At 40.9% G+C, this 251,030-nt stretch overlaps 1 protein-coding gene across 5 annotated transcripts; it reads left to right on the plus strand.

Annotated features, from left to right (window-relative positions):
- The first annotated feature begins 2,767 nt into the window (after positions 1-2,767).
- samd4a (sterile alpha motif domain containing 4A) lies at positions 2,768-233,752 on the plus strand. Of its 5 annotated transcripts, none has more exons than XM_078562637.1 (13): positions 2,768-3,389; positions 4,277-4,814; positions 107,030-107,545; positions 131,171-131,431; positions 161,965-162,074; positions 190,167-190,253; positions 196,661-196,964; positions 201,183-201,268; positions 207,041-207,159; positions 210,695-210,896; positions 211,458-211,584; positions 224,411-224,494; positions 230,785-233,752. In XM_078562637.1, exons 2-13 carry the CDS (start codon positions 4,619-4,621, stop codon positions 230,811-230,813), a joined length of 2,121 nt encoding a protein of 706 aa, XP_078418763.1. In that variant the 5' UTR covers positions 2,768-3,389; positions 4,277-4,618; the 3' UTR covers positions 230,814-233,752. The 5 variants fall into 5 exon arrangements, with proteins under 5 accessions (XP_078418763.1, XP_078418767.1, XP_078418764.1 ...); XM_078562638.1 differs by lacking the exon at positions 2,768-3,389 and adding an exon at positions 3,410-3,542; XM_078562639.1 differs by lacking the exon at positions 2,768-3,389 and adding an exon at positions 3,572-3,766.
- The last annotated feature ends 17,278 nt before the right edge of the window (positions 233,753-251,030 follow it).

A 251,030-nucleotide genomic window follows, 5' to 3' on the forward strand; every position in this document is an offset into this window, starting at 1 on the left:
TTGGTAAAGCTGGGGCTGTTCTCCTTGGAAAAAAGGTTGAGAGGAGCTTTGTTAGATGTGTTCAAAATCATGACAGGTCTGGACAGTGTAAATGGGGAAAAACTGCTCCCATCGGCAGAAGGTCAATAACCCCAAGGTGATTAACAAAAGAACCAGAGGCGACTTGAGAAAAAACTTCTTTATGCAACAAGTGCTTTGGATCTGGAATGCACTCCCTGGGCATGTGGTGGAGACAGATTCAACTGCGGTTTTCAAAAGGGAACTGGATAATTATCTGAAGAGAAAAGTTTCATAGGGCTACAGGGGAAGGGTGGAGGAGTGGGACTAGCTGAATTGCTATTGCAGAAAACTGAAAGAGACAATGTGCTGAATGGCCTCCTTCTGTGCTGTAACCATTCTATGATTCTGGTATAGATACATTCAAGGAACTTAAACACATGAGGAAGAAAGAAGCTGAAGGTTACCTGATAATGTGAGGAAGGGTGGGAGGAGATTTGCGTGGAACATAAACACCAACATAGATGGAGGTGGGCCAAAAGGCCTGTTCCTGTGGTGTAATTTCTATGTAAATCTGTCAGCAGGGAATACAAACACTATACTGCATTTTACATCCTCAGGCCATCACAGCCAAGGAATTAATGTTCAGTCGGCAAACCCAGCAGGGTGTTTGGGGATATTGATGCTGCTTTAGATCCCGGGAACCTTGAGCTTCAAAGACCCTGAATGCCTGTTTATGAAAAAGCTGTGTGCAGGGAATTGTAAGGTCTGTATTATTTACAGTCAGATAGCTGTACATGAGGGGTACTGCTGCTGTATCTTGACTCAGATGCTTTCAGCAGCAGCAATGCGAGGCCTGGGGCCCTGGACCCAGCCTTCCCTCTGCCACCTCTTAATCTCCCCAGGCTCTGGATTGTCAAGAGGATATAAAAATTCTCACAACGTTATTGGAATTTACTGTAAAATAGAGTAATAGTGGGATGTGTCTATGCGCGTTTGTGTAAGACTTCATTGAATTAGTCTGGATGCTTTGATCTAAGAAGAGAGGTTAGGTTTGAAATGTTAATTAGATAAACATGGGGAAGTTTAGAAATTTATGTGTCAAGGGAACATTTGCATTTTGAAATAAACCAGACTAGATTGTTTTCAATGGAGGGGTGAAATGTGACACATGTGAAGTTTAGAAACAGTGTGTTTATTTTTCCCAAAGATTACTGGTAAAACTTAGTGCTGAGAGGGTTTTAGTCTAAAGGTATAGTGAAACAATGGGTATTTGCATTCAAAGAGGAAGATATGTATAAAGATGGAGCAAGGGCTGTGTGTAAGGGAAGGCATTTTTAAGATCCTACAAGTGTGTGAAAAACCTGCAGCATTTATGCCTCAAGCTGCTGTCCTCAAAGGACTGAAGTTAAGAAAACTCATTTGGAATTCGACTTTTTCAGGGTATCATGTTTCTTTGCCTGGGTCTTTTAAAATCTATGTGGCTTACTGTTGCCTTACTAAAAGTGTAACTGGGAGTTAGATTGATTAGGGAATTTAGAAGTTATCATAGTAGTAGTGTGTAGATCTATGTATGTATTTAAAATCATTTCTCTTATTAACAAATGTTTAATCTAGTTTTATAAAAACCTATAAGACTTGGTGGTCTTATTATTGCTGAATTCAAGGCATGCATCTCAAAATTTATGCAAATTGAAAATTAGCTGTGACAGTTGTTTCAAGTTTCCCTCTGGGATTTGAACAGCTCGGCATTTACCATCTGCAGTGTCATAATAGGATTCACAGCCACACCGTGAGCTCTGGACATTTCAGTCAAGTCTTATGGTCCAGCCTGAACTCAAAGTCCAGGAACTCGTGGCCAAACTTGCCCTTGTGCCCCACATAATTCCGCAGGTAGAATCCAGTTGATATGGTACCTGTGTCGGCCACCTCTGCATCACAAGTCATGCAGCCCCACCTGGTTGCAAGAGGATTTTCCTCCACTTCCAAATGTTGCCATCAATGGGACAAATCCTCCTGCATATGTTAGTCCTGGAAACAAGTAACTTCAATATTCGAGGCAGTGAAGATTAAAATCTAGACAGGCAATTAATGGGGTGGATTCCACTGAGATCAGTGGAAAGAAAAAGCAAGTGGGGCGTGTAACGGATAGCCAATTAACAGAGGAGAGTTTACCATCCAGCGGTGAATATTAAAGCCATTAAATAGGAGGTGCCAGAGCTGCGCTCTGATAGCACTATACCCCTGACTGTATCCCCAGGTGTTTCCCCCACGTCCGATTTTAGAGTTGCATTACATTCTCTTTGCATGCATGCATATTATTGTGATGTAGCAAACTTATCATGACTTACAGAACTAGACTTTACAGGGCGTTGCTGCAGCTGGTCCAGTGAAGATATGTCTTAACCAATGGTGCAGAAATGCTGGATGTACTCTGTACACCCATGTTTTAAAACTGGCTAAATTCTGCAATGGTTTTGCTGTCAACTGTACTAAACTAGTTAAATAAAGCTCAAATCTGCATAAAAGTTGAATTTTATTTATAAAAGCTTGCTTTCAAAAACGTTGAAAACGCTGATATTACTATATATCAACAGAAGGGAACCAATGAGGAGTTTAACACGATGCTTGTCATGTATTATTTATTTTTGTGCATCAGGAATACGTTCCTTTAGAAGAGTTGCAGTGGTTTTTTTCAAGTTCCCGGGATTATGCCCGTCTCATTATGAAACAGCCGAGATGACCACACGCTCTGAGCAACTCCACGTGAGGTCAGCTAAAATTATAGAGAGGGAAGAACCCCCGGCCCCAGCGGCCGACCCTGGTCACGTGCTGAGACAAACCGCGCGCCTGGAACCCACAGGCCGCGCTCTCCACAACAACAGGTAAACACTCAGCGGCGGCCCCGGTCCCCGAACCAAAAATCGGCACCGACCGGAGGGTGAGGTAACCAAAAATGGCCGGAAAAACGTCACCTTCGGTTCCAATTCAAACCGATATCTCTGACGCGTGTTTGGCGAGCGCCTAGCAACGAAGCCGTGTGCATTCCTCCCCCAGCCCCGGGAGGCGGGGCCCAAGATCGGGCCCGGAGCCCCTCCAGCCGGGCTGGGCCGCTAAGTGTGAATGAAGGGGGACGGGACAGCACAGCAGTGGAAGCCCCGCCTGATATAAATACCCGAAGACGGGCCGCCCGCCCGCCGGCCGCCTCTATTTCTGGCCGTGCCATGACGTAATGCTGAATGTTAATGATCCGGGGCGGGGACTGGCCTAAAAATAAATCCAACTTGTGGACACGGCGGCGGCGGTGGTGGTGGCGACGACGACAGCAGCTCCTCCTCCTCCTCTCATGGCCCCACGGAGTGGCACCAGCCCCCGGGCCGAGCCTGTAGCAGGTCGGTGTGCAAGGAACGGAGCGGCTGGAAAGTGCGTCGGCCGCTGCAGCTGTACCCGGGAGGAGTCTTTGAGTCACATTTATTAATAATCTTCACACACGCTGCGCCTTTCATGTTATTTTTAGCCGGTTTGAGGATTCGCTTTCTGTTTTGGTGATCACCAATGTTTGTTAGGGGCGGGCTTTATTAATGTTTGGGATTAAAGAGGTTTGTTTTTAAACGAACGATCCCCAGGTATTCACCCTACCGTTACCACAGGGTGTTGGAGCTAACTTTTCCTGATAGTCCTCGGGCGGGGCGAGGGGGTCCTTTCTATATTTAAAAAAAATCAAAAAACAACCAGTTCTCAGTTGCAGACAGATGCCTGTGGAGTTGCTGTGAGTTTCCGCAGCGTTGCACGGGGCAGGGCAACGTTCATACTACCGTGGTTAAAGATCCATCCTGAGGGCTCATTCTCAGCCTGACATGGAAAATCCCGGGCAAGGCGATGGCTGTAGACGGTCGCGTACTTGAGGGTTGGAATGGATAGTTTATTTTCGTCTCAGTCAATCCGCAATGGGCCTAAACCCAGAGGAATTGCGTTGTTCTGCATTGCTTTTGGAAGCGTTTAAACAGTCTGGCTGGCTAGCGGCTCTTCCAGTCTCGAATAATGTGTCGCTTCAGAGCATATTATCTTATCGTTTCGGGACTATTTGTAGACTGGGCGCTTTGAACGCTTAATTACAAACCTGAAGGAGTTGCTGCATTATAATTTGTAATGAATGACTAGTTACTGCAGGCCAAGGGAGGGGAGGACAGAGATCCTTCGCTTCAGCGTAAAGTTTGAACGGTTTATCATTCAATGACGGCACATTTCAACGATCGTTTTCCTTTAATTTATTTTCCAGTTTTGACCACGCATGGGAATGCGGGCGTTGAGGATTAAAACTAATATCGTGGAGAGAGGAGATCTAAAATCCGAGATCTGCTAATTCTGACAGGTGATATACTTGTAGTGCCTGCTAGATTTTTGGCCCACTGTTGATTGCCTTGGAGGAAGAGGGAGCGTGTCAACAGTGACGTTATTCTACAGAAAAGGAAAGAAAAAATCGCAACTCGATCCATACAAAATGTGACAACCCCTCCTTCTACATGCTTCTGAGCTTGATTTTTTTTGGAGGGAGTGGGTTGCCTTGTGTCGAAGAATCCCAACGATATAAACTCGCCGAGTGCTGAGGCTTTCCTTAATCATGATGTTTCGAGATCAAGTCGGCGTTCTTGCAGGGTGGTTTAAAGGGTGGAATGAATGTGAACAAACTGTAGCTTTGTTGTCCCTGTTGAAACGAGTGAGCCGGACACAGGCTCGTTTCCTTCAGATTTGTCTAGAGCATTCTTTGTCCGATTGCACCGAGCTTCATATTCTCGAGGGAGAGGCAAATGATCCCGGTAAGTTTAATGAATTAATTATTTTTTATGCTGCTTTTCCTAGCTGATATCTGAGATTGATGCGAAACTCTTACAATTTAGTAATTCGACATACAAACCTTTTTAATTGACAGTTGCTGTATTTCATTGCGGTATACAAACAACATCACATCAACGTAAGAACTAAAACGCTTTGATGCATCTTGTTCTGCAATTTCCTGTGCAATAATCCAGTCATGTCACGTAGAGTCTGGGTATCCTGTGCTTTCTGGACAACGTGGCTTGGTTTCTTCTCCGATCTTGTCGTTACACGTAGCTTTCTATTTTATCGCATACAATTACGGAGCCCGTTACATAAAGATATCAAATTTTCGTCATTCTATTTATGAATATCAGCCTTTCATCTTTGTTTACCCGTCAATCCAAAACTAGGATATTTAAATCGTAACAGGCACCGTATTCTGATTTTAGGAAAGAGCCTTTTTCACTCAAACTGAGCACACAAGAGTGAAGGCCAAAAGTCTGAGTCGACTTACAATATAGAAGTATAATGTCAATTAAATATAATATAGGACCTTATTCGGCAAAAGTTAGAAAATTTAGTATGCAATCTCCGTTTTGACAGAGGCATATCGTCATACTTGTAGCAGAAGCTGAGGCTGAAATATATGAATTGAAAATCTTTGTACTATAATGTTTCACCCTGGCCTATGCAGCAGACACAATGTGGTAGGATTGACTTGTGGAATAGTGGAACCTGGAAGAATTCCGCCCAAATAGTTGTTTAAAATTGACACAGTTGCAGATCCAGATCAAATTATGTATATCTTCATTTTTTTTCATAGGAATACAAAGGGTGTATTGGGGAGAAGTAATAGAAGTCTGTGTTCACCGATTGGTGGAATTCTTTAGGCTTGATTGCAGTAGGATACTGAACAGAGCCCTTAGTGTTTACTCAGAGAAAAGAATGCACAGTCCTCTTCCAGCTGTTCCATATTAGAGCACGGAGCCTGCAAGACTTGGCAGCTGTCTGTACTGCCATTTGCTGACAACCTCCAGTACTGTGCTCTGCTGCTAGGATATTTATGCATTGATTCAGCAAGCACCGAGAAAACTATTCTAGTCTATGAATTTGAGATCATATTGGGGGATGGGAAAGTAGAATTTCTATATTTCCAAATGTAATTTGTGATTTAAAGTACAAAAATGTCACGATTACAGGGGGGGAAACACTGATTATATCTAAAATACAAGCAAAATACTGCGCATGCTGGAAATCTGAAACAAAAATAGAAAGTGCTGGAAAAACGTAGTAGGTCTGGCAGCATTTGTGAGAGAGGAACAGAGTTAACGTTTCGAGTTCTGTCTTCTTCGGAACTGATTATATCTAGTTCCAAAATAATAGTATCAAATGACTGCATCGGTGCACCAAAAGTTGGGTATGGAGTCAGAAGAAATATATTTGATAAGGCATGAGTGGACGAAGCTTGATATTAGTGATTAAAATCATCAGTGAAATACCTCCTCTGTAAAATTGTTATCCTGTTAGTAATGCATGGATCAGTTTAGAAAAGTAAGACACTTTTTAAAAAAAAAAAGTCTTGCTTGAAGCGTACATTCTAAATGGAAGTTGCATTAGCTAATAGTAGCTCATTACCTCTTGGTGGCTTCGTTTTTCATGAATCTCTTTATTTAGTTAACAATTTATGCTGAGAAGGGGAAACGCCACCATGAAATGTTATAAATTTTCACTTTCTACATAAGTTTCCTGTTCTTCTCAGTGCAGCATATTGCAGGATTATACTTCATAAGGAATGATGGTATTTTGTGCCTAGCAGTTAAACACGAACGTATGTTTGTAATTACATTTCCTAGGGGCAATTCTAATCAATTATATTCAGCGCTGTCATAGTTTTGAGTACAGTAATGTTCAGTTCTAAACTAGAACTAAGATGTAAACTAGAAATAGGAAAGAAACGATGTAATGTTTTGTGCAAACTTGAAAAACCAGCAATAGCTTACAATTACAGCTATAAACTGAGATTCTCTTAAAATCCTAATCTGTCAATAGCCTGAGTGTAACATTTATTTAAAAAGCATATTGTTATTCAAATAATGTATTATGGTGAGTGTTTGGAGAAGTAGCTGTGTATAGACATTGGCTCAGATAGTAATTGGTGGCCTCAAGCAGCTAGGAAAGGATATAGAGTAAAGAAACTCTGGTTAGTTGTTAGCTTCAGTGCTTGCTTAGAATTGAACTGACAACATTTAAAGCTGCATAACTCCTTAACTTTGTTTAGCACTTCCTAAAGCAATCTTAAGTCTGGGGGGAAAAAGCCCCCAAATCTAAAAGTGAGTAAATTGAATACATTTAGTTACATAATGTTGAAAATGTGGTATTTATCCCTTTTGGGATAAATTTGGGAACAGGAGTAAGATTTTTGTCCCTTAATCATAGATGATCTGTACCTTAAACTTTTTTTCCCATATCCTTTGATACCCATCCCCAACATAAATCTATCAATCTCAGTCTTAAATTTCAATTGATCCAGCATCTATGGACTTCTGGGAGAGAGGGAGTTCCATATTTCTATTGCCCTTTGTGCCTGTCCTGATTTCATTTCTAAGTGGCCTATCTCTAATTTTAAGATTATGTCCTGTGTTCCGAATTCCTCCACTAAAGGAAATAGTTTCTCTGTATTTGCCCTATCAAATCCATTTTTCATTTTAAACACATTGATTACATCACCCTTCAACCTTCTAAACTCGAGGGAATACAAGCAAATTTACGTAACCTGTCCTTGAAACCCTGGCATGATTCTGGTGAATCTGTACCTTTAGCGTTTCAAAAAAGAGTCTTTCCTGAGGTCCAGTTCCCAAAACTGATACAGCACTTCATAAGTGTTTTAACCCAGGCTTTCTGCAAAAAAGCACTGTTACTTTACATTTCCAATCGCCTTGGGATAAAGTTCAACATTCCATTAACCGATTTTATTACTTTTTGCATCTGTGTATTTAGCTTGTTGAATGCAGTTAACTCCATACTGGCTCACCAGCCCCTCCCATCCACACTCATAACTTTCATCTAGTGGGTTGTTCTTAGAGCTAGTGAAGCTCATATAACTGAGAGGGAGATTCACAGCCTGGAATTTGAACCATCAGATTAGTGGAGAGACATTCTATAGCTCAGATGATTGAATTGTCTTGCTCTTTATAGCTACTGCATTTACTTGTTTTTGATTGACTTGGAATAAAATGTAGTCAGATCTATGTGGAATCTGAGAAGAAATCTCATAACGTGTTGTTTGATAGTCTGAGCTTTGTTTGCATACTAATCTTGAGTTATTTGCTGAGACTTCAGTCAAAATAGGAAAGCCATCATATGGGGGCACATGCTTTCCTTTCTTTCTTAGTTTCCACCCACCAAAAAAAGTTGGCGGATTTGACCTAGCAGCTTGGGTTTATGTAATGCCTTTCATATTCACTGCATGAGTCAAAATGCTTCAGTCAATTAAGTATTTTTGAAGCATAGTCACAGTTGTAATGTAGGAAGATATAACAGCCAATTTGCTCATGGCAAGGTCCCATAAATAGCAGCATCTTATACAGTACCTTTTAACATAAAATGTCCCAAAGCTTCCCACAGGAACATTCTAAAATCAAACTATGACACTGAACCAGATATGGCAATATTAGATCAGATGGCCAAAAGCTTGGTCAAAGAGGTAAATTTTAAGGAGTGTCTTAAAGGAGAAAAATGAGGTGGAGAGATATAGGGAAGGAATTTCAGAACTTGGGGCCTAGGTAACTGAAGGCACAGCCACCAGTGGTGGAGCGAATAAAATCAGGGATGCCCAAGGAGGCCAAAATTAGATGAGGAAAGATATTTTGGAAGGTTGTGAGGCTGCAGGAGATTAGAGATGGGGAGGGGCCAGGCCGTGGAGAGATTTGAAAACAAGGTAGAGAATTTTAAAATTAAAATGTTGCTTGACTGGGATCTAATGTAGGTCAACGAACACGGGTGATAGATGAGTAAGGACATGGGCAGCAGGGTTTTGGATGACCTCAAAATTAAGGAGGGTAGACTGTGGGAGACCCGCCAGGAATGCACTGGAATAGTCACATCTCAAGGTAACAAAGGCATGAATGAGGTTTCAGCAGCAAATTAACTGAGACAGAGGCGAAGTAGAAAGACGTTATGGAGGTGGAAATAGGCTGTCTTAGCGATGGCATGAATATATAGTCAGAAGCTCAGCTGGGGATCAAATATTGTGGACAGACTGTTGCTAGGGAGGGGTTAGAAATTGGTAGCTATAGAACAGAGTTTGGAGCAGGGATCAAAACAAAATGAAAACAGTGGCTTCAATTTTCCTGATGTTTCATTGGAGGAAGTTCCTGATAATCCAGTACTGGATATTGGATAAGCAGTGTAATAATAAATTAGCAATAGTGGAAGAGTTGAGAGAGGAGATAATTGTAAGATAGAGCTGGATGTCATCGATGTACACGTTTAAAAAGTAAAGCTGTGCTTTGAAATGTCTCCAAGGGCAGCACATTGATGAGAAATAGGAGGTGGGCAAGGAAAGATCCTGGGGGGACACCAAAGGTAATGGAGTGGGAAGCGAAGCTATTGTAAGTAATACTTTGGATGTGATTAGATAAATAAGAACGGAACAAGGTGAGAGTTGTCCCACCCAATTAAGAGGTGTTGGAGGAGGGTGGTGTGGTCAACTGTCCAAAGGTTGCAGACAGGTCAAGAGGGACAAGGAGGGATAGTTTTCCTTATATAGGATGTCATTTGGGACCTTGGTCATGTGTCTTATTATTCTTCTCAGATAATCTGTTTTGTGATATTGGTCGAGATAAATATTGACCAGGTCACTAGGCAGACTCTTCTGCGAATACTACCATTTGGAACTTTTATGCCCGCCTGAAAAAGCAGATGGGGTTTCAATTTAAAATCTCATCCAAGAGACAGCACCTTCAGAACTGTACTAAAGCGCCAGCTAGATGAAGTCTTGACCTTCTGACTGAGGTGAAAATACTATGACATTATTCAAGTATAAGAGGTAATACTTTGTTTCTTAATCATGAAATCAATTCACCAGGTAGTGAGATTTTCTTACCTATATCTTTTTTGTTTGATACTCGTGCATTCATATCTGTATTTTATGTATATAGCCAAGTAGCAGCAAGCTCTCAAATCAAACGTTCCATTTCATTTTAATTACCATAGTATTAAACTCATAGAAAATCGTCACAGGAGGACAAACTTGACTTTTCACCTTTCTCCTCAGCTTATGCATCGTGGAAAGACTATTTCCAAACAAGTAATAGACCAACAAAGAAACACTAAATTTAAATGGTAATATTAACAAAGTAATACAATTAAATTTATCAGGGGAATACACCAGCGATTTATTGTTGATCTAGAAAGTAGAGTAATTTGCTCATTTATTTCTGTTTCAATATGAGCAAAAGCACATTCCTTCCTCATCAGAATAGTGACAGTTTTGCCTCCTAAAAACTTGGCTACAAGTTTCCCAAAATTCCAATAATAAGTACTTAGTTGCACTGGTGTACATGAAATTTTGTGCAATGAACAGAATTATGCACCCTTGTTAATACAAAATATCCACAGCAAACGTAAATCCTAATAGTATTCCCAACTGCCTGTAAGTAACTACACAAAGTGGAAATAATTAAACATGAAAATGTCCTGCATGTCAGGAGGAGAAAATGTAACATTTAAGTCTGTGCTGATAAGTTATGACATTTTTCAACTGATCGCATATCCATCAAACTTGTAATACTTGTGTTTCATTTGAGACCTGATCTTAAAAGAAATTGGATATGTTAAACAAATATAATTTCTGAAGTCTTGAATTTATTTATTTATTGGCTAAAAATTTCAATCTGATGGTTCACTTAAACTGACATTAATGTGATTAATATGCAATACATTTTAATTTTTACAAGATTCTTTAGATTTTGTGTGTACAAAGCACTTAATTAAGTCTTGAATATACTATAGATTAGTGAGAGACTATTTTAAAAGATGTGTACAGGTGTTTGACATGTTACAGTGACACACAGCATGAGTATTCGCCAGGGTTCGGTAGCACACTCACCTCTGAATTGCAAGTTTCTGGATTTCTTTTCATTCGTTCACGAGATGTTGGGGTTCGCTGGCTAGGCCAACATTCATTGCCCTTCCCTAATTATCCTTGAGAACTGAATGGCTTGCTAGGCCATTTTGGAGGGCATTTAAGAGTGAACCACATTGCTGTGGGTCTGGAGTCACATGTAGGCCAGACCGGGTAAGGAGAGCAGATTTTCTTCCCTAAAGGACATTGGTGAACCAGATGTGTTCAAACCCCACTCTAGGGCTTGAGCACAAAAATCAAGGTTGCCACTCCAGTGTTGTACTGACGGTGCACTGCACTGTCAGAGATGCTGTTTTTTGGCTCTGACATAATTTTCATGAGTGATCACAGAGTTTAATTGAAAAACCAGAAATCAAAAATCCTTTAATTAGACATAACTTAAAATATTTTTTTTTAAAAGGACATATATACATGAGCTTTTGTCTCCGCAATTCTATTTGACATTTTCTCTCCAGGACCCTATGTTATAAACCGTATTTGAACAAAGGAAACTTTTAAGAAACCTTTTAGCTTGTATGTATGTATGTATATATACCTAAAGATTAGTTTCAGATTCTTGGTTGCGTGATGTTTACATATTGATACATCAATGTACCTGTTGGGAAGTAATTGTTAATGCAGCTGGTTACACTTTTCAAACCTAATTAATTGCAAGCTTTTTTTAAATGTATGTAAGCCAAGGTTTTTTAGTTAAAAACTTAGTAACTTTGTGAAACTAGCATCAATAGGGAATCAGTTGTTCTGTTAATACAGTAATCAAAGTGAGAAAACATACGTCAGTAGCTTATGCAACTGCAAATAGTCCTGGTCATGTAATTTGTGTTTGATAAATATTTCTTATGATATGGTCTGCAGTCTCAATCAAGGAATGACAAATAAACTATTTGGATGGGAAATTTATATTGGTTGAACCCCAACTCAGGTGTTTGCATCAAGAAAATACCAATATGACCAGAGCTAGAGAAAGTGAGTTTCTATACTGGTTTTATCTTTTAATTGAATAAGGAACATGATGTCCAAATAATTTTGATTATCCGTTTCAGTATAATACAATTCAAGTCATGTACACTAACTTCTGCAGCTATGGTGGAATCTGTAGGGAGAGAAACAGAGTTAACATTTCAGGCCTGTAACCTTTCATTGGTTCTGATGAAAGATCACAGACTTGAAACGTTAACTCTTTTAAAAAATGTTTCCAGCATTTTCTGTTTTTATTTCAGATATCCAGCATCTGCAGTATTTTGCTTTTGTACATTAACTTTGGGTAAATTATCGTAACATTTCAATCATGGATGACTATTTTGTCAAAATCCATTTTCATTATGTTACTTTCTGGCCGATTGTATTGTGCAATATTTTTATTTTTAACCCATCAAATTGTTCTTTTGGAGTTATTGGTCTCTATTGTCTTCACCAATCTTTTTGTTTTCCTTGGAAAAACTCAACTTGAAACTGAATACACGGAATTAAGTATTTGGTTTGTATAGGATTCATGTTGAACTTTCATTGAAATTATATACTGTTCTGTAAAACAGAAACTAAATTTGAAAGATTTCTAAGAAGTAAATCTTTATCTTACAATCCTTGTACATAAGAGGTGGAGTCAAATTGAAACGTTTATCAGTTGTGTAGCACATATGCCTTCTAAAAATGACTTTGTTAACTTTGGATTCTACATTGCCAAAAGTTTCATTTGCATAAACTTGCGTTGCTTTTCTGGAGAGAAGGTTAAATCCCTTGCCTACTATTTTAATGAGGTCTGAGTTTTAGATTTATTATCAGCATCTGTTTTAATAACTAGATTCAAATGAACAGTTCTTGCATTTTCATCTATTCACCCCTTTTCTCTTGCATCCTCTTGAAGGCACTGATTCCTTGCTGGCGAGCACAGTTCCACAGGCACTATTGCACTCCTGTACTTTGCCAAGACATTTAAGCTTGGCGATGGGAAGGCATTACAGCTAAACCTGATTGTGTTGCAAATGTAAATTTCCAGCAGGGGTCAGTAGATAATAATCAGGCATGGTAACTGGAATTTTTTGGACCATGAGCAATTATATTTGAAACGCACTTCCTGTATTAAGGTGAGCAGCAATGTGTACACAAGTGGGAGGGCGAAATGCAGATTGTATGCTGTTATTGCCTTTCTGATCTGTTAGCTGTAATGATCTGGTGGTCAGCATAGGTTCTTAATAACTGTTCCACCGCTGCCATCACCTTTTTTTTCCCGTCCCTGCCCACCCCTAAGATGTGATCTGTACAATGAGAGAACTCTTTTGCTCTCGCTCCCCTTTAATATTATTTGTATCAGAGGATAGTTGCAGCACAGAAGGATACCATTTGGCTTGTGTGTCCATGTGCCGGCTCTCTGCAAGTGCAACTCGTCTAGTCCCACTCATCTGCCTTTTCCCCATAGTCCTGGAATTTTTTTCTCTCCAGTTAATTCTCCAATTCTCTTTTGAAGACTTTTTTTGAAGACTGTAGAAGTAGTCATCCAACATGTATGCACTACTTCTTTTTCAAGTTTTAAAAAAATTCAGTTTTGTGATCTGGGTAGTGCAGCATTTGTTACCTGCCACTGAGGTTGGCTTTAGTGTTCTCAGGGATGTCTAGAGTGAAACTGGAGTCATGTGTAGGTCAGACCAGGTAGGGTGGCAGGTTCTTTTCCCTGAAGGGCATAAAAGAATCAATTGCCATTTTACGGCACATTAGCTGGTTTCATAATTATATTCTCCTGCTAGCCCACTAAACAAATTCAGTTTTACAGCTTTCCATGGCTGATTTGAGGGTGGGGTTAAGGAGAAAGTAAGCTTGAATAAATAAGCGTTTTCTAGGGTTTTAACAATTTAGATTTATGTAAATATTGGCTCATAAAATTGTGGTCATTTACAAGGTGGTGAAACTAGCTTTACGTGCCAGGAAGATGTAGAATAATTTGGAGGGCCACAAAATATGGGGTTATGAGGCAGTTCAACGCAGAAGGAGGTTAGCAAGGTGAAGTGGCTTTCAAAGATGGTTATACAAGGCATAGCCATGATGGATAAAAGTTTGGCCTCTTGTGTGGAGCAGAGGACAAATCATGTTAGTTTGGCTCATTTGGTGTCTCGCTTTCCCCCAGCTTCAAAGGTTTTAGGTTTAAGTCAAAACTTAAACTAGGCTAACACTGGGTGCCATATTACAGGCATGCTACATTGTGGAAGGTACAATCTTTCAGTTGAGAAATTTAAGGAAGGTCCTTTTATTTTTGTTCAGATGGATAGTAAAGTCTCCATTGGATAAACTGAGGAATCACAGGATTGTTACAGCACAGAAGGAGGCCATTCAGCCCATCATGTCTGCACTGGCTCACCCAATGAACTATTCACTTAGTACCATTCTCTTGACTTCTCTCTGTAATCCTGCACATTCTTCCTTTTCAGATAACAGTCTAATTCTGTTTTGAATGCTTTGATTGAATGCACCTCCACCACACCCTCAGGCTGTGCATTCCAGACTTTATCCACTTGCCTAATGAATATTTTTTTTCTTGTATTGCTTTTGCTTTTTTACCAATTACTTTAAATATGTGCCTTCTGGTTCTTGATCCTTCCACAAGTGGATGAACAGTTTCTCCCTATCAACTCTATCCAGACCCCTCATGATTTTGAATGCTCTATCAAATCTCCAGTCCACCACCTTTTCTCCAAGGAAAACAGTCCTAACTTCTCCAATCTATCTTCATAACTGAAGTTCTTCATCTCTGGGACCATTCCTGTAAATCTTTTCTGCACTCTCTTCATTCCTCCTTAAGTCCAGAACTGGAAGTAGTGCTCCACCTGAGGCCGAACTAATGTCTTATATAAGTTCAACAAAATCTTCTTACTCTTGTACTCTGTGCTCTAATAATGCATACAGTAGCCTAGGCTTTATTATTAACCACTCTCTGAACCGGCCTTGACGTGTTCAATAACTTATGCACATATACACCAGGACCCTCTGTTCCTGCACCTGCTTTAGAATTGTACCCTCTATGTTCTTCCTATCAAAATGAATCACTTCGTGTTTCATCTGGCACCTGTCTGCCCATTCTACCAACTTGTTTATGCCCTTTTGAAGTTCTATGCTATCCCCCTCGCAAGTCACAATGCGCCTAAGTTTCGTGTCATCTGCAAATTTTTTAATTGTGCCTTGCACACCAAGGTCTAGGACAATTAATATATATCAGGAAAAGCAAGAGTCCCAACACTGACTCCTGGGGAACTCCACTACAAACCTTCCTCCAGCCTGTAAAACATCCATTAACCACTCCTCTGTTTCCTGGCACCACCCCAACTCTAAGGAAGACTGAAAAATTATGGCCACTGCCTCTATAATCTACTATTACTTCCCTCAGTATCCTTGGATGCATCAATCCGGTCCTGGTGCCTTATCAGTTCTAAGCACATACAGCCTATCCAAGACCTTCCTATCAATTTTAACCTCTCCTAGTGTCTGAATTACCTCCTCTTTCACCTTGGCCTGGTTAGCATCTTCCTTAGGAAAGACAGATGCAAAGTATTCAGTTAATACTTCAGCCATGTCCTCTACCTCCATGCATAAATCTCATTTTTGGTTCCAAATTGGCCCTACTCCTCTAACCACCTTTTGACTATTTATATGCCTAAAGAGGACTTTGGGGTTCTCTTTTATGTTGGCTGCCAGTCTCTTTTCATACTTCCTCTTTGTTTCTCTTACTTGTTTTTTCACATCCTCTCTGAACCTTCTATATTCAGTCTGGTTCTCAATTGTGTAGTCTACCTGACATCTATCATAAGCACACTTTTTCTTCTTTATCTTAATTTCTATCTCTTTTGTCATCCAGGGAGCTTTATTTTTGTTTGTCCTACTTTTTCTTTTCATGGCAATATACCTTAACTGTGCCAAGACTATCTCTTATTTGAAGGTAATCCATTGTTCAGCTACCATTTTTCCTGCCAGCCTTTAACTCCAATTTATCTGGCTCAGGTCCCTTCTTACCTCATTGAAGTTGGCTTTCCTGCAGTTAATTATTCTTACTCTGTATCGTTCTTTGTCCTTTTTCATAGTCAGCTGAAACCTTATAATACAATGATCACTGTCCCCTAAATGTTTTGTTACTGACACTTGATCCGCTTGGCCCACCTTGGTCCAGGCTCTGGTGCAACCTGTCTGGCCTATACAGGCTTCATCTCCCCCAGAGCCAGTCCCAATGTCTCTTGCTGTTAATGGCCCTGCCGCTGCAAGTTAGGAAGTTTTCCTGATGTGCCCTTTCCCCCTCAACAAAGTTCATCAACTAATATTCAGTTCACTGCTGTTTGTGGGACAAAACACCTTCCAATTTAGCCTATATAACTCTCTGCACTCCATAATCTACTGCAACATTTCAGTGTATTTTGTAATGTTAAGTCAGGGTGCGGTGGCTACTAGTAAGAATATCTTACCTGGAAATTTCATGTATACTGGGGATGGAATTTAAAAATTAGGAGTAGGACCTTGAAGTTTTTTTCTTTGCTTTTCGACTCAAAATGCTTAATCTTTCGCAAAAATGAAAGATTCATATCTTTTTTAAAAAAAAATTCAAAGCTTACAAATATCAATATGAAATCAATTTTCCAAAATAAATGACCAGACTAAACATCTGGCAAAGGGTGTGTAGTGGAAGCCAGTGGTTTGCCACCATCTGCCATATTTCGTATTAGAGTGTAGTGGTTATGGTACTGAACTAGGAACCCAGTTATTTCAAATCTCACAGTCAAACTGTGAAACTGATTTGTAATATATTTGATGATATGTGACCATGAAAGCTTAATGAATTGTTGTTTAAAACATAAACTGGTGCACTAATGTTCTGCCACTCTTCTCTGATCTGGCCTTCATATGACTCTGAAGCACTCTTTGTGGTTGATTCATAAAATCATTAAAGGAATGGACCATAATGCAGCCTTCCCAGTGTTTCCCATGTCCTGAAAATGTCCATATTAAAACAAGATTGGTCTGTATCCACATACCTCTGTAACACTTTGCTATCAGTTATTTTTGTCATTCCTTTTATGCTTTCCCATGGCACCAAAAGTTTGCCTATTCCTCCAAGGTCGATTGGATCAGTGGTGAGACTTCCCAGCTGTGACTCCTGAGATAAATGATTCGCAATGCCAGTGTGTGTTTGAGTTGCTAAAAATGAAATTGTTACTGGCTCCATTTTCTATTAATCTTCCGAGTGGCCACCCCCACCCATTTGTTGCTAAAATTCTCCCTCATGACACTGCTGCTACAGCCTTTGCCTTCTATAGTTGGAATCAGCCAGCGACTGCAACTTGAGAGGAGGTGGGTTGAGGAACTTGGGCTTTACTCAGATGAAAGGAAACATTTACACTTTTGTTATAAATACTCAATTCACCGGTTTAGAAAGAAATGTTACCTGCGCACCCTCGACCCTTGCCACGACCAGACCCCGAATCCCATTCTTGGTGCTAGTTAGGAAAACCAGTCATGGCTGGGGGAGGCTGATCTTGGAAGTAGTTATCTGGGTAAATCTGCATTAGTTAAGGAAATCACACACTAACTTTAGTTGTACATTTCCAATTTTCCCTTTTTTTTCCCTGCCCTTTTTTCCAATAACCACTTTCCCCAATTTTTCACAGCCTTGTTCCACTAGTGCCAAGTGCAGGACTTCCCTCTCCCTCCATCTCCCCCACCTCCTCAACCTACAGCCTGCTAAATTGAACCCCCCATCAGATTTTAGTACTTTCTTGCAATCTAGCCAAACATAAGACCATACCAGTGCCCCCACAAGTACAATCTTTTTTAGTTCTTGCAAGTTTTCGCACTCACCCATGCACTCTATATTCTATGCTGCTAAATCTTAGGATCCCACTTTCAATATTAGCAACTTCAACAGCCTCCTTCTCCAACTTGCTAGTACTTCTCCATATAGTTGCTGCAACAAGGTTCTTCCTACCTACAATTATTGCCAACCTTTTAATAATAATCAAAGTCACTGATTTGTAGGTTGCAAACCAATCTGGTGATTGAACTTGAGACCAAACAAATTGTGCTATTACAAATGGAAGAGATTTTATTTAACTACTGTAAATCAGTATTTTGCTGTTTTGAGTGCTACTGTGAATTATAGGATACTTTGTTTTATGCTATGTAACAGAAGTAAGGGAGATCTGTTAGTAGCGTATGAACATGTCGTCATCGGCTATCCCTCGATTCGAGGATAATGTCTACTCATCGCAAATTTCTGCCATGCTTCTTGACCGCAAATGTCTGGGCACATGTGACAGGATGTTCTATGAGGTAGTGAGACCTGGAGTTCAGGATTTATTTCCTTTTCTTTCCTTCTCTGCATCATTAAGACATTGTGACTGAAAATGTGATACAGCTTGATGGGCAAGTTGTTGCCATTTTGAATAATTTGTAGCATGCTTCTCCTAGTCATTAATGTCAAAGCTTTTGTGGTTTAAGGAGAGCTTCAGAGTGTCTTTGAAGCATATTCTTTGTCCTCCCCTGGGATACTAGCCATTTGAGAGTGGAGAGAACAGGACCTGGCAGGGAAGATGCCTTTTGGCTATCCAGACAGTGTCCAGCCCATAGAAGTTGATTTTTGTAGGAGTTTTGCCTGAATGGTTGTGGAATTGGCTTCAAGAAGGATGCTAGCATTTGTTTAGTCCTCCCATTGAGTCTAGAGGATGCAGCGGAGGCATTGCTGATGGAATTTTTCTAGCGCTTTTACGTGTCACTAATGCACAATCCAGGTTTAACCTGCAGTGCAGAAATGTGACAACAACATTTTTGTCCACCTAGACTTTTGTTGACTTGTAGAGGTCTTTGTCAAACACTCATTGCCATAGTTTTGTAAAAGACTGAGCTGGCTCAGCTAATCTGGTGTTATACCTCCTTGAAAATTATGGTGTTTTGAGAGAGGTGGCTGTCAAGGTATGGGAAGTGCTCAACGTGTTCCATAGTTTCTCCATTAACGTATATGGGAGTTGGAATGTTTGGCTGACCAGTTGTGGGTTGATACGAGTTTTTTGTTTTGGCAACATTCAAGGACAGGCCAAGTTTCTTGTCTGCAGAATTGAAGAGATTGAATGGCATCTATCTCTGATCTCCCACTCGAGACAGTTACAGTCATACAGAGGAGATTTATGATGATGTTGCCAGGAATGGAAAATTGCAGCTATAAGGAAAGAAAGGATAGGCTGAGGTTGTTCTCCTTGGAACAGAGGAGGCTGAGGGGAGATTTAATTGAGATGTACATAACTGTGAGGGGCCTGGATAGAGCAAATGGGAAGGGCCTATTTACTTTAGCAGAGAGGGCAGTGACTAGGAGGCATAGATTTGAAGTGACTGGTAGAAAGATTAGAGGGAAGATGAGGAAAAATTTTTCACCGAGAGTGGTGGGCTCTGGAATTCTCTGCCTGAAAGTGAAACAGAGGCAGAAACCCTCAACTCATTTAAAAGGTGTCTGGATATGCACCTCAAGTGCCATAACCTGCAAGGCTGCAGACCAAAAGCTGGAAAGCGGGATGAGTCTCGGTGGCTTGTTTTATAGCTGAAGCAGACACAATGGATCAAGTGACCTCTTTCCATGCCATAAACTTTCTATGATTCTATCTAGTGAACCTTTGCTGTACTGCCTCCAATGCAGCATATCCTGCCTTAAATATGGAGACCAAAATTACACACACTATTTCATATGGGGATTCTTGTAGCAAGACTTCTTTATTCTTGTACTCCAATCCCCTTGCAATAAAGGCCAACATGCCATTTACTTTCCTACTTGCTTGCTGTAACCTGCATGCTAACCTTTTGTGTTCCTTGTACAAGCCCAGCTAAATCTCTCTGAACATTACCATGTTTCATGCCCCTCTCAAAATAAATTCTGCTTTTCTACTCTTACGACCAAAGGGAATAACCTCTCACTTTCCCACATCATACTCCATCTGCCACCTTGTTGCCCACTCACTTACCTGCTTATACCTCTTTGCAGCCCCTCTGTATCCTCCTCATGGCTTGCACCTCCTCACAGCTTTCAGCTAGCTTGTACCACCAGCAAACTTAGATACATTACTCTCTGTCTTTTTGTCTAAGTCATTAATATAGATTGTAAATAGCTGAGACCCCAGCACTGACCCTTGCAGCACTCCACTGGTCACAGCTTACAACTTGAAAATGCTCCATTTTTCACTGCTCCCTTCTTCCTGTCTGTTACACAATCCTCTATCCATGCTAATATATCACCCCCAACTCCATGAATTCTTAGCTTCTGGTTTGACCTTTTGTGTGGCACCTTTATTGAATGCCTTTTGGAAATCCAAGTATACTACATCTATTGGTTCCCTTTATCTACCCACTCGTTAGAACCTCTATATATCCCAATAGATTTGTTGGATAGGATTTCCCTGTTGACTTATAATAATACTATGCTTTTCTAAGTGCATTGCTAAGATTTCCTTAATATATTTTGGTGACTGAACTGTTCCCAGTTTTTTCCCTCCCTCCTTTCTTGAGCTGTGTTATATTTATTGACTTCCAATTCGCAGGACCATTGTCACGACTCGCTGGGGATAGTGTGCTGCAATATCAAGCCCCACTGCTCCCTGAGCCGTGACAAATGTGAAAAAGTTTGATTAGCCCACCTAATTGTTTACTTTAGGTTAACAGAGTATGAGCACCAGGTTTGTAAACTCTAAGTAAATAATTGTTTATTGAACAAATTGTCTTTAACCAGTGGCAAATGAAAGAAATATGACTCTGTAACCTAACCTCTACCCCTTCTTAAATCCCTACGTACACACATACAAGAGACACAAAAACATGGATTTTAAGGGTGGGATAAAACAGTTCAATAGCACCAATTCCAGAGTACAGGATTCGATGGGTTGATTTTGATTGATGGCTTCCAAATTCCTTTCAGTTCTTTGTTGTTGACACGCGGTGGTCTTCCAGCACTCTCCGTCTTTAGTTCACTGGTTGAGCCTTTGCCTTTCAATGTCTCTAACAGTGATTTTCCCCTTTGCCTCTTGACAGGGGTTTTCAGAGAGAGAGCAGGTTATAGAGATATGAGGAGAAAAAAAAACAGCTGGCTATTATTGTGGAATTACTGGAATCTTCCACACACAGGAGAGGCTTTAGGTCTTTTCAGGCTAAAAGCTATTCTGCTGTACTGCTTTCACACAAATCCTGATCACCTGCTAAGGAGCCAATTAAAATGTTGTTGCCTGGCAGTTCCCCATTAGACCAGACTCCTCAGCACCATCCTGTCTTTCATGGCACACTCTGTTCCAGGGCAACAACATTGTATATATCCCTCACACTGTTCCAGTAGAGATGTCTTTCAAACTGCAGCCATTGTAATTTTAATTCACAGTCCAACAGAAATAAAAAGATATGTTCTTTATGCCATTCCAGAATCTATAGAATTTTGGAAAATCATAGCGAGCAACTAAGTCTTTTGGAACTCTAGGATATAGGCCATCAGATCGTGGGGATTTTCCAGATTTTAGTCTCTTGAGTTTCTCCAGTACTTTTTCTCTGCTGATGTTCATTACCTTAATTTCTTTACCCTTGTTAGCCCCTAGGTTACCGTCTATTATAACTTGTGTCTTCCACTGTGAAAACAGACACAAAATATTTATTCAATGTCTCATCCATTTCCTCGTTCCCTAGGATTTCTCCTGTTTCTGCTTCTAAGGGACCAACATTTACTTTAGCAACTCTCCCGCTTTTTATATATTTGTAAAAATTCTTCCAATCTGTTTTTATATTCTTGGCTTGTTTACTCTCATTCTATTTTTCCATTTATATCAACTTTTTGGTGACTCTTTGATTTCTAAAACATTCTCAATCCTCAGGCTTATTGCTATTCTTTGCAACGTTGTAAGCCTCTTTTTAGAAAAAATCTAATACTATTCTTAACTTCCTGAGTGAGCCACAGATGGACCTTTCTTGCTGAGTTTTTGTTTTGCAATGGAACATTTTTGTTGAACATTTTGAATTGTTTCTTTAAATGTTTCCCAGTGTTTATTTGCTGCCACATCCTTTAGTCTATTTGCCCAATCAACCTTAGCCAACTCTTCCCTCATACCTATGTAGTTGGGCTTTGTTTAAGTTTTAAGATTCTTGTTTGCGACTGCAGTATTTAGTAAGTTAATGAGAAAGGACAAGGCATTAGTGCAGGGAAATGATTTAAGTAATGATAAATGGAGTGTGACAGGAAGGGACAGCGTACAAACCCTAAGAGTGTACCAACAGAAAAATCAGAGCATTGAAAAATGGTAAAAAAGACAATTTAAAGACTCTTTATCAGGGTGCATGCAGCATTGGTATGGACGAATTCGTAGCAAAAACAGAAATAAATGAGTATAATATGATAGCAATTACAGAGACGTGGTTACAAAGTGACCGAGGCTGGGAACTGAATATTCAAGGCTATTTGACATTTTGGAAGAGTAGGAAGAAAGGAAAATGAACTGGGGGCAGCTCTGTTAATAAAGGATGAGATCAGTGCAATCGTCAGAAATGATCTTGGTTCAGAAGGTCAAGATGTAGAATCAATTTTGGTGGAGATAAGAAATATCAAGGAAAGTAATTCACTGGTGGAGTGGTTTATAGGCCCCCCTAACAGTAGTTGAACTGTAGGACAGAGTATACATCAAGAAATAATGGTGGCTTGTAAGAAAGGAACTGCAATATCATGGCCACTTTAATCTTCATTAGATTGGACAAATCAAACTGGCAAAAGTAGCCTTGAGGATGAGTTCCTAAGAGTGTATTTGGGACAGTTTCATAGAACAATACGTTCTTGAACCCACCAGGAAACAGGCTGATTTAGACCTGGTAATGTGTAATTAGACAGGATTAATTATTTAATGATCTCATAGTAAAAGATCTTCAAAGCAAGAATGATCATATTCAGTTTGAGGGTGTGAAACTTGGTTCTGAAACTAGTGAGTTGTAACTTCCAAGCTCCACAGCCTTGGATTTGGGGAGTACCCCAAAGATGTGGTAGGGAACCCATCTTGGAACTTCAAAGGTCAGGGTTTGCCCAGCAATTACCTGGAAGTGCAAACTTCATCTGGGCAATTGTCCTCCTCTGGGAACCATCTGAAAATGAGTTAACTTTGGATGGTTCCGGCTGTGTTACACAAATAGTTACTCAGAAAAAGTTCGAAGAATTAAAACCCCCCTCCTGTTCCCCTCCCAACCACATTACCCCCCGCTCTCCGCCGATGTCTGACCTCCCCATCTCCCCCAACCTCCATGTCAGATTCTCCCCCCTCCCACCGATCCCCAAATCCTATCCACTTACATTAGTCACTTACCTTCGCCCTGGCCAGTGAATTTCAATCAGACCTTTAAACTTAGAAAAGGCTGTGAAAAAGGGGGCGTGTTGTTCTTCTGTCTGACAATGCTGGACTGTGACGTTGGGCCTCAGAGACAGCTGCGCTGCCTGGATCTTGCTCAGCCTGAGCCGGAAGGTTGGGTGAGACAGGCACAGAAGAAATTTAGAGTAAGTAATTGGGCACAGAGTGACAGTCTGATGCTCATTGCCACTCCGATGAAGTTATGGTGCAGTGTCTTGAACTTAAAAGCAATTTCAAGGTATGAATACAGAGTTGGTTACAATGGACTGGGAAAATAGGTTAAAAGGTAGCATGGTAGATGAGCCGTGGCAGATATTTAAGGAGATATTTCAAAAAATATATTTCATTGAGAAGGACAGACTGTACAAGAAGGTTGTACCATCCATGGTTAACTAAGGAAGTTAAAGATGGGATCAAATTGAAAGAAAAGGTGTGCAATGCTGCAAAGATTATTGGTAGATCAGAGATTGGGAAAAGGGTGATTTAAGAGGGAGAAATTAGAATGAGATTAAATTTGCAAGAAATATAAAAATGGATGCTAAGAGCTTCTGCAAATGTATAAAAAAGAATGGAGTAGTTAAAATAAATGTTGGTCCTTTAGAGGCTGAGACTGGGGAATTAATAATGGGAAACAAGGAAAAGGCAGAGTCTTTGAACAAGTATTTTGGATGCTTCTTCATGGTAGAAGACGCATAAAGCATCCCAAGAACAGTATAAAATGAAGGGGCAAAAGAGAGGGAGGAACTTCAAAAATTACTTACTAAAGGAAAAAGTACCAGGTAAACTAATGTGACTGAAGATCCTGGACCTAGGGTCTAAAAAGAAGTGGCTATAGAGGTAATGAATGCAGTGTTTGTAACCTTTCAAAATACCCTAAATTTGGGAAAAGTCTCTGGATTGGAAAGCCACAAATGTCACACCACTATTCAAGAAAGAATGGAGACAGAAAGCGGGAAATCATAGGCCAGTTAGTCTAACATCTGTCATTGGAAAGATGCTGGAATCAATTATTAAGTAGCAGAACATTTAGAAAACCGTAATACAATCATGCAGAGTCAACTTGGTTTTATGAGAGTTCTTTGAAGGATGTAATAAGCAAGGTGGATAAAGGGGGAACCAGTTGATGTAGTGTATTTGGATTTCCAAAAGGCCTTTGATAAGGTGACACAAAAGGTTACTACACAAGATAAGAACTTGTGTTGTCTGGGATAATACATTAATTAGCCAATCCTTTATCCATGCTAACAGGAAACTGGGTCAGGGTAAATGTGTCATTTTCAGGTTAGCAAACTGTATCTAGTGGGGTGCCATAGGGACCAGTGCTGGGGCCTCAACTAGTTACAAACTGCATTGCTGACTTGGATGAAGGCGCAGTGCGTTGTAGCCAAATTTGCTGACGATACCTTTGTAGGTAGGAAAGTAAGCTGTGAGGGGAGGGCACAGAGTCTGCAAAGGGATATAAGTTAAGTGAGTGGGCAAAAATTTGGCAGATGGAGTATAATGTGAGAAAATGTGAGGTTGTCCACTTTGGTGGAAAGCATAGAAAAGCAGAATATTATTTAAATAGAGAGAGAGAATGCAGAATGCTGTGGCACAGAAGGATCTGAGTGTCCTTGTACACGAATCACAAAAAGTTAGCAATGCAGGTACAGCAAGTAATTCAGAAGGCAGATTTAATGTTGGCCTTGAATGCAAGGAGACTGGAGTATGAAAACAGGCACGTCTTGTTACAACTGTACAGGGCATTGGTGAGACCACATCTGGAGTACTGTGTACAGTTTTGGTCTCCTTATTTAAGAAAGGATATACTTGCATTGGAGGCAGCTAAGAGGAGGGTCACTGAGTTGATACCTGGGATGAAGGGGTTGTCTTATGAGGAAAGGTTGGGCCAATACTCATTGGAGTTTAGAAGAATGAGAGGTGATTTTACAGAAACATATAGGATTCTGATGGGGGCTTTTCAGGGTAGATCCTGAGAAGATGTTTGCAGTTGTGGGAGAACTTAGGACTTGGGGTCACAGTTTCAAAATATGAGGTTCCCATTTAATACCTAGATGAGGAGAAATTTCTTCTCCTAGAGGGGTGTTAATTTTTGGCATTCACTATCACAGAGAGCAGTGGAGGCTGGGCCATGGAATATATTTAAGGCTGAGGTAGATATTTTTGATCTATAAGGAAGTCAAAGGTTATGGGGGTGGGGGGTCAGGTAGGAAAGTAGAATTAAAGCCATGATCTTTTTGAGTGGTGGAGCAGGTTTGAGGAGCCAATGGCCTACTCCTGCCCAATTGCTTTTGTTCTTAGTTTCTCATCTACATAAGAACATGTTGAGGACTGGTGAAAACAGTCAACCTGAATGGATCAGTCTGTAGATATTACAATAAAAAAAGATAGGTCAATCAAATCGTTTATAATGAAAAATCATTTAATCATTTGTTTTTTTGTAAGTATATTTGTAATGTTCAAAATAGATTTTCAACAGGATAACAGCATGAAAACATACGCAAAATGATGAAATTTTGCTATAGACTTATCTTTTACAATGTTCATTAAAGCATTTAATTTTTTTGGTCCATTTGAAAAGTTTGGGCTTTGGCTGGATCATTTCTCCAGAATAACTGAATGTACTTTATGCCCATTCATGCCCATTCAATCTAAGGTTAATTCAGATACTGTTTCTTGTTAAATACTTGTGCTTTTTCCCATGTTATTTAAAAAAGTAAGCCCAAGAGAGATCTAGAGCAGTTATGATGGTTATTAAAGAAACAGCACTGAAATTTATTAAAGTTTTCTATTTACCATGGCCAATTCTAATGCTTGCTTGTTTTGAAAATGTTTAAGCTAAGCAGTGTACTCATGTTCAAAGTGTTTTTGTTTCTGAGAGGCTAATTAGATCTGCAGATTAGCCTAGATTTTCCTGCACCCTCTTCTCCTCAATGTTTCTAGACCCTCAGGTACCCCTCACGATTGCCAAGCATTGGACCCAGTATCCCACTTCCCAATGCTTCCAATCACTGGGTGTCTCCCCTCCTTAGGTAATTAAAACAAAACCATCTTTCAGTATGATTGAACTGCTGAACCCTCACCACACCCTCCCCCCGCCCCATCCCAGTTTGAATGCATCCCTGGGCCCTTTCTTCAGTATGCCTGTTTGGTACACCTGGCAGTACCTTTGCATTGGAATTAAAGGTTGTAGGCTCAAGTCCCATTTCAGAACTTGACCTCATAATCTAATAAACGTTCTGATAGAATGCTGCATGTTGACGTGCAATCTTTTGGATGAGATGTTAAGCTGATACCCTGTATTTCTGTTCAGGTGGAAAAGAACCAATGGCATTTGTTCAGGAAGGGTCAGGGAGTTATCGCAGTGTTCTGAAGAATATTCCTCCCTTAACTAACACTCTACACACCCAGGCAATTAATTGACCTTTCAACTTATTGGATGTTTGTGTAGAATTTGCTTGTGAAAATTGGCTGCCATATTTACCTATGACTGTGACTGTACTTCAAAAAAGTAATTAATTGGTTGTTGAGCATTTTGGGATGGCTCTCCCTTTCTAACACATGTAAGGAAGAAAATATAATAACAAAGTTCTTAGTGCATTTAGGCATGAAAGCTATAAATTGAGTTGTGGTATTCAATCATAAATGGTGGTTAAAAATCCCAGAATACAATGTAATAAAAAGGAAATTGTTATTAAGTAGTAAGGTCCTCACACTACATAAATATGTACCAATATAACATTTTAAAATATTTGATTCACTGTGATCAGTACCATGATATTTCCACTAGCAGTAATAGAAGAAATAATTTTTTATGCTATTCACACAGGTTTTTGGATACCTAGAAAAAGTTTCCAAAGGGCCTTGCTGTTTATGATCATTCCTGGCTAGATATGTTGGATCAGCGTCTTGTTCCATTGGACATCACATTCCTGCTGCCACTGTTTTGCTTTTGAGAAATTTGATGGTGTGGTCTTTAGTTTTGAATTGTGCAGTACAAGAAGTAATGCAAGCATTCTTAAGACAACTTAGAAGTTTATGTTTGGTGCAGAAGTATTACTGCAGTTCCCAAGATTGATGTACAAGTTTTGAGGGGGAGATGGTGACGTGGTGGTTATGTCACTGAACTAGTAATCAAGATGCCCAGGCTAATCCTCTGGGTACACTGATTCAAATCCCACCATGGCAGTGGTGTAATTTAAATTCAATTAATAATATCTGGAACTGAAAGCTAGCCTCAGTAATGGTGGCCATGACAACTATCATTGATTATTCTAAAAACCCACTTTGTTCACTAATATTATTTCGCGAAGGAAATCTACCGTCCTTACCCGGTCTAGCCTACATGTGACTCCAGACCCACAGCAATATGGTTGATTCTTAAATGTCCTCTGAAATGCCCTAGCAAGCCATTCATTTCAGGGGCAGTTGGGTGTGGGCAACAAATGTTGGTCTCGCCAGTGGCGTCCACATCCCATGAAAGAATAAAGAAAAGTATAAAAAGCACATTTTTCGAATGTTCTGGAGCTGGTTGAGACTGTTGGTGGCACTTGAATCACTGACTGAAAATGAGTTTGCTGTCACCCAATCTTTTGCCATCATGTTTTATCTTGTATTTGGTTGGCGCTGTTGTTTTCCACAGTCAATCTTGTTACATTTTTAATCACAATATATTTTCTCCACAATCAAACAAAGTCATAATGATTGAGCAGTTGGTCTGGTTAAGAGCACATGCTATCAATATTGACCTTTTTTTGCTCTCAGAAGATGCAGCTTAGTGGTGTGTGAAAAAGCAAATTTCTTGTTTTCTTTCGAGAAATCAGCTGCATACAAATATAATTTGGAAAAAATGAACTATTTTGTTCTGTGGTCATTTTCCTCACCTGTATGGGGAAATGAGATTTAAGTCAATTGACATGATGTGGATTACATTACTGTCTTGAGTTTATGTTAAGGTGATGTTATTGAGCAAAATAACTTTTAAGTCCATGCTCCAATGCTTCTGCTCAAGGAGCAGATGTTTAAAATGTCTAATGATTCTCTACCTGCCTTCTCCTCAACCACCCTAAAAGTTTAAAAGTGAAATTGATGGCTTGAGAAATGTATTGGTATTTCTTCACCCATGCTCCAGTTGATTGAGAACTTGTAAAGCATGCCCGTGACTGTTGGGAGGTGTGCAGCTTATCTTTTTTAATATTGACAATGGAATACCTGTTTGTGACCCAGCAATTTGGTAAAGTTGAGTTATTTAAAAATCCCCAGAGGGAAACTTTAAACAACTGTCATAATCTATATTTTTAAGTGGTATGTTTGAGATGCAACTCTAAATTCGGGAATCAGATCATCAGTTCTTGAGAGGTTTTATATTAAACTAAAGGAAACATTTTATTAATTTACATAAATTAAATTTATACACATGGCTACAAATTACTACTCTCATAACTTTTAACAGATTCCCAAACTAATCTCCATTAAGGCAACAGCACTCATAGACTTAACCAGACACTAAGCAAAGCATTTTCATCTTTTGAATTCAAAGTAAGGTTCCTCTCACTTTGGTTCCTCTGGAGACAGTTGTAGGCTTACAGCTACTTTGATTTTACATTGCCTCTCCCTGCACACACAAAACTGCCATCCCTATACCTAGTACATCTCATTGAATGTAAATTCTCATTGTATCACCAGCCCTTTGAACTCCACCTCTTCTAACAATAAAACCCCTTTCATAGTACCAATTTTATTAGTAATACAAGCATGTTGCTTGGTCTGTGCTAGCTAGGTGCCAGATTTCACCCCACTTCTTGAAATCTCTGTTCAAAAAATGCAAATGCACTCTACCTCTCTGTTTATATCTCAAAACGAGTACACATCAAAGTACCCAGACTAGCTGGTTTTAATCCAATTAAGACACACACCCACAGACTAAACCTCTATTTTAAAAGAAAAATATTTTCCAAAAATATTATATGCATTAATAGCTTCATGACAATACCAGAATGTGTTTTGAAACTTGCAAAGGGGATTAATTTGTGCTAAAAGGCAGAAAAACTTTGATTGGCACTGGATTAGATTATATGAAGATTAAGCTGTCCATTATGTGGAGAATATTAATTTCAATGAATATGGTTTAAATGAAGATGGTTTATATTTTGTGGTTTAATGTAGGGATCATCAGTTGATTCTCTGTCACCTATCATTAGGTTTATTTTTTTTATCTCCTTGTGCCTATTATTACCATATCCATCCAAATAAAGTACAGCTGCTAAGTACAATAAAAGGTGAAGTGATATAGTGAATATGTTGAACAATTTTCAGTTTATTCCCACTTATTTAAGGGTTTTGATGCACTTGCCATCCATCACTTGAATGGGCCATTGCTTGAATGGTCCAGTCCTTTCTAAATGCAGGTTGTGGCAATGTCTGAATGTATGCAGTGATTTTCTCCATTTTATTCCCTGTGTAGAAATCCTTGGCTTCTTGTGAGTATTGCTCTACAGCAGTGTGGCTGAGAACAGGAACTCAGTGGAATGGCTTGTGAGAATTCATTCCCTACATCTGAGGCAAAGTGATATTCCAATGGATTGCAACTTTACCATAAACGTTTTACGATAGTCTGCAGATGTAGAGTTTATGCAATACTTAATTGATTATTTGCAAATGAAGTGTATGTTGTGATGAGATGATGGGATTAAGTTCTCCAGACTGATGCAGCATGTAATAAAAAGGTGATTGCTTTGGGTAAATGCAAAGTAGAATCCACTTGTCTGGTGGAGAGGAATATTGCAAGATTTTGCATTATATTCGGAGTGGAATTGCTTACCTGCCAAGTTGCTGATAGCGCCTATAAGCTTAATATTTCATCTGAACCTAGAGAGAGACCAGAAGGAAAGTGCTATTGATAGAGACCTGAGAATGAATGATGTGGCGAAAGAGAGAGCAAATATTTGGTAAATTCTACTCTTCAAAAGAAACTATTTATTTATGTTACACTTTTGGAATCTGCAAAGACATTTTGAAGTAGTTTGCATTGAGGAAAGAAGGAAAAGGGTAAAGGGGCAAGATTGAAAGGGTTGATATATTTTGGATTTTGGCAACATTTTGAAATTGGGATTGAGGGAGAACTGTAGTAGCGGAAGGTAACTGTGGACGGAGGCAGCAAGGATCAAAAAGTAATCTGGTACAGTATGGTTGGAACAAAAGATGCAGTGGGCCCTTGTGGCTGGAGTAGATTATTAAAGTGGATTGAAGAGAGAAAGGTTTGAAAGTGAGGGCAGAGTCCATTTACTAGGGCATAGAAAATCAGTGCAGCTTGAAAGGGACAGGAATGCTCTGTATTACTTAGTATGGCTGAGGTTGCAGCCTATGCTATTTTGAATACTTATCATAAATTGTAGAAATGGCTTGCAGGAGAGTTAGAATTGAGATTTGAAACAAAAGTCATGGTCTAGGATTTCAGAAGTGAAGGGGAAAAGCATTTGGAAGAAAGTGACATTTGTAAAGGGATGGATGTCAGTGGAGTGATTAGGAGTCGAGCAGTACATGGAGGTTGTATGATTGCTGACTTAACTGGAGGCATGTAAGTACTGAGGGGAGGAATTGAAGCATTTGGCCTCAGTTCTTTTGGCATTATGTTAGAAGGAACTTTTGATCATCTGGTCCTTCACGGAGAATAAAACGAACCTTTGGATCAAAGAAGAAGAAAAAGGACAAGAGCCAACTTCCATTTATAATGTACCTTTTAAAAAATGTTTTCAGCATATCCCAAAGTTCTTCACAGCCAATGAATTTTGAATTGCAGCCTCTGTTATGTAGTCAAATGCAGCAAGATCCTACAAGCATCAATGAGATTTGTAAGATACCTTGTGGCTTTGGAAATGTCCATCTCTTGGCTTAGTTATCAGCTCATTTAAATGGTGACTTGTTAGTAATTGCCAGCAGCAATGCGAAAAAGAGAGCCAAATGTGTAAGTCACTCCCTGGCAGTACATAGTCTCTACATTGGCAAGTGCCTCCTCATGGTGACACACAAACTGGGCCACTCCCGACCTTGGGCTAAAGCTTCAGTGGAACTCTGCGGAGATTTGGCCCCCAGACATATGCAGTGTGCAGGCCCACTGCATGTGGATTTACCCTAGTGCCCATGAACCAAACATCAAGCTGTGGGCAAATAGGCCCATTGCCTGTGGGTACCTCAGGAAAGATGAAGATTAAGGGAATAAACCCTAACAAAAAATCTTGAGTGGAGTGCAAAGATGTACTAATACCTAATTCTATCATCTTATCGACAGCTCCTGCAACCAAGTCAGTGCCAAATGTAGTTCTCTGCAGTCCTTTGGACCCAAAGCGGGAGGTCAAGAGGGGGTTTCTGAAGTTTGGAAAGCCCAGGATCATAAATTTAGCTCAGGCTTGTCTCCTGCAGAGGACACTCCAGTGTAGCTGAACACAGTTCTCCACCAAAGCACAAATCATCATCTCGTGAGACAAAAGGCTACCAGAGTAGTAACGCTTACTGTGGAGCCAGTAGCCAGCTGAAACAGGCCCTTTAAATTGTGGTAAGCAGATTGAATTTCTAAATAAAAATGGGCCACACCACTTCTTTATCTTTTTTATGGATGCATTCAAGCCAAAGGTAAGGTTTGGTGAAACACTGCACTCTGCATGCTATTCAAACTTTCTTTTCGTGGATACCACTGCAAGACTAGCCTGTGCAACTAATTGGCCTACATTGGCTTTTCCTACTTAATCTAATTTGGGGTTGTAATGTACACAATACAATGGATGTTTTCTTAACCTTGCAGTAAGCACGAAGGATGGCAGAAATGAAGGATGCAATAAAGTTGATTGCTATTGAGAAGATTTGTAGGAGTATTTGGAAAATAGTTTTTTATTGTTGTAGTGTGCTGCACAAATTTACTGCTGACATGGTTAAAGTGCCATCACCAAGTCTGTCACACTGGAAGTAACTGTGGTCGCATCAAGTATTCCTCATGGTCATGTATTTATCCTCCAGGTGTTTTATTGTAGCTGAGTATAGCTTAATTTATTACGTTAACCCTAATGATTTAATTGGTTTCATAGTAGAGAAATGATCAAGCAGAAAAATTTGCAAATAGTACCCTCCATTATTCTAGTATGAGTGCCTACATAAAAATACAAAAAAATAACTGAACAAGGAAGAATTACTAAGCCCAGGTTAGAGCCTAAACATAGGTTTATATATTTGGTGCATACAATATTACTATCTTGGGTTACTGTACAGTATACTGTTAACCCATTGGTATAAATTTGCTATGTACACACTATGAAATAGTTTCAATAAAACTTTCTGTATATATTGTTTAAGATTCTCAAACTTGATTAATTACCGTATGTAGGCAATGTTCAACATCTCTAACAGATAATTGATGTGCAGATTTTTACAGTTTTGAAGATTTAATGAATTGGTCTTTCTCCATTGATCCCTTCACCTTTGATGTAATCTAGTCTTAATTCAGAGTTGGTTAAGACATTTTTTCCCCAATCAGGGAATGACTGAACCAATGGGAGTGGATTATATGTGGAGATTCCACTCTAGCAAATCTAAAGATTGAGGAGTGTCACCTTTGCTTTACATCAGCAAGTCTGCTATTTTAAGTTGGTAGCTTGAATGATGTCTTCAATCTTAATACCCTACGTGTGATGCTGGAGACCATGGTGCCTGAAAATTTTGAACAATTACTGGAAATAATTAAAATACGAACTGTTAAAGGTGTGTGGCCTCGGAATCTTCAGTGCTTGCTAAATATAATCAACACTTCTTTTTTGTTGCTGCACAAGAAATTCAGTATTCTTTGTGACAAGTTTCAATATACTATTATACCCTAATATGGTATTGAGAGTCTCTTTGGTGTTTTTTATGCATTTATGGGATGTGGGTGTTGCCGATCCCTAAATGCCCTTGAAGGTGTTGGTGGCTGCCTTTTTGAATTGCTGCAGGTACACCCACAGTGCTGTTAGGAAGGAAGTTGCAGGATTTTGACCTAGTAACAGTGAAGGAGCAACAATATAGCTCCAAGTCAGGATGGTGTGTGACTTGGAGGGGGAGCTTCCAGTTGATGGTGTTCTACCAGGTGATGTAAGTTGTGGGTTTGGAAGGTGCTGTCAAAGGAGCCTTTGTGAGTTGCTGCAGTGCATCTTGTAGAAATGGTAGTATGCACTGCTGCCATTGTGTGCTGGTGGTGGAAGGAGTGACTGTTTAAGTTGATGGATGAGTTGCCCAATAAAGCAGGCTTCTTTGTCCTGGATGGTTCTTGAGTGTTGTTGGAGCTGCACTCATCCAGGCAAGTGGAGAGTATTCCCTCACACTCCTGACTTGTGCCTTGTAGATGGTGAGCAGACTTTGAGGAGTCTGAAGGTGAGTTACTTGCTGCAGAATTCCTAGACACTGAATTGCACCTGTACCACAATATTTGTTGTGGTCCAGTTCAGTTTCTGCTGTAGGCTGGTCCCCAGGATGTTGATGGTAGGGGAATTCAGTAATGGTAATGCTATTGAATGTCAAGGGGAGATTGTTAGATTCACTTTGGCTGGAGATGGTCATTGCCTGGCACTTGTGTAGTGTGAAAGACTTCTTGTCAATTATCAGCCCGAGCCTGAATGTTGTCTAGGTCTTGTTGTATATGGACAAGGACTGCTTCACTATCTGAGGAGTTACAAGTGGAACAGGGTACTACAATCATCAGTGAACATTCCCACTTCCGACTTTATGATGGAGGGAAGTTGATTGATGAAGTAGTTGAAAATGGTTTGGCCTCGGACAGCGTTCTGAGGAACTCCCATGGCATTGTGCTAGGACTGAGAAGGTTGACCTCCAATAAACACAACCATCTTCCTTTGAGCTAGGTATGACCCCAGCCAGTGGAGTGTTTTCCATTTTATTCCCATTAATTTCAATTTTGCCAGGGTTCCTTTAATGTCACAATCTGTCAAATGCTGCCTTGATGTCAAGGCCAGGCACTCTCATCTCATCTCTGTCGTTAAGTGGGGTCATTGAATTGCCAAATGAAACAGGAAATATTGGTTTGAAAATAGAGTTTTGTTGTTTTTGACCTAGCTAGTGTATTTTCCTCTAGACATAGACTGTGAAATGACTCTTAAGTTAATTGCAAGTAAAATCCTAATGCTGTGAAAAAGGACGGTGTACCATTGCAGTCCTAAATGTATTAATTTATTCTTAGTTATCAATTATTTTATTAATTTAATATTAATACACAATAATGTTATTGATAATTTAATATTTAAATAGATAATGTGGAGGTACTTAAAATGTTAAGCTGCACTCAAAGCAGAAAAGTCATCTTGTCCCGATGCAATGCATCCAAGGTTGCTGAAGGAAGTAAAGTTTCAGAACACAAGAAATAGGAGGAAGGGTAGGCCATTCAGCCCCTTGAGCCTGCTCTACCATTCAGTAAAATCATGGCAGATCTTCAAACGCGGTTATACCTTCCTGCATTATCTCCATATTCCTTGATTCTTTAGTATGCAAAATCTATTAATCTTTTTCTTAAATATATTTAATGACTGAGCATCTGAGAAGTCCAAAGATTCACAACCCTTTGAAAAAATTTCTGCTTATCCCAGTCCTCAATGGCTGACCCCTTTAGCCTGAGACTGTGACGCCTAGTTGTAGACTCCCAAACTAATGGAAACATCTATCCTGTCAAGCCCCTAAAGAATTTTATTTCAATTAGATCATCTTTCATTATTCTAAACTGTAGGGAATATAAACCTAATCTACTCACTATCTCCTATTGAACTATCCCCTCAATCCAGGAATTGACCTAGTGAATTGTGATTGCTTGCTCTTTCTGTGATTCGTGTACAAGGACACCTTTATTTTTCAGAATACCAATGTTTCTCAGTCTCCTTATTTAAAATAAAATTAGGCTTTTCTATTTTTCCTACCAAAGCAGATAACTTTACATTTCTCCACATTATAATCTATCTGCCATGTTGTTACCCACTCACTTAACATGTCTAAATCTTTTGCAGCCCCTTGAGGCTTGCTTTCCATAGAACCATAGAACACTACAGCACAGAAAACAGGCCATTCGGCCCTTCTAGTCTGTGCCGAAATATTATTCCGCTAGTCCCATTGACCTGCACCTAGTCCATAACCCTCCAGACCTCTCCCATCCATGTATCTATCTAATTTATTCTTAAAACTTAAGAGTGAGCCCGCATTTACCACGTCAGATGGTAGCTCGTTCCACACTCTCACCACTCTCTGAGTGAAGAAGTTCCCCCTAATATTCCCCCTAAACCTTTCCCCTTTCACCCTAAAGCCATGTCCTCTCATGTTTATTTCTCCTAATCTAAGTGGAAAGAGCCTACTCGCATCTACTCTGTCTATACCCCTCACAATTTTGTAAACATGAGGAAAGGTTAGACAGACTGGGCTTGTTTCCACTGGAGTTTAGAAGAGTGAGGAGTGACTTGACTGAAGCATATAAGATCCTGAACAGTTTTGACAAGGTGGACGTGGAAAGGATGTTTCCTCTTGTGGGTGAGTCCAGAACTAGAGGCACTGTTTTAAAATTAGGGCTCACCCTTAAAGGACAGAGATGAGAATTTTTTTCTGAGGGTCATGCGACTTAGTAACTCTGCTTCCAAAGGTGGTGGAGACTGGGCCATTGAATATTTTTAAGGCAGAGGTAGATGGATTTTTGTCAGGCAATGGAATACAAGGTTATCGGAGGTAGATGGGAATGTGGAATTCAAAACACAAACAAATCAGCCATGATCTTATGGAATATAAGTTAACAAAATAAAATCATGGTGCCCTGTGTTGGAAGGTAAATGCCTTTGACAAAATTGTTAGGGCCGTGAGGGAGCTGCCTTCCTTGCCTGCAGCCCCCTCTTTGTTCCACAGAGCCTGCATTGCCCTGGGAAGCCATTGGAAAGCCACCTTCATGCAGCTGGCAGCCTCCCCACATGACAGGGGGCTGTCCGTTGTTGGCACAATGCTGCCAGCCCTGGAAAATGGCCCTTAATTGAGCCGTTAATTATTTGAATTGGCCGCCACCGTCTCCATATGGGCAGCCATTCTGGCACTAAGCCCACTTCTGGGAAATTTCACTGGCAGTGTAACTGTGATGGGGATCCATCCTGGGAACATAGGACCTAGGAGCAGGAGTAGGCCATTCAGCCCTTTGAGTGTGCTCTGCCATTCAAAATGATCTGATTGTGGTCCCAATTCCACTTTCCTTTCTGACCCACCCGCCACCCATAACCCTTGGCCTCCATGACTCCCTGGCATTTTACCGGTTCACTCAATACATCACCCTGATGCCAGTAAAATCCCAGTCAAGTATTTGATTAATATCCCTGCCTTACCCCTATTCCTCATAATTGCTTTTGTCTTTGCTTCTAAGGGACCAACATCTACTCTTGCTGACGTTTTTACATATCTGTAGAAGGTTAGGCAATCTGTTTCTCTGGAGCTAGTTTATTCTCAATCTTGTCTTTTTAAAAAAAAACAATTTCTTTGTCATCCTTTGAATTTTAAAGTCATCCCAATGCGCAGTCTTACGATTTTTGGGTAATTTTGTAAGCCTTTGCTTTTTAAAACTAGTTTTAACTTCGTTAGTTTTGTGGTGTTTGTGCATTCCCTCAAGGAAAGGAAATCATTGCAAATTATAAATTAATAACGTCATATCATTTAATCTAGATTCTACTTTAGCCCACTGACATTTCATGTCTATGTGGTTTGCTTTGTTCAGGTTGAAATAGCTCTGGTTTCTTTCTTCCCATTTTGGGTATGGGAGTTGTAGTGATTGTAAGTAAAACCTTTCATAATGTTTTGGGGGTCATGTGACTGTACAGCCAAAGTAGCCCTAAGTGCACAAAATCTTAGGGGCGGAGTTTTCTAGTTTTGGCCTTGGCTCAAGCATGTAGCTTCACCAGGAGCTCTGTAAATATAGTTTACCGTTTCTAACAAGAAACCTGTCTGGTATACCAAGTTTATCACAATTGTTGACAAAGATAAATAGCTCGTGAATGTGAGTATTTTGATTTTAAGGGAAGAAAGAAAAGTATACTCAGTCATGCCACTCTTCGGCAGAATTGACCTGTACGACTTGTCCATGGAAGACTGGAGTCAATGCATAGAGCGCCTAGGTTTCTACTTTGTGGCGAACAAAATAACAGCGGAGGAGAAACAGAAAGCAATTCCTCTAAGTGTCTGCAGGCAGGATGTTTAACTTTATCTGTGGTCTGACAGCCCTGAACATGCCAAATCCCAGATCCTTTAATGAGCTAGTTGACCTCATGAAGGCACATTTTCAGCCTAAGCCAACAGTGATCATACAAAGATTAAAGTTCAACCCTAGAGTAACGGCCCCGGGTGAGTCAATCGCAATGTATATCGTGAAGTTAAGACAGTTAACGAAGCACTGTGACTTCAAAGATACTCTAAATTACATACTGTGAGATCGTTTGGTTTGCAGCGTACACAACGATGCCATTAAATGCCGTTTACTTGCAGAAGTTAATGTTGACCTGAAGTGTACTTTGGAGATTGCGCTAGCAATGGAGAATGCTGAGAGGGACTCACGGGCTTTGCAGAGTGTGCAACACATGCCTTTCTTCAGTTGGGGCAGGAACCTATCGCCAGGTGTGGCGAGAAAACCAGGGAGGTAACCGCGAAGCAGGACATAGTCCTTACCACTTGAAAAACAAAAAGAAATACTGGAAACATCTCATCAGCAATTCAGAAATTAAGACTGTTACTGATGTGGGGATAATCATGTACTGGAAACTTGCAGATTTAAAGAGGCGGAATGCCACTACTGTCACAAAAAAGGGCATGTTATAAAACAATGTAGGGCGAAAGCAAGACAGTTATTTAGACAGCAGGCCAAGATGATTGAAGTGCACAATATAAATGAACCAGAAGCTGCTGATACTGATATCTATTCCCTAAACAATCTCGAGGCAAGGAAAACTGAACCGGTCACCGTTACCCTTCAAGTAAATGGGAAACCTCAAGTCATGGAGGTTGACACAGGAGCATCTACCACAGTGGTGGGAAAACACGTGACCCAGCCATTGAATGTAGAGCAAACTACAGCTCAGCTGAAGACGTACACTGGAAAGGCAATACAGGTGAAAGGCACCGCCTCTGTACCTGTATCCTACAGGCAATGGACAGCCCGGTTGCCAGTGATTGTCGTAACAGGTGAAGGACCTAGCCTCTGGGCCGTGATTGGTTGAAAGAAATTAAACTTAACTGGTCAGAAAGAAATCCTGAGTTGATAAGGGAATATGACGGTGTCTTTTGGAATGAGATAAAAGAACAGAAGGACCTTCACATCACAGGATGCAAGGAGCCCTCAGGTTAGAGTTGGTTCCACGGAAAACCATGAAAAGAAGCAAAATGAAGCCGCACTGAACCAACTGAAGAAACTGTTGGAAGAAAAGACTCAACAATGTTCAATGTTCCAAGAGGAAGCTAAAAGATACAAAAAGGAGACGGAAAAACTGAAGAATCCATTGATTGAGACAAAAGAGGCATTAGAGGGAAAAGTCATGGAACTTTCCAAGATGCGAATGGGTAGCTCACCCCCTGAGCTGAACCAAGTTAAGATTTCACCAGAGAGAAATTTGGCCGACTGTGAAATCAAAACAAAGGATGAGACAAAACCCTGTGGCAAACAGAAGAAGAAAAGACAGATATCAAATCCAAAAAGCCGATCGGATAAGTCTCCAGAACCCCCTCTGCAGACGAGAAGGGTTACACTCAATTTGAAAAAGAAGGCTTATCCATAAGCTTGAAGAAGAGTCATACAGACTCGAAACGTTAACTCTTTTTCTCTCCACAGATGCTATTAGACCTGAGTTTTTCCAGCATTTTCTGTTTTTGTTTGAGATTTCCAGCATCCGCAGTATTTTGCTTTTAGATTATCTGTAATATTTGGAGTAAAGAAGTTTCATCAATATTTGCATGGTCAGCATTTCCCCATAGTGTCAGAACCCAAGCCACTTATGGGTTTATTTAGTGAAGATAAAGCATTTCTGGCGATAGCCTCTGCCGGGCTTTGATTTTGTCGACATATGAGTACACCTTTCTGCACTGTCTGGGTATGCATATAGCAAATGTAGACGCCCTCAGCCATCTTCCTTTGCCCGTTAGCATTACACATGCTCCAGTGCCTCAAGAAATTGTACTTGTGTTGAATTTCCTGGATTCCTCACCGGTCTGTGCGAAGCAAATGAAGAATTGGACAAATCGGGATCCAATTTTATCAAGAGTCTGAAAACAGGTATTGCAAGGATAATTAAATGCAGAAGTCTCTGAAGAGTTAAAACCATTCTATGCCCATAAATCTGAACTAAGTTGTAGAGCTAGTATCTTTTTGTGGGAGCAAGAGTTGTCATCCCTTTGCAAGGAAGAGAACCACTCTTGGCAGAGCTTCACAAATAGCATCCAGGCATTTTGAAAATGTAGATGCTCGCACAAAGTTATATCTGGTGGTCAGGTATAGACAGTGATATAGAAAAAATGGGTAAGCACCATCTCCAGTGTCAGCAGCAACACAAGTTGCCCGTTTCAGCTCCACTGCATCCGTGGGTGTGGCCTGGTCGACCCTGGGTTAGACTGCATAGGCTGTGTAGTTCCATTTTTATGTACCATATTTTTAGTGATCATTATGCATTCTAAGTGGATGGATATATATGAAGTGAGATTACCTACATCATGTGCAACTATTGAAAAGCTGTGGCAATGTTTTAGTGTACATGGCCTACCAGAAGTCATTGTTTCGAATAATGGCACTGCTTTTGCTAGTCTGGTATTCCAGAGCTTCATGAACCCAATTGGGATTAAGCATGTCAGAACAGCACCATATCATCCCTCACCCAATGGTTTAGTAGAAAGAGCAGTAAAAACTTTTAAAACAGGCATGAAGAAATTACCTGGAGGATTGTTAGAAACACGAATTTCGAACTTTCTTTTCAGCTATTGCACGACCCCTCATGCAACTACGGGTTCAACATCGTCTGAATAACTAATGAAACGTTGCCTTCGTACAAGATTGCGTCTGGTATTCCCTAACTTGGAGGGCAAGATGAAGAAGGACTAGAGTAGTCAGAAAATGAATCATGACATTCACAGGGAAGGTCAAAGTTATTGTGGGGAGAGAGTTTTTGTGCGAAATTTTGGAACCGGACCTAGATGGGTTCCTGGCATAATTGTCTGTGAAACGGGACCTTGGTCATACCAAATGGAAGTGGAAAACAGGATTGTTAGGAAACCTGTGGATCGCCTAAGAAGTAGAGAGACACTCCAACAATAAGTTACTCCACCTGAAATTGAAGTTGAACCTTTGATCCCTCAGGTGCGAGATCGACATAGAATAGACATACCTGATGTCTCTGCTGAAGTAAATAATTCTGAACTGCCATTGTCTAAGGATGTCCCTGATGCTGCAGTTCCTGGTCAAGTCGATTCAGTGGAAAAATCTCAAGTTGTAGAGTTATGTCGCTCTACCCGAATCAGCAAACCACCTCAAAGACTTGATCTATAATTGCATGAACTATATATTTGTATATGTTATGGGTTAAGATATTCTTGTAAATAAGAGAGGTAAAAGAAAACTAAAGGGGGAGGAATGTAGTGATTGTAAGTAAAACCTTTCATACATTTTTGGGGATCATGTGACTGTACAGAAGAGTCAGTCCTAAGAGCGGTAATCTTAGGGGCAGAGTTTTCTAGCCTTGGTCTTGGTTCAAGCATGTAGCTTCATCACTCTGTAAATCAAGTTTACTGTTTCTAACAAGAAACCTGTCCAGTACACCAAGTTTATTACAGGGGTGCTGCCAGAGGACTGGAAAGTTGCAAATTCCTTTTTCAAAAAGGAGGTGAGTGATTTAAACCTAGTAACTACAGACCAGCCAGTCAAATGTCAGTGGTGGGAAAGCATAATTTGGGACAAAATTAATTGTCAAAGGCTTGAAAATAGACAACAAGGGAAGTGCTAATACTTCAGTGGAACAATGAAGCAGGTGAGCTATAGCACAGATTGACATGTGTGAGTATGATGAGACCTGGCTGAAAGAAGGGCAGGAATGGCAATCTCAATACTTTTGAGTGTGCTATAGACCCCCAAAACAGTGAGAGAGCAATAGAAGAGCAAATATACAGGTAAATCTGATGAGTAAAAACATAGGGCAGCAATAGTGGGAGATTTTCTGCAACCCGCATATTAACTGGGATAGAATTAGTGCGAAAGGTACAGCAAGATCAGGCTTCTTAAAATTCAGGAGGACATATGAATTTTGAAAGCCTGCTCCACCATTCAATAAGATCATGGTTGATTTGATTGGAACTGCAACTTCACATTCCCATCTACCTTGATAGACTTTCACTCCTTATCAAGAATCCATCTACCTTTGCCTTAAAAATATTCAAAGACTCTGCTTCCACTGCCTTTTGAGGAAGAGAGTTCCAAAGACACTCAACCCTCAGAAAACATTTCTCCTCATCTCTGTCTTAAACTTACTTTTAAACAGTCACCCCTGGTTCTAGGTTCTTCCACAAGAGGAAACATTCCTTCCATATCCACCCTGCAAGATCCCTCAGGGTCTTCTGTTTCAATCAGGTCGACTCTTACTCTTCTAAGCTCCAGCGGATGCAAGCCTAACCCATCCAATCTTTCCTCATAAAACAACCTGCCCATTCTAGGTATTAGTCTAGTGAACCTTCTCTGAACTGCTTCCAACGCACTTACATCCTTCCTTAAATAAGGAGACCAATACTGTACACAGTACTCCAGATGTGGTCTCATCAATGCCTTGTATAACTGAAGCACAACCTTCCTTCCTTTTGTATTCAATTCCCCTCGCAATAAATGATAACATTCTATTTGCTTTCCTAATTACCTGCTGTGCCTGCATACTAACCTTTTTGTGATTCCTGCATTAGGACACCTAGATCTCTCTGAATCTCAGAGCTCTACAATCTCTCACCATTTAGATCATATGCTTTTTTTATTCTTCCTACTAAAATGGACAATTTCACATTTTCCCACATTATACTCCAGTTGCCAGATCTTTGCCCATTCACTTAACCTATCTATATCCTTTTGTATTCTCCTTATGCCCTCGTCACAACTTACTTTCCTACCTATCTTTGTATCATCAGCAAATTTAAAAACCATACTTCGATCCCTTCTTCAAAGTCATTTATATAAATTGTAATAAGTTGATTATCCAGCACCGATCCCTTTGGCACACCACTAGTTACACCTTGCCAACCAGAAGAAGACCCATTTATGCCTACTGTTTCCTGTTAGCTAGCCAATCTTCTATCCATGCCAATATATTACCCACTACACCATGAACTTTTATTTTCTGCAATAACCTTTGATGTGGCACTTTATCAAATGGCTTCTGGAAATCTAAGTACAGTACATCCACCGGTTCCCCTTTATCCACAGCACATGTGACTTCTTCAAAGAACTCCAATAAATTGGTTAAACATGATTTCCCTCTCGCAAAACCATGTTGACTACCCGATTTATCTTGAACTTATCTAAGTGTCCTGCTATAACATCTTTAATATTAGATTCTAACATTTCCCCTGTGACAGATGTGAGGGTAACTGGCCTGTAGTTTCCTACTTTCTGCCTTTCTCCCTTTTTTGAATAAAGGAGTTACATTCACTATTTTCCAATCTAATGGAACCTTACCCAAATTCAGGGAATTTCAGTAAATTCAAACCAACGCATCAACTCTATCACTCGCCACTTCTTTTCAGACCTTAGGGTGAAGTCCATCAAGACCCAGGGACTTGTCAGCCCGCGGCTCCAACAATTTGCTCAGTACCACTTCCCTGGCGATTTGTAATTTTCCTGAGTTCCTCTTTCCCTTCTATTTCCTGATTTACAACTATTTTTGGTATGTTACTTGTATTGCCTATAGTGAAGACCGATGCAAAATACCTATTCAATTCATATGCCATCTCATTTTCCATTATTAGTTTGCCAGACTCAGTTTCTATATGACCAATGCTTACTTTGTTAACACTTTTCTTTTTAAAATATCTATAGAAACTCTTACTATTGGTTTTTATATTTCTAGCTAGCCTTCACTCATACTCCCAATTTTTCCCTCCTTATCAATCTTTCAGTCATTCTTTCCTGTTTTTATATTATGTTCAATCTTCTGACCTGCCACTTGCCTTTGCGCAATTGTATGCTTTTTCTTTAAGCTTGATGCGATCTTTAATTATTTTAGTTAACCACGGATGGTGGGTATTCCCCATGGAATTTTTCTTTCTTGTTGGAATATATCTATTCTGTGTGTTCGGTCTGTTTATCCTTTACCTTATTAGTACCTTTCTCTCTTGCCTTGTCTCTATTCCTTGATATACCACATCTTCCCAAATTTGATCCCTTGGTCCTACTATTTAGTTTCAAATCCTTTCTACTTCCCCACTTATGCGGCTTGCTAGAACACTGGCCCCAGCGTGGTTTCGATGTGGCCATTCCAACAGTATGGCCCCCACTTTCCCCAGTATTGGTGCCAGTGCCCCACAAACAGGAACCCACTCTCATCCAAACAAGCTGAAAGAACCTCAAACCTGTCGGACAATTGCAAAGGCTGAAGCTCCTGGGCTCCTGCCCATTGGGCCCCCTTACCTGCCTCACTCGCAGTCAGACCATCCTATCCCTGACCACTGACCAAATCAGATGACCCTATGCTAAGGGGTGTGACTGCCTCCTGGTACAAAGTGTCCAGGTAATTTTTCGCCCCTCTGATGCGTTATTGTGTCTGCAGCTCGGCCTCCAGCTCAATGACTCTGAGCCAAAGCTCCTCAAGCTGCAAACACTTAATGCAGGCATGTTTGCTCTGGACCACACTGACATCCAGGAGCTCCCACATGCAGCCATGGCACATTACTTGTCCTGCCATCCTTACTATGTTTTAATTAACTACATAATTACTTTATTCAATTTTTTATTTTCCTTTTTTAAATATTTTCTTAACCTTGCCACCAGTTTGTGTACTATTTTAAGCCATGAGAATAGAATAGACCTCAACCACTTATTGGATATTCACTGGATACTCACCAAACAGTTAGCTTCTTCCCCTGTAGCAGGTAAGAACCAATTCCTACAGGGTGAAAAAGTTGGAAAAAGCAAAGGAGCACCTCCTTCCCCTCTTCACCTAACTCCCAGCATTCTGGTCAAAGTCAGCCTGAGATTTCTGTATTTATATGCACTGAAACTAAAGAGTCCGCTTAGCCCCAGATACAGAAAGAAACAGTTTAATCTAGTTTCCTTAATTAACTAATTTCAGCTGCTCCCCAGTGGAGTGATTGTATGTCCCTCCTTAAGCCTGGATGAAATTTAGAATTTAAACAGTAAATTTCAGTTAGATGTGAAATGTTAAATGCAAACAAAATTAGATTTTTAGAAAGAGATTAAGATCCCCTCACTCACCCAGCTCCCAGCACTCAATCACAGCACACCGCCAGCCCTGCCATTTCTGTCCAACCTTATTTAACCAATCAATTATTTAATAATTTACACAGATAAAGCAATAGAAAGTTGCACTCACCTAGCTTGTGGACAAGGAAGGAAACTTGCCAATCACTGGAGGCTGAAAAAAGTAGAGCACCTCTGCCCCAAATTCCCACTTAAACCAAATTCCTGACTCCTCACTCAATATACGTCTCATTCAGGCTTAGTCTGTTGTCTGCGTGCCCCTTTCTGCGTGTGGGTTTAAAAACTCTGTTTATATAGAGCTTCTAACTCACTAGCTAGCTCAGCTTTCTGCTACAGTAATAAATACCTAGTGAGGGCAGCTACTTTCGGCTGATTGATAACTGCCACTTAATAGCTCCCTGTTAAACTAGGCTTTCCAACTAACAATGTTTGAAAATAAGAGCCTAACTCTTAATCTAAATTTAAAATTATGAAAAGCTTACCAGAAGTTCCCACCTGAACCAAATTCCCAACTCCTCGCTCAATCTACATCTCACACCGGTGTAGTCTGGTGTCTGTGTTTCCCCTTTCATTTTTAGCCAGTGTGTCATTAAACCCAACAAAAGAGCTTCTAGACTTTGCTTTAGAGGATGAAACTGGGCAGGTGAAAGGGGAATTGGCTGGGGAGCACTTTAGGGGACGTGATCATAATTCATTTGGATTTAGGGTAGCTACGGAAAAGGACAATAATAGACCAGACAAATAAGTTCTCAATTGTGGGTAAACTAATTTTTTTGGTTGAAATATGATTTAGCTAAAGTGGAAGGGAAACCGTTACTTGAAGGCAAATCAGTGCCAGATCATTGGGAGGCATTCAAGGAAGAGAGTGAGTGTCAGAGTATGCTCGCTTAAAGAAAAGAGTGGAACGAACAAATCCAGAGTCCCCTGATGGCAAGGGGCTTAAAGGAGATAATAAAGGGGAAAAAAGGGAACCTTATGACATATTGAGGGTCCAGTACTGGAGAAACCCTAGAGCATAAGATGTGTAGGGATGAAATTAAAAAAGAAACTAGGAAAGCAAAAAGATGGCATACAAACTTATGAGGATAACTAAAGAAAGAATAAGGTCTGTTACGGACCATAAAAGTAATCTCTGTGGAGGTGGAGGATGTGGGTATGGTTCTTAAAATAGAATGTTGATCTAAACATTGCAATCAGGGAAGAGGAGTGAGAAATATTAGATTAAATTAACATAGTGCGAGAGGAAGTATTAAGGGGTTCAACATCTTTGAAAGTGGATAAATCCCCAGGCCGGATGAAATGTATTGTAGGCCGTTAAGGAACACAAGATGAGGAATAGCAGAAGCTCTGACCATCATTTTTCAGTCCCCTCTGGCTATAAGTGTGGTGCCAGAGGACTGGAGGATAGCTAACTTTCTACCATTGTTTAAAAAAGGAGAAAGGGAAAAACAAACTAATTATAGGCCAGTCAATCTGACCTTGGTGGTGGGAAAATTATTAAAGAAAACTTAGAGGGTCAGGATATTTCATTTAGAAAGACATGGATTAAGCAAAGACTGTCAGCACAGATTTCTTAAGTGAAGGTCGTGTCTGTCTAAGGCGATTGAATTTTTTGAGAAGGTAAGGAGGGTTGTGCACTTGATGTAGTCTTTATGGCTTTTAGCAAGGCTTTTGGTAAGGCCCCAATTTTGCGACCAGTCTACCACGTAAAAGCCGATGGGATCTAAGGCAACATGGCAAGTTGGACCCAAAATTGACTCGGAGGCAAGAAGCAATAGGTAATGGTTAATGGGTGTTTTTGTGACTGAAAGGCTTTTCCACAGGGCTCAGCATTAGGTTCCTAGCTTTTTGTGCCAGATATCAATCAGTGATTTAGACTTGATTGTAGGGTGCATTATTATTTTGATTGAAAAAAAAAAAGCCATGCAATTGATAATGAAGAAAGCTGTAAATGCAGGAAGATATTAGTGGACGAGTCAAGTGCGTGGAACAGTAGCAAATGGACTTCAATCTGAAGAAATCTGATTTGGAGAAGGCTAACAAGGCAAGGGAATACACAGTATATGAGAGGTGTAGAGGAACTGAGGGACTTTGGGGTGCATGGCCACATTCCTGTAGGCGGTGGACAGGTGGATAAGGTGATCAAGAAGGCATATGGGATATTTGCCTCTATTAGTCCAGGCATAGAATATAAGAGTTGGAAGGTTATGCTGGAACTGAATAAAACACTAGTTGGGCCACAATTGGAGTACTGCATGTCGTTCTGGCCTCTGCATCTTAAGAAAGAATGGTCACTTTCTCTGCTATAAAATTCTATGATTCTATTTCAGGAGGGCATAGGCGGGTGAATTGGGCAGGCACTTTGCAGATAATATTTACCAAAGAACTGGGAAGTGACACATTTTGGGAGGAAGAACAAGGAGAGGCAGTACAAATGAATTGGTTCAATCTTAAGTTTGGAGGAGCAGGGAGGGATTTGGGGGTTCAGAAATTAAAATGTTTATAAATTTTGAAGAAAAATGTACTGAATGTGTGGCTTTATAAATCGAGGCTTTGTGTATAAAAGCAATGCAGTTGTACTATACTTTAAGTCTCTGGTAAAGCCTCAAGTGGAGTATTGTGGAACTCTGGTGTTAGGAAGATGTGTTATGTAAAATATTAATTTATAATGTCATCAGCTGGACATACATATGTAAATAGAACTTTTTGAAAAGAAGACTTTTCCTAAGCAAAGGGCACTGGCTTACAGCAGCTACTATGTTGCATTTGCGAAGGACACAGGCAGGTTTTATGGAGACAGAATCTGTGGAGCTCTGAGAGGTCACGTCATCCAGCTCTTGGATGTATAAAAGATACTGGATCTTTGATAGTAATAGAGAGACTGCCACAGGGGCAATAGCCTTATCCCACCCCTCTTCTGAATCCTCTCTCATGAAAGCTGAACTGTTTGTGATTTGAAAAATCAACCATAAGACCTCATTGCTGCAAGCCGAGAGTTCTTACAGGAGAACTCTGAATCAACACCAATATCTCCAGTGCGAAACCCCAAGAACCAGAATCCTTCAGCTGTGAACAAACACCTGGACACTCTGGATAACTCTTTTTCTGACTTGTCACTTGAAAAGGTTTTAATATGTGATACTCTGCAGAGCTTTACCTTTTGCATGCTGGGGTGGTGGTGGTGGGGGCTTGTGTGTGTGGTGTGTGTGTGGTGTGTGTGTGTGTGTGTGTGTGTGTGGTGTTTTTGCATTAGTGGGTACTTGGACATATTTGTACATTATAAACCTTCTGTTAATTTCTGCATCATTACCTGAGTGAGTTTTAGCAATAAAACTAGCTCTTATAACTTAAGTAACCTGGCTGGCTTATTTCTTGAACTTAGCTACGCACAGTTAAATATATATCTTAAATTAGCAATATCATCTCCCTTTTAAATTCAAACTCTGTTATAACCAACTAAGGAGTGGGACAAAGAGAGAAGTCCGTTCACCTTTGTTAACCTGGTTGCAACAGATATTGGGTGCTTGGGTCTGTCATTTGAACCCATTGACAAATGTGTGTAATCGGAAGCAGAAATTAAATAAATCCCCAGACATAATTTAAAAACGCCAGTTCAGTTTTCTTGTGTATTATAGTGATCCCGTACTAATCAAAATATAAACTTTTGAGACTAGTGTGTTTTTAGAACCGACTGAAATAACTTGAACAGTTTAAAGGCATCATCTAGTGATTAATTGTAAAGTGTGGCTATGCGGTTGGAGATAGAATTTCAACTGAAAGTGAGGAAGCAAGAAATTCGAAAACTATTGGCAGCAATCTTGAAGTTGAATTGGAAGAGCTAGCGATAAGTGTAGAACTGGAAACAGACAAACTAGCTTTAGCAAAAACATAGTTGGAACTGAAGAGGCTAGAGCTGGAATTTCAGGAGAAAGAAAAGGAAAGAGCATTTTCAAAGAGAGATTAAAAAAAAAGTGTGACAGGAGCAGAGGTAAAAAAGGGAATTTCTTCAAAAAGCTTGAACTAAGAGAGGAGGCTACCCCTGGATCCAGTGAAGGTATCGATAGGGAGAGACCTGTCACCACCCCAGGGCCAACTGCAGAACTGTTTAAATTTGATTCGCTACACATGCTATGACGAACCAGCAAAGACTATGGGCCCTGACAATATTCCGGCAATAGTACTGAAGACTTGTGCGCCATAACTTGCTACATGCCTAGCCAAGCTATTGCAGGACAGCTACAAAACTGGCATCTACCCGGCAATGTGAAAAATTGCCCAGGTATGGCCTGTACACAAAAATCAGGACAAATCCAACTGGGCCAATTATCGTCCCATCAGCCTACTCTTGATCATTGGTAAAATGACGGAAGGGGTCATCAACAGTGCTATCAAGGGGCACTTGCTTATCAATAACCTGCTCACTGCTGCTCAGTTTGGGTTCCGCCAGGGCCACTCAGCTCCTGACCTCATTACAACCTTGGCTCAAACATGGACAGAAGTGCTGGACTCCAGAGGTGAGGTGAGAGTGATTGCCCTTGACATCAAGGCAGCATTTGACCGAGTGTGGCATCAGGGAGCCTAACAAAGCTGGAGTCGATGGGAATCGGCAGGGCGGGAGAACACTCTCCACTGGTTGGAGTCATGCCTAGCACAAAGAAAGATGGTTGTGGTTGTTGGAGGTCAATCATCTCAGTTCCAGGGTATCACTGCAGGAGTTCCTCAGGATAGTTAGTGTCCTAGGCCCAACTATCTTCAGCTGCTTCAGCTGATGATTGCCCACTGTTCAGCACCATTTACGACGACTCAGATACTGAAGCAGTCCATGTCCAAATGCAGCAAGACCTGGACAATATCCAGGCTTGGGCTGACAAATGGCAAGTAATATTTGTGCCAGGCAATGGCCATCTCCAAGAGTGAATCTAGCCATCACCCCATGACATCCAATGGCATTACCGTCACTGAATCCCCCAGTATCAACATCCTGGGGGCTACCATTGACTAGAAACTGAACTGGACCAGCTATTTAAATATTGTGGTACAAGAGCAGGTCAGAAGCTGGGAATCCTGTGGCAAGTACCCCGCCTCCTGACTCCCCAAAGCCTGCCCACCATCTACAAGACACAAGTCAGGAGTGTGATGGAATACTCTCCACTTGCCTGGATGAGTGCAGCTCCAGCAACACTGAAGAAGCTTGACACCATCCAGGACAAAGTGGCCTGCTTGATTGGCACCCCATCCACAAACATTTACTCCCTCCTCCATCAAAGCACAGTGGCAGCAGTGTGTACCAAATACAAGATGCACTGCAAGAACTCCTTAGATAGCACCTTCCAAACCCATGACCACTACCATCCAGAAGGACAAGGGCAGCAGACATATGGGAACAACACCACCTGGAAGTTCCCCTCCAAGCCTCTTGCCATCCTGACTTGGAAATATATCACCATTCCTTCACTGTTGCTGGGTGAAAAATCTTGTAACTCCTTCACTTGGACTGCAGCAGTTCAAGAAGGCAGCTCACCACCATCTTCTCAAGTGTAATTAGGGATGGGCAATAAATGCTGGGCTAGCCAGTGATGCCTACATCCCATGAATGAATTAAAATTGCCCAAGCAATCCCTAAACTTGAGGGACATACTGGAATCTTTCATTTCATTTAAGAAAATCGTAAAGCAAATGAAATGGCCTGCAGAAAGCAATATGCTGCTAATGCAAAGCAGGTTAACGGGCAAGGCCAGCGAGGTTTCTGAGGAGACCTCCGCAGATTGAGATGGCGAAAAAGGCTATCCTCATTGCTTATGAGTTAGTGCCAGAAGCTTATAGACAGAAATTTTGCAACCTTCGAAAACAGCCGGAGCAAACTTGCATAGAGTTTTAGAGGGTCAAGCAATTTGTCTTTGACGGCTAAATGTGGGCACTTAAATTAGAGGCCACCTATGAAAACCTCGAGGTAATTCTCCTTAAAGAGTAAAAACTCACTCCCTACCTTTGTAAGGACACATGTGGAGAAGCAAAAGGTTCTAAAGCTAGATAAGCAGCTGTGGTAGCTGATGGTTGACCTTGCCCACAAGCCATTACCCCAAGGGATACCCTTTGTCTGTCACCCTGTGAAAGAAGGTGGGAGGGTGAAAGGAAGGTGAACAGCCAGGGGCAAAAAGGGGAATATGGGAATGCAAGGGCGAGTCCCCTTCTCGGGCCAAAACGGAGGGTGCTGAGAGTAGGTGTGATGCCTGGAAGCCTATGTTCTTCCATTGCAACAAGATACGACACTGATATTTTACGAAGAAGGTCTGTAGGATTTGTTGGGGTACACCAGGTCAGTGTAGGAAAAGGGGCCTTGAACATCAGCACAGCAGGTAATGCTATGGCTCTGACTGTGGCTGGAAGCCCCAGTAAAAATTCCACTGTGGGTGCAGGTGAGGTGAACAAGATCCCTGAGAGTCACAGGGATTTCTTGCTTAAAGGAAAAGTGACACTCTACTCAAGTGAGGCAGGTGAGACGGTGGTGTAGTGGGAATGTCACTGGACTCGTAATCCAGAGGCCCAGGCCGCTGTTCTGGGGACACGGGTCAAATTCCACTACGACAGTTGGTGAAATTTAAATTCAATCAATAAAAGAAATCTAGAATTAAAAGCTATTCTCAATTATAGTGATGAAACCATTGTAAATTGTCACGAAAACCCATCTGGTTCACTAATGTCCTTTAGGGAAGGAAATCTGCTGTCCTTACCTGGGCTGGCCTACATGTGACTTTACACCTGCAGCAATGAGGTGGATTTTTAAATGCCCACTGAAAGGGCTTAGCAAGCCAGTCAGTTGTATGAAACCACTACCAAGTCTTAAAGGAATGAAACCAAATGGATCATCAGCAATGGAAATGACAATGGCCACCCCCGCCCCCGCGACCCTGAAATGTCATTTTTAATAACGTCTAGAGGCTTGAGCCAAAATTGTGAGGTGTCCCACAGACTAAAGCAATAGCCTGACATTGTCTGTAAGATATAATAGGTGAGTATGACTATGCCCCAGATGCCACCATCAACATCCCTGGGTATGTCCTATTCCATGGCAGGGCTGACCCAGCAGAGTGGTGGCACAGTGATGTACATCTCTGAGTTTCCCTGGGAGTCCTCAAAATTGGCTCCGGACCCTATGAAATCTCATGACATCAAGTCAAACATTGGCAAGGAAACCACCTGCTGATTACCACTTATTGCCACCACCCCCTACTCAGCTGATCAGTACTCCTCCATGTTGAACATCAATTGGAGGAAGAATTGAGGGTGGCTAGGGCACCGAATGTACTCTGAATGAGGGACTTCATTGTCTATTACCAAGAGTGGTTTGGTAGCACCACTACTGGTTGACTCCTCAAGGGCATGGCTCCTAGTCTGGGCCTGCAGCAGGTGTTGAGGGAACCAACAAGAAGGAAAAACCTACTTGACCTCATCCTCGCCAATCTACCTTTTACAGACGCATCTGTCCATGATAGTAATGTAGGAGTGGTCACCACACAGTCCTTGTGGAGACAAAGTCCTGTCTTCACATTGAGGATACTCTCCATGTTGTGTGGCACTACCACGATGCTAAATTGGATATATTTTGAATAGATCTAACAATTCCAAACTGGCATCCAGTGCTGTGGGCCATCAGCAGCAGAATTGTATTCAACCACAATCTGTGGCCTCATAGCCTGGTATATCCCCCATTCTACCATTGACCCCCTGGCTTGGTGGTAACCCTGGATCAATGAAGAGTGCAGGAAGGCATGCCAGGAGCAGCACCAGGCATACCTAAAAATGAGTTGTGAACCTGGTGTAGTTACAACACAGGATTACTTGCATGCCAAAACAGTGGAAGCAGCATTCAATAGATAGAGCTAAAAGTGTTCCCACAACCAACAGATCATATCTAAGCTCTGCAGTCCTGCCTCGCCCAGTTGTGAATGGTGATGGACAATTAAACACCTGAATGGAGGAGGAGGCTCTACAAATATCCCCATTCTCAATGATGGAAGAGTCCAGCACATCAGTGGAAAAGGAAAGGCTGAAACATCTCCAGTGCTGGGTGGATGATTCATCCTGGCCTCTTCCTGAGGTTCCCAGCATCACAGATGCCAGTCGTCTTCCAATTTTATTCACTCTACATGATATCAAGAAGTGGCTGAAGGCACTGGATGCGGCAAAGGCTATGGGCCCTTACAGTATTCCGGTAATAGTACTGAAGACTTGAGCACCAGAACTAGTTGCGCCCCAGCTGAGCTGTTCCAGTACAGCTAGAACTGGCATCTACCTGGCAATGTGGAAAATTGCCCAGGTATGTCCTGTACACAAAGCAGGACAAATGCAACCCAGCCAATTACTGCCCCATCAGTCTACTGTCAATCATCAGCAAAGTGATGGAAAGTGTCGTCGACAGTGCTATCAAGTGATAATAAGAATCTGCTCACTGACACTCAAGTTTGGGTTCCGCCAGGGCCACTTAGGTCCTGACCTCATTACAATCTTGGCCCAAGCATGGACAAAAGAGCTGAGTACCAGAGGTGAGGTGAGAGTAACCACCCATGACATCGAGGCAGCATTTGACCAAGTGTGTCAGCAAGGAGCCCTAGGAAAACTGAAGTCAATGGGATTCAGGGGGAAAAATCTCCACTGGTTGGAGTCATACCTAGCACAAAGGAAGATGGTTGTGGTTGTTGGAGGCCAATCAGTCTCAACCCTGGGACATCGCTGAGGAGTGGTGCCCTAGGCCCAACCATCTTCAGCTGCTTCATCAGTCATAAGGTCAGAAGTAGGGCTGTTTGCTGATGTATTGTTAAGCACCATTTGTGACTCCTCAGATACTCGAGTCTGTGTCCATATGCAGCAAGACCTGGACTATATTCAGGTTCGGACTGGTCAGTGGCAAGTAACATTCATGCCACACGTGCCAGGTGATGGCCATCTCCAAGAAGAGAGAATCTAACCATTTCCTGTTGACATTCAATGGCATTACCATCACTGAGTCCCCCATCATAAATATCTTGGGAGTTACCATTGACCAGAAACCGAAGTGGACCAACCATATAAATACTGTGGCTACAAGAGCAGGGCAGAGGCTAGGAGTTCTGCTGACTCCCCAAAGCCTGTCCACCATCTACAAGGCACATGCCAAGAGTGTGATGGAACACTCTCCACTTACTTGGCTGAGTGCAGCTCCCCCACCACTGAACAATATCAACACCATCCAGGCCAAAGCAACTCGCTTGATTGGCACCCCATCTACCAACTTTAAACATTCATTCCCTCCACCACCGATGCACAGTGGCAGCGGCGTGTACCAATTTACAAGATGCACTGCAGCAACTCACAGTCCTTGAACAGTACATTACAAACCCATGACCTATACCACCTAGAAGGATAAGGGCAGCAGATGTATGAGAACACCACCACCTACAAGTTCCCTTCCAAGCCCACACCATCCTGACTTAGGAATATATTGCCCTTTTTTTTTATTGTCGCTGGGTCAAAATCCTGAAACTCCTTTCCTAACAGCACTGTGGGTGTTCCTACAACACATGGACTGCAGAAGTTCAATAACTCTGCTCACCACCACCTTTACATGAGCAATTAGGGATGGGCAATAAATGCTGGCCTAGCCAGTGATGCCCACATCCCACGAATGAATAATTTTTTAAAAATGTAAATCTATAGTCATACTTGTGGATGCAGGGGCCAAACACTTTTTTGCTGGGGAAAGGCATGACCTTTCGACCAGAGAGCACATTGAGTGCCAATGTTTTAGTTAATGGTGTTGGAAGAGAGTACTTACGCATGCTTTTGTATCGGGTGCACCTGGAGTGTGATCTAATGTTTGGCTGGTAACCGTAGCGACTGTCTATAGTTTATCTGTGGCTGAGGTCAACTTCCTACTTGGAAATTACTTGGTGGGGGTGAAGGTAATGGCTTCCCTAGTATCCTCAGAGTAGTATCCAAGTGAGGTCATGGCGACAGAGTAGTTACAGGCAAAGGTTACTGGCATTTTCCCTGCCTGTCTAGTGACCTGGTCAGTGGCTAAACGAGCCTCGTTGTCAGAAGCTAAATTGGTATCATGGACGGATGACTGCCATTTGGCTATCCAAAACTTTTCCAGAGATTTGGATAACCCAAAGGAAGTGGTAAGCAGGTCTTCCCTGGTCAAGGCCCAGTAAGCTGACCTGGATTTAAGAAAATTAGTACAATCTGCCCAAACTGAAGCTGAAGCAAGGGAGTTCCAGAGTGCTACTATTTAAAAAAAAATGGAGTGCTGATGTGAAAGTTGAGACCCCCTCACAGATCTGCGGGTGAAGAGTGGACAGTGGTCTACCAGATAGTGGTGCCACACAGGTACTGTAGGGAGGTATTCGGGATAGCCCACGCAATCACCATGGCTGGGCACATGGGTATCCAGAAGACCCATACCTGCATAAGCCAACATTTCTACTGGCCATGCCCCCACAATGACGTGGTTTAGTTGTGTAAAAGTGCCATATGTGCCCGATTTTGTGGGGAAAACCCCAACTTGTGATGAAACCGGCACCCATGATTCTCGTACCAGCTTTTGGGGAACCGTTCAGCAGGTTGTTGGTAGATTGTGTGGAATTCCTCTTGAAAACAAAAGGGGACCACCAGTATATCCTCACTATTATGGATGTGGCTACCCTGTGCCCAGAGGCCACCCCACTGAGAACCATTTCTGCCAAGCTAGTAGTGGTGAAGTTAACCCAGTTTTTCACCTGATACAGATTGCTGGCTGAGATCCAGTTGGATCAGGGCACCAATTTTATGTCCAAAATTTTCCAGAAAGTCATGAGTAATCTGAAGTCCAGCTAAAGTCCTTAGCCTACCACCCACAGTCACAAGGGCTTTAGATGTTGCCAACTGACCCCAAGATGATGATTGGACATATTGCCATGAGTACCCCCATGACTGGGACAAAACGCTGGGATTTCTCCTGTTATCCACTCAGGATTCACCCAATGAGCCGACCAACCTTTGAATTAGTTTATGAACACAAGGGTCTTAACTTCCCAGCTCCAGGGTGTTGTATCTGGGTATGTGCTGCTCTCTTTCCCACCCCCCCGCCCCCCTTCTGACTCCCACAGGACGTTTCCAGGTAAGGTTTGCATGGAAATTTCTTGGGAAATGCTAACTTCCCATTAGCAATTGCCCTGCACGGGGAATCATCTTAAATCGCAAACTTCAGGTGGTCCCAACTGTGTTGCTTCAATTGTTACCCAGAAACAGTTGGAAGAATTAAAACTACTTCTGGCTTCTGAGTAACTATTGTACAGACTCTCACCGATATCCGTACCCCCCTCAGGACTTCCCCAAACAGATCCTACCCATTTAGCTTATACACTTACTTTGTCAAACACCTTTTAAACCTGGCTGGACCTTTAAACTTGTATGGATTACGGCAGCTACTGCCACAAAAAAGGGAGCATGGCTTACTTACCTTCAACTCTACAGCCATTGACGCTAGGCCCTGGAGACACGGTGCATTGCCCAAATCTAACCCAGCTTGAGTCAGCAGGTTGGGCGAGATAGTATCGCCTGGATGTAAAGGTAAAAACCTTCGAGCGGAATGGCAATCTGACTCAATTGCCACTCCATCGGAAGTTATGGTCCAAGGTAAGAGGTCCTTTGAAATAATCAAAGAAAGGTTCTTCAAGCAAAGGGATGAATCCTCTGTTACATTACGTGCTCATGTTCCTGGAGCAACTCACAAGAGCCTGTAAAGTGGCCCAAGAGCACCTTAACGTTTAACAGACAAATGAAAAGACAAGCAGAAACAATGCCAAGACCAGGGGACCATGTATTAGTGTTAATACCCTTTATAGGATGAACCACTGAAAGCCCAGTTCAGTATAAGAAGAGGATTGGTGAGGTGAATTATTTAACTGATACCCCAGATCGCAAGCAAAAGAGCAGGCTGTGTCATATTAGCATGTTGAAATGGTACCACAGATGGGAGGAGGATAAATAAGCACAGGTCTGTCAGGCAGTAATGAAATTGGAGGATGAAAGGGATAGTGAGAATGAGGCAGACCCAAATTGAGCTCCTTACTGCCCAGTTAGCTAACACTGAACTATTAGGGAGATTATACTCTGTACTCTCCTATTTAAATAGCGAACAGAGACTTGACAGGACTGTTCAGTGTTTTAAAGGAGTCTGTGGGGACAAACCAGGGTGCACAACCTTCGCCATACACAACGTAGCCATGTAGGCGAGCAGCAAAGGGTGCGAGAGGAGACAGGTGACTGCGCCAGAGTCAGACGGAGACTGAGTAACAAATTACGTTCACGTAGTAAGTCCTTTTCGGGTTTAAACTAGATTAAGAATCAAGATCTGATGTAGTACCAACCTTCAAATAAGTTAGGTTATCTTAAACAGAGAACTGCCTGGGCAGTTATCTGTCAATCACCTGAAAGCAGTTGGTTCAAGTGGTGTTAATTACTATAGCAGGAAGCTAAGCCAGCTAGTGACTCATCAGAGGGTCTATAAAAGAGACAGGCTTATCAAACCGCATGATCAGTAAGGGGTGTGCGAGGATACAGGCGACTGGAGAGTGAATAGCGAATTAGGTTCATGTGGGAATTTGGTGCACAGGAGAAACAGGTGTGGTATCCATAAGAAATTATTCTAAGTTAATTAAGTGAGTAATTAAATTATGTTAACTAAATAACATAATACCTGTCCTGCCATTGTTACTTATGTTGTGTTGCAGCTGTGGAATGTGCGAGCTTTTGGATGCCAAGGTGAACTAGAACAAACACATCTGCAGAAAGTGTAAACAGCTAGAGGAATTCTGATCATGATTATTGACCTGGAAACTGAACTGTAGACACTGCACAACATAAGGGAGGGGATGTATAAATACCTGTACACTATGTTCCAGAAGACGGTCACACCTCTTAGAATAAGATCGTCTGTTATGGTCAGCAGTGAGGGACAGAAGGATGTAACTGTGAGTGAGGCGGGTAATGGGACCAAGCAGACAGTAGTGGAGGAGCCTCAGACTTCGCAATTTTTGAACAGGCTTGAGGTGCTCACAGCCTCTGTGGACAGAAGCAAGGCCTGTAAGATGGATGAGCAGGCTGGCCATGGCACCATGGTACAATGATCCGTTCAAGTGGGGGGAGCAGACAGGAATGTAGTGGTAGTAGGGGATAATATAGTGAGGGGGATTGACACTGTTCACTGTAGCAAAGAGCGAGAGTCTAGAAGGCTGTTACACCAGCCTGGTGCCAGAGTTTGGGACATCTGCTCAGGGCTGGAGAGGAGCTTGCAGTGGGAGGGGGAGAATCCAGTCATTGTGGTCCATGTAGGTACCAACGACATAGGCAGGCTGGACAAAGGAGCATCTGCATAGTCAGTATGAGGAAGCTAGGTACCAATTTAAGAAACAGAACCTCAAAGCTAATAACCTCTGGATTATTACCTGAACCATATGCAAATTGGCATAGGGCAAATAAGATTAGAGATATGAACGTGTGGCTCAAAGACTGGTGTGGGAGATGTGGGTTCCGGTTCATGTGGCACTGGCACCAGTACTGGGGAAAGGCGGGGCTGTACCATTGGGATGGTCTATACCTGAACCGTGCTGGGACGTGTGTTCTTGTGAATCTCATAACTAGGGAAGTTGAGAGGGCTTTAACCTAAACAAGGCAGGGTGGGGTTGGCGGTGAGGGATCAAGTTTGGGTAGATGTGGCAAAACAAGGGGTAGACTCAGGGCAGGAGACCATAATAGTAATACAGGAGTTGAGGGTCATAGAATAGCAGGAAGAGACTGAGATAAAATATAAGAATACATCAATAGTCAAGACTAGATGTTACAAAGATAACAAAAAGACAAAACTGAAGGCTCTGTATCTAAATGCACTTAGCATTCATGACAAAATAAATGAGTTGATAACGCACATTGAAGTAAATAAATATGACCTGATAGCCATTACAGAGAGGCGGCTGCAGGATGACAAAGATTGGATCCTGAATATTGAGGGGTTATTGATATTCAAGAAGATTAGGAAGCTAGGTAAAGGTGGAGGGCTAGCACTGTTGAGCAAGGATGGCATTGGTGCAATTGTGAGACGTGACCTTGGTTCAGGAAATCAGGATGCAGAATCAGTTTAGGGATGAGAAATAGTAGGAGAAAGAAGTCACTAGTAGGATTGGTCTACAGGCCCCCTAACAGTAACCACAATGTAGCACAAAGTATACAAGAAGAAATATTGGGTGCTTGTGATAAAGGGTTGGCAATCAGATTGACACTAGTAGCCTGGATGAGTTCATAGAATGCTTTCGAGAGAGTTTTTTTTTTAGAACAGCATGTTCAGGAACCAACCAGAGAGCAGGTTATATTAGACTTGGTATTGTGTAATGTGACAGGATTAATTAATGACCCCAGAGTAAAGGCACCCCTAGGTAGCAGCAACCACAATATGATTGAATTTTGCATCCAGTTTGAAAGGGAGAAGAGTAGGTCCAAGACTAGTGTTGTAAAGTTAAATAAGGGCAGTTATGTGGGCATTAAAGCTGAGCTAGCTGAAGTGTACTGGGATACTAAGCTAGGGGATAGATCAATAGAGAAGCAATGGCAGATATTTAAGAGGATATTTCAGAATAAGTACATTCCTGCTACAAAGAAAAATTCTAAGGGGAGGACCTACTTTCCATGGTTAACTAAATAAGTTAAGGAAAGAGTCAAACTTAAGAAAAAGCATATAACTGTGCAAAGATGAGTGGCAGGCCAGATGATTGGTCAGGATATAAAGAATGACAGAGAATGACTGAAAGGTTAATCAGGAGAAAGAAATTAGAGTGAGAGAGGAAGTTAGCTAGAAATTCAAAATGCATAGCAAGAGTTTCTACAAGTACTTAAAAAGGATAAGAGTAAGTAAAGTATTAGTCCTCTAGAGAGTGACAGTAGGGAGTTAATGGTAGATAATAAAATGGCGCATGAAATGTTCTGCTTCTGTCTTCACTATAAAGGATACAAAAAACATTCCAGTAATAACTACAGATTGAGGTGGAAGAGAAAGGGGAACATGGTGAAAGCAATCACTAGAGAAAGTACTGAATAAACTGTCAGCTGCAGGCTGACAAGCCTCAGGACCCTGATGGACTTCATCCTAGGGTCTTCAAAGGGGTGGCTAATGAGGTAGTAGATGCGTTGGAAATACAGCAAGCAGTTAGGAAGGCAAATGACATGTTGACTTTTTTGCAAGGAGATTGGAGAACAAGAATGAGGAAATCTTACTACAATTGTATAGGACATTGGTGATTCCAAACCTAGAGTACTGCACTTCTAAGCAAAGGACACCTGCTTACAGCAGCTACTATGTTGCATTTACGAAGGACACAAGCAGTTTTTACGGAGACAGAGTATATGGAGTTCTCAGAGAGAGGTCTCTTGATCTAGCTCTTTATCACCTCCCTTTTAAATCTCTGTTATAACCAAGTCAGGAATGGGATAAAGAGAGAAGTCAGCTCACCCCTGTTTATCCAGTAATAACACTGGGCACCATATGTTAGAAAGGATGCCTGGCTTGGAGAGGGTGCAGAGGAGATTTCCTAGAATTGTACTAGTAGTGAGGAACTTCTGTTACGTGGAGAGACTAGAGAAGCTAGAATTGTTGTTCTTAGTGCAGAGATGATTTAATGGTGTTCAAAATTATGGAGTGTTTCTTTTAAACAAAGCTAGGTGGGAATGTAAACTCTTGAGGAGGACACAGGCGGCAAAGAGATATAGCACAAACTGATTAAGTGACTACCAAGTTGCAGATGGAGTATAATGTGGGAAAGTGAGAGATTATTCACTTTGGTAGTAAGAATAGAAAAGCAGAATACTTTAAAAGGTGTGAAACTTTTAAATGTTGGTGTTCAGGGAGACTTGGATGTACTCCTACAAGGAACACTAAGTGAGCATGCAGGTACATCAAGCAGTTAGGAAGGCAACTGACATGTTGGCCTTTTTGCAAGGGGATTGGAGAACAAGAATAAGGAAATCTTACTACAATTGTAAAGGGCATTGGTGATACCAAACCTAGAGTACTGCAAAATTTTGGCCTCCATTTGATATATTTGCCTTGAAGGCAGCATAATCAAGGCTTAGTAGATTGGTTCCTGGACTGAGAGGCTGAGTAAATTGTACCTATACTGTCTTGATTTTAGAATGAGAGGAGATCTCATTGAAACATACGCAAGATTCTGAAGGGGGAGTTCCAAAGAAGAGCCCGATTGGACTTGAAGCATTAACTCTGTTTCTCTGTCCAGAGATGCTGCCAGACCTGCTGAGCTTTTTTAGCACTTTGTTTTTATTTCAGATCTCCAGCATCCACAATATTTTTCCTTTCATTAAGATTCTGGAGGGTCTTGATGGGGTAGACACTGAGGTGGTTTCCCCGGCTCCGGAATCTGTGGGCATTGTTTCAGGATAAGGGGTTGATCATTTAGGACTGAGGTGAGGATAAATTTCTTCACTGAGTTGTGAATCTTTGGAATTCTCTACCCAAGAAGGTTGTTGATGTTCTGTTGTTGAATACATTCAAGGCTGAGATGAGCAGATTTTTAATGTCTCAGGAATTAAAGGACTTGGGGAGCAGGTGGGAAAGTGAAGATGAACCCGACAATCGGCCATGATCATGTTGAATGATAGAGCAGGTTCGAGGGAACTGTATGGTCTACTTTTATTTCTTACCTTGTGTTCTGTTTCCACTGGCAGGTGGTTTGGTAAATAGTGGACACAGACTTAGAGTAATTGGCAACTGCATTTTATTCAGTGACTTCTGATCTAGAAGGTACTACCTGGTGGAAGCAGATTCACTAGCTTGTTTCAGAAGGTAATTGTGCATATTCTTGAAAAGGAAAAATTTGCAGGATGATGCAGGTGCTATATGATTCTCTGCTTCTAAAAATGGATAATTTATTTGGATGCTGCATGTACCTGCCGCCTTAATGTTATTTTGTTAAATTCATCCCTTCAAACCCGATACAAATTTGAATCAAACTTTGTAAATGAGTGCTGCTTTAACAGTTTAAATCTTCTGGCTGTTGCATTTTAATTGTACAGAACCCTCTCTGCTACATTTCGTTAATATATTATTCCAATATGATTTAAGAACTAAAATAAAAGCAACATTGTTTCATCTCCACCTTTTTAGCCCATTTCAATCCCTTCCCCCCACCCCACCCCCACTAGGGCCATCTGCCACTAGCTTGTCCTGCTTGCTACCCTTAATGTCCCCATTAGATAATATTACCACCGTCAACACCCCTTTGTCCTTTTTGTCTATGACATCTTTGGCAGTTTCATCTTGGCCTCCACCTAACACTGGCCCCCTATCGAGCTCTTCCTGTCCCACCCCCCTCTACCAGCTTATATTTCATCTCATTTCTATATGTCTTAGTTCTGATGAAGGGTCATACGGACTCGAAACGTCAACTGTATCCCTCTCCACAGATGCTGTCAGACCTGCTGAGTTTTTCCAGGTATTTTTGTTTTTGTTCTAGATTTAAGAACTACATGTTCATACATTTGTATACAGAGTGCCAAATCACTCAGTACTGCACTACAGTCAGTTTTGGACTAACGATGTATCAGTCTGTGCCATGGTGTGATTTGAGCAATACATATGATGAAGCTGCAGTATTTGGGTTTTAAAGTATGATTATTTTAAAGATCTCTTGTCGAAGTCTTGCACTGCTCGAAGTTGACATCCAGAATAGTATGACTCAAGTCCAGTGCAGAGCCATTAGATCTTTTAGACATTTTAAAATTTATTGGTGTTTAGACTTTCAAGTTTTAAGAGAAAAGATAGCACAAAAAAGAATCCTGGGAAGACAGCTTGATGCAAAGTGCAGCCAGCATTGTAATTATGGCTTGAAACCACTGCTTACAGCTTAATAGCACCCTAATACTTGCTGGGACAAAAAAACCTCACACTTCAACCTTATAAGTATAACCAGTAGGCTTGTGCTTTCAAGGCAGTGGCCTAATTTGGGGGATTAAGTGGTGTTAGAATGCATGAACTTTGCTTATGTGATTTGGTGTCACATCCCTAGGTGACTATTTTGCTGCAGTTAACAAAACTTCACAAATAAATGAGGGAAAATAATTTCAGCAGAACTGATTTGAATTTACTTTGAGTAGTTTGTAATTAACTTCAGCTTCAGTGTCTGAAGTAGAAATTGCAAAACAGCATTGTGCACAATTCTAATACTATGAGAGTAGAATGTTGTAGTGACCCATAGTCTCCATAAGCTGCTCTCATATTTGTTGGACTGCTTTGTCATACAAGCCTCCACTTGCTTACATTTAACTGCAACTCAATTTTGAGTGAAAGATATTTTAAATTTTTCAGCAAATTGTCCTCTCTATTCATTGAATTTTTTTCATTTGGACCGAAAACTAGCACTGATTTGGGGTTTGGAAGGAAATAGAAAAAACTGTAATGCATTTCCGGTATATACCACCTGACAATTGAAATCACAGCCTTAGTTTTACTATTACTGAAACAGACAGCAATCTAAGCTAGGAGTGATTTTAACTGTTGACATGAAACCTTACTCATCTACTACTTATCTTTTTACCTAAGTTAGCCAGGGGTTATATATTGTGTAATCTAGATTGGACAAATCTTGCAACAGCAACAAGTGTATTTATTAGTATAGTGCCAAGGCTCTTTGTAGAGACATAACAGAAAAAAATGAAGATAGAGTAAGAGTACTTTTGAAGTCCACTGGAAACGAAATGGGCAAATGTGCAATAATATATATTGTCATGATCACATAAAAGGATTTCAAAGTGGTCCGTCAGCTAAGAATTTGTGTGTATGTAGCGGCCCCCCCCCTTCCCGTTTTAATTTGAGTGGTGCACTTTAAAAATAGCCCAGCAGACAACCTTTAGTCTTAAACAAGATAAAGATTAGTTTATTACAAAAAGTACTGCTGAAAGTTGCTTGGGTAAATATTGAAGTTATTAGCTAAAATACAGATACAAAGATTAAAATGCATATAAAGGAAAAAGTTAATTAAAGGTGAGATTTCAAATCAGACTCTTGAAATATCGTTTTGGGCCCATTGCTTGAGTTCCTTCTTTCCGAAGTGAGGTGGTTGAAACTTGAGGTTTAGCAGCTGTGATGCCTTCTACAGTTGACCAGTTGGTGTTTGACTCTTTCGGGTGGACTCAGGTTTTTGGGAGAAAGAGAAGATTTCTTCTTTCTCACTAATTCTGCAGTTATGGCACTTGTAGATTGCCTGACTCTCTTGGCAGAATAACATTTCTTAATACCTTCCTTTTTGTCCTCTCTTAGCCAAGAACCATCTCTGATGATGTTTCTCAGAGTCCTTCCTGGGGTTCTGCATACAAAATGGCTGTTCTCAAACAGACTTTATACAGTTCCAAAACATAAAATGGCTGCTATGTTAATTTTGATGAAGCATTGTTCCACCAGGCAAAGAAGTTAATTATGTTGAGGTTCTTTGAAGTCCCTTCCAGTCTCCTGTTCTCTCGGAAGTAAATGGGGTTTTCACACTTCTTCTTAGAATTCAATGGACACCCCTGGAGGGGTGTTGCATTTTTAATGACTCTTGGTAGCCAGCTCTAGAGAAATTAGTCCGACAAAGGTTTGAAATAAACACCCGAAGGTGCCATGTCCGTACTTTTTTGAAAGAGGCTTTTATACTCTATGAAAACAGAAGTGTATCTTTAAAACTGTTGTCCTTGAAATCTGTAATATCATAATTACACATTTGAGACAATATGGTGCGGGTGGAGTGGTGATGTGGGTGGTTGGTTTAAAGAGTATGAGAAACAGTGACAACAGGTTTAACAATATTTTTAAGATGCAGGAATTGAAAGGCTTTTGAAAGAAAATTTGCTTTGAAGGCCAGTTAATTGCTCAGTGGTATTGCATTTCATCCTGTCGCCTGAATCTCTGCCCTTGCATAAAAAATTACTGCTACAGTGCCATGTAGCTTGAGGGTCTGGCTTTGAGGATTGAGGCAGAACTGTCTTCATTCAGTACAATATGTTGGAAAATTAAAACATTTTGAAAACAGTATGTGGAAATGAAGGGTTGAGGTAAATATTGCATGCACAGGCTATATGCAGAACTTGTAAATTATTTACAATACTGTTACCCGGACTAGAAAAATTTAGCTGAGGTAAAATTGAATGGGCTGGGGCTGTTTTCTTGGGAACAGAGGCCATTGAGGGGAGATTTATTTGAGATGCATAAAATTTGAGAGGCCTAGACAGCAGCTAGGAAGGACTTGTTTTCCTTAGCAGAAAGGTCAATAACCAGTGGGCACAGATTAAAAGTAATTAGTAGAAAGCTTAGAGGGGAGTTGAGAAATTTATTTTCACCCAGAGGATGGTATGGGTCTGGAACCCAAGGGTGGTAGAGGCAGAAGCCTCTTTGAATTTAAAAACTACCTAGATATGCTCTTGAAGTGTTGGAACCTACAGGGCTATAGACCGAGAGCTGGACAGCCCTTTCTTGGCTGAAAGACAGGAGGGGCCAAGCGTCCTGTGCCATAAATTTCTATGATTCCAATTATATTTAGTTGCTCTTCTTGTGCTCTCTCCTCATCAGTCTTGTTTCCCATGGTGGATCATTTTGCCCTGATCTGCCGTTCTCTTGTGCTTGTAAATTTGTTATTGATTGGTAAAAAGGTGCTTTCAACACATCTGTCTTTTTATAAATATAATGGCAACTTGTGGAAAAATAATTGAATATTATTAATGTGCAACATAATATTTGCTCTGCATTTTCATAACTGTAGCATTTTCCTGGAAGTTCAAACAGTTCTATTGTGAGGGAACCTGTGTCTTTAAATTTAATTTTGATTTTTTGAGGCAGACCCTAGCTAAAACAGAAGCTGAACTGAACAGGGGAAACAGGAAAACCGAACAGGTAAACACAGAAAGAAATTAACCCTCCCAGTTTCTAAGGAACCAGAAACAGAGGCTTGGAAACGAAACCTTCTGAGCAAACTGACCCTGGTTAAAAGGTATATAAGGACTCGGATCAGCACTAGTTGATGAGTCTACTGGTATATTTCGGGCAAGCTGAAGAAGATTGTGTCCAGATCCAGAAGCTGAGAATACATTGCTGTTGCTGTTTCCATTACTGGATAATGACATTGATGGGTCTACCCCATCCAGGCCGAGTTGAGCAGGTTCTGCAGTTGTGTGCCATTTGTGATGAAGACCATGTCCATGGAATTTGGGTTGGTTGTGTGCTGCTCTTGGCTGGGGATCAGACTAGCTCCCAGAAGGAGAGGAGCTGAAATTCTTTGTGAGGAAGGCAGAATTTGAAGGACTTTGACTTGAGTGTGATCACCAAACCCTAAGTGGACTGCAGATCTAATTTGTAATATTTGTCCTAGTTGTATCTGTGCAATTCGTAGTTTTATATTCTCCTACAATTTGCCCATTAATTGTTGCTTAACTCGCGTTAATTCTAAATGTTAGTGTATAGGATAGATATTATTTAGTGCTTGCTTTGTTGATTCTTGTATAGTGGACGTTTTTCTGTTTTAAGCTGTGGAATCTTGTGGCTTTATTCCTTTAATAAATAACTGGGATTTTGAATTTAGTCTACTTCAAAACAGTTACTGGTCTCTACTGAGATCAATTTACAAATACTTCAGTATTTCTTTACTAGATGGGTGTTAATTTTATAATATACATCTTATCGCTTTTGAAAACATTTTACAAGTGATTTTTAATACAAAATGAATGCTATCCTTACAATAATTTGTTGTAATTAAACATTTAATGAATGTTTTTGATATTTTTATTAATTGTACATAATTCAGCTAAAATTTTAACAATGAAACCAGGTATTTTTAAAAGTGAAACTTTGATCACTTCACAACATTCAGAGCTTCTAATGAGATTTGGTTGATGAAAGGATTAAAGCTATCCTGATGATGGATATTAGCACTTTTGGATATACTCCCCAGTTCTCTAATTTTTAAAAAAAAAGTTTTTTGATACCTTTAGCAAGCCATGTACATTTTTTACGCCTTTCCTGGAAGATTGTGTTGCTGGGGTTGATGAGGGGTTATGGGGAAGAGAAAGAGGGTGGGATAGGATTGATGGGTATTTGCACCGTATTGGTGATGCGGCAAATTTGATGGACCAGCTGCCTTTTCCTGTCCTTTGTATGTATCACATCCTACTCAAAGGTGCCATTAGGTAACTCGTTCTGAGGTTGTTGAGAGCTGCATTCATTTATTTTGGTAGCCTCCTATTACATGTGGTGAAGGTGAAATACCTAACTTCCACTCTGTATCTGTAGGTAATCTCCCAAATTCATATTGTACTGTTTTTGTAGCCTATTGGATTTAGACACTAGTATAGCAATAAAATCTATAAAAGTTGTTCTCGATTCAATTTAAGAAAATGTGGATTTTGTTGACACATGTGCCAAGTTTCAGAGCGTGAGGACAAGGTTACTTCTTCACCATTCTTAAATGGTGAAATCTGCAGTCTATACTTGAGGGGAAAACTAGAATGAGTCTTCTCCTCTTTCATTTCCTAGCAACTGGTTAGGCAGAGACCTGTTAACTGGGTGCCTCTGCATGTCCATTGTTTTTGGAAAACAGTACACAATACCAGTTGGTTGAGTTACAAAAGAATGAAAACTTTCAAACAATGCTGAAATGACAAAACCTTTATAATTGTACAACAGTCCAATGTTGTCTGCCATTTAGCATAGTCCCAGTTTTAATATTAAAAAGTAGGCTTAAAAGAGATGGTGGACAAATTACATAAAAATATAACTTGAAATGTATTTGAACTTATTAAAAGAAAATAAAAAGTACATAGTAAATAAAAGCTAGAAGCACCCATGTTTGGATCAAGGTTGTGATAAGGCCTGGAGAATAGTTCTAGTAATGAAATTACATGAGTTTTGCTATGATTTCTACTTCTGACGGTGTTCATTTTATCCCTCACTTTCCAAAAATAAAGAGAATATCCACATGCCTCCCTATGAATTAAAATTATTTAGTTAAATGTACACAGAGCATAGTTAACTTCATTACATATAAAAAGTGATGGGTGCTTCTAGCTTTTCTAGAAGGCTGTATCTCCATTTAATGGTTTGAACCGCCAGGCGAGCATCTCAAACAGTTCATTCATTTCCACTTCATTTGACCTAATGATGCATTGTTACATCCTTCAACTCCTCTTATACCTGCCTTGTACAATGATCCTCAAGTGAAACTGCAACTTTTCACATCTGGTCCAATACTGAATATTTTATTAAATGGGTGGGTGTTTCTTTGTGACATTAATTGAAGTACCCAGAAGTTACCTGCTGGAGAATTTATACACACTTTGAATACAGTAAGAGCTGCCTTTGACTGTTATGAAGGTGTAAGGGGCATGAGATGGTTAACATTTTAAACCCCTGACAATGTCAGAACACATTACGAAGTAGTCACACTTGTTAGATATTTGTATAAAATTTTATTTCCTAGTAATCTTTTGCAAATTTAATTATATTAATCTACTAATCATTGTTTCATATCTAATGGTTCAGTGCAAACATGAATGCTCAAATAAAGCAGAGACATCCCACTAAGATCTTGTAGAGAAAGACAGGAAGTGAGAACAGTCCTCAGCATCGATGGATAGCAGCACGACAGTCAAATGTTTTCTGATTAGGTTAGGTTTTCTGATTGAGCTACTATTGGCATTACATTTGTTTTAAGGGGCTACCCTTGATGTCATGATTGGAATGTCTCGGTGACTCATGCACAAATAATGGAACTGTTTGCACTTATGTTCAGATGCCCCAACGCTCAAGCTTTTGCCGTGGATGTTATTAGAGCTCCTTGTTCTGTAACCACGCTTGCCCAGCAGTGTTCTCTATTGTGTATAAAGCAGACTAATTTCTTGTGTTGCAGTGTAAATCATGTGGTATAGAAATTCAAATGCTGTGTTACAGCTGTGAAAGTCTGGTATCTAGGATGATGCATTCAGCCAGCCCAAAAAAGGAGTTAAGCTGCCTATCATTTGATAAAGGTGGCATGTGGTTAAGACAAAAGCAAAATACTGCTGATGCTGTAAATCTGAAATCACAGAATCTCAGAATTGTTACAGCACAGAGGAAACCATTCAGCTTGTCGTGTCTACATCAGCTCTCCATAGAAGAAATTCATCTAGTGCCACTCCCCCGCCTTCTCCCCATAGCCCTGCACATTCATTCTTTTCAGATAACAACCCAATTCCTTCTTGAATGCCTTGATTAAACCTGCCTCCATCACACACACTCAGGTAGTGCATTCCAAATCCTAACCACTCTGCGTGAAAAAGTTTTCTCTCATTTTGCCATCGCATCTTTTGCCAGTTACCTTAAACCTGTGCCCTCTTGTTCGCGATCCTACCTCTAATCTTCTCAGCCTTCTCTTCAAGGAAACCAGTCCAAACTTCTCCAATCTACCTATGTAATTGAAGTTCCTCATCCCTGGGACCATTCTTGTGAATCGTTTCTACACTCTATCTCTAAGGCCTTACATAACTTTCGTAAAATGTGGCGGTCAGGACTGATGCAATACTCCAGTTGAGGCTGAACCATTGACTTAAACACATAAAAAGAGAAAATGCTGGAAATACTCAGATCGGACAGCATCTGTAGAGAGAGACTTAACTTCCTTGCTTTTATGCTGTATGCCCCTTTATTAATAAAGCCTTCTAGGCTTCATTAACCACACTGTCAACCTGTCCTGTCACCTTTAATGACTCATGCACATATACGTTTAGATCCCTATGCTCCTGCACCCCCTTTAGAATTGTACCCTTTATTTTGTTTTGTCAGTCCATGCTCTTCCTTCCAAGATGAGTTACTTCTCACTTTTCTGCATTAAATTTAATCCGCCACATGTCCATCTATTCCACCAAATTGTCTTTTGCAGTTCTACACTATCCTCTTCACGGTTCACAATTCCTCCAACTTTCATATCAGCCACAAATTTTGAAGTTGTGCCCTGTATAGCAAGGCCCAGATCATTAATATATGTCAGGAAGAGCAAGGGTCCTGACTGTGACCCCTGGGGAACTCCACTACAAACCTTATTCCAGTCTGAAAAACAACCACTACTCTCTCTTTCCTGTCACTCAGCCAATTTTATATCCATGTTGTTATTGCCCCTTTTGTTACATGAGTTAAAACTTTGCTTACATGTCTGTTCTGCGCACTTTATTAAATGCATTCTGGAAGTCCATGCACACCACGTCAAAACATTACCCTCATCAACCTTCTCTGTTACTTCATCATGAACTCCAAGTTAGTTAAACATGATTTGCCCTTAACAAATCCGTGCTAGCTTCTCTTAATTAACCCGCATTCAGCCAAATAACTATTAATTTTGTCCCGAATTATTGTTTCAAGGAGTTTCCCCACAACCAAAGTGAAACTGACTGGTCTGTTGTTGCTGGGCTTATCTTTACACCCTTTGTTAAAACAAGGTTGTAAGATTTTGCAATTCCCCAGTCCTCTGTCACCACCCCTGAGTCTAAGGAAGACTGGAAAATTATGGCCATTGCCTTCACAATTTCCACACACTTCCTTTAGTACCATTGAATGTATTCCATTCGGTCCTTATCAACTCTTAAGCACAGCCTACCCAATAGCTCCTTATCAATTTTAAACCCTTCGTATGTGAATTACCTCTTCTTTCACCATGAATTGTGCAGCATTCATTTTCCTGGTAAGGACAAATGTAAAGTATTAATTTAATACCTCAGCCATGCCCCCACCTCCATGCATAATCCCCTTTTTGGTCTCTACTTAGCCTCACTCATCCTTTTGCCACCCTTTTACTATTTATATGCCTATAGAAGACGTTTGGATTCCCTTTTGGTTAGCTGCCAGTCTCTTTTCATACTCTTCCCTTTGCTTTTCTTATTTGCTTTTTCACTTCGCTTCTGAATCTTCTGCATTCAGTCTCGCTCTTGGTTGCATTATCCACCTGAAACTCTGTTTTTCTCTCTCTACAGATGCTCTCTGACCTGTTGAGTATTTCCGGCATTTTCTCTTTTTTATGTATTTCAGTCATTTGACCCAGAAAGTCCCAGATGCATTTGCTGGCCTATTCTGAGTCAGGTGATCTTGATTGGGATGTCTGTTGGAATACTATAATTGGCGTCGGCACGCAAAAGTCAGGAAGGGGAAAATTAGCTCAAAGGCTCTTGCTCAAAAATGTTACCCACTGACTGTTTCAGAAAAATGCATGTGGTTGCAAGTGAGGTGAAAATGTAGCTGAGCTCTCATGATGAAATAGCCTTGCTGTCCAGCCCACATGAAGAATAATCACTTAGGCACAATTCCATTGGTTGTTGGTGTTCATTAAAATATATTATAGCAGCAATCTGCCCCCAAACGAAAAAGAGGAAATAAGGGAGATAACTGTGGGAAATAAATGCTCGTTTACTTTGTGCATACATTATATACACTAATCAAAGTAGAGATTTATTTCAAGGATGTGCCTGGTTTTAAGTCTCAGAGTTGGAGTTTCAAATATCTGTCCTGTAACGCACTTTAGTATAATAAAAAATCTAAGCTGTGCATTTTTTTCCCATTTAGTGGCTGACTGTATTATTTGATTTCTGGATTCCATCACTGTACACAGCTATGTAAAGTTGTTTGAAAATTAGTTTGCACTGAATTCTGATATTTGTTATCCACTACTCAAAGATCCATACAGCCCCACTTTCAAAGACTTGAGTGCACAATCTAGGCTAACAATTCCATGCAGCAAGAGATTTCTATGTTACATTTCTCAGATGAGGCATTAAAGCAAGGCCCATCTGCTTTTAACTGGATGTGGAAGATCTCATAATATCATTTGAAGATGAGTCTGGAATTCACCTGGTGTCCTGGCAAAACATTTATCCCTCAACCAAATCACTAAAACTGATTTTTTTTTTTAACTTTTAGCTCATTGTTGTTTGTAAGAACTTGCTGTGTGCAAATTGGCTGCCATGTTGTCCTATGTTACAACAGTGACTACACTTTAAAAAGAAATTCATTTGCTTTGGGACATCCTGAACTTGTGAAAGGTACTAGATGGATGGAAGTTAATGCATATGCAGTCCTCATAAACCATCTTCAGACCTGAAATGTGGACTGACATGCCCCCCTCCATTGATGCCACCTGACCTGCTGGATATTGGCAACTTTTTTTCTGTTTTTGGCTTCAGATTTCCAGTGCTGAAGTATTTTTTGTTATGAATGAACAGTTGCTTTAAAATTTTTATTGTGTGTTATGTTTCTGGCTGTTGTACTCTGGCCAGATTTTGGCAAAGGCACATGTAGGGCAATGAGTAGAAAAACTGCATAGCAGTTCTATACAGTGAGCTGAATTGTGAAGCTTGATGGCAGCTGTAATAAGTGGTTGTCCTTAATTTCCTAGTGTTGCCTTGTTTACTTTATTTCTCTTGTTTAATTTTTCCCTCCTATCCTGAAACTATTAGTGGCATAGAGAAATGTCAAAGATTATATAAATAATGTGATGCGCTGATTTCAAATTTTTGACCACATATTTTGTCCTTGGGCCTCCTAACAATATGGCATACTGAATCCTACTATAATCTAGTTTGATTAAAATATGCATTGGCAATATGACAGAACTGATAACTGCTTTACTTTGAAAAAGTACAAACTGTCCAAAAGATCTTGTTTCTTTAAGGTAGGCTGACTTCTAGTCTTCCTAGAATAAAGTTGACTCAACTGAACTGAAACAAAGCTAAGTAAAATACAATGTCAGTGTTACAAATTTACAATCCCTGGAACTGCATGGTTAAGCTCAGGAATGCAAGCATTATCATGTTTTGCTGCAGTTTTTCTGAAACAGCTGTGGAGGCTTAAAATACAGAGGTGTTCATTCTGAAACCTCAGCCATTTTGCTGTATTTTTTAGGTCACCATTGTGGCTGGTTCATCGAAACAAGTCATTTGCTTAATGTGTATTTCTTGTTTTAGGCCTTGGAGTCTGGAATGATTTTAAGAGAAAAAAATATGGTTCCATTGCAGCCTACGAAAAGGCTAGGTTGGTTATGAATGCCACCACAAAATGTTGGAATATGATCATGCATGCTACCTGTGGTGGTATCTTTTCTCCATTAATAGTGCAGTAGAAACCTAGGGTAGCAACAGATCTAGCTCACTATCTGAGTGTTTTCTGATGAATGGATAAAATGTGTACATTTAAGATTAGATTACTTGTGTTTTTGGTAGATGAGTTCAGGAACTCAACCACACTCTTGTTTTCTCTAGGTTATGACTACAGCAGTAACTTGTATTTACATAGCACCTTTAACATCATAAAATGTTCCAAGGCACTTCACGGGAGCATGTCGGACAAAACTGAACCATATAAGGAGATGTTAAGGTTCATGACCAGAAGGGTGGACAAAGAAGTAGGTTTTAAGGAGCCTCTCAAAAGAAGCAGGGAATGAGAGTGGAAATTCCTAAGCTTAGAGCCTGGCAGATGAAGGCACAGCAGTCAATGGCGAAGCACGTGAAAATTAGGAATACACAAGAGGCTAGAAAATTGGAGGATTGCAGATATGTGATGGTTGAAGAACTTGAAGAAATTACAGAGATAGAAATGGGTTATGCTATAGGGGGATTTGAAAAGAAGGTTGAGAATTTTCAAATAACATTTCTTAATCAGTAGCCAATACAAGTCAGTGGGCACAGAAGTGATGGTGCATGGGTCTTGGTGTGAATTAGAACATAGGCAGCATAGTTTTGGATAATCTCAAGTTTATAAGAGGGTAGATTGTGGGAGATTGGCCAAGTGTGTTGGAACGGTAACAAAGGCATAGATGAGAGTTTCAGAGATGAGCTGAGGTAGTGGCGGAATAGGATGATGTTACATAGGTGGAAATAAATGGTCTTAGTGAAAGTTCTGTTGAAGGGTCATGAGGACTCGAAACGTCGACTCTTTTCTTCTCCGCTGATGCTGCCAGACCTGCTGAGTTTTTCCAGGTAATTCTGTTTTTGTAACAAATCCTGGGGATGTTCATGTCCCATGAAATAATAAAAATAAAAGCTGGAGCTAGCCATTGTGCACATACTTCTGTTATAACCATTTCAAGTATACTCTACATTGCCATCACAACGATCTGTTTTAGCTCAAATGCATCTTCTTTTGTCTCTGGATATGATAAATGGATACTTGGATAATCATGACTGGGCATAGTCAGCATGAATTTGTGAATAGGAAATCATGTTTGACGAACTTGTTGGAGTTTTTTCAGGATGTTACTAACAAAATTGTTAAAATAAAGTCGATGGACGTAGTATACTTGGATTTTCAAAAGGCTTTTGACAAAGTACCCCACAGGAGGTTGATTAACAAAATAAAAGCACATGGAATTGGAGGCAATATACTGGCATGGATTAAGGATTGGCTAACGGGCAGAAAACAGAGAGTGGGAATAAACGAGTCATTCTCGCATTGGCAGGCTGTGACTAGTAGGGTACTGCAAGGATCTATACTTGGACCCCAGCTGTTCACAATATATATCAATGATTTGGACGTGGGAACCAAATGTAATTTTCCAAGTTCGCAGATGATACAAAGCTAGGCAGGGATGTGTGTTGTGCGGAAGATGTAAAGTGGCTACAGGAGGATTTGGACAGACTTAGTGAGTGGGCAAGAACATGGCAGATGGAATATAATGTGGAAAAATGTGAGGTGATCCACTTTGGTAGAAGGAACAGATGTGCAGAGTATTTCCTAAATGGTAAGAAATTAGAAAGTATGGATGTTTAAAGGGTCCTGGGTGTCCTTGTCAATAAGTCACTGAAGGCTAACATGAAGGTGCAGCAGGCAATTAGGAAGGCTAATGGAATGTTAGCTTTTATTGCAAGAAGATTTGAGTACAGGAGTAGTGAAATCTTGCTTCAATTGTATAGAAGCTTGGTTAGACCACACCTGGAGTACTGTGTGCAGTTTTGGTCCCTTTGCCTCAGAAAGGATATTATTGCCATAGAGGGAGTGCAACGAAGGTTCACCAGACTTGTTCCAGGGATGGTGGGACTCTCTTATGAAGAGAGATTGGGGAAACTGGGCTTGTATTCTCTAGAGTTTCGAAGATTGAGAGGTGATCTCTTTGAAACCTACAAAATACTTAAAGGAATAGATGGTAGATGCAGGTAAGATGTTTCCCTGGTGGTGAGTCTAGGACCAGGGGACACAATTTCAGAATAAGGAGGAAGCCACTTAGGACCGAGATGAGGAGAAATGTTTGGAATTCTCTATCCAGGGGCCGTGGAAGCTCAGCCATTAAGTATGTTTAAGGTAGAGATTGATAGATTTCTGAGTAACAATAATGTAAAGGGTTATGGAGATAATGTGGGTAAAAGGCATTGAGGTGTTTGATCAGCCATGATCGTATTGAATGGTGGAGCAAGCTCATTGGGCTGAATGGCCTTCTCCTGTTCCTATGTCCCTATGTTCTTGCTGTACTTGGTTGGCTTTAACTTTTAAATTTTATCCAGTTGCACCTCAATCTTAAATACATAATGTTTCATACTGATTTGAAACCTTTTTGTTCACCCCCAAACCCAAACCAACAGTGTTTAACTGATCATTGGAAACCTTGCTCAGAATCTGTAAGATACATTTGTTATTGTTAACTTTTCTGCTATTTGTTTCAGCAACTTTCAAGCTCGTTCACAAAATAAATGATAGTTGTAGCTGAAACAAATGATTCCAATATCTTAACGTAGAAACTTTGCAAAATAACCTGGGCTAATTGTTATACTACACCAGGGTTAAGGACTGTAATAGCTTCATACTTGTTTGTTAAAGGCATGCAAGCCATTTTAAAACCCAATGTGTGTTTCATCCAATTTGAATACAATTACTCACCTTCCAAACCTACGACCACTACCATCAAGAAGGACAAGAGCAGCAGATACATGGGAACACCACCACCAGGAAGATCCCCTCCAAGCCACACGCCATCCTGACTTGGAAATATATCGCTGTTCCTTCACTGTCATTGGGTCAAAATCCTAGAACTGCCTAACACCACTGTGGGTGTACCTACACCACAGGGACTGCAGCAGTTCAATAAGGCAGCTCACCGCCACCTTCTCAAGGGCAATTGGGGATGGACAATAAATGCTGGCCTACCTAGCGATGTCCACATCCCATAAATGAATTACAAACTCAATCACTTTGAATTACGTAACCTGGATATCAGTAATCTTGTGTCTCAAGTGTTTAATCACTTGTTAACCTTTCCTTGGCTGTTTGACCATGGGGACCATTGCAGTGTGTTTTAGCTTATCCTCGCTCAATTTCAGATGCACAATCCTAACAATGATGGGACCAGTCGGCTGATTTGTAGTTTCCTAATATCAGTCCCAGGGCCGCTGAGACCAGTTGTAATTTATCCTGAGTGGAAGCGTCTAATTTGCTAAAGATGACTTATTAAATACTAATTTAGAAGCTCAATGTGGCCCTTTTTGGTACATTTAAATACTTCTCAGCTATTAGAATATCTTACAGTTGAAGAAATTACAAGATGATTAGCTTCTTGGTTGGGGTCTACTTTATTTTGCAATAGAAGCAATATGGGGAACTTAATCGGGAGGCTTATCAACTTTTCTGAAGAGACTTTTATTTAAAATCCTTTTGAAAAGGATTGCTAGGGATCATCTTGAAAGAAAAACACTGTCTCTTTTTTTAAATTCATTTTGAAGCTGAGACTTAATTTCTTAGTGTTCCAACTGGAAGAAAATAATTGCTTTGGTTTGAGGTTTTAGCTGTTCTTTGGACAGGCATCGTAACTGTTAGTTGTTCCACTCAGTTCTTGCATAGCAACATAAAGGTTGAGTTTGTTCTAATAGTAAATTTGTAATTGGCCACGGTGTACACTGCAGTTTTTGCTATTAATAGTGCATCTACATTTAGAAGAACGTTGGATGTCCGGCCTTTATCTGTTGCTCTGAAAGTGTTTATACGGTATGTGCTGCTGAATGATCTATACTGAAAAGAATGTGGCTAACTAGTGTCATTTGGGATCTTCAGAACTACTACGGAAACTCCACATTCTTCAGGCGAACTTGTGGCATGCCAGTGCATTCCAGAGTCATGAGTTGTAATGAATTTTGGTAGTGGATGTACTGATCTGTACCTCTCTAGTGAGAATTAGGAAAAATATTCATTATATTTGCAACAGTTCGTTGTGGTGATGAATTCCATTAACAGTTAGACTAGCATTTAAACTGAAGGTGAAAAATAATCCAAATTTTCATTTACTTTCAGAGCCTGTTGAAATTATCCAGTTTATACGCAGCAATTGGCTAAAACAACAGTTGTATTTTTCAGAGAGAATCTAGAAGTAAGTTTTGAAAAGAAAAAATGATCTTCCCAGAACTTATTATAGAATTGGGTCTTCGAGCACTTTTTAGGTCACCATAGTGGAATCAACTTATTTACATTGTAATTTTGAAGAATTAAGTTGTTGAAAAAGCTAATGTATTTATAGTATAGGTTTTGAGCAGAAGAGGGGAAGGGGCCTTAAATAGCTCAAAATGTAACTGAATAAATTAGTTTTGGAAGTGATTCCCTAGCAGATTCTTATTGGCTTCTTGGGCCACTTGGGTTCACAGTATTCTGAAAATAGAACCAAAGTTCAAAATAATTGCTTCACGCTGAAGTATGAATGTGGAACAAAATCCATTTCTATACATAGTAATTTGTGTAAAGTCATCATTCAGTTTAGCATGACTATGAATCTGAGTACAGAGTGTGAAGCACAGTGTTATTAGGGAACCGAATGCTTTATAAACTGAGTGCTAAAGTCTGGAATTTGGTGTTGTGATGGAATCCAAGATTTCCAAATTTGCCTTTTTTTGGGCCGAACCCTACCTGAAAAGAAAATTAAACCTTCCGGTTTCTAAGAAAACTAAAAGAAAATCTTTAGGTTTTTAGGGAAACTGCAGCTGGTTGAAAGCATATAAAAAAGGCAGCTCTCCAAGCTTAGTTGACCCAATGGTGCAGCATAGGCAAGCTGAAGAAGGAGACTGCATCCAGAAACAGGCAATAGGCAAATGCACAGTTCTTGTGGCTGCTTCTGTTACTTGAAGACAGCATTGGTAGAATCATGCCAATAAGACCATCAAGAGCAGAGTTGAGAAGGCTCTGCAGATGTGGAATTGTTTGCGAGGAAGAATGAGTTTGATGGACTTTGTGGCTGGGATAGATGCCATACATGCTGAATGGAATACCTGAGAAATCGAAGATCCATCTTTGCATTAGTTTTTAAAAGTATAATTTGAAATTTTTACTGAATACAATATGCTTGTTAATCCCTATTTAATTTATTTTAGTTTTGATTTGATTATTACAGTAAAAGTTTTAAAAAGTGAAATCTTCATCAGTTTTTCCATTGGAGTTGTTTGGCAAGTTTGCTTCTTTCATGATACTGCAAAGGCTATGGGCCCTGACAGCATTCTGGAAATAGTACTGAAGTGTGTGCTCCAGAACTTGCCGCACCCCTAGCCAAGCTGTTTCAGTACAGCTACAACACTGGCATCAACCCAGCAATGTGGAAACTTGCCCAGTAATGTCCTGTACACAAAAAGCAGGACAAATCCAACCTGGCTGATTACCACCCCATCAGCCTACTCTCCGTGCAAGGGGTCATCAACAGTACTATCAAGCAGGACTTGCTTAGCAATAACCCCACTGAGGCTCGGTTTGGGTTCTGCCAGGGCCACACAGCTCCTGATCTCATTTCAGCGTTGGTTCAAACATGGACAAAAGAGCTAAACTCCCGAGGTGAGGTGAGAGAGAGTGACTGCCCTTGACATCAAGGCAGCATTTGACCGAATGTGGCATCAAGGCACCCTAGCAAAACTGTAGTCAATGGGAATTAGAGAGAAAACTCTCCGCTGGTTGGAGCCTTACCTAGCACAAAGGAAAAAGGTTGTGGTTGTTGGAGATCATCTCCATTCCAGAACATCACTGCAGGAGTTCCTCAGGTTAGTGCCCTAGGCCCAACCATCTTCAGCTATTTCATCAATAACCTTCCTTCCATCATAAAGTCAGAAGTGGGGATGTTCACTGTGCAATGTTCTGCACCATTCACAACTCCCCAGACACTCAAGCAGTCCATATTCAAATGCAGCAAGACCTGGACAATATTCAGGCTTGGGCTGACAAGCCACAAGTAACACTTGTGCCACACAAGTGCCAGGCAATCCAACAAGAGAGAATCTAACCCTTGCCCTTTGACATTCAATAGCATTACTATCGCTGAATCCCCCCACTATCAATATCCATTTTGAAGGGGGGGTGGGGTTACCATTGACCAGAAACTGAACTGGTCAAGCCGTATAAATACTGTAGCTACAAGAGCTTGGAATCCTGTGGCGTGTAACTCACCTCCAGACTCCCCAAAGCTTGTCCAGCATCTGCAAAGCACAAGTCAGGAGTGTGATGGAACTCTCCACTTGCCCGGATGAGTGGAGCTCCAACAGCACTCGGGAAGCTTGACACCATCCTGGACAAAGCAGCCCACTTGATTGGCACCCGATCCACAAACAGTGGCAGCAGTGTGCACCATCTACAAGATGCACTACAAGAACTCACCAAGCCTCCTTAGACAGCACCTTCCAAACCCACAACTGCTACCATCTAAAAGGACAAGGGCAGCAGACACATGGGAACACCACCACCTGGAAGTTCCCCTCCAAGCCAATCACTATCCTGATTTGGAAATGTATCACCGTTCCTTCACTGTCTCTGGGTCAAAATCCTGGAACTCCCTCCCTGTCAGCACTGTTGGTGAGCCTACACCACATGGACTGCTGCGGTTTAAGAAGGCAGCTCACCACCACCTTCTCAAGGGCAATTAGAGATAGGCAGTAAATGCTGGCCTAGCCCGCGATGCCCACATCCCATGAATGAAAAAATGTTTTTGGCCTCCACTGGGATTGTAACAGTGCAAGTGGGAGTTCAGTGCAGAGGGAGAAGAACGTGCTACTTTTTATTTTAATTTTATTAGTAATAGCTGGTGAGTGTTCTTTTGTCTCCAAGCTAGGAGAGTGTAACTTCCTATTACTTAACTAGTTACTAATTTAGTAATCAAATAAATAAGGACATACTGACATGGCAAGGCAGGTTGTGTACTGTAATTCAACATTTGGGAGTTTTTCGAAAGCATTACAGTTCTGGACAACCATATCTGATAAATTTCCACAGGTTGAAAATATTTAAAACAAAAACAAAAATACCTGGAAAAACTCAGCAGGTCTGATAGCATCTGCGGAGAGGAACGCAGTTAACGTTTCGAGTCCGTATGACTCTAATATTTGTTGGGCTGCAGTCTAGAAATGGTGGGTGGAGTGGGGTAGGGGGCATGTTACATGGACATATTGTTCCAAGAGGCAGTCACACCCCCTTAGATTAGGTAGAGCTTGAGTTGGTCAGTTGTCTGGGATAGGAGAGTCTCTGGAGACTAACTTGGAGTGGGTGGGGGAGTATCCACTTGTCATGGTCTATGTGGAACCAATGACATAAGTAAAATGAAGAATGATGTTCTGCTGATGGTGGAATGTCTTTCAGGAGCCAAATTGAAATGCAGAACCTCAAAGCTAGTAGACTTTGGGTTGCTATCTGAGTAAGGTACCAATTGGCATAGGATGAAAGAAACTGTGGAGTTAAACATGTGGCTTGGATTGATGTGGGAAGTGGGGGCTCTGATTCATGGAGACTGGCACCAGTACTGGGGAAAGAGGGAACTGTTCTCTTGGGATGAACTCCACGTAAACCAGGCTCTGGTGAGTCATATAACTAGGGCCTTAAGCTAAGATGGCTGGGAGGGACCAAGTGAAGAGAGATCTAGAAATCTAAAGAGAAAAGTTGAGGGAATAGAGCAACGTATCAATATGGGTAAAGGCAAGTAGTGTGGGACAAGAGGGACAGAGAGTTTAACAACAAAAGTGCATCGATGAATAGGGTTCGTACAAAACCTAGCCTAAAAATATAAAGTTCAAGGCTCTTTAACTGAATTCTTTGTGCATTCATAATAAGGTAGATGAACTAGTGGCACAAATCGAAATAAATGCTTTGTCTCTGCAATGGCGATTAAATCTAGAGTTACAAGGTCACCAAGGTTGGGAAATAAATATTCCAGGGTACACAACATTTCAAAAGGACAGGCAGAATGGAAAAGGAGCAGATGTGACTTGATGGTAAAAGATGACATAAGGACAATAATGAGAAAGGATATTGTCTGAGAAGATCAGGAAGTACAATCACTAAGGGTGGAAATAGGAACACCAAGTGTCAGAACACACTGGTAGGTGTAGGCCCCTCAAACAGTAGCTATACCATTGGACCATTAATCAAGAAATAATTGAAGTTTGTAACAAAGGCAACGTAAGAATCATGGGAGACTTTAATTTTCTTATAGACGAGACAAGTAAAGTTGGCAAAGGTAGTCTGGAAGATGAGTTTTAGAATGCTTTTGTGACAGTTTCCTGGAACAATACATTGTGAAACCAACAAGGGATAAAGCTATTTTAGGTTTAGTATTGTGCAATGAGGCAGGGTTAATTAAATTACACGTAGCAAAAGATCCTCTGGGGGAAAAAGTGACCATAGTACAATTGAATTGTGTTGAGTTTGAAAGTGACGTACTCCAGCTTCAAGCAAGATCCTTAAACTTAAAGCCAATCATGTAGGTATGAGAGGAGAGCTGTCTAAGGTTGGTTTGGCAAATAGACTACAAGGTTTGGTGGTAAATAAACAACGGGAAACATTTAAAGAAACAATTAAACATGTTCAACAAAATATTCCATTAAAAAATAAAAACTCAGCAAGAAAGATCCATCTGTGGCTTACTAGGGAAATTACAGATGGTATCAGATTAAAAGAAGTGGATTGTAATGTTGCAAAGAATAGTAGTAAGCCTGAGGATAGGGAGAGTTGTAGAAACCAGCAAAAGGCTACCAAAAAGTTGATTGAAAAGGGAAAGAGCTTTTTACAAGTATATTTTTAAAAAAGGAGAGTAGCTAAAGTAATTGATCCCTTTTAGAGGCAGAGACAGGAGAAATTATCATGGGGAATGAGGAAATGGTAAGAGATGTTGAACAGATAGTTTCTGTCTTCACAGCGGAAGACACAAATTATTTACCAGATGCAGAAGCTAACCAAGTAGCTAATTAAAATGGTGAAATTAAGGTGATTAGTTATCAGCCGATGGGACTAAAATTTAACAAATCCCCAGGACCTGATGGCCTACATCCTAGGGTTTTAAAAGAGGGAGTTGCAGAGATAGTGGATGAACTGGCCATGATTTTCCAAAGTTTCCTAGATTCTAGAATGGTCTCAGCAGTTTGGAAGTTAGCAAATGTAACACTGCTATTCAAGAAAGAGATAAAATGGGGTACTACAGGCTAGAGGGGAGGTAGTGGTATAGTGGTAATGTCACAGGATGGGTTCAAATCCCACTACGGCAGCTGGTGGAATTTAAATTTAATTAATAACTCTGGAATTAAAAGCTAGTCCCAGTAATGGTGACCATGAAGCTGGTGGTGAAATTTGAGTTCAATAAAAAATCTGGAATTAAACATCTAATGGTGACTGGAAAAACCATTGCCGAATGTCATAAAAACCCGTCTGGTTCACTAATGTCCTTTTAGGGAAGGAAATCTGCTGTCCTTACCTGGTCTGGCCTATATGTGACTCCATACCCATAGCAATGTGGTTGACTTTTAAATGGCCTCTGAGTGAGGGATGGGCAATAAATGCTGGCCTAGCCAGCGACGCCCGCATCCCATGAATGAATGAAAAAAGGTATCGTTGACTGTTGTTAAAAACCCATCTGATTCATTGGTGTCCTTTTGAGGAGGACAATATGCTGTCCTTGACGTGACACAGACCTACAGTGATGTGTTGCCTCTTAAATGGCCTAGCAAGCCATTCCAAATCACAACAGGCAAGTCAAAAAGGATTGAAACTGGACGGACCATCCAGCATCGACCTAAGGATTGGAAATGACAGTGGCATACCCAGACCTGTCAATCCTGCAAAGTCTTCCTTACTAACTTCTTGGGGGGGGAGTGGGGGGGGGGCTGTCCTACAGACTAATCAAGCAACAGCCTGACAATCATATTCATTGAATCATATCTTACAATGTTTCCAGAGACCACCATCTCTGGGTATGCCCTGTTCCACTGGTAGCACAGGCCCACTAGAAGTAGTGGCACAGTGGTATACTGGTGGGAGGGAGTTGCCTTGGGAGCCCTCAACATTGACTCCAGACCCCATGGAGTCTAATGACGCCAGGTCAACCAGGGGCAAGGAAATCTCCTGCTGATTATCACCTACTGACGACTCCCCCCCCCCCCCCCCCCCCCTCCAACCAAATCCCCTCAGCTGATGAGTCAGTACTCCTCCATGTTCAACACCAATTGGAATAACTACTGAGGGTGGCAAGGGTACAGAATGTATTCTGTCTGGGGGACTTCAATGTCCTTTACCTCATTACAGCCTTGGTCCAAAAATGCACAAAAGAGCTGAACTCAAGAGGTGAAGTGAGAGCGACTGCCCTTAATGTCAACGCAGTGTTTGATTGAGTGTGGCATCAAGGAGCAAAACTGAAGTCAGTGGGAATCAGGGAAACCCTCCAATGGTTTAAATCATACCTAGCACATTGTGGTTATTGGAGATCAATCATCTCAATCACAGGACATCACTGCAGGAGTTCTTCAGGGTCATGTCCTAGGCTCAACCATCTTCAGCTGCTTCATCAATGACCAGCCCTCCATCATAAGGCCAGAAGTGGGGATGTTTGCTGATGCTTGCACAATGTTCTGTACCATTGGTGACTTCTCAGATACTGAAGCAGCCCATGCTCATATGCAGCAAGATCTGGACAACATCCAGGTTTTGGCTGATAAGTGGCAAGTAACATTCGCACCACAAGTGCTAGACAATGACCATCCCCAACAGGAGGTAATATAACTAACTCCCTTTAACTTTCAATGACAATGCCATTCACCAGAAACTGAACTGCACCAGCCATATAAATACTGTAGCTGCAAGAGCAGGTCGGAGGTGTGTAACTCACCTCCTGACACCCCAAAGCCTGTCCACCATCCACAGGGCACAAGACAGAAGTGTGATGGAATAATCTTCAATTGCCTGGATCAGTGCACCTCCTACAGCACTTGAGCTCAACACCATCCAGGACAAAGCATCCTCTTGATTGGCACCTCATCTGCCCTCCACCACCAATGCACAGTGGCAGCATTGTGTACCATATACAAGATGTCTCCTTTGACAGCACCTTCCAAGCCCGCAATCTTTTGTCACCTAGAAGGACAAGGGCAGCAGATGCCTAGGAACACTACTATCTGCAAGTTCCCCTCCAAGCCATCCTATCTTGGAACTATCTCACTGTTTCTTCACTGTCACTGGGTCAAAATCCTGGAACTCCCTTCCTAATAAGACTGAGTATACCAAGACCACTTGGACTGCAGCAATTCAAAAAGATGGCGCACCTCCACCTCCTTGATGCAATTATGGATAGGCAACACATGCTGGCCTAATCAGTGATGCCTACATGATATGAAAAGAAAATAGCCTGACATCAGTCGTCGGTGAAAGTGCTAGAATCTATTATTAAGGAAGTTTTAACAATGCACTTGGAAAAGCATAGAATGATCAGATAAATTCAACATGCTTTTCCATAGGGAATTGTTTGATTATTTTTTAACGTCTTTTGAGGGCTCGTGGAATTAGGGATAATAAAAATGGATGGAGAATTGGTTAACGGACAGGAAGCAGAGTGTAAGAATAAACGAGGAATTTTCAAGTTGGCAGGTTGTAACTACCAGAGTTCTGGAAAGTTTAGTGCTGGGGCCTCGGCTATTGTAAAATCTAAATTCATTACCAAGATGAAGAAACTGACTGTAATGTCATACGGACTCAAAACGTTCTGTGTTCCTCTCCGCAGATGCTGCCAGACCTGCTGAGTTTTTCCAGGTATTTTTATTTTTGTTTTGTAATGTATCTAAGTTTGCTGACCATAGAAAACTATGCGGGAATATAAGCAATGTTGATAAGACATTGTGAGTGGGCAGCAAGGTGGCAGATGAAGTGTATTGTGAGTAGGTGAGAGTTTATTCAGTTTGAAGATAAGCATGGGAAAACAATATGTTGTAAAAGGTGTGAAACCTCTAAATGTTGATGTTCAAAGAATTTGGGTGTAGAAACACAAAGGTAACATGCAGGTACAGCAAGAAATTGGGAAGGCAAATTACATTTTGACCTTTATTTCAAGGGAATTAGAATGCAAGAATAAGGAAGCCTTGCTATAATTGCATACGGCTTTGGTGAGACCACACCTGAAGTACTATGCACAGTTTGGCCTCCCTAATCTAAGGAAGGATATACTTGCCTTGGAGGTGTTACAGTGTATATTCACAAGATTGATTCCTGGGATGAGAGTATTGACCCATGATGAGGGACCATGTAAATTGGGCCTGTATTCTGGGGGTTTAAAAGAATGGGAGGTAATCTCATAGAAAATTCTGAGGGCCTTGACCAGGCAGACAGAGGTTGTTTCCTCATGGAGTCATAGAGGTCTACAGCACACAAAAAGGCCCTTCGGCCTATTGTGTCTGCGCCGGTCAAACAAGTAGCTGACTATTCTAATCCCATTTTCCAGCACTAGGTCCATAGCCTTGTATGCTATGGCATTGCAAGTGCACATCCAAATACTTCTTAAATGTTATGAGGGTTTCTGCCTCTACCACCCTTTCAGGCAGTGAGTTCCAGATTCCCACCACCCTCTGGGTGAAAAAATTCTTCCTCACATCCCCTCTAAACCTCCTGCCTCTTATCTTAAATCTATGCCCCCTGGTTATTGATCCCTCCACCAAGGGGAAAAGTTCCTTCCTGTCTACCCTTTCTGTGCCCCTCAAAATTTTATATGCCTCAATCATGTCCCTGCTCAATCTCCTCTGCTCCAGGGAAAATAGCCCCAGTCTATCCAATCTCTCCTCATAACTAAAAATCTCTAGCCCAGGCAACATCCTGGTAAATCTCCTCTGCACTCTGTCTAGTGCAATCACATCCTTCCTATAATGCGGATTCCAGAACTGCACACAATACTCCAGCTGTGGCCTAACCAGCGTTTCATATAGTTCCAGCATAACTTCCCTGCTCTTATATGCTATGCCTCGGCTAATAAAGGCAAGTATCCCATGTGCCTTCTTAACGACCTTGCCTTATCTACCTGTCCCGCTACCTTAAGGGACAGGTGGACATGCACACCAAGGTCCCTCGGATCCTCGGTACTTCCCAGGGTCCTACCATTCATCGTGTATTCCCGTGCCTTGTTTGTCCTGCCCAAGTGCATCATCTCACACTTATCTGGATTAAATTCCATTTGCCACTGATCAGCCCATCTGACCAGCCCGTCTATATCCTCCTGTAATCTAAGGCTATTCTTCCTCACTATTTACCACCCCACCAATTTTCATGTCATCTGTGAACTTACTGATCAACCCTCCTACATTCAAGTCTAAATCATTTATACATACCACAAACAGCAAGGGACCAAACACCGATCCTTTTGGAACCCCACTGGACACAGGCACCCAGTCACAAAAACATCCCTCGACCATCACCTTCTGCTTCCTGCCACTCAGCCAATTCTGGATCCAGTCTGCCAAATTGCCTTGGATCCCATGGGCTCTTACCTTCGTTATCAGTCTCCCATGTGGGACCTTATCAAAAGCCTTGCTGAAGTCCAAGTGGACTATGTCAAATGCATTGCTCTCATCTACACACATGATCGCCCTTTGAAAAATCCAATCAAATTGGTCAGACATGACCTCTCCTTAACAAAACCATGCTGACTGTCCTTGATTAATCCCTGCCTCTCCAAGTGTAGATTAATTCTGTCCCTCAGAATTGCTTCCAATAGTTTCCCCATCACTGAAGTTAGACTGACTGGCCTGTAGTTCCCTGGTTTATCCCTTCCTCTCTCCTTGAATAATGGTACCACATTGGCTGTCCTCCAGTCCTCTGGCACCTCTCCTGTGGCCAGAGAGGTATTGAAAATTATTGCCAGCGCCCCTGCTATCTCCTCCCTTGCCTCACTCAGTAGCCTGGGATACATTTCATTTGGGCCTGGGGATTTTTCTACTTCTAAGCCTGCCAGACCCCTTAAAACCTCCTCCCTTTCTATGCTAATTTCTTTAATTATATCACAGTCCTTCTGCCTGATTTCCATACCCACGTTGTCCCTCTCATTTGTGGACACCGACATAAAGTATTCATTTAGAACCCTACCTATGTCCTCCGGCTCCACACACAAATTACCACTATGGTCCTTAATGGGCCTTACTCTTTCACTAGTTAGCCTCTTATTCTTAATGTACTTGTAAAATAACTTTGGATTTTCCTTTCTTACCTGCCAATGTTTTTTCATTCCCCCTTTTGGCTCTCCTAACTTCCTTTTTAAGTCTGCCCCCCCCCCCCACGCACGCACACCATATATTCCTCTAGGACTTTCGCTGTTTTGAGCCCTCAGCATCTGCCATAATCCTCCCTTTTTTTTTCTTTGTCCAATCCTGTATATCCCTCGACATCCAGGGTTCCCTGGATTTGTTGGTCCCACCCTTTATCTTTACTGGAGTGTGTTGACCCTGTACTCTCCCTGTTTCCTTCTTGAATGAGTCCCACTGCTCTGATGCAGATTTACTTAAAAGTAGCTGCTCCCAGTCCACTTTGGCCAAATCCTATCTAATCTTATTAAAATTGGCCTTCCCCCAATTTAGAACTCTGATTTCTGGCCCATCCTTGTCCTTTTCCATAACAACCTTGAATCTAACAGATTTATGATCACCATCTGCAAACTGCTCCCCCGCTGATACATCTACCACTTGCCCGGCTTCATTCCCTAAAATTAAGTCCAGGACCCACCCCCCTCTCTTGTAGGACCTCCTACGTATTGGCTTAAAAAGCTCTCCTGAATGCATTTTAAGAATTCCGCTCCCTCTAAACCTACCACACTGTGACTAACCCTGTTAATGTCGGAGAAGTTGAAATCCCCCACTATTACTACCCTATTATTTTTACACTTCTCTGAAATTTGTCTACATATCTGCTCTTCTATTTCTCTCTGACTGTTTGGGGGCCTATAGTACACTCCCAGCAATGTGTTTGCTCCTTTTTTGTTTTTCAGTTCTACCCATATGGCTTCATTTGAGGAGCCTTCTAAGATGTTGTCCCTCCTTACTGTTCTAATTGATTCCTTGATCAATATTGCGATACCCCCTCCTCTTTTACCTCCTTCCCTATCTTGCCTGAAGACCCTATATCCTGGAATATTGAGCTGCCAATCCTGCCCCTCCCTCAACCATGTCTCTGTGACAGCATTGACATCGAACTTCCATGTGTTAATTTGTGCCCCCAACTCATCTGCCTTATTCGTCAGACTCCTTGCATTAAAATACCATCCAACCTTGCCAAACTCCCTTGTGCCTTAACTGGCCTATAATTTCTATGTCTTCCAGACTCACTTACTCTCTCTTCTAATTTTGGCTGTGCATCTCCCCCTGCTGAACCTCCTCTCAGGATCCCATCCCCCTGCCAAGTTAGTTTAAACTCTCCCCAATAGCACTAGCAAACCTCCCTGCAAGGATGTTGGTCCCATTCCGGTTCAGGTGCAACCTGTCCACATTGTACAGGTCCCACCATCCTCAGAAACAGTCCCAATGTCCCAGAAATCTAAAGCCCTCCCTCCTCCACCATCTTCCAGCCACATTCATCTGGACTAACCTCCTATTTCTATACTCACTAGCAGGTGGCACTGGAAGTAATCCGGAGATTACTACCTTTTGAGATCCTGTTTTTTGATCTGCTTCCTAGCTCCCTAAATTCTGCTTGCAGAACCTCATCCCTCTTTCTGCCTATGTCGTTGGTACTAATATGTACCATGATCTCTGTCTATTTGCCCTACCCCTTTAAAATGCCCTGCAGCCGTTCAGTGACATCCTTGACCCTGGCACCAGGGAGGCAACATACCATCCTGGAGTCACGTCTACGGCCACAGAAACACCTGTCTGTTCTCCTTACTATTGAGTCTCCTATCACTATTACTCTTAAAACAATTGGCAATGATTTCATGGTCATCATCAGACTTTTAATTCAAATTTCAACATCTGCTGTGGTGGGATTTGAACCCTGACCCCAGATTACCCTGGGTCTCTGAAATACTAGCTCAGTGGCTCTACCGCTATGCCACCACCTCCCCTAGTAAAGCATGAGCACTGCTTACACAGCACACGCTTGGAACAAGAACTTGCCTCCCCGTGGGGCAATTGAACCGCGGTCTCCCGAGTGCCAAGCGGGGATTGTAACCACTATACTAACCAGGAGAGGCTTGCTTAAATTACGCCAGCTGCCATAATGGGATTTGAACTCATGTCCCTGGGCATTAGCCTGAGCACCTCCGGATTACTATGCCACCATCTTCCTCCCTATAAAGCCAAAGTGGAGAACGCGGGCAACGATCCCACTATCTCTCGCATGCTAAGCCAGCACTCTACCATTTGAGCTAATTCCCCCAAACTGCTCTGGCTGGGTAATCTAGAACACAGGCACAGTCTCAGAATAAGTGGCCAAATATTTAGGACTGAGATGAGAAATTTCTTCACTCGGACAGCTGTGAACCTTTGGAATTGTCTAACCCAGAGGGTTCTGGCTGCTCCTTAATTGAGCATATTTAAGGCTAGGATAATACATTTTTGATCTCTAGTGGGAACTGAGGATATGAGGAGTGAGTAGGAAAGTGGAGTTAAGAAAGAAGATCAGCCATGATCATATTGAATAGCATAGCAGGCTTGAGGGGCTGAATGGTCTTTTCCTGTTCCTTATGCTCTTGTGTAGTGTGTGTGCTTAAACGTTGTCTCTCTTGCCCATGCAATTGAAAATTACATTTTTAAATAACTGAAAAATCATTTTATTTTTCTGTCCAGAAATGCATCCTTCCCCCCAGATTTCTGCCTTGCCTCAGTGGTAGCACTTCTTGATCTGAGCCAGAAGTGAGTGAGCTGAAGTCCCAAGGCAAGATTTGAGCACAATCCGGGTTAATACTTTAGTGCAATACTGAGTGGATGCTGCATTGTCATAACATTTTTTTTGAATAAGGCGTAAAACTGAAACTCTGTTTGCTTGAGGGTCTCAAAGACCAGCTGGACCATCAAGCCTGTTCCACACTCCTGAAACCTAGTGCATCATGATTAGATACTTCCTATTCTCTAGCAGCCGTGGAATCTTCTGGGAAAGGCAAAATGTTTGAAAAATCCCACGCCCAAAAAGGTGGTAAAAATAATACCCAGAAAAATCTTCTGACTTTCCTCATGCATTCAAAACCAGTCCAGGAGAGCACATTTACCACAGATGTGTTAACTGGTAAATTTCAATCTGCCCCAGTCAAGAATCTATCCAGCATTCTTCTGAAGACAGCACACAATGTGTCTCTGTGAGAGTAGGGCAGAGAAAGAGTTCCCTAACATCTAGGCTATTCCTATTCCTGCATAGGTAAAATGCATGACCATTTGTTCTCTCCAATCGAACTGGAATAACTATTCAGTGGGAGTGCAATCCAACTCTTTCATTATTTTATATACCTCCATCAGGCTGCCTCTAAACCTACAAAGTTCTAAAGTAGATAGACCCAGTTCTTTTAAGCCTATCTGAGTAACTGAAGTCTTTTTAAGCTGTGACTCATTCTCGAGACTCCCTCTGAGTCTTTGCCAACGCCATTTTATCACTCGATATGGCCCTTGAAGGTGGCAGGACAGATGGATAAGGTGGTCAAGAAAGCATATGGAATGCTTTCCTTTATTGGGTGAGGTATTGAGTACAAAAGCGGGGATATAATGATGGAACTGTATAAAATGCTGGTTATGCCACAGCTGGAATTTTGTGTACAGCTCTGGTCACCACATTGCAGGAAGGACATAATTGCTCTGGAGAGAGTGGAGAGGAGATTTACGAGAATGTTGCCAAGGCTGAAAATTGCAGCCAAGAGGAGAGATTGGTTAGGCTAGGGTTGTTTTCCTTAGAACAGAGGAGGCTAAGGGGTGATGTAATTGAGGTGTACAAAATTGAGGGGCCTAGATAGGGTAGACAGGAAATACTTGCTTGCCCTAGCTAAGGGATCAATTACCAGGGGGCATAGATTTAAGGTGATTGGTAGAAGAATTAGAGGGGACATGAGGAAAAGCTTTTTCACCCAGCGGGTGGTGGGCGTCTTGAATTCATTGCCTGAATTGGTGGTTGAGGCTGAAATGCTCAACTCATTTAAAAGGTACCTGGATCTGCATCTGAAGTGGTGTAACCTGCAAGGCTACGGATCCAGAAAGTGGAATTAAAATGAGTGGCTAGTTTCTTTTTTCTCTTCTTGGCTGGCGCAGACATGGTGGGCTGAATGGCCCCTTTCTGCACCGTAACTGTTCCATGGTTCTGTGGGAACAAAACTGAACACTCACTCTAGATGTGGTCTGATCAAAGATCTGTAGAATGGCATTGATGTCCTTTTCATTCAATCAAATGGTTCTTAATGCAAGCCACTGCACTGTTTGCTTTGGCATCTCTGTCACCTAGATCTTTTTTTCCCTCTCTTCTGACTTGATTATAGTTCCTGGTAAATGATAGTTAATTGTGCCTTGGTCCTGCACCACATTGCATTTGTCTAAGTTAACTGTCATTCCCACAGAGCATTGAAACCTTTCAGAAGTCTATACTCCTGAAGTCTTGGCAGTCGCATTTTTGCACCCTCTTGGAAAAATGCTAACCATACTCTCAGTATCGTAGTCAGGGCCCTTAATGGAAATAGTAGAAAGTACTGGCTTCTAGTATCGATCCCTTTGGGACACCACTAGTAATCTGCCTCCTCAGAGGTCCCCAACCATTCACTACAGTGGATTGGAGCCAATTTCTTAATCCAGTGTATTATGTTGCCATGTGATTGTATCTTGTCGAGTAATCTAGTGAGAAGCGCTGTCTTTTTCCCACTGATGGTGAAGAGCATCTCTTAGGGAAGATCCTTGAAGGGATCCTATGATGGATAGCAGGTGGATGGGCCTGTAGTTCTCTAGCTCTGATCTTTGAAAATATGATGCTAGGTTTCCACCTTAAGTGATGGCATACTTTATCCTCTTCCTCACAAATCTGTGTTGGTCTGTAGATTTCACTTGCATGTGAAGTGTCAGTTGTAGCTCAGTGGGTAACATTCTTGCCTCTCAGACAGAAGGTTGTGGGTTCAAGTCCCACTCCAGGACTTGAGCACAAAATCTAGGCTGTATGGTGGGAGTGTTGCACTTTCAGAGATACCATCTTTCATATGAGATGTTAAACTGAGGCCCCATCCACTCTCCCAGGTAGGTGTAAAAGATCCCATGGCACTATGTCGAAGAAGAGCAATGCCCTGGCCAATATTTATCCCTCAATCTGCATCATAAAAGAACAAATGATCTGATTGTTGTCACATTGCTCTAATTGGCTGCAGCATTTCCTACATCATAACACTTATTACACTTCAAACGTACCTCATTGGCAATAAAATGATTTGGGATATCTCTTGGTCATGAGAGGTGCTTTGTGACTGCAAGTTTTTTTTACTTGCTAAAGAGTTTCAGCAGCAACCAGTGGTATTAATATAGCTCTTTTGATGTAATGAAATATCCCAAAGCACTTCACAGGAGTGTTATGTGAGGTACATCTAAACAATAGTGTACATTTTAGCATAATAATTGAGAAGGACATAATTAATACCAGAACCAGGTTAACAGATCAGAGAAATGTTGATTTTCAGGAGTTGAGAATATAACTTGGAAAAAATAAATCTAATAAGAATATTTGCAATCAATGTAGTCCAATAATGGAAAATATTTAAAACACTTTTCAACAGAGCCCAGGAAAAATAAATTCTGCTTAAAATAAAAGAGCAAACTAGGCATTAATGAGACACCATGGACGAATAAAGATAAGGGAAAGAATTGAGTGTAAGAATGAACTAGATGGACAGCAGGAGAGAGCATGATGAGAGATGTTATGAATGTCTAGTTCATGTTGATGTTTTGGAGGTGGTTGATTCTGGGAAATTTGTTATGAAGGTGGGGTGGCTGGAATGCTGGCTTTTGGAGATTGTCAGAACACTTAAAAGAAAATCGCAGTTCAGAAAGTTACCCATGTTTTTTCACTAGGGTCAGAGTTGAAGAGATGGAGCCATAAACAGCAGGCAGGCTTACTTAGCTGGAGAACTGGAGATGTGATGTCTATGCTGGTTGCAGAGAAGTGCAGTCCGGAGAGATGTTTTGTTTTGGGAGTTATAGCTGAATTAGTTTAAAAGCATTCATTAAATTCTGAAAGGCTATGTCACCATGGAGATGGGTGGAACTTAAGGTGCTCTGGTTTAAATTTATTTCTGTGTTCTGCAGCAGGGGAAGAGGTGATACTAAAATGGTGCTGTTCTTAGCTGGCTCCAGGCAGTTCGGGCTCAAAGAAGTCTTAGGAGCCATTTATAGCTCAGTGTAGCCGAGAGCCTGGAGTTTAGAAAAACCCAGGGGCAGTGCCAGCTTAATGAAGCTAGGAGCTTGTGGAAAAGTTGGAAGTGTGCCTGCAATTGGAGGCATGAGTGCAGCATTGTGAATCCTTGTAGAATGCAGTCTCAGCAGAGGAGATTGAACTATCAGGAGGTGAGCAGTAGTTGAGGCAGTCCAAATTGGAGTGGCTTTGGAGAGAATTCAAGAGGTTACATCTTCAAAGTAAGAAGTTGAAATCCTTTGTGAGGTAGACAGAGTTTTAATGAGGCTTTGTGATTCGCAATGGTCACTGACGTCTAGGTGGGTTACTGAGAAATCCTTGGGATATGTCTTTGTTGCATCTGCCATTTAATGTGCAGTGTGGGGTGTTCAACCACAGTTTACCTCTTAATGCATATTTACTTCATGTTAATTCTGAATGTTAGAGTATAAGATAGATTTTGCAGGTTGTTTTACTTTTCTGACTTTGTGCAATAAAGTTTATTTTATTTGTTTAAAACCATGGAATCTTGTGGCTTTATTCCCCTAGTGGGTAAGTGGGATTTCAAACGTTGTCTACTTCAAGCAAAGAGTTACTGGTCCCTAACTGGATTGTAATGGAGAGAATGCCAAGAGGTTGGGAGAGAAGCCAAAGAAAATTTAGGAAGGTGAAGAGGAACTATATAATTGAATTATCAGGGAATATAAAACAAAATAGTGGAAAAAATCTACAGGCACATTAAAAATAAAGCAAGTTGGGATTGAAATAGGCTCACTAAGAGAGAGCTAGGATTAAATCAAGGCAACGATAGTGAAATGACAGAAATATTAAATAATTACTTCGCTTCAGTATTTACAAGGAAACCGATGAGTTGGATATTTCATTGGAAGATAGGATTAAAAATATTATAACCACATTTAAAATAAAGAGGAGCAATATTAAATAAACTAATCAAACTTGGAGGATAAAGCCCCCAGTCTGCACAATATGCATCCATGTCTTTTAAAAGAATCTGGTGAAGAAATAGAAAAGGCACTATTACACATTTAACAACTCATTTAAAAAAAAGATGTAATCCCAGAGGACTGGCAGACACAAACGTTGGTTTGGATTTTGTGGTGGTAATGATAGCATAATGTCAGCATTCTCCATCATTACTCCTTTGAAACTAACAGAAACTCCTGGAATGTGTGCATGTGCAGTTAAATGCTGAAGTTGCTGTCAATGATTCCACATTTCCCAATAGGGTGTGCTGCTTGGAGTCCTTGCCCCTCCACCACCCTCAGACTTCAAATCCTTGAAAACCCTGGCAAAAGTTTAATAAGGTGCAACTAGGTTTTTAATGGCATACTAAGCTCATGATACTGCTGAACTGCCTCACTGACCATAAAAAAACTAATGTTATATTTGTGGAGTGTCAAATTCTCAGTTGTGATAAATCTAGGTTTTAAAGTTTATAAAAATTTGCTTCATATTTCAATTACCTTTAATCTTGTGTTTGTGTCCCAAGCACTTACTTTGCTCTTAGCAAAATTTGAAAATACAAAATTTAATGCATTTTACATGTTTGGCTTGCTGTCTGAGAATACTTCAATGTGATGGCGGCTTACCCTGCTTGATGACCCTATTGTTGGATGTATGGAGATCCTTTGACGTAGCACAAGATTCAAATTGATGTCAGGAAGGGGGAAGTCTGTGCTGCAGTTATTGCTAGATCATCATGGACAGCTATCTTTGAGGTTAGTGATTAGTTCCATTGCTTCACCACTGACTGCAAAATCTGGGCTGCTATTATTTCTATATATAATGGAGACAACTTGTTTGGAGAACTACAGATCAGTCAGCTTAACATCAGTAGTAAGAAAAATAATCAAATCCCAATTAAAGGAGAAAGTGAAAAAATATCTAAAGCCACCCAAGAGAAGACCCTGTTAAACCAACCTTATGGAATTCTTTGAAGAGATGACTGAGAATCGACAAGGGTAATGCGATAGTTACAATTTATCTAGATTTTTAAAGGCCTTTAGTAAGGTGCCACCTAATAGATTAATGAATAAGGTCAGAGCATATGGAGTGGAGAGAGAAGTAGCAGAATTGGTGGATAGCTAGTTAGTTGCAAGACCAGAAGGCAGAGGGTAGATATTTAATATGGTAGATGCTGGAAAGCGAGGTCCCACAAAGGCCCCAGTGCTGGAATCACTGTTCACAATTTATATAACTGACTTAGACTTTGGAATCAAAATGTAATTTCTACATTTGCAGATGACACCATACTGGGAGGGATAATCAGTACTGAGGAGGATTGCAGCAAATTACAAGAATATATTAATAAATTGCAGCATGGTCATATTATTGGCAAATGAAATTCAACAAAGGTGAAAATGAAGTACTATATTTTGGTAAGGAAAATGAGGTTGTCACATATTACTTGGAAAATAATCTAAGTTGGATGGAGGAATAAAGGAATCTGGGAGTACAAATAACAAATACACAATTTGCATGTTGGTGAGGCCATTTAAAAAAAAATGCAAAGTACGTACTAGTTATTTTTAGAGGAGAAGAACTGAAAAGTAGAAAAATTATTTTAAACTTGTATCGCACCTAGGTCAAACTGCATTTGGAGTAGTGTACCATTCTGGCCACCATATTATAAAAAAGATACAGAAGCACTGGTGCGGTTGCAAGAAGATTCACAAGGAAGAACATTAGAAATGTGATGATATGTTGACAAATAAGCTGGCTGTCTCACCACTTGAAAGAGAAGGTTGAGGGATGACCTAAATTAATTCTTTAAAATTATGCAGGTCTTTGATAGAGTAGACACAGTGGGTGGAATTTAATGCAGCCTGTCATGGCAGGAAACATGGTGGATGGGTCCTCTAAATTGAGTGGCAGACCACACATCAGTCTGTGGGATGGTGGGAAAATATCCCATAATTAAGTCAAAGGTGGGAAGGAGCCGATGCACACAACTCCCCCACTCGTGGCAGGATGTCAATTAGGCTCATCAGTGAGCCACTTGACACCAATAAGCCCTGTGTCCATTGGAATTTAATGGTAGCTCAGGGATTAATTGGGAGTTCCCCATACCTTCTAAAGGCTGCTTGGCAAATCCTATTGGATTGCCTGTGGCCTTGGAGGGCAGTTGGGGAAGGTCCCTTGTTCACAGGGATTCAGTTGCCTGATGGAGGGACCTGATATCGGGAAGGGAAGGCTGTTGAAAGCCACCCAGTTGCCTTTGCCTCCATACCCCCTATCCCCATCTCTCTGGTAACCCCCTTAGATTGGCTGGCAGCTCTTGGAGGCTTGGATTTCTGCCCTGGGGGTCCTAAATCCTAGGGAAAGCCTGACACAGGTCAGTTAAGAGTCTGATGGGCACTTAATTTTGTCAGGTCTCTGCCACGAAAGCGATGTGGGTTCCCACTGATTCGCCAACCAGTGGACGTGATCCCGTCGCCCGTGTTAAATCCCAGCCAGTGTTTCCACTTGTTGGGGTAGGCGGTGGGAAGACCAAAACTAGAGGCCATCAATATAAAATAGTCACTAATAAACTAAATAAAGAGTTCAGAATAAACTTAACCATTCCCCATGGTAGCAGGTTCCCCATTCTCATCACTCTCTGGGTCGAGGCAAATAGTATGGGTGTAGCTAAGGGGAGGTAAGGTGAGCATATGAGGGAAAAGGGAGTTATGCTGATAGATGATGGATGGGAGGAGGCTCGAGTGGCACATAAAGATTGGCAAAGACCATTTGAGCCTGTTGGGCCTGCTTCTATGATGTACATTCTAATTCTATAGTACCAAAACAAAATTGACACTAAGCTGCACAAGACCATGTTTGGGCAGATCACAAAAAGCTTGATCATCTTAAAGGAAAATAGTGGCAGAAAAGTTTAGGTGAGGCAGTTTCAGAGTTTAGGATAATAAAAACAGAAAAAGCTAGAAAAACTCAGCAGGTCCCACAGCATCTGTGGAGAGAGAAACAGCGTTAACGTTTCGAGTCCATATGATCCTTCAGAGCTTGAAGGGTCTGAAGCAAACTCTGAAGAACGGTCTCACAGACTCGTAACGTTAACTGTGTTTCTCTCTCCGCAGATGCTGTCAGACCTGCTGAGTTTTTCCAGCTTTTCCTGATTTTATTTCAGATTTCCAGCATCTGCAGTATTTTGCTTTTATATCAGAATTTAGGTTATTGGCAGCTAAAGGCATGCTCACAAATGATGGAGCGGTTTAAAACCAGGAGTGTTCAAGGGACCTGAATTGAATGAGTGCAAGTATCTCTGAGGATTGTGGGGCTGAAGGAGATTAGAGTTAGGGAAAGCGCAAGGCCATAGAAGGGTTTGAAAACAAGGAAGAGGATTTCAATATCTAAGCATATTGACTGAAAGCCAGTGTAGGTCGGTGAGGGTAGCCAAAGGGTGAACAGGACTTAGTGAGTTAAGATATGGGCAGCAGAGCTTAGGCTGATTGGTTTATGAACATTGGAAGATGGGAGGCCAACCACAAGTGTGTTGCAACAGTCGTATCTAGCGGTAACAAAAGCATGGTCGAGAATTTCAGCAGCAGTTGAACTGACGCAAGAGCGATGTGTTGAAAATGGACCTGAGACCTTCTGATCTTTATGGTTTTTAGTGCTAAGTTAAGGCATGCCTTTACTAGTGCCTTGGGAGCTTAGATCACCCCTTTTTATTGTTTAAGCACTGGTCTGACTGGATGTCAATGAGGTTAAATTACTTTTTAAATAGATTAATGCTGAGATGCTAGTTTAATAAAAATGCATAACTAGGTTTTACTTTGTAATGTTTAGCCATTTTTAGGACATGACTATTAGTACAGATTCCCTGTACCCTAAATTTATAATAATTCATAACTGTCACCCATACATAAACAGACAAATCAGCAGGCATCCATTCCTCTGGAAGAAACTATTTCAATGTGGTTGTTCTCAAAAAAAAATAGGGAAACATGTTTTTTTTTAAGTTATTATAAACACCTCACAATGCACATACTGTAGCTCTTGTTAGACTGCTTGTCCAGCATCCAGCCCTGGATGATCTGCAATTTCCTCTAGTTAAACATTGGAAAGACTGACACCATTGTTTTTTGCCTTGTCTCAAACTCCATTCCCTTGCTACTGATTCTGTGCCCCTCTCTGGTCACCATCTCAGACTAAACCAGACTGTTTGTATGAAAGCTCATCTTCCTCCTGTTTGACCCTGAGCAGAGCTTGCAATTCACATATCCACTCCCAGACAAAAACCACTTGCTTACAACTGTGTGACACCACCTATTTCCACCAACTTCAGCTTATCTACTGCCGAAACCCTCATCCATGCTTTACTTACCTCTATACTCGACTATTCCAAAGCTCAGCACCATCTTCCATAAACTTGAGTTCACCCAAAGCTCTGCTGCCCATATCCTAACTTGCACCAAGTCCTGTGCTTGCTGATGTATATTGGGTCCCTTTCCACTACCTGTGGGCTGCTGATGCACACTGGCTCCCTTTCCACTGGCACTTCAATTTAAAAAATTCTTATCCATGGCCTAGTTCTGCCCCTATCTCTAAACTCCTACAAACCTACAGGACCCTATGCACCTTCCAACTTTTGCGTAGTGCCTCTCCTACTTCCTTCGTACCACCTTTGGAGGCCATGTTTTCAATCATCTGGGAGCCAAGCTCTGGAATTCCCTCCTAGATTTTTCCATCTCTTTCTCTTCCTTTAAGACGCTGCTTAAAACTTGCCTCTTTAACCAAGCTTTTGGCCACCTGTCCAAAATTCTTCTCCTTTGGTTCCATGTTAATTTTTAAATGATCTTGCACTTCAGTATAGTGCCTTTGGACGTTTTCTAACGTTAAGAGACAATATACAAAAAGTAATTTTTTAATTGCATGAATAAATCTGAAGCATCATTGTTTCTTTTTCTTCAGACTTTTTTTAAAGGTTTTCATTTTCATATGTACAAAAATATTTTCCTCTTAATATTTAAAAATAGGCTGCTATGCAAAAATTTATATCAGCATGGCACAAAGAATGTAACAAATAATTACAGTCACCAAACAGAATGGCTGACCTGGCAAGATTCTGCACTTGCTGCTGATGATTGATTGTGTTGATTTTTAAATACTTTGGTGCTGTTGGTTTCTTTTTCAAAGCTGCACGTTAGAGTCCGTGAATGGTACAGCACAAAAGGAGACCATTTGGGGTGTTTAAGATTGAGTTTAGATAGAATAAATAGAGAAAATGTTCTAATAGCTGTAAGAGGGCGCAGATTTCAGGTGATTGGCAAAATAACCAGAGGTGACATGAGGAAAACCTTTTTTTATGCAATAAGTGGTTACGATTCGAAAGGCACTGCCTGATGAGAGTAGATTTTACTTCAGAGACATGGCTCCTTTTCAACAAGTTTATTCTGAAATGGAAAAGGTTGAATCACCTCAAATGATCTCTCTAATCTTGAACTGTCTTTATTTTTGCAGTGAAAGAACTAGACATGGCCACAGTGGGTGTGGGGTGGTCTTACACTTGTTTAGGATTACAAATAAATGACGGCTATGCAAGCTACTTTTGTCAAACTTGCTCCTTTTGGAAACCGATGTGTCTGGGCCAACTCATCTGTATCATTCATTGTGACCACTTTCGAGTGGCACATACTGAATGCAAGTTGCCTACATTGAGTAAAGGTTAGGTACAAGATCTATTATCACAAATGGCATTAAAAAAATGTTAAGATATGGAGCTATTTTCAAAGTGATGTACCAAATAAATTGCATTTCCGGTCGCCAAGCTAATGATGTGTTTATATTTTGGAGACTGGGCCTCACTCCGTATGACCCCGACATAATATTATTGGCTATTTGAGCTATCAGTTTAAAGGCTTCAGTTTAAAATGTGGTCACTAGATACAGTAGAATCAGTAGGTAGGTATTAATCCTCTGAGTTCTTTCTCACTAGTCTGCTCTGTTGAATCAACATTCATTCAACAATGTCACTGCAAAGTTCTTAAATTTCTGCCCTCTATTTATCCTAAAAACTAACAACTAGGTAATTTTGTTTCAATTAACACAGACTTTATCATATCTTTGGTGTGGGGAATTATATTTGGGAATTTCAGCTATTTATTTAAGAGCATTACTTGCTGAAACAGATCATTTGGTGATTGTTGTCATATGCTGGAAGATTGTGACTGAAGACAGCCACAGCTGTACATGTCAGCCTTCTGGCAGTCATGGGTAATTGACACCAAGTTTAAGGACAGCATTCCCTTTTGGGGTACACACTAACAGCACGTTTACAGATGCTGTCTGACCTTTTGAGTATCTCTAGCACTTTCTCTTTATGTTTCACATTTCACAAACAGTATTTTGCCTTTGCCTATTTGTGATGGTTAATGAGAATTTTCCTTTAAGTGTAACTCTTGGAGCATCCAAATTAATGAATCTTTGGGAAGCCAGTTTTCCCTGGAAATTATCAAAACTATATTAGACTCTTCAGATCTGACAGCATCTGTGGACAGAAAGAGTTAATATTTCGAGTCCGCATGACTCTTCTTCAGAGCTAAAAGGAGGTAGAAATGTGGTGAAATATATACTGTTTAAAGGAGGTGGAACAGGTGAAGCTGGATAGAAGGCCAGCAATAGGTGGAGGCAAAGGAGAGATTACGAAAGATGTCATAAACAAAAGGTCAAGGGGTTGTTAATAGTGGTGGTACTGGCTAAAGGAGGTGCTAATGGTGACATTAAGAGTGGAAAGCAAAATGTGATAATGGCAGGATCAGGGTAAGCACCTTGGAAAGTGACAGATGGCCCTAGTAGGGGTGGGCTGGGGGTCGGTGGGGACGGTGGTGGGAAAAAAGATCGAAAAGGCTGAAAGCTAAGGATAAAACAATGAATAAAAATGCAAATAAATTTTAAAAATAATATGAAAATAAGTGGGAAAGAAATAAAAATTAAAATTAAAAAATAAAAATGAATACAGAAAAAAGGGGGAGGATCAAAACGGGGTGGGGATGGAGGAAAGAGTTCATGGTCTGAAGTTGTTGAACTTAACGTTAAGTCCGGAAGGCTGTAAAGTGTCTAATCGGAAGATGAGGTGCTGTTCCTCCAGTTTGCTTTGAGCTTCACTAGAACATTGCAGCAGGCCAAGGATGGACGCCATGTGGGCATGAGAGCAGAGTGGTGTGTTGAAATGGCAAGCGACAGGAAGGTCTGGGTCATTCTTGTGGACAGACCGAAGGTGTTCCACACAGCGGTCACCCAGTCTGCGTTTGGTCTCTCCAACGTAGAGGAGACGGCATAGGGAGCAGCGAATGCAGTACATCAAATTGAAGGAAGTGCAAGTGCACTTGAAAGGAGTGTTTGGGCCCTTGGATAATGAGGAGCGGGGAAGTAAAGGGGCAGGTGTTACACCTTCTGTGATTGCATGGGAAGTTGCCATGGGAGGAGGTTGAGGTATTGGGGGGTGATGTGATGGAGGAATGGACCAGGGTGTCTCGGAGGGAATGGTCCCTATGGAATGACGACAGGGAGGTTGATGGGAAGATGTGTTTGGTGGTGGCATCATGCTGGAGTTGGCGGAAATGGCGGAGGATGATCCTTTGAATGCAGAGGCTGGTAGGGTGAAAAGTGAGGATAAGGGGGACCCTATAATGGATCTGGGAGGGAGAGGAAGGTGCGAGGGCAGAGACGTGGGAGATGGGTCGGACACGGTTAAGGGCCCTGTTTTTGTTTGTTTTAGATTTCCGGCATCCGCAGTATTTTGCCTTTATATTAGACTCTTCATTGTCACTTGGATTAGTAGATTGTAACTTCTTTTGATCCTTGTTGAAAGGTTCAAACTGCAATCCTCTGAGAGAAATCATTCTAACTTTCTTGCCTGAAACATTTCAACTCAGTAGGGTTGTCAGTTAATCCAAAGTTTGCTTGATTATAGTTAGTATGGCGTTGTACCTGATTGTGTACAATGAAAACATGCAGCTGAATACCATGTTCGTCAACACACCTAAATTCTGCCATGCAAATTGTGTAGGTAACCTTACGTTTTTGATATAATTGGATCTCTATTTGCGTATGCATTTAAAGGTATCTGAATCAATTCCATAAATGTAACCTGTATCAATTGGTTTCCCATCAATGTATCTTTTTTTGAGAGGTTGTAATTCTACTTTACAGCAATCCCAAAGCAATGTGGTGTAGCAGAGTGGGTGCATGTTTGTATTTACAATTCTGTATACTGTTCTTGATTTCAATTATGGTACTTTAGGATGTTGCTAGATAGAAAGCTGACACTACTGTGACGCATAGAAAGGAGAAGAAAAAATAAAGTAATGCTTTTATTATGCTTCCTTTATGGAACTTGGGATAGTTTTTGTAGTATACCAATGCAAATGTAAAAAAATTAATAGATTATATTAGAGGTAATTTTTTTCAAAATACCATTTTATTTTCAGTTACATCTCCTAAGTCTAACTTTTTGTTTTTAAAAAAAATCTCACCAAATTGTGCAGTCATGGTAAGAGTCATAATGAAACATACGATTCCATTGGCTAAATTTAAACAGCAGGAGCAACAACTTGTATTTGTAAGCACCTTTAAATAAAATGCCCCAAAGCGCTTCACAGGCACTATAAAATAATAAAGTTTTGAAATTGAATGCATAACGGTGTGTCTGTTCAGGAAAATAATGCACTACTTTTTAAAAACAATATGCAGCAGATGTTGGAAATACTCAGCAGGTCTGATAGCATTAGTGAGGAGAGAAACAAAGTTAATGTTTCTAATAAAGGATCATCGACCTGAAATGTAAACTCTCTTCACAGAGATTGCCAGACCTGCTGAGTATTTTCTGAACTATCTCTTGTTGTCTTATCACCTTAGTTTCTTTAACTTTCTGAACTTTGTAATACAGCCCAAGTTCCCTGATTTTTTTTTTTACTGCAATGAATTTGGGGAATTCTGATTTCTTAAAGTGAATAACGTTCTCGCTTAAATTGCGTGGATTTTCTTACCTTAAATGTTTTGTTATTTGTTCATGGGATGTAAGCATTAATGGCAAGGCCAGCATTTATTATCCATCCCTAATTACCCTTGAGAAAGTGATGGTGAGCTGTCACCTTGAACCACTGCAGCCCAGGTAGTGTAAGTACTCCCACAGTGTTTTTAGCAAGGAACTTGTAGCATTTTGACTTGGCAACAAAGTGGTGTTCCCACGCATCTGCTGCCCTTGTCTTTCTAGGTGATAGAGGATGCAAGTTTGATAGATGCTGTTGAAGGAGCCTTTGAGTTGCTGCAGTGCATCTTGTAGTGATACTGCTGCCACTGTGTGCCTGTGGTAGAGAGAGTGAATATTTAAGGTGGTGGTAGGGGTGCCGATCAAATGGGCTTTTGTCCTGGATGGTGTCGAGTTTCGTGAGTGTTGTTGGAGTCACGCTTATTCAGGCAAGTAGAGAGAATTGTATCATGCCGCTTTGTTGGATAAGATTTGGGGAGTCAGGAGGTGAGTTACTTGCAGAATTCCCAGACTCTGACCTACTCTTGCAGTCACAATGTAGCCACAATATTTATATGGCTCGTTCAGCTGAAAATGGTTGGCCCTAGGACACTGTGCTGAGGAACTCCTGCAGTGATATCCAGGGCTATGATTGGAGTCATACCCAGCACAAAGGAAGACTATTGTGGCTGTTAGAGGCTAACCAGTGGAGTGCCTTCCCTCTGAATTTCATTAACTTCATTTTTGCTAGAGCTCCTTGATGTCACACTCAGTCAAATGCTGCCTTGATGTCAAAGGCAGTCATTTTCACCTTGCCTCTGAAATTCTGCTGCTTTGTCTATGTTTGGATTGCACTTCTAATGAGGTCTGGAACCAAGTGGCCCTGGCAGAACGCAAACTGAGCATTGGTGAACGGGTTGTAGCTGAGTAAGTGCCACTTGACAGCGCTGTTGATGACACCTTCCATCACTTTGCTGATGACTGAGAGTAGACTAATGGTTGTGATAATTGGCTAGCTTGGATTTGTCCTGCTTTATGTAGACAGGGCCTATCTGGGCAATTTTCTACATTGTCAGGTAGATGCCAGTGTTGTAGCTGTACTGGAGCAGCGTGTTGGGATCTCCCATAATTGAGAATGGGGGTGTTTTGTGGAACCACCTCCTTCAGTTAGTTGTTTAATTTTCCGCCACCATTTACGACTGCATATGGCAGGGCTTCAGAGCTTTCGTCAGACCTGTTGTTTGTGCAATCACTTAGCAAAGTAGCATGCTATTAAGAGAGATGTTAAGCATGCATGTAGCCCTGTCTTTTAACTTCACCAGGTTGACACCTCATTTTTAGGTACGCCTGGTACTGCTCCCGACCTGTTCTCCCACGCTAAACCAGGGTTGGCCCCCTGACTTGATGGTGATGGTAGAGTGAAGGATATCCTTGTCCATGAGGTTACAGCTGTGGTTGAGTACAATCTTGCTGCATCTAATGGCTCAAAGCACCAGTTGGATACCCACTTTTAAAATGCTAGATCTATTCTGAATCGATCTTTAGCAGGTGATAATGCCGCACAACATGATGGAAGGTGTCTTCAGTGTGAAGACAGGACTCTATCTCCACAAGGACCATGTTGTGGTCACTCCTACAATACTGTCATGGACAGATACAGGTAGATTGCTGAGGATAAGGTAAAATAGGTTTTTCCCTGGTTTGGTGTGCTCCACATGCTGTAAGCCCAGTCTGACAGATATGTCCTCAGGACTTGACCAAATCAGCCACTTGTGTTTTTAACGAACTACTATTGAAGCCCCCACCCAGAGTACATTCTGTACTCTCGCTGTCCTCTGTCTTCCAAGTAATGTTCGACAAGGAGGATTACGGAGTCATCAACCAGGGAGGGGACATAGGTGGTAATCAGCAGGAGGTACCTTGCCCATGTTTTGCCTGAGGCCTTGGGGTCCAGTTTCAATGATGAGGGCTCCCAGGGTCAGTCCCTCCTGACTGTATATCACCATGGCACCACCTCTAGTGAGTCTGTCCTGACGGTGGGACAGGACATAACCAGTGAGGTGATGAAGGAGTCTGGTATATTGGCAGTAAGGTTTGATTCTGGGAGGATGATGTCCTGGCTGTTGCTTGACTAGTGTGTGAGACAGCTCTCCAAATTTTTGGCATAAGTTCCCAAATGTTAGCGAGGAGAACTTTTCAGGGTCAACTGGGTAGAGTGTGCTTTTGTCATTTGTAGAGCTTAATGTTGGGTCATCTGCCCAGTTCTATTATTCTTCAACTTTTCTGTAGTGATTTGATCCAACTGAGTGGCTTGCTGGGCCATTTTGGATGAGAGTCAACCACATTGCTGTGGGTCTGGAGTTACTTGCAGGCCAGACCGGGTAAGGATGGCAGACTTCTTTCCCTGTAGGATATTAGTGAGCAAGGTGGGGTTTTACAACAATGTAGTAGTTTCCTGAGTTAACTGAGGTTCGGTTCCCCCAGCTGTCTTAGTGGTATTTGAATTTGTGCCTCCTGAGCGTTAATCCAGGCCTCTGGATTGCTCTTCCAGTAACATTACCACTATGTCACCATTCCCATCGGTATTGCCATTGGCATTGTTTACATTCAAAATAACTTTTTTATGCCTTAATTCTATTGGTGTGTAATTTCAAATTAGTGCCAAGTGAACATTGAGATAGAGATTCCTAACTGGGGTCCATCAAAAATAAGACAACTTTTATCCCTAGATTAACTGTTTACTTTCTGGAAGAAGTGTCTACTTTTGTCTAAGTTTGTTACCTACCTCCATAAGATCACTATATTCTTAAGGTGATTCATTTTTTGGAAGCACTTTGAACACATGAAAAGGCATTTAATACTATTAAAGGCGCTTATGTCTCAACATGAATTCAACTGCATAGAGATTGTCACGTGACCAATCATCCAGAGTGGAGAGCAGTGAAGGTACCAGCTATGAGGGTGTCAGTCATCTGAAGTAGTTTCCTAAAACCACTTCCATCTTATGGCAACATTATATGTTACTTCAATGTTAGTATTTGTGCGATGGAAGACTTTTTTTTAAAAAAACGCACTTCAATTGGGACAGGAAGCCATCTAATTGATATTTAATGTTAGTTTGAGAATTCTTGCTCATTACCAACAACAAGTTTCACATTTAAGTAAAGCAGAAATAGTAAGCATACGTTTCATTGTATAGCTGATTATTACATAGCTAAAGCTTTTGTACTTTGGGGTCCTTGGAATTTTGATAACAGGGAGTGGGGCCTCAGAAGCGAATGGTTGAGAACTGCTGCCTTAGGATGCAACTTACAGCTCATATCCAACTTTGCTATCATCATGCCAATGCATTTCTGGAATGCAAGTTATCTATCAAGACTTTGTTCATTCTTTGTTTACAATACAGCACTTAATGGTAAGATAGGAAGAAGACATTGTAATGCTTGATAAAAGGGGCACCTTGAATTCTATTTAAGTGATTTTAGTGTCATCCACTCACTTGTCATCATTATCAGATGTACAAGTTAAGCCTTGGTTGATAGTTTCAAGTTTCTAATCCAACCCAAATAATTAATTTTTTCATGCTTTAACATTTTTGCAGCATTCATTAACCAGTGGCATCAAGAATCCAAGGACAAAGTAATGATGCTGTTGCTGACCCATCTCCCCTTACTGAAGCCAGGAAATATTGAAGCAAAAATGGAATACATGAAACTTTTACCTAAAATCTTGGCTCATTCAATTGAGAACAATCAGCATATTGAGGAGAGCAGACAACTCTTATCCTATGCTTTGATCCATCCAGCCACCTCACTGGAGGACAGAAATGCACTAGCCATGTGGCTCAACCATTTAGAGGATCGCACCTCTAATTATGGAAACCAGAGCAGAGGACGTCCAGATTCGATGGATTATGGGCAAACTCTTTATTATCACCAAAGACAGAACTCTGATGACAAGCTCAATGGTTGGCAGAGTCTACGTGATTCTGGGATCTGTGTGTCTGCTTCTAACTGGCCAGATAAAAACCAGGCTTGTGAGAATGGACATTTGCCACTTTATTCTTCTACGTCTGTACCTACAACAATCAACACTATTGGGACTAGCACAACCACAAGTGAGTATAAAATGCAGTTGATTTTATACTTTGATTTAATGTTTCAAGCTTTTGGAAAAATGTTAATATATTCCAGCAACTTGCAAAATATAAGTTTCATTTTTGATAAATCAATCTGTTACTAAAGGAAAATAGTTATAGTTAAACTATATATAGCGGTTACTTCAGACATTTCTGCTATACTTTTCAAAATTCTGGTGTGTACTTTAGCAACTTTATCCTGAAAAGATAAATTTTAAAACAGCAAACTAAAGCTGCGTTGAGTTTCAGTTTATAAATTGCACAGAAGTACCATAATATTCATTTGATTCATTTTTTTAAACTCTCACTGCTGCACTTAGATTTTACTACTTATTCTCTTGGTTTATATGTTCCTAAGGCAGCTGCATGAACATGATATAAATGTCTCTGACATTCTTCTAGTTCCAGTTTCTGCCAAGAAAAGGTTGAAACGCTTGAATAGAAGATAGTAATGCATCAGGATGTGGCTTGGAATTGCAGAGATCTCACAGTTATACAAATGAGATTTCTACAGTTTGAAGACACCTGTTCCCACAAAGTAATGCAACCTTGCATTGGATTGCCTTTGTAATAAGGTACCTTGGTTGATTCAGAACCTGGCGCAAAGATTTATTGGATCCAAATTTTTTGTTGTCCTTTCGAAAACTTAACAAGAGAGGTGCAAATAAAAGTACTGTATTAGGTGTGAAATGACTAAATATCCAGGTAATGCAAAGGTTATGTTAAGGCAAAATAGCAGTTCATTTGTACTGTAAATATAGTGTTGACTTAGTGTTTTACAATAGCTTTGCACCAGTGCTCGATCTGTAGAGTGTAAGTCGGGCATGAAGGCCCTTGCTTCTCAAGATAACTTTGATTTGCTCCACTTTGTTCTGGTGTCACTGACATCCTGTGAGCCACATTTATACTATAGCTGTTGCCTTGGTGTAAAATTAATTGTCTTGGGTTAAAACTGCACCAATGTTACCGTTGTAGTGTAGATGTATCTTTAGACTGTGACTTTCACTGCTTTAGGTTTGGATTTATAGGTAATGAAATCAATAACATGGAAGTTCAGTTCTTTGCCACCTGGAGAGAAATGAGAGGAGGGACAAATGTTAACCCTTGGTGCAGCAGTTTTAAATCTTGCTGAGATTTTTTCTAAGCCGGTGGTGGTGTTACAATCCCCATAGAGACTGCTAACTTTTAAAAAGTGACATGAATTTTCCAGTGACCGATGCAAAGGATCACAAGACAAGATTTCACATTTTAAGACTTTTACTGTAATAAACAAACTAAAATTGATAACGACTAAACATTACTTAGGCAACTAATACATAAACTACTGAAAAAGTGTTCCTTATTAACTGCTTAACACATTGAAAACCCCACCCCACTTTTATACATTACACCGCACTCTCAGCAGAAATGTAGCCTTGTGTATGAATTCTAAAGCTCCTCCTGGCTTTAACAAGATCTCTCTTCCCTGCCCCACCAGGGCGAATCTTCCTGTAGCAAGGTACCCTCTGGCAACTCCTTGGTCTTTAACTCTCCACAAGCCTTGTTTCTTCAAACTGGGAATCCATCCTCAACAGCATTCTGCTTGGTGCTTAACCCAAAACAGTCATTTTCTTCTGCCTGGCATAACAGCTTTCCCCAAACTGTTGATCTAGCAGCCTCTGAGAGTCTGTGAGCCTCCTTTGTGTCAGGGAGTTCAAACTTGCACCTTACTTTTACATTTTGACCCGGGTCTCTCTCCCCATGGCAGCTAGGTCATGAGCTGTCTCCAGGCAGATTTCATAGGAGATCACGTCCCCTATTAGTTAGCAGCTCCATTAGCAGTCCGATGAACTGTGAGGAAGATAGTGATGGACTTCAAGAGGACATAGACTGGTGGAAAGGTGACAGATGAAATTTAATGCAGACAAGTGTGAAGTGATAAATTTTGGCAGGAAGAATGAGACAAGGCAATATAAAATAAAGGGTACAACCCTAAAGGAGGTGCAGGAACATAGAGACCTTGGGATATGTGTGCATAAATCAGCGAAGATGGTAGGGCAGTTTGAGAAAGTGGAGTAAAAAGGCATATGGCATCCTGGGCTTTATAAATAGAGACATAGAGAACAAAGTAAAGTTATGATGACCCTTTTTAAATCAGCTTCAGCAGGAGCATTGTGTCCAATTCTGGACATCCTTTAGGAAGGATGTGAATGCCATGTAAGCCTTTTCTGTACCCTCTCCAAGAATACTTCCAGGATTGAGAGGCTTCAATTTTACAGATAGATTGGAGAAGCTGGGATTGTTCTCCTTGGAGAAGAAAAGATTGAGAGGAGATTTGATAGTGGTGCTCAAAATCATGAGGGGTCTGGACAGAATAGGTAAGGAGAAACTGTCCCCATTGGAGGAAGGCTTGGGAACCAGCTGACACCGATTTAAGATGATTGGCAAAAGAACTAATAGTGACATGAGGAAAAACTTCTATGTAGCAAGTGGTTAAGATCTGGAATATGTTGCCTGAGTGTGGTGGAGGCAGATTCAATTGTACCTTTCAAAAGGGAATTGGATAAGCACACAAAGATTTGCAGGACCTCTGGGAAAGGGAAGGAGAGTGGGAATAACTGAGTTGCTCTTGCCAATATCTGACACAGATGGTAGAATCATAGGTTACACAATCAGGATGGTAGAAGGTGAACTAGATAGATTTTCTTCATCCTTGCCTAGCAATCCCTATTTGCTACTCAATAAAATGTCCCAATGCCAACATTCCCAATTGAATATGATCAAAATATTTTACGATCTTTAAATTCTAATAATGGTGACAAGAATATGATCATAGTTAGACACATGAATAGAATAAATACCCCCACAGTCTGAAAGTTTCAATAATAGGGCTGTTATGTAGTTGAATGGCATAACCTTCAGCCGTCATGATTTTACCACTGTTCCAAAAACATCTGATTAGCATCATCCTACCCTACCTTCAAATGATTCTTCAAAACCTATTTCTTCCACCTTGCGTTTAGTCACCTCTTCTAATTCCTATTTCCTGCTTGGTGTCTAATTTTTTTTTTCGGCCTTGATCAACTAATTCAGCATAAGATCTGTTTTTTTTCTGGATTCAGTTGCTCAGCTGCTCGATGAATAAACTTCAAACCATAAGGCATTTCAAAACATCAGTTGTATTTTGTCAGAAAGCTGTTACCTTGGTGAATATGATTGTTACTGGCTTCTAAATTAAAGAAATTTATTTTCTTCCAGTACAATTGACACCTTAAATCAGAATAAAGTTAGATATGATTCTTGGTTTTCAACTTTTTACAAATAATGACGGTGTTTCTTTTGGATGTGGAAAATCAGAATATGTACCAAGTTCTAAAAGTAGTATTGCGAAGCAGTTAAAATATAGTGATCCTTTGTACTACCATACTAACAGCAGTCAGCTGCATTAAACTTGTTGATTATTTAAAGACCCATGTACTGTTAGTTTGAAGCAGTGCTGGCTACTACTATGACTGATCTGGCGAATTTAATTAATGCCTTTGACGTTAGTGTTGAAATTGAAAAACAAACAAGTAGACATCGCTACAACACTATCTTTGTTTCCTCAGCCAAATAATTTCCATTTGGTAAAAAGCAGCTTTAACATGACAAATGCATCTTTACAACTACTTGCCAGAATAGCTGAACATTTGCTTTGATTTCTTTTTCATGATTTGCTCAGTTTCATCTGAGTAATGTGGGAAGGGTTTACTTAATACTATTCACAATAGCATACATTTTGTAATAGTTTTTAATAAACACTGCACATTATGTTCATGATTTGAAAATTATTGCACACTGCCTTTTATTGAGGAACACATTAATTGAGATCTTAGAATGTGTTCTAATAAATAAAATTTTAAGAGCAATAATTGTTCAAAATGTACATTGTAAGTGTCAGGGCAACTTCCTTTCTTTATCAGTTCTGGACTTCTTAAAAAAGTTTGTTCTTGAAGAGAACAACTATTAGCTAGATAAATGGTAATATTGAAATGCAGATATATTATTATGTTAACCTATTAAATTTGAGTAACCTTACTCATTTCACTTCTTTGTAGCCTTATATGGTAATAGCTTGTCATCTCCATCCATAAAGTTTTCTATCTCTCCTATTGCACCTCAAACACCACATTGTTTTTACATGCAAAATTCTGTCATTTGTCTTGTTTTAAGCAAAATTATATATTCATAATAGAGTGAGAAATCACCAAATCTACCAAAGAGCAGATCACAAATAGGAACAAAAATTACCAGTTAGGAATTTGTGAAACAATAAATTGAAATGCAAAATCCAGAATCAACTTGTAATTGTAGAAAGAGTGCCAGGAATTGAGAAAATACTCCAATTATGTTTTGCAAATCTTGTGGCCTGAGATGTTGGTTTCTCATGAAATGGAGGGTATCAGAAATGGGATTTATAGCAAAACACAAAATGCAATAAAGTGAATATATTTGTAAAATGGTAGTTTTTGTGTTTGAAAAACCAGCAACAGCTTTTTCTGTCAGTGGCTTCCAAAGCCTAGGCTTAACTTCAAGGAGCTTTTCCGAGCCAAGGCCGTGTCAGAAAATGTTAGCTGCATTTTGTTCCCAGAATTAAACTGCAGTAAATAGCGAGGGAAGCAAGTGTTATTGAGCTACCTGTCAATGCTGCTTTGATATTAGAACAAATTTGTGTGCATGAACTCAAATCCAGTCTAAAAAGCTAACATTGACAGGATGGGCTTTTTCTTTCTCTGCCTCTCGGTCTTCCTCTGTTTGTCATGCTAGCGCACTTACTTTCTTATTTCATTGTTTGTCTGTCGCTCGCTCTCGGTCCGTTTTGTCTGTTCGTTGTTCACTTGCTCTCGGTCAGCCTGTCTGTCACTGCTCGCTCACGGTCGGTCGGTCTGTCTGTCCACCACTCTCTCAGTCAGCCGCGTGCTCGCTCTCGGTTGGTCTGTCCGCCGCTCGCTTGAGGTTGGTTGATCGGCCTGTCCGCCGCTTGCAGCCAGCCGGGTGCTCGCTCTTAGTCGGCCGCTCGCCCTCTCGCTCTCCTTCACACCCCCCTCCCCCCCACGCCCTTGCTGGTGTGTGTGCTTCCACCTTTCCTCTGCCCGACTGATGCATTGCCAGTTGCACTTTCTAGTGCACATGTGCACTCGTGGTCATGGCAGCTGGTGCCTTTGCCCTGTTACATCTGTTGTCTTGCTGATTCAAGCTTTGTTGTACCCCCCTGCTCTACTAGTGCTCCTATCAGCTCGGTCACGCTCCATGCCCTGCAAGTGCGCATGCATCAGGCTGTTTGTACGGCCCTGCCCTGCTGGCGGTCTCTGTGAGCTCGGTTGCACACCCCTCCACCTGTGAGCTCAGTTATGCACCCTGCCTTGCTGGCGTGAGTGAACTCAGTCACGTACTCTTGCCTTGCAGTCATGTGTGTGGATGAGCTTGGTCATGCACCCTGCCTTAGTGGTGTGTGCGTGCGAGTTCTGTCGCACTCTCCTGCCCTGCTGGTGTGTGTTCACACCACTGCCCTACTGGCATATTTTATCCAGTTCTTTTGGAGCTCAGTTGCACACATGGTCACACATCTCTACCCTGTGTTGCCTTGCCTGGCCACTCATCCCCCTCATACCCTCACTGAGACTCCCCACTCCTTACCTGTGTTCCATCAGCGTGGTGGAACTGTCTGAACAGCTTCCGGTGGTCTGCTGGGAGCTGCCAGCTGTACGATTGGCTGGTGCTTCTCTTAAGGTTGTACCTGCTTCTGAGATAGGGGCACAAGTCTGGCCTTAAAGCAATTAACTCTGCTCCCAGTGTTAAATTGCGGTGCGGCAGCCATTAGGATCATTGGTGGTTTCCCCTCCTGACATTTTTAGCCAGGGTGGGGTGGGGCCATGACATCCCACAAAATCCAGCCCTATATGTTATGACCATGAGCAGTGCATAGTGACACCATTAAATCACATGAACTGGCCATCTTGATGTCTCTAAGCCTTTGCAAGTGCCTCCCAAAATGTATCAGATTTTGGCGACTAAATAAATCAAAGTACAAAAGTATTGGCAGCCAACAGCAGTGGGGACCGTAATGAACAAAATCAGCTGGCGCCCAGTCACCTATCTGGATGGTGGATATTTCACTTGGATTTTGCTGAAACTCAATGCTCCTGACGTGGCCACATTTTGTTAAATGGGCTGCTGCAGCGTCCCAGTGTCCACCTTCGTCAACTACCAACCAAACTGGCTTTGGGTGAGTTTGTTCTGACTAGAGTGGTTTAGTCTCTGTATCACTGTTAGTGACAGCCACAGTGAAAGTACTGTTACCTTTGAAATGGGACAGAATGGCTGTGCCCACAGGATACATTGAAAGACTAGGAATGTATGAACCAATCTCTTTATAGATTGAAAGAATGGGCGTGTTTTTCAGATATAATAATATTGTAGAACTCAAAGGTGAAAGTCTCAAACTCAGAATAAGGCAATTCTTGAGCACAATAAGGCAATTTTACTAATGGAGATGGTCCTGAAAATGTATGGCAGGCTAACAAATCTGCATGCACCAAACAAGGCAAAAGATGTGCCATTCAAAACTATCATCATGATGTCAGAGGAGCATTTCAACCCTGAGCCACGAGAGATAGCAGAAAGCTATAAATTTGGAACCAGAAACCAGAAGAAGAGTGAAACTGTTGATGAGTACATTGTGGCACTGAAGAATTTATCATTATATTGCAACTTTGGCACATTCTCAAGTCATGCATTATGTGACAGATTCATGTGTGGATTGGTGGACAAAAGAATCCAATCAAAGAAACTGAACACACACAATCTTACTCAATTGTAAGATTTTAATATGGCTTTTACCATGAATATGGCATCATGGAATGCTCAGGAATTTCATCCTATGCAAGTGACTAGTACAGCTTCTACCCTTGGTCAGAATGCTTCTGTCAAGCCTAAGGTAAGGAGACCTGATCAGAGGAGTGCTGGTGATAGTAGTTTAATGCCTTTATACTGATATAATGACAACTGTACGACACAGGCATACCTGTACAAAAGTGCCAAATGCAGTAGATGCCAAAAGATGGGTGATGTTGCAAATGCTTGTGAAATAAAGGCCAGAGCAGGTAAGAGGACTCATTTCAGTGGGAATGGAAAACTGTAATGTTCACAATTATGAAGTGAATCATGAGTGCTCTAACAAAGAGAAGCTAGGATGTTACAGCATTTATGCCACGAAGAATCACTCGGATGACAGAGACTTTTGTACAAAGGTTTTGGTAAATCAACAGTATATCAACATACGCATCGATACATCTATAAATTGCTCTATTATGAGTAGAGACATGTCCGAGACCAAATTCAGTGACATACCTCTAACTGAGAGCACAGTTCAATTGAAAATCTACTCTGGTGAGGTGTTGTAAATGCGTGGACGAATGGAATGCAATGCAATGTCAAGTTTAAGGGTAAGCCCCTCAAGCTGCCCATTGTTGCAGCAAGATATCTCAGCAAACCAATGTTAATGCATAAGGATCGGCTTCACAAGCTAAGTTAGACTGGAGGCTTGCTTTTCAAGTTGGGATGACCAAGAAGCTTCGTTAGCTATTTAATAGCTACAGCAACATTTTTGTGAACTGTTATGAAGGCATAATCGGTGTGGAAGCGCATATCCTAATTGGGCCTGATGCCAGACCAATATGTTGCAAGGCTAGGTCAGTTCCTTGTGCTCTCAAAACCTAAGTTGAAGAGGAACTAAAGAAGCAAGAGAGAAATGGTGTGCTAGTGAAAACTGACTACAGTGATCGGGCAATCCTAATCGTAGTAGTGCCCAAGTCAGACAAAATTATGAGACTATGTGGGGGCAACAAAGGCACAATCAATCAAGCAAAGAATGATGAGAAGTATCTATTGCTAAACTTCCAAGATCTGCAGGAAGAATTAGCGGGATCCAAGGGATTCAAGAAATTGGATTTGTCTCCTGCTTATGCACAGCTTAGTGTGGATCGAGAAAGCCAATGTCATCTCATGATAAATATACACAGGGTTGTACTCCTACACAAAGTTCCCCATGGTGTGAAGTTTTCTCCAAATAATTTTCCAAGCTACAATGAATAAGAATTTGCAAAGAGTACTGCTTTGTTTGTGCAATCAGGATGATGTGTTGATCGCAACTCCAACAGAGGAAGAGAATCTCCAAGCATTAGATCAAGTGTTAAAAAGGCTCAATAATCATACCATGAAGCTGAAAAGGAGCAAATGTCCTTCTATGCTTTCCGAGGTGGTGTACTGTGGCCTGAAAATAAATGAAGAGGGGCTACAGCCAGTGAAAGAGAAGATATGCTACAGTCAATACCCCAAAGCCAAAAGATGTGTCTGAGCTTAGATCTTTTCTAGAAATGGTCCAATATTACTTGCAATTTTTGCCTGAGCTTGCAATTGTGTTAGCTTTACAGCATGAGTTGTTGAAGAAAGATGTGAAGTGGGAATAATCTAAAGCATAACAAGGTGCTTATGATGCATGTATAAGAAGCTTGATCAGTGATGCGCTACTTGGTGAGCACAAATGCTACCTCAACCTAGTATGTAAAGCTTCAAACTATGGAGTTGGAGCAGTGATCAGACATGTCATGAATGATGGTGAAGAGAAGCCGTAGTGTTCACGTCGCCTACTCTTACCAAGAGAGAATGCAACTACACACGGATAGAAAAAGAAGTGCTCAGAATCATTTTCCGAATCAACACATTTCACCAATTTTTGTTGGGTAGAAACATCACACGAGTAACAAGCAGCTTTTCTGGGTCAAAAATCTGCAATACCAATGATGACAGTGTCAAGAATGCAATAGTGAGCTATATTTCTCCCTCAGTACAAATACACCATTAAATACCGCTGATGCAATGTCATGTTTGCCACATGAGGATTCGGATAAAGGCTGTGAAGATGTATCCTTCACAACAGGAGTAGGAGATGATGACTTTCCAATCACAGCAACTGAAATTGCAGCTCAACTCAGACACCAGCCGGAATTTTCGGGCCCTGTTGGCACCGGGAATCATGGAAGGTGGGAGGAACAATATGGCGAGAAGGCCAAAAATTGGCTTTACACCATCATGAAACCAGTTTGTGATCGTAAGTTCCGACCATCAATGGCGGGTCACACTTCCTACCACTACATGTTGCGAGCGCCATTTTAGTACATTTGCATCTAATTATAAGCCCTGCTCACCTGAATCATTCCCCCACGTCAAATTTACCACCCATGTCAGTGTGACTTCAGAATGGCGCACTTCACGACTGCCTTTAGAAGGCGCGCACCTGGCGACCTGAACTTCGAGGAGAACTCTGAAGTGAGTGCACTCAACCTTGCTCAGTGCTCGCGAGCATCACCTGTAGGACATCAAGGAAGAGGCATTTGTCGGGGAGGGGCACAGGCAAGTAGCTTTTTCCCGGTTGGCTTTCAGTGCGGTGCCAGGGCAAGGGCTCTAGTGCAGGTCGGGGCGGGGGTGGCAACACAGACTGAAGGAAATACTCAGGCACATGCCATGCACTTGGAAAAGCTTGTCAAAAGTAAACATTCTTCCACGTTGAGACTGTTCGGCTGCAGCTCCATTGACATGTTTAGAGTCAGGCCTCTGAAGCTTTTTTCCCCTTTCAAGCAACACAAAAGCATGAAAATGCCATCAAATGCTCAAGAACTTTTCACCCCTCGGGTGCACAGTGCAAATTAATGTGCATTTTAAGGGGCAGCAGAGTAATTGGCTGACTGGGCAAGTTGTAAAATCCCCTTGCGAAAGGTGGCCATGGCACAGTCACTGTTGAAAGCACTCACAGTCCCTTGCCACGCTTTTATTAAGGTTTGGACCAGTATCCATTATGGTTGAAGCTGACAGCGCAGTCTTGCATTGCGAGTTAGAAGAATGCTTGAGCTGAGAGCACAGCATGCAGTCCAATGGTTGAAGCTGCCGCCAATCAGTCAAATGGAGTGGGTTGGAGGTAGTTTCAGACAACCAATGAGCACACTACATACTTGCCATCCAAGCGGTGGCCTGGACAGTCCTGCATGCGAGAAGGGGCCTTCTGACTTAACCAAGAGAGGTCCTTAGTACACGCATGCTAACCCATGTGTCTCTCTCTTTGATCCTGCAGGAGGAGAGCATTAGGATCGTGGAGCCTGGTGATTTAGCGGATACCTCATGGCTTACAGAGACCAGAGAAGAAGAAGAGGGCGGTGCAGGCACCTGACTCGGAAAAGGGAGGAGCATTTCCCTCAAGATGAAGGGGCGGCAGGGCCTTCTGCGCATGCAGCTGATGATCCGCAGCATGCCGTCGCTCATAGGCGCCTTGCTAGACTCAGGGTTATAGACAGTGCCTGTTATTCTTGCAGATGACTGAGAACCAGTGTTGCTGAAGACTGCATGCCTAGAGAACTGGTTGGTAACGTATGCCACCTGCTGCAGGATTTGGTGCCACAGGGACATGAAGGGTATCCACTGCCAGTGGCCGCGAAAGTGATCTTGGCGCTCAATTTTTACACTAGTGGCTCCTTCCAGGTCTCCATAGGTGACCTGTGCAGGATCTCACAAGCCTCCACGGACAAGTGTATCCAGGGGGTCGCGGATGCCATCTTCACGAAGGCACAGAACATTGTGTATTTCGCTTGGGACCAGGAAAGGCAGGAAGCAAGACCACTGGGATTTGCGCAGATCTCCGTTTTTCCACAGGTGCAGGGTGCTATCAACTGCACTAACGCAGCGCTTAGATATCAGTGGCAACAAGCAGTCAATTACATCAATCGCAAGGGCTTCCACTCGCTGAATGTTCAACTGGTGTGCAACCACCACAAATGCATCATACAGGCCTATGCACAATTCCCAGGGAGTGTCCATGACTCCTACATCCTTAGCAGGTGTCAGATTTGAAAATGAAGTTCCAGTGCCTGGACAAGTCCAGTGGAGCACTGCAGTACTGACCCCAGAGGATGTCACGCATCATCGCACTCCGCAGCCCTGTGCTGCTAAGTGGGGAGGACATGGCTGAGGAGGAGATGGAGGAGCTGCATGTATCCCCTCCTGATGAGGAGGATGTCAAAGGGGTTGACAATCACGAGGATGTGGGCGATGAGGTCATCGCACTGGCCAGACGAGGCAGGCGCGCTTGGGAGGCCCTCATAGCCACAAGATTCATGGAGCATGACGACGAGATGCAGTGAGGACAGTCCTGACATCCTCACCTTGCATCTGTGAACGTTTGACTCCTGTGTGACTGTTGGCAGAACGCATACCTCTCAGCCCTCAGGCTCATGTCATGGTGGTACAGCAGAGGCCGGAATAGTCCCTGGATTCCAGGAGGATGATGGTGACATGCAGTGAAGACACTCCATAGATCTTCACATTGCCCCTGTGAATGTCTGATTCCTGTCTGGCTGAGGGCAGTTCGGTTGATCTCTGTGATCAGGGTCATATCATGGAGATGCAGCCGTGAAACTTTAAATGCACTGACCCTTTGTCAGCCTTCAGCACCTGACCCCTTCAGGAGCACACTGTCACCAGTCAGAGATGCTGAAGAGATGGCGGTCAGCCCCACCTTAAAGGTGCTGAGAGCACACAGAGAATGACGGAACTCTGTGATTTCTGCCCACGACATTCTGGCAGCAATGACGAGCACCATCGAGGTGCAGGCATCACTCGTGTCCAGTGAGTGTGAAACCAGATCATCACTTTGGTCTGAAGGTTATACACTGCACAGGGAAGAGGCCCTGGACTGAGACACCTACCTTTTATCTTGTGCAGGAACCAAGGTTTCACATCTGAGTGACACGAACACTGCTCATCAGAACAAGGAGCTATAGGCAAGGTGACATTCTTGGGAGTTTATTTACAATAGTGAGCATTAAGTACACCCTTGCCCAGGCTGTACAAATACATTATCTTAATCTTCCTAAACCTGCCACTATGCCTTGCTGCTACCCCAACATCCACAGCATAGGTGGAGGTAGCCTGCTGACTGCTACGCCTTGTCTGATTACCTTGGTGGGTGTCCTCTGGAGGGCCGAGACCTGGAGGACCCCAGCCTGCTTTCAGGATCCTGCTGTGTGGCAGTGACACCCTCCTTGGCCTGTGAAGCTGGAGCTGCTGGGGTCACGGGAAGTAGCGACTTGCATGGGCTGGACACTCCTGGAGTCACCTGGGTGGATGGCCCCGGGGTGTGCACCCGCTGATCCCTCCTCTCTTCGGGTGCCTGAGGGCTCCTGGCTGACTCCTTGAGGAGAAGGAGAAGTTGAAGTGAGATTGAGCAGCTCCACACACCTCTCACGTTGAAACTGTGGAGGCCAACAGTGGCATCAGTGATGGAGTTCAGCTCATGCAATATTGCAGGATCGATGTCCTCAACCAAGGTGTCTATGGCGACCACCATCCTGCCAGTGCTGACCTCGGTGCGTTATGGTCTCAGATAAAAGGCGGACAGACTCCCCCATCGTGCCTTGCAACTTGAATGCAGCGGACATCCCTTCCTGATGTTCCCAAACTTGCCTTTGCAGCTCCAACCACTGAGGTATGACTGAGTCACCTGACTTAGACTCAGCAGATTTCTGGTCTCTGGTAGTCCTCTGAGTGCCAGAAACCTGGGAAGCCCCTGCCGCCACCTGTTGTGGATCAGACAGTGCAATGCACTCACCAGATTGTAATCCCGAGGCTACTCTAGAACTAGGTTCCACTGAGGTGTGTGTCTCTGCGCTGGTAGAGAGCGTGGGTGAGCGCTGTGACCGGTCTTCAATTAGGGTGTCATCAGATTCTCTTTCGCCTGAGGCATTTTCAGGGCTTGAGTCAAGGAACTGGCTTGTGGACCCCTCAGCTGCTTCCCAGATGTGCCTGCGAAAGCAAGGAGAGATAATTAGTGCATGGCTGGGGACTGCGGAACAGGAGAACTCACTCACAGAATGGTTGTCTGATGGATGTTGCACCGCTGGATCCTCACTTGGCTGAGCACCGCCGACCTTACCATCAGCATAGGAACGGTCCAGATCATCGATGGCCAGCTGGATGACTCTTTTCAAAATCTGTGAGGACCTTGCTATCAGGCATTCCTCCACCAATCAGTGAGCTCTCCCTTTTGTTGTGTGCCAGCTTGTGCTGCTTGAATACTGATGGAGAGAGTGTAAGCAGGACGCCTGCCAGGGCAGATGAGAAGGATGCCTCGCATGTGTGAGTGGTGCCATGGACAGGATGAGAACATGATCCTCAGGGCAGATGAAGGTGTATCAGAAAGAGTGAATGGTGATGTCCTTTGAACTGGCAGTGAGTGAGTTCCCTGTGGGTGTGTGATAGGTTTGAGAGTGTGAGAGTTGAGAGTGATGAGAAGAGTGACTTACCCTGGTGGAACGGAGGAGTTCATTCATCCTCTTTTGGCACTGGGTAGTTGTCATTTTTTGCAGGGCATTGGCGCTGATCACTGCTGCCACCGCCTCCCATGCTGGTTTGGTGACCTTGTTTGCTGGTCTTTGCCCAGAGTGGGGGTAGAGGACTTTGTAGCAGGCCTCCACTGCATCGAGGAGGCGTTGGTAAACTTGGAGCAGCATGCTTCTTCCCTTTGGCAGCCATGACTTTGCAGCAGCTTCCTATGCCTTAGTGAGCGCTAGCTCTGTGCAGGAGCACCGTTTAAATATGGCACCCAGATTACTGAAGGCCTGAGGTGAAGGTGGGGGCGGGCGAATCAGAGGCTGCCGCACTGGCTGTTTCTGGGGATTGCATTATTAATGAGGCGGGAATGGGACAATACGGTGTGAAAACTCGCCATTGTGGCCAGCATTGCATGTCAGCAGCCAGCCCCATCAACCCCACCTGAAGCCCAACGTCTGGCTGTGGAGGTAACTGAGGAGGGTGAAGGTACTGAGAGCTCCTCAGCACCCTAATCTTTCTCCACCTCCCCAGCCCCTCCGCCAGAGCCCTCATCTGCTCCACATCTGCCAGTGACCATGGCAGCCCATGCAAAAATGCAGAGGCTGCAGTCTGAAGGAGGTCCCCTATGGGTGCCTGCATGATGAGGCACGCTCAAGGACACCCAGATCCTTCTGTACTACATCATTCTGCAGCCCTTCGCTATTTGAATAATAATCTGCTTTTGTATTCTTCCTACCATAGTGGACAATCTCACATTTTCCCACATTACACTCTATCTGCCAAGTTTTTCCTCACTCACTTAATCTAGGTAAATTCCTTTGCAGACTCCGTGTACTCCTCACTACTATCTTTTTATAGTCAGTAAATTTGGATATAATAAACTCTGTCCCTTCACCCTGGTCATTAAAATTGTAAATAGTTGAGACCTCAGCACTGATCCCTGTGACACCCCACTTAGTTACAGTTTGCCAACTTGAAAATGACCCACTTATCCCAGCTCAGTTTCCTGTTAGTTAGCCAAGCCTCTATTGTTGGGCAAGAGGCCAGATTTAGAGGAGCGCAGATATCTTGGAGGGTTGTGGGGCTGGAGAAGATTAGAAATTTAGGGAGGGGTGAAGCTATGCTGGGATTTGAAAACAATGATAATTTTAAAATGGAGGCGTGGCTTAACTGGTAGCCAATGTCAGTCAGCAAATACAGCAGTTATGGGTGACCTGATCTTCATGTGAGTTAGGGCATGGACTGCAAGGGTTTGGATGACCTCAAGTTTATGGAGGATAGAATTTGGGACAGGAATGTGTTGTAATAGTCAAGCCTTGAGGTAACAAAAGCATGGATGAGGGTGTAAACGGCAGGTGAGCTGAGGCAAGGTCGGAGTCGCCAATGTTAGACGTGGAAATAGGTGATCTTGGTGATGGTGTCGATGTGTGGACAGGAGTTCATCTCAGGGTCAGACACCAAGGTCGTGAACAGTCTGTTTCCTCACACAGTTGCCATGCAGCGGGATTGAGTCGGTAGCTAGGGAACAGAATTTATAGTGTGAACTGAGGACAACGACTTCAGTTTTCCCAATATTTAACTGGAGAAAATTTCTGCTCATTGAGTCCTAGATGTCAGACAAGCAATCTGATAATTTAGCAACAGTGGAGGAGTCGAGTAAAATAACGGTGACTTAGATTTGAATGTCAACATGTATATAAAAACTAATGATGTGTTACCAATTCAGAAGAGAAGATATGGTTAATATGCCCTCCCTATACTTAGCATATGTCAGAGAATGTCATAACCAGACTGTGTAGTGCCCTTGTTATACCGAACTTCAAATATTGCATATAGATCCATGGGGCATGAAAAGGCATTAGAGCACTACAAGCCATGCAGAGAGAGCCATGAGGGTGATTAATAGGGCTAGGAATTGGATTGCACAGCTCCCATTTTTTCAGGCAAAAAGTGGGCACTGAAGGGTCCAATATGTTGTGTGGCCTGTGCATGTTCATTCCATATTTTGGTTGCCCTACGGTCATTCACCTTTGACAGGCATTGAGGTCAATATCTGTGCAAATTAGGACTTAATGTTTTTTATGGTCCCTTTCAAAATTGGTTTACGCTTGACTGCAGTTTGAGGCATGCACACTGCAATCTGTTTTCTCAGCTTCACAACAGCCAAACCAGCAGTCTTAAATGGGACTAATAAAAGTAAGAACTATAGATTCATTCCACACTGCTGCTTTTGGATGTTTTATATTTGAATATTTATTGGGGTTAATTAATATTTGACTATTAAAATATTAATGTGAAACTTTACTGCAGCTACTTTAACAAGTTCAGTCCTGAGACTTTCTGTTATTTTTGCGGTCTTCTAACTTTAAAAAGGCCAATTTTAGTTCTTTCTGAAAGCAGTAGTGGCTGCTGTAATGCCAATGTTCCAACATCACTTGCATGTTTATTTCTTATCATTTTTCTGTAAGCTGCATGCTGTTCCTTTTTTTGCACCCAACAAAAATTAAAGTTTATCATGGGAGTGCACAACATGCCTGTCAGCATCTTTTTTTAAAAAAAGAGGTGAGTTTGTTTCTTACAGAGTTGAAGTATTATTACTAATGCAAGTTGTGACCTAGGGATTATTAACCTGACTTTCGTTTTTTCAGATGTTGAAAAAGCTATTTTGTATTGCTAGGATTTTCTATTTTGCTCCAAATTTCTAGCATTAGCAACTTTTAAAAAATCTCAATGTTTACTATCCAGTGTCTTGGAAACCTTGAGAGTACATGAGTTCATTTTTCTTTTAACATGCTAAGTAAAAATTATCAGCAATGAACACAATAATGGGAATACTGGAATTTTTAAAAAAACATTCATTCACGGGATGTGGGTGCTGTGAGCTAGGCCAGCATTTATTGCTCATCCCTAATTGACCTTTAGAAGGTGGTGGTGAGCTGCCTCCTTGAACTGCTGCAGTCCATGTGGTATAGGTACACCCACAATGCTGTTAGGGAGGGAATTCCAGGATTTTGACCCAGCAACAGTGAAGGCACGGTGATATATTTCCAATCAGGGTGGTGAGTCGCTTGGAGGGGAACTTCCAGGTGGTGGTGTTCCCATGTATCTGCTGCCCTTGTCCTAGATGGTAGTGGTCATGGGTTTGGCAGGTGCTGTCTAAGGAGCCTTGGTGAGTTCCTGCAGTGCATCTTGTAAATGCTACACACTGCTGCCACTGTTCGTCAGTGGTGGAGGGAGTGAATGTTTGTGGATGGGGTGTCAATCAAGCAGTCTGCTTGTCCTGGATGGTGTCAAGCTTCTTGGGTGGTGTTGGAGCTGCCCTCATCGAGGCAAGTGGAGAGTATTCCACCAAACTCCTGACCTGTGCCTTGTAGATGGTAGACAAACTTTGGGGAGTCAAGAGGTGGGTTACTCGCAGTAGGATTTCTAGCCTCTGACCTGCTCTTGTAGCCACAGTGTTTATATGGCTAGTCCAGTTCAGCTTTTGGTCAATGATAACCCCCAGGATGTTGATAGTGGGGGATTCCGAGATAGTAATGCCATTGAATGTCAAGGGTGATGGTTGATGCTCTGTTGTTGGAGATGGTCATTGCCCAGCACTTGTGTGGCGTGAATGTTACTTGCCACTTGTCAGCTCATCTGAAATAAGGACAGTAAATGCTGCAACTACCAAGCATGTCAGGTGGCATTTGTGGAGAGAGGAACAGAGTTAACATTTCAGGTCAATGACCTTTCATTGCATTTATCAGTTCTTTTATTGTCTGCTGTGGCATCACTATTTTCCTTTGGGTAGCTGACACTGTCTTTAGAATCTCAGATGTGTGTCAGGAAACCTTGCAAATATCATTATTTGCAGGGGATCCCCAAGCAGTAATCTTAAAACTAGTGCCCTGTTGTTCTTTATCTGCAATACTTGTATTAAGAATGTTCTTTGGTAAGAGGGGTTTGGGGGTGGAAAACTAAACAAATGGAGAAACATAATCCATTGGGCATAAGAAAATTTGTTTTATTCTCTAGGTAGAAGTGTGTCATCAGGAGAGCTTTGGTGAAGAACCTTTCCAGTTATTGACTTTATTGAATATGGTTTTCAAGTTACTTAATGCTGCACTTGTAGAACAGCAAACACTGTAGAATGCAACAGATGCTGTATCTAAGTACAGTGGGAACAGGTGCACAGAATAGATTTCCAAACATTGAGACTTCATGAGACTATGTTGGTTGGTACATCTCTCAATTTAAATATGAAAATTAATTCAGATTATTAGGAATAATTTTCTGACACATGTAAATGATAATGGGCCCTTGACTTGCAAAGAAATTCTAGCAACTCTTAAAATGCAAGATTATTGAAGACAACTAGAAAAAAAAGTTATTTGAACTCTCAATTGGTGATTGTGTCATGAGGATAGGATGAATATTCTGCATTTTTGCTGAGAACTGAGGTTACTATTTTAAGTGCATTGAAATGACTATGTATTTTTAAACTCTGCGCTGGGGTGCTGTAGAGAAGTTTTTAACTTAATCGACCTTGCTGCACTATTCAGACAGGGTAAATTATTTGGCCTTGATGAAATGTAATGTTGAGGCATCTTAAGTTATTCATGTTTGAATGTGGCCTACATGTAAAAATATATTAGAATAAAATATAGTCTTGTTAACCTGTAATAGTGCCTATACATGAATTTGCAGAGAATTTGAATTGTGAATGTAATTGTGCACAGTAACATTTCCACGCAAGTAACATGATGTGGAACCTTTGCAATTGGCTTACATTGTAGGGTCATTTTGGTCAGTGGGGAGCCTCACCTACCAGAAGCAAATTCAGCAGTAAACTTCATACAATTTTACAACTGTTTAAAATGAAGGCCAGCAATTGTGTACAATGTGCATCAGAATTTATAACACCTTCTCCTAGCCTTTAAGGCTCCCATCCCCCACTCAGAACACAAATTCGAGACATAATTATATCTGGAATAATAAAATTTAAGTGAGACTAAGTACTTTTAATATCCTTACTTTAATGCCCTCCTGTGTAGCTTCTGGTTGTAGATGTCCATCTAAAGTTGATTTGGTTTATTTTGGAGAATAATGATGTGTGAATGAATGTTGCTGTGTTCATTCACATTGAACAGCAAAACCCTTAAATGTTGTTAAAGAAGCTGCAACTCGTCTCCTGCTCAGGAGTAAGGCACAAAAACCAGAATCTGAGAATTGTTCCAGCCCAGAAGGAGGCCATTTGACACACTGTGTCTTTGTCAGCTCTCTGTATAGCAATTTACCTATTACCACAACACTGCCTTCTCCCCATAGCCTTGCACGTTCTTCCTTTGCAGATAACAATCCAATTCCTTCTTGAATGCTTCGATTGAACCTACCTCCACAATACACTCAAGCAGTGTGTTCCAGATCTTAAACATTCGCTGTGTGAAAAAGTTTTTCCTCGTGTCCCTTTGCTTCTTTTGCTACTTGCCTTAAACCTATGCCTTCTTGTTCTCGATCCTTCCACCATTGGGAACAGTTATTCCCTCTCTATTCTGCCCAGGCCCCTGATGATTTTTAACACCCCTCTCAAATCTGTTCTCAACCCTCTCTTTCCAAGGAAAACAGTCTCAACTTCTCCAATCTAACCACGTAACTGAAGTTCCTCAGTCCTGGGACCATTTTCGTGAATTATTTCTGCGTTCTCTCTAATGCCTTCACATCTTTCCTAAAGTGGCGTCCAGGACTGCAACACTCCAATTAAGGATGAACCAGTGTCCTAAATAAGTTTAACATTTAACTTGATTGCTTTTATACTCTATACCCCTCTGGTGCTGTATACTTTATGAACCGGTCTGTCAACCTGTCCTGCCACCTTCAATGATATATACACATGTATACCTAAGTCCCTTTGTTCCCACACCCCCTTTAGAATTGAATCCTTTATTTTCTATTGTCTGTCCACATTCTTCTATCACAGTGAATCACTTCACACTTCTTTGCATTAAATGTGATCTGCCACTTGTCTATGTCCTTTTGAAGTTATGCACTATCCTCCTCACAGTTCACAATGCTTCCAAGTTTCTTATCATCTGCAAATTTTGAAATTGCCCTGTTCACCAAGGTCTAGGTCATTAATATATATCAGGAAGTACAAGGGTTCCAACAGTAACTGCAGGGGAACGCCACTACAAACCTTCCTCCAATTCGAAGAAGCATCCATTAACCACTGCTCCCTGTTTCCTGTCACTCAGCCAATTTTGTATCCACATTGCTACTGTCCCTTTTATTGCATGAGCTATAACTTTGCAGTCAAGTCTTTTGTGCGACACTGTATCAAATGCCTTATTAAGCCAGGTTCTCGGTTGTGTTATCCACCTGACACCTGTCATAGGCACATTTTTTTCTTCTTCGTGTTAATCTCTATCTCTTTTGTTATCCAGTGAGCTCTGGATTTGTTTGCTTTTCCCCTTAGTGGGGATATACCTCATTTTGCCCATATTATCTCTTCTGTAAAGGAAGCCCATTGTTTAAATATCGTTTTGCCTGCCAACCTTTGATTCCAGTTGATCTGGGCCAGATCCATTCTCGCCACATTCAAGTTGGCTTTCCCCCAGTTAATTATTCTTACTTTGGATTGTGTTTTGTCTTTTTCCATAACCAACCTAAACCTTGCAGCACAATGATTACTGTCCCCTAAATGTTCCCTTACTGACACTTGATCCACTTGGCCCATCTCATTCACGAGAATCGAGTCTAGCAGTGCCTCCTTTCTCGTTGACTGGAAACATCTTGCTGAAGAAGATTTTCCTGAGCACGCTCAAGAAACTCTTGCCCCTCTCTGCCCTTTACACTATGACTATCCCAGTCTATATTCGGATAATGCACCGCTATGTAATTTCCTTGCAAATCTGTTCCCCTTCGTCTTTCCCACTAGTTGGTGGCCCACAGACTACACCAAGCGATATAATTGCATCTTTTTTTGTTCCTTATCTCTAGGCAAATAGATTCTATCCTTGACCGCTCTGGGACAACCTCTCTCTCCAGCACTGCAATGGTCCCCTTAATCAATACTGCCATCCTTTCCCTATTTCCTATCATTCCCGAACACCTTGTATCCAGGAATATTTTGTACCCAGTCCTGCCCATCTTTGAGCCAGGTCTCTGTTGTAGCCATAACATCATATCGCCACATGACAGTCTGCACCTGTAACTCAACAATCTTATTTACCACACACCTCATATTCACATACGTGCCCAGTAGTCCTATTTATATTTTATCACTTCCTTCCTTACCCTGAGTCCACCCAATACCTTACTGCTTCCTCTTAGCCCACTCCTATCTAAAATGGAACCATTCCCTCCTCTAGCATTGTCTAGCATTCTAACTTTATGGACCGTAATTCTCTTTTCTACTTCTATGTGCTGTTGCCCAACCCCCTGCAAATTTAGTTTAAATCCTCCCCAACGACACTAGTGAACCTCCCCATGAGGACATAAGTCCCAGTTTTGTTGAAGTGCAGCCCATCCCTCTTGAATAGATGCTTTCTGCTCCAGAACTGGTCTGAATGCCCCAAGAATCTGAAGTCCTTCCTTCTGCACCATGCTCCAAGCTACGCATTGACCCTCACTATCTTCATATTTCTACTCTAACAAACGCGTGGCACTGGAAGTAACCCAGAGAAAACCATCTTTGAAGTTCTACTTTTTAACTTCCTCCCTAGCTCCTGAAAATCTGACTGTAGAACCTTGATGCCTGCCCTCCTTATGTCGTTAGTACCAACATGTACCACAGCTTCTGGCTCACCCCCCTCCTGCTGCCGAATATTCTGCACCCTCTCTGTGATGTCCTTTACCCTGGCACCAGGGAGGCAAAACGCCATGCGGGATTCATGATGACTGTTATAGAAATGTCTGTCTGTCCTCCTGACTATGGAATCTCTTCTAACCACATTTCTACACTTCGCTGTTCCCGCATGTATAGTTCCTTGGCTATTGGTACCATGGTCTGGACTGCACTCTTTCAGAGTATCGTCAGTCCCAGCAGCCTCCAACGTTCTGTATCTGTTTGAGAGTGACACACACCCTGAAGACCCCTGAACTTTCTGCCTCTTCCTGAAGCCCACCCACCTACTATCCTGAACTCTCACTGTCTGTGAGGTGACCACCTGCTGGAACTATGATCCAGGAAGCTATCATCCTCCCTGATGCACTGCAGTGACTCCAGCCCCTCAAGCTCAGCAATCCTGAGCTTGAGCTCAAGCAGCTGGTAACAGTTCTTCCACACGTGGTCACCCAAGACATGAAATGCCCTGAAGTTCCAACATGGCACAGGAAATATGCATTTCACTTTTATATCTCTTGGTTAGCTCTGCAATTTGTGCTCTGACCTAATAATAGTTATTTGCAAGAGGAAAGGGAGATTGTGTGCAATATAAGATTTAAGGGAGAAACTCCTCCATAAGTTTTTGTTGAGCTTATTGAACTTGGTAACTATAGTAGATGGGGTGTTGTGCCTTATGATTTCTTCTTGTAAGAAAAACGTTATTCATTCTTGCATTGCTGCCTTGATTGCAAGGTAAACAGAAGCGTGTGTCAGTGTGCAGAACATTGGTTAGAAGCAAAGTGGAATTTAGACGCTGCCATTGAGTGACCATTAATGCTACAAATGAGTAACTATCAATCCAAAATTGAATTGAAATTTATTGAAAGAACTCATGCTTTAAAGTCACTATGTAGCAGATAACTGAAGTATGACCACATACTGAAGCAAAAACAGAAAATGCTGGAAAAACTCAGCAGGTCTGACAGCATCTTTAGAGAGAGAAACAAAATTAACGTTTCAAGTCCGTATGACCATTCTTCAGAGCTGAGGAAGGGTCATATGAGCTCAAAACTTTAACTTTGTTTCCCTCTCCACAGATGCTGTCAGACCTGCTAAGTTTTTCCAGCATCCAGTATTTTGCTTTTATGACCACGTACTGTTAATTTTATATCAATTAGGTGTTTAATTGTATTCAGGTGGAGGATATTAAGTGGGTGGCTCACATTTGCTCATATATAAATAGGAGTAGATTAAAAGGGTGGTTGTTGATTGGAGGTTCACAGTATGTAATGTGTGACTTTGCAAATAGAAGCTTGTACGTGTAAAACGACTAGGCTCCAAATCTATCCTTCGCCTGGCAATCTGAGTTTTAACACGTGCTCTGTTGTATGTCACAGTATAGTCTTGCAGATGTAATGATGACCTGCAGAGAGTGATTGCATCCTAACTTATTGCCTGCAAGACCAAGGGTGATAAGGGAACAATGTTTGCGACGGAACATGTTCTAGTTATTGTCATTGCTGTCAACACATTCTGTCCTGTTAAATGACAGTTCTGAAAGTTTTTGGTTTCTGGACCCCATTTCTTTTTACTCTGGAAAACGGCATCAATGCACTGGTATTTTAGATTGGCAACCATTGGTTGCTATTTTGGGGCTAAATATTTTCCAACAATGGTCTGAATGTTTTAAATTGTAGCTTTGGGGTGATTTGGATGTTCCGTGGCTCAAAGACGGAGATTAACATCTGATTGAAATATGCAACATTCTTTGTTCACTTGCATCTTTAAGCTGCGTATTTAGAATTGGAAAGGATTTTTTAGTTTTGTTGACTACTCATGAAGTGCAAGAAAGATTTTGTCAAGGAAGGAAAATATCACTTAGACTAAAAGACTTGACTGTTGCTATCTCTATGCCAGTAAAATAAATAATTTGCTAAATTGTTGTTCAGTATGTACAATCAAATCAGATAAATAGGTGCTCTGGAGCAAATGAATTGTGTGTATGTAAAATAATATGGCTTTAGATTTGAATAGACATTTTAGCCTCCAGTGCACCTACAAGCCCAAGACCAAATTTGCATGACTTGCTTAAGCTCATTCCATCCTGTGTACAACATATTGTGGATTTTTTGGGGGACTTTTGGCGAATTCTATTGATGAGGAAACCACTGACAGACTTGTATTGTCATGTGTGTAACCAAGCAATCAAATTATGATCTTCAGACCACAAAATTTGGATCCCAACCTAAGATTGTTACAGGATTAGAACTTCATCAAAGCCATGTATGATAAAGGCAAGAGCATGTATATGTTTAAACTGACACAATTGGTAGGCTTACGGATATTAGACTTTGACACTTAATTGCTTTCAATGAATAACTATTCTGTTATAATATGTTTTCTAGTTCTCTCAGGCCAGACACACCACAGTCCTCTGAAGCGTTCAGTATCTCTTACCCCACCAATCAATGTGCCAAATCAGCCTCTAGGTCATGGATGGATGTCCCATGAAGACCTGCGAGCAAGGGGACAGTGTATCCCATCAGACCATGCTCCTCTCTCCCCACAGAGCAGTGTTGCTTCCTCGGGTAGCGGTGGGAGTGAGCATCTTGAAGATCAAGCAGTGACACGTAATACATTCCAAGAAGAGGGCAGTGGCATGAAAGGTGGGTAATTGTTGTTAGAATGGTGTTGACTAAAGAAGAATATATAATTCCCAACAGGTAGTGCAGAAATGGAGAGGGAGTGCTCCTGTTGTATTGTTAACATTGTTGATGTATTGTACTTACCGATACTATAGTGGATTTTTGTAGTAAGGTTATTTACTGTAATGTTAACTTAGTTTAAAAACTTCCTGAGGATTCCATAACTCTGGAGTCTGCCACTAAAGTTCTTGTTAGCTGACAATATGGTTGTGTCTACAGTTCAATCAAAATTAGGAAAAATTTGGGAGGAAGCAATAAATGGTGAATCAGTGAAAACTGGCGCAGCTAAGCCTCAAGTTTTCATTGTTGCTGATAGTGATAGATGTTTGGTTCTTCAGGATACAATATGTGGTATTGTGGGTTTTTATGCTTCTGTTCTGCTTTACGGGATCAGAGTAAAAGAGGAGGCTGCAATAGAGGTCATAAGATTCTATAAGTGTTCAAATAGTAGTTATAGTCCAAATAATATATGGAACGGCGCAAAGAATCATTCTTTCAGATAACTGCTCAAAAATATACTGTTCTTAGTAGGCAACATGTGCAAAACACCTGGAGTGCTCTACTATAGGTAATCATTCCAGAAAAACAAGCGCCATTAGTAATAATATAGCAATACTTTATAGTAAGTGCTTTTTGTCAAATAAGACCTCATGTTGAACTTTAAGGTAGAAAGAAAATCAAAACGAAATTGAAAATGGACTGGAAAAGGATCTGTATTGCAGGGAATTATTAAGCTCTGGAGACATGGGAAAAATGAAACTTCCTTTACATGAAGTTGAAAAAGATTCTGTGTAACATAGTGTTGCATGTGTTAAAAATTTCCATTAAAAATTAATCTCAAACATGTTTGTATTAACCTCCAGATGGATGTGAATGATGATCTGTCTTTGACTATGTATACTGCAACTGTTGCTGATAAACACGAGAGCAATTTTAAATTCATCTTCCTGGTTATTAGTTGATGGCTGTCCTGCCCTTTCAGAAAGAATAAGATATATTTAAATTTTATCTCTGGTGTGGATCTGGTGTCGCTGGTAATTTTAACTGATGCTTGGCTACAAATAAAATGTTAGGATCTGTTGAATGCTGAATCTAAGCTTTGCATGCTGTATTGAATTTTGGTGTCTTTTAAGAGAGCAGCCATGACTTTAGGTGCCGACACAATTTTTTTTGTGGCCAAAGCAGAAGCTAAATTGAGACTTGGGATCGTGTGTTTTTATTTAGCTGACCAATCTGGTGCATATCTCAACTCGTGGCAGTGCCAAAATAACCATTCAGTGGTCAAATGACTTGCATTTAGTATCCAACTGCAGAGGCTGTTTGTGGCCTGTGACCTGTCAGCGAGTTGTTTGTCACTGCTTTCTTGCCTGACTCAGCAGGATATTGATGGCCCAGGACAAGTAAGTTCAGATGACTGTTATGTGATGATATATGCCCAGTTCAAGTAACAGCCCCAAAATATTTAATTGATGAAACAGCTAAATGCTTAAGAAATCACAAATCTCTCAGAATCAGCTGAGAGTAAAACAACCCAAACAACATAAGCTTTTGGCACAGACCAAACAATCTTAAAATGTTGGAAGATAGCATTGAAAGGACCTGACGAGAGAGAAATCAACACTTGAGGGGCAACTATGATATTTCAGAACATTGGATAGAACATGTGCAAAAGTGCATGCTGTTGATCTGTGTCTACATTGAACCGTCATTCATTGCAGTAGTCTTCAGGAAGGTTTGGTTAATTACATTGTAATGCCAATTGCCAAAGTGCTTCAAAAAACAAGACCCTTGCCAGGTCTTGGAGAGTTGAACTCAGAACTGAATGTTACAGAGGGTTTCAGTTGGAAACAAGAAGGTAATTCAGGCCTGCTCAGAAAATAAATCATATGTATAGTGACTTTAATTTTTCTCTCAAGATTACTTATAAATGCTAAAAACATCAGTACAATTTGAGAATTATGACACTGCAATCCCCCAGAAGGGAACAGTATGTGTTACAATTTGGAATGCCTATTCTGAGGACTTTTATTGCTTTCTTTATATGACAATCCTGATTTCTCATATCACCAACTAATGTACGCATTCTGGTTGGTCACTGGATAATTAACTGCTGGACCATTTCTTTCTCAACCAGTGAAAGTTATTCAGGGACACTTGCTGGCATATTGAAGGAAAGTTGCGATGAAGTTTGTGGGACTTTTCATCTGACGGTTATAGATGAATGCAGATGGTCCAGATTTTACATTTGGAGATCTAAAGTTCATATTCAGATCGCTTGGATTGTAAAGGATGTTCTAAAGCCCAACTTCAGATGCTGATTCCTACATAATAGATAGTGATCAACTGAGAAAGTAAATAAATCAATAACTTAATTCTGTAACCAAATAGGTTACAACCTAGAGTGTAAGGCAGCAAGACAGACTGGTAAGATGTTAGTCTGAAGCATGCATTCTGAAATGTTTTTGATGAAAAGAAATTCTTGCATTTAATTGGTGCTTCATCATGTATCTGAAAAACGCTTCACATGCAATGAATTACGTTTAAGTGCAGTAATTGTTCTATAGTGTCAGGAAGAGAGTAGAAAGTGGATATATAACCCACATGTCTATATTTGGGCACATTCTTGTAGTTGAAATAGTACTGGCAATTATCTGGCAGGATGCAAAAAATGGCTAACAAATCCTGGTGCGAAAGCTTGGTGCTTGTGTGTTATTTTATTAGTACCAATTCTGTGAGTACTTGGAATTGGCCAACTTTTGACTATACTCCTGGAGGGGAGTGGACCTCTTCAGGATCGATACCCCAAGCATTGTATTTTTGGAACCAAGTCATCCCTGTGTGGTAGATATATTATTCCCACCCTAAATTCAGGGGATCTGTAGTTCTCTAGGGCATTATTGATAACGTGTGCCTCTGTGAAACTCCCTGGGACAATTTTTTATGTTAAAGGTGCTATAAATGTGCAGTTGGCAGCGGTGAGTGACCACAACCAGCACTACCACCTCCCTCTGTCTTCCCTCTCAGCTTTCCAAGCATAGTTCAATTACGGAATCTGTATGGGTAGATTTGTCACAGGGTATCAGGATTCTTTTCCCTTGGTTGCAGAAACCTGAAAATGAATGACCTAACTGGAGGTAGTAAGTCCACCTGTTGTTTATTTTTGTAGTCTTATGGAATGAGTAAGAACTAAGTTTAGTATTGTGTTTACTTGTCAACATCTCCCTCTCATCTATACTGATAATACTCGGGTTTTGTCTGTCCAGACTGCTTTTATTGGTCAGTTTAAAGGGCGCGTGTTGGTAGGTTTATTTGGTGGGTGGCACATGGGACATGCAGAGGACTGGAGCGCATGACACACGTGGCTGCGAACAGTTGGGGACAGCGGGGTGGAGTTGCTAGAGAACATAAACAGCAGAAGATAATGGAAACCTGACCACAAAGTTATCCTGGTTGAAGAGTGTTTCCATCAGGGATGGGGTTGGCATAAGAAAAATGGTATGGATGGGAGGGTGAATGAGGTAATGGAATTTTTAATGTGGCAAAATAGCAGGAACAATTATTTGATACAACATATTATTTGAATGTTATTCTTTGTGCTAAAAATTAGAATTCACCAGATTTGTATGAAAAAGTTTTCAAAAAGCTGTCAGGTGAATTAAAATACATTGATATTGATTCTATAGATGAAAAGGATAATAACAGCTTATACTCACCAGAGTGCCAGGGAATGTAAGCATCTTGGCTGCTTCCAGAATAATGAGCGGACACCTGTAAGATCTGCTGGTGGTGGTCACAGGCCAGTTGGACATTTGAGGGAATAAAATTACTTAGTTAATGAAGACTGCTGGCTGGCCTGGAGAGCCATGATGTTTATAAAACCTTGCACTTGGAGGAATCCAGCAATGATGCCGATGCCTCTGCCTCTCCTGGCCTGACTGTCTGCTTCAGTTCTGAACTTGATGTGTTGGTTGATCCTTCTGAAGAGGGCTTCTATCACTACCTTTATACTATGATGTGTGGTTGATTGGGAGATACTGCACATGCTTCCAGTGAATCCCTGGATGAGTCTAAAGCATAGAAGTACAGGACAACTGTGACCATGAGAACCACAGGCATTGAATGCCTACCAGTGCAAATGGAGCTCACCACCTCTGTTATCATAGCATACAGAGTTGTCATGGTTTCGGTCCCCTCTGTGGCCTTCTACTTCTTCCCCCATCACGAAGATGCCCCTGCAGGTGGCCAGCAGTTTGCTGTTCTTTCTCCACGGTCACTTGCCTGCCCTCCCTCCCTTCTCCACTTCTCCTTTTCGCTGGAAGAGCCTCCACCAGAATGGACAATGTCTGTGCTATCAGCGTGCTGACTATATTACAAAGTCACCTTTCCAATGGGTGATGAGAAGCCAGGAAATCTCAAATCCTTCTTAGAAATCTCTTCAAAGATGGCCCTGCCAAGAAGACCAATTGCTCAAGTGGGCCTGAATCAACCACGGACCTCTACCCTTCTCCTAGTCTACTTAGTCAATGAAAAACTTCAAGTCCTGTTGTCCGAGTTTAATAGGTCCCTGCAGCTGATGCACTATTGCACAGTATGATTCCAAGGACATGCAACTGCATAAACTTATACTCAAGGAAGGAGCAGTTATAATGTTGCTACCAAACTTGAATTCTAAACAAGGGCTTTGTCATGGAACAAGGTTGGTTGTTAGGAAGCTGTTTTCTTTGATAGATGCTGAAATTATACCAGGCAAATTTCAAACAGTGTTTATTCCTTGAATAATATTGAGCCCATCATGGGAACATAGGAGCAGGAGTAGGACACTTGGCCCTTTCAAGCCTTCTCCACCATTCAATAAGATCATGGCTGATCTGGCTGTGGTCTCGGCTCCACTTTCCAGTCTGCGCCCCGATAACCCACCCTAACAAAAATCTGTCAAACTCTGCCTTGAATAAATTCAAAGACCCAGCCTCCACTACTTTCTGGGGAAGAGAATTCCACACACCAATGACCCTTTGGGAAAAAAACTTTCTCCTCATCTCTATCTTAAAAAGGAAACCTCTTATTTTTAAACTGTTTTAGTCTCTCCCACAAGAGGAAACACCTTCCGGTTATGCATCCTATCAAGTCCCCTCGGGATCTTATGTTTCAATAAGATCACCCCTCATTCTTCTAAACCACAATGGGTATAGGCCTAACCTATCCAACTTTCCTTCATAGGACAACCCTTTCAGCTTACGAATGAGTCCACTGAACTTTCTCTCAACTGCTTCTAAAGCAATTATATCTTCTTTTAAAATAAGGAGACCAAATCACAGTACTCCATATGTGGTCTTACCAAGGCCCTGTACATCTGTAATAAAAATACCCTACTTTTATATTCCATTCTCTTTCAATAAACCCCAACATTCCATTTGCCTTCCTAATCACTTGCTGTACCTGCATACCAACTTTGTGATTCATGTATCAGGACACCTAGATCTCTCTGTACCACTAAGTTGTGCAATCCATCTCCATTTAAATAGCATACTGCTTTTCTATTCTTCTTACCAAAGGGACCAAGTTCACATTTAACCAGGTAAATCCATCTACCAAATTTTTGCCCACTCACTTAACCTGCCTGTATCCCTTTACAGTCTCTCTGCCTCCTCTTGACAGCTTACTTTCCTACCTATCTAGGTGTGATCAGCAAATTTGGCTACCACTTCATCCAAGTCATTGGTATAGATTGTCAATAGTTGTGGCATTTTACTAGTTAAAGCCTGCTAATCCAAGAGATCCATTTATCCTTACTCTCTGCTTCCTGTTAGCCAACCAATCCTTCATCCATGCTAATATGTAACCCCCTACACCATGTGCTCTTGCATCCATCAGATGTAAACCTGCCTTTTCAATTCAAGAGAAAACTTCCCAATTATACTTTTACATTCCATGACTATAAACGAGTCACAAGGCCAGATTCTCGACAATTTGTATTTTTGTTCCTTGGTCTGTTTTTACATTCCTTAGTCTGTTTTTACACATGGACAGCTTTATGTAGCTTTTTTCCAAATGAGAAGTTTTGATTCTATTAAAGTCTTTGTGAAAGAATAACTAAAAATTCTGTATTTAAAGAAGTACTGTTGCAATGACGATACTAATTTGACTGCAAATGTTTTACAGATCTCCACTAGAATATAGTATTTAATTCTCATTCATATCCACAATATACATTCTGTAAACTCCACATTCATCTGTCATTTTCTGTTACTTCTCACTATCTGCATATATATATATATTCCATATTTTGATGACATTTTCCCCTTTAAACATAGTGCAAGTTAATAACATCCTCATTTTCCTATCAAATGGGTAATTATGAATGGTTTATGACATTGATTGTTATCTTAGATTATTGCTCAAATCGGGCATCTAATTATTTTGTTTATACCTCATTATTTTTCCAGGTGAACTCTGTAGCATTGTTCAGCAAGCTCACAACTTGTTAATTTTGTTTCCCAATTTTGGTATACTACAGACTCAATAATTGATATAAAACAGAAAATGCTGGAATAACTCAGCATCTGTGGAAAGAGAAGCAGAGTTAACGTTTCGAGTCCGTATGACTCTTCTTCATAGCTCTGAAGAAGGATCGTACAGACTCAAAACGTTAACTCTGTTTTCTCTCTGCACAGATGCTGCTAGACCTGCCGAGTTTTTCCAGCATTTTCTGTTTTTGTTTCAGATTTCCAGCATCTGCAGTATTTTGCTTTTATCTATAATTGATATGATTGATAAAGGGAAATGATAAGAGAAACATGCCTCCCACCTCAAACACAGGATTAAAATTATAATGTCTTACAGCATCCAAAGTATTAATTCAGATCCTAGCTCCAAAAGCACAAGACAGCAAATGATAGATGATCAAGGTGATGTGCCCAGTCACCTGGTGAAGATCATAATGCTCTGTAGCAATTATGTAATGAAGTGCTAGTCCTACTGTATTAATATCAGGGATTCATTTTGATAAAGCTTGGAAATTACTGTTGTCACGTTAATGTTAGAGACCATTAACATTTAAAGAAGTCCGAACACCTAGCAATTAACCGACACCACAAGATTTCACATTTTTAACCAAAAACAAACTTTATATCAAAAATAATTAAAGTAAGGTCCATTAATTTAACGTAATAGTTTACAACCATATATATTATGAACTCAGTTTTACTTTTTACTCCCAGTCTGCTCCCACAGCTTGTGTGCAGCTCTTTCCAAACCAACTATTCAAACTGACAGATTTCTGCCACAAAGCCCTTTGAGGACATTGTAGATTTCTTCCTCTAGCTTCAAACTAAGCAAATATTCCGGCTTCTTCCCCCTCACAAAGTAGAAACTCAGCTCGAGCCCCCACCCACATGGTGATAGATAAAGTTAATATTTAAATGCAGGTTTGACTAACATTCATTTGCTTTGGCTTTTTTCCATTCAGTGATTTGCAGCCTCCACAAGACCAAACTTGCAACTGTCTCTCTGTTCCCAAACTGAACTGCTTGCTCCTGTCAGCAAACACAGAAATTAAACAAAATAACTTTCTTTCCCACATCCCATCTCCATGAGATGTACCTTGTTCTAGGATGCGCTCGAACAGAAATGTAAATGAATCATTTTACCTCACATGCTACTCTTGATTCTGTAACCTACATGAATAATTTATATTGCTAATGGAGTTTTACAACCATTTCTTCAAATGCCCTGACTCCATTACAAGCTGAGAGATGGATCATTTGTTGTTGAAGTTTTTCACTATCAGCTCTGACCTTACAAGATAAACACAGACTACGTTTTAAGTGTAATGAACCAAGGCTTTTTTGATTTTGCATTTACATCAAAGTTGTTTTTACTAGTTTCTCAGCCAGATACCCCAATTTTCTACAGTTAAAGCTTCAATTCCTAAAACTAAAAGTTGTTTTCTAAAACCTATGAATTATGAACTAAATATTTGCAATACTGTTGAGGATATTAGGGGACAGAGGTATAATGTTTTTATATGGCATTTCTATTTTAAGAGGTTAGTTATTAAACCAGCCAGATGATGGAGTATGAAACAGAACCAGATCTTTTCCTTGTTAGTAGGTTTGTTCACAGCATGCGGCATCAGCTGTGGCTCAGTTCATAGCACCCTCGCCTTTGAATCAGAAGGTTGTGGGTTCATGTCCCACTCCCGGAAACCAAGAACTGTGATTGTAATCGAAAGAGTTGCAATCTGTGACTGTTGATAACTCGAAAGAGTATCACAGATCTCTGCCTCCCAACTATTAATCCAGTGTTTAAGCTGACACTCTTTGTGTCCTTGGCCCTTAATCAAACAATGCCCATCATGTGCGTATCCTTAACAACATAATCAACAAGCCATTAGCAGATTCCCCTTTTTCTTTAAAACAAAAACTTAATAACATACTTAATTACAAAGCAATCAAAGAGGAAAAAAAATGGTTTTCCATATGTCTTACAACTCCTCATCGTACAAAATGTCCCCCTTCTAAGACCTGCAACATTTTCTTGGAGTAAGCATTCCTCTTCATAAAACAGTGTGATACTTGGTGACTTGCATCGACTAATTTTATTTTAACACATCTCTTTCCTCTCCGTTTACTGTATACTAGCAAGATCAATCCTCAACCTTTTGTCAGTGTCCCTTTTGCCAAATGAACATTATCCCAAAGAGAACAGTTATCCACATAGCACTCAATGGGCAAACCTTTTTCAGAATGCCACTCGTATAGGATTTCTTTTTGAACATTAGATAAGTATAATCGCATATCTAGTGTTTCAACTTGTGCCAGTATTTCTACAGCTAGGGCACTTTTAACCACCCTTTTTATTTTCTAGACTTCCCAGACCAAGGGACAACACCGTCCATTTTCACCCACCAAGAATATGATAAACCCAGCTGTACTCAAATGCTTATCCAAAAGATTGACATAGGAAGCATCACTAAAAAAGGACTAACTTCATTTCTTTCAGGTCACCCAAGGCTGGAAACTTGAGTGCTGATTCCTCCAGACTTAATGTTTTATTTGCTCTAAGAACCTCCTCAACTGTAGCATGTTTCCTTATAGCACTACATTCCATTACATCATAACTGGAATTGGGTCTTGTCTGAGTGCATAACTTAACTGTTCAATCAAGCTTCTTAACTGCTCTGTTTCCTCTTTGGATGCAAGATCATCTTTCTGAAAGGATTTGGCCTGATTATCAGAGTACGTTTAACACTTTAAGTATGATTGTTGATTCAAAGTTATTTGTAACCTGTTCTGCTTAACCTCTAACCCTGTATGTGTAAAGGCCCATGAAGCCTGATTTCCAATCTTAAATTCCCCTTTTATATTGCCTATAAAAAATTGCTCAAATTCTGTGGAACCTGCTCATTGGAAATCACTGACGTGCATCATAAAGCTGCCTGTGAGTTTCTCTTTGTGATATCAGTAGAACATTGCTGGGTCTGCTTCCAGCTGAATAGAACCTAGTTTCAACAAGACAGACCTAACCAAGAAATACCATACCCTCAACACAACATTCAATCTCTAGACACATTTGTTTAATTTCCATAGCTTCTCTCTTACATCACCCATTTCTTTAGATGGTTTCAAAAACACTTCTCTTTGAAATTTTTCACCCCACAGAAATTAGTTGCCTTATATATCTGTTGCCTTATATTCCCAAGAATATGAGGTGAAGAGAGCTTTAAAAAAAAAATCTTCAAGATCACTTTTCCTGTAGTGGGGGAGTCCACTGTAACATCTTGATCTTGGTCTCTTTTCAAAACCCTGAGCTGCTAGTCTCACTTTAGCTTTATATGCCCCATCAGGAAGTACTTTTTCTGTACATGTTCACCTGTGTGACAAGGCTGGTTGTCCCCAATCTGGCACTTCACAGAGTATACATCAAATTCTTTCCAACTATCTAACTCTTTGTTTGGCATCTCTTATCGATTTATCATCATCTTTGTTTTTAGCTACTAAAAGTTCCTGATTGTAAGGGCTTTTACATCTAGTAGTATTCCTAGCTTGTTCTATAGCCCTTTGTTCTGGTCAAACTACAGCATCTACTTGTCCTCTTATGTTGTTCTAGACTACTGCTACATGACCTCTCCCTCTCACGATCAGCAGTTCTGTCACCAGTATGTAAGAGTTTCCTAGGACTAGAGTAACTTCCAGATCCACCATGGGAACTTGCACTGTGTTTTCTAGCTTTCCTCATTTTATCTCATTTTGCCAGTCCACAGATCTTACCTCTTGTCCGTCATTTTGGACATTTAGCCAATGTTTGAATTTGCAGGCGGCTTTCGCTGTTCTCACTACAATGGCTGCATTCCTCCATTCACTGGACCCTTCTGGTATGTGTGTTACCCAAGTACTGACATTCGGCAGTTCTCCTTTGGGAGAAATAACCCTATCCTGTGCATGACTATCACTTTGTCTGTCAACATCATCCTCTTATCTACTGTATTCTGCTGCTCATAACTGTCAAGTATGAGTGTGTAATGTACAGCGTATTTCATTAGCTTTTACTAATGGTTCAGCTTCTGCAAGTTTATAATTGATCCTGGTTAACCTAGGTGAGTGTACCCCGATAGTTTGATTACAATGTTGGAAAATTACTGACTTCCTATCATACCCAATCATTTATTTTTTGGACCTTTCCACTCTTTTCAACCATCTCTTTTATAGTATAACTAAATCTCCATGATTGAAGTTTATCTCTGATGGTCTCATGTAATGCCGTAAGGCTTGCCAAATTTTCTGAGACTTCTACATTTATAAATGCTCTTCTCCCTGCATGTAGGGTATTTAAGTGCACCAAAAAGATGGAACTAATTGAAATCCCTTGCAAGGCTGGGGATGATCACACATCGCAGAAGGTATTTTTGATTACTCCCATAGACCAACTGACACAGACTATAGTCCCCAACCATTTGAATTGGATTCTTTGCATGGACTGACCATGCCAGGGCAGATGTTGGCTTACAGTTTGGTTGGCCGACTAAGATCTTATGGAGCATCTCATCAATCACTGCATCATTTCTTTCACAAATCCCATTACTGAAGGGACATTCAGCTGCAGTATTCATCACTACAGTGTTCACATTTTCACACATGTTTCTAAATTTGTCATTGACAATGTTGGGGGCTGGGGGGGCGGTTGGGGGGGGTGGTGGGGAGGCAGTCCCTAGTCCCTATCCATTTTTCCATGATTTTATCCACAATCACACTTGTCTTTACCATGTATTACTGTAGGCAGAGTGAATCTTGTTGCTATGTCAATGAAATGTAAAATGAATATTTTTCTATCCTTGCCCCACATCTTTAAATCCATAGCTACTACTTCATTGGAACATTGTGCTAATGGAAGATTTACAATAGGCTGTGATGGTGTCCTCCAATACTTTCTGCATCACATTTTTCACAAATCTCTTCATTAAGTTTTATGCACTTTTTATCATTAACTACCCCTGCATCCTTTAGTAGGATTTTTAATCTGTGACAAGAGGGATGAGCAAATTGTCGATGTAACATTAAAAGAGTTTGCTTTTTTTCTCTCTCCAATTCCAGTCACTTGTTCCCATTAACGCTTTAACATTCTGATTAGAGATACTAATTTTGTTAGAGGGATGCAATTATGTCCTGGTGGGTAAATTGCAAATATACTGACTTTTCAAATTGCTTTATCTTGTTCCATATCTAACTTCATTTGTGCCCTTTTATGGATGGCTTGTTCAGCAGCAAGGATATCTCACTAGATACTACATTTGTGCCAATAAAGTGGCTTACACCAGCTATTCTACATGGAATCACCGCTCTTTTCAGTGACTTTAACGTGTTGTCATCTCCAAATATGAAGCAAGTAGGACTTTCATATTCTTTGACTTTCAATCCTGACTACTGAGTGAATCCAAATAACAGTTCAACTAATCCATTCCACATATTGTGGATGTGCAAACACTGTTTAACACAGTGCAAATAAATGAATCTGCAACTAATACACTCATTATCGACTGAAGCTTCTTGTGACCAGTTCAATTCAATATTGTCGTCATAATCTTCCCCTTCCGAACATTCCACGTTGTGCGATGCCTCACAAACCCTATTGTTTTGTTTTGGACAATTTACCGTATAATCACATCATTCCTGTCATCTGCCAGATTTGCCACATTTCTTTTGTCTGTGATTCCTCTGTTGTATTGACACCTGCACCCCATGTCTGAATGGTCTCAATGCCACAAGCATTGAATCCTCCATCCTTTGTGACACCACCGAATGTCCCATGAAGGCCCCTGGAAATAACATTTCCCAGGAATTTTTTTTTTCAAAGCCTCAGACATCTGCTCCAAAAGCGTGTCGCTTTCTGCGAATTTTAATTCCAGTTAAGACCAGGAGACTATCCACATGCAACAATTTAGCATAATCCAACAATTTGAAAGCAAGCATTGAACCAGGAATTTCCAAATAGAATTTTTGCAATCTTATATGTAGTCAGTTAAATTCCATGATATATTCTTCTATGGAATAATTGTCCATCTTTCTAAATTAATCAAAGGCTGAACATGCCTCATATGCATCTAATAGGTCATCCTTCTTATAAATTTGATTTAAACCTTCCTCAGTGTCCAACTGACAAGCCTCTAGTTCTGAAAATACTTTGCACCTGATCCTGCTTTTGATAGGAAGCGACAGTGCCAAGGTCATGTCTTGTTTTCTCTTCAGTCAGGATGTAACCCATGTCCATATATCTACTTCATTTTTCCATTGGTCATAAGGTTCCAAGAACATAGGTGGAAAATCATACCCTGACACCTTACACTTTGTTTTAGCCATTCTTCTCAAAAGTAACAACTCAAATTACAATCATCTGTCTGAAAAATATTTCTTCTTAGTTTCCAATCTTCACCCTTAGGCAACCATCATCTGCAACCATGTTAAGTGGATCCAAGCCAGATGATGAAGTACAAAACAGGACGCGGACCTTTTCCTTGTTAGTAGGTTTATTCGCAGGATGCAGTAATACAGATCTCTACCTATGAACTACTAACCCAATGTTCCAGCTGAACTGCCCTTTAAAGGGGCATGACTCAGAGTTCTCAGTTTTTAATCAAACAATGCCCAAGACCTGTGTATCTTTAACAACATAATCAACCAACCATTAACAATAGTCTCTTCATTTAAATAAAGGACAGTGCCCCAATATGAAATCACAGAATAGTACAGCACAGAAGGAGAGCATTTGGCCCATCAAGTCTCTTTTGGAGAGCAGTTCAGTTGGTTCCACTCCTCCACTCTTTCTCCATATCCCTGAAACCCATTCCTCAAGCATTTATCCAATTCCCTTTTGAAGGTTACTATTAAATGAGTATCCACCATCCTTTCAGGCAGTGCATCCCAAATCCTAACCACGTGTTGGGTTTAAAAAAAGGTTTTTCCTCATGTTGCCTCTGGTTCTTTTGCCAATTATCTTAAATCTTTTGAATCAGTTCTGAAGGAGAGTCATATTGGACTCAAACGTTAACCCTGTTTCTCTCTCCACAGATGCTGCCAGACAGGCAGAGTTTTTTTCCAGCCCTTTCTGTTTTAATTTCAGATCTCCAGCATCTGCAGTGTTTTGCTTTTACCGTAAATCCATGCCCTCTGGTTTTCGACACTTCAGCCACTGCAAACAGTTTCTCTTTATTTACTCTATCTAGCCCTTTATGAATTTGAATACCTCCATCAAACCATTTGTCAGGCTTCTCTGCTCTAAAAAGAAAAGTACCAGGATCTGTAATCTATCCACGTAACTGTAATCCCATATCTTTGAAACTATTGCTAAAAGTCATGTCTAGGTTCAAAACTGTGTAGCAATATAGCAGGGAAAAAAAATTAACCAAACTCTGAGGCTTTTGACCTTGTTGTAATAGACATCAACAAAGATGGTGATTCATGAGCCGGATTTGATGTGAAATAGGATGTGGGTGACAGAATTCTGGATGAGCGGAAGTTTGTAGGGTGGAGCTCAGGAGACTGGAAAGGAGAGTTTAGAGAAGCTACGGCTCAAAATAATAGAGGCTTGAATGAGGATTTCAGTAGCATTTAGGATGAGGTGAGGAGGTGCAAATAGGGATGTATATGTGAAGTCTACAGGAAAATGCATTAGGGAACCAGATTGCTTCATTCAGGAGCTTGTAACCTGTTGTGACATGACAAAAAAAAATTGTTAACTAGGGATTCCGCTCAGTCTGGTAGCTCTGGGACAATTCTGAACTCTACTAGAAAATCAAATCGGCCTAAACCCTCAGACATTTTTCTGAGATAAGGACCAGTTTAGAATATTTTTTTTAGTCAATGAATACAAAGGTTCACTTCCAAACATATGCAGAATGTTGATATGTAGATTACTATTTTTTCCCCATAATCACTTGTTAAGATGTTTTTGTGCAATGGTCAAGGCATATGAAGTCAAGGAAGATAGTCTGCTGTGATGGATTTGAAGTCGGTTGAAAGGTCGGAAAGTGGTCTATGATTTTCTTTTACCTGCCTTCTGGCTAACTAATCCAATATAAATGTACCAGTTTACAAGATTGTAAGATCATACATAGATCCAGTTTCAATATGTATTACTGAAATTTCTGTACATTTGATTGCTAAACACTGGATTATATATTTAATGTATTATTTCAATCTAATGAGAGCTGAGTCTATAAAATTAATTTACCACGGGATGCTAGATTTATGGTATTTACAGAATGTTTTCTGATTGTAATTCTCATTAACGAATAGCCATCTTGTATTCAAATGCATTTTGGCCAGTCTCAGAAGTGAAAATTGTATTTCACAGTCCTTCAAGAAGTATTTTGCTTATATAAAACTTGTGCTTTTTAAAAAAAAACTTGTCAGGGAATGAATGAACTGTTCATTGTTGTGACTTTCTTGGTAATTTCTGCAACTTTAAAACCACATGAGTAATGTATCAAACAATGAATCACCAAGCACATTGCAAAATACAGTGACTTAATTGGAAATAGAATGCTTCAATGAAAAACAGTGATGATACTTAATTGTTGAAAATATTCTGCCCTCCAAGATTAGGGGTCACTATCGCCTGAATCAGAAGGTTGTGGGTTCAAACTCCACTTCAGAGACTTGAGCACAAAAACTAGACTGACAACTCCAGTGCAGTTCTGAGAGTGCTGCACCATTGGATGAAATGTTAAACCCAGGCTCCAGCTACCTGCAAAGCTGGGGTGTTCCCCTGATGACCGCTTTAATATTTATTCCTCAACCAAGATCACTTAAACAGAGTTTTAAGCCATAATCATATTGTTATGTGTGAAGTAAAAACAGAAAGTGTTGGAAAAACTCAGCCTACCTGTCAGCATCTGTAGGGAGAGAAACAAGAGTTAACGTTTCGAGTCCGATATGACTCTTCGGAACTTTGTGAGACCTTGCTGTGCGTAAATTGACTGTTGTTTCCTACATTGAAACCAAGTGACTACACTTCTAAGATATTTAATTGGTTGCAAAGTATTTTGAGATATCCTGAACTCGCAAAAGACGCTACAGAATACAAGTCGTTTTTTTTTAAAATCATAATGGTTTACCAAACCTTCTTAAATTAACCCAATCCACTTTATTGTTATAAAATTAAGTGTAACAACATTTTACACTGGTTAGCAGCTCTCTACTCAAAATAGTTCATGCTACCACATACCGAATATGCTTGCTTCTAAAAGCTTTGGGGAAAAAACACTTTTCTCTTCCTTTGTTATGATTGGCATTTAGTGGTCTTGACCAATATCCCCTCTAAATTTTTTTCGTAGTGCGTGGCTGATTGATTTAAGTTTATGGTACCTTTAACTTTTTTTGAGTGGCTTTGTGCACAAACATCTTAAAGCAGATGGTTTGTGCATGTCCAGTACATTAACTTTCAGGTTGCAACCCCACAGCTTAGAGGGAACATTGGTCTTAAGTAGTACCTTTTAAGAAATTTATTTTCGTCAATACACTAATTTTGGTGAAGAGAGCAGACACAGCATAAATCCGGAAATACTCTTGCCCTTTTGTGTTAATTCCGGCAAAAATTGTTTCCGGCCCAGCTGTTAACGTTTAGACTTTAAGAGTATGCCCATTTTAGCTTGAGGTATTTCTAACTTGCACATTTAGACTACCACAGCACTCTTTTGAAAATTTGTTGAAATAATGAATTCATAATGAACTACAAGTTTGCTTATGTGCAGCAAATATTGTATATGTTGACACCTTCAGTGTACTTGAGCGCTCATTGTTGGAAATGGACAGGAATTTAAACAGCTTGATTTGTGTCCATGTCACAGAACTGAGCTGATCTTGGCCAAAGTCACTAATGGTCTTCCATGACTGTAAACCATTATTTTTCCTCAACCTCTCTCTGATCTTTGATTATAATGGACCACATATCCCCCTTCAATGTTAATTATATCAATTGAGGTTAAGTATATACAGGTGGAGGACATTGATTGGATGGTTACTTGAGCACATATAAAGAGACATTTAATGAAATAGGAGTAGAGTGAAATCAGGAGATGTATACCTGTAATGGTTCACTCTGGAATACATCTGCTCCAAGTAAAGACTGGTTCTGGTTTCATCCTTCATTAACTGGATATCTGGCGCACAACATTCAATGCACCTCCTCTACTGTCCATCTCCATGTGACTCCCCTCACTTGTTCCACTCTTAATTATTTGTTCATAGAACATCTTTAGTAGGTTTCTCTTTCCACCCTGCACAGTTGCCTCAGAAGCCCTCCAAAGATTCATCTTTGGCTCCTCTTTTTGTCTAAGTGCTGTTTCATGGTGACATGATCTGCAGATTTTGAATCCCTCAAATCTCTTTGGCCCCTTGTGTATTAACTCTTTATCCCACCATTGGCAAAACATGGCTTCAACCACATAGATCCTACACACTAGAATTGTCTCCCTAACTCCATCTAACTCTTCACCTCCTTCAAACTGCCTAACTCTACATTTCTCTACTTTAAACCCATCTCTTTGACTAAACTTTAGTCACATCTCCTAATCTCTCCTCTGACCATCAGTTTTAGTTGTTATGCTTCTGTGAAGCACCTTGTTAAAGGCCTATATAAATGCAAGATGCTGCGACTGTTAGTTCTTAATGCAAGTCTGTCTCCAAATTTCTCTCCTTTTCAAAAAAAAATCTGAAACCCCATATTTTTGCCCAAACCTTCAATCACCAACCACCAGCCCCCTGCCCCCCACCCCCCAAAATATTTTCTCCTGTTTCAGCATTTGGCTTCTTTTGTTGCAACTGTATGAATTGTTAAGATATAAAGTGCCTTGAGATATTTTGTATGTTAAATGTGTTGAGTGCAAGTTGGTCTGCCTAGAATCCATTTTACCAGACAGAACAGAAGTGTATCTTTTTTTTTACTGGTGACTTATGTAGTCTAAATAATTTAAAGATACACAAACCCCTGATTAGACCTCATTTAGAGTGCTGTGTTCAGTTATGGGCATTGCACCTCAGGAACAACATATTGGCCTTGCAAGGCATACAGCACAGATTGACGAGAATGATACTGGGACTAAAAGGGCCCGCACACTGGGCTTCTATTCCGTTGAGTATGGAAGACGATGGGGTGATCTAACTGCAATATTTAAGATGATTAATAGAGTTGAAAGTGCAGATAGAAACTATTTACTCCAGTGGGGGAGTCCAGAATGAAGGGACCCTAACCTTAAAATTAGAGAAAGCCTGTTAGGGGTGATGTCAGGAAGCATTTCTTCACTCAAATGATAGTCAAAATCTTGAACTCTCCCAAAAGCCTGTTGAGGCTATGGTCTGAATTTTTCCCGCATCGGGTGGGCTTGGCGATAGTGGGCAGAGGCGGTTGCGGAGCCGACCGCCACCCGTGATCGGCTCCGCAACGCCATTTTACGCAGGCAGGCCAATTAAGGGAGATTGAAATGCTTTTGAAAATAATAAATAAATCAATAAAAATTTAATGAAACATGTCCCGTCATGTGACTGTGTCACAAGAGATGGGACATGTTTTTATTTTTCAGGAAAACTTTTTATTTAATTCATAAAAGCTTTAGGAAACCTCATCCTGCTCGTGGATGTGGTTTCCTAAAAAAACATAAAGGCCACTTGGCCTTTTTGCCTGCCTGCCAACCATAAGGTTAGACGGGCAGCATTAACTTGAGATTAATTAATTCGTTAATGGCCTTAATAGGCCTATCAATTATCGGCGGGTGCGTAGCTGACTCCGGCGTGTGCCCGCCAAACGAAACATCGTGAGACAGTGCGATGATGCCGGGATGCATGTCCAATGTCATCACGAGTCATTTTACACGCCGGCGTGTCGGGCCTGCCCCCACACGCCGACTAAAAAATCTTGGCCAATGAATTGAAAAAGATTGATAAATTTTTCTTAGGCAAGAATATTAAGGGCTACTGAACCAAGCCAGGCAGATGGAGCGGAGATGCAAATCAACCATGATCTAATTCAATGGTGGAACAGGTTAGAGAGGCTGTATGGCCTTCCGTGAGAGTATAGAAAAGGTGGATGTATTTAATTCAAAAAGCTGGAAATCTTGTTTGGGAGGGGGGGGGGGCGGAAAACTGAGCGCTGAAAGTACACAATGCATTTATAAGGAGAAAGGGCAGGTTAACACTTCAGTGTTAGGGGAGGCTGTGGCGTAGTGCTATTGTTATTGCTATTGTGGTATTGTCACTAGTAATCCAGAGACCCAGGGTAATGCTCTGGGCACCCGGGCTTGAATCCTACCACAGAAGATGGTGAAATTTGAATTTAATAAAAATCTGGAATTAAAAATCTAATGCCCTTTGGCCTACATGTGACTCCAGACCCACAGTAATGTGGTTGACTCTTAACTGTCCTCTGAAATGGCCTAGCAAGCCACTCGGTTGTATTAAAACCACTACAAAGTCTACAATAAGGAATGAAACCAAACGGACCACCCAGCGTCGACCTAGGCACTGGAAACGACAACAGCAAAATCAGCCCTGTCAACCCTGCAAAGACCTCCTTGCTAACATCTGGGTGGTTGTTCCAAAATTGGGAGAGACTAGTCAAGCAATAGCCTGATATAGTCATACTCATGGAATAATACCTTAGAGATAATGTTCCAAACACCAGCATCACATCCTTGGGTATGTCCTGTTCCACCGGCAAGACAGTCCCAGCAGATGTGGCGGCACAGTGGTATACAGTCGGAAGGGAGTTGCCCTGGTAGACCTCAACATCAACTCTGGACCCCATGAAGTCTCATGACATCAGGTCAAACATGGGTAAGAAAACCTCCTGACGATTACCACTTTTTGTTACCCCTCAGCTGATGAATCACTACTCTACCATGTTGAGCACCGCTTGGAGGAAGCACTGAGGGTGACAAGGGCACAGAATGTACCCTGGGTGGGGATCTTGGATGTCCATCACCAAGAGTGGCTCTTTGACACCACTATAGACCAAACTGGCAGAGTCCTAAAGGTCACAGCTGCTAGAGTGGGTCTGTGGCAGGTGGTGAGGGAAAACATACTTGACATCATCCTCATGAACCTGCCTGCCGCAGATGCATCTGTCCATGATAGTATCAGTAAGAGTGACCACCGCACATTGTGGAGACCAAGCCCCTTCTTCACATTGAGGATACCCTCTGTCGTGTTGTGTGCACTACCACCATGCTAAATGGGATCGTTTTCGAACAGATATAGCAACTAAAGAATGGGCAACAATGAGGCGCTGTGGGCCATCAGCAGCAGCAGAATTGTACTGAACTACAATCTGGCCCAGCATATCCCCTACTCTACCATTACCACCAAGCCGGGGGATCAACCCTGGTTCAATGAAGAGTGCAGGAGGGCATGCCAGGAGCAGCACCAAGCATAACTAAAATGAGGTGTGACCCTGGTGAAGCTACAACACAGGACTACTTGCCTGCAAAACAGCATAAGCAGCAAATGATAGAACTAAGCGATTCCACAACTAACAGATCAGATCTATGCTCTGCAATTCTGCCACATCCAGCCATGAATGGTGGTGGTCAGTTAAACAACTCACTGGAAGAGGAGGCTCCACAAATATCCCCATTCTCAATGATGGGGTTGCCCAGCACATCAGTGCAAAAAAAGATAAAGCTGAAGCATATGCAACAGTCTTCAGCCAGAAGTGCCGAGTGGATGATCCACCTCGGTGGCCTCCAAAGGCCCCTGGCATCACAATTGCCAGTCTTCAGCCAATTTGATTCACTCCATATGATATCAAGAAATGACTGAAGGTTCTGGATACTGCAAAGGCTATGAGCCCTGACAATATTCCAGCCATAGTACTGAAGACTTGTGCTCCAGAACTTTCCACACCACTAGCCAAGCTGTTCCAATACAACTAAAATGCTGGCATCTACTTGGCAATGTGGAAAATTGCCCAGGCATGCCCTGTACACAAAAAGCAGGACAAAACCAAGCTGGCCAATTATCACCCCATCAATCTCTTCTTGATCATCAGTAAAGTGATGGAAGGGGTCATCAGCAGTGCTATCAAGCGGCACTTGCTTAGTAGTAACCTGCCCACTGATGCTGAGTTTGGGTTCTGCCAGGGCCACTCAGCTTCTGACCTCATTACAGCCTTGGTTCAAACATGGACAAAAGAGCTGAACTCTAGGGGTCAGGTGAGAGTGACTGCCCTTGACATCAAGGCAACATTTGTTGAGTGTGGCAACAAGCATCCCTAGAAAAACTACAGTCAGTGGGACTCGGAGTGGGGAGAGGGGGGGAGCTCTCAGCTGGTTGGAGTCATTCCTAGCACAAAGGAAGATGGTTGTGGTTGTTGGAGGTCAATCATCTCCGTTCCAGGACATCACTATAGGAGTTCCTCAGGGTAGTGTTCTAGGCCCAACTATCTTCAGCTGCTTCATCAATGACCTTCCTTCCATCATAAGGTCAGAAGTGGGATGTTCACTGATGATTGCACAATGTTCACCATTTGTGATTCCTCAGATACTGAAGCAGTCCATGTCCAAATGCAGCAAGACATGGACAATATCCAGGCTTGAGCTGACCAAGTGGCAGGTAACATTTGCCAGGCAATGACCATCTCCAACAAGAGAGAATCCAACCATCGCCACTTGATGTTCAATGGCATTACCATCGCTGAATCCCCAACTATCAACATCCGGGGGTTACCATTGACCAGAAACTGAACTGGACTAGCCATATAAATACGGTGGCTGCAAGAGCAGATCAGAGTCTCGGAATCCTGCGGTGAGTTACACACCACCGGACTCCCCAAAGCCTGTCCACAATCTACAAGGCACAAGTCAGGAGTGTGATGGAATACTCTCCACTTGCCTGGATGAGTGCCAGCTCCAACAACAGTCAAGAAGCTCGACACCATTCAAGACAAAGCAGCTCGCTTGATTGGCATACCATCCACAAACATTCACCCCCTCCACCACCGATGCGCTGTGGCAGCAGTGTGTACCATCTATAAAATACACTGCAGAAACTCACCAAGGTTCCTTAGACATCACCTTCCAAACCCACAACCACTACCATCTAGAAGTACAAGGACAGCAGTCACATAGGAACACTACCACCTGGAAGTTCCCCTCCAAGCCACTGCCATCCTGGCTTGGAAATGTATTGCCATTCCTTCGCTATCGCTGGGTCAAAATCCTGGTACTTCCTCCCTAACAGCACTGTAGGTGTACCTACACCACGTAGACTGCAGCTGTTTAAGAAGGCAGCTCATCACATGAGGGCAATTAGGGATGTGCAATAGCCAGTGACGCCAACACCCCATGAATGAATTAAATAATGCCTTGTCTAAAATTGGAGTAGAGTTGGTATGGTACTTGTAAAGTGCAACATATCTGAAAAATGAGCCATTACTACAAGTGGACTCCTGTTGTTCATATTGACAACTATTGCTATTGATGGGACTTTGGATCAAAGTCACAGTTCGAGCTCCAGGCACATTCCCCTTAATACATAAATAAAGAATGGAAACATAAAGTCAGGTGAAAATAAAATTTGAGACCAGCTCTAAGTTGCACTGCCTGGATCAAAAAATCAATTTTCTAAAGATAATAAAAATTTAAGAGATGGAAATGAATGGCCCAGATCTTCTGATTCCAATGCAGCGAACACAGATGTTTGCCTCTATTGAGGATTGCAATGGCTTTGAAAGTTCCAGGAAGCCAACTTACATTTGAACATGGAACTTCTGGTTTGCCAGAAAAGGCTTCATGGGAGCTCCCGCTGATGATCCCCTCCCACCCATCGGGACCTGTCAGCATGTAAACATGGGCTGTTCGTCTAGTACTACTGAGTTTTTTTACTCATTACACTGATTTATTAGTGCTGTTTATGCCTGCCAGGTGTGCAGCCCTTTAAATCAGGAGGAGTGTCAAAGTACCCCACACTCGACACTGCTCACTCCCACCCACCAATACTGCCCGCCCCCTTCCTGACATTGTTCATACCCCACCCTCCTAGCACTGCTCACCACCTTACTCAGCTTAGCCCTCTCCCCTGCGCAACTCAACACCACCACCACCCCTAAACCAGGTGTGTGGGCAAGGGATAAACAGTGTCTTGGGTGTAGGAGGGGAGCTGAGCAGTGTAAGGTGGAAAGTGAACATTCTCAGGAGGGGATGAGCAATGTCAGGGGTGTGGAAATGGTGAGCTGCATCGGGAGGGCCTGAGGAGTATTGGGAGGGGAGTTAAACAGTGTTGGGTGAGGATTGAACAGCGTCAGGTTGGAGGTAAACATTATCTGGAGGGGGTGGTGAGCAATGTCAGGAGTGCAGGAGGGGGTGAGCTGTATCAGAAGGGGATGAGGAGCACCGGGGTTGAGCACTGCCAGGAGGGGGATGAACCTTGTCAGGAGGGAATGGTTGGGTGGGAGGGAGCCCTGTCAGGTGGGGGGGAGCCCTGTCAGGTGGGGGGGTAGGAGGTGAGCAGTGTCGGGGGTGTGGGAGGGGGTTGAGCAGTATCAGGGATGCAGGAGGGGGTGAGTAGCATCAAGGCTGCAGAAAGGAATTGAGCATTGAGAGGAGATGTGCAGTATCAGGAGGAGATAAGCAATGTCAGGCGTGTGAAAGGGGGATGAGCAGAATCTGGGGTGTAGGAAGGCTGTTCAGCGTCAGGGGTGACTGGTTTATGGTGGGGACCTAGGATTAAAACCAGTTAACGGGTACATTTAAAGTGTGAAATTCACTGAACTTAAGGCAGATCTCAAGAGGTGTGAATTCAGTTTGTGATGTGGAAGGGGATGTAGTGTTGGAATTGCACCTCGCCACAAGGCCTCCCAACTTCAATTGTTGCTGTTTCGAGCTGGAGCTGGGAAGGGAAGGTCCTGAGGCTCCAACGTAAAAGATTAAGGCCACAGTTTCAAACATGGTCAGTGGGATTTGTTGCTGCTCTGCTGCTGACCAATAGTTCATGACCTTTGTTTTTCAAATTAATTAGCTTTGACTAATTGAAATTAAATTGCTTGATTCTCAAACTATTCTTAATATTATAGAGAATAGGTTTCTCTGAAGAGGAATCCCCTACATGTTTAATCACGCAAGACCCCTTTGGTGTTTACGTGAACACAAAATGTGTCCGATTCTTTGAACATGTGCTGCAAAAAAAACTCACTGGTGCATAAATATTTAAAAAATTAACCAGAAACTAGCACCACACAAGACATTGTATAATTTCCAAATAATATCTTTTTATTCTTTAATGGGATGCGGGTGTCACCAGCAAGGCCAGCATTTGTTGCCCATACCTAACTGCCCTTGAGAAGGTCGTGGTGAGCTACCTTCTTGAACTGCTGCAGTCCACTTGGTGCTGGAACACCCAGAGTGTTGTTCGGAAGGGAGTTCCAGGATTTTGATTCAGCGACAGTGAAGGAATGGTGATATAGTTCCAAGTCAGGAAGGTGTGTGGCTTGGGGTCGTACTTACAAGTGGTGGTGTTCCCATGCCTCTGCTGCCCTTGTCGTTCTAGGTGACAAGAGTCACAGGTTTGGAAGGTGCTTTCGAAGGAGACTTGGTGAGTTGTTGCAGTGCATCTTGTATATACTGTACACACTGCTGTCACTCTGCGTCAATGGTGAAGGGAGTGAATGTTTAAGGTGGTAGATGGGGTATCGATCAAGTAAGCTGCTTTGTCCTGGATGGTGCCGAACTTGAGTGTTTTGGAGCTGCACTCATCCAGGCAAGTGGAGAGTATTCCATCACACTACTGAATTGTGCCTTGTAGGTGGTGGACAGGCTTTGGGGAGAAGGCAGAATTTCCAGCCTCTGACCTGCTTTCTAGCCACAATTTTTATATGGCTAGTCCAGTTCAGTTTCTGGTCAATGGTAACCCCCAGGATGTTGATGGTGGGGGATTCAGCAATGGCAATGTTACTGAAAGTTATGGGGAGCTAGTAAGATTCTATCTCGTTGGGGATGGTCATTGCCTGGCACTTGTGTGGTACAGATGTTACTTGCCACTTAGCCCAAGCCTGAATGTTGTTCAGTTCTTGCTGCATATGGTCACGGACCCATTTAATGTGGGAACTCCCCCACACCTGTCCATTGATATTTGCAGTCAGGTTCTAGAAATAAATTATATAGAAACTGTTTATTTTGCTGTTTTGAGTTTGCTGCAAGCAACTACATTTTTATATTCACAGATTGCTACTACAGTACACTGTACACAGTCCTCTGTACATTTTGAAGGAGAATTGCATTTTAGATTTTGTTTCGTTAAATAAATTAAACTTTTCTCAAAGTACTGCATATTGCTTTTGCCATCATCTACCAAGATTTATGTTTAGAAATTATTAACCTGAGTTGCTAGCTGTGCCAGTATCAGTGAACTCCATAACATTTACAGTAATACTGCCAGATAAACCTCAATTGGAATCACCAATGAAATAGTGTCAGTTAAGGTGTTTTAAAATATGAAAATGACTTTTTTTTCACAATAGCTAGTAGAATATCAATTTTGCTGCACAAGTAATTAACACCAGTTATAAATGTCAAAATATTCTAATGTATCTGATGCATCTTTAATTACAAATATGTACTTCCCCACTGTGGTGTTCATTTGGGGCAGAGGATGGGGCAAGAAAAAAGTCCTGGTCATTCCAAATTACTTGCAAGCTTCCTACTAATTGACCCAAGTTGTCAAGCCATCAGGGAATGATGTGCAATAGAAGATGCACAGGAAGAATGGTAACTTGTTCTTGCAACCAAATTGTTTCAAATTTCATCCATATATTCTACTGATAATCATAAGTATAACTGCAGTTTACTCTTGTTGGCATGTAAGGAATTCAAATTATCCATCAATTCATATTAAGCAATTTAAATAAAGTAAAACAGGTGTTTTAAGTAAATCTTGAATTAAGTGGAGTAGACTGAATAACCGATACTCTTCCAAAACAAAGTGGCATTCTCAAACAGATTAAGACATTTGACAATGTACTGATTATTATAGCTGAAAACAAGAAATTAATTTTAGATCCTCTTTGAGTGAACTAGTGCCTCTATCCTGTCAGTTAGCTTGGAATACCTAATATCACATTGCATCTGATGTTTGTGGTGGCATACTTGAAATTTTACTAACATTTACACCTTTTGTGGCTGTGGCAAATGGAGTATAATGTGGGAAAATGTGAAATTGTCCATTTTAGCAGGAAGAGTAAAAAAGAAGCACATTGGACCATAACTTCCTCGGAGTGGCAATCAGTGTTGGATTGCCACTCTGTCCCCACTTACCTAAGTCAAGTTTCTTCCATGCCTGTCTCGCCCAATCTTCCAACTCAGGCTGGGGTATAGAGTAGAGACTCAACCCTCAGAAAAAAATTCTCCTCATCTCTGTCTTAAATGAGAACTCCCTTATTTTTTTTAACAGTGACCCCTATTTCTAGATTGTCCCACAAGAGGAAACATCCTCTCCGCATCCGCCCTGTCAAGACCCCTCAGGATCTTAAAGATTTCAGTTAAGTCATCTCTTACTCTTCTAAACTCCAATGGATACAAGCCTAACCTGTCCAGCCTTTCCTCAAAAGACAACCCGCCCATTCCTGGTATTAGCCTAGTAAACCTTCTATGAACTGCTTCTAATGCATTTATACCTTCCTTTAAATAAGGAGACCAGGACTGTACTCAAGATTTTGGCTCACCAATGCCCTGTACAACTGAAGCATAACCTCCCTACTTTTATTATCAATGCCCCCCAAAATAAATGATAACATTCTATTAGCTTTCCTAATTACCTGCTGCACCTGCATACTAACCTTTTGTGATTCATGCACTAGGACACCCGGATCCCTCTGAATCTCAGAACTCTGCAATCTCTTTCCATTTAGATAATAAGCTTTTTTATTCTTCCTGCCGGAATGAACGATTTCATGTTTGCCCACATTATAGTCCATTTTCCAGATCTTTGCCCGCTCATTTAACCTATCTAGGTCACTTCGTAGCCTCCTTACATCCTCTTCACAACTTACTTTTTTCCTATCTTTGTGTCATCAGCAAATTTAGCCACCATTCCTTCAGTCCCTTCATCTAAGTCATTTATATAAATTGTAAAAAGCTGAGGCCCCAGCACTGATTCCTGTGGCACACCACTTGTCACATCCTGCCAACCAGAAAAAGACCCATTTATGCCAACTCAGCTTCCTGTTAGCCAGCCAATCTTCTATCCATGCCAATATGTTACCCCCTACACCATGGGCTTTTATTTTCTGTAATAACCTTTGATGTGGCACTTTATCAAATGCCTTCTGGAAATCTAAGTACAGTACATCTACTGGTTCCCCTTTATCCACAGCACATGTGACTCCTTCAAAGAACTCCAATAAATTAGTTAAACATGATTTCCCTTTTACAAAACCATGTTGACTGCATCTGATTGTCTTGAATTTTTCGAAGCGCCCTGCTATAACATCTTTAATAATAGCTTTTAACATTTTCCTTATGACAGCTGTTAGCCTAACTGGCCTATAGTATCCTGCTTTCTGTCTCCCTTTTTGAATAAAGGAGTTATATTTGCTATTTTCCAATCTAATGGAACCTTCCCCGAATCTAGGGAATTTTGGAAAATTAAAACCAGTGCATCAACTATCTCACTAGCCACTCCTTTCAAGACCTTAGGGTGAAGTCTATCCAGACCTGGGGATTTGTCAGCCCACAGCCTCTACAATTTGCTCAATATCACTTCCCTGGTGATTATAATTTTCCTGAGTTCCTTCCTCCCTTCCATTTCCTGATTTACAGCTATTATCTGGATGTTACTTGTGTCCTCTATAGTGAAGACCGAAGCAAAATGCCTGTTTAATTTAAGACCATCTACTTCCACCTCCGTAACATCACCCAACTCTGTCCCATCTTAGCTTGATTGCTGCTGAAATGCTTGTTCCATGTCTTTGTTACCTTTGGACTTGACTATTCCAAGGCTGTTCTGGCAGGTCTCCCACATTCTATCATCCTTAAACTTGAGGTCATCCAAAACTCTCCTGCCTCTATCTTTACTATTACTACATCCAGTTCATCCATCAGACTTGTTGCTTGTTGACCTATATTAGATCCAGGTTAAGCATTGCCTCAATTTTTAAACTGTACTTTCCTAATTCTGATCTCGAGTATCTTTGATTTTAATTGCTCCTCATTTGGAGGCCGTGCTTTCAACTACTTAGACCCTAAACTACAGAGTTCCCCTCAAAAGCCCCTCTATCTCTCTACTTCCTCCTTTAAGACAATCCTCAAAACCCAACTTTTTTTGGATATTTGTCCCAATCTCCTTATGTGGCCTGGTGTCAAATTTCACTTCATAACACTCCTGTCAAATGCCTGTGGAAGTTTTCTTACATTTAAAGCACTATATAAATACAAGATGTAGTTTTAAAATTAAGACGTTTGCATTTTACAATTGGCTTCACTTTGCAAAGGAAAATTTAGGTTCATAGAACTTATACCATTCAATAAATCTGCAAACATAGTTTAAGATTGTCTGGGTAGCTAATTAATTTTGGTTTAGCTGTGGTTGGTTCATTGCCAATATTTTTTTAAAGTTGTAAAATCTATTTTGGTGGTTTCCCTTCAAGAGTGTCATGAAGCTATTAATGTCTATATTATTGGAAATTATTTTTCTTTTAAAAATAGAGATTTAGTCTATGGGTGTGTCTTAATTGGATTAAAGCCAGCTAGTCTGGGTGCTTTGATGTATACTAGTTTGAGATGCAAGAGATGCAGAGTCCGTTTGCATTTTTTGAATAGCGCATTCAAGAAGTGGGGTGAAATCTGGCACCTAGCTAGCAGATATGTTTATATTACTAATAAAATTGGTACTATGAAAGGGGTTTTATTATTTGAAGAGGTGGAGTTCTAAGAGGCTGGTGATACAATGAGAATTTACATTCAATGAGATGTGCTGGATATAACTGATAGCAGTTTTTGTGTGTGCAAGGCAGAGACAATGTAAGATCAAAGCAGCTGTGAGCCTACAACTGTCTTCACAGGAACCAAAGTGACAGGAACCTCATTTTGAATTCGTAAGGTGAAAATGCTTTGCCTGGTGTCTGGTTGAGCCTATGGGTGCTGTTGCCTTAATGGAGATTAGTTTGGGAATTTGTTAAAAGTTATGATGGTAGTAACTTGTAGCCATGTGCATATATTTATTGTGTAAATTAATAAAATGTTTCATTTAGTTTAATATAAAACCTCAAACTGGTGGTCTGATTCCTGAATTTAGAGTTGCATATCAAACGTACCACTTAAAATATAGGTTATGACAGTTGTTTAAAGCTTTCCTCTGGGATTTTTATATAACTCAGCTTTACCAACTGCTGGATCATAAGAGACATTGTATACCTTTCTGAAAGATACTTTTAAGAGAAAGTGTAGCGTGATCACTGACTTAACAGTGCCTTTTTTGTTGTATGCATCAAAATACAGGAAATCTGCTTATAAAGTGGTGGTATGTAAGGGTTCTTTCACCTCCTGAGCCCCTGAATGTAGAGTGACAATGTGTGATGTGTCATTTGGCTTGGACAAGGGCGGACATGGTTTATTTTTAATATTGGCAGATCTGAGTGAAGGAATAAGGAATAAAAAGCCCACAGGAAAAGTGGTCCAAGTATGATTAACAAGGGAAGTTAGATTAAAAGAAGCTTATAATGTTGCCAAAAAGAGCTGTAAGCCTGAGGATTGGGAGAACAGGATTCAGCGAAGGATGACCAGGAAATTGATAAGAGGAGAGGATGTAGTAAACTAGATATGTAAAAAGGAAGAGACTAGCGAAAGTAAATGTAGGCTATTTAGAGGCAGATGAAAGAAATTATAATAGAGAATAAGGAAATGGCAGAGACATTAAACAAATACTTCGTATCTGTGTTCATGATAGAAATCTGTAGAGAAATAGTCCTGGAGAAATTAATAGGATTAAAAGTTGACCAATTCTCTGGAATGATGGCTTGGATTCTAGGGTGTTAAATGAGATGGTAGGTAGATTAGTTTTAATTTTCCAGAATTCCCTAGATTCTAGAACAGTCTCCATGGATTGGAAGTAACAAACATAACCCTTCTATTCAAGAAAAGAGGGAGAGAAATGGGGAACTATACATCAGTTCACCAGGCATCAGTCATTGGAAAAATACTAGAATCTTTTATTAGGGCACTTAGAAAAGCATATGACTAAGCAGAATCAACATGGATTTATTAAAGGTAAATTTATGAATGGCCTATTCTAGTTCCTGTTTCTTATGTTCTTATGAAGTAAGAGTCTTGAGATCCAACATGGGACCATATGATTAGGAGGTGGATATTCTACTGGGTTGTACTCCAGATTTGATCACCTGTTTAGATATGTGAAAAATGAAATTATCAATATATGAAGAAAATACTATTCTGCTTTTCACATGGAAACTTCTAAAGTTGCACTTTTAGTATTCAAGAACATCTAGTATTCTACGAATGGAGTTCCAAACAGTTTTTGTACAGTAATTAAATATCTATATGTCACAAACGTGGCATGAAATTTATACATAATAACTGTTTATCATCATAAATAATGCCTTTTGTGAAAGGCTGTTCAACTGAATAGTTTTTTCCTCCAAGGAGAGATTGGAACATACTATGCCAAATTACACCAAAACTGTGCTAAACTTAGAAAGTATTTGACATAGCAGATAAGTTGGGTCAGCTCAACTGATATTGGTTCTCCATTTATGCAGCTGGTCTGGACAATCTGCTGATGATTCAGAGGTAATTTAGCCAGTGATATAGGATGCAAAGTGGATTTGGTAGCTCTAGTACTTAAATGTTTGTAAACAAGGTCATATTGACTGCTTATGATAGAAAATTCTTAACATATTGCAAAATTTGAAAAATTAGCATTAGTAATAAAAAACCTGATGACTACATTGTTAGTACAAAATGTAGATATTAAACTCTAGTAAAGCTAATAATGTTTTAATTACAGATGTTCCAGCTTGGCTAAAAAGCTTGCGCCTGCATAAGTATGCAGCTCTATTCTCCCAGCTAACATATGAAGAAATGATGGCACTGACAGAAGGACAGTTAGAAGCACAGGTATGCTGATTAATCCCCGATTACCCCGAACTGCTCTAAACTGTTAATTTTGGTGTCGTTTGTCAATTGAACGTGATGATTTGTTAATCTGTAAATTTAAATTTTTTTTCTTTTGAACAAATTCCACATTTCCTCATCATTCGTCATTTATGTGTGTATATGTATGACTGATATCCTTGCTGTTTGGAGAAAAATTATCCTTTTAATAGCGCACACACACACGCGATGTATTTTGGTAATTGACCACAGATCTGCCTATCTCTTCAAAAAAGAAAGAGCTTTCATTTTATATATGACCTCTGGATGTTCCAAAGTGCTTCACAGCCAATGAAATACATGTAGGATGTAATCACTGTTCTAATTTAGCCAGTTTTCAGACTGCAATGAGAAAAGGTGGCCATGTAATTTTTTTGGTTGAGAGATGAATATTGGCCAAAACATTCAGAGAGCTCCTTTGCTGTTCAAATAATTCCATGAAATTCATTATGTAAGTCGCTGGGAGCAAACTCTGTTTAATGTCTCATCTGCAGATCTCCCTCGGTAGTGTACAATTTGTCCTGGTAGTTTACGTGCTCAGGTCTCTGGGGTGGGACATAACCTTCCGACTGACAGGAGAGGATGCTACTACTGACGCTAGAAAATAATTTGACTTGCCATATTGATTTTCCTGCAGCCTTAGTCCTATTCAAGTTTTCATGCTGATCTGTTTCTCTGTTTTCCAGTTTTTCCAGTAATCAGTAACTAATAGGGGCCAGTTTGTCTCATTTTCGCTTTGAGTCAAAGTCATGGGTTTGTGGTAGATTCCAAGACTTGGGGACATAATCTACACTGACACTGCAGTGCTGTATTGAAGGAACACAGTATTGTTGGAAAAGATGTGTTTCAGTTGAGATGTTTAACCAGTGCTTCGTCCAATCTGATAGTTCAGGTAGATGTTGAAGACTCCATGTTAAAAGGAGAGCAGAGTTCTTCTGGTGTTACAGGCAACATTCCATTCCCCCCCCCACCCCCCCAACCAATGCAACAAGCAAGAGATTATTCTGAATCATTTCTGTTTGTGTGAGCTGTTGTGTAGAAAAGGTGCTGAGCTTCTCTATGTAACATATGTACTCAAAACTATTCATTATACATGAAATATTTGAGATATTTCAGATAGAGGAAAATGAGCTATAGAGAGGAAAGTCTTTGTTTTTGGTGAAGCCTTAGAATTTGGCCTTCCTCAATCTTTTCCTCAGTCATACCTTTGCCTCTGCCTGATGCTATCTTAATCATTCAAAATCTTTGGTTCCTAAGGAGTCATAGCTTTTAAGAGATTCTTTTTTTCTCATTGAGACATTCAAGTGCATTTTCATCTCCAACCCTTAAGGAAGTTTTTCTTCAAGGCTCTGCTTCACAGCTTCAAGGGACAGGAGGTTTCTGACCAATAGCTGACCTGAAGGTCAATTACACCTAAAAGACAAAGTTTGAATGTTAGTCAAACTACATATTAATATTAACCAAACTGTGTTCAGAATTGCCCTAAGCAACTGTGGATTTCCACTATGAATCCATTTTGGGATAAGATCATCAAATGAAAAGCGCAAGATTCTCAATATAGTCTCCTTACCATATGGCCATTTCATGAGCATGCATATTGAATACGCCAACATCTCGGAAGGAGGCAATACTACCTTACTTGCAGATCCTGCTTATGACTGTAACTATCTTCTAAGTGGATACAAAACATTTTGAACTGAATTTTAGCTAACAAGGCGGGAAGCTCAAATCGGAACTTGGCCGACCCGTCTCAATATAAATGGCTCCATATGCACTATTTTCACTCCAGGGAGGCAAGGACCGGAGTGAATTGGGTCTGCCAACCCCAGAAGCAGATCAGAGGTGACCACGGAGGCAGGCAAGTGCCAAGGCAGGCTGGTTAGAAGGCCCGCCCTGGTTCTCTGGGACTTTGTCCAATTTGCATTAAAGGCTGTTAGGTCCTCTAACCCTCACCCCTTACACCCTCTATGCCAACCATTCGAGCTTCATGCTCCCCATTCGACCTCAATACCCCCATGTTACTTCATGCCCTCTCCATGGCCCCTAAGGCTCAGCCGTACACTGCCATTAATAGTTTCAATAACAGGAACATTACCCACTTTACACCTCTTAATCTTGTCCAAATAAACATGCAAACATTGAAAAGCACAGATCAAAGAATAACACATTATAACCTCATAAAGATGTCAATCAATCGAAGCTGACACTCCACTTCAGCCAATGTAAACAGACCCCTGCTTGAGCTAAACCGTTTGTGAATCTTGGAGCTCAGTCAAGCATTCACAATGAGGCTATCTGGAGAAACAGATGCCTGGCATGGGGGACATGGCAGGGGCATGGGTAAGACTTTTAAACATACCTTTCAAAAAAGTTCCCAAACCTAGACTTTGGCTCACAATTCCTCTATGGAGCCATGAACCAAAAGTCCTTGAGAAGCTGGCCACACTCCATGAAAATTGAAAGGGGTTATGAGATGCTGACTCCTATAATGAACTAGCCAGGACAGGTTTCCCATGCTGGCGAAAATTGCCAGCACTGGGAACAGGAATCTCGGAAACTGGTTCCACCTACCATTTATAAAGACCTCCAGAGCCGGCCTGACTCTATTAAAATCTGGCTCTTTGTGAAGCTTCTACGACTAAACTGATTTGCACGGTCATCCCAAACCTTTCTTTGTTAGTATGGGAAATTGAAATCATCCAGAAATCAGCTGTCACCTTAAAGCGATAGGCTGAACATATGTGTTATCCAAACTGTCACTATAAACTGCACAACTATCTATGGCAATTGTCCTTTACAATTGAGACACCTACTTTCAACTCAATTGGGCTTGAGCTTTGGATACTGAGGTGGTTGGTCAGAAACACTGACTGAAAAATGCTACTACTGTAAGGTATGTAATCAAGCAAAGGACTTGTTCTTCCTCTCCATATCCGGTTGCAATGTGCATTTGGTTTTGATGCCAGAACATTACTTTCTGTTCAAGACTTGTATGTTTGTTGAATATGGCAGGTAAATCTGAGAGTGAATTATATATACATGAGACCACCTCAAGACAATGAGGTGACTCTTTTTTTAAAAAAATACCCAGAGATTTCATGATGTCTTGTGTTGAACTGCTAAGATTTCACTGCAGGAATGCAGATTTGCAGTTCCCTTTAGAGTAATAATTTATCATGTATTCTGTTTTCACTCTTCCATTTTCAAGGACCATCCATACGATCTGCTCAGAGGGAATAGCAGTGCTTGCTTCACTGAGGAAGGAACACTTGGGCTGGAATTTTCCGGCACCTGCTGCCAGTGGGGTCTTCCAGTCCCGAAGTCAATAGACTTTTGGATGGCTCACCGCATCTGCCGGGGCAGGACCTGGAAAATCCTGGCCTTAGTTCTTTGGTATACTTGAGATGAGTGTTAGTCTGCTTACAGTAAATTCGAAGAGGCCCATAACACTTCTTTCAACCTCCACTTGATAGCTGGACTTTTAAGAGAACTATTGTTAATGCAAGATTTTCTGCTTGTTATTGCAATTGAGAAAATTCAGACATGTTTACAGATTTTGTCTGCAGATTTGTCATCAATATGAAGGATCAACAGGGCAGCCTTATAGCTTACCACGCTCTGAAGGGCAGGAGAAAATATTTTGGCACTTTCTGGGCATAATGAGAGGCAATATAAAGTTAAGCCTGTCAGGCTTCTGAACTTTGTGCCCCTCAGTATCATGGTCTGGCCAATTTAATAATTAACAATGGGATCTTAGCATCCTTGCTTTAAATACTATCACACATTTCTTGCTCTTGTGCTCAAAGTGAACTTCATACTTTGGTTCACTCATCTAGTTAACTGTGGTTTGAATGTTTTAGGATCGCCTAGTTCCAAGTACTAATCGTTGCTTCAGTTTCTTTGGAATTTTATTTTCCTTTTATAGTATTAGAGTGCCTAATTTTTAAAAAAACGTATTTTGGCCTAAAGAGGTTCCCAGACTTTCTCTTTGAGAGTTAACTCCCTTGCGTGCTCCCTCTCTTTCCAATAATACTTTTTCATAGAACAGAGAATTTTATTTTTTTAGCTAACATAACATTGTTTAGGACATAAAGCAATAAGGTGATACTAGACCAGTACTACGTTATGTTATAATTTCAAGGAGACTGGTAACTTTTTAAAATAAATTCAAACTCCCAGTTATTAACTGAAAGAATTACTCCACAAGATTTCACATTTTAATCAAAAAAGTTTTACTGTGCAAGAGTTAAACAAAGCAAACAATACTAACTTAACACTATATTTTATTCTTTAAGCCCAAAAATCTCAAAAGGATACTCCTGTTCTACTGTTATTTCCATCCAAGAGTTCCCCTGTACTTTACAGGATTTTGAGTGTTCCTTTACTTCTTGGACCAAACCAAGGTGTGCCACAGCTTTTAGGAATTCATTTTGATTCTCCTCAGTTTTCCCACTGTTCCCTGAGGTATGAGATTTCTTGGAGTCCTTCCACTAGCATTCAGCTAGGCGATCCTCCAACACTCCATATGTATCTCACGATTGTGAACTCCCCAGCTCAAGCATTGGCCTCAATACTTTCTTGCTTAGTGACTCCAGTTCAGAAAACACCCTTGCTTTCTGATAGCCCTTTGCTACTTGTCCACAGCTCCTGGCAGATTTCTCTCCCTCTGCTTGTCTCAGGCTGCTTCTAGGCTTCAATTGACTACTGGCAGCTGTATCTCTCTCTCTATCTGTTCCAGTTTCAGATGTAAACTGCCTGTTTTTCTGTGAAAAATCACAGATAAACCTGAAACAAGAGGTTACCTCCCTGCAATTTATCCCCAGGACAACATGTCACACCTAGGATGGCCCAGATGGAAATTTAAATTAATTAACCTTACCTTCCAAAACATCCCTTTGATTCTGGGATTCATATGAATATTTTCTCTCATCTCTAATGGGCATAAGTGCAATCTCACCAGATGCACTGGCTTCATTATGAAACTGAGAGGACCACCTTTTGTTATTGTTTTCCCACTTCCAACTCTGACCTTATTAAATAAACACAGACTATCCCTTGAATTGCAATTACTTTAGACCTGTTTACCAGCCTCCCCAAACTAGTTGTTTCCATTATCTTATATTTAAAACTTCAGTCCCCAAACTAAAAGTTATACTCCCAAAACATATGAATCATGAAATTAGACATTTTTGCAACTGGATAAACTTGAACACAAAGTTAATCTTTGTCTCAATGAGTAGGATGAACATTTTTGTTGCTAGTTCACAAATGGTGAAATTAATTTTAGATTTTGGAGAGTTTCAACAGCAACTAAAATCAATCAGCTTCTATATGCGTTTGATGTAAGTAAGCAAAGAAAATGGAACGTCACACAAGATGTGTTGAGGTGAAGGGGACTAGTATTTTGACAGCTCTTTCAGGAGGCATGATTTGTAATTATCGCTCAGCACATTCACAAGCAACTTTAACCAAGTTTTCTTTACACTGGGGACAATTTGGCCTTTACTACAAAGTCCTTTGAAAACAGATTTTAAACTCAGATGAATTCCTGCAATTCATTAGCCTATCATTTTAGGAAAAATCTAGTGAGGTTTATACAAAGCTGAAACCAATGGTTCAGAATCACCTGTTTACTGCCAAAGAAACATAAGTAATAGGAACAGGATGGGCTATATGACCCCTCAAACCAGCTCCACCATTCAATAAGATCATGGCTGAACTGATCTTGCCCTCAATTCCACTTTCTTACCTGTTCCCCATAACTCTATTGACTCTCCTATACTTCAAAAATCTTTCAAACTCAGCCTTGAATATATTCAATGACTCAGCCTCCACAGTTCTCTGGGGTAGAGAATTCCAAAGATTAACGACCCTCTGACAGAAGAAATTCTTCTCTTTACCTCTGTCTTAAAATGCTTGGCCCCTTATTCTGAAACAATGCCATCTCTCAGCATCTACCCTCTCAAACCCCCTCAGAATCTTCTATGTTTCAATAAGATCACCTCATCATTCTTCTAAACTCCAATGAGTTATAGACCCAACCTGCTGTTCCTTTCCTCATAAGACAGCCGTTTCATCTCTGGAATCTACCTAGTGAGCCTTCTGAGCTTTTCCTAATGCAGATATAGCCTCCTTAAATAAGGAGGCCAGAACTGTGTGCTGTACTCGGTTGTTATCTCACAAATAGCCTGTGCAGTTGTAGCAAGACTTTTCTATTTTTATACTTGTCCTTCAACAGCACTTTCCAAACACACAACTTCTACCACCTAGAAGGACAAGGGCAGCAGATGCCTGGGAACACCACCACCTGCAAGTTCCCCTCTAAGCCACTCACCATCCTGACTTGGAACTATATCACTGTTCCTTCACTGTCGCTGAGTCAAAAACGGGAACACTCTAACAGCATTGTGGGTGTACCTACACCAGACAGACTGCAGTGGTTCAAGAAGGCTCAAGGGCAATTAGGGATGGGCAATAAAAATGCTGACCTAGCCAGCAACACCTACACCCCATGAAAGAATGAAAAAAACTGGCTCCTTGCAATAAAGGCCAACTTTTACCTCTAAAATAAAAACAACAAACTGGATGCTGGAAATCTGAAATAAAAACAGAAAATGCTGGAAAAACTCAGCAAGCTTGGCAGCATTTGTGGAGAAAGAAACAGAGTTAATGTTTCAAGTCTAATATAACTCTTCTTCGGACCTTGCTCTCCTGGCTGCAGCAAGAATCCATTGGTGAAGTAAGTAGGGAGGCCTAGTGGCGAGGTTCAGTTCCAGCTGAAGATACGCCACGTGAGGTCTGCCTTCAGCTCAATGACTGGTGTGTTTTTAATCATTCTAAACATTTTTTTTAAATGTGCTTTTATTTCTAACTCCACCACCCTCCCTGCAATATCCCCGGCTCTGATCGCTTCTGCACCACTGGCCCTGGTCACCTTCATACTGCACATCTGGTATGGAACCTCCAGTTCTTCTATAACATTGGTGCTCATGTCTACCTTTGATTCCTGTCAAACAATTGAAAAAACAACTATCAAAAAAAAGCTAGGGGAGGTGGCAGAAATGGGGGCGGATGGGGTCAATTTAACTTTCTATAAGAATCACATTAATTATGTTAGCTTTAATATTGTAAATAGTTGAAGCCCCAACACTGATCCATGTGGCATCCCACTGATTGTAATCTGCCAACCTAAAAATTAACCATTTATTCTGTTTTCTGGAACATAAAAAACATGAATAGGAGCAGGAGTAGGCCATTTGGCCCCTCAAGTTTGCTCCCCCATTCAATAAAATCACGAATGATCAGATTGTGACTTTAACTCCACTTTCCAGCTTTCCCCACCCCATCCCACCCCCATAACCCTTGACTCCCTTGTCAATCAAAAATCTGTCTAACTCTAACTTGAGTATATTCAATGATCCAGCCTCCACTGCTCACTGGGAATGCAAATTCCAAACACTAACCACTCTGAGTGAAGAAATTTCTCCTCATCACCATCTTACACGGGAAATCCCTTATTTTGAAACTGTGCCCCCTAGTTCTCGATTCCCCAACAAGAGAAAACATTCTCTCAGCTTCTACCCTGTCATGCCCCCCCGCCAGAAACATATGTTTCAACAAGATCACCTCTCATTATTCTAAAATCCAATGAGTACAGGCCCAACCTGCTCAACCTTTCCTCATAAGACAAACACAGCCTCCTTCTTTAACCTGCTTGTACTGCATTACCAAAACCATCATTTGAACTCTGGCTCTGTGTCCTTTCATATGCTTTCAACCAGTTTCAGTCTCCCAGAAGAATCGGTTTCCAGTCTTGGTTTCCATAGAAACTGTAAGGATTCCTTTCTCTGTTTCCTTTTTCAGTTTCCCGTTTCATTTAGGTTCTGTCTCAAAATTGCAAGCTTTGAAACCACTAATTCTATCATACTTCCCCTGTACCCACCCCCACCTTGCAAAAAAGAAAGCTTTAACTGTTTACAACAGTTTTAAAATATAGCAATTTCTTATGATAAACATTTTAACAAATAGCTTATTACATACTATACAGCTAACCATCTCATATTTCTCAATTACATGTCGTATTTACAAAATAATAATGTAACCAGATGGGCCACCCGGCATCGGCCTAGGCAGCAGAAATGACAACAGCAAACTCAGCTGTCAGCCCAGTAAAGTCCTCCTCATATTGAGGATACACTCCATCGTGTTGTGTGGCACTGCCACCTAAATTTTGAACAGATCTAGCAGCTCAAGACTGGGCAACCATGAGGCGCCGTGGGCCATCAGCAGCAGAATTGTACTCAACCACAATTTGAAACTTCATGGCCAGCATCAGGCATACCTAAAAATGAGGTGCGAACCTGGTGAAGCTACAACACAGGGCCACTTGCGTACTAAACAGCATAAGCAGCAAGCGATAGAGCTAAGCGATTCCACAACCAAACGAGCAGATCTAAGCTTTGCAGTCCTGGCACATCCAGTTTTGAATGGTGGCAGACAATTAAACAACTCACTGGCAGAGGAAGCTCCACAAATATCTCCATCCTCAATGATGGGGTCGCCCAGCACGTCAGTGCAAAAGATAAGGCTGAATGAAGCATTTGCAACAATTTGAGTGGATGATTAATCTCAGCCCCCTCTGGAGGTCCCCAGCATCATAGATGCCAGTCTTCAGCCAATTTAATTCACTCCACATGATCTCAAGAAATGGCTGAAGGCACATAGCAAAGGCTATGGGCCCTGACAATATTCCGGCAATAGTACTGAAGATTTGTGCTCCAGAACTTGCATCGACCCTGGCCAAGCAGTTCCAGTACAGCCATAACACTGGCATCTACCCAGCAATGTGGAAAATTGCCCAGGTATATCCTGTACACAAAAAGCAGGATTAATCCAACCCGGCTACTTACCGCCTCATCAGTCTACTCTTGATAATCAGTAAAATGATGGGAGGGGGATCAATTATGCTATCAAGCAATACTTGTTTAGCAATAACCTGCTCACTGACGTTCAGTTTGGGTTCTGCCAGGGCCACTCAGCTCCTGACCTCATTACAGCCTTGGTTCAAACATGGACTAAAGAGCTGGACTCCAGAAGTGAGGTGAGAGTGACTACCCTTGACATCAAGGCAGCATTTGACCAAGTTTGGCATCAAGGAGCCCTAGCAAAACTGGAGTCAGTGGGAATCAGGGAAAACTCTCCGCTGGTGGAGTCATTCCTAGCACAAAGGAAGACTGTTGTGGTTGCTGGAGGTCAATCATCTCTGTTCCAGGACATCACTGCAGGAGTTCCTCAGGGTAATGTCCTACGCCCAACCATCTTCAGCTGCTTCCTCAATGGCCTTCCTTTCATCATAAGGTCAGAAGTGGGGATGTTCGCTGATGCTTGCATTATGTTCAGCACCATTTGCAACTCCGCAGATACTGAAGCAGGCCATGTCCAAGTGCAGCAAGACCTGGACAATATCCAGGCTTGGGCTGAAAAGTGGCAACTAACGTTCGTTCCACAGAAGTGCCAGGAAATAACCACCTCCAACAAGAGAGAATCGAATCATTGCCCCTGGACATTCAGTGGCATTACCATCACTGAATCCCCCAGTATCAGCATCCTGGGGCTTACCATTGACCAGAATCTGAACTGGACTAGCCATATAAATACTGCGGCTACAAGATCAGGTCAGAGACTAGGAATCCTGTGGCGAGTAACTCACCACCTGACTCCTGAAAGCCTATCCACCATCTACAAGACACAAGTCAGGAATGTGATGGAATACTCTCCACTTGCCTGGACGATTGCAGTTCTAACAGCACTCGAAAAAACTTGACACCATCCAGGACAAAGCAGTCTGCTTGATTGCACCCCATTCACAAACATTCACTCTGTCTACCATCGACGCACAGTGGCAGCAATGTGTACCATCTACAAGATGCACTGCAGTGACTCCAAGATTCCTTTGACAGCACCTTGCAAACCCACGACCGCTACCATCTAGAAAGGCAAGGGCAGCAGTCACATGGGAACACCACCACCAGGAAGTTCCCCTCCAGACCACTCACCATCCTGACTTGGAAATATATCATCATTCCTTCACGGTTGCTGGGTCAAAATCCTGGAGCTCCCTCCCAAACAGCACACTGGGTTTATCTACACCACATGGACTACAGCGGTTCAAGAAGGCAGCTCACCACCACCTTCTCAAGGGCAATTAGGGATGGGGAATTAATGGTAGCTAGCCAGTGACACCCACACCCCATGAATGAATTAAAATAAAGCAAAAGCAAGTAAAGCTAACAATTAGGATTAGCAGGATTCAGCATCATAGAATTATCATAACTCGTAGCCTGCCTTTTTTCCCCACACCCCTTCTTTAAACTCTGGACAGAGCGTCAGCTGCTACATTGTTTTTCCTGGCAGCATGTTCAATTTTTAGGTTGAAGGGCTGGTGCATTATACTTGGGCAAAACTGAAGTTCCTTTCTACAGAGCTTTTCCAAAAATGCCAGTGGCTTATGATCAGTATAAATTAATGTCTCTCCTTGATTGTTCAAAACATGTACTTCAAACTGTTGAAGAGCCAAGACTAGATTTGACATTTCCTTCTCAATTGTAGATCATTTTGTCGATGTGTATTAAGTTTTCTTCAGAAATAACTGACTGGATTCTATATATCAGTATCATCTTGTAGCAACACCCGCTCCTATACCCAAATCACTAGCATCAATTGCTATTTTGAATAGTTGATTGAAATTTGGAGCCACCGAAACAGGTTAATTTATTAATACAGCCTTTAACCTCAAAGGCGTTTGACAAACTCTGCCCGGTTAACTTCAAAGTTTTTCTTCTAAAAGTTAATTAATGGAACAACTACCACACTGAAGTTTGGGACAAACTTGCTGTAAAGCCCACACATTCCGAGGGACCAAGGTATTTCCCACTTTGTTGTGGGACAGTATTATTGCTTGAAGTTTAGCTTCTCTTGGCAGCACTCTGTCTTTCCCCATGATACGTTCCAACTAGGTGACTTTGGCCTTAACAAATTCACTGTTTGCTAAATTGATCACCAAATCAGCTTTTTGTAGTCTATCAAATAGTGTACTTGGGAAGAACATGTGGAACACCTAAGTGTCACTGTAGACCAATTGATCATTGGTAAACACAATACAGTTGTGTAATCTGACAATTACTTAGTTTGTAGATCTTTGAAAAGTAGCTGGTGCATTCTTCAATCCAAATGCCATAACCTTATGCTCTGTACAAGCCGTCTGGGGTTATGAAAGCAGAGGTTTCTTTGGCTTGATCTGTTCTGGAACTTTCCAATAACAAAGAACAAAGAAAAGTACAGCACAGGAACAGGCCCTTCGGCCCTCCAAGCCTGCGCCGATCATATTGCCCGTCAACTAAAACGTTTTACACTTCCGGGGTCCGTATCCCTCTATTCCCATCCTATTCATGTACTTGTCAAGCTGCCTCTTAAACACCACTATCATACCTGCTTCCACCACCTCCTCTGGCAGCGAATTCCAGACACTCACTACCCTCTGCGTAAAAAACTTGCCCCGCACATCTCCTCTATAGTTTTCTCCTCTCACCTTAAATCTATGTCCCGTAGTAATTGACTCTTCCACCCTGGGAAAAAGCTTCTGGCTATCTACTCTGTCCATGCCACTCATAATTTTGTAAACTTCTATCAAGTCGCCCCTCAATCTCCGTCGCTCTAGTGAGAACAATCCGAGTTTCTCCAACCTCTCCTCATAGCTAATAACCTCCAGACCAGGCAGCATCCTGGTAAACCTCCTCTGCACCCTCTCCAACGCCTCCATACCCTTCTGGTAATGTGGCGACCAGAATTACACACAATATTCCAAGTGTGGCCTAACCAAGGTTCTATACAGCTGCAGCATGACTTCCCAGCTTTTATACTCATTTTAACAAATTGATCTTACTCACAAAGTCTGAATTTCAAACTCTTGTCAATGTAATCCTCAAATCAGCGAATTGGATAAGAGTCAGTTTTTGTTACAGCATTAACTTTCCTGTAATCAATGCAGAATCTTAGTGACCCATCACGTTTTTGTACCACTATGACTGGAGAACTCCAAGTACTATAACTTGGTGCAATGATATCCCTGTCCAGCATAAATTTAGTTTCCTGACTTGAGCCAGTTTTGCAGGATTAAGTAGGTAAGGGTTTTGTTTGATGGGTGTAACATTTCCCACATCAACGTCATGCATAGCTAAGGAAGTTTGCCCTGGTCTGTCTATACATACGGATTCTTTTTTTTTAGCTTGGCAGTGTCACCCTGAGACTTCTTTGGAAGATGGTGTAATATTCTATCCAAATTTTTCAAAACCTCTATATTGGCTAATTTCATTACTGGGGGTTTGATCTGGGAACTTTCAATCTCTGATTCATCGTCTGAACCCTCAAAAAAGGAAAATGGTGACGTGAATATACTTAGTACCTAGAGCACAGTCACTGGTTGATTAGCCTTCCTGTCAAAATAAGATTTCAGGATATTTATGACACACTCCTTGATGTTTCCTTTGGTTGGGGATACTAATTGCAAAGTTTCCCATTGAGTCTCTTTTTAATATAGTAAGACGCAGTAAACCTAGCCTTCAGTGGCTTACCTGGCAAAGGTAACAGAACTAGTACTTCATCCCCAGGTTTAAAAGTTCGAGTTTCAGCTGTCTTATCCATTCAATTTTTCATTATTTGTTGGGAAGCCTTAAGGTGTTCCTGAGTTACTGCACCGTTTTTCTCGAAATTTGGATACATAGTCCAAGGCAGCAATTTCTTCTTCTGGGACGTAGCTTTCTCTTCAATTAATTTAAATGGTCCCATTAATTCATGTCCATAGACTAACTCAAAAAGACTAAACCGGTTGACTCATTAGGTGCATCTCTATTGGCAAATAATAAAAATGAAATTTCCTTATCCCAGTCCTCGGGCTATTCAAGCAAATAAGCTCTAATCATTGTTCTTAAGGTTTGATGGCATCTTTCCATTGTCCCCTGAGAATGTGAGTAGTATGCAGATGATTCAATCTGCTTTATTCCTAAACTACAGATTGTCTTCTGGAATACTCGTGACATGAAATTTGATCTGGGATCAGATCGAACTTCTCTGGGGAACCCATACCTGGTGAAAAACTGAACAAACCCTTCGATTACAACCTTTGCAGTCATTTTTCTTAAGGGTATTTTGGCTCTGGAAATTGGGTAGACAAATCCATGATTGTCAAAAGGTATTGATACCCTGTTTTGGTTTTGGGTAGGCGCCCCGCAAAGTCCACTAGAACCCACCTAAAATGGTTCTTTGAAAGCGAGTATTGGGATTAGTGGAGCTGGTTTAATTGATGGCCGGGGCTTCCCAACCAGTTGACATACTTTGCAGAATTCAACCGCATCTACGTGCAATCCTGGCCAATAAAAGTGCTCCATTACTTTAGCCTGAATCTTTCTTATTCCTAAATGACCTGCCACCGGAATCTCATGAGCAATTCTTAAAATTTCCCTGCAGTAACCAGGAGGGACAGCAGTTTGATGGACTGTTCAGTCCTCGTTCGCTGGTTTCTGAGGAGGTTTCCACTTCCTCACCGATGTTAATTTTCAGGTAATAACATTCAGGGATGCTTTCTAATTCTTCATCAGAATACCTCGTTCGAGACAATTGCCATAAATTAGGATTTGCCTGCTGGGCTTCAATCAAGGAAGCTTGGCTAAATAATTCATCTTAATTATTTTCAGGGCCTTCAACCTCCTTCAGGTTCCCAAAAAATGTCGTATCCAACTGAGCACCTAAATTATCCTCCCTTTCAATTGATTCCGTTTCATCCTGTCTAGCCTTACAAGCTTGTACCCTAGTTAGCACACAATCTGGGAACAATCCAGGATGTTCCTCCTGCAAAATCTGTTTCTCTCACTTCAACAAGCTCTCTTGAAATTTTCAGATGCTAATACTATTAAACCTGCCAAATTATTACTCAGTGTAAAATCTACCCTTTCAATAGGTAAGCTAGGAACAATTTCCACAGTACTAAATTAACTTTGTAAATTAACTTTATAGAAGGGGACAAGTTCATAAATCCCATGAATACTCCCTAATAGTTTTTGTTTCTTTCATCTAACTATCTGGAAGACAAATTATATCAGTGATTGAACTGCCCTATCACCTCTCAAAATATTAACCTGTTTGCCTATTGGAGGCAAAACCTCTATAACCTCCAGTCACCTGACTCACATCAGTAACCCAAGGAAGAATCCTCTTGACTATCCTGAGATATATCCACCACTTTAGTAGGTTCTGAAGGAACATTTGGCAATTATACTATTGCTAATATTTCATCACTCGTTTCCTTTACTGGTGCTGTCTTTTCTAAACACTTAGGCATCCTTATTACTACCACTGATTTAACGTGCAGCTTCCAACAATTTGCTTTTACTTGCCCCATCTTACAGCAATTTTACTGGCTTCTTTGCATCAATTTTATCCTCTATAATATCATTTCTATTGATGGGAACAGCTTCTGCCTTCTCCCAAAGCCAGAATCTTTTCCATTCCCAAACTTTCTGTTCCTCCGGTTTCCCTATGAGTTTACAAATGGACAGCTACGACCCTCTAGCTGCCTATGTGATATATCATACCCATCTGCCAGACCTGCAGCTTCCCTTATTTTTGAAATCCTACAGCCTTCCAAGTGTCACCTAATAGCTAAAAGCAAAAAAATGCGGATGCTGGAAATCTAAAACAAAAATTAAAATACCTGGAAAAACTCAGCAGGTCTGGCAGAATCTACAGAGAGGAATACAGTTAATGTTTTGAGTCTGTATGACTCTTCAACAGAACTAAGTAAAAATAGAAGAGAGGTGAAATATAAGCTGGTTTAAGGGGGGTGGGACAAGTAGAGCTGGATAGAGGGCCAGTGATAGGCGGAGATAGCCAAAAGATGTCATAGACAAAAGGTCAAAGAGGTTTTGAAGGTGGTGATATTATCTAAGGAATGTGCTAATTAAGGGTAGAAAGCAGGACAAGCAAGGTACAGATAGCCCTAGTGGGGGTGGGGTGAAGGAATCGAAATAGGCTAAAAGGTAGAGATAAAACAATGCAAACTGGAGGAACAGCACCTCATCTTCCGACTAGGCACTTTACAGCCTTCCGGACTGAATATTGAGTTCAACAATTTTAGATCATGAACTCTCTCCTCCAACCCCACCCCCTTTCCGATCCCCTCCCCCTTTTTTCCCCAATAATTTAAATAGATTTTTCTTTTCCCACCTATTTCCATTATTTTTAAATGTATTTCCATCCATTGTTTTATCTCTACCTTTTAGCCTATTTCGATTCCTTCACCCCACCCCCACTAGGGCTATCTGTACCTTGCTTGTCCTGCTTTCTACCCTTAATTAGCACATTCCTTGGATAATATCACCACCTTCAACACCTCTTTGTCCTTTTGTCTATGACATCTTTTGGCTATCTCCACCTATCACTGGCCCTCTATCCAGCTCTACTTGTCCCACCCCCCTTAAACCAGCTTATATTTCACCTCTCCTATTTTTACTTAGTTCTGTTGAAGAGTCATACGGACTCGAAACGTTAACTGTATTCCCCTCTGCAGATGCTGTCAGACCAGCTGAGTTTTTCCAGGTATTTTTATTTTTATTTTTGTCATCTAACAGCTATTGGGATGTTGTTTCTAAATTCTTCCATTATTATTACTTTCCTCACATTCTTAAAAGTCTCCTCTAACTCCATTGACCAAACCACTGGTCAAACAATATTTCTTTCTCCCTAGCAAATTCTGCAAATGCTTGATTCTGTCTTTTCTTCAAAGTCTGCAATTTTAGTTGATACATAAAAGGGACAAGTTCATGAGAATTAAGTACCACAGTTTTAACCATTTAATAATTGGAAGATTGTTCATCCAAAAGACTTGAATAAAGATCCAATGCTTTCCCTACCAAGATGCTTTGCAAACAAATGGTCCACTTCTCTTGTGGCCAAGTTAGTTTAGTAGCAATTTTCTCAAAGGACACAAAGTACCTTTCGACTCCCTCCTTGCTGAATTTTAGCATGAGGCGAATATTCCTAGTTAAATCAAAACCCAGAGATTAATTCAAATCCTGTCCAACCTGCCTATCCTTCCCTGACCATGGAAACAAAGCCTTTATACAGTTCAAAGTTTCCTATTCTGCTTTCACTTTCTAATTCAAGCTGCTTCATTTGTAACTAAATCTTGGTTAACTTCCAAATGTTGTACTATTACATCAGTTACTTCTGTTTTTAACTCTATCCTCAACTTTTCTGTTAATTCTACTAACGTTTTGTTGCAAAACGTCCATCCATCTAATTTCACACTGTTTCTCCTGGTGAAGGTCGTCGTGGCAGTAAGCTGAGCAGGGCCAACTGGACTTACCTTTCTTTAGCCACAGATTCCAGCTCCTCCTGGGGGATTCCCAGGCCAGCTGAGAGATGTAATCCCTGCAGTGTGTCCTGGGTTGGCCTTGAGGTCTCCTCCCAGTGGGCTGTGCCCACCACAGCTCCAGCAGGAGTCTACCAGGGGGCATCCTTATCAGATGCCTGAACCACCTCAAATGGCCCCCCTCAATCCGGAGGAACAGTGACTCTACTCAAAGGCTCTCCCGGATTGCCCAGCTCCTCACCCTGTTCCAGTAAGCCCAGCCACCCTACTGAGAAACCTCATTTCTGCTGCTTGTACCCGCAATCTTATCCTTTTGGCCATTAACAAAACACCCAAGGACAAATCTCCCCCCTTAGTCTTAGCAATTGACAGAGCCATTCTGCTTTGCAATAATTGCAGTAAAATTCACAGTGAAATCCTGTTAGCCCATTCTTTAGAAAATCCCAGCACCCATATCCATTGTGGATTTGAAATCCCGGACAAGCTCCCAATTTTGTTATGATCTCCGTCAAGACCAGTAATTTTTTTTTATAAAAGAAGAAATCCAAAATCCCAGTTATTTAGTTGAAAGGGTGAAGTCATGAAATTCCACAGATTAAAACAAATTCATTTTTACTACAAGAGTCCAACAATGCAAATGCTGAATACTTTCTTGGATAACCACATATACTCTAAAACCCAAAATCAACATAGGTTAAACATGAAATAACAGGCAAATAGTGGTTTATTTTTATAGTATACGTTACACACTAAATTCAGCAGTCCAATCACCACATATGTCACCCATCTCAATCACAAAGTCCTTCAAAACTGTGTCTTCCTCATGAAGAATTTCGACTCTTTTAGGATTTAGCCTAATCCCCAACCTACAGCAGCACATAACCAACTGAGTTCTGTGGGTACAGTTTTCACCAAAAAATAGCACACATCTGCAGATCCTCCTCAACTCTGCTTATGACAGCCTGGATGACATAGATCCACCAGTGTTATCTTCAAATAACAGAAACAGCTGCAGCACTGTATATTTGCCCATTCTCCGCTTCAGCCTCCATCATCTTTAGCCTGCCTGTACTGCACGACCAGGATCATCGTCTGAGCTGTGATGGCTCTGTGTCTCCCAGAAGTTTTTGTTTCCAATCTCAGTTCAGCCTTAGTTTCCTTGGACACTGGAAGTGTCGGTTTTCTTTTTCAGTTAGGGCCTGTCTCAAAAATTACATGCTTTGAAACCACAGATTCCATCAAACTCTGTACTGCAGCATTCTGCAGTCTCCCGCCATTTAAATAATAATCTGCTCTTCTATTATTCCTGGCAAATTGAACAACCTCCCATTTTCCTACTTAATGCTCCATCTTCCAAGTTTTTTGCCCATTCACTTAACGTATCCCTTTGCAGACTCTTTGTATTCTCCTAAAATCTTGCTTTCCTACCTATCTTTGTATCATCAGAAAATTTTCCTACAATACAGTCAGCCCCTTTATCTAAATCATTAATAGGATTGTAACTAGTTGAGGCCCCAGCACTTATCCATGTGGTACTCCGCTACTTACAATTCGCAATCCTGAAAGTGACCAATTTATCCTGACATTCTGTTTCCTGTTAGTCATCCATGCTAATATATCACCCCACAATATCATAAGCTCTTATGCAGTAACCTTTTATGGGGCACCTTATTGAGTGCCTTTTGGAAATTCAAATGCACTACATCTACTGGTTCCCCTTTATCTACCTTTCTTGTTATTCCTCAAAAAACTCAATTTGCCAAACACAATTTCCCTTTCATAAAACCTTATCAAATTGTATCACAGTTTTCTAAATGTCCTGTCACTACTTTTTTAATAATGGATTCTAACGTTTTTTTTCAATGGCTGACATTAGGCTAAGTGACCTATAGTTTCCTGCTTTGTGCCTACTTAAATAGGGGTATAATGTTTGTGATTTTCAATCCTTTTCAGAATCTAGGGAATTTTGAAAGAAAGTAACCAAGCATCTCCTATCTCTGCAGCTACTTCTTTTAAGACCATATGAAGTAACTTGTCAGCCTTTGGTTCTTTGAGTTTTCCTAGTACTTTTTTTCTTGTAATTTATGTTCTGAACGCAACCCCAGAAACCCGAGTGAGTTCCTGGTACTGCCTCTCCATGAGAGATGCCACTCTTTCTATGGAGGAAGCTGTGTATCAGAGCTCTGGGCTAAGGCATTGCTCATGCTCCACATGGACTGCTCCAATACAGAGACCCTGACATGCAGTCCCTCTGTCAGATCTTCACGTGCTTCCTGCTGGCCAGCATTTGCCACCTAATAGATGACTCCAGAGGCTCATCATCTGCCTCAGGCTCAGCATCGTCCTGGTCTCCAGAAATCCTCCGACTGCCAGTGCCCTGGGACTCTGCCTCCAACAGCTCCTCAAGCAAGTGTGATGTGCCTCCCACAGCGTGCACTGCCAACTGTTCTGAAATGATTATGCCCACTGACGTCCCTGTATGTGCACTTGTACATGATGCAGAGGGAGGATGTGACGTGGATTCATCTGGCTGCAGGTTATCCTCTGAAGTCAAGGAAGGGTCCTCGGGGTCCTTCTGTGGTCTAGAGGATGTTCCATCTGAGGGAGGGGAAACATGCAAGTCTCGAGCAGCATTAGGAACTCAGAGTGAATGCATTCTGGTTGCTTCTCAGAATGGACATCTGGCTGAGCAAAGACTAAATGGACGAGCAACAAGGATTAGTGGATTTCACATGTCAGTCTTACAACTGCTGTCCTACATCTCTCATGCCCTCCACCAATCTATTCTGTTGACTCTTACCCTCCGAGACCTCTGGCTCTCTGTGACCAGTGGACTTGGTTCCACATTCACATGACATCTCAAGGATCTGCTCTTCTGCCTGACTTAATATCAGCAGATTAAGGATACCATCTCCTGTTCACCCTCGCTCCTGTGCATTGTGACTCATTTTCTTCTGTAAGAGCAAAATGCTTTCTTTAGTCCCCCCTCTACATGCCAGAACATGCCAGCCTCCCCAGAGGGTGTTTGGAATCTGGAACACACTGCCTGAATGGATGGTAGAGGCAGGAACCCTTACAAAATTTACGAAGTAAATTTGGATGAGCACTTGAAACGCCATAGCATTCAGGGCTACGGGCCAAGTACTGGAAAATGGCATTGGAATAGATTGGTGCTTAATGGACATGATGGGCCGAAGGGCCTGTTTCCATGATGTATAACTCTGTGACTCTAAGTGCTGTCACACACAAACACATCTCTCCACGGTTACATTTGGAATCAGTACACAAGCTGGCAGAGTGCAGAAGGTCATTGAACCTCTTCCTACACTGCACCCAGGTCCTTCGGATTACATCATGTCCGCTGACCAGAGTTGCCACCTTTGTCCAAGCCTTCTTTAAGTGTGTTGGCCTTCTCTTGCTGTCTTGCGGCAGCAATATTTCCCGTCGTACGCTAACAGCTTCCAGTAGAACCGGTAGGCATTCATCTGAAAAGCAGGGGTGGGGGGAGTTGACTGGCTCTGGCCATTTCCATACTGCCTGGCATAGGTGCCGAGTGCAGAAGACATATTTCAGCCACACTTCACAGCACAGGATCTCAAAACAGTAGCCTGACCCTTGGAAAAGCTCGGCAGCCCCCTGAAGCAGTTCCACAACAATTGTCAAGCTTCAGAGAACTCCTTTTAAATCCCCTGCGCCTCCCCCTGCCCCCTGCAGTGTTAAGCCTCTCGGCATGTGTTTCATGCTGGTCGGCAGTTAATTGATCAGCCAGCATGAAATTGCCATCAGAAGCCAATCGTGGCTGGGAGCTGATTTCACATCCGCTTCCGGTCCAGCCGACCGCACTCGCCCGACAAGCCTAAAACTCAATCCCTAAAGTATGCTGTTGCTTCTTGAGTAACTTGTGGTTAACTGGTGAATATGATAAATTTGCTTGTGCATCTAGCCATTGCAACACCAGGCAAAGTAAAGGGTTATTTTACTCATGTGGCCTCATAAAAGGTTTAAAGATATCTCTCCACATTCAATGCAAAGTAGTCAGTTCACCCTCACAAGGCATAACTGTTGACAATAAATGCTATGATTTGTGATCTAAAAGGCTTTGATTTTTTTAGAATTTCCCTCTGCCATTCGTAACACTCCAGTATAATTCATTACATATGGAGTTTTATAAGCATTAATAATGTTAGCTTATCTATGTTCAGTATTGTTTAAAGCAACAGTCATCACCTTTAATTGAGACATCCTTATTTGATAATTAGTCCACGCTCCTTCCTGTGCTTAAATTCTGTTCCTCTCGGTGCTTAAACCTTCTTTGTTTCTGCATATAGGTCTGCCTTGAACCAACAGTCTTTTGAAAGACATAAAATACAAACCAGAACAAGGCTTTTTACTTTAGTGTGGGTGGGAGACATCATGATTTAAGTGACTCAATTAATTTGTGCGTACTTGAACTGCATTTGAACATCAAGGGAATTATCCCAAAAGCTGTTATAAATATGTTGTTACCCCTTTTATACACACAGTACCTCATAATTGTGCATACATACACACCAGAGATGGATCTTCTGTCCTATAATAACTGGCATTAAATTTAGTGTAATAAAAAATCCCAAGTTGCTTCACAGGTGTGTGGTCAAGACAAAATTTGACACTAAGCCAAATAGAGATATTAGGGCTAGTGACCAAAAGCTTGGTCAAACAGGTTTTAAAGAATGACTTAAAGGAGGAGAGAGTGGCCACAAGAGGTTTACAGAGCAAATTCCAAGGCTTAAGCCCTGGGCAGCTGAAGGAATGGCTGTCAGCATTGAAGCCAAAGCCAAAGAAATCAGGAAAGCACAAGAAGCCAGAATTGGAGGAGTGCGAGGCGTCGGAGGATGCAGAGATAGAAAAAGTTAAAGTGATGGGACGAGTATTACTCTGAGGGATGATCGATCTAGTTTAAAGTCTGTTGGAACCAATATTTTATTGTGATCTTGTAGTGTAATAGGAATGTTGCAGATATAACTGAGGGACTTTCCTTCCATTTTAACATCAGAAAGCAGTTACATAAATTTATATCAAAGTTAAGTGTACAATCTAGTTCACATCATTAACACTCATTTATTATAATTATATGGGGCTCTCGCAATGGTTTGCATTTGATAACTGAAATTGAAAAAGGAAGTTGCGAGATTGTGGCTAATACTGTGATTTTCTTACTCAAATTGCTTTATTTCTGTAATTTGGGGTCACCTAAATTGACCTATTTTATGTCCATTATATCAATCTGTGACAATAACTGATTCAGTGTGTGACATTTAATAACCTTACAATATTTTTAGCTTCCCAGTTGCAAATCAATGACTGTTACCAGATTTGCACATGTTATAGCATTCATCTACACACAAGATTGTTGTGCCTATCTTCAGTAGTTGTTGTATTGCTCTATCTTTATTTTGTCATATGGCCAAAATCATATTGCAATCACATAAGTGAGTAGTATTGCAGGCTTGCTTAATTAAAGGACTTTCCTCATTTTAACTACAGAAATTTTAAAAATTTATGGCATTTTTAAAATCTCCAGCAAAAACCTAAAGGAATGATATTCCACACTTGCAATAGTTGACCTTCAGTGCCATAGATGTTATTTGGCATTCATTACCACTTAACTTGCAGTTGAAAGGGTACTTAAGCCAGAACAGACAAGAACCAACTTTGTGGAAAGTTTAGTTTGTATATACCGCATAAATACAGTGGTTTCATAATCTGGTGAACCTTCGCTGCACTCCCTCTATGGCAAGTATATCCTTCCTTAGGTAAGGAGACCAAAACTGCGCACACTACTCAAGCTGTGGTCTCACCAAGGCTCTGTACAGCTGCTGTAAGACATCCTTACTCCTGTACTCAAGTCCTCACGCAATAAAGGCCAACATATCATTTGCCACCTTAACTTCTTGTGCACCCACATGCTTGCTTTCAGTGACTGGTGTACAAAGACACCCAGGTCCATTTGTACATCAACATTTCCCAAACTCTCACCATTTAAATAATACTCTGCCATTCTGTTTTCCCCACCCAAGTGGATAACTTCATGCTTATTCACGTTATACTCCATCTGCCATGTATTTTCCCACTCAACTTGTCTAAGTTGTTTTGAACCCTCTTAACATCCTCCTCACCACTCACATTGCCACCTAGTTTTGTGTCACCAGCAAACTTGGAAATATTAGCTCCCTCATCCAAATCATTGAGATATAATATGAATAGATGGGGCCTAAGCACTGATCCCTGCGGTACCCTACTAATTACTGCCTGCCACTCTGAAAAAGACCCATTTATTCCTTTTCTGTTTCCTGTCTGCTAACCAATTCTCAATCCATGCCAATATATAGGGACCTACATTTGACTTCACTAATCTTTTTCTTTTTACATACTTATAGAAGCTTTTACAGTCTGCTTTTATGTTCCTTGCTCTATTTTTCCTCTCTTAATCCTCCCTTTGTCCTTCTTTGCTGAATTCTAAACTGCTGCCAATCCTCGGGCTTGCTCTTTTTCTAGCAACTTTATATGACTCCTCTTTGGATCTAATACTATCCTCAATTTCTTCTATTAGCAATGGTTAGGCCACTTTTCCTGTTGTGTTTTTGCGCCAGAAAGGAATGTATAACTGTTGTAATGCATACATTCGTTCCTTAAATATTAGCCATTGCCTATCCACCATCATGCCTTTTAATGAAATTCCCCTATCTATTGCAGCCAACTCCCATTTCATACCTTCGTAGTTTCCTTTGTTTAAACTTAGGACCCTAGTTTCGGATTGGATTACTTCACTTTCCATCCTAATGAAGAATTTTATCATGTTATTGTCGCTCTTCCCTGAAGGACCCCTCACAACAAGATTATTAATTGACTCCTTTTCATTACACAATACCAAACCTAGGATAGCCTGTTCCCTAGTTGGTTCCTTGATGTACTGGTCTAAAGAAACCATCTCATACACACTCCAGGAATTCACCCGCCACAGTATTCATTGCTAAGTTGGTTTGCCCAATGTATATGTAGATTAAAGTCACGCATGATTACTGTAGTACCTTTGTTACATGTATCTCTAATTTCCTCTTTAATGCAGTCGCCCACCTTATCACTACTGTTTGGAAACCTATAGACAACTCCCACCAATGTTTTCCACCTCTTGTTGCTTCTCAGCTCCACCCAGACTGATTCCACATCTTGATTTTCTGAGCCAATATCCTTTCTCACTATTGCACTGATGTCATCCTTTACCAACAACACAACCCCACCTCCCTTTCCTTTTTATCTGTCCTTCCTAAATATCAAATAGCCTTGGATATTCAGTTCCCAGACTTGGTCATCCAGGCAAGTGGGGAGTATTCCATCACATTCCTGAGTTGTGCCTTGTAGTTGGTGGACAGGCTTTGGGGAGTCAGGTGGTGAGTTACTCGTCGCAGGATTCCTAGCCTCTGATCTGCTCTTATAGCCACAGTATTTATCTGGCCAGTCCAGTTCAGATTCTGGTCAATAGTAACCCCCAGGAAGCTGATACTGGGAGATTCAGTGATGGTAACACCATTGAATGTCAAGGGGCGATGTTTCAATTCTCTCTTGTTGGAGATGGTAATTTCCTGGCACTTGTGTGTGGCACGAATGTTACTTGCCACTTATCAGCCCAAGCCTGGATATTGTCCAGGTCTTGCTGCATTTGGACATGGACTGCTTCAACATCTGAGGAGTCGTGAATGGTGCTGAACATTAGCAAGTGGTTGTTGGAGGTCAGCCATCTCAGTTCCAGGACACCACTGCAGGGTAGTGTCTCGACCCAACCGTCTTCAGCTGCTTCATCAATTACTTTCCTTCCAACATAAAGTCAGAAGTGGAGATGTTCGCTGATGATTGCACAATGTTCAGCACCATTTGCGACGACTCAGATGCTAAAACAGTCCATGTCCAAATGCAGCAAGACCTGGGCATTACCCAGGCTTGGGCTGACAAGTGGCAAGTAACATTCATGCCACACAAGTGCAAGGCAATGACCATGTCCAACAAGAAAAAATAAAACCATTGCCCCTTGACATTCAATGTCAATACTACTACTGAATCCCCCACTATGAGCATCCTGGGGATTGCCATTTACCAGAAACTGAACTGGACTAGCCATATAAATACTGTGGCTACAAGAGCAGGTCAGAGGCTAGGAATACTGCGACAAGTAACTCACCACCTGACTCCCCAAAGCTTGTCTGCCATCTACAAGGTAGAAGTCAGGAATGTGATGGAATACTCTCCACTTGCCTGGATGAGTGCAGCTCCCACAACACTCAAGAAGCTTGACACCATCCAGGATAAAGCAGCCCGCCTGATTGGCATCATATCCACAAACATTCACTCCCTCCACCACCGATGCACAGTAGCAGCAGTGTGTACCATCTACAAGATGCACTGCAGAAACTCACCAAGGGTCCTTAGACAGCACCTTGCAAACTCACGACCACTACCATCTAGAATGACAAGGGCAATAGACACATAGGAACACCACCACCTGGAAGTTCCCCTCCAAGTCACTCACCATCCTGACCTGGAAATATATTGCCGTTCCTTCATTGTCGCTGGGTCAAAATTCTAGAACTCCCTTCCTAACAGCACTGTGGGTGTACCTACACCACATGGACTATAGTGGTTCAAGAAAGCAGCTCCCTACCACCTTCTCAAGGGCAGTTAGGGATGGGCAATAAATGCTGGCCCAGCCAGCGAAGCCCAAATCCCATGAATGAATAAAACAAAAATCACCCCAAAGCCATTTTTCCGTAATCGCAATCCTGTCGTACCCGTTTACATCTCTTTGCGCTATTAATTCATCTACCTTATTGCAAATGGCCCTTGCATTCAGATACAATACCTTTAGACTTGTCTTTTTAACATTTTTTCACATCTTTCGTACTATGGCCCTATTTGCTGCTCGCCCTTGTTTCCTCTGCCTTTCACTTTTGCTTTTTATTTTTCTATCTTTCATTTCAATCTTTGTTTCTCTCTCTTGTGTCTCCCCACTCAGGTTTGCACCCCCCTGCCAATCTAGCTTAAACCCGTCCCCACAGTACTAGCAAATACCCCTGTGAGGATATTGGCCAGGGTTCTGCTGTGGTGCAACTCATCCAGTTTGTACAGATCCCATCTCCCCCAGAATCGGTCTCATTGCCTCAGGAATCTAAATCCCTCCCTCCTACACCATCTCTCCAGCCACGCAACCATCTGGTCTATTCTCCTATTCCTGATCTCGCTAGCACAAGGCACTAGGAGTAATCCTGAGATTGTTACCTTTTGAGGTCCTGCTTTTTAATTTATTTCCTAGCTCCCTATTTTCTGCTTTCAGGACCTCATCCCTCTTTTTATCTATATTGTTGGTGCCATTATGGACCACGACCTCTAGATGTTCACCCTCCTCCTTCAGAATGTCCTGCAGCCGCTGAGTGACACCCTTGACCCTGGCACCAGGGAGGCAGCATACCATCCTGTCATCACTCCTGTGGCCACAGAAACATTTGTCTGTTGCCCTTATGATAGAATCCCCTATCGCTATTACTCTCTCACTTTTTTTCCTACTCTTCTCTCTCTCTCTCTCTCTCTTCTCCCCCCCCGCCCCGGCCACAAGCCTGCAGTGCAGCTGAGCCACTTGTCATGCCACGGATTTGGCTCTTGCTGCATTCCCCTGAGAAACCATGTCCCCCAGCAGTTTCCAAAATAGAAAGTCTGATAGAGAAGGAGGTGGACACAGGGCACTCCTGCACTACCTGCCTAGTGTTTTTGCTGCCTGGAGGTCACTCATTCCCTTTCTGCCTGTGCAATCTTTACCTGCAGTGTCACCCCCTCACTGTACGTGCTATCCACAAAGATTTCAACCTTGCGGATGCTCCACGGTGACTTCAGCCACAGCTCCAGCTCCAAAACATAGATTTGAAATAGCTGCAGCTGGAGACACTTCCTGCACACATGGTCACCTTGGATACTGGAAGTGTCCCTGACTTCCCACATTGCAGAGGAGGAGCATTCCCCATTGCCAAGCTGCCTTGCCACATCTTACCCTTAAATTACTCCCTTTACTTTTACTTCCAGTTTAAAGAATATTAAATATATACCAGGGACCTTACTTTACTTATACTTTAAACACTACTTAATCTAAACTAAAGACCAATATTTACTTTAAATGCTAGACAGTAGAAATACTCACGAGATCCTGCTTACCAAGGCTGCTGCTCCTCTCATGTTGGCTTCTGGTCGTGCTCTATGAACTTATGTTTCCCCTGTGATGTCACTCTTTGATGTTTTCAAAAATCACCTCTCTCATGCAGCTGTTCAACTCCTGAGGCTGAAGAAGATCGAGGAAGAAAAGAGCACCAAAGCGTGATGCTGAAATAGGGTGCATCAAAGCCATCCTGTGAGATAATGGCTCCCCTGATCAGATCACTGCTTGCTCTAGATCGCGTAAACTCATGAATGGGCCCAAGGCTGCCATTTCCGGTCCTGAAAAGTGCCCAGCCTACCTCAGATTACCTTGGAAGGCAAGGTATCTCAAACATTTCGCAAACAGGTGAAGCTAGCTGTTTCATGCTGCTACTATGCAGTAGCAACACGAGTGGTGTTTGCCAATAACAGGATGCTGCTGTCAAGCCAAAAAAAACATTCTGCCTATTACACGAAAGAGTAATGTGGTGTATGAATTTCAGTGCCGATGTGATGCTAGGTATGTAGGCCGTACGTCCCAAAGACTGGCAGATCATATCAAACAGCATGTCCCTTCAGCTGGTCGCAACAGGCAAGGTACTTACTGTACCCAACCAGACCATGCTTGCAAAACTCAAAACAGTGTCCAACATTAGATGTGATTCCATGATTGGACAACATTAGCTAAACAACCCTGAGTGTGCTAAGAATTACGCAAACAATCAATTTAAGATTATCACAGTATCGCATACTTACACATGCTAGAAGCCACATATATTAATACACAGAACCCTGTTCTTTGCAGACAGAAAGAACATGTGCAAACATTGTGCCTGTTTCAACTGAACAAAATAGGTGTCAGGCATTCTCTGGTTCATTCCCCCAGGCAATGCTTTGACCAATCAGTCAACCTGCCCAGTTTGAATTTAAACAAAGCATGGCAGTTAACTGTCAGTCATCAGTTAACTGGTGCATTCTCCATAGCAACGTCTCTACCAATCAGAGTCCACTTGCCAACCATTATCAGCACTCTCTTATGGGGTATAAATTGTTCCCTGTAAATTTGGTATTCTTGCAAATGTCCTGATTGGTGCAAGGCAAAAAGCTTCAACGTGTCTTTTTTCAGCAATACTAAATATGTATTTCTCCTGATTTGGCTTCAAGATAATAGCATTGACTGATACGACATTAACGGCTTGACATTTATCTACAGCCATTGAAAAGGTGGTTCCACTAGGGCACAACATTTTAACTTAGTCCACTAATTGTGCCTTATGAAGCAATTTTAATGCAACATCTAAGCTTAAATACAAAAGGAAATTTTTATTAGACATGGAGAACATCATTTAATATGATCAAACTTTTTAAAATTACCATTGCAAATGGGTATTTGAGCCTGCTGTTTGTTCTTCTTGCTGCAGAATGTTACCAAAGGTGCAAGACACAAAATTGTCCTCAGTATACAAAAATTGAAGGAAAGACAGAATGTGCTCAGATCATTGGAAAAGGTAAGAGATGTGCAGATACAAATATTTGTTCCTCTTCCATGCATCTGTTTTAGCCTGAGATCTTTTTGTTCAGACATCTTGAGCACTCTAGTCCTTGCAGTGGCGTGCAAGTACGTGGCCAAAAACTCCTCCATTTGATGTGGCAAATTTTACTTCAGCTTAATTTCTCAACTATTGTATTATACATATTTCAAGTTATATTTGAAAGTATCTCCCTACTTTCCACATATCATTTAATTTTCTACGACCTTCTCAATCCTTGTAGTTTGTCAGTATCCACTATATATCTTTTTTTCAGAACCACATAAACAGTCAACTGTTAAACAAACTTTGAAATTTGTCAGAACAATGTAATGCATGATAATTTACGTAAACCTAATAGTACACATTGGTGACCCGTTTGTAAGAATTGAAATAGGAAGAGCATATCATATCACAGGGTGAACTTTTATCATTGACTTGCTTGTAAGTATATATTCAGAATTTTATCTTGAGGGTTCTTCCTTAAGTGATCTTAGTTTAGGTCTATTATTCTTAGAAAATGAATGTGTGTTTCCCTTCCTCTAAGTGAGGAAACTGCAATCACAAATTACCCTCTCATTCTTAACCCTGCTCCTCTCCACCAACCCCAGCAAGATTATAACCTACTCCAGGCAAAGGTTTCTGGTCCCATGATTCATTTGGGTTTGGGTTTGGGTTCATTTGTTTGAATGGTTCATTTGATACCCCGACCAAAGCATCCAATGTCAGTGTGGATATCTTTTGGGCTGCCTGCAAATTCCTCTTGAGGTGCAGTGTTTGATGTGCTCAAGGGTCTGATTAGGAGCTTAGTTAGTCACATGATGGGATACTTTAATCTTCCATCTATGGAGCAGTAACAGCATCTACTATGCCAGTTCTGAGGCAGTTGATGCTTATCTACTATTTGTGAGGAAGGTTTAATCCTTCAGGTTGTACTGTCGGGTCCTTTGTAAGGAATTCTTTTGGTAAGCTCCAGTTCTTTCTAACATCATACCATGGATCATCAGGGCTGAAGGGCTTCAGTGACTATTCAGAATGGTCTTATAGATTTGACATGATTTGGTAGCAGGTTAAGTAATTCGATCTGGATTGGCATTTTTTTGTTCATGGGGTATGGGCATCGTTGGCAAGGCTAGCATTTTATTGCCTGCCTGTAATTGCCATTGTGATGTAGCTGATGTACTGGTTATATTCTCTAGAGACTGCACGTTCACTGCATAGATGTAGTGGTGCAACCTTTGTAAGCATAGGTAGTCAAAATATTGTCAGTATAAGCTTACCTGTGATAATTCTCATAGTAGAATTCAGCTGGATATCAACAGATTTGACAAACAGATTTGATAGTCACGCCAGAGAGCAATACTCTGCTATAGAGTGAAAATACTAATATCGTGAGCGGTCTGGATATTCCTCTATTAAAACTGAAGTAACAGATTAGTGTAATGATCAATACTTGTAGGTATTGTAAGAGTGTAAAATGAAACAGAAAAGGAGGGGGTGGGTATGACAGATGTCAGGTTCTTAATATAAATGAGAACCAGGGCTGACTAGAAAGTCCAGAGGGCAGTGAGGAAGGAAATGAGAGACAAACAGACTGGCAATTAACATAAAGGGAAATCCAAAAGCCACCTATAAATAGTAAAATGGTAGTAAGAAGAGGGCTGGGGTTGATTAGGAACAGAAAAAGGGATCTATGCATTGAGGCAGAGGGTATGGCTGAGGTACTAAATGAGCACTTTGCATCTGTATCTACTAAGGAAGAAAATGCTGCCAAAGTCATAGCAAAGAAGAAGGTAATTGTGATACTGGGTGCACTAAAAAATTGATAAAGGGGAAGGTATTAGAAAGGTTGGCTGTACTTAAAGTTGTTAAGTTACCAGGATCAGATGGGATGTATTTGAGCATGCTGAGGGAAGTAAAGGATTTAATTACATAGGTTTTGGCCATAATCTTCCAATCTTCCTTATATACCGAGGTGGTGCCAGAGAATTACAAATGTTACACCCTTGTTCAAAAAAGGGTATAAAGATGAGCCCAGCAACTGCAGGCCTGTCAGTTTAACCTCAGTGGTGGAAAAACATTTTTAAAGGATAACCTGGGAAAGAAGTAACAGTCACTGGAAATTGTGATAACCCTGTATAAAACACTAGTTCTGCCTCTACTGGAGTACTGTCCCCAGTTCTAATGTGAAGACATTAGAGAAGGTGCAGGAAAGATTCACCAGAATGGTCCCAGGGATGAGAAATTTCAATTACATGGAAAGATTGGAGAGCTGGAGCTGTTCTCCTTGGAGAAGAGATTAGGAAGAGATCTGATAGGGACGCTCAAAATTGAGGGTCTGGACAGAGTACTTAAGAAGAAACTGTTCCAATTGGCAGAAGGATCAAGAACCAGAGGACACTGATTTAAGATGATTGGGAAAAGAACCATTAAGGTGACATGAAAAGCAGTTTTGCACAGCAAGTGGTTAGGATCTGGACTGCATTGCCTATGAGTAAGATGGAGGCAAATTCAATCAAAGCCTTCAAAAGTGAATTGGATAATTACCTGGAAACTCTTTCGAGTTACCAACAGTCACAGATTGCAACTCTTTTCGAGTACAATCACAGTTCTTGGTTTCCAGGAGTGGGACATGAACCCACAACCAACATTTACAGGGCAACAGGGAAGTTGTCTTGCAGAGTTGGCATAGACACAACAGGCTGGATGGCTGCTTCCTGTGCCATGAACATTCCATGATTCTATGACTTGGACAAGGATGGATTAATTAAGGAAAGTCACCGTGGATTTATTAAAGGCATATCATGTTTAACTAACTTGATTGTTTTTTTTTAATGAGATAACAGAGAGGGTTGATATAATGTATATGGACTTCCAAAAACCATTTTATAAAGTGCCAATTAAGAGGCTTGTCAAAAAAGTTGAAGCCCATGGAATAAAAGGACAGTGACAGCATTGATACAAAGTTGGCTGAGTGACAGGAAACAGTAGTGTTAAATGTTTTTTTTGGACTGGAAAAAGGTGGTGTTCTCCAGACCACTGCTTAGATTAATAACTATGTGCCCTTTACATCCAAGTCGATTCCAAAATTTGCAGATGACACAAAAGTCAGAATATTGTGAACTGTGGGAAGGATGTAGACAGGCCGGTGGAATGGATGTACAAGTGGCAGATGAACTTAATACAGAGAAATGTGAAGTGATATATTTTGAAATGCAGAATGTTGCTGTCAGACCTGCTGAGTTTTTCCAGCATTTTCTGTTTTTATATAAAATAAAGTGCACTATTCTAAAGGGGGTCACAGGATCAGAGAGACCTGGGGATATATGAGCACAAATCATTGAAAGTGGCAGGGCAGCTTGGGAAAATGATTAAGAGAGCACAGGAATCCTGATCTTTATAAATAGAGGCAGAGAGAACAAATGCAAGAAAATTAAGATGAACCTTTATAAAATGCTGCTTCGGCTTCAACTGGAGGTCAGATTCTAGGCACCACACCTTATGAGCGATATGAAAGCTTTAGAGAGGGTGTAGAAAAGATTTGAGAGTGATTCCAGGGATGAGGGACTTGAGTTACTTGGATAGATTGGAGAAGCTGAGTTTGTTTTTCCTAGAAGAGAGAAGGTTGAGAGGCAATTTGATAGTATTCGAAATCATAAAGGACCTAGACGGAGTATGTAGAGATGAACTGTTACCTTTGGAAGGGGCGAGGACCAGAGGGGAGAGATTTAAGACGCTTGGCAAAAATACCAAACCTTTTTTCACAAAGCTAGCATCTGGCCTGGAATGTGGAGGCAATTCTGACTTTCTTGAGGGAAATGGATAAGCACCTGAAAATAAAAGGTTTGCCGGGTTAGGATAAAGACCAGGGGAGTGAAATTAGTTAATTTGCTCTTGCAGAGAGACAGCATGGTCTTGATGGGCCAAATGGCTGCCTCCTATGCTGTAACCATACTGTGATTAGATGATTTCTATTACCCAAGGCCATGCCCTGACCTGAAAACCACTGAAGCTGTTGTAGACCAGAAGTCCACCCACAGTTTTGCAGGACTAGTGTATATATTTCTCTTTCAAGGGCCTCCAGGCAAACAGGAGCTGTAACAGCTGTAATCTAAGAACAAGGGAGTGCAACACTCAGCAAAGCTAAGGTTAGGATATAGAAAAAATATTGAATGCAGAGGAGTTGACCAGTCAGACCTCAGGTAGTGATTAGTGTTTTCTACAAAGCAGAGGGAACCTCTGGTAGGGTTGTTGGAAAAGACTGTAACTGCCTTGGGTTGCATCAAGTAGATTTAAGCTCTCCACTGGAATCATAGGTTTGGGGTAGGAGTCAGTTTTCAGCACATCGGTGGTGAGCAAATTAGTCGAATCAATCCTGATAGGATTAACTGTCATGTGGAAAGGCATGGACTAGTCAGGGATGGTCAGCATGGATTTGTTAAAGGAAGGTCTTGCCTCACAAATTTGATTGAATTCTTTGAGGAAGTGACAAGAAGGGTTGATGAAGGTAGTGCAGTGGATGTTGTGTACATGGATTTTAGCAAGGCATTAGACAAGGCCCCACATGGCAGATTGGTCAGGAAAGTAAAAGCCCATGGGATTCAGGGTAATGTGGCAAACTGGATAAAAGGTTGGCTTTGTAACAGGAAACAAAGGGTAATGTTCGATGGATGCCCTTGCGAATGGAAAGTTGTCTCAAGTGGTGTCCCACAGGGATCGGTGTTGGGACCCTTGTTTGTGTTATGTATTAACGATTTGGACATGAATGTGGGGGGCACGATTGGGAAATTTGCAGATGACACAAAGATTGGTCGAGTAGTGGATAGTGTAGAGGATAGCCATAATCTCCAAAACGATATAGATGGGTTGGTGGAGTGGGCGGTAAAGTGGCAGATGGATTTTAACATAGAGAAGTGTGAGGTCATACATTTAGGGAGGTCAAACAGTTACAGGGATTACAAAATAAATGGGAATATACTAAGAGGGGTAGATGTGGACAGGATCAAATTGTTTCCCTTGGTGGAGAATTCTAGAACCAGGGGACATAGATTCAAGATAAGAGGCAGAAGGTGTAGGGGGGACATGAGGAAGAACTTTTTTATGCAGAGGGTAGTGGGTGTTTGGAATTCACTGCCCAAGTTGGTGGTAGAGGCAGAAACTCTAAATTTTTCTTTTAAAAAGTACTTGGATCTGCACCTTAAATGCTGTAAGCTGCAGGGCTATGGGCCGGGTGCAGGAAGGTGGGATTAGAAAGGGCACCTGGGTGTCCTCGGGCTGGCATGGACAAGATGGGCTGAATGGCCTCCTTCTATGCTGTAACTTTTCTATGGTAAAAGATGATTGCTGTTTCTATCACATTTAGAATATGCATAAGATTGCAGGTTCCTATTTACAGAAGATTTGGTCTACTCATAGAAACTGCCTTTTGTTGCAAACGCAAATTAAAAATGAGAGCGCCCAAAACCTGATAACTCACTTGCCCTGTCTAGCATCCCCACTTCTACAATGTGTTTCAACCAATTAATGCAGGATGGAATTTTGTGAAATGTTTGGTCCCAATAATATGATAACTTACAAAGTATATAAAATAGGATATTGATTTCATCAGAAATGTTTTGCTACAATTGGAGGTCTAAAACCAGCTGGCCAGATAATACCACTTCATTATTGTAAAGGAAACAATTGGAAAAGGTAACTGTCATACAGTATCTCTAATTTGCAACCTTACAAGTGAATCATGTATTCTTTCACTTCAGATTTAAGAAAAGATTTTGCAAATCTACTGTTAAACATAGTTTTAGTAGACACAAAATTGATTGCTACAATCCAAACCTATCTGAATTTTTAAAAATGTATTCTTTCATGGAATGTGGGCATCAATGGCAAGGCCAGCACTTGTTACCCATCCCTAATTGCCCTTGAATTACATGGCTTGCTAGGCCATTTCAGAGGGCAGTTAAGAGTCAACCGCATTGCTATGGATCTGGAGTCAAATGTAGGCCTGACCAGGTAAGGTGGGCAGATTTCTTTCCTTAAAGGACATTAGTGAACCAGATAGGTTTTTACGATAATCAATGATAGTTTCATGGTCACCATTGCTGACACGAGCTTTCTATTCCAGATTTTGTCAATTGAATTTAAATTCTTCTAGCTCCTGATGTGGGATTTGAACCCATGCTCCCATTAGTTTGGACCTCAAGATTACTAGTCCAGTTACAGGTCCTCTACACCATCATCTCCCTATAGATAAGAAATATCTAAACTTTTCATGATTAGTCTATATAAAATAAATATGCGTGTTTCTTCAACAATGTAAATGTAATGCACATTTCAATAAGTTATATACATTTGAATATTGCATTGATATTTTATATTCTCTTGCACAGGATGTTCTTGAAGGTGGTAATTTGCGTAATGCACTCCAGGAGCTGCACCAAATGATTCTTACCCCTATCAAAGCTTACAATTTCGCCCATACCCAAAACTCTGGTGAACAGAACCAAGACTTGGACTCTCAGTCCACTTTAATGAGTTCAGACAGCAGCTTAGGAAGTCGGCTACCTGATGTGAAGGACTCTGCTGTTGGGGGCATTCAGCAACAAAATGTCACAGGGTGTGAGGGTGAGTCAGGAGGTGCTCCTGTTCCAGAAGGGGATCTGCCTGGACAGTTTACAAGGGTCATGGGCAAAGGTAGGCCTTGTTTTTGAAGATGTCTCAAGTTAAAATATATAAAGAATGTTAAATGAAATAATAAAGGAAATTATGATGGTTCAGTGGATTCCCAAATAAAATAATATATTGGGGTTTTGGTAGCATTTGGGCTCACTCTTTGAGACTTGTGTTAGCAATTTCCAGTAAAAATGTTACTGCAAAATTTCAAATTTAACCCAAATCATCAAGATAAAAGATTGCTCTGCTAATTGTACAAATCTTGCATTAAAAAACTGGCCATTCTTAACCCGTTCTCATGAATCTAGATTTGCAGCACAGATCTCTAAATTAGCTCCAAGTTTCCTGCTCACTCAGTGGGGTCACAAGAATAACTGTTACAGTATAAGGGAAAATTCACATTGGTTCTAAAGATCATAGTAAAGGAAAATATTACTTTGTCACTGGTAATGATGTAACTGACCCAGGATTGCATAATATGTATCAGCCTTGGTTCAGTGGTAGCATTCTTGGCTTTGATTTAGAAGGTCGTGCATTCAAGCTTCACTTCAGAGATTTGAATACATAATCTAGTGCTGCACTGTTGGAGGTGCTGTTTTTCAGATGGGACGTTAAACCGCCTGACCTCAGCTGACATAGCGCTATTTGAAAAAGTGAAATTGTCCCAGTATTTTGGCCAATATTTAGCCCTCAGTTAACTCCATTAATGTAGATTAGTTGGTCAATTTTCTCATTACTATTTGCACTGATATGCACAAACTGGCCTTCATGTTTCCCTGCATTATAAAAGGGATTACTCTTCAAAAGTGTTTAATCAGCTATAAAGTACTTTGTGACATGAGAGATGTTGTATAAATGCAAGTTTATTCTTGTTGCTTTCTTTCAATGCTACTTTATAATACTTGAAATAAGAAATTCCTCTGCTGATGTGTTTTTCCTTGATGAACACAGACATTTTTATAAATTCATCATAACTAATCAGGCAATGTATTGGCTTACACAAGCATTTAATATCACTCCTGTCAAGTTCTAATTATGGTCAACGTAAAAGCTTCCAAATGCTTCTGAGAGTTAAAAATTCTCACTCAGACCCCTAAATAGAACATCTCACTGGGAAGTATCTATGAATCGATAATGACTGGTAGCTCTCTCTCTGGCTGGCATTAATGGTGTTTGAAGGTTTGAAGAATTCTCCAGTATTATGGCCTGCTCTGCCAACTGTAGAAGAAAGCAATAGATGAGCAAAAATCTCATTTTTTCTCATTTGTACTTCTAAATATCAGATGTTTATATGAAATTCTCCAGTTTTTTTTCTGAAACTGAAATCCTCTGAATTACCTGTAATTCATTTCCAGCGTAAAATTATTTCAAATGAGTACAGAAATCTCAGAGATGAACTTTCCATATTTTATTTCCTTGATTTGTCCTAGATATTTGAATGATTTCTCGTCATTACATGACTTTAGGATGGGGTGAAGAGTGTATGTTTTGTGATGTACAAGGCATCGCAGTTGTTTAGGACAGGCTGGATGGACTAGAGGGTTTTCTCATATAAGTAATTCCGTAATGTATCCATTAAAATTTCTCTCCTTGACCTATCTTCTGGAAGATGGTGACTAATGTATCCCAAATCTCTCGTCTCAGCTTGGATGGATTGTATCATTCTCTGATGTTACATTTTCTGATTCTGTAACATCTAGTCTTATTTTTCCTAGCCTCTTGATTTATTACCATCATCTTTTCCAGACCATAGCAGTCTTAACAACTTTCCTTGTGACTCCTGAATAATGTGTTCTCCGTATATGATTTTTGTTACCACCGCTATTTCCTCTTGTGCTAGTTCAAGTATCCTTCAATTGTAAATAGCCTTGACAAAAATGTTCTAGTGCATGCTTTTAGCACCATAATCCAAGAGATTCCAGGGTCCAATTTTTACATCCATACCATACTTCTAACAGCACACACTTTCTGGCGATAATTATTCACCTTTCCTGGGTGGTAAACTGGCAAGCTTAGAAGCTGCCTGATTTTCATTGTCATGAAGTCAATGAATGAGAATGTTACTGTATATATTTATTGTCCCCACTTGATATATTTGAAAGGGGTATTCCTCCTGTTAAATAACTCATTTACGTGTTCTATGCTCTGTTTAACTTCATCATTAGATGTCCAAAATAACAGATAACTCAAGTAAGCAATTTTATTCATTTGCTCTATTTTTGTACTAGTAAATGTTCAAAAGCACTTTTCCTCTTATTGCTTTTTTTATAAATAATTCCAGGTTTGTCTAATTTATCTTTGTCTCTTGTAATGTTTTATATTTACAATGGCACTGTATCATTGGCACACCTTGGATTGTTTACCAAATTTTCTACCATCTTGACCCCAAGTCACCTAGATTTCCTGTCATAATGTATTCCAATTAAATGAGGAAAATATTTGGATAATATGCCACATCTGCTAGAGGCATTAATGCTTAAAAAGGTATGGGTTAATTAAGAACAATGAACACAACTTGTAAAGTGCAGGTCGCACTTCACTAACTTATTTGAATTCTTCAAAATGACTGAATATGTTTATAAGTGATGTGGTATATTTGAACTTTTAAGCAATATTTGATAAAGTGCCTCATTACAGACTTGTTACAAAAGCTAAAACCTAAGCTATTAAATGTAAAACGAATTATAAAAAAGTAAATTAATGTTTTTCATTGTCTGGGTGTAGCTATCGATATACCTAGAGGCAGCTTCTGTTTGCAGTTGCATAAATGATTGGAATTTTAGATGTTTGATCTTGGGGGTCTGGATGTCACTAGCAAGTTTATTAGTAACATAACCACTAGGCTACCAAACTCACTTAACATAATTTGCCAACACCACATTAGGGAGTACAACAAAATGTGAGGAAGAATTTAAGAAGACAGTGTTAGAGAAGTGAGCAGATATGTGTTAAATACAATGAAGATAAATGTGAGGTTGTACGTTTGATGGGGGAGGGGAATAGGAGGAAGCTAGAATATACCAAGATGGTAAAAATTATTTTTTAAAAATGGAAGAGCCGAGATTTCAAGATAGGAATACACAGATCTTTAAAAGCAGAATTGGAGTTGGGGATAAAATGCTAATCTGAGTTAGGCACATTGAATACAAAAACAGAAATATGTATTTGAACAAGACCATGGTTAGGCAAAGTTGGTGCAGTTTTGAGCACCCCATTGTAGAAAGGCGTTGGCACAATATAGATTTACTAAGATACATCTAAACATAAAATTATAGTTTACAATAGACTTGAAAAACTGTTCCTGTATTCGCTATAGGTAAGACTAAAGGAGAAGATAAGCTCCTATAAGTGTTCAAAGTTTTAAACTGTTGATGATAAATTGTGAAAGATCAGTGAATCATTAATGAGTAGCCATGAAGCATAAACAGCATATTAAATGTTTTCATGCATCTCAGTATAGAATGCATTATACTGCAGTTACGTGATTAGACCAATACCTGGTAAAAGAAAAATATTCATGAACGGCAGAAAGAGCAGGGAAATGGGATTAGAGTAGTGCAACACTGGCACAGGCACAGTGGATTGAATGGCCTCTCTTAGTGCTTCAATTTCTGATAATATCCTTGTATTGGTCTTCTGTTGATCCTATTCATTTTGACTCATCAACTCTTACTGCTTCTTGCTCCCAGCAAAGATTCCTAATAAGCCTTTTATCTGTCTTTCCAACCTACTCCAAACCTTTGCTCTTTATCTTTTATGCAACAACCTGTTGAACCCTTCTCCCTTCAACCCTTAAACTCAACTGTTTTGGGTGTATGCTCCTGTGTGTGTGTACGTATGTGTATGTATCTGCCTCTCTCTGTCATTGTCTCTCTCTGTCTGTCTGTCTCTCTTTGTGCCTGTCTTTTTTCTCTTGTCCGTGTCAACTTTTTTTGTCTCTGTGGTCTGTCTTGCACTCGCTCTCGCGCGCTCGCTCTCTCTCTTCCCCCCCCGCCCCTTCTCTAGCATGATCAAAATACAGAACTGTTCAAGACCCTCAATGTGCCAATCTGCGAATATCGTGTGCCCTGTGAAGTTTACTGACCCGAGAAAATGTGTGAACATTGCTGAATTCTGTAAAGTTGAAGAATTAAGTTTTGCCCTTTTTTTGTGGTTTTCAGCTTTATGTATTGGAGAAACTTGAAAGTTGTTTCTATTTCTAGTACAGCCTTCATGATGCTCAATCATTCTCTTTTGCAGTGTGTACACAGCTCCTAGTATCCAGACCTGATGAAGAGAACATAAGCTCTTATCTGCAGCTGATAGACAAAAGTGTAGGTCATGAGGTGAGTATGAGTAAAATAACTCTAGACAAACTATCTGAAAATCTACCATTGTTTAAAGTTTTACATGTTTGAACCTGTCCCCGATCCTATTTTCCCAATTTAGTTTGATATAATCTTGTGGATTTACTGGCTGGACTTTGCGTTCCTTGGCAGGGTGAGGGAGGCAGAACGGAAACTGAGTGGTCTACTCGTTCCCGCCTGTCGTCTCTGCTTGTTCAATCAAGCATTGGATGGCCAATTAGTGGCCATCCGACAGGAAGGAGGCCAATTATAGGAGCAAATGGCTCCTCACCCAATCGGCACAGTAGGCCAGGATTTAATGTAGCAGAGGTGTAATGCTGCGTACAAGATGTTGGTCATGGCTAGAATTGTAAAGGCACCCTGCTCTCAGAGTCAGCATTTTTTACCCTCAACAAAGTTTTTAAATATTGACTTAGAAAAACATACAGATGCAGCCAACTTACTCAGCAGATTCTGCTGCTACATTCAACCTTAGTCCCAGTTGCAGGCCTTTTCGTCTGCCCTTATGCTGCCTTGTCATAATGGCGTAAAAGACTCCCAAACTTTTCCACCTCTGACACCCGGAAATTCAGCAGGCAATGAAAAATTGCAGCCGATTGGGTTGTTAACAAACTTAATAGCTTGTTAATTAGTTATTTGCCAATTTCCACGCCTGCTCGCCTTCTGTAATTTGGGAGACTGGTGTGATGATGTCATATTGCCATCATGATGTCATCACACCCTATTTTGTGTTCCCGTCGAGCTAGGGGAGCGGGACCCAATCTGCAAATGTAAATTCCAGCCGCTACCTTTTATACATCTAAGATGAGCAAACAAAGGAAAATCTGCAAATGCAGGAAACATACATTTCTAAAAGAATTTTCTATTTTCATTTCTAAATGATCACCTCTGATACTTCCTTTTGTTGCTGCAAAGCCTGAGTTTTTCAAGCTTTTGCTCCTATCTCAGACCTCTGACAGTAGGAATCAGACTTATGGCACTTCTCTGAACTGTGCCCGGTCCTTCAATATCTCCCTGTGGTCTACCTCTCCCTCCTCAAATAGTGCTATATAAATGCAAGTTATAGGCCTGACTTTTCATGCTGACTGAGAGACTCTCCATCTGCACTAGAATACCAGCAGAAGCTCAAATCTGGAAGTCCCACCCTCGAACACAGCCTGCACTATTTTTGTGGCAGGGGGAGGGTGCAGGGGGTGGGGAATGGGGCGGGTTATAAATCGCATATCGTTGTTCCCAGTGGCAGCTACCCATATAAATCAGCATCTGCCTCCACTTGTGTGATTTTAATGAAGTAGGTGTCTGAATCCTAAAGTGTGCAAATTGGACCTGGTAGAAGCAGGTCTGAACCTTGTGAATCTGTTTGGATAGCCAGGTTTGGAGACGTAAGGTACCCCTTTGGATATGGTCCCAGGACACCTTTGAGAGAGGTAAGGCACCCTTAGGGGTAAGTCAGGTGCCCTTTTGGATTGTTAAAAGTAGATAGGATTGTGCAGAAGAAATTCTTAACCTCATTGGAACTGTCAAAGAACTGTCAAGGCTGTCAAAGAACCATCAGGCCTTTAAATTTAAAAATAAGTTTTGAGTTTTAAAAAAATCAGTGCCTCCTATTTCACTCTGTCACATAAGTCTGAAGGCTATCATTATAGGATTTGTGCTGCAAGACTGATTTTACAACCCAACATTATCACATTGGGGTGCCTGTTAAGTACGTAGTTTGACAGCTCCAAGTGGCAATAGAATAGAAATGTTTGTTTCCATAAGAGATTAATTGAAGGAATTTCAATGTATTGAATGGTTTTTTTTATCAATGAGTGTGTTTTTCTTCAGTGACGTCATCAATAGACACAACTTTATTTTATGTCAGCATGGCTCCTGAGGTGTGCCCATACTAGGTGAGTTGGCATGGAGAGGGCAAGGGTAAAGGGTGGTGGCATGAGTTGGCACTAAGTTGGCATAGGAGCTATAAAAGGCCATGCAGATGAGTGGGGTGTGAGTTGGTATAGGGTTATGAGGGGCATGGATTGACATAGGGGTATGAGGGGCCATGGTTAGGAGTAGAAGGGTATGATGTGGCATAAGTTGGCATGGGGAGTATGTGGGGTAGGGGTGAGGGCTGGAGGGCTACTTTTTGTTTTAAATAGTTTATTTTAATAACAAAATACCAGAGTACAGAAGCAGGCTTTCTGCTCAGCCTGCCTCCACACTCTGCACTCTTCCCAGGTGGCAGGCCCAACTTCTAATCCAGCCCACCCCCCAATCCAGAAAGAAAACCCGACTTTCTGGGCCTCTATTTCCTGGGTTAGATTGGCGGAGCCGGGAAATGTCCCATTTCTGCACTCCTGACACGGGAGCAGAAATTGGGCCATAGTCTCGGGCCAGAATTGGACACAATATATGAGATTGGTCTGACTAGAGCTCATTACAGTTTAACCATGGCATCCTGTCACAGTTTATACTGTTCAGCATTCTATTTACTTTGCAACAATTGGCAAGTGGAAAGGTAGTGAGGATCTGTTATGTTAATATCCTGTCAGCATACTATACAATGAAAGATGAGCCTTACCCTAGATTCATCAGCTGTTTGACATGGACTTAAGACTGTAAGAGGTAATTGGATTTTTTTTAAGTTGCCATTTATAATTTCTACATGCCTTTCTGGTTTTCATTTTTAATTTAGGAAATTACTAATTGGTAAATTTAATTTACACTTGAAGATTTTTGAATAATTATTTGCATTCAAATAAGCTCTTATAACAGCATCACCTACCAGTAATTTGTTTGAGTAAATATTTTGCAGAATTCTTAAGCTATCAGGCTGCATATGATGATAGGCTAAATAGTTTTAGTGCATGCTTTAAATAGAAGAATATTTATCAGTACTTTTTGTTTTCCAATAGTTTCCTGATTTGTATTAACTTAACTTGTCTTGAACAGATAGGTTAGTGTTTGCATTCCATGCCACCGTGCTCCCACCTTACTTGATCTCACCCCATCAATCTATCCTTCTATTCCTTTTTCTCTCATGTACTTATGTAACTTTCTCTTAAATGCATCTGTGCTATTTGGGTCAACCACTAATTTTGATTGAGTTACTCTGGAGCAACACAGTCTATACTTAACAGATTTTTAAAAGTCGCTGTACAAATACTCAATACCTCATACACTCAAGGGAATGTTAAAGACTACAAGATTCCTTTCCAACCTGGAGAAGATCAAGGAACCTCTAGATGCATTAAATCTTTGCTAGCACTGTGCAGTCAGAGTGTTAATAGTTTAAATTTGTACAATGGAAACCTAATTTACATTCTTTTCAAAGTGCAGGTCTATTTGCATTGGAGTTTGTTGTTTCTGAAACTGAAGTTTTTTTTTGTTTAAAGATCAGGTACAAATAAGCTGCTTTGTAGTAGCTATAATATTTTGCTATTTCAAAATTCTTGCACTATTGCTGGCAAGAAATGCTAACTAAATTTTGCAGTAAATAAATACTTTGTTAAAGCTCTGGTTGTTTCAATATTAAATAATAAACAAGCATGTGTTCTAAATTTTGGAACAGTCAGCCAAGGTATGTGCGCAGTAACAAATGAAGAGAAGCAATTACTTGTTCTATTCCTTAAGATGAGGTCGGCCACATATCAAAATTTCCTCTCTGTCTGGACATTCTAGATTTTTTGTTTCACACTTTTATCTGCATACGTAATTCCTTTTATAATTTATGTTTATGTGTGCCTTTTGAAAAATGCTGCTTTTACCTTGCAATTGAAATTTGTTTGAAGAACTTTTAAGTTTTATTAGAAATTTCATACACAACTGCTGTTCTTATTTGTGGACTTCTTAAAACCTAAGGCGCAAACAAGAAAAGTTGATCATATGGGTACCCGATACAAAATATGGGTTCCACCTGTACCCTGTATAACACATGTAGATGTTCAGCTTATCGTTATTTGGTAGTACAGAACTTGAGTATTGCTGAAAAAAGTGACATGCTGTCGAAGATTTTCATCTTGCACTCATTAGGACAGTTCACAAGAATACCAATAGTAAAGGAAACAACCATTTATACTGCATGAAAAGAGAGTACTGATTGGTGGGCAAGTGGACTCTGGTAGAGATGTTGCCATGGAGAATGCACCAGCGAGCAGTTAACTGCCAAGCTTTTGTTCAAATTCAAACCAGGCAGGCAACAACTGGCGTATTGTATCAAACAGCACGTCCCTTTGGCTGTTCGTAACAGGCAAAGTACTTACCGTACCCAACCAGCCCGCGCTTGCAAAACTCAAAACATAGTGTCCAACATTAGATGTGATTCTGCGATTGGACAACACTTGTTAAACAGTCCTGATTGTGCTAAGAATTACACTGAAACCCAATTTAAGATTATCCGTTGAGTTTGCAATGTGGCTCACTTACGCATGCTAGAAGCTACATATATTCACACACGGGGCCCTGTCCTTTGCAAACAGAAGGAGCATGTTCACGCATTGCAGCTTTTTCAACCAAACAAAAGCTTGGGGAACAGCCATTCCCTGGTTTATTTCCAAAGGAAATGCCTTGACCAATCAGTATCGACCTGCCTGGTTTGAATTTGAATAAAAGCTTGGCAGTTAACTGTTCCCTGGTGCATTCTCCATGGCAATGCCTCTACCAATCATCATCCACTTGCCAACCAATCAGCACTTTCTAATGCAGTGTAAATTGTTGTTCCCCTTACCATTTTTCTTCTTGCAAAATATCCTGATGAGTGCAAGATGAAAAGCTTCCAACAGCATGTCTCTTTTTTCAGCAGTATTCATGTTCAGCTTAGTTCAGTGGTAGCACTCTCATTTGAATCTGATAGCTATAGTTCAAGCTGTGTTCCAGCTCATAATCTAGGCTGGTACTTCAGTGTGGTACTAAGGGATTGTTGGAGGTATTGGCTTTTAGATGAGATGTTTAACTGAATAAAAAACACTTGCTTTAAACCCCTTCAGATGAACATAAAAGATCCAATGAAACGATTTTTGAACAGCAGAGTGCCCTGATAATATTCCTCCCTCAACCAGCTTTGCCAAAATAGATTCACTAGCCATTCGTATTTTGCTGTTTGGGGCTTTGCCGTGTACAGATTGACTGCTGTGACAGATTGCTCTCAAACAAATATTTTTCTAACTCGAGGGAAAGGACAATTTTGTTACTTATGGAAGTACATTATGCCTTTAGATTATTCAGTATGTGCATAATGCATTTCTGTATTGAATTTTTATGATAACCATTACTTTCAGATGTATAGTAATTAAATTAATTTTCATAATGCATAAATATATAATGACCTGGGGTATTCTAGGCATTATTTGTGTAAATATGTTTTTTAAGCATATGATCTTTTATTGTGTAGATTTTGTTTTTACAGAAATAGATATTTAGTGTGATATATCTGGCAGTTGTATTAAATTTGCTGTTTGTAAGGGGAAATCAAAATATATAACAATTTGGAATAACTGTAACCTGCGTGGTACTAAGGGATTGTTGGAGGTATTGCCTTTTGGATGAGATGTTCAACTGTATTACTCTCTGATGTAAAGAGAGAAAAACATTAGTTTTACCACCTATGTATGTAAAGTGTAACTTTACAATTCTGAAAATGTCCCATTAGTATTAGCTTGAATGATGCTTAATAATGTTATGTTGACTTAATTTATGAATTTAAAATTAATGTTTTCACAATGTGTACTGATATTTTATAATTTTAATTAGAATTGTTTGCTTTTTCCTTAGGCTTTTACAGAGACACAGAAGAAGAGATTGTTGTCTTGGAAACAGCAGGTTCAGAAGCTCTTTAGGTCTTTCCCCCGGAAATCCCTCTTGGATATGCCAAGCTATCGACAGCAAAGAAGGTGTGTTTTAATATTTATTTTCTCAATTGTGGATTTATGATCTATTCATTTTAAATCCATTTATCATTCCTAACTAATATGTGTCTTTATTTAATAAAATTGTGGGATGAGCAAAAGAAAAAATCTGAATTTCCATTTCCTTTTGGTTTTGCACTAATTAGTGCAAATAATGTAAACTTCTATAACTAGCAAAGTATCAGCCAAATAAAATAATGCCCTGTTACTGCTTACTTATTCCTGATATCCAGACAATAAATGATTCTGGAGGGAATTCCAGTGCATTTTTACTGTTTTAAGTTGATCACTAATATAGCATTAGAAGTTATTGGTTGTTACAGTTTATGTAATCAAGTATCCTCAAGTGTTCAATTCAATGACATATTTGCTACTCTGCAAAAAGGGAATGTGTGAATCGATATTTAAAAAGGATTTTTGTGCAATACGAGTTGCAATTAAATTTGCATTAATACTTATAATGTGCCTTTGGTGCTGGGCCTGTTTTCTATCACTTTACTGAATAGTTACTTCACTGCTATCAAGTGAACATCTCTAAATTGAAGTGCATTCTTCTTATTGATCAGTGTAGTATGGTTTATGATTGCTCTTTAAGAGTAAAATGATGTAGATTAATCTAACAGACATGTAGGAGAACAGTAAATTGCAATTTTAGGCCAGGTAGAATAATTGAACAAGATTGTACTATTCAAGTAATTTACACAGGCTTTAGAAGCTCTGTATATGAACAACAAAGCTAATACAATAGCTTAAATATCATTGCAAATTCTTAGTCATTCACAAAACAGTGTTGAAGTTTCTACAGCACGTATTTAGTATTCAACTAGGCAAAAACCTTCTCTTGCATTTAATTTTGTTCAACATTCTTATCAAACTACCTTGGGTTCATTGCTTTTTTTAAATAAAATTTCACTTAACTTCATGTGTTTCGTTTTCAGATGGGAATAAGCCAGACATGGTCAAAATTTACTTTGTTTAATCAGGCAGTTTGACTTTTTAATTGTGAAATTATTGATTAATTAATGAAGAGAAACTCAAATGTTTGGAGCAAAACTACATTTAAATGTCATACTGTTGATTCATTTTATAGTAATTACAATTCCATAATTTTGAGTTATTCTCAGGGTGGATCAGTCAAGGTCAAGTAGAGCAAATTGCTCATTCTCTCTAAAGAAGTTAATAATAATCAAAATACAAAATGCAGCTTATGTTTTTTTTCTCTGCACACTTTTGCACTTTTTTTTTTCATTTTTGTCTCCATCATATTTTCATTAATCAACAGAGGCAAATCCAGCCTGTGAGCATCAATAGAGAAATGGTGAATGATAACCCCTAACTAACACATTTGTTCTAGACATGAATGTCGTATCTTCCCCTCCAACCTTTTCGTGACAATCCAGCAAATTCTGAAGGGAAACCTGAACATGAAGGAGATTTGAATGTAGAACTTCTTATAGTGAATCCACTTTTTAACGTTGTGACAAGAAGGTTCCAAAACCTTGCTTGCATTTATGGGCTTACGGCTTTATTGAATATCAGTGTATTTATGAATGTAAACCAAGAAATGCACAACACTCAATGTAATATATCTAATGTGTATTTTGCTTGTGCAATCATGAAGAGGTTGGGTGGTGTGATTTATATTGGCACAAGCTGTTTTCTGCCGAGTCATTTGGCATGAAAGATATAACATATACACCATTTTATTCCAATTAATGTTTAAAAGGCCTACAGTCATGATTTTTAAGATATGTATCATCTTTTGAAGCCATGAAATTGAAGAAAAAGACTGCCCGGTGTAGCTTTTGAGTTTTCTAGCTGAAAACTGTATATGCTAGCCATATGTTTGTGTATTCTGTCTTTCTATGCAAGCGCAGGTATATTCTGTTCATTTAATATTTAAAGTTAAACATTGTTTTTCCTTTATTTTATTTGTGTCTTGATTATTAGTTGCAAAATAACTTCACTTTCATTAGAGAATTTGACAATTACTTGGAAATTACAACATGCATGCAGGCCAGCTGATCAAACCAGTCTAGCTTTCACATAAGCAGTGACTCTAATGAAATTGTTCCCATTGCCGGAAGGATTTAGAACTGGAGGGCACCAATTTAAGCTGATTGGCAAAAGAAACCGTAGCAACATGAGGAAAAGTCTTTTATGCAGCGAGTGGTTAGGATCTGGAATACAGGGGAGTAAGACTAGCTGTGTTGCTCTTGCAGAAATGGTATTCTCCTTTGAATCTATGATAATGCCATATGCAAACCATGTTCCTCTACTTCTTATTCTCTTTTCCTTCAGTCACTTCAGTAGCCCATTCTGGTTTTGTCTTTGCATCGATCACATCCTCACAATCCTCCATGTATATAAAAATGATTATCTTGAACTTTGTCGTAAATCTCTTAGATCCTATTTTCTACACCTTCAATCACTGGAAACAGATTCGATCTATTCTGTCCAATACCCTAAATTTTAAACATCTGTGTCAAATCACCCAATCACCTCAGAATCATGGTTGGAGTAATGAAAACAGCTTTAATTTTTCAAGTTCTGATTTGTATTTTCCCACAAGAAACAGCATTCTAATGAATCTTTGATCTATCTTCTCTTAATACCTCACCATTGTTCCTATAATGTAGGGCCCAAAATTGCACGAGTCCTCAAGCAGACATTACATTCCATGTGCCACATTTTGAACATTCCAATAGTTTATCAATATGCCTTTTCGGTTTCCTTTGATACTCCCGTTTATTTACTATGCCTGCTATTTTAGCATTTTCTGTAAAATTGGATACTACTTCCTCTACCCTTTATCAAAATCATTGACGTTTAAAGTGAATAGAAGTGATACCAGAACAGAACACTGTGGGGCACTGCTACCCATGTCTAACCACTGAAAAAACTGCCCTTAACTCCTTACTGTTTGTCAGGTTAGCATGTTATTTGAAACTCCCATATCCTGCAGGAACATCACATCTATGCTGCCATTATTATAAATGTTAGATAACAAACTTTGACTAAAATACTTTAATTTCAGTTAAACTACTCTGCTCCTCTTTCCTCTATTCCCTTTACTCCCCCTCTTGCCAAATTTCTGTTCATGGAAATACTATTTCAATTATGTTCCTCATTCCCTTTTCCATGTACACTCTGGTGTGCCTGGTACGTGCTATCTGCTCATTGTGTTGTATTCCTACCAAATTAAATCTCAAAATAATTTCAGCTGCCAAGTTAGCTCAACTAAAGTAGGTTAATATTATGGTCATCTAATACCTGTTAACTGACAATTGGCTATTGACTGTGTACAAATTTAAATTTTTAACGTTCAGTCAGAGGGAAACAACACGCACAAAGGACTAAAGAAATTATAGACATTCCACATAAATTTATTTTTGGCTCACTGCAGGACATCTGTTGGGGCTTTGATAGCTTTACTTTAAGTCAATTTTTGTCATGACAGTTCTTAATTTTTTAAATGTTAAAACTGAATGTTGTATTTACCTATCTGTTCTTTGCATAGCTGGGGTTTTAGTCAGTCCAACTCCTTACCAGCAGCTGGATCTGTGGGTGGAGGAATGGGTAGACGAACTCAGCGCCAATTTCAGATGCCCCCTCGAAATATGCCCACAGCTCGTCTGGGTCTTATGGGCCCCAGTGGACTTATGGGTGCCCCACAGCGTAGTGCAACCAGCAATCCTGCCATATTAAAACAAGGGAGACAGGTTTGTTCAAGTCTTTTTGCCTTTGTATCACACTTTGAAAGATGTGTAAATATGTATCCTTGGAAATTTGTTGGTTGAAGTGCAATTTTTGTTTAGCAAACAACTTAAACAGGAGTGTTGTATCTTAATAGGACAGGAAAATAGACTGTTTAACTACATTTGCCAAATCTGAATTGGAAACATTTCTCAGATTTTCCTGATTTGAGAACTTTTCTGGTTCCTATTTAAAAAGACCCAGTGAGAACAGTTTGCAGGAATTTCCTGTTTTTCCTCACTTTGGTGTGTAGAGGTACTGAAACAGGATGATAAAAATATGGAAGAAGAACAGACTCTGCTTCTCTGAGAATAGGAGAAGCCAAGAATTTTATGTACAGAACCGAGTTGTACAACATTTTCATTCAGAGAGTGTAGATGTAAAACAATCAATGAAATTTGTGAGGATGGTAAGCACTGGAGTAATAGATGTAAAATGTGCAACAGATTTTAAATGCCAACAATTGACCTATCTAGAGGCAGTATATTTTAAAATTATTTTATAATAAATGGCTTGTATTTCCACAGAACCTATGGTTTGCTAACCCTGGAGGGAGTAACAGTATGCCAAGTCGAACCCATAGTTCAGTACAGCGTACCCGTTCACTGCCAGTACACACATCACCACAAACTATGCTGATGTTCCAGCAGCAAGGTGAGTAGGAGAAGCTCAAGCAGATACCTTTCTATACATGGATACAAATTAACATCAACACTTGTAAAAGCTTGGAAAATGTTGAGCCTCAATTGTCACTATGAATTCCTCCTGACTTATAAAAAGTTTATTTCTCCCCCACATAGCCAGCATGTAGGGCAGCTGGTTGGCTAAAGTCCAGAATATGCAAACCCTAGTCTGCTATAGCTTGAGCAAAACTTTTCTGACGCTAGTCAGATTACTGGATTGATTAAATCACAGACATCAGTTGTGGGATTTGTCCCTATAAATAACAGGTTGACTATGCTGGATCTTTACTTAGCTTTCCACCATAGGCTTTATGTTACAGCTGGAATTCTATTGCATTAGTGCAACGACAACAAACCTTTCTATTTTTAAATAATGTAGTATAACAGATGCATCATGGAAGATATTCAGCTAATTAGTATTGATTAAGCTCATTATATTTTTACATTAACTGAGAAATATGCTATGAAAGCTTAAATATTTTTTGTTTTTGTCCTGTTAAACATTTTTGTAGCACCATTTGTGACTTTATTTTTATAAATTTGTTTGTAGAATAAGTAGAAAATCACAGGAAACCTTGCTAAGCATTTATAGCCTTAGATGAAATTTATAATAATTAAATAAAATGTAAAGTATCTGTTCAAAAAAATTACAGCTGTTGTCAGAATTATTGGGCTGGATTTTACTGTCGGCGAGCGGGGACAGGGCCCGCTCGCCGACATGTAAAATGACACTCGGTGACGTCGGGCGGAACTCCCGACGTCACTGCACCCCATTTAAATTTTCAGAAAGACGGGGGTGCAGCAAAATCAGTTGCGCGCCCATCGACCTGTCAATGGCCAATTGAGGCCATTGACAGAGCAATTAAAGTAATTAGTGGACCTGCCCATCCAACCTTAAGGTTGGCGGGCAGGCCAGGAGCTCCGGCGGGAAACAGAAAAAACATGAAACCTCATCCACGGATGGGATGAGGTTTCATTTAGAGTTTTAAAAATTTCAATAAAGTTTTTTTGGAAATTGTGAACATATCCCAACTCAGTGACATTGTCACATGAGGGGACATGTAAGGGAAATTTTATTTTTCTAATTTGAGCTTTCTCACATTTAGAGCCGATCTCCCTGAGGCTGCACTTAGCCTCAGGGAGATGAGTGCACTCTTTCGTGCACATGCGCGAAAGAGCACACTCTTGATTTTAGGAACTTCCCTGCGGATGTCATGCTGGGCAGGCCTTAATTGGCCCGCTCACGTAAAATGGCGCCGTGCCTCCGATAGGGGGCCCCAATCGGAAGCACGCCCACATGCGCCCGCCCATCAACTTCCCCCCTGACAGGGGGATAATTCAGCCCATTGTTTCATAAAGGACTTTTGAACTTGTTTTTTACAAATTGAAAGAAAAATTATAATTTTTGAAGCTTGTGCCATGGTTTTAGAACTTTATGGTTGACTAAGTGTTTTATCTATATTACATATAAGATTCATGAGTGCTAGAAATGGTCTTTTGTACACACTGTAACTTCTGCTCTCACTGTGGCAAGATGAGGAAAGATTAGAGAAACTCCGGTTCTTTTAAACAAAGAAGGTTTGCCTGAGAGCTGACAAGTGTTTAAAACAAATTGATAAAGCAAAATGAGAAAACTATCTTCACTGGTAAGTCAGTTAGTAACTAGAGAGCATAAATTTAACATAACATATTAACTGTTTCAACTGAGATTACCTTTGGTCTATCTAGCTTGCCTACCTACATACCCTTGATATATTTGTGATACCCTTGAATCCCATTTGATAATATTGAGTGTCGTTCTTTCTTGAAAACCATTGAGCTATCTTGTTCCATCACCTGTGCTACAGGCCTTCTTCCACCACTCTTCAGTTAAAAGAAAAGTCCTCTTGCACCTGCTTTTCCTATTTTAGTTTGTTACCCTTAGGGCAGAATTTTCCTCCCGTTGGGGGGGATGTTCAGGAGCTGGCACGTGGAGGCACGCCCCCGATTGGGGGTGGGGGGGCGTGCCGCCATTTTACATGGGCAGGCCAATTAAGGCCCACCCAGTGTGACGTCTGCAAGGAAGCGCTTTGCACTCCCTGTGCGGGTGGGGCGGGGGGGGTGGATTCCTTGAGCCAAGAGTGCGCTCTTTCGCACATTAAACAATGTTAAAAACAAGAAAAAAAAATTTCCCTGACATGTCCATCAATTTTAATTAAAGTTTTATTAAATTTTTAAAAACCTATATGAAACCTCATCCCGCCCGTGGATGAGGTTTCATGTTTTTTCCAATTTCCGCCATGGCCCCAGCCTGCCCGTTAATCTTAAGGTTGGACGAGCAGGTCCACTAATTACGTTAATGACTTTGTCAATGGCATCAATAGGCAATTGATAGGTCGGCGGACGCATAGCTGATTCAGCTGAGCCCCCGCTGACCTGAAAATTTAAATGAAGCGGGGTGACGTTGGGAGTTCCGCCCGACATCATCCTGCATCATTTTACGCGTCGGTGAGCGGGCCTTAATATGTAAACATGACCTTATGTTTAAATTCTGTACATAACAGAAAAGGGTACTTGGATCCAATTTGTCCAAGACTTTCATAATTTTAAGCAATTTATAATTTTAAGCACTTCTATCATATCTCCTCTCGGCTTTCTCTTCGGGAGCAAAAACCCAGGGTTATCAATTTTTCCTCAGTCCCTGAGCACTTTTCTTTTTAACTGAAGGGTGGTGGAAAGAGGTCTGTAGCACAGGTGATGGAACAAGATAGCTCAATGGTTTTCAAGAAAGAACTACACACCATATTATCATATGCCATTTCCTTAAGTTTTCAGATCAACTATGTAGCCATTCCCTGTAACCCTTCCAGTAACTGAATATCCTTTTTAAAATAGGCACCTGTATGCAGTGCCCTGCAATATGTCCTCACCAGGACCAAATACAGTTTCAAAATTTCTTCTCTGAATTTATGTTGTCCCGATTTGTTGTACATCTGATAATTTAACAGCCTGGAGCATTCTGCTGATGGCTTCATTGATTGGCTTACTAATGCTTTAAGATCTCTCACTCTAATATCTTGAGCATTCCCATTTCACACATGATCCACTTTTCTTCTGGCAAATCTCAACATGCATTTCCTTGTATTAAATTGCACCTGCCATTTCTCCACTCACTGATTATTCTTATCAGTTTATGATGTTCATTATTTTGCCATGCTCCCAATTTACAATTTTGTGTAAATTTGACAACTTTAGATACAATTTCCACCTCTGAATAATTGATAAAAAATTATAAACCACAGCAGTTCCAACATGGAACGATCTGGTACTTCATTGGTGAACCATGTACCTGCCTATGCACTACTGTACATTGGTAGACAACCATTTGCCAGCCCACTTTATTACATTTCCATCTATCACATGAACTTGAACCCTAGCCTATTATGTGGGACAGAGTAAAATACCTTACTAAAATATAGATGATATCTACTATATATCTCCTATCTATTAACTCTTTAATTTCTTCAAAGAAATCCAATGAATTAGTAAAACTTGACCTACCACTCATAAAACCATACTAACTGTCTCAGATTAACTCCTGTCCCATACAGTGGGCAGAACTGCCCGTGCCTGCTGGCATTGGGCATCATGGCGGGTATGTGCGGACAGTATGGCAGGAAAATCAAAAATTGGTTTCAAGACGTCATGAAGCCGGTTTGCAATCGTCTGCTCCACCCATCAGTGGTAAGCTGCATTGTAATACGTCTACATATTATAAGCCCAACTTGCTGGAATCATCCCCTCCCCACGCTGGACCATCTGGGCACATCGGCATGATTGCATGCTGACGTGTTTCACAACTGAACATAAGCAACATGCACCTAGTGACCTGCACTTTGCTTGGCATTTTGAGGCCTTTTGCCTACCTTGTTTTGGGCAGCACTCAGTCATCAGCGCCAGGCTTCGCAGGCAGCACCACATCACTTTTGAAGTGGCTCACGAGCAGATCTCTACTTAGGAGACCAGCCACAAGGCGGGGTGGCTTTTCAGCGGCTGCAGGGCTATTGCTGGCTTGAGGAAGTGGGAGAAGTGGCTTCAGGCAAGGGAAGAAGTTGCAGGACTAGGCCGTTCCTGGGGAAGGGGGGTATCCCAGGGTGCGTGTGCGGACACATGTTGATCTGTGCAAGAGACCTCGAGAGTGTGAGGGCGAAGGAGGCAATCTTCAGAGGACATGAGCCCAGATGAAGATGTGAGGGTGTGTGAGAGAGTGAGTGGTGATGTCCCTTGAGCTGGCAGTAAGTGAGATGCCAGTGAATGTATGATGGGCTTGCGATTGTGTGAGTTTAGAGTGGTGAGATGGTTGCCTTACCCAACGGTGTCCAGAAGGCGTCCCAGGGATGCGTCACTGAATCAGGGGCTGCAGTCTTCTTGCCTCTCGGGGCCATGTTTCTGTGCAGCAGTCCTGGGCTGGAAGCACTGAGAGGTGTGTGTGTGGCTGCACTTTAAATATGGGGCTCGGCATGAGGAAGCAACATGGAGTCGGCGTGGCAGGTGAATCGGAGGCTGCCCACCTGCAAAATAGCGTGTTTCCGGGAATGCATGATTAATGATGTGGGACTGGGACGATACGGTGCGAAAACACGCCATTGCAACCAGTGGGTAAAACGTCCTTTTTGCTGCCCACTGCTGCACTTAGTGCAAAATTGGGATGATTCCGCCCAATGCTTCCTTATATCAAAAGAATAAAGGGGAAATGTTGGCAGATCTTTTTTTTTTAAATGCAGTGATTTGTTAAGACAAAGAATGCTTTTCAGAAACAGTTGGGAAAGCAGAATCTATCATCACTTTGGAAAATATGTGGATGAATAGTTGGGGGAGAGAAATGGTAAGGGATAAGGACAGCACAGTAGGGCTAAACAGAGAACTGTTTCTCAAAGCCAAAACAAGAACAATGGGCTGAATGACCACTTCTTTTCTGTAGAATTTTATGGTTCTATGAATCTTTGTATTGTGTTCATCAGATTTCTAACAGTTTGTCTTAATGGTTGTGTTGTGCACAGTTGACATTCATATTAGAAATTTCCCCTGCATCAGTGCACCAGTGAAGTGATATAACTTTTGCTTAATTCAGCCTCTCCTTGATACAGAAACAAAAGATAATTATTACTATATGATATTACTGTGCTACAAAATAGCCTCATTGTTAATGGCACAGTCATACACCAAGTAACATATCAGTAGCAAAATGGGTTTGTATACATAAGAGTGGGGGAAATAACTGCTTTTCTGTTCACTGCCTTCAGTCATCAAATGGTATAAGTAAATGGTAATACATCAGCAAAGTGATGGAAAGTGTTATTGACAGTGCTATCAAGCGGCACTTACTCAGCAATAACATGCTCACTGATGCTCAGTTTGGATTCCGCCAGGTCCACTCTGCGCCTGGCCTCATTACAGCCTTGGTCCAAACATGGACAAGAGTGTTGAACTCCTGAGTCGAGAGTGACTGCCCTTAACATCAAGGCAGCATTTCACAGAGTGTGGAATTAAGGAGCCCCAGCAAGACTGGAGTCAATGGGAATCAGGAGGAAAACTCTCCAGTGGTTGGAGTCATGCCTAGTACAAAGAAAGATTGTTGTGATTATTGGAGGTCAATCATATCAGACCCTGGGCATCACTGCAGGAGTTCCCAGGCTGGTGTCCTAGGCCCAAACATCTTCAACTGCTTCATCAATGACCTTCTCTCCATCATAAGGTCAGAAGTGGGGATGTTTACTGATGATTGCACAATGTTCTGCACCATTCATGAGTTCTCAAATGCTGAAAGCAGACTTTGACCATATGTAGCAAGACCTGGACAGTTTTCAGGCTTGGGCTGATAAGTGGCAAGTTACATTCATGCCAGGCAATGACCATCTCCAACAAGAGAGAATCTAACCATCTCCCTTGACATTCAATGGCATTACCATTGCTGAATCTCCCGCTATCAACATCCTGGGGCTTACCATTGACCAGAAACTGAACTGGACCAGCCATTTAAATATTGTGGCTGCAAGAGAAAGTCAGAGGCTAGGAATTTTGGAGAGAGTAACTCACCTCCTGGCTCCCCAAAGCCTGTCCACTGTCCACAAGGTCCAAGTCGGGATAGTTGCCTGGATGAGTGCAACTCCAACAACAATCAAGAAGCTCAACACCATCTCGGGCAAAGCAGCCCATGTGATTGGCACCCTATTCACCACCTTACACATTCATTTCCTCCACCATCGTGCATAATAACAGCATCTACTCTGCTCTGCCATTTGATAAGATCATGGTGGATCTGATTGTGGCCTCAACTCTACCTTCCAGTCTACCCCCTATAGCCTTTGACTCCCTTGTGTTATGACCATAGCAGATGTTATTTGCTGAGCAAGCCAGATCCCAGAGAGAAACCAGTTTTACTGATCATAAACCTTTTTTTTGTATTTTGAAAATGAGGAGGAAGAGCTACTGACCCCAAAAGCATAGAACTCCAGTAACACCTTTAGGATTTTAAATATTAAAATATTCATTAAAAAGGAAAAAAAAACTTAAGCACATAAGATTAAAGTTACACAGTTAAAATAGCCTTGCAGAACAAGCCACCAAAAAAACCCACTTGGCCAAAACACACAAGTAAACAATCTTCTTGGCAACAACTCCCTTATAGTTTTTAACTATAAAAATCCAGTAATATTACCCAAGGCAAAGAATTGATGTCACTTGAATAAAGGATACCACACAACTCATCAAACACTTCCACTCAGATGTGGAAATCTAAAAGAGAGGTTCAGAAAAACACTGCTTTCTGAAAACAAAGACTTTTCTGGCTTGAAACCAGATGGCTATTTCAAATTCGCAACTTTCGCACCTCCTCAACACACAGATCTGGTCTCAGGACATCTCCCCCACACAGTCACCACAATTCTGCTAAACATCTTTCCTTAAATATCGTTTTTCCCTTTATCTCAAATTCCATTGTCCTCACACTTCTTTGAACTCAACTTCTCCAAATATAAATATCTGTTATGTTTTCCTATTGCTTCGACTTTCAGGTATTAAATAAAATTTAATATACCTTCCCCTGTTTATCTATAAAACCTTTAAGTTGTAAAAGTTCCTTGTCACTTCTAAACTCCCTTTTAAAATTCAACAGATGAAAAACCAAGTCTCCACTTATCTCGTAATGCAAATTTTAAATCCAACCTATTTACTTGTAAATCCAACCTTGCCATAACTGTTCATTACAAATGCATGAACCTAACACCTTTATCCTTTTATCGTCTGTTCTCGATGACAAGCTGTCTTTATTAAACTCCCCAGTTTAATTAATCATGGACCCACACGTGCGCACACAGCCTTCTTTACAGAATACCACCATATTCCCAAAAAAATTCCAAAAAAATCTATCATCACACTTGTCAATCAAAAACTCAGCCTTAAAAATATTGAATGACCCAACCTCCACTGCTGTCTAGGAAGAGAATTCCAAAGACTTCAGGCCTTCTGAGAAAAAAAAAATTCTCCTCATCTCTGTCTTAAATGGGGAAACCCCTTATTTTTAAACTGTTCCCTCGTTCTAGGCTCTTCCATAATGGGGAAACATCCTCTCAGAATCCACCAGTCAAGTCCCTTCAGGATTTTAAATGTTTTAATAAGCTTACCCCTCATACTTCTAAGCTCCAATGGATACAGGTCCAATCTATCCTTATAAGATAACCCCTTCATCCTAGGAATCAGTCGAGCGAACCTTCTCTGAACTGCTTCTAATGCAATATATTCTTTAAGTAAGGAGACCAAAACTGTATACAGTACTCTAGACGTGGTCTCACCAACACCCTGTACAACTGTAGCAAAACTTCTCTACTTTTATATTCTATTCCCCTTGCAATAAACAACAACATTCCATTTGCCTTCCTAATCACTTGCTGTACCTGCATATCATACCTACATATCAGGACATCAGATTCTTCTGTGCTGCAGTGTTCTGAAATCTCTCTCTATTTAAATAATATACTACTATTCTATTCTTCCTGTCAAAGTGGACAAGTTCACATTTTCCCACATTAAACTCCATCTGCTAAATTTTTGTCCACTCACAACCTGCCTATGTCCCTTTGCAGCCACCTTATGCCCTCTTCACAACTTACACTCCTATGTTTGTGTCATCAGCAAATTTAGCAACCATACATACAGTCTCTTCATCCAAGTCATTGATATAAATTGTAAATAGTTGAGGCCCTAGCTCTGATCCCTGTGGCACTCCACTTGTTACAGCTTACCAACCCAAAAATGACCCATTTATTCTTATTCTCTGCTTCCTGTTAACTAACCAATCCTCTATCATGCTAATATGTTGACACTTACACCATGTGCCCTTATTTTGTGTAGTAACCTTTGATGTGGCACCTTATCAAATGCCTTTTGGAAATCCAAGTTCACCACATCTACAGGTTCCCCTTTATCCACATTGCTGTTACTTCCTCAAAGAACGCTAATAAATTAGTCAAACGTGATTTCCCTTTTCACAAAACCCTGTTGACTTTGCCTGATGGCATTAAGATTCTCCATGTGCCCTGCTATAACCTCCTTAATAACAGATTATAGCATTTTCCCTATGACAGATGTTAGGCTAGCTGGCCTGTAGTTAACTGCTTCCTGTCTCCCTTCTTGAAAAGAGGAGTTACATTTGTTATTTTCCAATCTGATGGAACCTTTCCAGAATTAAGTGAATTTTGAAAAATTACAACCAACGAATCTACTATCTCTGCAGCCACTTCTTTTAATACCATAAGATGAAGTCCATCAAGTCCTGGGCCTTTAGTTTTCTCATGTACCTTTCCCTAGTGATTGCAACTGTTTTAAGTTTCCCCCCCCCCCCTCCCTTTCATTTCTTGATTTACAAGTATTTCTGGGATGTTATTTGCGTCTTCTATACTGAAGACAGACACAAAATACCTACTTAACACTTCCGCTATTTCCTTATTTCCCATTAATTCCCAGACTCGCTCTCTAGAGAACCAACGCTCATTTTAGTTACTCTTTTCCTTTTTAAATACTTGAAGAACCTCTTGTTATCTGTTTTTATATTTCTAGCTAGCTTTCTCTCATACTCTAATTTCTCCCTCATTTGTCTTTTAGTCATTCTTTGCTGGTTTTTAAATTCTGTCCAATCATCTGACCTACCACTAATCTTCACTGAATTGTACACTTTTTCTTTCAATTTGATACTATCTTTAACTCCCTTAGTTAGCCACAATGGTGCATTCTTCCCCTAGACTCTTGCTTTCTCACTGGAATGTATCTTTGCTGAATGATATGAAATGTCTCCTTAAATGTCTGTCATTGCATTTCTACTAACTTATTCCTTAACCTAATTTCCCAGTTCAGTTTAGCCAGCTCTGTCTTCATACTTTTGTAATTGTCTTTATTTAAGTTTAAAACACTAGTCTTAAACCCACTCTTCTCTCCCTCAAACTGAATGCAAAATTAAATCATGTTATGATCACTGCTATCAAGAGGCTCCTTTACTATGAGGTCATTAATTAATCCTGTTTTGTTGTATATTACCAGGCCTACAATAGCTTGCTCTCTGGTTGTTTCTAGAACGTGTTGCTCTAAAAAATTGTCCTGAAAACACACTATGCACTCATTTTCCTGGCTACATTTGCCAATCTGATTTATCCGATCCACGTTTGTTTTTAAATCACTCATGATTATTGCCATACCTTTCTTAAAAGCCCCCATTTTTTTTTCTTCCTGTATACCTCTTTGTACAGTATAAGTAGGGGACCTATAATTAACTCCCACAAGTGACTCCTCACCTTTGATATTTCTTATCTCCACCCAAAGTGATTCTACATCTTGATCTTAAGAACTAAGGTCTTTCCTCACTATTGTACTAATGTCATCCTTAATTAACAGAGTTACCCCACCAACTTTTCCTAGCTTCCTGTCCTTCTGAAATATCAAGTACTCTTGAATATTTAGGTCCCAGCCTTGGTCACCTTGTAGCCACGTCTCTGAAATGGCTATTAGGTCATACATATTTATTTCTATTTGATCTGACCATTCATCAGTTTTGTTACGAGTGCTACAGGCATTCAGATACGTAGCCTTTAATTCTGTCTTTTTGCTATTTTTGCAAACTCTGGCCTTATCTGCTGCCGCATTCTTAAGTTTGTGCGCTCTGTCCTGTCCTGCCATGCTTGGATTATCATTACCCTTATTGCTAAATTTTGCTCTCTTGCCTTGTCCTTTCCCTCTGATTTACCATACCTCCCCTCATGTGTTCCCTGGCTCTTACTATTTAGTTTAAAGCCCTCTCTACCACCCTAGTTATTTGACTTGCCAGAATAATTGATCCTGCCTGGTTCACATGAAGACCGCCCCAATGTTATAGCTCCCACTTTCCCCAGTACAGGTGCCAGTGCCCCATGAATTGAAACCCATTTCTCCCACACCAAACTTTGAGCCACACGTTCAAATCCCTAATCTTATTTACCCTACACCAGTTTGCTTGTGGCTCAGGTAATAATTCAGACGTTATTACTTTAGAGATTCTGCATTTTAATTTAGTACCTAGCTGCTCATACTCCCTGAGCAGAACTTCTTTCCTAATCCTTTCTGTGTTTTTGGTACCAACATGGACCAGAACTAGTTAATTAATTATGTTCTTAATTAAATTCTAATTATTGCCGTTAGTCCCACTTGTGCTAATTTTCTTATTATTTCAATTTATGTTCTACTTACCCCAATTGAAATTTCCTCATTTAGATAAGATAAATAGGAAATACTCACCAGTCGATCACCAAGTTGCTTTCTGTGATGTTACACCTCGATTTTTCTTTCCCAACACAGACTCTGAGCCTACAGAAGACTGTGTAATAACTATCTTTATGGCCCACCCCGCACTCTCTCCTTCCTGAAGTGAAGTCTCGCTCTCACCGCTGCTCTGTATGCCCTGCTGTATTCTCACTCCTCCCTGAAGTGAAATCTTACTCTGAGACGTCGCTCTTTGTTCCACTCTGCGCTCACTTCTTCCTGAAGTCAAGCCTTGCTCTCACTGCTGCTCTTTATACCCCTCTCTGCTCTCAATGCTTCCTGCAAGTCAAGAAACTGCAATAAATTTTCAATTTGTGCACATCATTTAGTCTGTGATTGTCTCTTCAATAATTTTAAGAAGCAGAGAATATACATCTAATTCCTTTAAGAAGTAAACAATGAGGACATTACTTGAGATTCATAAGAACAGGGAGGAGTCTGACAGACAAGCTGAAGGATTGCTGCTTGATGATTCTAAAGTATTCCAGTCGTTGGGTCCCATACTTCTGGGGGCCTCCCACCCCAAGCTTGTTGAACTTTGCTGTCCGCAGTACTGCCGGATCTGAAAAATCTCCAATACTACTAGACCGCTTCACCCTGGACTGTGAACCAGTCTCAGTGCTCAGAAAAACCAGGATCACATCCCCGCTGTTCCCTACTTTTACACATACCTCAATGCACCCATTACTCCTTTCCAATGCTCTCAAATCCCAGGATACCATTCTGTGATCACAGGACCTTTCAACAGTGTTCCTAGAACCTCACTTTATAGAGTTCATATAGCATTGAGCCCTCTCCCCACAGCACCCCCAGCCCTCAACCCTAACTTGCAAAGTATTGCTAGACCCTGACACCTATCCCAAAGCTAACATACCCCAGGCCTCCTCCTCAATGTGTGTGCCAGGTAATGCTACTAGGCATAACACTATTGGAACCTTCAGTTTACTGAACACCACATCATCTGTTAGTGTATTGTAATACCATAAGAGCTCTCAAATACTGATATTGCACAAAAGAATTTGTAATGCATTGAGGAATGGATTAAAATCAAGTTTCAGTTAGGGAAGTTAATTTTCTGGACAAGAAATTGTTAAGGTGAATCATTTCCATTTAAGTTTATCATTATTCGTGTCTTTTTTCTTTTTCATTTGGATATTATCCTTAGCTTCAGCTATGCGTTATTTCAGATTGAAATAATGAAGTAATCTTCCACAATAATGGCAAATCCCTCCTCATATAAAATGATGGTTAGTCAGTGGCTGCTCTGAAAGCTGCATTACATAGCACTATGAAAATGCTAATTGTTTTAAAGTACCAAATTACGATCAATTAACTTTTGAATGTTTAAATTTTGATGATGTTTTTTATATTGTGAATTAAATTTTGAGCCAGTTTAATTCTATGTCATGGCCATCAAATTCTTGGATGCAAATCAAACATTTCCATTCTATTTGGGACCAGACAGAATATATGCCAGGCTCCTTATACTCCCAGGCATTAGTCTTGATCAGCTCCTCCTCACTTCTGGGGAAAAAAGTTATGTCCTTGTGGAAGGCCTGATTGTAGGTCAGCCACTCACAGTAACACAGTGAAGCATATTTGTTCTATTGTATATGTTTATTGGAATGAAAGGTGGATATTCTTGGAATGTTAATGTCTACTGACTCTAAAATATCAAAGTCACATGTAAAGCAAGATTTGTGATTATGCAAATAATTTGCCCCAACCTGTAAATGTACCTGTGCCATTTTCATTCCTTGCACTCTTGCCCTTTCACCTGAATTAAATTTTTACTAAGCAGTCTTGTTGGCCATTCAAGGAGATGCAATTTTGATTCTGAATTGCCTTTTTGAAAATTACTTGTACAACTTTCAGAAGCCAAAAATAACTTAATAGTTCGATGTTTGTGAATTTTCTGTTAGATATTCAGTTTCACAATGGTGTGAATCCTGATAGATGGCCATTTTGCTTTTCAGAGTTCCAAGTACCAGTAACAGAACCTGATATAAACAACAGACTGGAATCATTGTGTCTCAGTATGACTGAACATGCCCTGGGTGGTAAGTGTAAAAGATGGAAGCAGAATGCAATGCAAGCATGCCCAGAAACCAAATGAAGCATCTGTATAATTAGAATGTTCAGGATAACTTTATATGCAAAAGAATAGTATCCTTTTAATTGATCTCCCTTGATGATCCACATTTATGACAAAAGAAGCCTTTTAGTAGGGCCACAGTTTAGCAACCTGTAAAGTTTTATTTTTACTCAGGTAAATGAATCGAAAATGAGAGTCTCAGCTTTATATCTTATTTGACTTCTTTTGGTTATCATTGTGCACTTGAAATTTTCACCAATTAAGTCAGATATTAGTGAATATATCACTATATGCCAGCTGCAGGAAGTCTTTCCTCATAACTATGGTTTCCTATCCCTGGCATCCATCCTGGTGAATATATGCTATTTGCCATCTATGGATTTAATATCCTTTCTATAATGGAGTATCCAAAACTGCGTACAATGCTGTAACCGTGATCTAACCAACAACAGCAAAAACAACTTGTATTTATATTGTGCCTTTAACGTAATGAAAAATCTCAAGGTGCTGCACAGGAGCATTAGAAACAAAAAATGACCCCAAACCACATGCGATATTAGGTCAGATGACCAAAAGCCTGCTCAAAGAGGTAGGTTTAAGGAGCGTCTTAAAGGAGAAAAGCAAGGTAGGGAGGGAATTCCACAGCTTGGGGCCTAGGCAACTGAAGGCACAGCTGCCAAACATGAAACAATTATAATTGGAAGTTGCACAAGATGCCAGAATTAGAGGAGCACATATATCTGAGGATTGTGGGGCCTGGAGGAGATTACAGAGATAGGGAGGGGCAAGACCATGGAAGGATTTGAAAACAAGGACAAGAATTTAGATATCAACATTGCTTGACTGGGAACCAATACAGGTCAGAGAGCAGAGGATACAGTGCCTTATATAAACTTATCATGGCTCTGTTCTTTTTCTAAAATATAAAAATACTGTTCATCTTTCCTTTGGCTTCATCTACTGTATTTCAAGGAGTTGGATATTTATGGCCCCAAACCATCCTCCAGTGTCTTCCCATTGAGTGTATACTCCCACTTCTTGTTTTCATCCCACAAAGTATTATCTTGCAGTTTTCCACATTCATTCCACTTTGTCTTTGTCTTTTGTGCTCCTCCTAACTGTTTTCCAAAGCTCCCACTTTTTGTAATCAGCAAATTAAGATTGTGCTCCCTATACTCAAGTTTAAAATAATTTATATATACCAGAACTGACCTTTGAGGCACACTACTTCAACCCTCCTTCCATCCAAGAAGTACCCATTTATCCTAATTCTTTGTTTCCTGTTCATCAATTAACTTCCTATCCATGTAGCTACGTTTCTTCTTGTACCTTGTTAAGCCTCTTCTAAGAATCCTCAATGAATGTCTTCTAAAAATCCATACATACGTCTACTGCATTCTATTTATTTATGCAGTTAATAATTTAAAAACTAGTAAATTTGTCAAATGGAACTTGGCTTCAATAAGTTTATTTTGGCTGCCTTTGGTAACGCTTGCACTTCTAAACCCCTACTTAAGTGAAATGAATGCATGATAGTATAGATTTAATGCTGTAATTTAATTTTAAATTCATATGCTCCTAGTAAAATTTCACTTGGGTGGGCTGAAAGGACTAAAGAGCTTCACTTGGTTTAGGACATAATCAGATCCCTTGTTGAGGTTACTGTTTAGTAATCTATTACTTTTGTTTAACAACAATGATTGATTCATATTAATGGATGACAGATAAACATATTTTCTCAAGTACCTAATTAAAGTGCACCATTTTTGCATCCTTTTCACAAGCTAATTTTGAGTGCTACAAGATGATTTTTACTTGCAAAAGTTCTGCAGCATGGTCCTGTATACTGCAGCATAAATATTACATGGGAGAAAAATATTTTTCATAGTGCTCAAATACTACAACCTTTTTTGATTTTTGAGCAATTTAGCAATATGTATGTATCTCTGGTATACAGGTACATTGATTCAAAATGCATGTTGATCCAGAATTCAAAGTGTTGATCTGGTCAAACAGTACATTCCGTGTCCAAGTTATTTTCTGATAAGTATTCTCTGATTATTGACACTGGAAGGTTATGCTTTAGTTGTACAGGGCATTGGTGAGACCACATCTGGAGTATTGTGTACAATACTGGTCTCCTTATTTAAAGAAAGATGTAAATGCATTAGAAACAGTTCAGAGGTTTACTAAACTAATACCAGGAATGGGCTTAAGAGGAAAGACTGAACAGGTTAGGCTTGTATCTGCTGGAATTTAGAAGATTAAGAGGTGACTTAATTGAAACCTTTAAGATCCTAAAGGTCTTGACAGGGTGGATGTGGAGAGGATGTTTCCTCTTATGGGAGAATCTAGAACCAGGGGTCACTGTTTAAAAATAACGGGTTGATCATTTAAGACAGAGATAAGGAGAATTTTTTTCTGAGGGTTGAGAGTCTTTGGAACTCTCTTCCTCAAAAGGTGATGGAAGCAGACTCTTTGAATATATTTAAGGCAGAGCTAGATAGATTCTTGATCAACAACGGGGTGAAAGGTTATCAGGGGTAGGCAGATCAGCCATGATCTTATTGAATGGCGGAGCAGGCTCGAGGGGCCAAGTGGCCTCCTCCTGCTCCTAATTCATATGTTTGTATGTTCACAACTTTAGTTGGCAGATTTATATATGATTTCATTAACGAAGTGGAAACTGAATGTACTATTTATAATTAAACCTGTAGATCCACAACGGGGTCTCTGTTAAAACCATTTATTAGTAATATTTTTGGAAAAACTCAGCCAATAATGTGGTATGGTTTGGTATGCAGGACTGCTGTCCATATGCTAAGCTCAAGAGCTCTAACAAAGTGAACTGTGTCTGTGTGCCATCTGCTTTGCATGTCTCTTAAATAGCTTATTAGTATAGCAAACCTTGAGGCATTTCCTTAAACATCACTTTCCCAGCAAAGTACAGTTTTGGGTTGACTTATGGTAAGATTTTAGTTCAATGCAGTGAAAGCCTCTCCAGCCTGTCGTCAACTGAATAGTAAGTTTTATATTCATTTGGTAGGCAAAAGTTAAGATTTTTTTAGCTGAAATAAAATCAGTCTGCGTTTGTTCCAACAAAAAAAGCACTATAAGTCTTTCTACATCAAAGCTTTAATCCTTTTCTGAGTTCTAGTTACTTGATACCTGAATTATCACAGCTTAAACCTATAATTTGCAACATTTTTAGAGACATGTTGTATAGAATTGGTTTTAAATGAATTTTAAGTGGTTTACATATTTATTAATTTAATTCATTTAGTCCTGCAAATGTTGCCTTCAGTTATTTATTTCAGCATTCTATTTTAAACAAAAGTCCTCCCTCAAATATTGTGGTAACTACAGAAGTAATTCACTATTTTCTGTGTTTGTTAGATGGTAACACCCAGTGCAGACAAAAACATAGGTTTATACTATATAATATTATTGCCAATATAAGAATAAGCACCCATCACCTAACTTACGTTTTGCAGTCAACTATCTCATCCGATGTTCAAATGTTAACAATTTTTATTAAAAAAACAAATGTAATGTTCAGTGTATAAAAGTTCTGAAATATTGCTCTAATTTGCCCAATAGAATTAAATTGTGTTAATGCATCTCCAGATTAAAATATTGTGCCAATTTGAAAGCGCTAAAAAACCATATTCAGTGCTTCAAGTGCCTTAAATGATGAATGGGCAATAGTGTATTGATGAATCATAGCACTCTGTTACAAAGTGGTCGGATGAAGAATTTTGACCAAGGCTGGGGTAAATTTAATATTTAAAATGAAGGTGGAGGGAAATCTGGATATTTTAAGCACACTTTCAGTTTTCTCCTGTGAAGAATAAGACTCAGGCAATTAAGGTTACTTTTACTTTCTTGTATTGGATTTTTATTGTTAATTGTGAAAGCCAAATATATTCCAGCTTGAGATTCTGCATACAGGCTAGTTTTTCAGTCTAGGAAGGTGGGAGCTGTCTGTTTATGTAACCACTCCTCTTAGAGTAGTTCTAGCATCAAGTGAAACTGCAGTTGTTTGAATGGTGACTCAAATTGTATATTTAACCAACCAAGGAGACCAGAATTGAACAGAATAGGTATTTTTTTTCATGGTCCTTCCTGACCTTTGTATATTAGATAAGAGCTGATTTCAGATGAGATACCAGGATCTTAGTAAGAATTTTATAAATAGAATTGGAGAGGGGAGCAATTAATTGACCATTCCCTTTTGAGATGCAGCAACCTTGGCTTATTATGGAACATGAGATTGGATATCATTAGTGGAGTAGAGAAGTGTAGAAGCAGGTGTCTTATTTACAAAGCACTTTGAACCATCAGGGCCAGGAGCTTTGTCTGCTGAAGAGAAATTTAATAACTTTTGAATATCTCATCCGCTCTTCCTGAATTGTTAAACCTCTCTTTCTAGCTCCTTCATGTAATCTTGCGTGTTGAATATGAAATTAAGTTTGTCTTCCTTGCATGCCGTATCAAACTCCTCATCTTCTAAGGAATTGTTCTTCAAATGTTTAAATCCTTGAGACTAGAAATCAGTCCACCTCATATTTTGGGCACTGGAGCCATGATTTGCAACCTGCCTGTGCCCATTACAATCAAGGTGGGCAGCAACACGCAAACTTTGTGTGCCCATCTCATCTTAACGATTGTGGTATTGACCCAAACAGCTCCAACACTGCAGCCTGCTCCAAAATGTTGCCTGCAGCCCCTGCACACAGCCATAGGGCCCAGCAGCTTTGTTCGACCATCTGGAGACCAAAAGCCAGTATTTCTTACCATTTTCTCAACATATACATATGTTCAGTTTACTGCATCACTTAAGTGTTGACATTCCTCTTAGTTAACTTGTCTACCCTTTTCTTGCTGCATAGCTTTTGGAAGAGGTCAAACCAAATCATGACTGATTTTTTTTTCATACAAGCACATTAATACAAGTCTAGAAATGGGCTGACACTTTTGCAAAGTATTCAAAACTAACATTTTTCCCAGAGTTAGTAATTGACACCATATGTTGCTCCTGAAATACTGATAATATAGTTGCAAAAGAAATTTTTGAAGAAAGTGGTCCTCTTTTAAAATAAATTTAATGTCACACTCTTGGGAACATTAAAAATAAATATTAACTTTTATCTGGAATTTTGAAATTGCGCATTGATTATACTACGGCTGCAGGATCCAGTAATATTTATTTTAAGAAACAGTCATTTAAAATGATAAGTGACCTTGAATAGTTGCCTTCTGGTACAAGCACTTCCAGTCCAGCCCTTCAGCCAACACGTTCCTGTATTCTACTAAAATGCAAAATCAATGAGCGGAGTTTTACAGCACCCATCAGTGCACTTACAGGTTGCGGGGGGGGGGGGGGGGGGGTGGGGGTTGGATCGTAAAATAAAACGAGTAGCTTTACCATCATCTTGCTACCACCCATACGTGTCTCCCATATTACATTGGGTGGGGAAGGTGTCAGGCAGATCGCCCACCCTAGGGCCTATTAAGGCCCTTAAGCGGCCAATTAATGGCCACTAAAGGGCCTCATTCCACCTCCACTGGTAATTTATGTAAGGTAATTTACGGAGGCAAGACGGGCAGTCCAACAGTTTTCACTGCATGGGCTGCCGTCAGGCCGACCGGAAGGTACCTTCTTTGGGGGGTGCCCTGTGTCCATCAGAGGCACCACTCAACCCCAACCCCCAGATCATAACCCCTCTTTAACCTCCCGCCCCCCCCCCCCAAAGCCCTCTATTACCTGGCTTACCTGAAGTCCGGGCTCCAGACACTTCTTCCCTGAGCACTCCCTGTAGCCCCAGCAGTGGCCACTGCACGATCCTGGCACTGCTGGAGTTAGAGTGCCAGCCAATCAAATTGGCCGGCAGCTCTCTAGAGCAGGACATGCGCCCAGATGGGGGCAGAAGTCCAACTCTGAATCAATTAAAGCTGTTCTAAGCTGGGGATGCCAGGTTCAAGACCGCTTTTCCATTGAGGGATGGGAGCGCAGGCAATACGTCTCCACATAAAATCCAACCCAGTGTTTCCAAGAGTAAGTTGTATTTTTACTATTTTGAAGCCAAATTTTGTTTGCATTTTTTTAAAACTCTGAATGTTTGTCCTGATTCCTAAATGAAAATTGTATTGTGTAGCTTTAAATAAAAATATTAGATTGTACAATGGCGTATTGCATTTTATAATCCATCAGCAATAAAACTGCAGAGTACTGACTTTGCTTTTAACTTTCAGATGGCGTTGACAGAACCTCTACTATCTAGAAGGTTGAACTACACCATTGGTGCTGGCTCTGAACCACAAAAGTAGCTGCAGGTTCAGGCCACAGTTCACAAGTTCCAGCCCCATGCCCTGGACAGGGTCAACCGATGTCTTGTGTTATGTTTCTGCAAGCTGTAATGAACATATTTTTGTGCAAGAGTCTGGATTGTTACTGTATCACCAAAACCTGGAATATTGTCAGGTCAAACAAGAATAATTCTGTCCATGAGAGAGGTTTTGCAGTGAAGCACCCTTAGATGCCTAATACTGAGGAGGCATAATTTATGTAAGCAGAGCAGTTAGTGTAGATATGGCAAATGAATGGGGAGACCTTTTGTAGTGACGAGGGAAAATCGAACTTGAAGCAACACAACAGTGATTGGCTATATTTCTGTATTTTGAAAAGTTATTTAAAAAAACTATAAACTTGTACTACAAATGTGTGACCAAAAGTAAGAACAGATCACATGTAAGGTGTCTTTCATATTCATTGCACCTGATTGGGGTCATTAAACTCTTTCCAGAATTGTCATGAAGGGAGATTTGAAATGAGTGATTTAAGTATAACTAAATCAAATTTACATATTGTTTACATAAACATAAAGGGTACATAAACATTTTCAGGTATGCCATTGTGATTTTTATTGTTAAAGCATTTTATTTTTTCCTTCTGCAATAGCAGCAGGTTTGCTTTTTTGATTAGCAGCAAGACTATGCTTCTAGGGGATATTTGGTCATTTTAAAAGAAATTGTAAATGTAACTGCTAGTCCTAAATAGGTACAAATGTTAAACGTGATGAAATGAGAGAGGAGGATTTGGAATGTTGTTGAATGCAGGAGACTTGTGTAATATGGTAAGAGTTAAAGTTAATCGGCCTTGCAGTTTGTTTAACTGTCGGCAAGTATGCTGCTTGCTCTTGTTTTGCTTTAGATTTTTGCCACCCCAACCCAAAAACCCTGATATTTACAGTTAAAGCAAAGTTGATTCAGGATCTGACAACATGTATACTGTGTGTTTTTCCTGCCACTTCCCCCAACTACATATGCAAAATAAGTGTTCAAATATCTGCAATCTAGAGCTTCAGCATCTGAGAGTGAGAGACAGTCTAATTTGATGATTAGTACAACTATAAGGAAAGGAAAAGGCAAGCGCTGAGAAACAACAGAAAGAAATGGGATGAAATTGAATACGCATGGATATAGTTTTGTCAGAAAGGGAGTTGGAAATGCAGTATTATAAATGAAATTGGTGAAAAAAGTGCTAAACTATACACATAATGCATTTGTTTTTGCAGTGAGTACAGCTTCAGAAAAGGTAATGTGACTGCATTCACATTAACACATCCTGTTTAACGAGAGTCCTAAAAAGTATTTACAAATCAGAATTGATATTTATTCCTCCACTGATTTATAGATGCAGAGGTTATCTATTAATTAGATGTATTATTTTAGATATGTTATGTATTAACTTGCTATGGCTGGTAACCATGAGTATGTCTCAAAATATTAACATCCATTTAGTTAATTTTTTAATATTGCTTATTACTATTGACAAGGTATAGGTTAAATATTTACATAGCAACAAAAATTTGTTTTGCTAAGAAGTGCTGTCTAGTGAATTAATTTTAACACGTGGCTTCTGTCTTGAAAACACTGACGCCATTCTCTGTTTTTCTGTTGAGTCCTGTATTGACTGCAGGTGTAGAGCTTGATTAATACTATCCTATGTAAAATGAATTATTTATGAAATGATGATTGCATGCATATAAGGCTGTGAAGTCAAACATCTAGAAATAAAGCGGCAGTGCCTTTCCTTTTGTATCTTCCACCTATCCCAAGTGTTAACTGTTTTATACAGAGCAAGGTAGCACCACCATTACAAAAACAAAGGTGATAAGACATATTCTTGATATTTATAGTCTTTGTTTTTGTTTTGTTAAATGTTGTGCACACAGGATATCTCTGCAAGCCCAGCACAAAGCCTGGCCTAGTAATTGTTTTGAATGTGTTTGAAGTGCTTAACAACTTATGGACATTGAAAAACTTAGTTGAAGAGCCACACAAAACATTTATTCTACTGTAGTTAGAGCTGCCAGAAATGGAGGTTTTCTGTAATTTCTGCCAGGTTGCTGTGATGCCTTTGAGAGATTATGGCTAGAATGCAAGACATAAAATAGTGAAGATATTTTAAAAGTTCTGTACATTTACAAAGGCAGGTCTTGCAATAGATGTGTGTGCACTATATATAAAACACTAAATAAAAAAATTAAATTGTTTTGTACAAGTCATCAAAATTTGCTATGGTGGCTTTTATTTTTTGTATTTCTTTATCTTGATTCAGAAAATAGTGAATGTTTATTCCTCTGGGAGGAATAGGAAGCAACAGCAACGCTAACAGTAATGACCTGGATACTTCCTCCCTTTTTTATTATATTATACCCTATATATTTATGAACAGTTTTGTTGAAGAGTTCAATGTAGAACCTCTCCTCTCTTTAAAATACACAGTCCCGTATTGCTTTCTTTCCTTTGTTGCATGTCAGGCAGAGGCAATCCCTCATTGTAAATGCATGCATGCTTATGTTCCTGTTGCCCTCTGTAAAGAAGGTAGTGTACAAGAAGTATGTTTCTTGCATAGTTACTGCTGCACATAAATGCATATTTTTACAGTTTGTCACCTTATGGAAAAAGCACGTTTGTTACATGTTAAAGCTTTATGACAAACACTAATATGTTTTACTTGCTGTTCTTTGCAAGTGTATAGTTTTCAAATGTTCTTGTTTAAATTTACCAATGAATTACTCTTGTGACTTAAACAGCAAACTTGCTACAATGTATTTATTACTCCCATTTCTGTCACTTAACTAAAATGATGGTTATTTCATATCAGCATTATATTGAAAGTGAAGGGAGATGATTAATACAAGTTTTTGTAACACTGGTGTATGTGTCTTTTTTAACTGCAAAAATAAAATACACGCATCTAGTTTGAACATTCATTATATATGGAAGAAAGAAGCTTTATGTAATCAGTCGTGCTATTGAAAAGAAAAATAGGCAGAAAGCATAAGGCAACAGCTGTATTTTCTCCCCTTTTTGTGGGTCTTTTCATATCCTACATCATTCTCTAGTCAAGAAGGCAGCAGGAAAAGCTACCCTTCCTCTTATACAAAGTATAAGCAGGTAGCTAGAACAACCCAGGTTGACTTGGCCTTCAAATTATTTCTCACTTTCTCATTTTCTTTCTTTTCTCTCCTTTTGGGAAAGTGCATCCTTCTGAGAATAATTACAATGTTTCAGACTGCAAATAACCCTCTATTCCATGGAGAATGAGTTGGAGCTAGAATGTTGTAGATGACTATTGCATTCACAATATGTCATCTAGAGTGAATTCACCATTGAATTAATGATAAAGTGAATTACTCCTTTTCGGCTGTGGACATGGGATAGATTTTAGTGAGGAGAAGGTGTGGGTTGTGTTAAAACCAATCAAGGCATTTTTAATTTCCTTTTGCTAATCAGTTTTGATATTGACTCAGTTTTCATGTAACATTAGGTCTATGGATTTCCCAGGCTTCCTGAAACACACCAATGAAACCAAGGTGAATACACAGCAGCAAATACGGGGTCTGAAGCCAAAAATGCCAATTAAATGTTCAGTACTCACAGCTTCTCTCTTACCTGCTAGTGGGAAAGGTTTTGTTCACAATATTTCTGCCTTGATGTTACTTTCTACACTTTGGAGGTTTTCTACATCACATCAGGATGAGTGCTGACTTAGATTGGACCTCCGAAGAGGATTGAGATGACAAGCAGCAGCACCACTGCAGCTCACTGCTCATAGACCTGTAGCTGCACAGGAGACAAGAGGGGGGAAGCTTGCGTGAGGTACAATCCAGAAAGTGGACTACAAGCAGAGAATCTGTTTCTTTGACATGTCTGAACAACAGTGACCCAAGCTTTTGTACCAGAGGTTGGACATCTAAAACCTTCTAGAAGAAGGCCTGCTGTCTAGTAGTCATGTGTTACTAGTAGCTGTCAAAGCCACCTCTGTGCTTGACTTTTTTGCCTTTGGATTCTTCTAGCACTCTGCTGCAGATGTATGCAGGATCTCCCAGTTCACCATGCACAAATACATATCACACATCTGCTAAGGCCTGCAATTGCTTTCAATGTCAGCTGTGGCTCAGTTGCTAGCAGTCTTGTCTGAGTAATAAAGGTTGTGGATTCAAGCCCCACAAGCAGCAGCATGAGGGAGAGCAGAGCGAGGTATAAGGAGCAGCAGCAGAGCAAGACTAACAGAGAGGTATAAAGATGGTGGCCGAGCAGCAGTGAGAGCTGAACAATACTGGTGGTGGGATGTAAAGAATGGCAGGAGAGCAGGCCATAGAGCAGCAGCAGTAAGAATGGATATAAAGGGCTAGGGGTTTTGGGGCAACCTAACCGCATTCAGGAAAAACAGGAGGGAAAAAGATCGAAGTGTGATGCCATAGGAAAGGAGGTAAATGATTGGTTGGTAAATATTTTCTCTAAACTAGGGCACTCATTCAAACTAGGAGCCAGGAAATCAAAGATTTCAATTGGGTTATGTATAACAGTAAGTAGTTTATAATGACTATTAGCAAAGAGCAGGTTTAGAGGCATTAATTAAAATTAATAGTTTAAACAAGGTATGAAATAGATTCTAAAAGACGGAATAGAATGGGCAGCTGAGATACATTGCTTGCAGTTCCTACACCATGTGGGCACTTCAGGACACTTCATGTGTCTTAGAGAACCACGTGTAGGAAGTGTCTCCGGCTGCTTGAACTGAGTTTCCAGCTTGAGGTGCAGCTGGAGTCATCGGGGAGAATGAGAGTTTCCTGGATTGTGCTTTCCAGGAAGGTGGTCACCTGTAATGACACAGCAGTTGGTAAAGGCTGTTATTTAAAATCCCAGAGGGAAACTTTAAACAACAGTCATAACCTATATTTTCAATTGGTATGTTTTGAGTTGCAGCTCTAAATTCAGGAATAAGACCACCAGTTTTCGAGAGGTTTTTACATCAAACTAAATGAGACCTTTATTAATTTACAACGAATTAAACACATACACATGGCTACAAATTACTATCATAACTTTTAACAAATTCCCAAATTAATCTTCACTAAAGCAACAATAACCAATAGACTTAAACAGACACCAGTCAAAGCATTTTTCACCTTACAAATTCAACATGAGGTTCCTTTCAATTTGTTCCTTTGCAGACGATTGTAGGCTTGCAGGCTTTGATCTTGCATGCCTCTGACCTGCACACACAAAACTCCTTTCTATTTTACCCAGCCTTCCCCTTTGAATGTAAATCTTCATTGTATCACAAGGCCCTTTGAACCCCTTTCATAGTATCAGTTTTATTAGTAATATAAGCATTGCTTGGTGTCTCCTAGCTAGTTGCAAGATTTCACTCCCACTCTTGCATTTTGTTGAATAGAGCATTCAAATGTCCCCTCTACCTACTGTTTACATCTCAAAACTAATATACATCAAAGCACCCAGACTAGCTGGCTTTAATCCAATTAACACACAGACCCATAGACTAAACCTCTACTTCTAAAAAAAATTCCAATAACATTATATACATTAACATCACTTCCTGACATCACCCCACAGGCATTGAGCACCTAGGTTAGGAGATTGGTGGCCATCTGGAAGACTAGGCAGAAACTGCAAGAGCCTTCGGGGTGTGTGCCATTTTCAAACTGGTACTCAGCTTTGAGATTGCTGGGGGTGTTGACACATTTAAGGAGTGCAGTCCAAGCCACCAATGGACAAGAGACTACACTGGAAGGAACAACCTAGAGTAGAATGCAGTTATAGGAGATTCCATAATTAGGAGAGCATTCCTGTAACGATCATCATGGTCTGATTCTCCTTGGTGTCAGGGTAAAGGAGGTCATGGAGAGGTTGAAGATTATTATGCAGGGGAAAGGGAGTGACCCAGAGGTCAGTACCAACAATGTGAAAAGAGTGGGTATTAAGGTCCTCCAGTCAGATTTTCAGGACCTTGGAAAGAATTTTTAAAAATAGGATCTCATTCAATCCCTGGATTATTATAGGAAATATGGAGATAGGATAAATTTGAGGCATGGTGCAGGAGGAAAGGCTTCACATGCCTGGGGCATTAGGCTAGTTCTGGGGCAGGTACCACCTATTCAAAAGTTGCAACTTGACAAGCAGGTGGGTGATCAACAGCATATATGAGGTAGAAAAGAGAATATGCAAAAAAATGAGAGCGTTGGATAGTGCAAGAGAAGGAAGTGGTATCTTAGATAGAAAAGGACTAAGAAGGGCTACGAGAAATACAAGGACAGATTTAGAAGGCATGTAAGGCACAAAGCTGGAATAAGGTTGGTGAGCAATAAGGATAAATGTGGGAATGTGATGTAGTGGCATTAATGGAAATAACTTAAAATGTCAAGGATTGGACACAATATTCATGGATACAAAGTGTTCAAAAAACATACAGAAGTAAAAAGGGAGGTGGAGTGGCAGTGCTGACCAGAGAGGACATCGTAAGCGTTGGAAAGATTGTTTTTGAGGAGGGAGTGAGGGCAGAATCCAGAGTGGTGATATTGCAGGACTTTAATTATTAAAATATCGATTGTGATTATGTTAAAGGAAAGTAGGAGGAGGAATTTCTGAAAAGTGTTCAGGAGAAGAGTAGCAGGATAGTGATACAAGGAATGATAACCAGAATATGACAGGAAGGGATAGCGTGTACAAGCACAAGTGCTCCAGGAAATAGGGTCATAATCATGAAAAGTGGCAAAAAAACGATTAAAGGCCTTTTATCTGGATGCACGCAGCATTCGTAACAAAATGGATTAATTCATATCGTACTCATTTCTTTGTTAGTGCTATGAGCCATTACATTGACATTGTTGCAAAATGATCAAGGCTGGGAACTGATTATTCAAGGGTATTTAACATTCCAGAAGGATAGGAAGAAAAGGAATTAGGGTAGCTTTGTTAATATAGGATAAGATCAGTACATCAGTAAGCAATGATCTTGGCTCAAAAGATAAAGATGTAGAATCAGTTTGGGTGGAGATAAGAAATAACAGAGGAATGAAGTCACTGATGGGAGTAGTTTATAAGACCACTCACAGTAGCTACACTATGGGACATTATAAATCAAGAAATAAAGGGAATTTGTAAGAAAGGTACTGCAATAATCTTGGGTGATTTTAATCTTCATATAGATTAGACAAATCAAATTGGCAAAGATAGCCTTGACGATTAGTTCATAGACTGGATACGGGGCAGTTTCTTAGAAAAATATGTTCTGGAACCAATCGGTGTGGTGGGGGGTGGGAATTGTTGGAAGCTACTTTAAGACATGGTAGTGTGCAATGTGATGGGATTAATTAATAACGTCATGGTAAAGGATCCCCTATTGAGTTTTAGGATGAGAAGCCTAGGTCTGAAACTAGTGTCTTAAACTTAAATAAAGGCAAGGCATTACCATCACTGAAGCCCCCACTATCAACATCCTGGGGGTTACCATTGACCAGAATCTGAACTGGACCATTCATATTAATATGTAGCTGCAAGAGCAGGTCAGAAGCTGGGAATTCTGTGGAGACTAACTCACCTCATGACTCCTGAAAGCCTGTCCACAAGTCAGGATTGTGATGGAATGCTCTCCCAATTGCCTGAATAAGTGCAGCTCCAACAATAATAAAAAGCTTGACACCATCCAGGATAAAGCAGCCCGCTTTATTGGGACCCCATCCACAAAATTTCACACCCTTCACCACTGACACACAGTGGCAGCAGTATGCACCATCTACAAGATGCATGGGACAACACCTTGCAAACTTGTGACCTCTACCACCTAGGACAAGGGCAGCAGATGCACAGGAATACCACCACCTGTAAGTTTCCCTCCAAGCCATGCACCATCCTGACTTGGAACTATATTGCCATTCCTTCAATGTTGTTGGGCCAAAGTCCTGGAACTCCCTAACAGCACTCTGGGTGTACCTACACCACATGGACTGCAGAAGTTCAAGAAGGCAGCTCACCATCACCTTCTCAAGGGCAATTAGGGATGGGCAATAATGCTGGCCTTTAGGCTTATTTACAAATGCTGGCCTTTTAGGTTTATTTACAATACAGCCAGCAGCACGTGTGCTTTCAACTCCATCTCTATACTAACTGTGGAGGTAGGCAATGCTGCTAACACATTAGTTTACACAGATCATGTGATCTTACATCACAGATATTCTTAAAGGTACGGTCCAACATTTAACAAAAACATAATTACTACATTCCTCCCCATTTAACTTTGCTACACATATTGTATTTACAAGTATATTTATCTCATGACATTATAATTTTTACATAGGGCATAAAATTTACAAGTTCAGTCTTTCAGGTGGTTTGCTGATTCATGTGGAACATCACAGCTCAACAACTTAAGATTCTTTTTCAGAAACCACATTCTCTGGAACTGCATGAACATCAGGTACCTCGGTGGGCACTTGCAGTTCAGTGTCTTCCACTCTGATAGAGACATCAGACATGTCAGTCCTTGGTTGAGCATCTTAAACAGGCAACACTGGCTCAGTAATGGTTACAGGTGGAGCCATATCTTCTTGTTGTATCTCTTTTTCTTAAATGGCCCATATGCTTACGGGTGATCTGGCCCTCTACTTCCACGTGGTATGATAATGGTCCGGTCACTGAACTTACTTTACCCGGTAACCACTGCAGTCCTCCACCAAAATTCTTTACATATACTGCTTCTCCAACAATAACTTGTTTCTCATGAGTAGGCAAGTCATGCACAGCTTTTTTGTTTCCTTGACCTTTCTTCACTTTCTCCTCCAAATTTGGAAATATTAGGCTCAGTCCTGTCCTAAGACAGCATCTCATCAACAATTCTGCAGGTGTTACTCCTTTCCTTGGGTGTGGGGGGGGTTCTGTAGTGAAAAAGCGTGCAAGCTTGGTCTCCAACGAATCACCCGTTAACTTCTTCATATTTGCCTAGAGCATCTAGAATTCTTTCCAGATAATGCCTTGGAAGTAACTTGTACCTCTTTGATCAGCATCATCATCCAGCAAACCATTTTGAGGGACTGGAATAATATCAAAGCAGGCACAGTTTGATAATTTGTTTATTGCCTCCTTCAATTGTTTATAGGTGCTACCAGCCATTATTTTATTGCCTTTTCGGAAACTCCTTCCTTTTTGCCTTCTTTCTACCACAGAGTTCAGTCTCATACTCCATTTTGACTTCACTGTCAGCCAGACTTCCCCCAGGTGAAATCTCCTGGTCTTAGTTCAGTAGTTTTTTCTGCTGTTCTTCCATGTTTTTGTTTGAGATAGGCTGCATTTCTTCAGGTTGTTGAGTCCTTACACACTCCTTTTTTCATCCTGTGCGGCCCTCAAACTCTTCAGGCTCTTTCTGCTATACTTTGCCTTGTTCCTTTTTCAAGGCATGAACTCTTCCAGCTTCCTTTTGAAATCTCACTGGCCAATCAAGGTTGATTTCCCTTAACCAGTTTTTCCCTAGAAGGCTTGGTCTTCTGCCTCTCAATACCATCACTGGTAGCTGTGTTGATTGGTTTCTATAATAGACAGTTGCTCTGCTGATACCTTTTACTTGGCTTTCTTTGCTTGTGTACGTTTTCAGCTTGACAGATGTTTGTTCCAAATTTAATTGATGTTCACCATTATTTAAATATCTGAAAGTGTATTCTCCAACTACAGCAGTGGAAGCTCCCGTGTCTACCTCCATTTTTACTGGTTACCATTGTACCATAACAAATATTGGCTCTGTCTTCCCAACTTTCATGTTAAACAATGAATAATTGTCAGAATTTGTTGTTTCAGGCTCTTCTACACTGTAAATTTCATTGGGCTTCTGTTGTTTGAAAGCCTGTTTAAATCTTTCTTTGCACTGTCTCATTATGTGTCCACTTCTGTGACAAGAGTAACATTCTACTTTTTTAAACTGCCAATCGCTAAAAGACTGATTGTCTCCATACCGATTAAAGTTGTTCTTCGGTTTAGCTGCTAAACTATTTCTTATTTTTCGGTTAGCGGGGGCTGTTTCCTGCTTCACGGGGTGAAAATGACCCATCACGAGGTCCACCAACTCTCCGAAATTCTTCAATTCTGGGGCACTGGGTGCCATCAAACTTCAAATCAAATGTAGGTTTTGTTCCTACAAGTACTCAAGAGGATCGCTCACTTCTTCTCTTCCCCCGTGCTTATGTTCACTTGAATGAAGAACGCGAGGTGTTCTATATACTGAGACCAATCGTCTGTGGCTGGCTCAAAGGGATCGATCCTACCAAATTGTGGCATTTTGGGTGACTGTTTCTTCTGTTATTTTAAACAGATGTCGATACTCAATTGCTGGGTGAGGTATGGTATTGATTCCGATTTATGTTGATTTATCCTCGTCGCCAGTTGTAGCGTGGCTCTGTTGTCTATTTGTAATAGAGTAGATCTGCAGACAACTTTCTAAGTGGAAACATTAGGTTTATTTACAATACAGCCAGCAGCAACTACACGTGTGCTTTCAGCTCCATCTATAACTCTACACTAACTGTGGAGCTAGCCCGTGCTGCTGACACATTGGTTTACATAGATCATGTGATCTTACATCACAGGACTATTCTTAAAGGTACAGTCCAACATTTAACAAAACCATAATTACTACAGTTGTAAACTTCCAAAATTCCCTAGGTCCTAGAAAGGTCCTAGTGGATTGTAAAATTACCAATCTAATGTTCCTATTCAATGAAGGAGAAAGCAGGAAACTTATAGACCAGTTAATCTAACATCTGTCATTGGGAAAATGCTGGAATCCATCAGAAAGGAAGTAGTAGCAGGACATTTGGAAAATCTAACCTAATCAGGCAGAGTCAACACAGTTTTATTAGAGTCCTTTAAGGATTTAATAAGTAAGGTGGATATAGGGGAACCAGTAGATATTGTGTGTTTGGTTTTGAAAAGGCAATCGTTGGATGCCACATAAAAGGTTCCTACACATGATCAAAACTCATGGTGTTGGGGGAAATAGCATGGCTAGAGGATTCACTAACAAACAGAATCAAAATAAATGGATCATTTTCAATTTAGCAAACGGTAACTAGTGAGGTTCCACAGGATCAGTTCTGCGGGCTCAACTATTTACAATCTATCTTAATGACTTGAATGAAGGGGCTGAATGTATTGTAGCCAAATTTGATGACGATATAAAAATAGGTAGGAAAGCAAATTGTGAGGAGGACATATAGAGTGCAAAAGGATATAGTTTAAGTGAATGGACTAAATTTTAGCAGATGGACTATAATGTGGGAAAATGTGAGATTATCCACTTTGGTAGGAAGAGTAGAAAAGCAGAATATTTAAATATATGGAGTTTACAGAATGTTGTGGTACTGAGAGACCTGTGTCTCCTCATACATATAAGGCAAAATATTAGCATGCAGGTGTAATAAGTAATTAGAAAGGCAAATGGAGTGTTGATCTCTCTTGCAAGGGGAATGGAATGTAAAACAGGGAAATCATGCTACAATCGTACAGGCCCTGGTGAGGCCACACATAGAGTATTGCATACAGTTTAGGTCTCCTTACTCAAGCAACGATATATTTGCGTTGGAAATAGTTCAGAGAAGATTCACTAGTTTGATTCCTCAGGTGAAGGGATTTTCTTAAGGTTAAGCAGATTGGGCCAATACTCACTGGTGTTTAGAAGTTTGAAAGGCGATCTTATTGAAACATGTAAGATTCTGAGCGGGCTTGACTGGGTAGATGCTGGGAGGATGTTTCCCCTTGTAGGGGAACCTAGAACTAGGGGGCACAGTTTCAGAATAAAGGGTCTCCCATTTTAAGACAGGAATTTTGTTTTCAAATGGTCGTTAATCTTTGAAAGTCTCTAGTCCTGAAGCCAATGGAGGCTGAGTCATTGAATACATTCAAGGCTGAGTTAGACAGATTTTTGATCTACAAGGGTTATTGGGACAGGTTGGAAAGTGGAGTTAAGACCACGCTCAGATCAACCATGATTTTATTGAACGGTGGAGCATGCTTGAAAGGCTGAATGGCCTACTCAACTGAAAATGAACATTGTTAAAATACTAAGTTTTGTTACCTGAATGCAAAAGGTACATAATATTTATTTGCTCACCTGAGGTACTTTCTTTGATAACTGCCATATAAAGTACAAAAATATTTTCTAATAAATAGCTCTTTTTTCAAGTTGATTACAGCACTCTTCTGTGTTGAGATGTAGGTAAATATTATGTCCTATTATATATATTACTGTCCATTTCTTATATTCTTACACTTCCTGACAGTACGTTCATGGTCCAACCAGGAAGGAGACATGGTTGGATCTGGTTGTGGGGAATAGGGTGGGCCAAATGGACCAGGTGTCTGTGGGGGAACACTTGGGGAAGAGTAATCATTATACCATAAGGTTTAGATTAGTAACGTAGAAGAGCAAGTTACAATCTAAAGTGGAAATTCTAAATTGAATGAGGGCTAACTCCATTGGGATAAGGAGATCTAACCAGAGAAATGCAGGCAAAGATTGAAGGGGAAAACTGAAATGGTATAATGGATGATCTTTGATGAGTAGATGTTTCAGGTATAGGCTGGGTACATTCCAACAAAGGCAAAAGGTAGGGGAACCAAAGACAGGGCTCCTAGGATGACAGGGGAGATAGAGAATGTGATGAACCCAAAAAATGGTGCATGATACATATCAGGTGAATTCTTCAAGTGAGAACCAGGCCAAATACAATAGATTGAAAGGGTAATTGAGGAGGAAAATAAGATTGGCAAACTGAAAATATGACAATATAAAGGCAGTAAACATAAAGGGGAACCCAAAAGTCTTTGACCGACGTGTAAATAGTAAGTAGGTAATCAGAGTTGGGGTGGGTCCAATTAGGGACAGAGAGTGTGACAATATGCTGAGATGCACAGAGCAACGCCGCAATATTTAACTTATAATTTACAGAATCAGAATTTTAACGGCACAGAAGGAGACCATTCAGCCCATTGTGTCTGCACCAGCTCTCCAAATGAGCATTATAACCTATTGCCATTGCCCTGCCTTGTCCCCGTACCCTAGCACATTGTTTCTATTCAAGTAATCATCTAATGCCCTCTTGAATGCCTCGATTGAACCTGCCTCCACCACACTTCCAGGCAGTGCATTCCAGACCTGAACCACTCGTTGTGTGAAAAAGTTTTTTCTCACATCACATTTACTTCTTTTGCAAATCATTGAAAACTGTGCCCTCTCGTTCTGGATCCTTTTACCAGTGGGAACAGCTTCCCTATCTACTTTGTCCAGTCCCCTCATGATTGCTCTACTACAGTGGTTGAAGCACCAGTGTCCACTTTCATCATTAAAGGTTTTCCATTTGCCTGCAGAGTAACAGTGATTGGCTCTGTCTTCTCTACTTTTACATTAAATAGGGAGTAAGTATCAGAATTGATGGTTTCTGGTTCTTCCACATCATGTACTCGATTAACTTAGATTGCTGCCTGGGAATCTGTCTTAATTTTGCTTTACAATACTTCACATGTGCCCTCTTTTATGGCAAAAATAATACTCTACCTCTTTAAAATGGCAAGTTTCAGGAGTATGGTTGTTTCCACGTCAGTAACAATTCATTTTCAGATTTGCTGCTGAGATGTTTCCTGTATTTATTTTAAATTTTGGGGTAGCAGAGACAGTCTCCTGCTTTGCGGCGAGTCCCAGCTTTTTGCGCCACACCCAGCTGCTCATTCCCACCCTAACTGAAAAACGGCGTCATTTTGTGCACATTGTATAGCCTGCATTTTCCATTATGAGTGCTATTTCCAATGCTTTTTTTTTTTAAATCGAGGTTCATTTCAGCTAATAATTGTCATTGAATGGCATCATCTTGCACACCGCAGACCAAGCGATCCCTGAGCACATCGCTTAGGGTCTCCCCGAAATCAGTGTTCAGTCAGTTGTTTCAATTTCACCACATATGTAGCAATGGTCTCTCACAGGCCTCTAACCCTCGAATGCAACCTGAACCTCTGCATGGTGACCGAGGGTTTGGGTTGAAAGTGTCCCTTAATGAGGTCTACCAATTCACCGAAGGTCTTCAAATTGGGGGTGTTTGGAGCTGTCAAGCTTCAGATTAAATTATCGGCTTTACTCCCACAAACGCTTAGGAGAATTGCTCTACTCTTTTCCTCCCCTGTTATTTCATTTGCCTGGAAATAGAGCCCAAGGCATTCTACATATTGACACCAATCCTCTGTGGATGGTTCGAAGGGGTCAATCCTGCCAAAATGTGGTATATCTGGTGAATATATCTTCCTTTTCTTCTGTTTAAACAAGATACTCTCAGTTGTTGGCCAAGGTACAACACCGGACCTGATTTATCCTCATCGCCAGTTTGTTATGGACTTGATTTTCCAAACAGGTTTCTCATTAGAGACATCGAAATTTATTTACAGGCTGCAGCAGTAGTTACATCCTTCCATCAAGCTCCACGACTAGAAGAACAACTCACACTCTAAGGTTCCCCATGCTTAGAGCTGATTCGTTCACACTGTCACATGATACTATAGAACACAATAAGTTTTAAAGCTACAGTCACTACATTCCTTAAAGCTACAATTACTACAAGGCCCTTTGCAGTACCTAGTGCCTTCAGCGGTTTCTTGATATCACATGGAGTGAATCAAATTGGCTGAAGACTGGCATCTGTGATGCTGGGGACCTCCATAGGAGGCTGAGATGGATTATCCACTCGGCACTTCTGGCTGAAGATTGTTGCATGTTAAGACTGGCAACTATGAAGCACTGTGGGCCATCAGCACCAGAATTGTACTCAACCACAATCTTTAACCTGATGGCCCCACTCTACAATTACCACCAAGAGAAGGGATCAACCGATGTTCAATGAAGAGTGCAGGTGGGCATGCCAGGAGCAGCAACAGGCATACCTAAAAATGAGGTGTCAACCTGGTGAAGTTACAACACAGGGCTACTTGCATGTCAAACAGCATAAGCAGCAAATGATAAACAGAACTAAACAATGCCACAACCAATACATCAGGTCTAAGCTCTAAAGCTCTGCTGCATCCAGTCGTGAATGATGGTGGATGATTTAACAACTCACTGCAAGAGGAAGCTCCACAAATGACCCCATCCTCAATGATGGAGGAGCCCAGCACATCAGTGCAAAAGATAAGGCTGAAGCATTTGCAACAATCTTCAGCTAGAAGTGCCGAGTGGATGATCCATCTTGGTCTCCTCTGGAGTTCCCCAACATCACAGATGCCAGTCTTCAGCCAATTCGATCACTCCATGTGATTTCAAAAAACGGCTGAAGGCACGGAATATGGAAAGTCTATGGGCCCTGAAAATATTCCAGGAATAGTGCTGAAGACTTTCACTCCAGAACTTGCCACATCCCTAGCCAAGCTGTTTCAGTACAGCTACAACACTGGCATTTACCTGGCAATGCGGAAAATTGCCCAGTTATGTCCTGTACACAAAAAGCAGGACAAGTCCAGCCTGGCCAATTACACCCCCATCAGTCTATTCTCGATCATCAGTAAAGTGATGGAAGGGGTCATCAACAGTGCCATCAAGCAGCACTTGCTTAGCAATAACCTGCTAACAGACGCTCAGTTTGGGTTCCGCCAGGGCCACTCAGATTCTGACCCTATTACAGCCTTGGTTCAAACATGGACAAAAGAGCTGAACTCCAGAGGTGAGGTGAGAGTGACTGCCCTTGACATCAAGGCAGCATTTGACCAAGTGTGGAATCAAGCAGCCCTAGCAAAACTGGAGTCAATGGAAATCAGGGGGGAAATTTTCTGCTGGTTAGAGTCACACTTAGCACAAAGGAAGATGGTTGTGGTTGTTGGAGGTCAATCTTCTCAGTTCCAGGACATCACTGCAGGAGCTCCTCAGGGTAGTATCCTCGGCCCAACCATCTTCAGCTGCTTCATCAATGACCTTCCTTCCATCAAAAGTTCAGAAGTGGGAATGTTCGTTGATGATTGCATAATGTTCAGCACCATTTGCAACTCCTCAGATACTGAAGCAATCCATGTCCAAGTGCAGCAGACCTGGACAATATTCAGGTTTGGGCTGACAAGTGGCAAGTAACATTTGCGCCACAGAAGTGTCAGGCAATGACCATCTCCAACCAGAGAGAATCTAACCATTTCCCCTTGACATTCAATGGCATTAACATCGTTGAATCCCTCATTATCAACATCCTAGGGGTTACTATTGACCAGAAACTGTACTGGACTCATCATATACATATTGTGACTATAAGAGCAGATGAGAGCCTAGGAATCCTATAGCGAACAACTCACCTCCTGACTCCCCAAAGCCTGTCCACCATCTACAAAGGTACAAGTCAGGAGTGTGATGGAATACTCTCCCCACTTGCCTGGATGAGTGAAACTCGAACACTCAAGAACCTCAACACCATCCAGGACAAAGCAGCCCGCTTGATTGATATCCCATCCAAACATTCACTCCCTCCACCACCGACACATAGTGGCAGCAGTGCAAGATGCACTGCAGGAACCCACCAAGCCTCCCATAAATGACATCTTCCAAACTCTCGAGCACTGAGCAAAATGACCCAATAGAAGGAACATAACAACTGGAGACAAGGCAAAACACAACCAGTCAACGTCACCAAAGGAAGCTGCAGAAATTAAACATAAGTAAATCAGCTGTACCTTGCAGGTGATTGTAAGTACAGCCTTCATCATAGCTGTCGAAGTTAGCTCCCTCCAGTATGCCACAGTTTAGCTGTATCGAACCGTATGATCAGACCACTGATGACTGGTCACATTACATTGGACGTCTTGTGTTCTTCGTTTTGGCCGATGACATATCGGGGGAGGAGAAGAGGCGAGCAATCCTCTTATTGACCTGTGCCAGTAAAACATTCGGCCTAATTCGTAGTCTAACGGCACCCAACGCCCCAGATTCGAAGAGCTTTGATGTGTTGGTAAATCTTGTTAAAAGCCACTTTCAGCCAAAACTCTCAGTAACAATGCAGCAGTTTAAATTTAATTCAAGGTGTCGTGCCCCTGGAGAGACAGCTGCTTGCTATGTAGCAGCCTTAAAACAGCTGACAGAGCATCGAGAGTTTGGGACATCGATTAACGACATGTTAAGAAACCGATTCGTTTGTGGGATTAATGAAGACGCCATTCAAAAAAGGTTGTTGTCAGAAACAAATTTAGTTTTCAGCAAGATGCTGGAGTTGGCGCTTGCAATGGAGAGCACAGTCAGAGATTCAGGAGCAATCAAGGGAGCACAAAATGGCGCCCGTCCTTCACATCGGGAGGGAAGCACTGGTTAGAAATGGTGCAGAAGTGCAGGGCTCCACGGAAAGGCGCGAAACAGCCACCATTAACAGACCAGCAAAAAGCAATGGTTTAACAGAGAAAACCTGCAATAATAATGATAGAAATGGAACCAGACAGCCTGCAAACGAACAACAATTTAAAATAATTGAATGTTTCTTCTGCCATCGTAATGGACATATTATGCAACATTTTGAAGACAGATTAAGACAAAACTTTAAGCAAAAAGGTAGAAATCATGTAATCTACATAACTGAGGAACCAGAAGAAACAGAGTCAGACATTTACTCACTATACAGCTTAAAAATGGGTAAAATAGAGCCAATCTCTGTGGCAGTGAGAATCAAAGAGAAACCCAAATGGAGGTGGATACAGTGGCATCCATGACAGTTATAGGGGACATACGTTCAAATATCTGAATGGAGGAGACCCACTCACTAAATCTGGAAAATTCAGATGCTAAATTAAAGGCATATACTGGTGAAGACATACAAGTAAGAGGCATATGCAAGGGTTCAGTACAGTATGGAAATCAGTTAATTTAACCCTGATAGTGGTAGCTGGGGAGGGTCCAAGTCTATTTGGTCGAAACTGGTTTAAGGAAATAAAGTTGGAGTGGACCAAGATTTTTCAACTCAGAATGAAAGGTCTGCAAGAATTATTACAGAAATGTGCCTCCATTTTCAGGGACCAGCTTGGGAAGATATAAGGGCTGCACGCTAAAATCCACGTGGATCCTGAGGCAACCCCCAGATTCATGAAGGCAAGGCCTTTCTATTGCAAGAAAAAGTTAATGTCGAATTAGACAGACTGGAAAGGTTGGGAGTCTTACAACCTGTACCATTTTCCGAATGGGCGGCATCCATAGTTCCAGTACTAAAGCCTGACCAGAATGTGCGAATATGCGAGGGCTACAAGTTGACCATTAACAAAGTGACCAGACTAGACAGGCATCCTATACCGAAAATTGATGAATTGTACTCCAAGCTGGCAGGGGGAACCCAGTATACGAAGCTCGACATGAGCCCTGCTTACCAGCAAGTTGAACTAGAAAAGGCCTCTCGGTACTTTGTGACTGTCAACACACATAGGAGGTTATACCAATAAACCCGCTTACCCTTCAGAGTCTCATCGGCTTGTGCCATTTTCCAACATGGAAAATTTACTTCACGGACTGCCCCATGTGGTAGTTTCTCTCGATGATGTCCTAGTAACGGGACTAATTGACGAAGAACACCTAGCTAACCTGGAAGAGGTATTGAAGCATTTCTCACAAGCCAGAGTATGTTTGAAAAGAGAAAAATATATCTTCAAAGCAAAAGAAGTGGTTTAACTGGGTCATAAGGTTGACTCGCAGGGCCTTCAGCCTGTAGAAAAGGTGAGAGCTATTCGTGAGGCGCCAGCACTGAAAAACGCCACAGAACTCTATGGCCGTTTTCTCCCAAATTTGTCAATAGTACTGGCTCCATTATACAATTTGCTCAAGAAAAACCACAAGTGGTCTTGGCAAGCTCCACAACAAGAGGTTTTTATTACGGTAAAGCAGTTGCTACATTCACTGGCCCTGTTGGTACATTTCAACCCAAAGAATTCATTCTGACCTGCGATGCATCCCCTTAAGGAGTAGGGGCAGTACTCTCCCACTGGATGGTGAATGGCTCCGAACAGCCCATTGGTTACGTCTCAAGAACACTCATTGTCGCAGAAAGAAGATACTCAAATAGAGAAAGAAGGCTTATCCATTTTATTTGGCGTTAAGTAGTTCCATGGTCACCACCTTGCCATTGTATCTGACCACAAGCTACTACTAGGCTTGTTTGGCAAAGACAAGGCAATGCCCCCAATTGCTTCTGCACACATCCAAAAGCGGGCACTGATTCTGTCTGCTTACGAATATACTTTTATCTACCGGCTGGGAAGCCAGATTGCAAATGCCGACGCACTGAGTCGATTACCTCTAAAAGACAGCAATGTGAACGTCCCAATTCCTCAAGAACTTGTCTTGTTATTAAATTTTCTGAATTCGTCACCAGTACATGCCAAACAAATAAGAGAGTGGACAAACCTTAATCCAGTTTTGTCTCACATAAGGGAACAAGTCTTTCAGGGATGGCCTAACGAGCCAAAGTCTGATGAAATGAAGTCGTACTTTAATAGACGATACGAGCTCACCTGCCAGGATGGCATCTTGCTGTGGGGAGCGAGAGTCATTGTGCCTTCAAGAGGAAAAAAGCCATTATTGACTGAACCGCATAGTGCTCACCCTGGCATCTTGAGAATGAAAATGTTGGCATGCAGCTACTTATGGTGGTCAGGGATGGATACAGAAATCAAAAACTTAGTCAAGAGCTGCATACAGTGCCAACAGGTACAGAAATCGCCCCCTTCAGCTCCATTGGATCCCTGGGAATGGCCAGTAAGGCCATGGGTCCGCCTCCACGTTGACTGTGTGGGGCCCTTTTTGGGCGCAATGTTCCTCTTGATCATAGACACTCATTCGAAGTGGATGGATGTATACTAAGTAAGATCACCCCCATCTGCCACCACCATAGACAGATTGCATCAAAAGTTTTGTGATACACAGGTTACCGGAGATAATAGTGTCTGATACCAGCGGGGAGTTCCGAAGATTTGCAAGTTTCAATGGCATAACACATATTAAGACCTTGCCATACCACCCTGCATCCAATGGGTTGGCCGAGGGGGCAGTCCAGGCCTTCAAGTCTGGAATGAAAAAAACTGGATGGAGATTCTATTGCAACTAGATTATCATGTTTCATATTCAACTATAGGACTATGTCACACATGACCACCAGTAT

Source organism: Cetorhinus maximus, chromosome 18 (genome assembly GCF_964194155.1).
Source record: "Cetorhinus maximus chromosome 18, sCetMax3.hap1.1, whole genome shotgun sequence".
In the NCBI taxonomy this organism is placed as follows: Eukaryota; Metazoa; Chordata; class Chondrichthyes; order Lamniformes; family Cetorhinidae; genus Cetorhinus; species Cetorhinus maximus.

Bases quoted from the DNA above. Each gene is read 5' to 3' on its own strand.
- samd4a (XM_078562637.1), top strand. From the start codon at position 4,619: ATGATGTTTCGAGATCAAGTCGGCGTTCTTGCAGGGTGGTTTAAAGGG. The intron at 4,815-107,029 runs GTAAGTTTAATG...ACATTTTTGCAG, and splicing joins GGGAGAGGCAAATGATCCCG to CATTCATTAACCAGTGGCAT. The intron at 207,160-210,694 runs GTGTGTTTTAAT...TTCTTTGCATAG, and splicing joins AGCTATCGACAGCAAAGAAG to CTGGGGTTTTAGTCAGTCCA.